Below are 247,120 nucleotides of genomic sequence, written 5' to 3' on the forward strand. Positions count from 1 at the left end.
AGGAGAATTTGAAAGAGCCATATACTTTTGTTTACCATGCTATTTGACAAAATGACATGGCAAATATTCGAAGTTGTCGATTTAATGGTTACCCAAGATGTTACTTTTTAAAGATAAAGGTACTTACGTTTTCTGCAGATGATGTGAGATTCTTAACCATTACTTGAGAAAGTGACAGATATTCAGACTTGTTACAGCAATGATATCTATGGTTTCAGTGGCAATATTAGTCAATGTTCAATCCTAATCAGTGTAGCTGTGCAACATAAGTTGTCAATTCATGCCAGAACTACACATAGAATCACCTTAGGATTCAACTAATTGCTGTCGGTAGTAGTGAACATATAACACAACAGAATTGATGGACCTAATGAGCTCCTTATGTGATGTACATTACTGCAATTGCTACATGATAAAAGAGGGCATCAGATGAATTTTGTATTTAGCTGAAGAGCAATCATGTATAACTGTAACAGCTTTACTTTTTGCAATGTCTAACACTGTTTAGCTTCATCATACAATCTGAAGGAGGCTGTCCATAGTAAGCCAGAAGATCATCGAGAGTCGAAAAATGTGGTGCTGGAAAAACACAGCAGGCCAGTCAGCATCTGAGGAGCAGGAGATTCGACGTTTCAGGCATAAGCCCTTCTTCAGGGCTGAAGAAGGGCTTATGCCCGAAACGTCGATTCTCCTGCTCCTCGGATGCTGCCTGGCCTGCTGTGTTTTTCCAGCACCACATTTGGCAACTCTGGTACTCCAGCATCTGCAGTCCTAACTTTCTCCCAGACGATCATCTATTCTAAAGATTCAAAATGAAAAGTTTAATAATTGCAAACTTCAGATCTGGAAAGCTTATTGCATTCAAAGGTGGTAAGGTGGCCCTTTACCCAATTTGATCAACACCTTGTGAGTTTCGATTATACTGTTTGGTGTTCTTTTAGAATCATCAAAATTAATCAAGAAAAAAATAGTGAGTCAGGATCTAGAGAGGACAAGTACAACTGTTGTGCTGAAAACAAAATCACAAATAAGGAAGCTAACGGAGCTCAGTGAATCATTTATAGTTTCTGAACTGGAGTCAGAAAACTTGGGTCATGTCAGCAAAGGAAGACCTGCTGAGTACTTCCAGTATTTTCTATTATTATTTCAGCAAAGGCAGAATTGGGAAGTGTGCTGAATACAGTAATTTAGTATATAGTAATATTTTAAATTGTCCTTATAATTTAAAATAAAACAAAACACCCAGGAATGGGGATTGCTGAAAATAATTGAAGCCCATCAGGAGAGAGGCGTATGTGATTTGGTTCCCATGGGGACAGAGCCCCAGGTATAGACCCATAGAAACACAAGTGTCAGTTTTACACATTGAATAAAAAGAGGAGTAGCTGGGTTTGCAGGACATAGTCTTTCATTACTCAGCCAGTCAGCCAGAGATATGAAGAGGAAGACATAAAAGAGTTTCTGCTCTGCCAAGCAGACAGCAAAAACCATATAATGTTAACTACTTAGCAGAATAGTGATGAGAATAAGGTCTCAGTTTGGAAATATTGAATTTGTATCAATACAATGATGAAGGAGTCATCAGAGGATTACTTGCTACTGAAAGCTTGTTTGATGAAATTTAGGAGATTGACTGAAAGGAATTTCTAAACGGCATTAGAACATTCACCCCGATAAGGCAAAGAGAAGAGGACAAGAGGAGTTTGGAACTGTAACTACAGAGCTATATCTGGTGAGAGTGTGACATACTGTATTAGGCATGTTTAAACTACTTCCTAAAACAAACTGAAAGAACTGCAAATGCTGGAAATCAGAGACAAAAACAGAAATTGCTGGAAAAGCTCAGCATATTTGACAGCACTTGTGAAGAGAAATGAGAGTGAATGTTTTGGGTCCTGTGACTCTTCTTCAGTATACTTCAGTTCTGAAGAAGGGTCAATGGACCCGAAATGCTAACTCTGATTTCTGTCCACAGATGCTGCCAGACCCACTGAGTTTTTCCAGCAATTACTGTTTTTGTTTGCAATCTATTTTCTGTTTGTGTTAATTGTTTCATGAATATCTAACCATTTTTTGTTTAGAATCATTAGTTGCCTGCTGAATAATGCGTAGTCGTAGTCAAAGAGTCGGTCTTGATTTTAGTTTGTTTGTTACAGAAAGAAGTTTTAAGTTAGAATTTTTGGCATTGGCTGCTGAGAAAGTTATACCTCTTTTTAATGTATATGGGATTGTGAAAAAATAAAAGACTGAAGCAGTGATTTAACTATGAGCATTGAAAGACTGGACTGAACAATTTTGATCCCATGGTAAATAATTATAACAAGTATGCTTTTGACTCAGTTCATAATAGTAATTCTGTCAAAACCAGATTTTATGCATTATAGAAGTTGAACCTATTAAAACTTACTGTGATATTTTGAATTAGATCATCTGTTTATTCTTTCTCTAAGCTATCTGCTGAGCTACCACCTGGTTAAGAAGGTTTGAGTTATTTAGCAAACCTGACAATAATGATCTTCCAAAATAAGGAAGGTGACTGTAAATAAACAGTTATAAAGAGCAAAGGAGAGCCTCCATAGAATTATTACTAAGAGTTAAGGCTCTGGAGTTATAGAGTTATAGACACATACAGCATGGAAACAGACACTTTGGTCCAAATTGCTCATGTTGACCAGGTTTCCCAAACTAAACTAGACCCATTTGCCTGTATTTAGCCCATATTCATCTAAACCTTTCCTATTCGTACACCTGTCCAAATGTCTTTTAACTGTTGTAATTGTATCTATCTCTAACACAAATTAAGGGGTCAGATAATTACAATATTACAGTTCATAAAAGTGCAGATACCCTTTCACCAATCAGAAAATTATCTCAAGAGGCTGGCATTTAAAAAAAATACTACTTCATAGATTGTCAATTTATCACCCATTACTTATTGACTTTGAATTAACTGGCTGGCTTGCCTTTTCAGTAGACTCTTAAGACTCAAAGGAGTCTTTCCTGAAGAAGGGCATGTGCCCGAAACGTCGAATCTTCTGTTCCCTAGATGCTGCCTGACCTGCTGTGCTGTTCCAGCAATAAAGTTTCAGCTCTTCAGACTCAAAACATCATTCTAGCTCAAGAGTCATACATAGGCCAAACCGAGCAAGGATTTTAGATTTCCCTCCCTAAAGAACATCAATATACTAGAAGGGCTCCAGTGACAATGAATGGTAGTTTCATGGATTCAATATTAACATGAGCTTCATTTTCCAAATGTATCAAATGAATTCACATTCCCACCAAGGGCTGTGATTTGATGCTCTCATATCCAAAGCACATTAGTCTGGTTGCTGGATTACTAATCCAGGGACACTATCTCTACACCATCTACCACCCCCAAGCTATCTTTCTGGTAGCAGCTTCCAAGACCTTTAAGGGTTACATATAAACATTGTTGTCTTGAATATTTCTGGATCAATGGTGCTGGAAGAGCACCAATGGTGCTGGAAGAGCACAGCAGTCCGGGCCTCCTTCACCGCCGCTCCCTCACCACCAGACGCCTGGAGGAAGAATGCCTCATCTTCCGCCTCGGAACACTTCAACCCCAGGGCATCAATGTGGACTTCAACAGCTTCCTCATTTCCCCTTCCCCCACCTCATCCTAGTTTCAAACTTCCAGTCCCCTTGACTTGTCCGGACTTGTCCGACCTGCCTAGCTCCTTTTCCACCTATCCACTCCACCCTCTCCTCCCTGACCTATCACCTTCATCTCCTCCCCCACTCACCCATTGTACTCTATGCTACTCTCTCCCCACCCCCACCCTCCTCTAGCTTATCTCTCCACGCTTCCGGCTCACTGCCTTTATTCCTGATGAAGGGCTTTTGCCCGAAACGTCGATTTTGCTGAAGCTCCTCGATGCTGCCTGAACTGCTGTGCTCTTCCAGCACCATTGATCCAGAATCTGGTTTCCAGCATCTGCAGTCATTGTTTTTACCTTGTTGAATATTTCTGGCCTAGTTCCTCCATCAAATATATGTCCAGGTCACCTTGCTCTTTTGCAGCCTTCACAAACGTGGAGAATGGTACTTTTCTGGCATGTAATGTGTGCTTGCATTACACCTGCCAACTTACACTCATGCAACATGTGAAAAAGGAACACATTCAAACTGGTAGACATTTCAATTTAAAAATCATAAGAGGTCCACAATGACCTAAAATGATCCATTTAGTTATACACCACCTGTAACATGGAATCTGAAATAATTTTAAAAGAATTATTCTATGTTTTACTAATTAAAAGTAAATGCCTGCCACATTAAGAGAAATGTATTAATGTGTGCAAACTTGAGAATTCATTTTGGATATATGTATCACTATGCTGTTAACAACAGCCAGTTTAACAAAGGAATTGGCTTCATCTAAAAATTAGTGACTACCTTAGCAAATACCAAAACATAATTAAAGATGACATGAAAGTGATAATAGTTTTGATTAAGCATTTTGTTAAAGGGATTAATAAGAGCAGCCAAACACATTTGTATGTTAGTAAGATTATTAAAATTGAAAAATAAGTAGAAACTGCAACAGTACAGGAAAACATCATACTGAGTAGACAGTCAATGATTAAACTTACAGTCTAGACTCACTAAGCAAAAAGCAAGAGATATAGGACTTTACCCTGACAGCCTTGCTCATTCATACTAATACTACTAACAATGACAGATGTCACTAACACTCTGATGGCATTTGCAATGGCTTAATGCTTGAAAACAGAAGATTTTAATTCATGAAAATGACAGATTACATCCCAGCCATATTTCAGAGCATTAGCAGTTGTTTTAGCCTTCCTAGGTTAGAAAGAAGAAATACTTCAACCACGTTTCCCATTCCTAATTATTATTCAACATCCTTCATTGAAAACTGCGAGCCAGTAGCTGGGGCAACATGTTTTTGGTTTTGATGCCCTTCTCCCATGTCTCAAACATCATTGTTTGTGAAATGTTTATGAAAGGTGCTGGATAGCTACAGCTGCCCATGAAACCATACCCTCAACTGACCAACCACCTTTAAGAGAGAAGAGGAGAAATTGGGAAAAGCCATGTGATATCTTTCATTACTATACCAACTGGTAATTCCATTGAAATTGGGTTTTGTTCACCGAACAAGATTGGAGTCTTCAGTCTGACACCTAATCAGTGACATCTGCCATTGGTAGTAGTATTGGTGAGAATGAGCAGGGCTGTCATGATAAAGTTCTTTATCTCTTATTTTTGCTTAAGCAGTCTAGACTGGAAATGGTAATCATTGACAGTCCACTCAGTATTCTATTCTCCTGCAATGCTGCAGTTTCTACTTATTTTTCAATTTTAATAAGCTCACTAATATAAAAATGTGTTTGGCCGCTGTTTTTAATCCCTTTAACAAAATTCTTATAACTTGTACGCATAATGTTGTAATTGTTGCAATAAAGGTCTTTGATCTATATACTAAAAGTACTAGGGACTCATGTTTTAATAATTCCTAGAGGCCTGGCACTCCAACCACAAGCACATAGATCTTGATGCCATCTATCAACCCCTCAGAAAATGAACAGGAAATGACATCACCACAAACCCCAGGAACCCCACCCAGGAGAAAGGAATAAATAGAAAGCAGGAGACAACAGCTTCGCTTCACTTAGAGGTCGCCACTGATGATGTTACCTAGCCAGGTAATGAAACGTCTGGATATCAAACCTACAGCTCAGCAAGCAAACCTACACCCTATGTTTTAATAAATTTCTCCCTATCTTTCCATTTCTTCTCCAGTTGCTCATTATGTTTTGATGGACAGAGCAGAAATATATTGATCCAATATTGTTCCTGTTAATGCAGTATATTTTTCAAAAATAATCAGCACAACTTGCAATATCAGCAATATTTTGGGGAGGTTTAATTTTAGTTAATGATAAGTAAAACTGCAAGTTTTTGTCTCACAGCTAATAATCCTGTCATTTAGACACATTAATGAGGGTAATATTAACTTTCAACAACACCAGATCATCTGTCCAATATACCCTGCTCAATTAGCCTTTCTTGTCACTGCAAAGGAAAAGCAAATAGAGTTCAAAACTGATAAATGAGACAATATCATTCATTTTTGGGCCATTACTAAAAGTTAAACGTATTTCCATTATATAAGTATAGGCAACTACACAATGATCCTGCTGTATTATCCAGAGCTCAGTGTGTTCACTTTTGTTGCTTTATAGCAGGTAACACTGGATGTAGAATTGATTACTTTCTAGTATGTATCCATGGGCAAGGTTTTAACAGAAGGGCAGCATTACATCAGAAGCAGGTAACAAAGCTGAGCTGCACTTGTGCAGCATGTTGTCTAGGAGAAAGTGAGGACTGCAGATGCTGGCGATCAGAGTTGAAAATGTGTTGCTGGAAAAGCGCAGCAAGTCAGGCAGCATCCAAAGAGCAGGAGAATCGATGTTTCGGGCATGAGCCCTTCTTCAGGAATGAGGAAGGTGTGCCAAGCAGGCTAAGATAAAAGGTAGGGAGGAGGGACTTGGGGGAGGGGTGTTGGAAATGCGATAGGTGGAAGGAGGTTAAGGTGAGGGTGATAGGCCGGAATGGGGGTGGGGACGGAGAGGTCAGGAAGAAGATTGCAGGTTAGGAAGGTGGTTCTGGATTAGTGGTGCTGGAAGAGCACAGCAGTTCAGGCAGCATCCAAGCTCCTTGGATGCTGCCTGAACTGCTGTGCTCTTCCAGCACCACTAGATTTCAAAGCTCCTTGGATGCTGCCTGAACTGCTGTGCTCTTCCAGCACCACTAATCCAGAAAAGATTTCAAAGTTCCTTGGATACTGCCTGAACTGCAGTGCTCTTCCAGCACCACTAATCCAGAATCTGGTTTCCAGCATCTGCAGTCATTGTTTTTACCTCGTTGGTTAGGAAGGTGGTGCTGAGTTCGAGGGTTGGGACTGAGACAAGGTGGGGGCAGGGGAAATGAGGAAACTGGAGAAATCTGAGTTCATCCCTTGTGGTTGGAGGGTTCCTAGGCGGAAGATGAGGTGCTCTTCCTCCAGCCGTTGTGTTGCTATAGTCTGGCGATGGAAGAGTCTAAGGACCTGCATGTCCTTGGTGGAGTGGGAAGGGGAGTTGAAGTGTTGAGCGACGGGGTGGTTAGTTTGGTTGGTCCGGGTGTCCCAGAGGTGTTCTCTGAAACATTGTCTACTCTAGTGTCATCACTTAAATTGTTATAGATGCAAACACATCTGTTGACTCAATACTTGTGAATTATGAATACGACTGCAAAAGTAAGTCCCATAACATTATCTGCCAGTGTTCTCCAACTGAAAACTAAATAGCTGTAATACTCACCAGTGTAAATGACCAAAACAATGATGAGGAATATGATAGGATTGTCTTTGTGATAACGAAGATTTGATTAGAGTGAAAGAAACCTGCAATTATTGCATTCGCCATTATATTTAAGTAAGAAGGACAGCAAAGAAGCTGTATGAGCTGTATCATTCACTGCTGACTGGTTTCTCATCTGTCAGGGAGAGGGGGGAGCCACAGACCTCACATGCAGGAATAAGGTTACAATCTGTAAGGACCACACATGAGACATCCAAATTAAAATAGAAAGGGCTTATTTGAGGCTCCTTCAACTAGCAATGTGCAGATGACTTTTGAACAACTAATTTCCATACTCAGACAGCCAGAACTCCAATTCTAGCTACTGAGTACTAAGTTTACATTTTCATAAAATGTACAATTATGATTTTAGTTCCCTGAGAGGTGTTCATATACTTAAAGAACAATACTCTAAATCTGTGACATCAGACCTCAATCGATATCCCTCCTGTTTTTATTACATCTCACAGAAACGATTGCGTGACAAATTAAGTATAACCTCTGGTATTAAGAAACTGAATACAGCTATCGTAAGGAAGAAGTTTCCAGCCCAATTCCAACAATGAGGAAAGAGAAAAATGTCTATTGAGGAGATACACTGTACAGATGCAGACCATATCAAGTATAAGCAAAAATAAGGCAGGTCATTCTCTTCCTTTTCATCTAAAAGTAATCATCTCTGGGCATTAAAGCATGAACCTGGAACTTGTAATATATGTTTCTGTCCCAGGTGCATATTTGTTAAGGGAAAAATAACAGGGAGAAAAAGCTTGCATTTATATAGCACATCATCAAATCCCAGAAACATCTTGAAGCACTTCATACACAATGAATTCCTTACCAAGTGGAGTCCCCCTTGTTATGCAGGCAGACACTGCAGCCAGTTTTCACACTGCGAGTTTCTGCATGCAGGCATCAGTTGAGGAATAATGTTTGAGGAACAAAGTAAATGTCCTACCTTTCAATAATGCCATGACATTTTTAATATATGCTTAAGGGACAGGCACAGTTAGGCTTGGCCTCAGTTTGACATCTCATTCAAACGAAAACTTCTCTGCCTGGCTTAATGTCTTTTGATGATGCTTGAAATCTGCTGATTTGGAGAACAGAGAGTTTAAAATTGAGCCAACCGAAACTCGGGAGCATATAATCAAAATGACTATAATATCCACAATATAGAAATGCGTACATTTCTTTATGCACTATTAGCAGTCTACTTCATAGAATGATAAGAAGTAACTTTCAGTACCCAACTTCCACTCATGAGTGAGGCACCATTCCAATAATTCAGTGCAAACTCTAAATACCAACAGAGGATTGTGGTTATGAAGTGGACATACACATGCCCAAGGCAAATAATTCGCATGCTACCACATCCTGCATGATTCTAATCTAAAATTCATTATTTCTTTCCCCATTAATTGTACACAATTTATACAGCAGAAAGTGAAAGATGGCTGCATGACCACCCCAGAGCACATTCCTGTCTCCTTGATCTAAACCACAATAGAGGTCTGACACTGATCCCCAAAATGTTAGGTTGGCAAAGTAAAATCCCCTTGCCAATTAAAGACACCTTGTTCATAAATCAAATTTATCCCAGATGCTAACTAAATGGTCATGAGGGAAACAAGAAAGGAATATTATGTGGGCACATTTGGCTGCTTTGGAATCAAAAATAGGATAGTTATTTCCAAACATACATAAACTTTGATAAAGTTAATTGAAAAGTAGATGCTAAGCTTCAATCCACTAACCATAAAAAAAGTCCTCACAAATTGCACCCATTGCTTTCTCAAAGGTACAACGATAAATATAATATATATTCCTCACTGGATCATATACATAAACAAAGGCTGAAGCATTCAGTTAGCTGATTTCAGCTGAGGTGGTAATCCCAGACATATAATTAATCACAACATTCTAGATTGGTATCTGATAACTTTGAACGAAAGCACAAGGACATAGGTATTGGAGCCCGTCAATGTTAAGTTTAGTTATGATGTCCACCATGGGTATTCATTACTCAAGGTTAAACATAATAGTCTAGAAGGCTGACAGCAACCATAGAATATATCCTACCATGTATTTTTCTTTCTTAAATAATAAGGGAAAATAAATGGAAAAAAATTAAAATAGAAAACTATCACAAATTTTCCTTACAGGAGATAGAGATATTCTCCAGATTTATAAAAGAATCATAAGTATGGGTCAGACCCAAATTTTGTTGGTGTAGCAATTGCAACAAGCATAGCGCACATTACTGAAATAAACTGTTTAATTTTTTTTTGTTCTGCACTCATCAGAACATAATTGCAAGAATTCCAAAGGAAACAAAAATCTATTTTTTTGTTAAATTCACAAGAGGGAGACATTGGTGGCCAGGCCTACATTCATTGCCCTGTCCTAATAAACTAGAGGATCATAAGAGTCAACCACATTGCTGTGGGTCTGGAGTCATATTTAGGCCAGACCAGGTAAGGATAGCAGATTTCCTAAAGGACATCAATGCAGTAGTTGATCTTTTCTCCCCAAAAAAAATCATTAGACTCTAAATGCCTGAAACTTCTTTTTTAATCAAATTCAAATTCCATAGTAAGATTTGAACCGAGGTCTCCAGGACATTAGGTGGGTCTCTGGATTAGTAGCTTACTGATAATAACACTAGGCATGCTACATAAGAAGAGGATGTTGAATGATTGATAAGTGGGTCCTGATTGAGTTAAGTGTTGCTATGGAGAACACAAGACTGAGTGATTAAAAATGTTCAAAATTCATCAAAAAGATCAAAACGACATTGCTTTTTTTCAGAGGAGGCAATCTATAAAATGGTCCTTCTACTTAGAACATGTCACAAAGTACTGATGAAGTGTTATTTTATGTTTACAGATTAGCCATCTTGGTGGAGGAACTGAAGTTAATGGACAACTGGTCCTAATGATGAACCTCATGATTTTGATTGAAGGAAAGGCAAGTTAACAGTTCATCTTGACATATTTGTAGAGTTGTATATAAAAAGACTATAGTTGAAGCACTCTCATTGTAATCACCAATGAAGAATGATTTCTTTAAAAAAAATTAATTAATAAAAAGTTTTAATTTCAAAATATATTGGTCAAAAGCCTAGAGATAATAATTGTCAAACTATTTCATTAGATCTGCCACTTTATCAAGAGACGGCAGTCAATAGAAACTATTGACTATTTGATATTAAGTACAATAATAATAGTAATTAATCTGAGTAAGATATCCTGTAATCTCTTTGAATAACAAAAAGGCATTTGACCGGGTCAGCTGGCAATTTCTATTCATTACTTGTCACAAAATGTAACCTGGGGCAGTATTCATTCAGATTAATACAATCAAAAATACTGTACAATTTCAACATTTTTTTAAATCATTGTATTTACTAATCTTACAAAATGTATTTGTAGGGAAGCTTCAGGCTTCAAATATGAAGGCTGAAGACTTAGAACATTCCTTGAATATCTAATTCTTACTTCTAACTCATTGCAAGTTTTAAATGGATGCAATTGGCTGCTGTTGAAAGATTGCTTGTCACCAGAATTTGATCCGTGCAGTTCGTAGTTGACTGAAACATCATGGAAATATTTAAATTCTACACTTTTTAGGGATAATTCTTTTTCTTTCACCGCAATATAATAAAACATTAACACTCTTGAAAACTGCTATTCAATCACAAGTGCAAAGCAGTTTAATGAAATTTCCATATTAAAAGAGGTCGATAAGGCTGACGTTTATAGTTCTTATATGCGTTTAAGGCAATCAGTAAAAAAAAGTAGCTGATGGTCTTTCTTCAAATAGGAAGCTTTGAAAATGGGTTTGGGCAAATACTGAAATAAAACAAAGTAAATGAATGATAATAGATTGCTAACGCAGAAATAGTTTGCACTTATGAGAAACAATTTAAAGCTTGAAATTTCTTTATGATAGGAGTAAAGTTAGGTTTAGGTGAATCAACATCACAGAAGACTGAAGAACCTACATTTGCAAAACAAATTGCAGAATAACATGGTATATTCTTTGACAAATCTTGCTGAACATTTCAGCCACAGTCAAAGGCACTTGATTTAAAAATCAGACACTGCAGCGTGTGACCATGAAATATAGGAGCAGAAGTAGGCTATTCAGCCCATCAAGTCTGCTGTACCATTCAATGGGAACATGGATGATCTAATAATCCTCAACTCCACTTTCCTGCCTTTTCTCTATAACCCTTGATTCCCTTATTGATTAAAAATCTACCCTCTCACTGAATATACTTATTGATACAGTCTCTACAGCTTTCTGTGGTAAAGAATTCCACAGGTTCGCAACACTCTGAGAGAAAAAAATCCTCCTCATCTCTATCTTATATGAGATATCTTGTTATCTTATTTTGAGAAGTTCCCTCTGCTCCTATACTCTTCACCACAGTGAAACAACCTTTAAGATTTCTACCATATCAAGTTCTGTTTGATTTATTAAAATCTATAAGACCATAAATATAGGAGCAGAATTAGACCATTTGACCGTTTGATCACGACTGATATGTTTCTCATTCTCTTGTTTTCACCACGTAACCCTTGATCCCCTTACTAAGCAAGAAACAATCTATCTCTGTCTTAAATACACTCAATGACTTGGCCTCCAAAACCTTCTCTGGCAATAGGTTCCACAGATTCACTACCCTCTGACTGAAGTAATTCCTCTTCATCTCAATTCTAAAGGATCGTCCTTTCACTCTGAGTCTGTGCCCTCGGGTCCTAGTCTCTCCTATTACTGGAAGCATCTCCTCCACATCCACTCTATCAAGGCCTCTTAGAATTCTGTAAGTTTCAATAAGATCTCCCCTCATCCTTCTAAACTCCATTGCGTACAAACCCAGAAGCTTCACTGGTCCTCATATGGCAAGCCCTTCATCCCTGGGATCATGCTTGTAAACCTCCTCTAGACTATCTCCAAGGTCAGCACATCCTTCCTTAGGTACAGGACTCAGAAATTTCCAAATGCGGTCTGCGCAGAGCCTAATGCAGCCCCGGCAGTACATCTCTGCTCTTGTGTTGTAGCCCTTTTGAAATGAATGTCAACATTGTATTTGCCTTCCTAATTGCCAATTGAACCTTCATTTTAACCTTCAGAGAATCCTGAACTAGGACTTCCAACTCCCTTTGTGCTTCAGATTTCTGAAGCTTTTCCCCTGTTTAGAAAATAGTCTATACTTCTATTCTTCTTATTAATGTGCATAATTTCACATTTTCTCACAATGCATCTCATCTGTTACTCCTTTACTCACTCTTTCAGCCTTCCTGCCTCCTCAATATTACCTGTCCCTCCACCTATCTTTGTGTCATCTGCAAATTTAGCAACAATGCCCTTAGTACTATCATCCAGATTGTTAATATATCACGTGAATGGTTGTAGTCCTCAGACTGACCCCTGCAAGCTCCACTAGTTACCATGCTGAAAAAAACTCTTTATTCCCACTCTCTGCCTTCTGACAGTCAGCCAATCCTCTATCTATACCAGTTACTTGTCCCTAACACCATGGGTGGTTACCTTATTTAATGGCCTCTTGTGCAGCATCTTGTCAAAGGCCTTCTGGAAATCTAAATAGATCATGTCCACTGCCTCATCTTTGTCTAAATTGCTGCTTAACTCCTCAAAGAATTCTAACAGATTTGTCAAGCATGACTTCCCCTTGATGAAACCATGCTGACTCAGCCCTATTTTACCATGCACTTCCAAGTACCCGCAATCTCCTCCTTAACAACAACCGAGGTCAGGCTAACTGACCTATTATTTCCCATCTTCTACCTCCCTTCCTTCTTAAGCAGGAGTATTACATCAATGATTTTCCAGTCATCTTGGATTGACTCCAATGATTCCTGAAAAATCAGCACCAATGCCCCAGTATCTCCTCAGATATCTCTTTCAGATACCTGTGGTGTTGTCCATCTGGTTCCAAGTTACTTATCCACCTTCAGATCTTTCAGCTTCCCCAGCATTATCTCCGTGATGGCCACTATACACACCTCTGCCCCTGACTCCCTTGAAGTTCTATATTGTGAAGACTGATACAAAGTATCTATTCAGTTCATCCACCATTTCTTTGTTCCCTATTGCTACTTCTCCAGCCTTATTTTCCAGTGGTCCAATGTCCACTCTTGCCTCTCTCTTTCCTTTTGCATATCCAAAAATACTCTTGCAATTTTTTTTTATCTTACTTCCTTCACCTTCTCCTCTCTTATTCTTTTTTTAGTTGTCCTCTGCTGGTTTTTAAGGGCTTCCAAATCTTCTGGTTTCCATTTATTTTCACCATGTTTAATTATTTTTCTTTTCCTTTTATGCTGTTGCTGACTTCCCTTGTCAGCCATGGATGCCTCATCCTCCCCTTTGCATGATTCTTCTTCCTGGGATGACTTTTGATTGTGGCTTAAATTATCCTCAGAAGCTCCCACCATTGCTGGTCCACCATCTTCTCAGCTAGCTTCCCCTTCTAATCAACTCTGAGCAGCTCCTCCCTTGTGTTTTTATTGTTACATTTACTCAATTGTTATACCATTACATCTGATTCCAGCTCTCCCTCCCAAATTGCAGGGTGAAGTTTATGGTCACTGCCCCCTAGGGTTTCCTTCACCTTTAGCTTCCTCATCAATCTGCTCATTATAAATCAAAAAATTCAGAACGCCCTATTCTCAAGTAGGCTCTACCACAAGCTGATCCAAAAAGTCATCTCGTAGACATTCCACAAATTTTTCCATGGGATCCACTACCAACCTGATTTCTCCAATCCACCTGCACATTGAGGTCACTTCTCATTCTTCTATGTTCCAACAAGAACAGACCCAATCTACCCAACAGCTTCTCTTTAGACCTGCATAACTCTTATTAACCTAATGAAACTTCACTGGGCTTCCTTCAATGCCTGCCGAGCTTGGATGCCAACTTTTTGTGACTCATGGATGAAGATTCCCAAATCCCTGTGTTCTGTTGCTTTCTGTAGTCATTCTCTATTTAAATTTTGAATTACTAACTCTGTGGTCTTTTCCTTTCTTCAATCAGCACAGATTAACTCTGATGTCAAAAACATCAAACTTCTCATGTAGTTACCCTAAATACTTCATGAAAGCTTGTTATTATCCCCATCAGAATCTGATTTTTTTTCCTGTTTAATTCGATGCCAACTTATATTCCAGGAAAGCAAAAAGCACACTGAAAGTGAACCATCTGGTTAACAGTGAAAGTAATACTGGAACAAAAATACATCTTAAAACAAATTTCAACAAATTAGACATTTCATTACTGTTTAATAAATGGCTCAAATTTGGAATTCACATAATATAGTGAAGGTTGATCACCAATCTCCAGATATTGAATGTACTTGTAAATTTAAATGCAGGAATCAAGAAATTACTGTCCAAGTTATCCTGGTTCTCCACAGGATGTCATTGACACATTTAGCATTCAAATCAAAATAAGCATGTGAAGTTACTGTAATTAAGCCTTAATAATTGAACATAGTAGAAAATGTTAGAAAGTTAGAAAAGCTTCATACAGGTATAAGTTATATTTGTAATGAAAACCATTATATTATTTCAGTTCTGCATTGGAAATACAATTTCACAAGTTTGGATTTTTTTCTGCAAATTTTAAAAAATAATCTCTTTAGCTCTTTTTGTACATCATTTATCTCTTATTTACCAATCTTTAGTTCACTGCTCATGCATCATTTAAAAGTAATTTGTGCTTCCTGAGTTTACATGTCCTAATTTAGATTTAATGGGAGAATCTTGTGGGTGTGTGAGCAATGTGGGCAATGACAAGATTTGGACATAAGTGAAGGAGAAGTCCCATGAGGTCTATCTTGTTGTCAGGAGTATATCATTACATCTTCTGTGCTTTAGCTGAGAGTTGAATTGTGCTTCTAAGTCAATAACAGCAAGTTGCCAATTAGTTCATAAATTCATAAGATATCGAAGCAGAATTAGACTATTCAGCCCATCAAGTCTACTCCGCTGTTTGATCATGGCTGATATGCTCTTCACTCCCATTTCCCTGCCTTCTCTCCACATCCCTTCAACCCATTACCGATTAAAAATCTATCTAGCTCCTCCTTAAATTTACTGTCCCAGCATCCATCACACTTTGGAGTAACAAATTCCACAGATATTAAGAAATTAAAGAATATTACAGCTTGTTAAACATCTCATTAACACTGCTCCTCTCCTTTTCAACATTCCTATCATACCAAATGCACTAGACCAGTCAGACATTGAGAATTCTTGTCCTGGAAGTCAGAGTTGGTACCTGGCGATTTCCACTCACAGCAGGCTACAAAGAGCGCCCATGCTGCTCAGAACCAAACAGCATCTCAGGGCATGATCCACAGGCACCAATGGTCACACATGATCATCATGGTCCCTTTCCAACCCACTTGCAGGCCATTTTGGAAGTGCAGACTTGCATTGCAGAATGCATTGGCAGCTAGCGTAGGATTCAGAAACAAGAACAATTTGTACGTACAAAAAGGCACCCAGCTCACAGGTTGGATGAGGCTATATCTCTGGACGAAATAAAAACCAAAAGATTTGCGAATGGTGTAAATCAGAAACAAAAACAGAAGTTGCTAGCAAAGCTCAGCAGGTCTGGCAGCATCTGTGAAGAGAAATCAGAGTTAACGTTTCAGGTCTAGTGACACTTTTTCAGAATGGAGGAAATTCTGAGGAAGGGTCACCGGGCCTGAAACGTTAACTCTGATTTCTCTCAACAGATGCTGTGTGACTGGCTGAGCTTTTCGAACAATTTCCATTTTGTTCCGCCTCTGGACTGATTGCTTGCTCTCTTAATGCTCTACCTGCACACTTGCAGGACTTCCATAGAGTATTGACGTGTTGTTTTGCACAGACACACAGACAGGCTGCTTGTCATGCTTATTTGAATGGTGAGGGGAATCATCTTGCTGAATGCCACACTAAGATGTCACTTTAACATCAACAGAATATGCCAGCTGCCATCACAGCAAATACATTGGATGTGTACTCAAATGAATAACCGTGTTTGAAAGTAGGTTGGGGCTAGGTCTCAATGCATTCAGGCAGGAGTGGGGGCGCTGTTGGTCAGAGGATCCTTCTACCATCAGGCCGGATGCATTTAGAGTCATAGAGTCATAGAGAAGTATAGCACGGAAACAGACCCTTCAGTCCAAGTCGCCCATACTGACCAGAAATTCCAACCCAATCTAGTCCCACCTGCCAGCAACTGGCCAATATCCCTTCAAAACCTTCCAATTCATCTAACCACCAGATGCCTTTTAAATGTTGCAATTGTACCAGCCTCCACCACTTCCTCTGGCAGCTCATTCCATACACATACCACCTTCTGCATTAAAAGGTTGCCCCTTAGGTCTTTTTTATATCTTTCCCCTCTCACTCTAAACCCATGCCCTTTAGTTCTGGATTACCCTACCCCAGGGAAAAGACTTTGTCTATTTATCCTAACTACGCTGGCACAGTGGCTCAGTGGTTAGCACTGCTGCCTCACGGTCCCAGGTTCGATTCCAGCCTTAGGTGACTGTCTGTTTGGAGTTTGCACATTCTTCCTGTGTCTGCGTGGGTTTCCTCCGGGTGCTCTGGTTTCCTCCCACAATCCAAAGATGTGCAGATTAGATGAATTGGCTATGCTAAATTGCCCATAGTGCTAGGTGCATTAGTCAGAGGGAAATGGGCCTGGGTGGGTTACTGTTCGGAGGGTCGGTGTGGACTAGTTGGGCCGAAGGGCCTGTTTCCACACTGAGGGAATCAAGAATGCCCCTCATGATTGTATAAACCTCTATAAGGTCACCTCTCAGCCTCCGATGCTTCAGGAAAAACCGTCCTAGTCTATTCAACCTCTCCCGACAGCTCAAATCCTGCAACCTTGGCAACATCCTTGTAAATCTTTTCTGAATTTTTTTAAGTTCCACAATATCCTTCCAACTGAAAGCAGACCAGAATTGCATGCAATATTCCAAAAGTGGCAGAACAAATGTCATGTACAACTGCAACATGACCTCCCAACTCCTTACTCAATACTCTGACCAATAAACAAAAGCATATCAAATGCCTTCTTTACTGTCCTATCTACCTGCAACTTTAGTTTCAAGAAGCTATGAACCTACACTCCAAGGTCTCTTTGCTCAGTAACACTCCCTTGGACCTTACCATTAAGTGCATAAGTCCTGCTAAGATTTGCTTTCCCAAAATGCAGCACCTCACATTTTTCTAAATTAAGCTCCATCTGCCACTTCTCAGCGCATTGGCCCATTTAGAGTCATAGAGTCATAGAGATGTACAGCATGGAAACAGACCCTTCGGTCCTACCCGTCCATGACGACCAGATATCCCAACCCAATCTAGTCCCACCTGCCAGCACCCGGCCCATATCCCTCCAAACCCTTCCTATTTATATACCCATCGAAATGCCTCTTAAATGTTGCAATTGTACCAGCCTCCAACACATCCTCTGGCAGCTCATTCCATACACGTACCACCCTCTGCGTGAAAACGTTGCCCCTTAGGTCTCTTTTATATCTTTCCCCTCTCACCCTAAACCTATGCCTCTACTTCTGGACTCCCCAACCCCAGGGAAAAGACTTTGTCTATTTATCCTATCCATGCCCCTCATAATTTTGTAAACCTCTATAAGGTCACCCCTCAGCCTCCGACACTGCAGGGAAATCAGCCCCAGCCTGTTCAGCCTCTCCCTGTAGCTCAGATCCTCCAACCCTGGCAACATCCTTGTAAATCTTTTCTGAACCCTTTCAAGTTTCACAACATTTTCCGATATGAAGGAGACCAGAATTGCACGCAATATTCCAACAGTGGCCTAACCAATGTCCTGTACAGCCGCAACTTAACCCCACAACTCCTGTACTCAAAACTCTGACCAATAAAGGAAATCATGCCAAACACCTTCTTCACTATCCTATCTACCTATGATTCCACTTTCAAGGAGCTATGAACCTGCATTCCAAGGTCTCTTTGTTCAGCAATACTCCCTAGGACATTGCCATTAAGTGTATAAGTCCTGCTAAGATTTGCTTTCCCAAAATGCAGCACCTCGCATTTATCTGAATTAAACTCCATCTACCACTTCTCAGCCCATTGGCCCATCTGGTCCACTACATCTCCAATTTTGGTGTCATCTGCAAACTTACTAACTGTACCTCTTATGCTCGCATCCAAATCATTTATGTAGATGACAAAAAGTAGAGGACTCAGCATCGATCCTTGTGGCACTCCACTGGTCACAGGCCTCCAGTCTGAAAAACAACCCTCTACCACCCTCTGTCTTCTACCTTTGAGCAAGTTCTTTATCCAAATGGCTAGTTCTCCCTGTATTCCATGAGATCAAATCTTGCTAATCAGTCTCCCATGGGGAACCTTGTTGAACGCCTTACTGAAGTCCATATAGATCACATCTACTGCTCTGCCCTCATCAATCTTCTTTGTTACTTCTTCAAAAAACTCAATCAAGTTTGTGAGACATGATTTCCCACGCACAAAACCATGTTGACTATCCCGAATCAGTCCTTGCCTTTCCAAATACATGTACATCCTGTCCCTCAGGATTCCCTGCAACAACTTGCCCACCACCGAGGTCAGGCTCACCGGTCTATAGTTCCCTGGCTTGTCTTTACCGCCGTTCTTAAATAGTGGCACCACGTTTGTCAACCTCAAGCCTTCCAGCACCTCACCTGTGACTATCGATGATACAAATATCTCAGCAAGAGGCCCAGCAATCACTTCTCTAGCTTCCCACAGAGTTCGCGGGTTCACCTGATCAGGTCCTGGGGATTTATCCACCTTTAACCATTTCAAGATATCCAGCATTTCCTCCTCTGTAATCTGGACATTTTGCAAGATGTCACCATCTATTTCCCTACAGTCTATATCTTCCGTATCCTTTTCCACAGTAAATACTGATGCAAAATATTCATTTAGTATCTCCCCCATTTTCTGTGGCTCCACACAAAGGCCGCCTTGCTGATCTTTAAGGGGCCCTATTCTCTCCCCAGTTACCCTTTTGTCCTTAATATATTTGTGAAATCCCTTTGGATTCTCCTTAATTCTATTTGCCAAAGCTATCTCATGTCCCCGTTTTGCCCTCCTGATTTTCCTCTTAAGTATACTCCTACTTTCTTTATACTCTTCTAAGGATTCACTCCATCTATCCTGACTATACCTGACATATGCTTCCTTCTTTTTCTTAACCAAACCCTCAATTTCTTTAGTCATCCAGCATTCCCTATACCTACCAGCCTTCCCTTTTACCCTGACAGGAATATACTTTCTCTGGATTCTTGTTATCTCATTTCTGAAGGCTTCCCATTTTCCAGCCATCCCTTTACCTGCGAACATCTGCCTCCAATCAGCTTTCAAAAGTTCTTGCCTAATACCGTCAAAATTGGCCTTTCTCCAATTTAGAACTTAACTTTTAGATCTGGTTTATCCTTTTCCATCACTATTTTAAAACAAATAGAATTATGGTCGCTGGCCCCAAAGTGCTCCCCCACTGACACCTCAGTCACCTGCCCTGCCTTATTTCCCAAGAGTAGGTCAAGTTTTGCACCTTCTCTAGTAGGTATATCCACATACTGAATCAGAAAATTGTCTTGTACACACTTAAGAAATTCCTCTCCATTTAAACCTTTAACACTATGGCAGTCCCAGTCGATGTTTGGAAAGTTAAAATCCCCTACCATAACTACCCTATTATTCTTACAGATAGCTGAGATCTCCTTACAAGTTTGTTTCTCAATTTCCCTCTGACTATTGGGGGGTCTATAATACAATCCCAATAATGTGATCATCCCTTTCTTATTTCTCAGTTCCACCCAAATAACTTCCATGGATGTATTTCCGGGAATATCTTCCCTCAGCACTGCTGGAATGCTATTCCTTATCAAAAATGCCACTCCTCCTCCTCTCTTGCCTCCCTTTCTATCCTTCCTGTAGCATTTGTATCCTTAAACATTAAGCTGCCAGTCCTGCCCATCCCTGAGCCATGTTTCTGTAATTGCTATGATATCCCAGTCTCATGTTCCTAACTATGCCCTGAGTACATCTGCCTTCCCTGTTACTCCCCTTGCATTGAAATAAATGCAGTTTAATTTATTAGTGCTACCTTGTGCCTGCCTGCCCTGACTGTTTGACTCACTTCTGTTCTCAGCTGTACCCGTCTCAGATCGATCTCTTTCCTCACTATCTCCCTGGGTCCCTTCCCCCCCACTTTACTAGTTTAAATCCTCCCAAGCAGTTCTAGCAAATTTCTCTGCCAGTATATTCGTCCCTTTCCAATTTAGGTGCAATCCGTCCTTCTTGTACAGGTCACTTCTACCCCAAAAGAGGTTCCAATGATCCAAAAATGTGAATCCTTCTCCCATACACCAGCTCCTCAGCCATGCATTCATCTGCTCTATCCTCCTATTCCTGCCCTCACTAGCTCGTAGCACTGGGAGTAATCCAGATATTACTACCCTTGAGGACCTCCTTTTTACATTTTTGCCTAATTCTCTGTAATCTCCCTTCAGAGTCTCATCCTTTTCCTTTCCAATGTTGTTGGTTCCACTGTGGACAATGACCTCCTGCTGGCCCCTCTCCCCCGTGAGAACATTCTGCATCCTCTCTGAGACATCCTTGATCCTGGCACCAGGGAAACAACACACCATTCTGCTTTTTCTCTGCTGGCCACAGAAACGTCTATCTGTACCTCTGACTACAGAATCCCCTAACGTTTGATCAAGATCCCACTGTAATCTGAGGTAAACTTCTTCGCTGTCCACTACATCTTCAATTTTGGTGTCATCAGCAAACGTACTAACTATACCCCTTATGCTCACATCCAAATCATTTGTATAAATTACAAAAAACATTGGATCCAGAACCGACCCTTGTGGCACTCCATTGGTCACAGGCCTCCGGTCTGAAAACCCTCCACCACCACCCTCTGTCTTCTACCTTTGAGTGAGCTCTGTATCCAAATAGTTAGTTCTCCCTGTATTCCCTGAGATCTAAACTTGCTCACCAATCTCCATGGGGACCCTTGTCAAACGCCTTACTGAAGTCTATATAGATCTCGTCCACCGCTCTGCCCTCATCAATCCTTTTTGTTACTTCTTCAAAAATCTCAATCAAGTTTGCAAGACATGATTTCTCACGCAAAAAGCCATGTTGACTATCCCTAATCAGTCCTTGCCTTTCCAAATACATGTGCATCCTGTCCCTCAGGATTCCTTCCAACAACTTGCCCACCTACGATGTTAGGCTTACCGGTCTATAGTTCCCTGGTTTGTCCTTACCACCCTTCTTAAATAGTGGTACCATGTTAGCCAACCTCCAGTCTTCCGGCACCACACTTGTAACTATTAATGACATAAATATCTCAGTAAGGGGCTCAGCAAACATTTCCCTAGCTTCCCACAGAAGTTTGGGGCGCACCTGATCAGGTCCTGGGGATTTATCCACTTTTATGAGTTTCAAGATATCCAGCACTTCCTCCTCTGTAATATGGCCATTTTTCAAGCAGTCATCATCTATTTCCCTACATTCTACATCTTCCATGTCCTTTTCCACATTAAACAATGATGCAAAATACTCATTTAGTATATTACCCATCTCCTGCTGCTTCACATAAAGGCTGCCTTGCTGATCTTTGAGGGACCCTATTCTCTACCTAGTTACCCTTTTGTCCTTAATGTTTTTGTAAAAACCTTTTGGATTCTCCTTAACTCCATTTGCCAAAGCTATCTCATGTCCCCGTTTTGCCCTCCTGATTTCCCTCTTAAGTATATTCCCACTGCCTTTATACTCTTCTACAGATTCACTCAATCTAACTTGTCTGTACCTGATACATGTTTCCTTCTTTTTCTTAACCAAACTCTCAAATTCTTTAGTCATCCAGCATTCCCTACACACACACGCCTTCTCTTTCACCCTAACAGGAATATACGTTCTCTGGACTCTCATTATCTCATTTCTGAAGGTTTCCCATTTTCCAGTCATCCCTCTACCTGTGAACATTTGCGCACAATTAGCTTTTGAAAGCTTTTGCCTAATACCGTCAAAATTAGCCTTCCTCAAATTTAGAACTTCAACTTTTAGGTCTGGTCTATCCTTTTCCATCACTGTTTTAAAACTAGTAGAATTATGGTCACTTTCCCTAAAGTGTTCCCCCACTGACACCTTAGTCACCTGCCCTGCCTTATTTAACAAGAGTAGGTCAGGTTTTGCACCTTCTCTAGTAGGTACATCCACATATTGAATCAGAAAATTTTCTTGTACACTCTTAACAAATTCCTCTCCATCTGAACCCTTAACATTATGGCAGTCCCAATCTATGTTTGGAAAGTTAAAATCCCCTACCATAACCACCCTATTATTCTTACAGCTAATTGAGACCTCCTTACAAATATGTTTCTCAATTTCCCACTGACTATTCGGGGGTCTATAATACAATCCCAATAAGATGATCATCCCTTTCTTATTTCTCAGTTCAATCCAAATAACCTCCCTGGATGTATTTCAGGGAATATCCTCCCTCAGCACAGCTGTAATGCTATCCCTTATCAAAAATGCCACTCCCTCTCCTCTCTTGCCTCTCTTTCTGTCCTTCCTGTAGCATTTGTATCCTGGAACATTAAGCTGCCAGTTCTGTCCATCCCTGAGCCATGTTTCTGTAATTGCTATGATATCCCAGTCCCATGTTTCTAACCATGCCCTGAGTTCATCTGCCTTCCCTGTTAGGTCTCTTGCATTGAAATAAATGCAGTTTAATTTATCAGTCCTGCCATGTTCTCTGCTTAGTCCCTGCCTGCCCTGACTGTTTAATCCACTTCTTTTCTCAACTGTACCAGTCTCAGATTGATCTCTTTCCTCACTATCTCCCTGGGTCCCAGTCCCACCTTACTAGTTTAAATCCTCCTGAGGGGCTCGAGCAAATCTCCCTACCAGTATATTTGTCCCCTTCCAACTCAGGTGCAATCCATCCTTCTTGTACATTTCTACCCCAGAAGAAATTCCAATAATCCAAAAATGTAAATCCTTCTCCTGTACATCAGCTCCTCAGCCATGCATTCATCTGCTCTATCTCCCTATTCCTACCCTCACTGGCTCGCAGCACCAGGAGTAATCCAGATATTACTACTCTTGAGATCTCCTTTTTAAATACTGTCTAACTCTCTATATTCTCCCTTCAGAATCTCATCCTTTTCCCTTCTATGTCATTAGTTCCAACGTGTACAATGACACGTTGTACCTGCTGGTCCCTCTCCCCCTTGAGAACATTCTGCACCCTCTCTGAGACATCCTTGATCCCGGCACCAGGAAGGCAACACACCATTCTTCATTGCTGGCCACAGAAATATCTGTCTGTGCTATATCCTTCACGGTGGAAGCGTAGAGAAGCAGGAAGTGTATTATTGACATGCAATATCAGGGTGCAGGGTGCAGGGAGGACAGATGGAATCAAAGGTTGATGTGCTGTGTCTCCATGTTTGTGAGGATGGGTAAAATGTACTGGTAGGGTAGAGTGAGGGAAAAGGGGTCATGAAGACTCTGGGATACCCTACTTGATCATCAGGCAGTGACACATGCTGATGGTATCCATTGTAAGCTGTGTTCCCTGCCATTACTTGCCATTTCTCTTGACGTAAAACACAACTGGAAATGGCTGGCCATTTTAAATATGTCAGATGTAAGGATGTTGGATATCCAGTGTGTGGCTAGTTGTTCCAGGAATGGGGAATGGTCAGAGGAGGCTAGAGACAGATGTGAGGGATGCCATTACAGTAAGATTGGTAAATGCAGCAAAAAGTCTCACTGGGCTTCAAGACAAGCTTCCCTTCAAAAAGCTCAACACAGCTCTCACTTAGCCAAAAAAGGTTAAGATTTAGCCCCACATGATTTATTGAGGATTCTTGAATTCAATCTGTTTACACACACTACACATTACTTTTCAAGTCCACAATACTGGATCTGGCTTCTGACATTAATTTGACAGTCAAAGTATCTGAAAGATTTGTGAGCAGTGCCGCATAGTGAATAATACATCCTGTTCCATCTCCACTAACTGGAAAATTCAGACCATCATCTTGGGCCAAATATCAGAATCAAACCATCTATCAAACCAAATATGCAAGAACATCTTGGAATGGAAACATTACACTGAAATGATCAATAATAAAATGCAACTTAAACAATGCAAATAAATTAGGAAAGGGATGTTGCAAGGGAGAAGCACAGGAAAGAATCCAGTCTGCTTCCCACAGTGTTATTCTCTCCCACAACAGATTCATAGACAACCCAAGCAACCAGAATAATGCAGCTTGTATTGTACAGTTTCTATCCATTTCTACTTCCTCTAGGAAACATCTTCTAATTAGCTACTTTCAGATATCTTTCAAAATAATATATTAAAAGAACTGTGATATACTTGTTCTTGTAATTCTCAAGCTGCCATCTGGAGAATCTAACAGTTGCAACATGATTTACTGACAATAGTGTGCAATATTGGTGACGCTGCATCATGAAATGCTGAATGGCATCTGGATTCGATTTCTATGCAAGATAGTCACCATGTTGGAAATATTACACATGTGTTGTGATTGAAAAAGTGCAAGCGTTCTAATGAACAACATCCCAAAACTAACAGTTAGGCCACCAAATTAACAAGGAAGGATACATCGCTCTGTGCATTCTTTGAAAATCTGATACTAAAATTAATTTTGCATCACTGTAGTCATTACATGCACACTTAAAAAAATCTGGTTTTGTCCAATTTGAGTGCAGGGAGGGAATGTATGAATTAGATAGTAATCTGAAGCTATTTCAGAGATATATTTATTTCTTTCTAATGATTCTACTACCCGACATCAGCCATTCACTAACAAAAACAGAAGTTACTAGAAAAGCTCAGCAGGTCTGCCAGCTTCTGTGAAGAGAAATCAGAGTTAACATTTCGGATCCAGTGACCCTTCCTCAGAACTGATGGTAGCTAGGAAAGTGTCAGTTTATATGCAGAAGATAGGGTGGGGGAAAGGGTAAGGAGTAAATGATAAGTGAGGATAGAGCCCAAAGAGAGAGAAGAACAATTGGACAGACAAAGGAGTGGACAACGATCTGGCTGGAAGAGTGAACACCTGTGAATGGAGACTGTTAGTGGCTAACAATAAGTAGTGTGTAATGGTAGGCTATGTGATAACTTTGCTGGAACACTGTAGGAAGCCTGAGGCAGAGATGTTGGCCAGGGAACAGGATGGTGCATCAAAGTGGTAGGCAACTGGAAGCGCAGGGACTTTTTTTTCAGGGAGAATGTAAATGTTCTGTGAAGTGGTCACCCAGTCATTTAGCCGTTCATTTTCTGAGAGATCCTCCGCCATTTTGTTTTCACATTGCACACTATTTCCAGGAAATTAAAACCTGAACCATGCATTGATGATAATCTGTAAATCAACATAAATTTCAAAATAACAACTGTTGGAGCAGAGAATGTTTATCTATTTCATTTAATCACATGTACTATTATTTCTTGAACTGGCAGTAAAAGAATGTTAATGAAACCCACAATGTAATTACTGATAGAAATTAATCTACATAACTGGAAAAATTAAAGATAAAGTTATCCTCATTAATTTTTTTTCTGACATAGAGATTAGTAGTGTGCATTGAGCATAAATTGCTCAGAGCCAAGGGTTTTCCCTAAACAATGATGAAATATGAATTAAAGATTAAAACTAATGTGAGTCTTTGCTATAGCTCCCAAGGGTTTCAGTTTACATTGAATATGGATCAAGGGCAATGAAAAGAATGAGCTTGCAGCAAAGGAGGGGAATAAGCTGATGTCCAAAGTCCATTGGATCCAGAACTCCACTACAGTTTAACATAAACACAGCTGCTCAATCATCTGATACGGTGTGAAGTCTATCAAGGTCCTGTGGAGAGTTTCTATTTCACTTGTGCATGAATGGGTTTTATTAACTGCACAATTTAATCACCACCATATCCACCAAAATAAGTACCCCTCAATGAAGTAAGGGACTTATACAGAGTCATAGAAGATGTACTGCACGGAAACAGACCCTTTGGTCCAACTCGTCCAAGCCGACCAGATATCCTAAATTAATCCAGTCCCGTTTGCCAGCACTTGGCCCATATCCCTCTAAATGCTTCCAGTTCATATACCCATCCAGATCCTTTTAAATATTGTAATATTACCAGCATCCACCACATCCTTTGGCAGCTCATTTCGTACACACCACCACCGTCTGCATGAAAACGTTGCCTATTTGGTCTCTTTTATATCTTTCCCCTCTCACCCTAAACCTATGCCCACTAATTCTGGACTGCCCCACCCCAGGGAAAAAGACCTAGTCTATTTCCTCTATCCATGCCCCTCATGATTTTATAAACCTCTATAAGGTCATCCCTCAGCCTCTGACACTTTAGGGAAACCAGCCCCAGCCTATTCAGCCTCTCCCTATAGCTCAAACACTCCAACCCTGGCAACATCCTTGTAAATCTTCTCTGAATTCTTTCAAGTTTCGCAACATCCTTCCAATAGGAAGGGGACCAGAATTGTACACAATACTCCAAAAGTAGCCTAATCAATGTCCTGTGCAGCCGCAACATGACCTCTCAACTCCTATGCTCAATGCTTTGACCAATAAAAGAAAGCATACCAAATGCCTTCTTCACTATCCTATCTACATGTGATTTCACTTTCAAGGAGCTATGAACCTGCACTCCAAGGTCTCTTTGTTCAACAGCACTCCCCAGAACCTTACCATTAAGTGTATAAATCCTGCCCTGATTGGCCTTTCCAAAATGCAGCACCTCACATTTATTTAAATTAAACTCCTTCTGCCACTCTTATACAATGGCCTCAGCTTCTAAAATAGATTGGAACCCCTATTTCTGAGCCAGATCAATCAGTAGTACATTTGAAAAATTTTTCCGCCCCAATATCCGATGCAGGGTCCAGCACAACAGATGCAGTCAATAAAACATGCAGGCAGCATTGCAATGAATCTTCACATAAGCTGCATTCCCTTTTTACAGAAATGGCTGCTGTGTTCCAGTAATTAAAACGCTTATAATCCCAAAACCACTTTGACACACTACTGAGTAATGGGTAGGAGTGTAGGGTGGTTGATGGATAAAGTAGTGTGGCACATGGATGGGTAATGAGGAGAGTGGTGGGTGGGTGAGGAGTGGTGTGGCACTTGAGTGAGTGGAGGGATACAGTTTGATGCTAACTGGATGAAACGGTAGTGTTGGTCAGGTCTTAAAGAGTCAGATTTGGGAGGCACAGAATTGTATTTTGGGGGTAAGAGTTGTGGATAGCGAGCCAGGGGAAGGGTATGGAGCTAAATGTTGTAGGGATTTCAGGTACTGGTGGGAGTTGTGATTCATTTTCTGGTGGGTTTTTGGTGTCAGGGATAATTGGGTGCTGAGAGGGAATGAGGTGTCAGAGAGTCAGATTAGTGGTGGAGGATGGGATCAGTATGAGTAACTAATTTAACAGTTAATCATCTGAACGTTTTGTGGGCAGCGTTGGATTGTAAATAACAAGCCCTACTCCTCCACTGACTCCACAGTGAGTCACTGTGAGTGATTGCCTAGGTTTATAACTAGTCAAGAACTAGACCACTTTGGAAACCTTTTAACAATTTCATTAATCAATTTGGAAATCTCAGAAGTCTCAGGCTCTAACTCAGAATTGGGATATTTTCAGAGGGTTCCAGATACTGGAGATGTGCCATTAGAAGCTTAACTCTCCCAAGCAAGTACTGTGTACTCATTATGCTGGGACTTCTGAGGGGTCCCAAGCTGCATCTTTCAGGATACTATCCAGAGACTGAATATTTAAACATTATTTAGTTTCATTAGTACTAAAGTGACAGATGTTTGAAAGTGTGGCATTGTTCCAACTACCTGAAGAGCAAGGCTGTAAAAATAAATAAAATTAGAATGAGATAACAGATTTATTATAGTCATAGAAACCTGAAAAAGATGGTTTGTTTGTGCTCATTTCTCAATTTCTTGGTTATATGAAATATTCAATTAAATTTCTGCACAGATGGTAGCCAATCAGTTCATAATGCCTGTGACAACAGTTCTACACCATTTACATAAATTACTTACATCTCTATTTTATCCTCATTTATTCCATTCCATTGTTGGTCTAATGCCCCCTTATTTTTTGTGATCAACTGTTATGATCCCAGCTGATGTTACTACTGGAAAAATCAGATCCAAGACAGAAATCTGACTGAATCGATCATTTTTTAAAAAAATCTGACACAGTTGTCGATCACTGCAATGTAAGCTTACAATGTTGCAGATTTTGTTTTATCAATAAAACAGAAGTATATTCCCCACAGAAATTAACATAAAATGGAGCAAACCAAGCTATTTACATATAATACAATATGAAGGATTTCAAAATAAAACCACATTCTATCTGTCTCAATACTATCACTTTACTGTACTCAAATACCATCTAAAAGCAAAATTAGGCCATTTGGCCCATCGTATCCACCTTGCTGTTTTATCATGGCTGATGTGCTTTTCAACCTCATTCTACTGCTTTCTCCCCATTACCCTTGATCCCCTTACTAATCTAAAAACTATTGATCTCTATCATAAATACACTCAATTACTTGATCTCTACAGCCTTCTCTATCACATCTGTAGATTTGACTTAACTTGTTTCTTTCAATTCCAGGCTTTGAGAACTTGATGGACCTTTACTTGATTATTCACACAACTGAGCTTAAATTTTCTTAATTTCAAATAACCCCTTCAAGTTTCTCAATAAACACTTCTGGTCTGGATTTTTTAAACCAGATCCCTGACACTGAGATGACCTATTTCCTAACTGTTCCAAACTACTTTCTTTCTCTTGAAGAAACTGTTCTTACATCTAACCACAGACAGGTCTTCTATAAATAGGACCCAAAGCTTTTCAAGAAAAAAATTGATTTTTTGATTCTCTTAAACCAAAAGCCAGCTCATGCCTTTCAATGTTTGCTCTCTCTGATTATAAAACTGTCACAATACAAATAAACTCACATTATCACTTAATGGAGCGCCCCAGTCAGTAGCCCTTTGACATAAGTTCACTTAAATTCATAGCTCCAGAAAGGTGGCCAAATTAATTACTAAGCCTACTCATACTAATGGATCAAAAGTTGCATGCCACTCGTTCAAAATTCAATCTCCAAAATAAATAACATGACTATATATAAATTACACACCTTACATCAATCTCCTTCCACCATGCCAAAGAAGAATGGAAATATGTATTTATTAAGCATTTTTATTACTGATCAAAAATTATCTTAACAATTTTTCTCTGTCATGTAAACATGAGGAACATCCTGCTGTTAAACACAGAATGAGTCACACAGCAATCATATTTTACGTACCTCCATAGACATCACAGATCTCCATCTTTCCAACATAATTGACTCCATCGATGAGTCCCAAAGACTGTGAAAATGTTTACTGTAAATAACAGTACTTACATCAACAGCAAGGCCCTAACCAATACAAACATCACTGCGTTAAACAGTTGACAAACGTGGGCCTAGTCAATAAGTGCGGATGAGAGGTCTTGACAGAAATAGTATAGTGATCCAGAAATTCATGAACAAGCAATATTCACACCTTGCCCACACATTGGAGGGAACAGTACACAGAAATCAAAGAAATCTTGTGTTACTGCACATTGCACATTACTGTTACAGTGGGATTTAACTAATGATGAACATCAATAGGAGAGTTAAAAATCACACAACACCAGGTTATAGTCCAACAGGTTTAATTGGAAGCACACTAGCTTTCGGAGCGACGCTCCTTCATCAGGTGATTGTGGAGGGCTCGATCGTAACACAGAATTTATAGCAAAAATTTGCAGTGTGATATAACTGAAATTATACATTGAAGAATTGATTCTTCAATGTATAATTTCAGTTACATCACACTGCAAATTTTTGCTATAAATTCTGTGTTACAATCGAGCCCCCCACAATCACCTGATGGAGGAGCGGCACTCCGAAAGCTAGTGTGCTTCCAATTAAACCTGTTGGACTATAACCTGGTGTTGTGTGATTTTTAACTTTGTACACCCCAGTCCAACACTGGCATCTCCGAATCATCATTAGGAGAGATATTTAAAGTCCATTTGGGTACAGATCCAAATCTGAATCACTTATACAACAATCCTCTGAGTCCAACATGTGCATGGTGACACGGTGGGCACAGTAGTTAGTACTGCTGTCTCACAGCACCAGAGATCGGGTTCAATTCCCACCTCAGGCAACTGTGTGGAGTTTGCACATTCTCCCTGTGTCTGCGTGGGTTTCCTCTGAGTGCTCTGGTTTCCTCCCACAGTCCAAAAATGTGCAGGTTAGGTGAAGGGGTAAATGTAGGGGAACGGGTCTGGGTGGTGTTGATTTGTTGGTCTGAAGGGCCTGTTTCCACACTGTAAGTAATCTAACCTACAGATTGATTGCATTTATAAAGCTTGAAGGAAGAAGCGATAATGGTAAACTTCATATATATGTGTTTTACACTTTTATACAATGAATTAAATACTGTATAGTGATGATTTTGGCAGGGAGAAATTTGGGATAAGGCAGTTGGCTTGATTAGGTTAATTCTGAAGCTTTGTGATTCTCTGCCCACGGAGACATAAATGACTAACTCAGGGAGCTGTTAGTCGGTTTAGTTCAGTCTGGTTGTCCGTTGTGGTTATTCTAGCCTGTTCTCTACTGTTAACAACCACGGAACTTAGATTAGCTTGAAATTTCGCAGAAGCTGTTCTACTCCAAGTTGCTATACCATTTCTATATTAAGAAAAAAGATATTCTCAAGACTATGTCTTTGTCATGATTTCTACATGATCATCCTTCACAACATATTATTAGTAAGTCCTTAGACCAGTACTAGCAAAGAATTGGTGACTGTATAACTACTCAAAGGGTAACCTGATAGAACAAGGTATCAGCTACAGGCATTCCTTATAATAAATACAGTCATATTTTATGTGATAACATCTCATTAATCTACAGATAATGTAGAATATTTATAGAATCGAGAACATAGAATGTTATAGCGCAGTACAGGCCCTCCAGCCCTCGATGTTGCACTGACCTGTGAAATTAATCTGATGCCCATCTAACCTACACCGTTCTATTATTATCCATATATATGTCCAATGCCCATTTAAATGCCCTTAACGTCGGCAAGTCTACAACTGTTGCAGGTAGGTCGTTCCACGCCCCTACTCTCTGAGTGAAGAAACTGCCCCTGTCTTAAATCTATCCTTCCTCAATTTAAAACTATGTTCCCTCGTGTTAGCCTTTACCATCCGAGGAAAAAGGCTCTCACCGTCCACCCTATCTAACCCTCTGATTATCTTATACGTCTCAATTAAGTCACCTCTCAACCTTCTTCTCTCTAACAAAAACAGTGTCAGTTCCCTCAGTCTTTCTTTGCATGACCTTCCTTCCATGCCAGGCAACATCCAAGTAAATCTCCTCTGAAATCTTTCCAAAGTTTCCACATTCTTCCTGTAATGCAGGGACCAGAACGACATGCAATACTCCAAGTGTGGCCTTACCAGTGTCTTGTTCAGCTGAAGCATGACCTCATGGCTCCGAAACTCAATCCCCCTTCCAATAAGCACTAACACACTGTATGCCTTCTTAACAACCCTATCAACCTGGGTGGCAACTTTCAGGGATTTATGCACCTGGACACCAAGATCTCTGTTCATCTGCACTGCCAAGAATTTTACCATTAGCCCAGTACTCTGCATTCCTGTTACTTCTTCCGAAGTGAACTATCTCACACTTTTCCACATTAAATTCCATTTGTGACTTCTCAGCCCAGCTCTACATCTTATCTATGTCTCTCTGTAACATCCTTTGGCACTATCTACAACTCTATCTACCTTATTGTAATCTGCAAATTTACTAACCCAATCTTTTATGCCCACCTCAAGATCTTTATACAAATGAGAAACAGCTGTGGCCCCAAAACAGATCCTTGTGGCACACCACTGGCAACTGAGCTCCATGATGAAAATCTCCCATCAATCACCTCCCCTGTCTTCTTTCAGCTAGCCAATTCCTGATCCAAACCGCTAAATTACCTTCAATCCAGAAACTCCTTATTTTGTGCAATAGCCAACCGTGTGAAACCTTATCAAACGCGTTACTGAAGTCCATATGCATCACATCAATCACTTAACCTTCATCCACCTATTTTGTCATCTTCTCAAAGAACTGAATAAGGTTAGAGAGGCACGACCTACCCTTCACAAAACTGTGTTGACTATTCCTAATCAAATTATTAATTTCCAGATGATTATAAATCCTAATTCTTATAACCTTTTCCAACATCTTACCCACAACCGAGGTAAGCTTATTGACCTATAATTACAAGGGTTGTCCTGACTTCCTTTCTTAAACAAGGGATCAACATTTGCTATCCTCCAGTCTTCTGGCACTACTCCTGTTGACAGTGATGATATAAAGATCAAAGCCAAAGGCTCTGCAAACTTCTCCCTGGCTTCCCAGAGAATCTGAGGATAAATCCATTGAGATCCCAGGGTCTTATCTATTTTCAGATCTTCCAAAATTGCTAAACCCTCCTCTTTGTCAACCTTAACCCCATCTAATCTTGTAGCCTGTAGCGCCGTATTCTCACTAACATTGCCCTTTCCAATGTGAATACTGAGGAAACGTGTTCATTAAGCACTTCCATGTCCTCAGATTCCACACATAACTTTCCACGACTATCTTTGATTGGTCCTAATCTTATTCTAGTCATTCTCTTATTCCTGATGTATCTATCGAAGACCTTCAGGTTTTCCTTGATCCTATTCACCAACAACTTCTCATGTCCCATCCTGGCTCTTCTTAGACCTCTCTTTAGATCTTTTCTGGCTCACTTATAACTCTGAAGCCCCCTCTCATGCCTTATCCTCACATAATTCTGGATTAGTGGTGCTGGAAGAGCACAGCAGTTCAGGCAGCATCCAAGAAGCAGCGAAATCGATGTTTCGGGCAAAAGCCCTTCATCAGGAATAAAGGCAGTGAGCCTGAAGCGTGGAGAGATAAGCTAGGGGAGGATGGGGGTGGGAAGAAAGTAGCATAGAGTACAATGGGTGAGTGGGGGAGGGGATGAAGGTGATAGGTCAGGGAGGAGAGGGTGGAGTGGATAGGTGGAAAAGGAGATAGGCAGTTAGGACAAGTCCGGACAAGTCATGGGGACAGTGCTGAGGTGGAAGTTTGGAACTAGGGTGAGGTGGGGGAAGGGGAAATGAGGAAACTGTTGAAGTCCACATTGATGCCCTGAGGTTAAAGTGTTCCGAGGTGGAAGAAGAGGCGTTCTTCCTCCAGGCGTCTGGTGGTGAGGGAGCAGCGGTGAAGGAGGCCCAGGACCTCCATGTCCTCGGCAGAGTGGGAGGGGGAGTTGAAATGTTGGGCCACGGGGCAGTGTGGTTGATTAGTGCGGGTGTCCCAGCGATGTTCCCTAAAGCGTTCTGCTAGGAGGTGCCCAGTCTCCCCAATGTAGAGGAGACCGCATCGGGAGCAACAGATACAATAAATGATATTAGTGGACGTGCAGATAAAACTTTGATGGATGTGGAAGGCTCCTTTAGGGCTTTGGATAGAGGTGAGGGAGGAGGTGTGGGCGCAGGTTTTACAGTTCCTGCGGTGGCAGGGGAAGGTACCAGGATGGGAGGATGGGTTGTAGGGGGGCGTGGACCTGACCAGGTCGTCACAGAGGGAACGATCTTTGCGGAAGGCGGAAAGGGGTAGGGAGAGAAATATATCCCTGGTGGTGGGGTCTTTTTGGAGGTGGCGGAAATGTCGGCGGATGATTTGGTTTATGCGAAGGTTGGTAGGGTGGAAGATGAGCACCAGGGGCGTTCTGTCCTTGTTACGGTTGGAGGGGTGGGGTCTGAGGGCGGAGGTGTGGGATGTGGACGAGATGCGTTGGAGGGCATCTTTAACCACGTGGGAAGGGAAATTGCGGCCTCTAAAGAAGGAGGCCATCTGGTGTGTTCTGTGGTGGAACTGGTCCTCCTGGGAGCAGATACGGCGAAGGCGGAGGAATTGGAAATATGGGATGGCATTTTTGCAAGAGGTAGGGTGGGAAGAGGTGTAATCCAGGTAGCTGTGGGAGTCGGTGGGTTGTAAAAAAGTCAGTGTCAAGTCAGTCGTCATTAATGGAGATGGAGAGGTCCAGGAAGGGGAGGGAGGTGTCAGAGATGGTCCAGGTAAATTTAAGGTCAGGGTGGAATGTGTTGGTGAAGTTGATGAATTGCTCAACCTCCTCACGGGAGCACGAGGTGGCGCCAATGCAGTCATCAATGTAGCGGAGGAAGAGGTGGGGAGTGGTGCCGGTGTAATTACGGAAGATCAACTGTTCTACATAGCCAACAAAGAGGACCAGTTCGGCCAAACGAATGAGTGTGTCGGTGGAAGGGTACTGTTGGGGACGTCTGGAGAGGAAAAAACGGAGGGTTTGGAGGCCCTGGTCATGGCGGATGGAGGTGTAGAGGGATTGGATATCCATGGTGAAGATGAGGCATTGGGGGCCGGGGAAATGGAAGTCTTGGAAGAGGTGGAGGGCATAGGTGGTGTCTCGAACGTATGTGGGGAGTTCCTGGACTAGCGGGGGATAGGACAGTGTCGAGGTAGGTAGAGATGAGTTCAGTGGGGCAGGAGCACGCTGAGACAATGGGTCAGCCAGGGTGGTCAGGCTTGTGGATCCTGGGAAGGAGGTAGAACCGGGAAGTGCGGGGTTCCCGGACTATGAGGTTGGAAGCTGTGGGTGGGAGATCTCCTGAGGTGATGAGGTTCTGTATGGTTTGGTGATGATGGTTTGGTGATGGAGGGGTGGGGTCATTTTCGAGGGGGCAGTAGGAAGAGGTGTCCTCGAGTTGGTGTTTGGCTTCAGCGGTGTAGAGGTCAGTGCGCCAGACTACCACTGCGCCCTCTTTATCCACTGACTTGATGGTGAGGTTGGGATTGGAGCGTAGGGATTGGAGGGCTGCGCGTTGTGAGGGTGAGAGGTTGGAGTGGGGGAGGGGGGTAGACAGGTTGAGGTGGTTAATGTCTCGGCGGCAGTTGAAAATGAAGAGGTCGAGGGCAGGTAATAGGCCAGCATGGGGTATCCAGGTGGATGCAGTGTGTTGGAGATGGGCGAAGGGGTCCTCGGAAGGTAGGTAGAGATGAGTTCAGTGGGGCAGGAGCATGCTGAGACAATGGGTCAGCCAGGGTGGTCAGGCTTGTGGATCTTGGGAAGGAGGTAGAACCGGGCAATGTGGGGATCCTGATTGTGAAAGTAAGCTCGGAGGTGGAGGCGATAGAAGAATTGTTCGACATCACGGTGTGTATTAAATTCATTGATGTGTGGACGGAGGGGGATGAAGGTGAGTCCTTTGCTGAGGAATGATCGTTCGTCCTCAGTGAGGGGGAGGTCTGGAGGGATGGTGAAAACTCGGCAGGCCCATAAGCCTTCCTCTTCCTCTTGACAAGAGCTTCAACTTCTTTAGTAAACCATGGCTCCCTCTCTCATCAACTACCTCCCTGCCTAATAGTTGTATACTTATCAAGGACGCATAGTGGCTGTTCCTTGAACAAGCACCATATTTCAACAGTGTCCATCCCCTGCAGTTTCCTTCACCATCCTATGCATTCTAAATCTTGTCTATTTGCATCATAATTGCCTTTTCCCCAGTTATACCTGTTTCCCTGCAGTATAGATTTATCCCACCTATTGCTATTGTGAACATAACCAAATTATGGTCACTCTCCTAAAAGTGCTCACTTGCCTCCAAATCTAACACCTGGCCGAATTCATTCCCCAGTACCAAATCCAATATGGTATCGACCCTTGTTGGCCTGTCTACATGCTGTGTCAGAAAACCCTTCTGCACACATGGAACAAAAACTGACCATCTAAACTACTTGAATTATAGTATTCCCAGTCAATAATGGGGAAGTTAAAATCCCCCATAACAGCTACCCTTACTGCTACCCAGCTGTTACTCTCACTCTTGTTGAGAATCATCTTTGCTCTCCTTTCCTCTACATCCTTGGAACAATTTGGATGCTGATAGAAAATTCCAAAATGGTGATCTCTCCTTTCCTGTTTCTAATCTCATCCCAACCTACCTCAGTGGATGAGTTCTCAAATGTGATCTCAGCTACCCTTGACTAACAATGCCATACCGCCGATCTGTACTTTCTGCCACACTCCCGATCTATACTTATCTGTATTTTCAAGTGAAATGAAACTAGTATATTAGCTTGATTCTGCTTGATATCATGAAATCTCTGTATTGCGTAGCATTTTCCTCTGATTACAATCATGTATATTTTGAACTAACTATATTAAACAAAAGCTGCTAGATGGCACTGTCATTTGAAAAAGCAGATCACAAATCTTATTCATAGATTTGACAAAGTACAAAGGATTTGTTACTCACCAAAATATTAGCTTAGATTTTAGACCTGGGCCTGATGAAAATTTTTCCTTCTTGTGGTGATGTATATAATTACTTTTCTTAGTTTCTCTGATCTTGTTTTATTATCAACTCCAGTGGAAAGGAAAATTAAGTAGAAATTTAAGTGGACAATCTGATCCCAATCCAATGGGTTTGATTAAAATTCCAGCCATTTTGCTATGAACACATCCATCTGATGTGACAACAATGAAAATGAAATCTTCACAGTGGAAATGTGATACTGTTTTTTAGTGCTTTGTAACCATTTTAAAGAAATAATGCCAGACATAAATAATGTACCACTAAGCTTTGGAGAAGTCACTTGTTCATGAATCAGTTCCTGCTGTAGACATTGCTTAATAAAAGTTCCATTCAACTGTTCTTTTAATGTTTCTGTGAACTTTGAAATTGTTCTTCTATCCAACAATTATATATACGGTTTTTTTTGTGATCAGTCAATGAATTGATACATTGCACCAAATGTGCAAGTGTTTCCTTACAAACATAACAATTCTGAAAGTGTGATCATTTGAACTGGGAGGAGGATTATGTTGGGTGAGTGGAGTCCATATCCATACAATTGGCTAACTAAGGGTCACCCTAATAGTCATTTCAATAGATAACCATAAATTAATATGTTCTCATCATTATATTCTTATTCAATACTGCTTGGCATGTAGTCCTGTGTTGTAGCTTCTCCATTTTTAGACATACTTGGTGAGGCTCCAGGCATCCCAATGGTAACTGTAAAGTGAAGGATATGTCCCATGTTGGGATTACAGATTGTGATTGAATAAAATTCTACCACTGCTCATGGTCCAAGGTGCCTCACAGTCTTGAGTTGCTAAATCTGTTTAAAATCTATGCAATTCAGCACAGTGGTAATGCTATAATAATATCTGGTTTGAAATTTAGGTTTGATTTAGAAATAAATATAACTAATTTAGGTAGAATACACATACATATTAAAAATATTTAAAGATTAAGATTCACGTGGGAGTTAACTATGAAACAGCCACACTGCAGCTAGAAGGAAAAGGATACAGAGGAAAGGCTACTTAGCCTCAGCACACATGTGTTATTAATTCAGTTAGTGTTCAGCACAGACAGCTAAAATATATAAATGATAGTTTAATCACCAAAAATGAAGCTTGGAAAGACACGTGCTAACTTCACATTTGTGCATCAGAGCAAAATATTAATTAGATAGAAATACTGGAAGCATCCAGCGGAAAGGAATGGCAACATTCCTTGTCACATAAATACAACTAGAAATCAGGGTAACCTGACACACAAAAACACAGAGAAATGAAACATCTTTTCCGACAAATGCTTAATGAAGTTTTTCTTTTGAACTGAAAGAGGAAGAGTGAGATGAAAAAAGTATGAAGCATCACAAATAAGTAGACCAGAAAAGGTTACTTCATGAAGGAATCTTCACTGAATAATTAAGAAATGACATTAATTAATACAGTATAACATCAAAGTGGGCAGAACATATAGAGAGAGTTGACACCCACAGTTGCAAAGCAGGAGGAGTCAAAATATTAGATTAAAAAACCTGTCTATTGAAATTTTAGAAGTACTAGAAACCCCAAGATAATATTTTTCAAAGGTACTTCCCCCCAAGAAAAAATATCGTACTTCCTCGTTGATTTAAGATAAAACTCTAAATATTTTATTATTTAATATTTTTAGATGTACTTCTTAGCTACTCCTTGAATATTCATAAATTTAACACCAAACTGGATAGTATTAGATATGATATTAAATGTATTAATTTTTAATTACTGCTAATAAAATTGCAAAATTAATGAATTGTTTATTTTAAGTTTTTATGTCAAAACTGAGATGAACCCTAATGCCTTATTCACTTCTTTCAGAGAGGAGGAGGAAGCATATTTCCTGAAGAGAAAAGTCCCAGGCCCCGAAACTATCTGGGATGTTTATAGCATTGCTGAGGCTTATTAAAATCAAGCAGGCTTTTTGAAAGGTTGTTACATTCTTGGGCAGCTTCTTCTATGGTAGGATGGTAATACAAATTTTACAGACCCCAAATTTAACCATTTGTGAAATGGACTAATTTTAACCCAGCAGATAGAATTTATTAGGGGAATGCTTCTGATCTAAGTTTGCTTTAAAAAAAAATGGTTAAAAGCTATAAATCAATCAGTGCCGCACAACATGACGGACTATTTCTTCAATGTGAAGATTGGATTATGTCTCCACAAGGACTGTGTGGTGGTCACTCCTACCAATACTTTCCTGACAGATAGGTAGGTTGGTGAGGACAAATTCATGGATATTTTTCCTTCTTGATGTCTCCCTCATAACCTGCTGCAATCACAGTCTAGCAACTACAGCTTTTAGAGCTTGAGCAGTTCAGTCAGTAGTCGTGCTACCAAACTGCTCAGGGTGATGGACATTGAAGTTCCACAACCAGAGCACATTCTGTGGCCTTACATGTTAGCAAATCGGATGGGACTTTTTAAACCAACTATCAAAAATGGTTTTACAGTCTCCATTAGACTATTTTATAAATACAAATTGATTAACTGAATTTAAATTTTCATTTCGGCTAACATCGGATTTGAACTTATGTCCTCAGAGATTAGCTTGTATTTCGGGACTCCCCTTTCAGAAACAATACCAGAACTAGAACACCAGACTAATGAACCATCACTAGAGTACCAGACTAACAAACCAGCATGAGAATTGTACTAGAATACCAAATCCTGGGCCACCTCCTAATGCTGGGTCATGAAATGATCCTCCAATTATATGGTCTGAGAATTGACAGAAGCCACATGGATTTTGAACTATATTAGCTCAGACTTTTATTTCTAGGATTTGGTATTCTAATGCTAGTTGTTAGTCAGATGTTCTAGTACTGCTGCGTTTAGCTGGGACTCCAGAGGTGGTGTGCTAGTCTGATACACTTATGCTGGTTTGTTAGTCTGGTACTCTTATGCTGGCTTGTTAGTCTGGTACTCTTGTGATGGTTCATTAGTCTGGTGTTCTAGTTCTGATATTCTAATGGTGATAGTTAATCTAGTGTTCTAGTGCTGCTTTGTAAGCCTGCCACGTTAGTTCTGGTTTCTTAATCTGCTGTTCTTGTGCCATTGTGTTAATCTGCTAATGTAATGCTGGTGTGTTAGTCTGGTCTTCTAGCATTGGTATTCTAGTTCTGATGTGCTAGTCTTAGTTTATTACACATCTATTTCAATACTGGTTTACTAGTCTGGTATTCTAATGCTGGTGATTTAGTCTGGTTTACTAGTCTGGTGTTCTAGTAGTGACAATGCAGTTTTAGTTTACCGCTCTGGTATTCTAGTGCTAATTTACTAGCCTTATTTTCTATTGTTGGTTTATTAGTCTGGTGTTCTTGTGGTGGTATGCTAGTCTCATGTGCTACTCTGATACTCTCATGCTGGTTTGCTATTCTAGTGTTCTAATACTGGAGTCCTACATTAGTCTTTTGGAGCTGGTGTGCTAGTCTAGTATTCTAGTGTTTGTTCATCTGGTGTTTTAATGCTACTGGTTTAGACAGCACTGAGAAGGTTACAGGTGAAGAAAATGCAACACACATACACATAGAGTAGAAACTAGAAATGAAAGAAAGATAATATGTCAATGTGGCATGGATCATGAAAAGTTGTAGCTATTGGCTGATTCCGGTTGCATTGCCTCTGGCTGTGGAATAGTTGATTTGGAGATTCTGGATCCTGCAGATTAGCCAAAAGGAGTTGTCCCAGTTTCCTGTTCAACTGTGGCTTTTGACTTGTTTCTTGCTTCCGATAATGAGAGAGAAAAACTTGTTTTCCCTTTTTATCTGCAAGTGTTGGTATCATAGATGCTCTTCCTTGTACTCTAATAAGTAATAAACTCACTCTTTCTTTAACTCCAAAATAACCTAGTTAAATTGTCTCCTTTTAGAACATGAATACATTGGAATTGGGAAAGGAATCTAAGAGGGAAGGGATATAAGTTAACTTGTTGTGATCGACAGAGGGTAAATTAAGAAGGAGTCTGTTTCTCCCTCCTCATCATGGATCATAACGAATTGGGGATTCTAGCTGAAGAGCATTCATAACTGATTGTGAGCTGGGGGAATATTGTGAAAGTAAAAAACTTTGGATCAACTGATGCTAAGGATATGGGATTTGAAGGGCAATGAAATGTAAGCCTCACATTTATGTAGTGTGTTAACACATCTCAGAGGTGAACCAAAGTGGCTCAAATGGAATGAATTACTTTGAAAATTAGGTCTGGAAAATGGAAACTAACTTGTACAGAACAAGCATCCTTGAAAAGTAGTTCAATGATAATCAAGTAAATTTATTTTTAATAAACAGCAAACAGAGATCAATTGGCCATTACAGAAACCAGTATATTTGATCAATGGGAAGGAAATTCATAATGTTTTGAAGTCAACAATTAAATTGCAATGCCAACTTAATGGCAGGGCATCAGATGGAAAATTACATCTCTGCTGTTGATGAGAGAAGAATGTTATTCAAGAACTGATGAGGAATGATGGAAATAGCCTGATTTTGGATATCAACTAATTGACACAGTCATTAACTTTGGAACCTCTTATAGCATTTGCAGTGTATTTTTATATTTAATTCCTTCAGATTTTTAGACTCTGTGTCCACTCCGAAAAGATTCTTCCTGCAATATCAACAACATCAAATTACAAATATAAGAACTTCCCAAATGATTAGCAATAGTAAACTGAAAACAACATGCTGACGTTAACAATAGCTTTTCACATATTCATTTTCAAGATTTGTTTTGTTGGGAGCCTATGGAAAGTTAGCTGTCAGGGAATCGTTATATAGGCAAGGATTTTCCCTCTTTGATGCACAAAGGTTATTTTTCCGAATGTGTTTTCTTTATGTTGTGTTATTTGAATGTCTAATTTCATGTCTCAGCTTTTTGAAAATGTAAACAAAGGCTTGGAAACTGCCATAAAGATTGTGATCTTGACTTGAACCATGTGGAAAATCTGATTGTCCATCAGATAAAGATATACAATCTATTTAATCTCTTTCCTCCCTGTCATCTAACCCATTCCATTCAAACAGTACTTTTGAACTTCCATTTGAAGCAGGTAAATAATTAGTAGCCTTGTAGCTATTTGGAAACATTCATATTTTTGTTTGGTTACATTTGAAAATTGAACACGTGTTAACCCCATGCATGCAGTTTTGACATTTTACTTTTAGTGTTGGCTGACATAAACCATAAAACACAACTCATAAATTCTAGTCAGAATGTACACATGGGTTGTATGAAATACATTTGATTATGGTGAGGTAAAATAGTTCATTTTGATTGGTAGAGAGCCATTGTAAAAACCTATGTTATATTGGTTCTGTGGTTACCAAGAATTGTTTTTAATTTCAGTAATTTATTTACCTGTCTAGACTACTTTGATAGCTTTGGCGTAAAATCATCTCTGGTAGTTCACAGGACCTGAGACAAGTACCTTTCCAAATGGATTCCTCATGTGAGCCACACTGCCTTAGCACACCACCAATTCTAAGCCACACAACACCCACCCCTTCAAACCACATCCAAACCTCATTCAGGCCAGCTTCCTGACTCACACACCCTTCACACATAGACACATTATTTACTCACCTTGTAGCCGTGAATCCCATCTCTAATCTTCCTCAACCTAAACATTTTTACTAACTGTGTCAAGTGGCTTGACATAACCTCTTCTCATAGCTTACAATGGTTTTGGTTTTTATTAATTAAAAGGAGATGGGTGTGGCTGGTGGGGCCAGCATTTATTGCCCCTCCCTAGTTCCATCAAGAAGATGGTCATGAGCTCGAAATCTCAAAACACTGCAGTCCATTTCTTGTGGGAGAATTACATTTCCCTTGACAAAGCAATGATGGACTTTTCCCAGTCTTGAACAACAGTTTGAGCAATATACAGATAGCTTTAGGCAACAGTGAATCAATTAGAAAAATATGATGAGTTCAGAAAAAATAGATTCTTGAAGTTATGAAAAGAAAATTCACTTTCCATCTGAACGTTTGACTGGTGAGACTGCAATCTTGCTACTGAGCAGTGACGGGATTATTTATCATGCATGAACATCTTATTAGCACCTGTTCTGATCTCATTTCATTTGCAAATTGCTATTCATCCATGTGGGAGGGAGAAAGTAGATGGCTGCAATTCTTGACATGAAAGTCTGAGCAGGTACCTAGCAACTCCAACTCACTATTTGCTTTTCAAACTTCCAACTTTGATAGCATTCCCCAACATCTCTACATAGCCTTCCCCTACACACATCCAAAACAGTTGGTATTGTACATGCATCTGCCACACAGCATCATCAAACCATATCGCCGACTCACACCACATCTGTTAATATTCAATTCTAGAGTTCAATGACATCTTTCAATGTAATAATGCTATAGGACCTATATGGTGACAAGCGCTTGTCTCATCATCAGTGTAGATGCATTCAGGGCTCTTTTCCTGCTTTCTTAATGCTCAAACACATTGTACCTACTTGGGTGCTCACAACATCTCTGCCTTGCATTACTTTGCCTTGTGTTTTTGCGTTTTGCTACCTCATTCTGAACTTAGGGCCTCACAGTACTTCTGCCATGTCTCGACTTGCCTTTTAGCACTGTCACAAATCTGGGAAAATTGTTATGTTTGGCAGCAGTGATCATTCAGGGGAGTGGATACCTTACTGTATGGCACCATCAATGTCATTTCTATGGGACATTCCAGGAATGTAAGTGGCAAACACGCTGATTGAGCTTCAACTAATGGTTGTGTTTCTCCGTCTAGGGGGAGTAATCTTCCATCAAGTCAAGGAGAGGTTTCATTAGTCAGGAGGGATTGACACAATCCATCAAGGCAGCATCAAATCTCATTTCAGGGGCTCGCACATGATCAGTTAGATACTTGGAACAGTCTGGGTCAGGCTTATGTATCACTCCATTACAGGAGTGGGTCACATCAGTCCTGCAAGTTCAGGGCAACTTACCAGGTATTTCAAGCAAGCCAGTCAAGAATCTGCACAGAGATCAGTCATGCATCTATCACTGATTAGTCACGCCTGCCGTTCCATGTTCACTGGGATGCACCAGGGTAAGTCATGATGGTCCATTCACTGAAAGACAAGGCAGGCTATGAGGGGCTACTGTTATACTGGACAAGTTGGAAAATTTAATTATTGGGATTGGAGACAGAATCCTAGGACGTACAGGGGACAATAATTGTGATAGAGGAGACCTCAACATAAACCAATCTACTTCCAATGCCATGGGCTCTTATGACCCTTTTGTGAGGTATCTTATTAATACATTCTGGAAGTCCAAATATAACAAATCTACAAGTTGCCCTCCATTAACTTTGATTGAGACTTCCTTGAAAAACTCAAATACATTAGTCAGATGCAATTTCCCTTTCATAAAGACATGCTGACTCTGACTGGATTATGATTTTCCAAATGTGTTGCTACTTCTTCCTTAATTTTTCCAGCAATAGATGTTAGGTTAATCAGCTTATAGTCACGTCTTTTTTGCCTCCACCCCTTTTGAATAGTGGTGTCGCATTGTCAGTTTTTCAATCCAAGGATTTTTGGAAAATTACAATCAATGTATCCACTATCTTAAAGGTATTAACAGGGAAAGACATGTCAAGGTATTAACTGGAAAATCCTCTGTTTAGAGATTTCAGAATTAGGGGATATAGTCTGAGATTTAGGGCAAATGACTCTAGATTTGCCTTTTTGCCACATTTAATCAATTATAATCCCTTCTCAATAGTCCTTAAAGAAAATGCTGAAGACATCTCAGAAAAGTACCTCATCAATGTTTTCTAGTTGTTCTTTTCTGTGTGTTCTGACTTGCTCCTTTTGGGCTCAAATAAATCTCCAGCCTGTGATCAGTTCATCTGAGCATTCTGTCCCTCCAATTACAGCCCAGATATGAAATGACCTAGAATACATGTCAACAACAATTATGTTTGTTGGCAATCCAATGTGGCCCATTGTTAGCTTCCTGAAGTGAATGCCATCAGTATTTCTATTAACCACAAAATCAGCTTGTATCATTTCACGCATGGTAAATAGATAACTTAGAAAAGCACCTAGAGTGGGTGTGATCTATTAAAAATTTATGCAAAAAAGGTTTTGAGATTTATTTCAGTGATTTGTGGGTGGCATTGTGGCACAGTGGTTAGCACTGCCGCCTCATAGCACCAGAGACCCGGGTTCAATTCCTGCCTCAGGCGACTCTCTGTGGAGTTTGCATTTTCTCCCCATGTCTGTGTGGGTCTCCTCCGGGTGCTCTGGTTTCCTTCCACAATCCAAAAATGTGCAGGTTAGGTGAATTGGCCATGCTAAATTGCCTGTAGTGTTAGGTGCAGGGGTAAATGTAGGGGAATGGGTCTGGGTGGGTTACGGGTTGGTGTGGACTTGTTGGGCCAAAGGGCCTGTTTCCACACTGTAAGTAATCTAATCTATTAAAAAAAGCAGTTGAAAACAAATGGTTGTAAAGTATGTGATATGCATATATGCCATGTACATATCTAAAATGCCTTTATCTCCTCTCCTAAGAAAGTGGCTCATGCATATAATGATACCACATTATATATTGTCTTTACCAACTGTTTAACCAAGAAACAATACCCAGAACATTGGACAGTAATGAGATGTTATTTCTCAACCCGACAGTGAAAAGTTTTGTAAAGGATTATATCAAGAACAAAAGGCATGGATATATAAATTACATTGTCCTGACAAGATCAAAAGTTATCAGAAATGTTCTTGGATGTCATTTCATTATATTTCAGGAAAACCATCTAAGGTATGGCTGTGTACTGCCACTAATCTTCAGTTTTTCATTGCTTTGGTGTGAAATCAAGAACATAACAAATAAAATAAACTTCTACCAAGGAGATGAATGGTAGCATATCATGGTTAAAGGGGAAGATTGCAATTACATGCCTATTTTGGCTAGATTTCAGCACTGAAGTGTTTTAGTAGTGCTTATACCCAACAGTTGCTGAATGTTAAAATGCTCAGCCAGCAGCAATTTCACACGTATGATCAGTGAATGTAATTGAAGATACACTAACACATACTAAGCACAATATGCAGATTGTTTCAAAAATCTTCAATACTTTATGTTAATAAAATTTAAATGGCAGAAATGTTTAACACTGCAAAGAAACAAAAATAAATTAACTATTTGTAGAAGAGGTCAGTATGATGCACTATGGAATGGGTTGTTTTGCAGATGTCATACTAGCCAGACAAAGGATTGACAAGGAACATGTTGCAAATGGCAATATTAAAATCATCCAATGCCTAATAATTAGATTAGATTCCCTACAGTGCAGAAACAAGCCCTTCAGCCCAACCTACCCCTCCAAAGAGTAACCCACCTAGACCCACTTCCTTCTGACTAATGCACATATCACTATGGGCAATTTAGCTTGGCCAATTCACCTGGCCAGCACATCTTTTGGACTGTGGGAGAAAACCAGAGCAAACCCATGCAGACACAGGGAGAATGTGCAAACTCCACATAGGCAGTCACCTGAGACTGGAATTGAACCTCAAACCCTGGTGGTGTGAGGCAGCAGTGCTAACCACTGAGCCACTGTGCCGCCCCTCAAGCCAACAAAAATTTAATAAATATACCCAGAAACCAAGAGAAAAAAATTGATATATTTGTCAATGATGCATACTAGGTTGATCAAAATTATGAATATGGAACCTTAAGAGAAGAATCAATAATGAAAAATAATGTTGTGGAATCTTGAATGAAACTTTGTTGGAGTTCTTGCAGTGGAGGGATGAGATGAGAAGAGCAAAAGCCTTTCATTGGAGCAGGTAGGCGAAGGTCAGAAAGCCAAATGGTTCCATGATTTGAGGCGGCAGGGAGAATAATTTACAATCAATGACCAACTCACTTTAGTTTCTGTTTAAAAGTGAAACCGTGGCTCTACTAAAAAAGGGTTGCATGAAGAGCTTGGACCAACTCCCTGAGCGAACGGCTACTGGCTTGGTGAGAAAAAGCATCAATATGAAAAAATTGTCCCCATAAATGAAAAGAGAACTATGTTTGCAAATAGAAAGGTCATATTACATCAGTGTGCCATTGTAGAAAGCTTATACAAAACAAGCCGAGAGACAAAAACTTATGTGATTGCAAGAACCAAGAAATAAAAGATATCAGTGAGGCAGAGACACCATTCCTAGGCAAGGTCAAATGATTGAATGAAAGTTATTGCTGGATTTAAATCTCTGTCAAGAGACATAAGACAAGCTTTATTTTAGATAATGGTGAATTGGTTTTAGTTATTTTGGATGCTGAACTGTCCTTGAATGAAGATTCTCTTCAGCCGTTGCAAATATAACCACAAAAAGCAAGAGGCTGAATGCTTGAGGTCATAGAACAAATTAATGAATTCCATGCATAAACAAAATTAAAAATTAGTCAACAAAACCTTTTATATGATATGGAGCTAGGATTGTTCACATTTAAACAAAAAAGCTTGTACTGACACAGCTATGTGGAGAATGGAGGAACTGGAAAGCTGAAAGGGTCAAACTAAAAATTTTAGAGCAGAATTTCCATAATTGTTCATCGGACTGGAAAAGCTGAAATCAACTTATAACACAATTCTGTGTCCTGAAGTGAAGCCAGTATTTCTGTTTACATCCAGAATAGTTCCTCACTCATTCTTGCCAAAGGAAAAGCTGGAAATTGACTCAATGTTAAGTAAAAAAGTTGTTATACTGGTGACAAAACTAACAAGCTGGCATTCATGGCTGGTCCCAAAACCAAAACCTAAGAGATAAATATGAATCTACACAGTCTGTTGGGTTGTGGATGCCTTCAGTGTCAGAATTGGTTTACAAAAAGCAAGAGAAAACACTCAAGGAATGTTTGGTTCTCTGTGAACTCTTAATTGGAAGGAAGCTAAGAACACAACTCCCCACTCTCTGTACAACTCACACAGCTTCTGTAAGTAGAGGATTTGGACAAAGTAAGGCAGAAAGCAGCATGGTACCACATTAGTCAAATGTGGAATTATATCTCACGGAGCATGTAACCAAGCAGATCTCCAACTGAGAGAGTCAAGGTGGATTTGTGATCAAAACCATCTGATTGAAGAAACTCAGTTATGGACCAGGCCAGACCTTCTCAAAATATTTAAAGCAAGTGGCCTAGATCCTAACTTTTTTCATTGTTGTTGTAAGCAGGTGGAAGGTGGATATTCCAGATGCAATTGGTCAAGCCACTTAGTTTCAAACAAAACAGAATTTATTTACAAGATTACCAAATGAAACACAAACAAAAGAGAACAGAATACTGAACAACTTATCCGAAAACCCAACAGATCATCCCGACTTAATGATGCTATTCCAAATACTTGCAACAATCCCCATAAACACACCTCGGCACAAAAGGTAAAATCAAACGCAGGGTCTTACAGGAGAGAAGTCAGAGAAAGAGGGTCAGCATAGACCTGCTTCTCTTGGGTCCAGCAGCTTCAGAACTCTACTGTGCTAACACCAAACCAAACCAGGAAAAAGCTGAGCTGGCAGAACTGGCCATTGTGCAAGTGTTTCTTTTCAAAAACTACAAAGCCTGTTGCCTGAGGCAGTATCTGATAGCTACAATCAAACTGCCCCTAAAACCCTTCAACTTAGACTTTTTGGAGTCTGTGTCATTTATGATCTCTCTGAAAAGAAAAACCAAGGACAACATAACCTTGTTAAAGGAGCAGCTTCGTCTCAACACTACAGTGTCACGTCATTCTAAACAATGAGATGATGCAACAAGGAAGCAATATTCTGTACAGGTAAAACAGTCACTAACAGATCAGATATATTGCATCCTCAAGCGATCAAAATGCCGGCTTGAATGCTAAATTTTTAAATCAGTTTAGACTACAAAAGATTCTATGTGACCCTTTTGTGACAGATGAATAAAAATTGCAATGAGAGAATGTTGCCACTGTTGTGATTCTGTTTGCCGAGCTGGGAATTTGTGTCCCCTGGCTATGTGACATCCTCAGTGCTTGGGAGCCTCCTGTGAAGCGCTTCTGTGTTGTTTCCTCTGGCATTTATAGTGGTTTGTCTCTGCCGCTTCCGGGTGTCAGTTCCAGCTGTCCGCTGCAGTGGCCGGTATATTGGGTCCAGGTCAATGTGTTTGTTGAAAGAATCTGTGGTTGAGTGCCATGCCTCTAGGAATTCCCTGGCTGTTCTCTGTTTGTCTTGTCCTATAGTAGTAGTGTTGTCCTAGTCGAACTCATGTTGCTTGTCATCTGCGTGTGTGGCTACTAAGGGTAGCTGGTCGTCATTTTGTGGCTAGTTGGTGTTCATGGATCGTTAGCAGAACGAATTAATTAGTCAGATTTGGTGAAGCACAAAAAGACAACTTTGAACAACGGCTAGATATTGTTTGAACCTTGGAATACTACCATCCAATGTAACAACAAGTGTTTTAGTAGACACTCGTCCAGTAGTTCTGGGAGTAGTGCTGGTGCAAATAGATGTTGAAAGCCTGAGAATCATTACCTCTATAATCAGTCCTCTGTCACATGTGGAGAGACAATATTCTCAGACAAAAAACATCCACAGAATTGCTATGGACCCATGAAACATTCCATGCATACTTGTTTGACATCAAGTTTGAATCAGTGATAGATCACAAGAAATTAGAGATGATTTATTCTCCCAGATCTAAACCATGTGCCTGAATTAAAAGATGGGTTTTGAGACTCCAGCAGTACAACTACAAAGTGGTTCACATTGCTGGAAAAATGCACATTCCTGATCCTCTGCCACAACTACTGAGAAAGGATCAAAAACACAGATCTTCACTGGAGAAGGAAGCTGAAACATTCATGCGGTTTGCGGTAATTCAAACTACACCCACAGCAATTACAACTGGAAAGATTGAAAGAGAGTCAGACAAAGATCCAGAATTGGATGACATTGGACAAAGAATCCGAGTTGGGAATTGGGACAACTGCCTGTTCAAAGTGAACATTGCAATACAGGATGTCCTGTGTATAATTGCGAAGTGTGTTCTCAGAGGCAACAGACCTAGACTGGCGATGCCAGCTCATGACTGTTACTTGGAAATGGTTGGTGCTAAGCAAAACTTACAAGCCATAATATAGTAGCCAGGGACAAAGCAAGGTGGGGAGCAATTTATCAAAACATGTCCCAAGACCAGCTTATCAACAAATCCAATCCACCAGAACCAATACTCAGCTGGACAATAGCTTGATAGAGCTGTTGTGCTCTTAGGCCCACTTCCACCTGGAGAGTCAATATCAATGTTGATGCATGACTACATTAGAGTTTTTATTATAAGTATGTGGTATTGAGTGGCATAAAAAAGAGTATTTCTGTTAACTGAAATGTTTGCAAAGCATGGTCTATCTGATGTTCTGCATTCAGATAATAGGCCCCAACTTACTTTGCAGACTCGCTCTGATTTTAATCAAGTCACAGACATTCACCAACACAAAGTAACCCCTTAACAACCACAAGAAAGTGGCTTGAAAGGAACAATCATAGGACAAATAGATAAGGATTGCTCAGGCTGAGGTCAACGAGTAAAGGAAGCATTCTTGACATTTGTGGCATATGAGAAACATTATATACTATGAAGAGGAATTGTGCACCTGAGTGCCATTTGGATGCAAAATATTGAACAAGGTGCCCAAACTGAAGGACATCAATGTTGATCAAGATGTTCAGGATCAAACTATTGAGTAAAAGTGTCCTGCAAAATTTTATGCAGATCGCAGAAGGACAGCTAGATAGACTGATGTAATGTTGAGTCATGGTATTGCTGAATATTGCATGGTGGAGCCTGAGTAAGGTGGATACATCACTTTACCACAAGGCTTATGCAATCATTGCCATGGAGGGAAATGAAAACTGTGTGATTGCCAAGGGAGTTCTGCAAGACAGAAATTCTTCATGTGTTCAAAAGAAACATGGTGATAATGACACAGCAGCAGATGAACCAGATGTAAGCACTGAGGCAAAGTTGAACCCACCAATACAGATGCCCAAGCCAGGGAGGTCAATGGCAGACAGAAAAGAAACTTAAGCATTGCATTTAAACTCAAAGAAAAGTTGGCAAAATACAAGTTCACCAGGTATTATGAGTGTTACCTAACATAATCTAGATGTGGAGGAAGATCCATGATTACTAATATTAAAATAGAAAGTGCTGAAGAGACTCAGCAGGTCTGGCAGCTTCTATGGAGAGAGAAACAGAGTTAACATTTCAAGCCCATTATGACTCTCCTTCAGAAACTGTGATTACTAACTCTTTTGAAAGGGATTCTCCAATTAAAAAGGTAATCTCTGTCTTGAGTGAGCTCATGCCCATGAGATAATATAAACCTTTACTCACCCAATATTTAATAATCTAGGAAACTGTGGGGGCAGTCAAAAATCTTTAGCTCTCTCAAGATTTTAGATTTTATTCAAGAATAAAATAGTCTCGCTGATGCAAAAAAAATAAGAATTTTTATTAAAAGTAGGAGCCAATCAATAGCAAAGCCAGTACAACAGTGTGGTCTTCCCAGAGCTATGTATTTTTTCCAAGTCTAACCTATATTTCTTATGCCCAAAGGTTTGATTTACTTTTCACATTACCTACTCTATTACATCTACCCTTGGAAAAACTGACAAATAATTCAATACTTATTTCAGCATCTTTAACATGTTATATACCTCAAAAAATCTCTCATTCTTCTAAATTCAAATGAGGAGAGACTTAAATTGTTCAATCTTTCTTCACAAGACAAGCCTTTCACTTTTGGAATTAATCAAGTGAAACTTCTCTGATTGGCTCCAATGCATTTACATCTTTCCTCAAAGAAGGGGACCAAACTGTACATAGTACTCCAGATGTGGTTTCAACAGCGTCTTGCATAGATACCCTACTTTTATATTCTATTTCATTAGCATAAATGCCAAATTCTATTTGCCCTCTTTATTAGATCTTGTTCCTGTTTTTAGTTTTCTGCAATTCATGCACAAGAACACCCAAATCACTCTGCACCAAAGTAATCTGAAGTTTCTCTCCATTTAGATAATTTTCTGACCAAACTGGATAACCACACACTTATCCACATTAAACTGCATCTGCCAAATTTTGGCCCATCCACCTAAATTATCCATATTCATTTGTAAACATCTTACTTCTTTATTGTAACTTGCTTTCCCATCTATTTTAGTGTCACCAGCAAATTTGGTGTTAGTACATTCTGTCCCTGTATCATTAATATGCATTATATATAGTTGGTGTATGAGAACTAAACTCTGTAGCACCCCACTGGTTCCAGCTTGCCATCTGCAAAAAGAGCCATTTATCCTGACTCTACCTTCTATTGATTAGTCAATCCTGTATCCAAGCTAATATATTACTCTAATCCAATGTAAACATATCTTTTGACTTAACGTTTTGTGTGGCACCTTATCAGATACCTTCTGGAGTCCAGGTATACTATATCAAAATGACCCTCTGTATCCACTTTACTCACTATATCTTTGAAGAACTCAAGAAGATTAGATTAATCCTTCATAAAACCATGCTGACTTTGATGGATTGCATTTGGACATTCCGAATGGCAAGGGAACACATCCTTCTTAATGAATTCCAACAATTTCCCAATGACAGATGTTAAGCTATCTAGTCTATAGCTTTTTACTTTCTACCTCCCTCCCTTTTGGAACGAGGGTGTAACTTTAGCATTTTACAATTCTACTGGAAACCTTCTTGAATTCAGGGAATTTTGGAATGTTGTAATCAGTTTTTTTATGTTGCCACTTCCCCTTAGACCTTGGGATGTAGGCCATCAGGCCTGGTGACTTGTTTGCCTTTAATCTCAATAGTTTGCTCAATACGTTTTCTCTGGCAATAGAGGTTGCTTTAAGTTCCTTCTTTTCATAATCTGTCCATTACCTGGTACTATTGAGATAGTTTCAGTGCCTTCCACCACGATAACCAAGGCAAATCATTGATGTAATGTCTCTTGAAATTTCAATGTTCCAATTTTTAATCCCAAACTTCAGCAATATTCAGCTCAGCTAATCTCTTTTAGTTATGTTCTTATAAAGGTTTTTATTTATTATTTTATTTATTTATTTATGTGCTTATAAAGGTTTTTGCTATCTGTCAAGGGTCGGACAAGTCATCAGTTTTGTCACATTTTTATTCATTGATGGGATGTGGCATCATTGGTAATTCTAAAATCCCATTTTTAATTTCCCTTGAGAAGATGGGGGTGATCTGCCTTCTTACATACAACTGTGTGGCTTGCTTAGTCATTTTAATGAACAATCAAAAGTTTTAGAGTCAACCATATTGCAATTGGTCTGTAGTCACATAGATGCTAGCCAGGGTAAGAATTGCAGAAGGCATTCCTCGATGACATTAGTGAATCTGACGGTTTCAACAACAATCTGGTTGTTTAATAATCACTGTTCTTGTTGCATGCCTCACTTTCAACTTCCATTGATTTTACTGAATAAAATTTCAACTTTCTAATTTCCATAGTAGGATTTAAATTCTTCTCTCCAAATCATTCGTCTGGTATTTGAATACTAGTCCAGTAATGCAACCACACTGCAACCATTCTCAGCAGAGACATTATAGGGTCAATCCTCTCAGCATATGCCCCTGATATTCAATCATTTGATAAAGCCAGTCTCTTCATTTAGTTTTTAACAGAAAATTTGAAAAAAAAGGAGCTAGAGATTTTTTAATATGATTTCACTGCTTATAGTGAGACATTCATAATGTCAGTACAATTTTACCAGAAATGCTTGCCTTTGAAATGAGGAGGGAAGTTGTTGCAAGATGGGTGTACTGCCAACCTAGGTCCAATTCAATGTAAAATTCTTTCTCTCCTGGAGTTAATGAAACTTGCAGCCTCCAGCTAAATGATTGTAGTTTGTCCTGCTCAATCAGTTAATTTTTTTGAGCATCACTGAGACTGCAGGATACATTATCAAATACACATATAATTTTGAAGTAAGACCCATAATGAGACTTATACATATGTAAGGGACCAATATGCAATACTTGATTTGAGGAAATGATCCTAACACACTTCATTACAAAAGGTTAATGCTGATTTTGTTTTTTGCACAGACAAAAACCTGCTAGTTAATCTGCATGATCACTAGAACTTGATTGCATTGATTCCTAAAACAGTCTGGGTGCTTTTCCACAATCAATTCATTCCAAAACATACAGTCTTTCAGCAGCATTGCCATGTTGGGGTTGAAAAGTCCATAAATCCACTGCACCTGACGGCATCTAATGAAGAGCGTACTTCCTGGCAGCAGCTTTATGGCAGGAAGCTGGAGAGCTGTTGGTGTGTAAAGTACACTAATCAACTTACTAAATAAACATAGTTTGTCTCTGGTACCCTTTTCTCAGTTCATTGCCTAAACATGTAACAGCAGAACTCAGGTCTTTGAGCACAAATTACTGGACTCCCAAACCTGTCAGCTCATGAAATATGTGGCATCCAGATAGATGTACACTTTTATTTGTGGTTTTGGAGCAATGCTTATTTAATTTAATCATATAATTACAAGACCTGCATATCTTCATGAACTCACATGCAAGAACTTGGAAACCATATGTTTCTTCCACTTAAACTAGCTTTCAAGCATCGGTTCTGTTAGCTTTCAGTACTTTAGGGATTCCTAACCTACATTAGCCTACTGGTCTAAACAAATTGGAATTCACATCGCATATATAATAAATGCTGGAATTACTTTGCATTTTAAACCAATTAAAATGACTTCTTTATATCAATTGCATAATTATGAAAATGAATAAAATAACACTTTACATCTGTACAGTGCTTCTTATATACAAGAAAACACATTAGTGTACTGGGTGGAGGGGAACTGTTGTTCTGCCTCTGGGCCATTTTCCTTCACTGTCATTGTGACTCTCTTGATCCCCACTGCACTTGACATACCACCAGTCAGCATTATGGACTTTGTTATTCATTCATGGGATGTGGATGTCACTGGACAGGCTAGCATTTATTGCCCATCCCCAATAGCCCTTGAGAGGATGGTGGTGATCTGCTTCTGGAAACAATGCATGTTATTTGGTTAAGGTACACCCACAATGCGTTAAGGAGTGAGTTCCAATACTTTGACCCAGTGACGTTGAAGGAACAGCAATATATTTCCATGTTGGAATGGTATGTGGCTTGGAAAGAAACTTGTAGGTGGAGGTGTTCCCATGTATCTGCTGCTGTCATTCTTCTAGATGCCAGTGATCATGGGTTTGGAAGTGCTAAGGAGCCTTGGTGAGTTGTTGCAGTGCATCTTGTAGCTGACACACCTTGCTGCTAGCAATTGTCAGTACTGGAGTGACTAAATGTTTGTGGATATGATGGGGGGTTTTCTCTTGAATGGTGTCAAGTTTCCTGAGTGTTGTTGGACTCGGTCCCATCCAGACAAATGGGTAACATTCCATTGCACTTCTGACTTGTGCCTTGTAGGTGTTGAATAGGCTTAGGGAGTCAGGTGAACTACCCACTGCAGGCCTCCTACTCATGACTTGCTCTTGCAGCCATAGCATTTATAAGGTTCGTTCATTTCAGTTTCTGGCCAGTAGGAACCCCCCTCCCCCCTTTGTTGATAGCAGGGGATTCAGTGATGGTAATGTCCTTGAATGTCAAGGGCTGATGGTTAAAATCGCTCTTGTTGAGATGGCCATTGCCTCACACTTGCGCAGCAGGAATGTTGCTATCCACTTGTCAGCTCAAGCATGGATACGCCCAGCTCTTGAGGACATTTGGACTGGACTGCTTTGGTATCTGAGGAGTTGCAAATGGTGCTGAACATTGTGCAATCATCAACAAACATCTCCACTTATAACCTTACAAAAGAAGGAAGATCATTGATGAAGCAACTTGTTGGGACTAGGGGACTGCTTTGAGGAACTGGCAGAGAGATATCCTGGACTAACCTTTAACAATCATAATCCCATCTTCCTTCATGCTACTTATGGCTCTAGTTGGTGGAGAGTCTTGTCCCTGATTCCCATGGATTCCCATTTTTCTAGGGCTCACTCTCTGTCAAATATGGCCTTATTGTCAACTGCAGTTATCTCACCTCACCTCTGGAATTTAGTTCTTCAGTCTGTTTTTTTAACTAAAAGCCTTAATTAGGTCAGGTGCTGAGTCACCTGATGGGAATCTAAACTGAACACAAGTGAATAGGTTATTCCTAAACAAGAGCTGCTTGATAGCACTGTTGATAACACCTTCCATCACCTTACTGATGATCAAGAATAGACAGACAGGGCAGTAATTAGCCAGTTTGGATTTATCTTGTTTTTTGTGTATCAGGTACACCTGATCAATTTTCTACTTTGTTAGATAGGTGCCAGTGTTTTAGCCATACTGGAACAGTATTCATAGGGGTGTGACAAGCTCTGGAGCACATCTTCAATATTGTTGCCAGAATGTTGTTAGGGACCATACAAATACGTTAGGAGCAGGAGTGGATCATTTACTGCTTGAATCTACTCCATTATATATTAAGACCATGGCTGATTGGATTGTAAACTCAACTCCACATTTCTAGTAATTCTGAATAATCTTGCACTCCTTTGCTTATCAAAAATCTATCTACTTCTACCTTAAAACATTCAAAGGTGCTGCTTCAACTACCTTTCGAAGAAGAGACTTCCAAAGATTCAGCTCTGAGAGCAAAAACTTTTCCTCATCTCTGTCTTATATAGGTGATCCATTGTTTTTAAATTTTGTCCACAGCTCTAGATTCTCTCAAGACTGGAAAGGTCTTTTCCATGCTCACCCTGTCAAGTCCCCAAAGGATCTTATATAATTCAATCCAGTGACCTCTTACTCTTCTAAAGCCTAGCAGATATAAGTCTAGCCTGTCCTCAGACGACAATCTACCCATTCCAAGTATTAGTCTAATAAACCTCTGAACTGCTTGCAATGTATTTATATATATCCTAAATAAGGTAACTCAATACTGTACAAAGCACTCCAAATGTGGTTTTGCAAGTTCCCTTTATTAATGAAACATAACATCCCTTCTTTTGTATTCAATTCTCCTTGCAATTAATATTCTTTTAGTTTTCCTAAATATTTGCTGTACGTGCATACTAACGTTCCAAGATTCATGAACTAGAACACCTAAATCCCTCTCAAAGCTCTACAATCTCTCAACATGTGGATAATATCTTTATGTGCCAGAAAACATTCCTACCGACATGGACAATTTTATATTTCCCTAAATGATGCTCCATTTGTCAGATCTTTGCCTACATATGTAACCCATCTGTATCCTCCTGTAGCTTCCTCATATTCTCTTTATAGCTTAGTTTTCTGCCAATCTTTGTGTCAACAGCAAATTTAGCAACCGGATCTTTAGTCATTTCACTCAAGTCATTTATATAAATTATAAAAAGTTGAGGCCTCAGCACTGAGTAGCATGGTCACTCTAAGGTAAGTATTTCAGAATGCACAGATAGATACATTCCAACTGGAAATAAAATTCCAAGGGAATGATCTTCCATTGATGATTAGCTAAAAAAAAAGCATCAGAGTTAAAGGAAAAGCATACAGTTGTGCAACATGGGAAGCAAGTCAGAAAATGGGACAAATGATAAGAAACAACAAAGATTGATTAAAAGATTAATCAGGAGGGAAAAATAGAGTATGGGAGAAAGCTCACTAGAAATATAAAAACAGATATTAGGAGATTCTTTTAATATTTAAAAAGAAAGCGAGTATTGATTTTACAGACAGTACATCTGAGGAATTAGTGTTGGAAAGTAAGGAGATGGTGGAAGAATTGAACAGATAGCTTTTGCATTGATCATTACTTTGGAGGAGACAAATAAGATCTCAGAAATATAACTAAGAGAGAAATAGAAGAATGTACAGGGAGTAAGGAACTGAAGAAAATACATTTGTTGGCAATTGGTTCTGAGAAAATTGTTGAAGCTGCAGGATTGCAATCCCATACATCCAAGGCTCTAAAAAGAACTGACCTGTGAGGTATTTGATGGGCTGGTTTTAATTTTCCAATGTGCAATAGATTCAGAGAAGGTTCCTTTAGATTGGAAAATGTTGTGAATGTTGCACCTTTATACCAAAAAAGGAGTGAGTTAGAAAGCAGGAAACTACACTCTAATTAGCCGAACTTCGTGTGGATGTTAGTTAGAAGCTATTAGTAAAGATGCTATGAGTCATGGGAACTCTCTTCCTCAAATGGCAATGGGAGCAGAGTCTTTAAATATTTTTAAGGCAGAAGTAATTATATTCTTGATAAGTGAGGAGGTGAAAGGTTTTCAACAATAGGTGGAATTCTGGACTATTCAGGTGAGCCTTGATTTTATTAAATGGTGGAACAGGCTCATGGGCTGACTACTGCCACTAAATCACACATTCTTATCTAAGCTATTGGTTAGACTTGAGCCTAACTCACTATAAATCAACAACAAAAGAAACTCAAAACATTCTTTGAGGCAAAAATCCCAACCATTTTCAATTTAGGAATGAAAACAAAAAGCAGAATTTTCATGAAATACAGAATTAACAAAAAAAGCCAGCAAGTAGGTAAAAGCAGAACAGAAGCATCAGTCAAGCATTATAGATCTAGCCATAGTTTTAGAAAAGAATGAAAATGCAATACTAACATTTACAGAATCAGGAAATAAAAATGAAAATTAATTTGAGTTTTTAATTTACTCTGGGGTGAACAATATATATCTTTAATCAGTAAGAAATATGATCACGGCAGTTGAATTGCAAGTGGAACCAATTATTACGAGGAACAGCACAGCATTTAATTTGTTTTTCAGTATTACTAGGGCAATGTATTCAATACACGCATTTATTTCCAATTAATCTTCTCCTCACTCTGATGTAGATGTTCTTACCATTCTTCTGGAATGCTTGGCTCTCACTGATACAAATGTAACATATCTTTTTATGTAGCCGCTTTATTAGAGTTGCCACTATGAACTCAAATAGTGTTTTGAGTACATTTAGTAATTATGGTTCAGAAAGGCAGCTACAGAAATTAATGCAAGTAAATGGATGAAAGAAACTATGGTGTATCAAACAACTAAAATAAAATACAAATGTCTGCTTTCATGCAAAAGAGTTAGTTGTGAAGAAAAGTGGATTGTGTCATTTTATTGAGGTAAATTTAATATCCAGTCAAGTAATTTATAACTCAGGGATCATTTTCGTTCTGCACAAGTGTCAAAGAAATTGCTTAGTCCATTTAAATTGTTGCCTAATGGAATGCACCTATCACAGATTTCAAAGAACTTTCCACAGAATTCAATTTATTATCGGGTAATTTAATTTAAGCAAAGACTTTGATCCAGGGAAAGAAGTGTCACTGCTTTTTAAACCAAGAAACCCATATGTGTAACACCTGTGTCTTCACATGTTTTTCAAGATCTCTTTTATTCCATCCAATGGCTTCATTAAAAGGAAATTGCTCAAAATATTTAGGGCAACAGTTCACAGCAAAATATATTAATTTTTTTCATGCTCTGGCATGTTCTCAGGCAAATTTGCTGGACATACAATAACAGTTTATGGTGCTCAGCACCATTTTAGCCCATTAGGGAATGTCATACATATTAGCCAATTAATATTACTAGTCAGCTGCCTTGCCACAAATGTTCTGTTAGCAGATGGAAAAGCATCTGTGTAGCACAAGTCTTTTCTGTGAAGTATTCTTTAAAGAACAAATAAAATCTAATTGTGTTATATAAGGTCCCCACAGAGATTTTCTAGTGGGTTCCACTGAAAAATCAAAACCTTAATGCAAAGTCCCTGCTTTGCCCATGGAAGGAAATGTACTGATGCACATATATAAAGCAGGGTACAGTCAAATCTAATTCCATTCACAGAGCATTTTCCCTTACAGGCACAATAGTGTGGCATCTATATTATGTCTCCTATTCACCCCTCTGAGCGGAGTGGTATTTCAGTGTGTGGGAAATGACTATAATATGTCAGATTACACACTATTCAAATGTTAAAAAGAAAGTCACATCATCAACAGTTGTAAAGTCTTCCATGGAACACTTTCCAACAATTTGATTGATGTTTGAAACATTTCTGCTAAATTAAAATTATAATGTATAAGGAATGGTTTCCTAACAGAATAAATAAATTAAAATTCTTACATTTTATATCATATCAGATCTGGTTTAGTAACAATGGGAATACTTTTTCTGTAAATATTTATGATAGATCTAAATAGAAGCTGACTTTAAATGAGATTTTAAACATGTCATAACTTAAGAAATATTAAAAATGTTGAATAAATGACAACAGCAACATACTTGTCTTTAATATCACATGTACGTTGGTCAGGAATTAATGTGTCACTTGTTTATCGTTAGATTATACACTTATGTTTTTTTTATAGTATTTTTTAATAATGGTAACTACAATGCCCAACATTTCTGTTGGCTTTGCGTCATTGCAGTTTATTGAAATGTATAATACGATCATTTATCCAAATGTCAGATCCAAAGTGTTAACAGGGGCTTGTTTATGTTAGGCAGTAACTCTTGGATGATAAGACCATAAAACTTTGGAGCAGATGTAGGCCAGTCAGCACATTAAATCTGATCCACCTCTCAATGAGATCTTGGCTGATCTAATAATTCTCAACTCCATTTTCCTGCCTGTTTCCCATAATCCTTGATTCCCTTTCCAATTTAAAAGAACTCTCATACTTAACGTCTCAGTCTTTACAGCCACTGCAGTAAAGAACTCCACAGATTTACCACCTCTTACTTCAATGGGTGACCCTTTATTCTGAGATTGGACTGCCTGGTCCTAGATTCCTGCAAGGGAAATAACATCTTTACATCTAGTCTGTTTGAATCTTATCTGTTTCATAAGGTTGCCTCTCTTTCTTCGATACTCTTATGAGTACAAGCCCACCCTTCTCAGTCTATCTCCAGAAGAAAATCATGCCAAACCTGAGATCAACCTAGGGAACTTTATCTGGACTGTCTCCAATGCCTCACAGCATAAACTGAAATTGCTGCAGAAATTCAGTAGGTTTGGAGAGAAAGCAGAGTTAATGATTCTGGTCCCAGTGATTTCTTTTTTAATTTATTCATGGCATATGGGCTTCACTGATTGGCCAGCACTTATTGCCCATCCATAGTTGCCTTTAAATTGAGTGGCTTGCTCAGTTCATTACAGAGGCCAGTTGAATATCAACCAGATTGCTGTGGTTCTGAAGTCACATGTAAGCCAGGCCAAGGGACGATGGCAGATTTCCTTCCCTGAAGGACACTAGTGAACAAGATGGATTTTTCCAAAAATCGACAATGGTTTCACAGTCATTAGTAGATTCTTAATTTCAAATTATTATTGAATTAAAACTTCATCTTCTGACATGGCAGAATTCAAACCCAGGTCCTCAGAACATTAGCTGAGTGTCTGGATGAATAATCTAGCAATAGCACAAGTAGGCCATTGCCTCCACAGTCCTACCAGTTCTGAACAACAGTTACTGGACCGGAAATGTTAAGTATACTTTCTCTCTACAGATGCTGCCAGACCTGCTAAGTTTCTCCAGAAAGTTTTGGGTTTTTTTGTTTCAGATTTCCAGCATCCACAGCTCTTTGGTTTTATTTTGGTCCAGTACATTTTTTCCTTAGATAAGTGATACAAAAATGTTCACAGTATTTCAGGTGTTGTCTAATTCATGTCATGTGGTGTTTAGAAAGCCCACCCTATTTTTAGACTGCAATTGCTTTGAAATAAAAGGCCATTTGCTTTACCTCTTACCTGTTATATTTGAATGCTTTTCTTTGTGATTCATGCATGAGAACTCCCAAAGATCATCTTTGCTGTAGTTCTCTGCAAGTCTTTCTCCACTTAAATAACATCTTGTGTTCATCCTGCCAAAGTGCAGGTATCTTATTGCACACCTTTTGGAAATTCAAATGTTAAATCTAATGGCTGCCCTTTACCTATTCTGTGTGGTGTCTTATCAAAAAATTCTAATACATTTGTCATGCATGATTTTCACTTAATGAAGCCATTCTTATTCTGCTTAATTATGTTAGGTATTTTTTTTTCTTTGCAACATTTGTTGCAAGGAATATTGTCAAACAGTATGCCGTGAAGTATAATTATAAAAACCACAAACACTCGTGAGTCGCGTTTTCCATCACTGCATTTTTTTATTGGGGAAAGCTTGTGTGTTGGCATGTACACAGTCGTTATACAAAAGGAAACACATCTACAAATTTGGATAATTTATACAAATAGAACAATTTCAAAAAATAAAACTTTTAATTTAGTAAACACGCCCTGTGCTCTTTAGCACCATCTGGAATTACTCCACTGTATGCAATCCCTGAGCAGCAACACAAATGTAATAATTATCAGCTTTTCTCAGAACCTGAAAGCATTGGCTGGGAAGAGAGGAATTCTCCCCCCACATGGCTTAGGTTTCACCCTTAACTCTTGGACAGACCCATGAATGAATCATTGCTACAACACAATGCCAACAAAGTCAGAGCAATTAGTCACTTGTGCCACGCAATCACACAAAAGAAGAAAAAGTCCCTGCTGTTTGATTTAAATGAGAAAAGTATGGATGCAAAGTGATGGCTTTGTGTTGTGACTCAGAAGTCATGAAAATACATCTGCTCTAGTATGGCCAGTAAAATCAACTGAATGTCTTCAGTTATTAGAACGATAACAAATGTAAAGAAACTGAAATAGAAATATTAGTAGAACAAATGCAGGTCTTGATTTATTTCCTTTTACCTGTAAAGTACCAACAAATATGTCTTTGAATTTGAATTCAATAACATTTTATAAAGGTATTCTGCTATTGCTACAGGAGATTGAGATACAATTTAATGTTTTCTTTCTCTTTCCCTTTTAATTACAGTAACTCATAGTCAATGAAATGGCCCAATATCATTTTTGTGAAAACCAACATCAAAGTTGTCTATGCACAATTGTTTACAGTACTTCAGAACGATACATAACATATCAAACACCAAAGATACCTATGCAGACGTGGGCACACTTTACAAATACTCGACCTTAAGCTCTGATAGTTATTGTACTGATAACCTATCGGAACCCTCCACAGTTACATTAGCCTTGAAAGGGACCTGCTATTATTCACAAAATCTTCAATAATTTGGTAAATCCATGGGCACTGTGCATTGTCTGCAACTTGCTCATAATTAAGTGGTCGGTTATAGCACAAGTAACCAGCTATTCAGAGATGCAGATGGAAGGATATTTTCAGCATCAACTATGTGAACAAGGCAATGTATTTCAGTGGCGGGGATTGAGACTGACATGTTCTTAATGAGAAAAATAATTTGTTAACCATATTAATCATCATCCAAAAAGTATTAGTTATTCACTAATCTGATTTACTAAGTGCTCTGATTATCTGCCGGTAGGCAGAACCAAGGGGAACCAAGCTTTTGTTAAATCAGAGTTGACAGAATTCCAGCAAAGACCTGTCAAATCCACCACCTTCAACCCCTCCAATACCAGTTTTCCATCTGTCTGGGAGCTTTCTATTAACTTTGTAAAGGGCAGTACCCACAAATGCCCCAGATGAAACAAAAGGCATGTAGCAATTGGCCTACCTAGGAAATGGGGATCTCCTCTCTGCTTTCAGCTCATCTGGACCTTGGTTTATTATTGAAGGCTAGTACGCCAAGTGGATTGGCAAGAGTCTAATCATTTGGACAACTGCTCAGATCTCGAACAAAATCATTTTTGATTAAATCTTCTAAACAATTAGGGAAATTATAGCTGGAGAAATATGTGGAACACCCCCTCTCTTGCTTAGAAAGATGCAAGAGCTTCTGGCTATGTTCGGTCAGTGAGTGCAGCTGGCAAATCCCATAGTAACCAAATGCCTTTCCATTGATTCTGCAAACTCCAGTGTGGTTAGTCTGGAGGCCATTGCCAGTATAGCAACTAAAAGATATACGGCCTGCAGACCTTTGCTGATTCCTTCTAGTTTAATATTTCAATAGTCTATTTGTTTAAGGTCTTTTTTTTTTGCACATTCAAGCCTTGTTTCTCCATGATGTTCCGCAGTTTGCGAAGGTTGGACTGAGTAATAGTATCATCAGGCTTGAGTTGAAGAGCTCTGAGGTAATTAGCTTCAGCCTCATGCAGCTTTCCATTCAGGTGAAGAATGGCTCCCAGGTTCATCAATGCTACAGGGTACTTTCAGAAAAGAGAATGGTGTTAGAGAGAAATCAGACATACTGAAAAAATAGTGAGTACAGAGAGGGGTGTCATATGAACAATTACTTATATGAATCAATTCTTCACCAGATCAGTTTATGAACATTTTAATTCAAATACTATTGTGTAGAATTCAAAATTAATTGGCTCCAGGGTAGTGATCTGTATTTTCTTAAACAGCACACATTTAAGACCAATATTATCTTAAAAATAACTCATCACTCCAAAAATGACCCTGGGAATAAAACTATGATATGTCAAAGCCAGTGATTGTACTGTAAGTGCAATGCTGCATGGTCTTACGTCTTAAGCTGCTGTTATATTCAACATTTCATTTTGTAAAGCACCAGAAAGTTGTACAAGCCATTGAAGGGTAAAGGTGAATATAAATGCTGAATGCACATAGATTCATTTTCATGGTAGGTTTGAGTCCATAGAATTTGTTGTATTGATGGTAAAACATTTAGCAAATGCCAGAATTAAAAGTGTAAAACTGACAACAACTTTTACCATCATCACATGTGCTAATAAATACAGAGATTCAGATGTTGCTGTATATAATTCTTTGCTGTAGCACATGGTGTTTGGTTAAATTCCCGACAGATGGAAACCTTTTGAAATCACTTATAATTGGCATGAACTATTTTATTTTGCTGCTGGTGCTGCTGTAAAAACCTTTTGAAAGATTAGGCCATATGAAATAATGTGTAGTTAAGTATTTAACAATGTACTAAGTTCTTAATTACTGCTTAACAAGATCTCTTGCCCTGAAAAACTAATGTTGTGTGTTGTGGAATGTCAATTTTGTCTATAATCATAAAATTCCACTTTCTTAAAAGTAGTGTTTGTTTAAATGTTGTGTCTATGGTCTTTCAGTTTTCACATTAATCCCACATACATGATCACAATCGGTTTTGCTGTATGTGAAACTAATAAAAAAAGTGAAGTGGAATCAACGTTTTTACTTTCTTGTGTGCCACCTGAGAAAATTCTTCAATGTGAGTGGCTCCTTAGTTTGTTTGTTGGCCCCATTGTTACCAGACACAGGAACAGAAACAATGCCCAGGGACTGGAAACAAAGGTCTAAACACTCGCCAGCAGTGACTTTAGCAAAGGCATCTCATCAGCAGCCTTGAAACAGGCCAACTGGAAGGCAAAGTATAGGTCTTCCAGCCTGACAGGAGCAATAGGCTGCAATATAATTTGACTAAAAGAGATGGTACTACAGCTGGAGATAGCTCTTAACATATTCGAAAGAAGGTAAATTCAAAAGTTTTCAGCTAGGTTATCATAGTAGTGAGGGGAACTAGTTCTGCAGGGCAATCTGTGGCTGCTTCTGCACCCAGGCAGACGGGAAGGATCTGTGATAGGGTTAGGGTTAGGTTAGTTTGGAATTATTTGGTCAATTAGGAATTAGAAATTAGGAATTTCTCCCACTCCTTCAAGAATTTGTGTCCAATGTATATGGCTGAAAGAATCACCTGCAGTAGATTGTATAACATCTAAGAATGGTTCTGGTTCGTTACCTCATTTGTTATTGACAAACATTGGCATGTGAACTGCACAACCCTGATGGCAGCTTTATCAAACTTCATATCAACACAGTTGTGTAGCTCAGAAAATTGAAATTTCATATAAAGAGTGTTTCTGCTACTTTTGCCAAAATCCTCATCATTTGCATTTGGAGGCATCTGCATCCAAGGGATCTCTTTAAAAAATAGCAAATTACTTCAAACATTTGTAACACCCGTGCCTATTATTTTTAGTATCCTGTGATATGACAGCACTTGAAGTCTGAGGTGAGAGTTACAACTGCAAAGTTGCTTCTAATTTCATTCATTTAATATACTTGGGTGAACCATATTTATTCATTGTCAAAAAGGATAGGAAGAGTTGGTATGCAGCCAAATTTCCTGCTGGTTTATGAAGAAGGATATGACCACATCTGAGACATTCACACAACTGTCTTGGTTTTCAACCATTAGTCTTCAGTTCCACAAAAAACTTTGTTTCTGGGACAACCTCCAGCCAAAAACATTTCTCTCATCTTTATTCCCTCTGTTGCCATGCATCTTCAGTGGCTAAGACAAGTTGTCAAAAGGAATGCCTAACCATCCAAGTACTGAATAGGAAACCCTGTTGATCACATACACAATTCACAGAGCCTTCCTTTCAACTTGATTTGCTCATTCATTTTCTTTGCAAACAATCTCTGACATTATATTTGCTTCAGGATATATGTCACCTTCATTATGTTTGTATGCTTTGCAGGTCACAAGACGAATGGGCAATAGAATGGGAAATAAATGTATATTGAAGTTTCTCAAACAGATTGCTTTTTATTGAATGCAGCTTATGGAACTTTTCACTCCCACCAATCATTAATGCTGGAGTTCAATAATCCACTACTGCTAGACTTATATTAAAAAATGACACCACCTACAGCTTTTATGGTCAAATGATCAAAAGGCTTGCTTCACTTCCTGTGGATGAGATGTTTTATAAAATCAGCTAAAGAGCAAACAAATGCAACGTCAACTGAAAAGATACCAAACTCATGAACAGCTTGAGGTCCACAACACAGTAAATTAATCATTAGGCTGCTGCTATGCAATGATCATATAGACAAGTAAAATCCAAGATGGTTAGGTCAACTTAGAGTCTGTTGTCAAATAATGTCTTTTTTGATTCTTTTATGTCCATCCCAAAATAATAGCAGCTATAGACACAGAGAACCAACCTCAGAATGAAACCGGGGTTAGATAGGGGGTGACACTTTTTAGGCATTAGTTTACACAAGCTAATCAAGCTAAATATAAACTGGGACTAGAATACACAAATATAATGAGACAACATAATTGATTTCTAGCTGTACAGGATCAATGTTAATGACGTGAATCTATTAAATTCTGTTGTGTTTGTGCCATTTGGTAAATAAACTATTAACCAACTGTTAAGTTGTATTTGTTGTAGGTGCAGGGGTCAGAAAGTCCCTCCGGCTACTGATTGACAGTCAAATGCCGGATAGCCTTGGCCAAGTCCATTTCTGGGTGGTCAAATCAATCATGTTCTACCTAAAACTTTTTTTATTACGATTTTGATTCTTTCTGCATAGTGCATGGCAACCTCCATCTGGCTCTATATTTGTTACTCAATGTAATGTTCGGAGTCATGCAAAAATAACTGGTAATTGTCAGTCTGGCATGCACAGAATTCCATGTTTGGCATCTCTGTTAATACAAACGATATAATATTCAACAAATTTGAATAGCAACAAACTGATTCCAGTCTGCAAAGCTCCACTGACCACAGAGATTTACAAACTATGCAGACCTTTTTATTATAATTTTTGTGCTTTGCCTGAAGGTGTAACTCTAGACTTAGTATCCTGTGATTGTTTGTATGAAATGACATTGGATAGAAACAATTTACAGTGAAAAATTTTACTACCCACATAGTTCTGACGGGCGAAGCAAAGGTTTGTCACAATACTTCAGATAAAAAGTACAAATACATTGGTTTTCCATTAACACACATATGTTATCTGGGTCATGGCATTAAAGGCACAAGGAGGGTATTTCAAAAGTACTGAATTCAATGTAGGCATCACAAAAACAAAATGTAAGAATACACTTAACTTTTTGCTTAATGCATTTCAGACAGAACTTCAAAGTGTTCTTTTTCAGGCACAGAAGAGAAAGTAAATTAGCAGATGTTGGAGAAACAGTTTCTCCAAATGCAGCTGTTCAAAATCATGTGCATGTAGACTGCAGGGAAAAGGTTGAATGCTCAACAGAAAGACAGTTATATAAAAAGTCACAGAGGAAATACAATAAAACTTCTGATATCAGTTTCTTTAGTTCTTTCATTGTTCTGTTGCAGTGCATCATTGCTTTTAGTGTGGCTCTTTACTTTATATAAAATTGATGCTATGCATGTAGTTGTCGTAACTTCACTACTAATTCCTTGAAGGATCTTCTTACAACATTAGTGCTGGATAACTGCAGTGTATGCACCCAGTTTTTAAATCTTATTTTGTAAATTTTAGAATCATTTATGTGAGACATGTTGAGTGCTGCAAAATGATGTAGTTTATGCTTTGGTCACATTTTGTCAGCTGCAATCAGTACTCTAATGTTTGATAATGTTGCTGTGTAGTGTCCTAGGATGTTCTACTAATGTTATGGTGCTATATAAATACAAGCTGGTGTTTTAATGTGGAGTAAACCTCTCACTATTTCAGAAAAACTTTCCCGCCTCAGGCGACTGACTGTGTGGAGTTTGCACGTTCTCCCCGTGTCTGCGTGGGTTTCCTCCGGGTGCTCCGGTTTCCTCCCACAGTCCAAAAAGATGTGCAGGGTCAGGTGAATTGGCCATGTAAATTGCCAGTAGTGTTAGGTAAGGGGTAAATGTAGGGGTATGGGTGGGTTTCGCTTCGGCGGGTCGGTGTGGACTTGTTGGGCCGAAGGGCCTGTTTCTACACTGTAATGTAATCTAATCTAATCTAATCTAAAAAAACTCATTATTATGACATTATTCTGCCATTCTACAGTTTGTTTATGGGAAACGGTCAGTTTTATGACAATTAGTGCCAAATTCAAATATTTTGTGGGAGAAAATTGGGATCTTGATTTAACGGCTCATCTAAAAGTTGGATCACCAAAACTGTAATAATCTATCAATTCTGTATGATGTAAACCCAGATTATATAGGATCCAGTGGGAAGTGATCTTCTGAATTAGAGGCTAACATTTTGCCACTAAGCTAAAGACAGCCACCTAAATTAAATCATAGACAGGTTTGTAGGTGATATTGGGAGTATAAAATTTAAATGAAGGATAAAAGAAGCCAATAAATCAGTGAAAATAGAAATGAGTAAAGAACAAGGAAAATGCAAGACGAATACAAGTGAAAAAGTTAAAAAAAAATGTTAGTATTCAACAAGAGCAAGAAAGTTTACTCAATGTCCTGGCTACATTTATCCTCATCAATATTATTGAGACAGACTTTGTTTGCTTAGCCATAGCTGTATGTGGGACATTGCTGCCTGCAACTCGTTGTGCTTACTTGCTTAACAGTAACACTTCAAAAGTAATTATTGATTGGGAAGCATGCCTGCATTTAAAATATCAAACAAATGTAAATTTATTATTTCTTTTATGATGGAATTTTAAAAGAACGAAGTTCAATAAGGAGGGAACTGAGGGGAGAAAAATCAAATTTGGAGGTAAGAAAGACTAAGATAACCCCGTGAATTACAGGCCAGTTAGTCTTCAGTGGTAGGCAAAGTAATGGAAAGGGTACTGAGGGATAGGATTTATGAGTATCTGGAAAGACACTGCTTGATTAGGGACAGCTAGCACGGATTTGTGAAGGATAGGTCTTGCCTTAAGTCTTATTGAATTCTTTGAGGAGGTGACCAAGCATGTGGATGAGGGTAGAGCAGTGGATGTAGTGTGCATGGATTTTAGTAAGGCATTTGATAAGGTTCCCCATGGTAGGCTTATGCGGAAAGTCAGGAGGCAATGGGATAGAGGGAAATTTGGCCAGTTGGATAGAAAACTGGCTAACCGGTCGAAGTCAGAGAGTGGTGGTAGATGATAAATATTCAACCTGGAGCCCAGTTACAAGTGGAGTTCCGCAGGGATTAGTTCTAGGTCCTCTGCTGTTTGTAATTTTTATTAATGACTTGGAAGAGGGAGTCGAAGGGTGGGTCAGTAAATTTGCAGATGATACGAAGATTGGTGGAGTTGTGGATAGTGAGGAGGGCTGTTGTTGGCTGCAAAGGGACTTAGATATGATGCTGAGCTGGGCTGAGGAGTGGCAGATGGAGTTCAACCCTGTCAAGTGTGAGGTTGTCCATTTTGGAAGGACAAATAAGAATGCGGAATACAGGGTTAACGGTAGGGTTCTTAGTAAGGTGGAGGAGCAGAGGGATCTTGGGGTCTATGTTCATAGATCTTTGAAAGTTGCCACTCAGGTAGATAGAGCTTGTAAGAAGGCCTATGGTGTATTAGCGTTCATTAGCAGAGGGATTGAATTCAAGAGTCGTGAAGTGATGTTGCAGCTGTACAGGACCTTGGTTAGGCCACATTTGGAGTACTGTGTGCAGTTCTGGTCGCCTCACTTTAGGAAAGATGTGGAAGCTTTGGAGAGGCTGCAGAGAAGATTTACCAGGGTGTTGCCTGGAATGGAGAATAGGTTGTACGAGGATAGGTTGAGAGTGCTAGGCCTTTTCTCATTGGAACGGCGAAGGATGAGGGGTGACTTGATAGAGGTTTATAAGATGATCAGAGGAATAGATAGAGTAGACAGTCAGAAACTTTTTCCCCGGGTACAACAGAGTGTTACAAGGGGACATAAATTTAAGGTGAAGGGTGGAACGTATAGGGGGGATGTCAGGGGTAGGTTCTTTACCCAAAGAGTGGGTGGGGGCATGAAATGCACTGCCTATGGGAGTGGCAGAGTCAGAATCATTGGCGACCTTTAAGCGGCAATTGGATAGGTACATGGATAAATGCTTAAGCTAGGACAAATGTTCGGCACAACATCGTGGGCCGAAGGGCCTGTTCTGGCTGTATTGTTCTATGTTCTATGTTTTAGCAAGTCTTTGTTTTTGGGACTGGGCCAATGCTAAGATGACCAACATTCAGCTGTTTTCATGAAATATACGGGATGGAAGTTTAAACAGACTTCAGAGACAAATGAGATGCTACTGACAGCTAAAATATAAATAATAAAAAAAGGCCTACTCCTATCAAAACCTTCTTGACTAAAGCCCATTCATGACACAATATTCATGAGTGAGGAAGAAGCCATGGCCAGCAATTCAATGTCTGCAATGGGTCACATTGGATTCATTTTGCAATTTGATGGACACTTGCCCTCAGCATAATATGTCAGCCTTCCTAATATTTTAGGCAATAAAGTCTAAAGCCTCCTGGCAGCAACTAACTGCTTTATCCTGATTCTAACCACATTCATTAATCAAGCTAAGAGGCTAGCATGTGACTGACATCTGTTCAAGTATTGAGTAACAGCCTGGAGGAAGACAAATATTTCTTGAAACATTTTTCTCACAAATTCACCTCATAACTTGGAGGTAAACCAATTAATACTTTTTCAATACATGGAGGGAGCTGCTTAACAATATAAAAATAATTGTTTGGGAGTAAGGAACTTGAGTGTTGCTAAAAACGCAGGATGCTGCCATCAAGCCAAACAAGTCACTCTGCCTATTACACAAATGCATGATGTGGGAGATGAATTTTACAGCCAGTATGATGCCAAATATGTAGGCCATACATCCCAAAGACTGGAGAATTATAACGAGCAACATATTGCTTTGGCTATTGCAAAATGCAAGGTACTGACCACACCCAATTTGCACACATTTGTAAATCTTGCAACATGGTATATAATACTAGATGTGATTCTGCAAAGTGAAGAACATTTGCTGGATAATCGTGAGTGTGCAAAGAATTTAAGATTGTCAGTCAAGCTGGTAGTGTGGTGCACTTGCAACACTGAAAGCTGAATATGTCAATATACAAGGTCAAATGTTTGATAGGAAGAATATGCATGCACACTATGGCTGTTTCAACTCAAGGTGACAGACATTTGCTGATCTATTTCTGAGCATACTGTCCTCACTTACGTTCTCTCTAACTAAACCAATTGCTGCATAGACCTCCAAGGTGCATGTATATCAGAGGCTGGAAAAGCTGGACATGAACAAATCAGCATATCATTTGGCATTGACGTAACCCTCAGAGGGCAGAGCAGCTGTTGGCCCTGAACCTGCTGATTTAAAATTTAAACAAGCCTGATTGTTAACTGTCAATCATCATTAATTTATCCATTGCCCATGGCAACGCCTCTACCAGTCACAGTCCACTTGCCAACCCATTAGCACATACAGAATAGATATTGGTTTTCTCATTGGATTTATATTCCTGAAAATTTCCAACAACAAAAAATTTTGAAAATACAATTTCTACATAAATATACCCAGGACATTAGGTGAACTTCCAAGTTCAGAGTAACCTGTAATAGGACATGGTTTCGATTGAATAATCATGAGGAAGCTCATTGAGCTAGTAAAGAAGTTGATATTCAGCAAAATGTCATAATAATACGTTTCATCAAATATATCATGCCATACACATCAAAATTATTTAGTGTCCTCATGCAAAACTTTCGAGAGAAGCATGTCCTTTGAAAATGTAGATTGAGTATCATCACAAAAGCACCCTACCGTGATACTTGTTTTGTCATGTTGGCTCAAAGTCAAACATCGCAACATGAAAATAAGTCTGATCAAAATTATAAATAGCACTTCAGCTTACCAATATCACCGATATAACAGATTTTCTTGTGACTTACACAGTTGTTAATGTTTTATGCATGAAAAGTTTAAAGTTTTATGTATGAAAACTCATTTTTCTGTAATAATGTATTTTACTGCCTCCCATTGATGATGTCTAAAAGTAATGTGAACTATTTAGATCAACCCTGAATAAGGATTTTTACAGAATAAGTATTGTAACATTTCTTGACATGTAACAAATGCTTGTGGTTCAGACCAAAATAATGACTTCTAACTATAGATAAAAGTACATTTAATTGTGTATCTGTTTACTGCATTCCAGCACTAATGTATAGTGTTTATACAGCTGTAGTTTTACCTCATAAGTTCTGGAGTTATGCGTTAAGTTCATAATTAAATATAATTTCTTGCAAACTGTTAATTTAGCAGTCTATTACTCTAATTCTTTTCACCGCAGGTTCCCTATCAACAGTTCCTGTATCTGCGGGGGTAGTCAATGCAAATATTATCACACTTTGTAATCTAGACTATCCAATTAAAAAGAGTGCAAAATATCATGCTTTGAAATATATTATTTTCTGCAATGTAGCATTCCTCATGAGAATTTCTCATATGTATCCACATGGTTCTGAAATGTTGAAACAGAGATTTAGGAATTTAGGGTGCGGTTTCCACTGTGTATCAGCATGAAAGTCGCAGCAAGACTCCAGCATCAGGACAACATCTAAATCTGGAGTTCAATATCAGGAGGCCCCTCAGAGAGGCTTTCTCACACCATCTGAGCTCAATATTATGTGGAATATACTTCAGAGCAGAACTGAGGCAAATTAGAAAAGTTAGTCCTGCTGAAACACTTTATAAAATTACCACATTCTTTTTGTAAAACAAAATTGAAAAAACAAACATCCTTTTACATAAAGTCTTTATCAGGTGAAAGAGCATCGAACATGCTTGTAGGCATACACAGAGTTCTGTCCTTCAATAGTACAGTTCCTCAGCCAAACAATGTAACAGTTCTTTCTGGCAGTGCCACTGGTCCCAAACTCATAATGCTGTGTAACCGCAACTTTAAATGCATTTAATGGGGGAGGGGTGGGGCATTGTTTTCAGATGATGTAATATATAGAGGTTTGTACTGATCATGGGATGTCGCTGTTCTGCTTATGGCTGTATTCACTTACGTTGGGTCGCAGTCCTGCTGCCAATCCATAATGTTTCTCAGCTGCTGCATTCAGGCCAGCTTGTCTGATGAACAAAAAACAGTTTTCAAATGAAATGAAATCTGACTTCAGACACGTGTCATAAAAACGGTTTACATTTCATATAGTAGAGCTGACAGTGCTACCAGATGTTTAACATGGAGGACAGTGCAGCAAACGCATCACATACCATGGGAAAGCCAGTCAGGTATTGTACTTTCCACATGAAGGACATCTCCCTGAAACTGTTACTTGTTATAGATATAATTACTGTGTTCTAAATTGCATTTAAATGAAAATACCCTAACGATTCAAAGTATCAGCAAAGGTTTTGTGCAAATTCTATTGCACTATTGTTTTTTTAAGCAGCATAGCAGAAACACCTATAGTGCTCAAAGCATTAAACATGGATACACCTTTCACTGTTTCCCTTCCTTCTTTGATTTCAGGCAGTGTTGACAATTAATTCTTTGGTGCCCACACTTTTCAGGTGATCATTTATGAGCCAAGGCTGCTAACACAAGTACAGAGCATCAGAACAAAGCTAGGTTCTGCCCCCATGCCATACATTTTCAATTCATTCAAGGGATGCAGGTGTTTCTGACTAGGCCAACATTTATAGCCCATCCCTAATCGACCAGAATGTTGTCAAATTTTAGGGGCACATTGCTGTGGGTCACATGTAGGCCCGACCAGGCATATTTCCTTCCCTTTAGTGAACCAGGTGTGTTTTTACGTCCATTGAATGTTTGCAGCATCATTATTGAACTTCTTTTTCAATTCAATATTATCTGTGAATTCAAGTTTCTTCATGTTGGGATGTGACCCATCGACTCCACCATTAATTTGGGATTACTGGATTACAATGCCAGTGACATTGCAACTATGCCACCACCTCCCATTTATGCATTAGCATGCACCTTCCAGCAGGATCCATTGAGTAGACCAGGATTTGGATAAAAACCAAAAATACTGTAAATACACAGCTGGTTTAGTGGCATTCATTTCAGATTGCTGACATTGTATTTGAAATATTAACTTTGTTTCTCTCACCAATGATACTACCAAACCTTCTGGATCTTTCTATAATTTTCTGTATTTTTTCCTTTTGTCAGCAGTGCATTGCGTTGCATTTTACATCAGGAGTTGGAACCTTGATTGATCTTTCTCTCACTTCAAATCCAAATTTAGCAGGCCTCTTATCAGTCTGATAATAAGACTCATCAATTTAGGACCTATAGAACCCTTCCTGGGCTAAGTAACTTACACCATAATGTTTTTGTAAAAAAGTATGCGCTGCCCTACTGAGAATATTATCAGATTGTTTCACAGCTTTGTTTAAACATTTGACCACATTTATGGCACCACTATGTTTGATGAGTTGAAGTTGGAGATTGTGTTTCGTAGTTGGCAGGAAGGGTAGAAGACGAGCATCATTTGTCATGCCCTCCAAATATATTTCCATAATTCTCCAGCATTTCACAGAATTCTTAGAAACAAATTAAGAAAATAATTAAGTTTAAAGGTGCTTTGCGTCATAGTGCTCATTCACCTCACAAACAGTTTCCTGCCAAAAGTTTTGAATGTCTCTGTTACTGTTTCATCGAGAAATTGAACATCGATGAACAGCAAAGGAAGAAAATCTTTCAACACTAGCCAGTTACTCCAGTTCCAAGAAAAGGTCCCATATGAGAAACAATATTATTATTCATAATATTAGATGCCAAATAGAGATCTATTGGAACAATAAAGTAGATTAATGTTTTATTTCTGGCTTTAATATACCCAATTGAGAGCTATTAACAGTTCAGACCCTATGATCAAGGTCTTTTGCTGGCCTGATGAAATATAGCAAATAATTAATGATCATTTAGAGAAGAAAATACAACTAAAATATTTACAATAAAGTTTTATCAACTGAGTAAATTCTGCTACTGAACTCACAATTTACTGCTCAGGCATAAAACTAGAGAAGAAAATCAGTTTGTTCCTATAGTGGGCAGTTGTTCTGTGAGCCAATTTTACAGCCAGCTGACAAATTGAACATTTACCTTGTTACTTCAGCAGAGATGTTTTAAAAAGTGAAACTTACCAACAGAAACATTACCTCATGGAATCCCTCCAGCTAGAAGCAGGCCATTCAGCCTACACCAACCCTGTGAAGAACATCCTACCTAGATCCACCCCATTCCTGCATTTCTGTTGGCTAACCCATCTAGCCTGCTCATCTCTGGACACTATGGACAATTTAGCGTGGCCAATCCACCTAATCTGCCATCTTTGGACTGCGGGAGGAAACTGGAGCACCCAGAGGAAACCCACGCAGACATGGGGAAAATGTGAAAATATCACACAGTCTCCTGAGACTGGAATCAAACCCAACATGATACCCAACATGAGCAAGACGAATGTAGTGTACAAAATACCATGCAAGGACTGCACTAAACACTATATAGGACAAACAAGAAGACAGCTAACAATCCGCATACATGAACATCAACTAGCCACGAAACAACACGACCAGCTATCCTTAGTAGCCACACACACAGACAACAAGCAACATGAATTCGACTGGGACAACACTACTATCATAGGGCAAACCAGACAGAGAACAGCCAGGGAATTCCTAGAGGCATGGCATTCATCCACAAACTCCATCAACAAACACAGCGACCTGGACCCAATATACCAACCACTACAGCGGACAGCTGAAACTAACAACCGGAAGCGGCAGGGACAGACCACTATAAACACCGGAGGAAACATCAAAGAAGCGCTTCGCAGGAGGCTCCGAAGCACTGATGATGTTGCCTAGCCAGGGGACGAAACGTTTGCAACAAAAACTTCCAGCTCGACGAACAGAACCACAGCAACTTTGAACTGGAATCAAAGCCTGGTCCCTGGTGCTGTGAGGCAGCAGTGCTAAACATTGAGCCACCGTGATGCTGTAATTACCAACTAACACATTGGTTGTCCAAAAAACGATGATTGGTGGGGAGAAAGCAGCAACAAGTGGCACAAGAAAGTTTATTAGAATGAAAATATGTTCTGAGTGGTCAACAAAAAGTGTCAGTTTTAGAGTTATGCCTTTCAGTATGTATGCAGTGAAGTAGAGCAAAGGATTGCAGGAATAATGTTGCAATTTGCTGAAATTGGGGCTGTGTCAGAAGAGTGTAGGGGACATAGGGAAACTGGTAAAAAACCACAGGCAGGATAGACAGGTAGGTAATATTTCAGCATAGCAAAGTATAAATTGATTAATTTGGAAGTAAGGACGCAGAAAGTAATATTTATTCGATGTTAAATGGAGAAAAAAACAACCGAGTGACCTAGATGCATGAAATGTTCATTAAACGTTTGCAGTACACATGTTTAAGGCCATTAAAAGAAAGAAAAACAAAATGCTTAGTTTACAACTGGATGCAAAATGACATTGAATTTAAACCAGACCTTAATTGTGCCACAATAAGTCACATTTAGAAAGATAGAAAAGCATTGGCAAAGGTGTGCCATTGACTCATGATGGATTTACTGGAATCGGATCTTATGGTTATGAAAAGTAGTACAAGAACTAAGAATCATTGATCCAATTATGGCAGAGAAGAAGTTTATTCAGCCCAATGAACCCAAGCAGCTCCCGACTGAGCAATACAATAAGGGAAATTATGGATGGATAATAAATGCTGGTCCTTAGGGAACATCGCTGCCAACACTGCTCTATCAGTTCAAAAAAACAACAATTTATGACAACATGCTACTTTCTGATCTAAACCAATTTCCCCTATCCAATTGTATACGGGCTCTCATACTCTATAAGCTTCAATTTTGTTAATCAGCCTTTTAACTGGTACTTTGTTGAATGTTTTCCTAAATCCAGACAGATAACATCCACCGTAAATATCCTTCACTGTAACTTCACCCAAGTATTCATTTAGATTATCTGAGTATTATCTATCTTTTACAAATCCATTTAGCTCTTGTTAATTAACTCAAATGTCTCCATGTGACTGAAGATTCTTTCCTGTTTCTAGATTTCAATGTCTTGTCCACTACTGTTGATAAATTAATTGGTCTGTAGTTGTCAAGACAGTCCTTGCATCTTTTCTTGTATAATGGTGCCTGACCAATCTGTAAGGAAGCTTGAAAAATTAAGACAAGCATTCCTGCTATTTCCATCCCAGCCCCTTTAGCAGAATGAGACACAGCCATCCAGACGAGGTGGCTTTCTGTATGCAGACCCAGCTTTCCAGTAACTTCTCCTTTCATTTTCCACAATTCAGCACTGTCATTGCTTGTACTAATATTTTGTCAAAATTGTCTACCTTATTAAATACCAATACAAAAAAAAGTTTAAATAATCTGGCCCTTTTCTGTGCCCCTGAAAACATATTTGTCTCTTTTGTCCTCAGTAGAACAATACATCTCTTAATACATTCTTCCTATTTTCATGCTGTAATAGGACTTTTGGGTTCCCTTTTAATTTTACTGTCATTCTGTTCTCATAATCTCTCTTTTTCAGTCTTATTTTTATCTTTCCTTCCACTGTCAATCAATGGTATTCAACACGGCTCTAATCTCAACAAGACATGCTCGCTGCACCCTCCTTTTCTGTTTCACCATATTTAAGAAGCCTTGTTTGTGGCTCCCTTGCCTTTTACCCTTGTTGGAATGCACGTAGCCTGAAGGATCTCCTCTTTAAAAACCGCAGATTGATCCATTACAGATTTTCTCATCAATCTCATTTACTTAATTTAGGTTCCTTCTCATTTCACTTTGATTTGCCTTCTTCCAATTTAGAAACTCTATATTTAACTGTTCCTTGTTTATCTCTATTATCAATCTAAAGTTTCATATACAGTGATAAGACCATAAGACATATGCGTAGAATGAGGCTGAAGAAATTCCTCCTCATCTCAGTTCTAAAGGGTCATCCCTGCATTCTGATGTTGTACCCTCGGGTCCTAGTCTCCCCTGCTTGTAGAAACATCTTCTCCACGTCCACTCAATGCAGACCTCTCAGTATTCTGTAAGTTTCACTGAGAATCCCCCCATCATTCTTCTGAATTCTATCAAGTACAGACCCAGAGTCCTCAACTGTTCCTCATAAGACAAGCCCTTAATTCCCAGAATCATTCATGTAAACCTCCTCTGGACACCCTCCCATGCCAGCACATTCTGCCTTAGATCCAGGGCCCAAAACTGCTTACAAGATTCCAAATGCAGTCTGATCAGAGCTTCATACAGACTCAGCATCCATATCTGTATTCTAGCCCTCTTGAAATGAATTCTAACATTACATTTGCCTTTGTAACTGCCAACAGAACTTGCATGTTACAAAGATCACTCTTATCCAAAGTTTCCTTACAGATGGTTGGTAGATTGAGCCACATCACTTTCCAACACCAGACCTAGCAATCCCTCCTTTCCAGTTGGACTGACAGCATTCTGATCAAGAAAGTTTTACTGAGCACAGTTCTGAGCACACCAGCCTTCCCTCCCCTACCTTACCCTATAACATAATTCCAATCAATATCTGGGTGATTAAAACACTCCAGTACCACCAGTCTACAGTTATTGCACATCTGTGAATCCCCTATAGATTTCTTTCTCTCTCCCTCTCGCTCTCACTAATTGAAGGCCTATAAAATGCCCCCAATTTGTCTTCCCAACTCCAACCAAATGGACTCTGCCCTTGGCCCCTCAAAGGCGTTCTCTCTTTCCAATATAACAATATATCTCCAAAGCATTATTGCCGCATTGTTCATTCTATATCTTTACTGAATGCATAAATCATTGTACTTAAGTGCCCAGTCATCACTGTTTTAAGCCCCACCTCTGATTTGCCACTGCCATCATATTCCCACATTATTGTCCATGCTTGTAGTTCACCAGCCTCATTCACCACACTTTGTCTGTTTACTTGCATGTACTATCATCCTGCTTTGACGAACATTTTGAACATTGGTGTTGTGAAATTTGAGGTTGACTAGTTAAAGGTCTTTCAAAGTGATGAAGGGTTTTGAGTGCTCAGCTAAAACGTTTTGAAAGACAGCAAATGTAACATAATCACAAAACAAATTTATTTGCACAGCAGGCATCTTACAATGTTAAATTCTCTGCCAAAAATCATCACTGAAGCAGAGCGCAAAAGAGAAATTAATAGTTGTTTGAAAAAGAGACATATTAAAGAATATGGAGAACAAGGTTGGAATTAAACAGATGACAAATTTGAGGGCAAAGAATATCAGTGCAGACACAGTAGTATTGTGGTTACTGGAAAGCAAACTGGGTTATAAGTTCAAATCTCATTGAAGCAAGTTATGAACCTAAGTTCCACAAATTAGCTTATTTTTGTGATTATACCAAAAATAATAGTGCAAAGGTTACTGGCTTGCAGTAAAACCAACTTATTCACTAATATCCATCAGAGCAAGAAACTGACAGTCCCTGTCTTCTCTTCCATTACAATGTAGTTGAGCCTTAATATCTCAGGATAAGTAGTCATGAATTTAAATATCACCTTGTCAAGCTTGTTCATATTCTGGGAACAAAAATAACACATTACATCCTTTTTAGCAAGGTTAACTGCACTTTATAATCTTAGCTGACATATGTTACATTTTTGCTGCAAAATAAATACATTATCAATGGACCAGATTCATGCAATGATTCATCTCTGTAAAAGTCACCTCCAATCAAAGATGCACATGTGTGAATATGCCAGTATAAGAATGCAAAACACTTTGAAATTTGGGCAGTAATTTATTAAGCCAAGAAAAACATGTGACTTCAAGCCTCACATTCAGACCGTTTTTACTTGGCTTGATCCTTACCCATGGCTTTGATCTCCAATTAGTGCCATTTTACTTTGAAATGGAAGCCAAAACTATGTTGTGCCATATGAATGAAGCTTCAAAGCAAAGATATACTGTTTTCATTACAGCTATAATCTAAACTTTTACAATAGTCACAGAATGATCTCACCTCAAGTTTATTTTCAAATTCTGATACTTTTAACATTCATGTCAAATGATTTTAATTTCTGAAAATAATCATTTCTCCTTGATCTCCCTCAACATCAGCAAACATAAAGATACAGTCCTAAGCTTCAGGCTAACATGTATTTGTACTTATGAAGCGCAGAGTATGCTCACAATAATATTGATGATAAGTTCTCCAGTCTAAGATGATATAATCAGAAGTCAAGTGCACTTCGTCTGACGCAGAAGCAGCAATCCAAAAGCTTGTGATTTTAAATAAACTTGTTGGATTATAACCTGATGTTGTGTGGCTTCTGACTTTGTCCACTCCAATCCGACACCGGCACCTCTATAAGATGATATCAATTCAACACGTTTACATCCTGACTTTGTTGTGGTATTCCAGAGACTATGAGAAACTGTTCTGATTGCCTCATCCTCAGTTCATTGCGTAGAATTATTAATGATTGGATAGGGGGTCAGTTGGCCTTAGCATGAATTTTTCACAGAAGTGGCTGATGATAACAATATAAATCTTTAGCTGAGCATTTAGCCAATTATTCAAGAAGCGAAAAAGATTACTTCTTAATGTCATATTGTTCTATGTTATACTGCTAAATTATCAACTATAACACTTTCCATGTAACATTTAGTGAACAATAATTATGAATCTGAAGTTACATTCTATTGGAAAATTAACTCTATTCAAATTGGAATTAAAGTGAAGCACATTTTTTGTGTGCTATTCATTTGCACTTATTTGCACTAACCTATTTACCATTAATTGTAATCTTTCACCCAGGAACTGAAAATCAAATCAATGTTAACATACTCCTTTTCACAACTGCCTAAGCAATGTGTTAATTCTTCTAAGCTTTTTTAAACTTTGATTGAATGTGAAAATGAATGAAATCCTACAGTATCTGTGTGTACTATGCATTGTAATAATGATAAATTATTTAAATTAGGTACAAAGTGAATGAGTGTAAAAGGGGTGAATGTCCAAGCGTGGAGTTTTGCCATTTGCCGCCTGAACCAGATACAGCTCAGCAATGATTAGGTCAAGATTAGAGTGGTGCTGGAAAAGCACAGCAGGTCAGACAGCATCCGAAGCAGTTTCCTGATGAATGGCGTTTGCCCGAAAAGTCGATTTTCCTTCTCCTTGGATGCTGTCTGACCTGTTGTGCTTTTCCAGCACCACTCTAATCTTGACTCTAATCTCCATCATATGCAGAACCCATTCTGCCAACAGTCAAGGTGTCCGCTTTACATGCTGAGGCCTGTTTTCATGTAGCATAAGAAATCAAAGCAGGAGGAAGTCAAATGGTCCCTCGAGCCTGCTTCGTCATTCAATAAGATCATGGCTATTCTTCTCTCTTATTTTCACTTTCCTGTTCTATTCCCATATTCTCCAATTAGTGTCCAAAAAAACTCTATCAATCTTAGCCTTGCATATTCTCATCAACTGAGCCTCCAAGATCCTGTGTGTTGAGAATTCCAAAGATTAATAAACCTCTGCACCATATCCTAAGACAATGGTCCTCAATTCTAGACTCCTCAGACAGGCAAAATGTCTCTCCTTGTTGAATCTCCTGTTAATTCTAAGCCTTTTTGTGAGGTTTAGCTAACTAAGCTCAGATGAGACCTTTAAATCAGGTGAGATGTGTACTATTTTTGTTTATTCCAGAACACTATCCAAGATTAGTGCATTCTTTTGAATTTAATACAATGAGTGAAGACATATACAAGAAAACCTAAGTGAAATCTGACATTGTATTCCATAAAAGTTACTTCCCCAGTCAGGTCAAGGCAGCAATTATGAATGTTACAAGCTTAAAAGTAAACCTGCATTTCTCCGTCAAATGCTGATCAATTCTTTATTTTACTTTAGCAAAAATTGTTATTCCTTTTATTCCTCAAAGTCTAAATGTAATTGTACCAAGAATTAATGCAGCAGTTAATGTTGGCCTGTTGCCCCAGGAGAAAGAATTGACTCAAATTATGGGTCACACTTTTCTGGATTACCTGCATATTGTCATTTGTGAAATGATTTTCTCCATATGAAGCCAATATTTGTAAGGGATGCAATTGTTTCCAATTGTGCTTTTTTTCCCTTCCACTTATGACTCCCAGTGAAAGCTTATACACATTGCAAAAAAAGTTACACTGGTCATTTACAAGTGAACTTCATCAGAAGACAGACTAGCTGTAAAAGTATATAGTGTATCATTTCCTTTCTCCAAATACTTCATGCCAGCAAAGCACTTACTACAACCTGCCCTTCAGAGCTCTATACAAGGTCACATAGATCAAGTACGTATGTTTTTCTAAAAAATGCTTTAGCATACAAGACGTCCAAGTTAAATTAGGCACAGAGGGATACAGAGTTACTGCATGATGCTGCTGCTTTTTTAAATGAATTTGAAAGTCTGCCACATTGAAATATTAGCCCTTAATTCTTTCTTCTTTAGAAAAAAAAGCTTATTTTCCCTCCAAATTATGCCAGATAACAGGATCCATAGTGTCCAACAGGCTAATTCAAAACGTATTTCGTGATGCAATCCATTAGTAAGAAAAAACTAACCTGAGCATGTGGGCTGCATTAAAGACAACATCAAATTCTGTGCTGTCCAGTTCAGCTGCTCTCTCTGCCATCTGAGCAGCTTCCATTAGACGAGATTCCTCTAACAGAAACTGACCTGGGAGAAAACATAAAAATGCAAGTATTTTTTAGGAACAGAGCAAGGCTCTTAGAATCAACAGTGTCAACTTCTTTTCAATCATCAGTCTATCTATCTGGGGTCAGAGCTTTCCATAACCTAACAAAGACCATGTTGGTACTCCACGGTTTCCTGGGGGCTTCCTATTTGGCTTGCAAGAAACAACACCTCCATCTGCCACTTACTAGTCAAAAGATGGCAAGAAACAGAACCAGGGAATCCAAGCCAGCTGTCATGATTCCAAATCTTAAGGCTATTTTCTCCACATAAAGCATTTGAAAAAAGTTAATTTTAATACAGTGGGTTTTAACAGCAGTGTACACTTTCACAGCTTTCTGACACAACAGAGAAGCCACTACATAAAGGATGGCTAATATTTTAATATTAAAATTGTCTGTCTAAGAAAAGCAATCAAATAATCTGAAAAATGCTGTTTACAATGTTTTGCAATGTTTTGTGTCTTTTCTTTTGGATATAAAAAATACAATTAGTAACAGCCCTGAAGACCTCCTAAGCACCTGAACAGTATACAAAAGCTGTTTGAAGTAAAAATGCTGCACAGAAATTCATACTAAATAGGTGCAGAAATGTTTTGTTAATAACACTGTATAAAATTCTGGGCTGACTAGTAAATGTAAGTCTGCCACAATTTTACCATGTCAATAGCATTAGTAAATTTCAACATAAGATTAACAACTTTAGAGAAAAACATATTGAAAATGATCTCAAAATTTGGGACAGTACAATTTAGTTATTTATGTTTAGCTCCCTGTTGCTTTTGAGTTTTTTTTAAAACTAATGATCAGTATTTAATTTTAATGTATGAAATCTGGCTTTTATCAAGCTATTAAATTGATTTCACTTCCACTAATATGAGATTGAAAATGACCTCCGAACACTAAATTCGGAGAGACACCAACCTTGGTTCAATGTACACTTGCATTGAGACAGAGGGCTGTGTGTTCAAGTCCACTCTAGGGATGGGACATAATCTGTGCAACGTTATGGGAATGCTGCATTGTCAGCAGTGTTGGTTTTCAGATACATTTTAAACTGAACGAGGTCCTGAAGGATGCCATGGCACAGTTGTGAAGGAAAGCAAGAGAATTCTCCTTGGTATCCTGGACAACATTTATCTCAACCAACACCACTGAAACCTAAAATCCTGCTGCTTACAAATTGACTACTGCATTTTCACATCACAGTAATGATGAATGATTTTGTCTATATAGTATTTTCAGATGTACCAGTCTCATGAAAGGTGCTATAGAAATTATTTACTTTATCCTTTCATGAGACATGGGCATCACTGGCAAGGTAGGTACTTGTTATCTATTCCCTAATTGTATTTAAATTGTTTGGATTTTTAAATCATTGTTGGAGGGAACTTAAGAGTTAACCACATTGTTGTGGGCCTCACAAGTAACCCAGATCAATTATGGACGGCAGAATTCCTTCCTTAAAGGACATTAATGTCCAGATGGGTTTTTAACAACATTTGCCGATACTTGTCAAGGTCAACATTCCAACTGTATTACTGTGCCACCATCTCCGCCAAATTTTTTCTTATTTATAATATCAGGTCATTTAAAATATTCAGGCTGTGCAATTACATAAAATAGCAACAAAAAAACCTAAAAACTGATGTTGTTGTGAAATATTTCACTCTATTATTTCAGTAAACCCAAAATCTTATGTCACCAATTTTAGCGTGAATAGGATTAATATCTCAGATGGAAAAAATCAAAATATGACACAAATGCATTAAGAATGTGTCTTCTAATGGTCGATAGTGTCACTTCAAGGCCATGAGGCAGTGTGATTAGTGGATAAAATGCAGGAGAGAGTTTTTTGTACACTCTTATGCTTTAAATCTGCTGTCAGTTATTTTGAATGAGATTCACTCTGTTACATTGAATTAACAGAAAAGCAAACTGGCAGTGGCAACACCTATGGAACATGCTGTGCCTAATTAGTTTATAATAAAATTCAAATTCAGTTGGAAAGACAAAAAATAAAATTTATAGATATTCCAGTTTCTATTTAAACAGTGATCAGGCTCTTTTGAAAATCACAATCTTTTAGAACAAATATGTTCTTCAGTTGGAATTTCTCAGCTGAATTTATAACCATGTGTTGCATGTTGAATGTCCTTCAATTCAGCTCTACCTAATTTATGAACACAAATGTGATCTTTACAATTTGATTTATTTTGAAGTACTAAAATAAACTAAATTGGTTATACTTTATTATTTTTGATATAATTTAAAGGAAAGTCACTATTATTTTCATAGAATTCCTACAGTGTGGAAGCAGGCCATTCAGCCCATTGAATCCACACTGATCGTCCCACCTAGTCGCTGCATTTCCAATGGTCAATCCCTCTAACCTACACATCCCTGGACACCATGGTCAATCCACCTAACCTGCACATCTTTGGATTGTGGGAGGAAACACATGCAAACACAGGGAGAAATGTGCAATATCCATACAGTCACCCAAGGATGAAATTAAACACAGGTCCCTGGCACTGTAAGGTAGCAGTGCTAACCACTGAGCCACCATGCTATATCTTACATCGGATTCTGGATCTCAGAATATACGTCGTTAATGACTTAAAATGCTTAAATGACTTCAATTCAGACCTCACTATTAATGGATACACAGAGTAGTCAAAAGTGGCTTGACCTCACTGCAGTGCAATGAACTGCATTTCATAATTAGGACATAGTGAAGAGCATTTGCTATAAGAACAATGTAATCCCATGTTACATATAAAACTTGACAGGGCACATGCTGTACCCCACCACCAAGAACATCTTCCCCTCCCCACCCCTCTCTGCCTTCCGCAAGGAAAGTTCCCTTCAACAGTCCTTAGTTTGCACCACTCTCCCTACCAGCGCCCTCCCTCCCCTCCCCGAACCTCCAGATACCTTCCGCTGCAACCAGAAAATATGCAAAACCTGCTGGTGCACCACTCCCCTCACCTCCACCCAGGGTGCTAAACAGTCCTTCCAGGTGAGACATAGATTCAATTGCATCTCTTCCAACCTAGTTTACTGCATCCGGTGCTCCCAATGTGGTCTTCTCTAGATCAGGGAGACTGAATGCAAACTCAGGGAATGGTTCACCAAGCATCTCAGCCAGGCCCGCAGAATCCGACTAGGCTTCCAAGTCACTGTCCATTTTAATTCCCCTTCTGACTCCCTTTCTGACATGACCATCCTTGGCCTCCTCCATTGCCACAATGAACCACTACAAATTGGAGGAGCAATACCTCATCTTCTGCCTGGGCAGCCTACAGCATGGAGGACTCAACATTAATTTCTCCAATTTCAAATAATCTCCCTTCCCATCCTCTGACTCCCTTCCCAGCCCCTCCCCCTCCCTTCCACCTCTCCCAGCCACCAACCAGATTCATTCCTCCCATTGACTAACCCCATCATAACCCCTGCCTGTGTTCATCTATCCCACTTCATCACCCTGCCACTGCCACACCCTATATCGGCAGCTCCCCTTACACCCATCCCCAGTTCTGAAGAAGGGTTATTCCTGAAACATCAACTTCTCCACTTCCTAATGCTGCCTGTCTCCTGCCTGTCTATTTTGGATTCCAGTATCTGCAGGGTTTTTTTGTCTCAAACAGAGAGCTGTGGGGCCAGAGTCCTTGTGCATATTTAAGGCAGAGAAAGATAAATTCTTGATCAGATATGGAATCAAGTTCTGAGGAAAAGACAGAAAAGGATACAAGAAATTTCAGATCAACCATGATGCTACTCAGTAACGGAATATGCTCGAGGGGCCAATGGCCCATCCCTGTTCCAATATCTTATGGTCTTTTCATTTTATAGTCTCTGAGAAGACCAACTATGTCTAAATATAATCCAAATTGTAACTCACACTGCAAACAATAATACATGAAAGGATAAAGAAGATTTTACATACAAAATTCTAACTTCCAAATTTTGATCATGAAGAAATTGGAAATTTAATTTTAAACATAACATTCCATTTAGCAGACTCATCAATAAATAAATAAAATAGGTCACAGTCATTTCATTCCTGCTGGGTTAAATCCTGGAGCTTTCTGACTAACAACACAGTTGTTGTACCTGCACCACAAAGAGAATAGCAATTCAGAAAGATGACTTATCACCACTTGCTTAATCTCAGTTATGGTTCAAAAATCAATACTAACCTTGCCAGCAACATCCACATTTCATGAATGAGTTTTAAAAGATATAAGCATAATGTCACCAAATTACAAGATGAATTTTATTATCTTTGTTTAATACCGTGGGATGAATGTGTGCAATTTTTGGCAAAATGTTTCCTCAAGTGAGATTCCTGGTGGCCAGTCTGTCATGGCTCACATTGACTTTCCTCATGCAGTCTTCTGTTTGTCATCTCATTAATTAAACAATGTGTCTATCTCGTGGAATCATGTAGCAGGACAGGATACAATGCTCACTGTTGCCAGGAATTTAAGATGTGCATGCCACCAATACCCATCTGCAGGTCACTCCAGGTGCTACAATCCAGGAACTTCCCCTCACCTTGACGTGTTCCAGTGCTTTCCCAAGGAAAAGGTCCAGAAAGGTAAGTTAACTCTCTGCTTTGCAGTTCAAGACATAGTGGTGCTGATGGACAGGGTGGTGGAGAGGTGGGTCATTCTTTTCCTTGCTGACCAGCAAATGAAGCCAAGCAACCAGACTTAGCTAGCCTCGATGAGATAGCAGACTGGTCAGTGCAGCCTTCCAAGTGAGACACAATGCCCAGCAGTGTAAAGTGCAGATCAATCAGCAATGATCTTCTGCACTCCACAAAGATAAGTGCTCCATATTCTCTGTTACTTCACACTCATATGGCCACCAGTCATTCACTCTAACTCTGCCACTGCATACTCAGTTCACCAAGGCTTATGAACTCCCATCATTTTCACTCAATCATCTCATTCTCCAAAACGATGATTCCTTTCTGTTGGCTGTGCTTCCTACCCATTCACTAGAACATCACATCACCCCTCCTGCTAACTGCTCTTCTATCAAATGTCATTAAACTTAGCTTTTCCCTAAGTCTCATTGTAAGGAAAATTGGCTGATGACTCCATGGCACTGACGGATGTACCCTGCAATTCTTAAATTAGTTGCACTTGACCTTCAGGACTGACTGTGAACTTACATTGAATTGGATGAGCCCCATGACTGTGGTGATACCCCTGTCATATCATAGTCACCTTTAACCCCACTAAAGACTGGTAGCTTTGATGTTCAGATATGGTCATTTGATTGATGCCAATGCAGTGTGTTTACCACATAAGTTGCTGGCATATACTGTTATTGTGACATTGATTTTACCTGTTGTCATAATGTTATTTGTTCAGCCATATGATTACTTCGTGCTTCAAACTGTGATAAGTTGTCTGCTTTTCCCTTTGTGCTAAAAAGCAATGCAGGCCACACAGGCTGATAGCCTAGAAGATAGCACTGAATAGCCTTTATGCAGTTAAAAAAAAAATGCCATCTCGAGGTTGACAGCCTCTAAGCAAATGCAAAGTGAGCAACTGCTAGGAAAGTAAGCTAAAGACATGAGATGAGCATCGGACACTGAGGACTGACCTTATAGAGGTTTATAAAATCTTGAGTGGCATGGATAGGGTAAATAGACAAGATCTTTTCCCTGGAGGAGGGCAGGGGAGGGTGGAATCCAGAACTGGAGGGCGTAGGTTTCAGGTGAGAGGGGAAAAATTTAGAAGAGTCCTGAGGAGCAACTTTTTCATGCAGAAGATGGTGCGTGTGTGGAATGAGCTGCCAGAGGAAATGGGAGAGGCTGGTACAATTACAACATTTAAAAGGTATCTGGATGGGTATATGAATAGGAAGGAGTTAGAGGGATATGGGCCAAGTGCTGACAAATGGGGCTAGATTAGCTTAGGATATCTGGTCGGCATGCTGTCCATCTCTATGACTCTATGTGTCCTGTGCAGAAGCATGTGATACATGCATGTCCCTGCAGCCAAAGTGATTTGGCAGAAGTATGCAAGTCATAAGTGATATCCTGAAGGTCTGAAGTGTTTTATGACTTGGCCTGAAAACAGCCTAGTGGGTTGCTGAGACTGGTAGTTTGCTGATGCCAACTTGTGAGGATTGATCTTTTCATTGGGAAAACACTGGAACACCTCAGTGTGAGGGGAAGTTCCAGGCTTGCCACACCTGAAGTAATGCGGAGATGGGCTTTATTACAGCATTTGTGGCATGCATGTTTTAAACACATGGCAACAGTGGGCACTCAATCCTCTCCTGTCACATGACTCCACAAATTGTGGCTGGTGGCTCAGTGGTTAACATTGCTGCCTCACAGTGTCAGGGACCTAGGTTCGATTCGGGTGACTGTTTGTGCAGAGTTTGCACTTCTCCCTATGTCTGTGTTCGCTTCCTCTAGGTGCTCTGGCCTTCTCCCACAGTCAAAGGATGTGTAGGTTAGGTGGATTGGCCACATTAAATTGTCTATAGTGCCCAGGGTTGTGGAGGTTAGGTGCATTAGCCAAAGGAAATGCAGATTTACAGGAATGGAGTTGGTTTGGGTGGGATGCACTTTGGCGGGTCGCTGTGGACTCAATGGGCTGAATGGCCTCCTCCCACACTGTAGGGATTCTATGCAGATGGCGGATGGCATTGTTCATGAAGCATGAAAAGAGATTGTGTGAAGACAGATTTGTCTGAATGTTCAGAGAAGCAAGTGCTGAGCTTCTGCCATCCAGTAAACTTTCCAAATTTCATGTCAGGAATAGGCACAATCTAGTTTCTTGAGTAAGGAGAGGACAACTGGGAGCTCGTAGAAGTGAGGCATGTAATAATGAGATGCAAATGCATGGAAACAAGGTAGTTGCTGCGTGTTAGCAAGATCCTGAACCTAGGACAAGCCAAACAGAGACATGCATGAGAATTCCTAGAAGCATGGTACTCCAACTGGAACTCTATCAACAAACCATTGACTTGGATTCCATTTATCACCCCCTGAGAAAAAGAACCGGAAATGATATCACCACCAGAAATTACATCACCACAGGAAATGACATCACCAACCCAAGGAAAGCTAAACACATAAATAAAAAGCAGGCCATACCATCAGTGCTTCACCAGAAGCTCACTGATGATGTTATATAGTATGGTGATGAAACATCTGAAAATGAACCTTCCAGCTCAGCAAGCAAACTTACATCCAGAACCTCAACCTGAGTTACAAATCTTCTCAAAACTCACTAATCCTGAACTTATTGCTTAAATCCTAAATGGAAAAATATAATTTTGTTTTCTCAACATCAATAATCTGATTTTTCCATTCTTGCCATATTTTCCCAATTTCTTTGCCATTGTTCACGCCCATGCCAATTCCACACTTTATAAGCATGTATATTTTCATTTCCAAACACTTTCCTTCAAATCCATAAATCAGAATCAATGTACAAGCCTTAAGTTTTGGATTTCATCTCAAGTGCAAAATTTTTCATGCAGAAGATGGTGCGTGTGTGGAATGAGCTGCCAGAGGAAATGGGGGAGGCTGGTACTCCTATACAGGCCTTTGAGCATAGTTCTGCCCAATAACCCAGAATGGGTATCAATACAATTAAGAAGTTTCAAAAATAAACAAGGGACATTGAGACATTGAGATATCTTAGTAATGAAAAAAGACTAAGAGTTCAATTTATCTTTCACGGCAGGGATATAATTGACCAGAACAATGATGTAATCCTAAAAAATATTTAATATAGCTAATGCAGATATAAATGGGCTCTTTATTTTGGATTTGATTACAGGACTGGAGGATGTAAAGAGAAATGTAGCACACCTCAAGGAAGAATTATTTCCTGATTACAGTTACTGGTAATTAGAAAATAAAACTTTCAGTGATGGTGTTAAATGTGATTGGTTAACTCATTTAATAAAAGCAATGATTAAATAACTAATTAGGAATGGTTCGATGTGGACAGAGATTTGGCTGTAAATTTCTTTTGGACATCTTGGAGCCATTCATGTAGATTGATTTAAATGTCTGGGATCAAAATTGACCACAAACGGGAATGGCAGTACTGACATCTACAGAAGGCAAGCAACCTTCCATTCTACAACTGGTCAACAGAAGAATGGAAGACTTGAAAAAGGAACTTGCACGATATCCTGTGTGGAGCATTGTGCTGTATGGGTTAGAAGATGGAGCCTCAAAAAGGGTGATGAGAACAGAAATGAGTCTCAGGGCATGGGTTCTTAAGATCAGCTGCACAGAGTAAAGAGGAAATGGATGATCTGCAAAAAAAATCAAACTTCCACTACTTCGTGGCTTTTAGCTGAAAGTGAAGAAACACAAATTGAGAAAGTATGGTCATTCAATGTCAGTATTATAAATCCAGGTCCCTTTAATTTATTCTTCAATCAACACAACTAACACACACTGACTGTTCATTTACTGTTGTTTGTGGAACTGTGTTGCGCAGGAGTTATTGTTACAAAGAAAAATTAGCCCCTACACTACAAGTTAATTGTGAAATGGTTTGTGACATTCTATGATAATGTGTCATGTTATACAAGATTTGTTCTAAAGCTAGGTCCAAGTTAAACACTTTAAATAAAAGTTAACTCACCATAATGCATATAGCAGTTTCCTTTTGTGGGATCAAGCTGGATAGATCGCAAGAAATACTTTTCAGCTTCTTCCTTACGCCCCTGTGAATTAACAAACAAATCTTAATTGAGAAAAGGCTTTAATATCTCATAGTTTTCACCTTAAGTTGTGGATCAGCAAAGCAAAAATTCTGACAAAATTATTTCATTGCATGAAATGAGCAGATTCTAAACTCATATTATGAGAGAATACCAATTTTGTTAATTTATGAATGGTTAAATAATATCTTATGTAATATACAGCCATAGTGCTCTACAGCACCAAAAAAAACACCATTCTGCCCATTGAGTCTGCTGTAGTCAAAAACAACTGGCTAACTATTCTAATCCCATTTTCCAGCAGTTGGACCATAACCTTCTGTCTTGGCATCTAAATACTTCTTAAATGTTATGAGGGTTTCTGTCTCTACCACCTATACTGGCAGTAAGTTCCCACCACCCTCTGAATGAAAATGTTTTCCTCACATTCCCTCTGAACTTCCTGCCGCTCTCCTTAAACCAATTCCTCTTCTTCATTGCTCCTTCCATCGAGGGGAAAAGTTCCTTCCTGTCAATGCCCCTCAAATTTATACATCTCAATCATGTACACCCCCCATACCCTCAATCTTCTCTGCTGCAACAAATAGACAGGTATCATATGTTGTCATTTCAACATCAATCTGTACAAAATATATCAGTAGTTGATAAATGTCGTTTATGTGTTAATCATGCCTTAAACAGAATTTGTCCAGTACTGATAATATTTTAAATAAAATTCTGAAACATGCGCGCTCAAACCTATGTGTCTCAATTGTCGAATTCCAACGTCTCACTGTAACTAGCAGGTTGAGGATACAACCTTCCGAATGAGGACACTTATAACCATTACACAGTAAAATGAATATCAATGGTATAACTTATAACAGTTACACAGTAAAATGAATATTAATGGTATAACTTATAACCATTAAATGGTCAAATGAATATCAATGGGAAAAGTTTACAGAAAGTTCATTTTCCATGCTGTTCCACATCTTGAAGAATCAACATGCTTCACAATTCCTTGCACAGCATGAATTCTGATCATCCTGTCAATTTAGGTTGGATGGTTGCCTCAAAGGAAATGAAACAGGAGGCTTAGTCCACGGTTGTCACTGTCATCTAACCAACTCAAGATGCTTGGGAAGTAAGCGTTGTTTTTTTTTAGTTCAGGATATTGTGTGTGAAATGGAGGAATATGTTACAAAGAAACAAAAGAATATAGTTTATAAACGGTGAGCTGCAAACATTGAAGAATTTTCTTAAAGGATAGTTTATTCGTATAGGAGTATTTTCTTCACAAAATTAGTTTGACAAACTTCTAGAGCAATAGTAAAGCTGCTGTAGTGTTATTGTTTGCTTCAAGATATTTTATATGTCGGCTAAAATTTCAAGGAAAACCCAGCCAGCCAAAAGAGACAATTATTCATCCAGATCTCCCATTACTCAAGGAGTGAAAGTAAGCCAGTCAGTGTGCAATTCTCATACAGGCAGAAACACAGATAAACAAGATAAACAGTAGAGGAAAGACAGAGGCAGAAAGATCCATATGAAAACCACATGCTTAGTCACTTCAATTGCAAATGAAATGCTGTTTCCTTAACAATGTTAATTATAGTAAAGTTGAGATCATTAATTATTGCATGGTAAAATGATCTGTAATGTAAACATTTGCGTAATACTGCCCAACTTTCCATTTGTTTAAATGTTGTGCATTTACATAAGTTTCACTGCATCAAATTGATAGATTTGCCCAGCACACATTGTCATTTATTTTACATGGCAGAGCTATAAACAGACTAAACTATACAATCGGCATGTACAATCATAAATCAGTATTAGGTAGAATTTGACTGACTGGTAAGCCCAAGCACATTTTGTCTGATAAAACAATCAACATTAATTCTATTTAGAATATAAGCAAAATGTGAAAAACGGAAAATTGAAAAATAGTAGTTTCTAGATCAAAAGAAATTCTTGTTATATGATGGAAATATGTTGCAATAGTACATGCAATAAGGTCCACTCCTATATCAGCAAAAAGAAGTCCTCATCCCATTGTGCCTCACTGTAGCAGTATGATATATACAAACTGACATTTCAATTTTAGTGACAAATTCTTGTCATCCACACCTGCAGATTTGTGTTCAAGATTCAAGTGAGATTGACTTCATTTAAAACAATTTTGTGTCTTCTATGCCCAGGATGCTGCAATGAATTGCAATGCCTAATGTTGTTATTTTGCAGCTCAGTCCTAATTAATTTAAGTGGGTAACTAATCAAACACCAATTAAAACATGCATCCTCCTCTTACTGATATATATCAGTGTAATAAGGGAACATGTGGCTTTTAATGTATGTGTAGTTTTCACAGGAAATAGTGAATTGAAGTCTGGAATGACTTGGATCCAAAGCAAATTAATAAACAAAGCAATGAAGTCATATCTCTGGATTGCTGATACCAGCAACATGGTTATTACTCATTGTTGTAGCAGAAGCCATTTAACATTTTGTCAACCTGACTTTCAGATGAGAAAGTGTGTGTGCCCTCTCAGGTGGATGCAAAAGATTCTACAGCACAATTTGCAGTACATATTCCTTCTATAGCCCTAACAACCGTTATCCCTCAAACAAAAGAAAGATCTTGTTATTTTCTGGATAAGATTTCTTCAGCAAGTGGACTGATATCACATAGCAGAGTACATGAACATCTATTTATATACATAGATTCAAGATCCCATCATTGAATGTTACATCAATTTGTCTACCACTGTTGGAACAAGATTTTACTATTTTCAGTGTTTTACTGGGTATATTGCCTCATGAAAATGAGTTATTCAATATAGCTGTAGAGGAAAAGCAGACATGCTCATTTTGTTCCTTTAATCGTGTGCTACTCTGACTAATCATGATTTAATGTTGACATGAGTCTAGGAGATATGCAAATTGAACAGAGGTTTCACAAAAATAGTGTCTCCAGAAAGTGAAGTGAAACAGTGTGTCAAACACACAAATATGAAGAGTATTCAAGTTGGAAAGCTTCAGATAATCACTTCATTGTTCAATTACATTTGAAGAATATGATTAGGCACCCAGTCCTGACATAATCCAAGTCAATAAAGGAAATATTCTGGCAGGCGTTGGTGCCAAATAAATACAGAATATAAAAGAGGTAGAAAACAAAAATAAAATAAACAATGAAAATACCTGTTTGCTGCAAAAATCTATTCCCATATCTGGAAAGAGCAATTGCACTTACAAGAATTATGAGCATTCCCAAAACCCGAGGAGATTTTGTTTCTCAAACAAATTGGGAAATCTGAGCTGCTGGCATAAAAATACTTAAAAAGATCAATCACCAGTCATGTGAAATGCAGCATAAGAAGCAGAATACAACTAATTTTAATATAACAGCAAGAGTGTCATGTTGCTGTTGAAACTGAAGCACATTGAAATTGTTGTATCTATTTACAAAAGTCTAACACTTACATTCCCAGTGGAGTTTAGTAATCAAATCAACTGAAGTAATTCCAAAGTGACTTGCCCTGGTAATAGGGTACAACTGTCAGATGGGCAAAGCACATTAGCATCACAGAAGGTTCATACATTATTTTTGTAAATCTGATGAAGTGGGACTTACAAACTGAGTGCACCAATTTCCTTCAATGTCTGTCAGCATAATCTTAAAGTCAATACAGCTAGCACCCAAATGTGCCTGCTGCATTAAACATAGGGAAAATGCTGGTCATAATAATTACTTTTTGTAACAACATTACAAATCAGACATATTGCTATTCAACAAATTATGTTCAATAAATTAAAACAATAATTATAACATGTCAGAAAAAAATATGGTCTTGTATTGATCAAATTTGCTTGAGAAGCATATTGAACATCTTTCAAGTTAAAAAACGTGCTGAAAGTGCGAAAAGTTTAAATAATTATGAAGGTAAGTGCTAAGATCTAATGACTTGCTTTCGTGAATGCACGATTTCACAAGGGACCACTTGTGTAATACGAGTTGTGTAAAGAGCATGAAAAAGATAATACAATGAACTCACAGTGAGTGCCAAAAGCTTTCCATACGTGAGATGGGCAGGGATATGATCAGGCTTGGAATGCAGGGACTCCAGGTACCAGTACTCAGCCTCCGTCAGTTTGTTCAGTCTCATGTATGCTTCACCTGTGGGTACAGATGAAGGTCAAAGCTCACAACGATATGTATCTTTAATGATACTCTCTCATAGCGCAAGAATACCAAGGAAAATTGTTTAAATATGTCCAACTCCTGTGCTTCGTTATAATATGACAAGTTAACAAATGGACAGATTCCACACAACAGAGAAGCCCAGCATACAGTACTTTGATGTCCAGTTTGAGTAATGACCTTTTGGAATTCAACCGTGCTGACTGGAAATAGAAATGAAGCATGTCACCAGCAACAGTACTCCTCCAAAACATTATTCAACCCAAAGAATAATATATTGTAACAGGTAGGAGGCCAGCATCCTCAGAAAAATAGCATTAATCTAACATCACATTCCTGAGGAAACAATGTAACCCTGAGCAGAGAGACAATAGAAATGGATATTTAAGGAATGGTTCCAAGTTAAGATCTACAGGCATATTAGCTCGGATTTTCCATTGGCCAGACTGTCATTATTCTAGTGCATATGGGAGGTGCGTATGGAGAACTTGTAGAATCCTTCATCGTAGCAGACTCTGAAGGAATTGCCCAGGAATTTGAATTTTTCTCTGGGTAATTCCTCAAAGCCTGGAACTCTCCAAGTATTTTGAATTAAATTGGAGATTTTGGAGGGTTCCAATGAAATTCAGTGAAATAGTTGTTGAAGAAATGTTGCACTATTAAATGAGTAGTCTAACTCCAGAATAAGTATTTAATTGTCTTCATATTGCACCTCCTAGTACATGCCCATCTACACCTCCCCAAAACCATTTACAGACCCCAGACCCTGACTGGATAATACCTGGGGACCCAACACACCAGCCGCCAAGTTACCCCACCCCAAGACCTGACATAGGACCCAAGACTCAACTCAGGAAGCTAACACCCCTGCCCTGATCAATACCTGAACCTCCCCCCTACACCTGATATCGGAACTAACCCCTGACACCTCCCACTTCTCCCCCTCACAACCACTAACTCGATCCACTTGCTGCCAGACCCTGCCTGATCACCCTTCCTCTGCCTTCATTGAGAGTTCTGCATTATGGAACATCTCTCAGAATGGAAGTACAGTTGCATATTTCTGATGGAACATTGAGTGGAATCTATTTTCAGAAATGCAGAGCTCTCTTCTTTTGTTAAAAAGAAGGGCTGGATTGGCAATCCGTAAGAGATTGCTACTCCTCAGAAAATCCAGCCCATAACGTTTGTTTTTAAGTATTGGAGATGCTCATACTATATTTTCAATCCTATAGAGTATTCATAATTTAGTATTTTGTCTAAGCTTGATTAGGGAGATATTCGTCACAATAGCAAATTTAACATCTTACTATTATTAGTTTTTTGTTTATCCCTACTCAAACAAAATTGAATAGCTTAAGGTAACACATTATGGTACAATAATATAAGCTCAGTGACATGATAATAAGTTTACAATATACTTTGACTCATCTTTCGACTGTAATAAGCACATTTGTAGATTGCAACTCTGAACAAGCAATAATGTCTCTGCAGTGGTACTTGTACCACCACATGTCTCCAACACAGGATCAACTTAAGTTTCTGTTTAACAAGCACTTTTAATGTGGTACTTTGACTAATATAACAAGAATTAATTTTCACTTAATAAGCATCATATGTTGTACACTACACTATCATTTTTTAAATTACCTAACTTTTGACTTTGAGCTTAATTTTGATTGAAAGATTCATCAGCTTAGTGTTTATATGAAGCTTTTGACTGGAGCCAGTTCCACAAGATGATATATAATTACTGGGCTAGTTAATTCAGAAGAGCTGCTTTACAGTATTTGATTAAAAAGATGACATTATTACAGACCCATTGGGCCAAACATACCCTTATAAAACACAAACACACTTCTTTACATGTGGCAGTGTGATTGCAAGACATGTGTTGGTACACTCACCCATCATGTTGTATAAGCTCTGTGGTGCAAACTGTTTTGGCATCTTCTGTATTGCTTCCTTATAAACAACTAATGCATCCTACATTGAAAAGAAACAGTGATTTGTAATTCAAATTTTATTAAACATTAAAATTCTATGAAAATACAAGTCCTTTTTGTTTTCAACAGAGAGATGCAAAGCATTAATTTAATATGTCAGCCATGTCCTTTCTACCATGTAGAAATCATATTTTTCTTTTCTGTAATCAGCTCCAATGCCGAAAGAAGATTGTTGAATTTCCTTTTATTTTAAATTGCCAGTCTCTTTTTTTTAATTCATTTTTGAGATGTGGGCTTTGCTGACTGGCCAGCATTTATTGCCTGTCCCTAATTGCCCTTGAGAAGGTTTTAGTCAGCTGCCAATTTGACCGCTGCAGTCCACTTTTTATTATACTCTCTTTATTTCTCTTCTTTAATATGTCAACTCCCCTCTAAAACTTATGTGTTCCAAACACACAATCATTACCATCTAGAAGAAAACGAGGCATGGGAATACAAGCACATGCGAGTTTCTCTCCAAGCCACTCACCGCCCTGAATTGGAATTATATTGTTGCTCCTTTAAATGTTGCTAGGCCAAAATCCTGGAACTCTCTCCCGAAGGCAACGTGAGTCCACCCACCCCAAATGAACTGCAGTGGTTCAAGAAAGTAGCACACCATCACCTTCTGAGGAGCACCTAGGGATGGGCAATAAATGCCCCATCTCATGAATAATTTTTTTAAAAATCAGCCTGGGTTGCAATTGTATTATCCATGTAACTTCTAACGTAAGCACATTGTTTTCTGTTTCATGTCCATTTCTACTACTTTCAGCATTCAGGTAGCTCTGGAATTTTTCATCCTGTGCTGTGGGAATGTACATTGTGCTTGAACTTGAACTACCTCTCCTTTAAAGACAATTGATTATTTGTGTAAGGAGAAGATAATTCTTAGCATTCTGTATGATGAACATACTGTGGAAGAAAGTAATTAACAAGCTCAAAAAAGCAACATTTTGTATAGAGACTCTGATCGCTCATTAGTCTCCTATTGTACATCTGCCAATTTCATTTCTATTGAGATTTAGTGTTATAAAAACACAAGTACTACGGATAGAAATATGAAATAAAAACAGAAAGGGAAGAGCAGTGTAGAATAGGTTGCATTGTGAGCAAAAAATAAATTGAAAGAAGGCCATGTTAATCATGCTTGTACCTCAAAGTAACATCCAGGGCTTTGGAGTTTGAGGACAGAGAGATGAAAAAGCAAGTGTTGTATTTCCTGTATTTTTACAGAAAGATATCCAGTATGTTTGGCTGGATTGAGGAATAGATCAGTGTGTCCTAATGGGACCGATCCCTTCATATTACTAAAATGGAACATGAGGGAATTTGTGATTGTGCAGAATGTGGCGACAATGAAGGAATATTATCTATATCTGAGGCAGCTGAGTTAGTTGATGAGAATACAGAGGATCCTCTTGTAGTTCTGCAACCACAGAAGGGGTGAAAGCAGAGTTGTGGGAAAAGGCTGTATGCAATGAAAGACATCTATCTAACACAATACTGGAAGAATTCCCAGTTAAGGAAAAAGGAAGACAGAACAGAAATCAGAGTTATCGTTTCAGGTCGAGTGACCCTTCCTCTGTTCTATTTGGCATGACTTTTTAAAGGCCATTTATAGGCTATCGGCATCTCAGGCTAGGCCAAAATATTTACCGATCATAAATTGCCCAGAGGCAAGTTAAGAAGCAACCATGTTGCAGTGGATTCAGAGTTATATATAGACCAGATAAAAAAAACAGTAGATTTCCTTCCCTAGAGAATATTAGCAAACTAATTTTTTTTTCTCAATGAGGAACAGCGATCACACAGTTACTGTTGGGCTAGAGTTTTACTCCAGATTTTTAATTGAATTGTGACCAGCTGTTATGGTGGGATTTGAATCCATGTCCCCAGAACATTAAGAGTATCCCACTGCCTCCCTGGAAGTGCCAGGAGCTATTGGAAGTATCATGTGAGTCTGGCTAAAATGGTCTAAAATCTGGAAATTTGTTTGTATAGCTACAAGACACTAAAATGCTGGGTGTTTTTCCAGAAGTGACCAGACCATTAACCAAATAGTTGGTTGAAAAGCAACTTTGGAAAGCTACACCACTGTCATGAACCCAGGGAAAGGCCACATTGCTGATGATAATATCAGAGATTAAATTTAAAGATGGAAATTGTCATCAAACAGACTCTTGACCTACCCTCGGAAACAGCATATCGTGGAACCATGTAGCTAAGTACTGTCATACTGTCAGCTGAAGAGGGGATACCAGTGTGCAAAGTGTGCATTTTTTGCATCAACTATTTTGTGTCAAAGTTAGCTTTTTATTTGAAATGTTATCATATTTGCTTATTAATTCAGGCGTAATTTGCATTTGAGCTGATTTGTGTGAAGATAAAATTTACAAAAAGTGAAATCTTAAAGGTAACTTAGTAATTTTGGAATAAAATAATAAATGTGGTTAGTTTGGTTTTTCACTGCCCGTAAGGATTATAACTGGGCAGATGTGAGATGGAGAGGTACAGAGGTTTAGGGCCAGAATAAAATCTCAGGACCTAGATTTCTTCTCTCAGAGAGTCATTCATCTTTGGAATGCACTTCCGCAGACAGCAGCGGAGATTGGGTCATTGAATATGTTCAATACTGTGTTAGATAGCTGTTTCATGAGAGAGTTATGGATTATGAGAAAGAGGCAGAAAAGTGGAGCAATGGCCATATAAAGACCTGCCATGATCTCATTGTTAAGTGGAGCAGGCTCGTTGGACCAGATGGCTTATTCCTGCTCTGATTGCTTCTGATTTTATGATCCATTGACTGCTGAATGCCCAGCTGCCAATGGGTGGAGTGAAGTAATTGGTGAATGTGTAAAAGATCAGATTTTCAGGAATGCAGTGTTCTTTAACTGTTGTAGAGCTGGAACAGATTGCAGAACGAAGAAGGTGAAAGCCCATGTAGACAATACACAGCTCGAACATTTTAAATTAAATACGCTGCTGAAGCAAAAAACAAGTTAACAAGCACATGTGGTGACGGGTAGGTGGACCTACAGCATGCTGAGATATCGACATTGGAGATTTGGATCAAGTCAAGTTTATTGAGGGTGAAAGGTTAGCTTAGAGACAGGTGGGATAGTTGAAAATTATAAGCTGTAAATTCACCTAATAGTCAGGCATAATGTTTGAATCATGGATTCATGCCTAAACCAGGATTTGAATACTGAATTTACTCAAATGGGAAATGATGAATTATCAGGAGTGTTGAAAGATTATTTTTAATTTTGTCCTCAATGAGCACCAAGTCATTAGTTGGGAAACCTGGATCATTTTGAAATTCACATTTCAGTTGAATTTAAGCAGTAAGCTGCCAACTCCTAACTGGCATCCCGTCCAGCTCACGGGTTTTAGTTGACTGGAAATCAATACACCTCTGCACAGAAAGAGCCTGCAGGCAAAAGCCGCTGGGCTAGCGTTATTCCTGAGGTGAATATTGCAGACTAAGTTCCTATCAGGCCATTGTTGCATGAAAGGTTCCATATTAGCAATCTTAACTTTTCCAACTCTTCATAACTCTAGTTTATCAGTCCTGATAACAATCCGATAAACCCTCTCTGCAAAACTTTCCTTCCTTTATGTTTTCTCTGACCATCTTTCCTGGAGCTTAAAATTGTGCACAACATGTTTGGATTATTCTCCTTGGTACAGAGAAGTTTAAGAGATAATGAAATCAAGGACTTCAAAGTTGAAAGAAGCATTGATGGAGGAGATAGAGGAACAGTATACCCACTGGCAAATGGATCAATAGTCAGACATCACAAATTTAAGAGCAGAATTTTGGTCCTGTGACAAGTAGCACAATTCAAGAATGCTCCCAGTTTGTCACACCTGCCTTGAGAGAAAGATTCTCACCAGTCCTGGTTGTGACACATAGGTGGCAGGTGAGGGGTATAATTGGGTCTGCTGATCCTAGACACACATCAGAAATTGCCACAGGGGTTGCTGTTGGTGGAGGTGGGCTGTTTAAAGTGCACAGTTTCATTCTCTGGGACTTCATCAAAGTTGTTTCCCTAATTTTTAGGCCCTCACTGCTTACATCTCATCACCTGTCAAATGCAGCAAATCCTTTTATAATATCTTTTGGTCAATTAAACTATGAACTTAGAAGTTCCTACTCCCATATCCTTTGCTGCAATGATTATAAGCTGTGGACATCAGCCAAACACTAATGGTAGAGCAACAGTCCCATAATGCAATGACAACAGCTACTGCAAGAAAGATTTTTTCAACTCTCATTGACAGGTTTAATAGATTGGCATTCTACAAAATATTCCAGCTTGCTGTATCTGCTTTGGAAGAAAATGCCTCATCAGACCTGATTTCTTCTCCAGGGTGGAGAGTGTAGGATGAAGTTGGGCCTACCAACCCAAGATGTAAATCAGATGCTGCCCTAAAGTTGTGTGACTCCGAGTTAAGGCCCTTGTGAAGACAAAGATTATTTGAATGTAGCGCTGAATTCAAATGACCCTGATCAAATTTATTGATACGTGAACTGTGCCCTAACATCCTTTCCCTATCAGCAAAAGCTCTCAAAAATGGGGCCTGGTGTCACCCATCAGTTAAGATCTGTGCAGTCTCCAGGTTTTTGAAATCATTGGCAAAAGAACAAGAGCATTCTAACTGAAAAAGTGTGGAAGCTCATTCCATAAATAATTTTAAAATGAAATTGGATGATACTTGATGATAAGGAACTAACAAAGCATTGCTTAAAGAGCCAGGGTGTGCAACTAAGAAAGATTGCTTCTGAAGTGAGATGATGGACCAATTGGACCCCTTTTACAATGATGAACCTTCCCACCCCACCCCCCCAATAATTTTTGTCAGCATGTAACTATCACTTCTCAGTTGAAATGCTGTGTAGTGATACCTTCAGTAAAGGCACTGAAACTTTATCCACTGCTTCCTTAACTGTGTATTTAATTTTTGATTGATTGCTTAAAGATATTTATGCAGGATAATCCAGATAAGCTCAGGAATTGGATCCTGCTGCAACACAGGAGACAGACATTGCATAACACAGGAGAACAAGGCGCAAGAGATACCAGTTTGAGACAGATATTTGCTTTAATCAGTGCAAGCCAGTAGAACAAAGTTGTACTGCTAGCTGCCAGCTATTTTTCTCAAGCATAGCAGAGTTCTGTGTCTAATATAAAAATCAATGCCCACCCAACAAGTAAAATTCTTTAATACATTTACATTATTGAAAATGTTAGAGTAGAAAGAAAATCGCTCAATAGTTAATGTGACACATAACATTTGGAAGTTAACCATCTGCATAAATCCTGGCACTCTTTTTTTTAATTTATTAGCTTGCTCTCCTTGTTAAATCTCCATCCAAAGTATTGGAATAATCATACACGAGTAACCATTCCATTGATATCGAATTACATAGTTACTTTAACAATCTTGGAATAGGTGAAAGGTCAGGCTAATCAGCCAAGTTGCAACTTTAATGCTGACTTGAGCAAGTTATGACAGCAATTTGTTTTTTTGGGTTGAGAGGGGATGATCTCTGTAACATCCAGAAAGATTGCCAGTAAGCTATACATCTTCAATAACTTTTTGTGGCATTCACCATCAAAAGGTCTGCTCTAGACAAATATCAGACATATTCCTCCATGCACATTCCATGCTGTACCATGAATTTTGGTGTCAGACTTCAGGCCAAAAAATTGGTAATTGGTTATATCACTTAGGAAACAAAATTTATTTCATGAGAATGTTTTATGAATACTATTGGCTCCTTATCTAAATTGAAAATATAAAATCTTCATATTAATAAATATTTTATCATTTTTAAAGCTGTGGTGCTTTAATATTTTGCAATTGGACCATATGAACCTGGATTTCAAACTGATATCTAGCATGTGATTAAAAAAGATTAATTGTGCCAATTATGGGCCAAAATCTTATTGAAATGTTGGGGATCTTGAGTCCTGGCTACAAAGCCCATGGAGTCATAGCATCATACAGTGCAGAAACAGACCCTTCAGTCCAACTCACCCATGCCAACCAAGATTCTCAAACTAAATTAATCCCATTTGTCTGGCCCATATCCTTCTAAACCTTTTCCATTCCAAATGTCTCTTAAATATTGTAACTGCACATGCATCTACCGCTTCCTCTTGCAGTTCATTCCACATATGAACCACCCTCTATGTGATATTTGTGTGAAAAAGTCACCCCTCAGGTCCCTTTCAAATCTTTCTCCTGTCACCTTAGAATTACCCCCTCTAGTTTTGAATCCCTTCACCTCAGGGGAAAAGAACACCTTGTTTTCACCTTATCTCTGCCCCTCATGATTTTATAAACCTCTATAAGGTCATCCCTCAACAACCTATGCTCCAGTGAAAAAAGTCCCAGTTTATCCAGTCTCTCCTTATTACTCAAACCCTCCAATCCTGGTAACAAATTTGTAAATATTTTCTGCATCTTTTCTAATTGAATAATATTCTTCCTATAGCAGGGCGACCAGAGGTATACACAGTACTCTAAAAGTGGCCTCAGCAACATCCTGTATCCCAACTCCTAAACTCCACAGTCTGAGAAATTAAGGCAAGCATTCCAAACAGCTTCTGTCTAGCTGTGTTGAGCTGTGACACAACTTTTAATGAACTATGTACCTCAATCACAAGGTCTCTCTGTTCTGCAACACTCCTTAGAGCCCTACATTTACTGTGCAAGTCCTGCTCTTGCTTGTCTTACCAAATTGCAACACCTCATATTCATCTAAATTAAAGTCCATCTGCACTCCTTGTCCTATTGGTCAAATTGATCAAAATCCTTTTGCAATCTTAGATAACTTTCCTCATGGCGACTATACCATCAGTTGTGGTGTCATCCACGAAATTACTAGCATTTCTTCCTATATTCTCATCCAAATCATTTATATGAATGACAAACAACAATGGACCCACACCGATCCCTGCAGAACACCACCTGCTGCAGGCTTCCAGTCTGAAAAAAACAACATTCCACCACCAGCTTCTGTCTCCTAATGTCAAGCCAACTTTGTAGCCAATTGGCAAGCTCTCCCTGAATCCCAGATTTTCTCTACATCTCCCAAGGAAGGCCACCAGTGGCTATTCAGGGAGTGAAAGCCCTGCCCTGCGATACCCGCCAAAAGAGAAGTCAGGCACACTTTGCACTCAGCAACATCATGGAGGAAGCTGTGGCTGTATCTATCAGATTCCTAGGATCACCAAGGACACAGGACAAAGTAAATGATACCAAAAGTAGGGAGGAATCAGATTTCTCAAGTTGGGAGTCAAGAAGAGAGGGGTCAGAATGACTGGAAACAGGGGGCTGGCATATAATTTCCAGTTGGCATCCTACCCAATGTCTAGTCCCTCAATCAGGAACTGAGTGTATTTGTTCAAGGATAGTCACCCCTTATACAATGTGATAAGCTAGCCACAGGGTAGCAGCTACCAGGAAGACAGCATGTTGACATGCCCATCTCAAGCAGCGTGGGTCCTTGCAATGTGGGCCGAGGTCCTCAAATGGTTCCTGATTAGCAATTTAAGAGTCTTAATTGACAGTGGAGTGAAAATTTTGACCATGGGCCTTCTTGCTCAGAGCTAAGTCTGGTGGTGTTAAGGTTTGTGTAGGCCATCACACTGCTTAATTAAATGCCATTTCTACCTTCAAGCGGACGCCCTCAAGATGCTGAAAATTCCACCCTGTGTGTGAGTTTGAGTGATATATTTAAATATTTCAGGTAATGATAAAATTAAAATATAAGGCTGAATTTTATGTTTTTTTGTCTAAGTGTACAATTCATTAAGTATCATCATGAGTCTTTCTCAGTTAGGCCTCTGAAGTTTTCTTATGTTATTGGCCCAAGCGTGTTCCTTATCCAAGAACCCACCCCTATGGCGTCCCTCTTGACTGATACTAAGCCATTCGCCATAAGCAGAAGAACTCGTCACTGCTCAGCTATCCTTGAGTGGACCAATATCACTTGCATTTACGCCATCCTGTGGACCCAGGCAAGCACTGTCAGCCCAAAGTTGCTCTGCAAAGTCCATGACTTTTCCCCAGACTTGGCAGTTAAGGGGAAATTGGTAACTTGCTTTACAGGCAGGTACCTAAAGGATCCAAAATAGGATGGTGAAATGGAGCTTCTCACAGAGTTCAAGGGTACACCTAATCAGGTCCTGGTGATTTATCCACTTTTATGCAATTGAAGACATCCAGCACCTCCTCCTCTATAACATGGACATTTTTCAAGATGTCATCATCTATTTCCCCATGTTCTATATCTTCCATGTCCTTCTCCATAGTAAACATTGTTGCAAAATACTCATTTAATATCTCCCCCATCTCCTGTGGTTCCATACATCAGCTGCCTTGCTGATCTTTGAGAGGCCCTATTCTCTCCCTAGTTACTCTTTTGTCTTTATTGTATTTATAAAAACCTTTTGGATTATCTTTACCCCTTTTTGCCAAAGCTATCTCATGTCCCCTTTTTGCTTCTGACCATTATATGCCAACTGTTCCCTCATTCATTCTCACCCAGCCAACACCCTGCTCTCCTAACCCTGAATGGTCACTGCAATGTCTATTCACTTGCTCAGGACACCTTAACACCTTTCCCAGATCAACACTAGTACTAGCAGCTGTGCCACCCATTCTTAGCAGATTCAATCCTTCTCTTTTCTCTTTTTCCAGAAGGCTCCTAAGAAGGCAGAAAGTGCCAGAACGGATGGTAGGGCAGACCGATATTTGCCCCTGCATGTGAAATGTTCTTGCAGTTGTATTGCACAACTTTCAAATGCTGAAGCATTTGGCAAGTGAATTGGGAAGGTATTACAGAGGCTGGCATGTGTTGATTGCCAGCTTCCAAGAACGTGGGGTGATTGCAGCCCTGAAGCGTGCCCTGATCTGTCGGTGCTGGGTATCCAAGATGGCGGAGCAAGCAGCAAGCTGAAAATGCTTGGTGTCCCGCTTTGATTTTCATCTCAGGAGTTCTCAGCATCTGTTTTCCTTGCTGCAAGTGGTATGATAGGAAGCTACATATTAATGAGGCAAGATGTGCAGTTAATGAGGCCAATAACAAGCAATAATCCCTGTTAATAGGTATCTCACTGTTTCCCAGCAAGAATCTCCACACGACTTCTGTAACTTAGTCATAAAATACAGCTAGTTATCCCGACATTGAGAAAGACCTCACTGGACATTTCATGTGATTCTCCCAGATTCCTCACTATAGACCATATCAGTCAGGGACCTATAATATTCCACACATAATTCAGCCATTTTCTTCTTCAATGATTGAATAGTCTTGAATGATTGAATGGCCTGCTCCTCTTGGAACATACTTTACATGTTCACTGTTACCATTGTACTTTTAATCTATTCCTACCTCATGCTGTCCTTGTTCATGTAGGAGTTTGCCTAAGTTGTATAAGCAGCTCGTTACTGAACTCCTGTGGGTATGAGGGTCTTTGAGATTTTCGTCTGAGATGTCAGCACATATAACAAAGGTTCTCTTGGCTTCTTCTAACTTGCCCTGGTTCATTAAAATAATCCCAGTGTTCAGATAGGCAGCTGCAAGAAAAGGAGTAAATAACTGTCAGAAATGTTAATTGAGCAAAAACATTCTGTTCTCTATGCTTGCGCATATCAATTGACATTTTTCACTAAAGTTTGGAATTTCTTTTACCAAGCATTGGCAAAGGTACCATTGATTACGAGAATATCAATGTACACATAAAAGGCAAATTAAAAGGCTCAATTATTGGAGCACTCAGAATTATGTTGAACATCTGAAAAGACTGGGCAACCTGCAGACCTGATTTACAAATCATGTTTAAGACTGGGAAAATATTTACATTATTATCTTGTGCTTATGTACATCTAACAACTGCTGTTTCCCAAAACAGATGGGTAACTAATCTAATTCCTGGATTTACCAAAGCTACTATCCTCTTTCTAGGGAAGTCTTGCTTCTGTAATGTTCATGGCTCAAGCTCTTCACTGCACTGAGAGGTGTGGCACAACCAACTGGTGTACAACGCACCCTGTGCTATTAACCATCAGATGGAATAAATATCTTAAAATAATTAAGCCTCTCCATTTAAAATGTGGTTTCTGCCTGGCCTTGCGTTGTTTTGAGTGCTGTGTGGATTTTCAGCAGGAAAACATGAAAGAGTTAAAAATCAGAAAATTGGAACACCAGAACTATTCCCATATATAAAAAAAATTGACAGCAAAAACTATTTTCAGCTACAAGAGCAGAAACTGGAGCAAAATCAGGCTTTCATCACTGTTGTGAAATCAAGCTTTCATCGCTATTACTGCAAAGAGGAATAACCATAAATTACAATACTGACACATTAATTGGTTCATCATAATGAGTGTTGACCAACTTACATTTGGTTTGTTTTAAATTAATGCCCTAGATCTGGATAGTGTGGTTGTTTTGTTAAACAATACAGCTCATTAGCTATTTTCAAATGCAAAAGTCTGTTAATGTTTTCAACAGCGATAGGTGGTTACTTACATGCCAGGGTAGGCCTGCTACCAATTGCCAATTTATAGTAATGTAAGGCCTCTGAGAACCGGTCATTTTCCTGTAGAAGCAGCCCTCTGACAAATAAAAAAAATTGTAGAAATAGTTGGTACAAAGATCAAGTCATTTATGATTAACAGAATACTTAGGGAATGAATGCATCACTTGGAGAAGGGCAGGATTAAAAGAAGGACTACCACCAAAATACATGCAAAGAAAATATTCCTGGTACAGTGCAAAACTGACAACAGCAGGGTGTTGTTTTATCAACCTGGGGTTATCAAGCTCAGCAACAGAAACACACTGCCTAATGATCTTTGCAAAGGTTTATCTCAGGAGAGTTGGAAAGCTGATTCTTCTTACTGTTCCTGTGTCATGTTAGTCCACATGTCCCTGTGGTGCAAGGTCATAATTGTCAGCAATGCCCAAAGTCATACGGATGTGCATTTGTCTTCAGTAGCACAGGCCTCAGAATTGTTATCTGTTTCCCTCTTCCTTTGATATTCACTTGTCCCACTGTTTTTGTACAGGTGCAATTCAGGCAAAATGAGATTCTAACTGCAACTAGACAGGATCTTCATTGAGATTTACATTAAACAGGGATCAGCATAGATTATGCCTATTGCAGACACTAACAGGAGAACCTAGCACCAATAATCTGGATCTAGTGTGGCTAAAGAAAGTTAACTATTTTTATATTTTATCTTGTAACAAATTTATTGATGGTTGGGAAAGCCTTGAAAGGGGAAAAAAACACAAAATAAATAGCCATTGTCATTTTAGTACAGACCGTTCTAATAAGAGTTCAGATCATCCTACAATATCTGGGCATCCTCATTCCTATAACATGATTTCTACTGGTCATTACAAATATTTTGTTGCTATAGCATCTGTTTTATTTACAGATTAACACTTATCCGCGAGATTTGTCAATTAGCATCAAAATGTCTGGGTCATCTCATTGTTATAGCAGTTATCTTTACCTCATCCCGTGGTAATCTCATTCACACAGCAACATGACCAATGTTGATATGAAATAAACCTAATCTGTTATCTTAAAGTTTATTCAATTTTCAAACTAATATAGCAATACACAATACATTAATTCTTAAAAATAAAAATAAAGTTCAAAACTCTTGTGCATGCAATAACCAGGCTTCCTCTAGCTCATGTGCAAGTTCCGGAATCAAGCTGTCAAGTGCATTTGTATCAAAAGTAGGAAACAGTTGCTGGAAGTAAGCTTTCAACTTATACTATCCTGCTATTCAGTTTTACAGAATGGAAGTCAGTTTATCAAAGTCACTCACAAGGACTTTAATTAAGCAACCAACATCCTGTAAAACAGGTACATTGATTTGGACTGGATAATGTGAACATCAAGTTAGTTGACATGTTCCAATCTACTCAGTGGAGGTGTTTTTTAACTTTAAAGGCAGGTGTCCATCACCAAACTGATGAGAAAACAGACATGCAAAATCAGCACCAGCATCATAACCTGGAGAACTAGTTTGAGGACAATGCATGTAAATGTCAAACAAGTGATTGGCAATGTTCCAGTGGATAAACGTCCTATACCAGAGATATCAAGTTACTTGCCTCCCCACAGATTCTGATTTATCTCTAAATGCTTCCAGCATGCTCACTTTCTATTGTAGATATCCATCAACTATAGGGTAAGTAAAGGATTGCATTGAATTGAATTGAATTTATTGTCACATGCACCAAGGCACAGTGAAAAGCTTTTGTCTTGTGAACAATACAGGCAGATCACAGAGTTAAATAGCATAGATAAGTAAATAATAGGTAAACAGCGGCAAAAACCAAAACACAGGTACAGGTGAATGCTAAGAGTTTCTGAGAAACCAGATGATGTTGAAACTTTACACCTCTAATTGAGTGTAATAGACAAGAGGGAGAGATTAACTGAATTACTCTTACTGTTTTCTTCTTTCATGTGTAACAGTGTATTTTTTTATTTTTGTTTCTTATTTTCTTTTCTCTTTGAAAAGATGGTTTCTTAAATAAACATCCCTTGTGAAGAGCTATTTAAAATGATTCACAAAAAATCTTTAGGGTTGTTACAAAGCAGTGTTTATTATTGCATTTAAAACCTAGTAGACTGGTTTGCGATACACATTTACACACAGAATCATGCAAGGAAGAAAAAAGGAAAAAAAGAGGAGTTACAAGTGGCAAATTGCTTAAGATCAAAACCATCAGAATTAGTTCTCATGAAATAAATACCTGGAAATCAATGTCCAGGTAAAATTCTACCAATTTGCTGTGTTTAGAATTATCCATGTACAGGCTCTGAATCAGTTGGACTGCTTGTGACTGTGTAACACTTGTAAACTAGGAATTGGTTCACTCCTCTGCTGAAGCACAGGTTTCTTTCAAAAAATCAGACTTTTCAGAAATATTGTGATCAGAGGCAGGTATTTAGCAAGTGTGGAGCTACTTTCTCTTCTGTTGTTTCAAACAGACTGATGAATAAAAGACAAATCTACCAAGATATATCAGAATGGGAGTCAGTTAATTAATATCAATTAATATCACTTAAGTAAGGCACTAAGCTAATAAGTTGAATTTGATTTTCCTTTGTTATAAAACATTGAATTTTATAGCAAATTACTATGAAATAATTTGCATGAAGTCACTGAATGGGATTTGATAGTCTCCTTTGTCCAGAACTGCCTGAGGTAGCACGACATCTACTAACCATTTGTGTTCTCTTGGCTGCAATGTTCACATAATGTAAGGAGTGTTGCAGTCCAAAAGTTGATGAGCTGACCTTTGTTCTGATAATTACTGGACATCCCGGGAAGTAGTGTACTTGCTCTTTCTGTGTTTGATAACTTTCATTTTAATACATGGCAAGCGTCCTTTTTTTTAAGAAAGAATGTACATGAAATATATAACTTCTTAACAGCAAAAAACTTAGAATATCTCTATTGCTGCCATTTGGGCATTACAATAGAATTCCCCATCACTAGAGTATAATCTCTGGTCAGAACAATGTTATGAATGTACACATACGTTAGTGATTAGTTAAGTTGCTCAACATGCCAGCAGGTGGAATTCCTAGTAACTGCAGATTTATTACTGAGAGCTGAAACACATGCTTGTTAGTTCTATTAGCGACTCATGACTATTATTCCTTGCAGGAATGGGAAATCTGATAGTCTTTCTGGGATCAAAGCAGCTCCAAGATGACAGATCTGGCAAAGATAAGTTGGAGACAAGTTAGCTTCAGTGACAAACTTGGTGATCAAACATTTGAGCCAGATAGGTTCATTGCATCCAAGGCATTGTTTGAAATTGACCAGCCTTATTACTTCCCTTTAAGGATTTGAATACATCTATAATAGGGAATGGAATTTTTCATGCTTCTCTACAAATCATGGATTGAATTTACATTTTGTTTTGGCTAAGTCGAAGTCGCATTGAGACTTTTGGAGGGAATGCTGCCATAAGGCCTATTAATTTCACATCCAATTCTGGCCCCATCTTTTCACATACTGTTCTGGAAACAACTCTCCAATCAGCCGATACACAGGAGTTCACTAGCATCCTGTGTGACCATGTCTTCTCTAAACTTAAGTTGTGCATCCAGACAAATACTGTCACTCAGGAACTGCCCTACACCATTTGCCACTGACATGGCAGATATTGGGAAACTGAAATCTCAATTTACAGGCAGAATCTTAGAAGTTCTGCTGGATGAGGTAGTGCAAAGACAGGACGTCCTCTTCTTCAGGACTAGGAGTGGTGACCATAACACTAGATTACACGGGCATGCCAGCATGGTCTGAAGATGCCCATAGTCCTAGCCATCAGGTAAAATGCCCAGCATTGTAGGAAGATGGTCAATGATCTTCTCCACTCCACTTAAGTCTTACTATCTTCTCTCTGCTACATCATACCCACTCTAATTCTGCTACTGGACTCACCCCAAGCAAAGCCCTTGTCCAGCATTTGCCTGCCTGCACGTCTTCCCTCACCCACCCCAATTCCCAACACCAATGACCCAGCATTTTCTCAACACTGCCAACTTGCCCGCTCAGGATACTTCCCCACTTGCATCGAAAGTAACAGATGTAACAGAATCCTTTAAAATAATCAAATACTTGCTTTTTCAAAGGGGCCCCCACTAATCCCTTGAAGGAATGATGTGCATGTGCAAGTTTGACTCATGCTGTAATGCTTAATCCTGAAATGTTCAAGGGAATGCTTTAGGTAATACATTAAATCAAAGGTCCTTCTGCCTATTTCAGTGGTTAAGTTGAATATTTTTTTTAAAGTGTTGCATAGTTTGGAGATGAACAAGGAATTATTCCATTTTTCTGAACAGCATTTGCCTCTCAACCAAAAACAGAGGATCATGAGGTTGGGTAGAAGCATCAAGAAATACCGAGCTTGCTGCATAGCTCCCTTAACGATAATAGTAGGGAAAATTTAATGTTCAAGTTGCATTACATTTCACCCAGTCTGATGATGTCACAGATTGTCATAGTTTCACACATTTTTGCTGGAAAGAAAGCAAACTAATACAAGGTTCTGATGGAGACAGAGGTGTCATCCTTGGACTAACTGGTCAATGTATCTTGTACTTATTGTTATAATGCAATAAACTGCATATTAGCAGGTCAGGCAGCATCCTCAGATGCTGCCTGACCTGCTGTGCTTCTCCAGCAACACTCTAATCTTGATGCTGATCTCCAGCATCTGCAGTCCTCACTTTCGCCTAAACTACATATTATGAAAGACTTTCGTTAAGACAATGGTGGTGCACCTTCCATCAGTGTTAAATAAACAGACCCTTAGACTCAGCATAGAAAAAGGATTGGTGACAGCAACACATTCCCAAGTCACCACTGTTTGTGCTGCAACGTAGACATACCCTCAGGCCAAACTGTTGCAAAGTTGCTCCTCCATACCAGTGGTCTGGGTATGTGGTCCCCTCCTACACAGGCAACAACTACATCTGCCAATAGGGCTGCCATTCTTCTAAAGCTGCAGACACAGGAACATGCCTACTGTTCTCGTAATTGGAAGGTGTTTGGCCAATTAGGAGGCAACCTCCTGGAAGATCACACCAACTGGTATATTGGCAATAAAAGTCAGTTGCAAGTTCTTTAGATACTGCCTAAGATGTGTAAAATGTTTGCTGTGTTTCACAAGTGAAAACAAGTAATTTTCCATCAAAGGTCTTAGAGTGTTTCTGAAAGATATAATAAGGTGCTTATATAAATTTCACTCCACATTTTTTTCATGTTCAAATTGCTTCTCCTAAAAGTAAATCTAAATATTTCCCTCAACTGCTGAAAAGCTTCCTGCTGAAAACTTCAGGAACAAGAGTTGGGGGAAGGGGATGCAAAGAAAGCTACAGTAAATAGGTCTGCATTTCTGTACTTTCACATTTTTGCTTTTCTTTCTGTAGGACATTCTGTGATGCTTCGTGACAAGAACTTTAAAGAAGAGTTTTTTTAAAAAAACTACACATGCACAACACTGCGTTTTAATACAGGCAGTGAGTTGTGCATCCTTTTTGAAAAAAATTAACACTTCGTTGAGAAATGTACAAACTACACCCAGTGAAATCATTTAGAGGATGAAAGGCAGCATGGGCTGACGATTGTCATGTTAAATTATTACAATGTTTAAAGTTGGGCAGTGTTTATAATATGGGATCTGTGTATTTAACTCTCATTATTTATAGTGACATGAAAGAGTTGAATCGTTCAGTTTTTTTTGTGTTGATTTGGTTTCTGCAAACCACAAGGTACTGATGTCACTGCAAACTAAAATCTAAATTAATGTGTATACATCCATTTGTATAAAAGCTCCTGTGTGAATGCCCCGCCAACATGAAACCCCCTTTAAAAATGCTTAACTGCTCAAAAACATGAAGATCACAGACTAACATATTTAACCCATAATGTCACATTTCAATATGTCTACTAAAGAAACGTATAGCTGGATAACTGTGTACAACTTCATGATCTGGAAGAGTTGCCTTTATCAACTTAGAACCCAAAGTCAAAGAAATGACTAATGCAGATTATAAAATTGTGGGTTTACAAGTAGTGAATGGTGAATTCACAAAGTCAACAATGACAGATGCAGGAAGGCAAGTGGTATTTATAGGCAGTGGGATGAGTGTTCACAGACACAAATGAAAGTGTCTGAAGTCAGTAAGGCAGGAGTGTCCATACAGAAAGAAGAATGAGTGTTCATAGATAGAGAGCAAAGAAATGTCTACATAAAGAGAGGTAAGGATTTACCAAAAGCAGTGTCAGTACTCCACAGAGATGAAAAGTGTCTATATTCTGAAGAGTTACTGTTGACAGACAGAGAATATATAGACAGAGTTTTCTCTGTATGATTCTGATATGTCATTTTTCATGGATGGAACACTATGCCAGTTAATTATTTTGGCAGTTCTAATATATTAATGATTGTTGAAATAAGTTATTGAAATCGTTAAGGTACCAGACAATGTGTTCAAATGATTATGCAAATTTGCACTACATCAGTGTTCCTCACATTAACATGTTATCACATTGAAAAAAAATTCTAAATCATCGATAGACAAATTATCATTCTAAATAAAGAAATGTTACTCTAGTAATTTAAAAATAAATAAATATTCCTGTACTATTGCACAATAGGAGTAAAAGTCTACTGTAAAGTGTAACATTTTTAAAAAAAATTTCCAGACGAATATTGCCTGAAGCTCTTATTATCTGTTACAATTCCATACCTTTCTTCATACCTTCATGGGATATGGCAAGGTAAGCTCCTAATTATCATACCTAATGAATTGAAGTGGAGTGATGAACTGCTGTAGTCCATTTGATGCAAATAAACCAAAGTGCTGTTAGGGAAGAAGTTCCAGCATTTTAAAACACATAATTATGAAAAAGTGATGTTTCACTTTTCAGTCAGGACTGTTATGTGACTTGAAGATTTAAAAATATAAGCTATAAGTATTAAGTTGGCCTGGAGCAGTATTTCGTACAGCAATAAAACGGTGCTATTTTCTGGGTCTGTAGATCGGAAGGAGCAAAATGGCCTTCAGTAGAGTGTTATGCTCTTAGAGTCACAGAGTCATAGAGATGTACAGCATGGAAACAGACCCTTCGGTCCAACCCATCCATGCCGACCAGATATCCCAACCCAATCTAGTCCCACCTGCCAGCTCCCGGCCCATATCGCTCCAAACCCTTCCTATTCATATACCTATCCAAATGCCTCTTAAATGTTGCAATTGTACCAGCCTCCACCACATCCTCTGGCAGCTCATTCCATACACGCACCACCCTCTGTGTGAAAACATTGCCCCTTAGGTCTCTTTTATATCTTTCCCCTCTCACCCTAAACCTATGCCCTCTAGTTCTGGACTCCCAGTCCCCAGGGAAAAGACTTTGTCTATTTATCCTGTCCATGCCCCTCATAATTTTGTAACCCTCTATAAGGTCACCCCTCAGCCTCCGACGCTGCAGGGAAAACAGCCCCAGCCTGTTCAGCCTCTCATTGTAGCTCAGATCCTTCAACCATGGCAACATCCTTGTAAATCTTTTCTGAACCCTTTCAAGTTTCACAACATCTTTCCAATAGGAAGGAGACCAGAATTGCAAACAATATTCCAACAGTGGCCTAACCAATGTCCTGCACAGCCGCAACATGACCTCCCAACTCCTGTACTCAATACTCTGACCAATAAAGGAAAGCATACCAAACGCCTTCTTCACTATCCTATCTACCTGCGACTCCACTTTCAAGGAGCAATGAACTTGCACTCCAAGGTCTCTTTGTTCAGCAACACTCCCTAGAACCTTACCATTAAGTGTATAAGTCCTGCTAAGATTTGCTTTCCCAAAATGCAGCACCTCGCATTTATCTGAATTAAACTCCATCTGCCACTTCTCAGCCCATTGGCCCATCTGGTCCAGATCCTGTTGTAAGCTGAGGTAACCCTCTTCGCTGTCCACTACACCTCCAATTTTGGTGTCATCTGCAAACTTACTAACTGTACCTCTTATGCCCGCATCCAAATCATTTATGTAAATGACAAAAAGTAGCGGGCCCAGCACCGATACTTGTGGCACTCCACTGGTCACAGGTCTCCAGTCTGAAAAACAATCCTCCACCACCACCCTCTGTCTTCTACCTTTGAGCCAGTTCTGTATCCAAATGGCTAGTTCTCCCTGTATTCCATGAGATCTAACCTTGCTAATCAGTCTCCCATGGCGAACCTTGTCCATATAGATCACGTCTACTGCTCTGCCCTCATCAATCTTCTTTGTTACTTCTTCAAAAAACTCAATCAAGTTCGTGAGACGTGATTTCCCATGCACAAAACCATGTTGACTATCCCGAATCAGTCCTTGCCTTTCCAAATACATGTACATCCTGGCCCTCAGGATTCCCTCCAACAACTTGCCCACAACCAAGGTCAGGCTCACCGGTCTTTACCGCCATTCTTAAACAGTGGCACCACATTTGCCAACCTCCAGTCTTTCGGCACCTTACCTGTGACTATTGATCTTGTTGATGTCAGAGTATCGAGAGAATTTAAGGGTTACTGAGGATTATATCTGCAATAAATATCGGTGGTTGCGAATCCTGTCAGATCGAATAGATCAGTTGGAATGACAGTTAGAGGCAATGAGGAATTTAGAAGAGCTAGGCATTGTGATGGATGGCAGTTGTAGAAAGGGAGAAAAGCCGCAAACACAGTCAGGTGGATAGCTTCAGTACAAGAAAGGTAGGAGAGGCAGGGAGGTAGTACAGGAGTCTTCTGTGGCTAGCCCCATTTTTGGAAAATATAGGGGGTGATGGACTTTCAGGGGAATGTAGCATGAATATCCATGTTTCTAGCATCAAGACAGGTTTTAATGTAAGGAGGGGTATATCCCGTACAATGCGATCAATTGTTTTAGGGCACTTTCTAGTCATAGTAACAGTCAGATGTTTCTGCAGCCAGCAGCGAAAAATCAGAATGGTACATTGCCTCCCTGGTGCCAGGATCAAGGATGTCTCAGAGAGGGTGCAGATTATTTTCAAAGGGGAGAGGGGCCAGCAGGAGGTCATTGTACACATTGGTAACAACAACACAGGAAGGGGAAAGGATAAGATTCTGAAGGGAGAATACAGAAAGCGAAGCAGGAATTTAAAAAAGGAGTGCCTTGAGGGTAGTAATATTTGGATTACTCTCAGTGGTACAAGCCAGTGAGGGTAAGAATAGGAGGATAGAGCAGATGAATGCATGGCTGAGGAGTTGGTATATGGGAGAAGGCTTCACATTTTTGGATTATTGGAATCTCTTCTGGGGTTGAAGTGATCTGTACAAGAAGGATGCATTTCACCTGAATTGTAAAGGTACTTAATATACTGGCAGGGCTGCTCAGGAGGATTTAAATCACTAAGGTGGGGGGTCATGGGACCTAGGGAGATTCTGAGGAAAGAAATCAATCGAAGACTGGAACAGTTGAGAAAAGAAGCGAGTCAAACAAACAGTTAGAGCAGGCAGGGCCAAAGCAGAGAACAAGGTAAGACTGAAAAATTCAACTGAATTAATTTAAATGCAAGAGGCCTAACAGGGAAGGCAGATGAACTCAGGGAATGGTTAGGAACATGGGACTGGCAATTCATGGCAATAACAGAAACGTGGCTCATGGACAGTACTGGCAGCTTCATGTTCTAGGATACAAATGCTATAGGAAGAATATAAAGGGAGGCAAGGGAGGAGGGGGAATGGCATTTTTGAGAAGGGATGGCATTATAACTGTACTTAGGGAGGATATACCCGGAAATACATGCAAGGAAGTTATTTCAGTGGTACTGAGAAATAAGAAAGGGATGACCATCTTTTTGGGTTGCATTATAGACCCCCTAATAGTCAGTGGGAAACTGAGTAACAAATTTGTAAGAAGATTTCAGTTATCTGTAAGAATAATAGGGTGGTTATGGTAGGGGATTTTAACTTTCCAAACATAGACTGGGACTGTCATACTGTTAAGGGTTTAGATGGAGAGGAATTTGTTAAGAGTGTACAAGACAATTTTCTGATTCAGTATGTGAATGTACCGACTAGAGAAGGTGTAAAATGTGACCTACTCTTGGGAAATAAGGCAGGGAAGGTGACTAAGGTGTCAGTGGGGGAGCACTTTGGGGCCAGTGACCATAATTCTATTTGTTTTAAAATAGTGATGGAAAAGGATAGACCAGATCGAAAAGTGGAAGTTCTAAATTGGAGAAAGGCCAATTTTGCCGGTATTCGGCAAGAACTTTCAAAAGCTGATTGGGGGCAAATGTTCACAAGTAAAGGAACGGCTGGAAAACAGGAAGCCTTCAGAAATGAGATAATGAGAGTCCAGAGACAGTATATTTCTGCTAAGGTGAAAGGAAAGGCAAGCAGGTGTAGGGAATGCTGAATGACTTGAGAAATTGAGGGTTTGCTTATGAAAAAAGAAAGAAGCATATGTCAGGTATAGACAGGAGAGATCGAGTGAATCGTTAAGAAGATTAGAAAGGCAATAGGAATATACTTAAGAGAGAAATCAGGAGGCCAAAAAAGGGACATGAGGTAGCTTTGGCAAATAGGGTTAAGGAGAATCTAAAGGGTTTTTCAAATACATTAAGGACAAAAGGGTAACTAGGGAGAGTTTTGGGCCGCTCAAAGATCAGCAGGGCAGCCTTATGTGGAGTCGCTGGAGATGGGGTAGATACTAAACGAGTATTTTGCATCAGTGTTTACTGTGGAGAAGGATGTGGAGGATATAAAATGTGGAGAAATAGATGGTGACATGGAGGAGGAAGTGCTGGATATCTTGAAACGCATAAAATTGGATAAATCCCCAGGACCTGATCAGGTGTACCCTAGAACTCTGTTGGAAGCTAGGCAAGTGATTGCTGAGCCTCTTGGTGAGGTATTTGCGTCATTGATAGTCACAGGTAAGTTGCTGGAAGACTGGAGATTGGCTAACGTGGTGCCACTATTTAAGAAAGGTGGTAAGGAAAAGCCAGGGAACTAAAGACCAATGAACCTGACGTCAGTAGTGGGCAAATTGTTGGAGGGAATCCTAAGGGACAGGATTTGCATATTTTTAGAAAGGCAAGGAATGATTAGGGATGGTCAGCATGGATTTGTGCATGGGAAATCATGTCTCAGGAACTTGATTAAATTTTTTGAAGTAGTAACAAACAGGATTGATGAGGGCCGAGCAGTAGATATGATCTATATGGACTTCAATGAGGTATTTGACAAGGTTCCCCATGGGAGACTGGTTAGCAAGGTTAGACCTCATGGAATACAGGGAGAATTAGCCATTTGGATACAGAACTGGCTCAAAAGTAGAAGACAGAGGGTGGTGGTGGAGGGTTGTTTTTCAGACTGGACGCCTGTGACCAGTGGAATGCCACAAGGATCTGTGCTGGGTCCACTACACTTTGTCATTTATATAAATGATTTGGATGTGAGCATAAAAGGTATAGTTAATAAGTTTGCAGATGACACCAAAATTGGAGGTGTAGTCGACAGTGAAAAAGTTTACCTCAGAGTACAAAGGGATCTTGATCAGATGGGCCAATGGACTGAGGAGTGGCAGATGGAGTTTAATTTAACTAAATGCTAGGTGTTGCATTTTGAGAAAGCAAATCTTAGCAGGACTTATACACTTAATGGTAAGGTCCTGGGGAGTGTTGCTGAACAAAGAGACCTTGGAGTGCCGTTCATAGCTCCCTGAAAGTGGAGTTGCAGGTAGATAGGATAGTGAAGAAGGCGTTTGGTATGCTTTCCTTTATTGGTTAGAGCATTGAGTATCGGCGTAGAGAGGTCATGTTGCGGCTGTGCAGGTTAGGCCACTTTTGGAATATTGCATGCTATTCTGTTCTTCCTATCGGAAGAATGTTGTGAAATTTGAACAGGTTCAGAAAAGATTTACAAGGATGTTGCCAGGGTTGCAGGATTTGAGCTATAAGGAGAGATTGAATAGGCTGTTTTCCCTGGAGTGTTGAAGGCTGAGGGGTGACTTTATAGAGGTTTATAAAATCATGAGGTGCATGGATAGGATAAATAAACAAAGTCTTTTCCCTGGGGTGGGGGAGTCCAAAACTAGAGGACATAGGTTTAGGGTGAGAGGGGGAAGGTATAAAAGAGTCCTAAGGGGTACCGCAGAGGGTGGTACGTGTATGAAATGAGCTGCCAGAGGAAGTGGTGGAGGCTGGTACAATTGCAACATTTAAAAGGCAGCTAGATGAGTATATGAATAGGAAGGGTTTGGAGGGATATGGGTCATGTACTGGCAAATGGGACTAGATTAGTTTGGGAAATCTGGTTGGCATGGACTAGGAGGATCAAAGGGTCTGTTTCTGTGCTGTACATCTCTGTGACTCAATGACTCTATGATGTTCCACAGCTTGCTTCCATTGTCCTTCCAGATGGCAGAAGTCACAATTTTGGCAGGTGAAAGAAACCTTGGTGAGTTACTGCAGAGTACACCATCCTGTAGATGGTGTACTCTGTGGGCACAATGGACTGTTGGTGAAGGAAGTGAATGTTCAAAGTGGTGCATGGGACACCAATCAAACAGACTGTTTTGACATGGATGGTGTTCAACTTCTTAATTGTTATCCTAGCTGCACTCGTTCAGGTAAGTAGAAATCATATCATCACACTTCTGAATTGAACCTGGTAAATTTTGGAAAGGCATCGGAGGATAAGGAAGTAAGTTAATCACCTCAGCTATTCATCTCCACTTGTCACCACATGGCTGGTCTAGGCAAATCTCTGGTCAACGGTAACCCTCGGATATTCATAGTGGTGGAATTCAGTCATGGGAGTTTATCACTTGGCATATGTGTGATTTGATTGTTGATTTTCATTTATCAGCTGAAGCCTACTTGCCCAAGTCATCAGCAAGCATCCCATTTCTGAGCTTACAGTGGGCAGAAGATCATTGATAAAGCAGTTGAATATAGTTGGTTCTGGGACACTACCCAAATTCCGAAAACGATATCCTGGGATTGCTATGACTGGCCTCCAACAACTGATCATCTTTCTTTGTACAGATTATGATTCCAACCAATGGGGAGATTTCCTCCTGATTTCAATATTCATAGAGCTCCTCAATGTCTTATTACTTTTTGTCCAGGGCAGTCATTCTTGCATCCCTTATACAATTTAACACTATTGTCTGTGTTTGAATCAACAAGATATTGAGGCTTGGAGCCGAATTGTTTTGGCAGAACCTAAGCTGAGCAACAGACGTACAGGTTCTTGGTTACTGCTGCTTGTCAGCATTGTTAATGCTCACTTCCATACCTTTGTCAATGATTGAGAGGAAGCTAATAGGCAGTAATTGGCCAGAATGATATTGTCCTGCTTTTTTATGAAATGGAGGGGCATGGGCATCTTTCCAGTTCTAAGGACAAGCGGTATTGATGTGAAAACACAGCTAGTTCTAGAACACAAATGTTCAGGGCTTGTATATTATAGATTGTTGGTACAGTCCCTAGTCTTTGCTCTATTTGGTGTAGTCAGCTGTTTTGGATTTCACATGCAGTGAATCAAATTAGCTGAAGATGTTGATGACAGGGGCTCAGAAGTAGCCCAAGAGAGATAATCTACTCAGCACATCTGGCTAAAGTTGCTTGAAAATGCTTCAGCTTTGTCTTTTGCACTTAAGTGCTGGGTTCTGTCATTATGAAGATTGGGATTTTCATTCAACTTCCTTTTCCTTTTACTTACTAATATCATTCATGACTGGATGTGGTAGGACTGCAGTTTTGATCAGACAGGCTGGCTAATTGCTTAGCTCTGTTGAGCACGATGAGTAACTTAGTGTTTAGAATATCGTGAGAAATGGTGTTGTAACTATAATAACGGTGGACTAGTAATCCAGAGTCAAGATTAGAGTGGTGCTGGAAAAGCACAGCAGGTCAGGCAGCATCCGAGGAGCAGGAAAATTGATGTTTTGGATAGAAGCTCATCATCAGTAATCCAGAGGCCAGTGTCTAATGATCTGAGGACACGGGTTCACAATCTCACCATGGCAGCTACAGGAAGTTTGATTAAGTTAATAAATCTGGACTAGACTGGATTATTGTAAAAACTTATCTTGTGTCCTAATATCCTTTAGGAAGGAAATCTTGTATCCTTATCCAGTCTGGTCTACATGTGACTCTTGACCCTCAGCAATATGATTTACTCTTAAATGGGCTGTGGTGTGGCCTAGCAATTTAGGGATAATTAGGAATTGGCAACAAGTGTTTGTCTTACCAGCAATACTCACATCCCATGAAAGAAAGAAGGACAAAAAAAGACATGGACAGAGCAAGGGTAAGCTGTAGAAATTCCTGAAGGTGAAAGGAACAGAAGGATATGCGAATAAGGTTTGATGAATTGTGGGATGTGGAAATCAGTGTTGAGTAATACGGCTGAATGGTCTGTATCTGTGCAGTAAACAATACATAATTCTGTTTAACTATTAAAATTATTCCATAAATTAAAAGCAACAAATAATGAAAACAGTTCTCGTGGTTTCATTGGCAAGCTCATGATTCAATATGGAGCCAAAGTATTGTGTAAATATGGTTAATGCTTTCGCAATTCTTCTATTAAATGGTATTGTGATTAGAATCCTGTCAGCCATTGAAAGTTGTAATTATTACACCTTCCACTGACAAATTTAGCTGTTCATGTACGCTATGCAGTTTCTTATTAGATTTTTCTGCAGATCCTTCAATGTTAATCCTGTCTCCATTCACCAAGGAAACAATGGAATGCAGAGAGTTTTTTTAAAAAAGAACTACAATCTGTTACGAGTTTCCACAGCTCATGAATAGAACATGATGTCATTTGAGCACCAGAGCACAGTAAAAGTTTCCTTTAAGAAAACAACAGCAATAATGTCGAACATTACTGTTTACATTTTTTAAAAAGTTAAGTTGCATGTGTACTTCTTTGCATATTCTTTACAATCACAATTGAATTTCCTCAACTAAGAATCAGTAATGCCCATTACATAACATAAAAAAGAGCAAGAGAAATATTCAAAACAGATGCATTCCCTTTTAAGGTGGGAATATGGTTTGAATAGAGAATTTTGTTCTGATGGTAGGGCCCCATGCATGTGACAACCTCTTTATTTTCATTTCCAGGAGAAATTGTAAAAAGTTACAATATTGGATATGTCCAGTCGATGCAAAGATGTGTAAATGATTAACATCTTCATGTTGGCATCGCGGCACAAAAATGATCACTGTTGTGCCAATGCATACACATGCATTCTAATTGGATATTGTGTGTAATTCTGGTCTCCCTCCTATCGGAAGGATGTTGTGAAACTTGAAAGGGTTCAAAAAAGATTTACAAGGATGTTGCCAGGGTTGGAAGATTTGAGCTATAGGGAGAAGCTGAATAGGCTGGAGCTGTTTTCCCTGGAACGTTGGAGGCTGAGGGGTGGCCTTATAGAAGTTTATAAAATCATGAGGGGAATGGATAGAATAAATAAACAAAGTCTTTTCCCTGTGGTGGGGAAAGTCCAGAACTAGAAGTATTGGTTTAGGGTGAGAGGGGAAAGATTTAAAATGGACCCAAGAGGCAGCTTTTTCATGGAAAGGGTGGTGCATATGTGGAATGAGCTGCCAGACGAAGTGGTGGAGACTGGTACAATTGCAACGTTTAAAAGGCATCTGGATGGGTATATGAATAGGAAGGGTTGAGAGGGATATGGGACAAGTGCTGACAAATGGGACTGGGTTAGATTAGGATATCTGATTGGCATGGATGAGTTAGATTGAAGGGTCTGTTTTCATGCTGTACATCTCCATGACTCTATAACTGTCCTGAGCCAGTCCCAACATTTGGTAGCTCAGCAGTGATGTGGTAGTGGGGGGTCAAGGTGGAACAGTGGGCAAGAATGGGGATTGTACTGATTTGCAGTTCAGGAATCCAAATGAAATGAAGATTGGAGGCCACGGTTGATAAGCACAAAGGATGGTGAGATCAGAATGGGTGGAGAAAGCATTAGAAAGAAAAGTCAGGAAGTCATAGCAAGGGGAAGTCAAATCACAGGGAAAGGAGCTGAAGCAGTAGTTGGATATGGGAGACAAGTGCTTAACAGCTGAATCCAGCAATCCTCACTTCCACTTAGGTTCTGGTTTCCTGAAGCCCAGGGAATCCTGCCAGCCGGATTCAACTTTAAAAGAGTTCTAAGTGCTAAATTTTCATCTGGTTGCAAAGGTATAATTTGGCACGTGAACTTCAACACAATTGTTTCCGTGGAATTATAATTTTCATTTAATTTTTGTGTTAATTTTATGTTGGGTATGCCAAACACCCATCCTGGCTGTGATTAAATAGGAAACAAATATCAATTTTTTTACCTGCTGGTGTGGGCTTTGGAAGCTTTCCAAAAACATATCAGATTTGAGAGTTCGTGAAGAAACTGGAAAACCTACTGAGGTGTCTGGAACATTCTGAAAAGGTATGTGCAAAGTACTTTCACACCCTGAAATGTCATGATTATGTACTGTATTGTAACACAGATGTATTTTATTGCAGTAATTCATCATAGGGATCTGTCTTTAGAAGGTAAATTGACCCTTACACTCGTTGTGTTTTTGTTCACTTGCAGGCTTTTCCAATAAAGGCACCACATTGCATTGGAATATTTTAGCTGTGCAGTAATCTTTGCTATTGTGATTTCAATGGTTCTGGCTAATACAGAAAAAGTCTAGGTTTGATATTTGAAAAATATCTAACCATCTACTCTCATACATTATTGTACAAGCACTCTGTTTTGAAATTGAACTAAGGACCTTCTGTATTTTCTTTCTAACATGGTAGTCTTTATGTGGGGCAAATGAGGCCACTATCAATGTATGGTTAAGTACAATTGGATTTCAGCATGGTACATATCCCATTCACCTGAAAATGAATGATATTTCAAAAAGACCGAATAATTGATTGTTCCTTTATTGTCTTTCTGATCTATTGAAACAAGCCAGTAGATTACACATGGCAGCAGTTTTATTTTTCATTATCAATGATATGGAGATTTTATTAGATGGTGAGAGGATTATATTTTGTAAGCAACCTAAAATAATGCATGAAATCTGAAGATCATCTGAGTGGCTACAGGTGATATGGAGACATAGAAGTATCATAGGTGACCTGAGGGCGGATAGAGGATATATAGAAAACATAGGGGTAGCATGGATGATTTGAGATGGTAAGATGGGAAGGTGAGAGGGATGACATGTGAAGAATATTAATGAAATATTATACACTATTAGGTGCTGAGATACTTTATTGGAGAATTGAGGAGAAACTTCTAATCCTCCTGCCTCTATAAGCACTCTCCTTATGTTCTTCAACATGCCTCGCAAACTGCACTACAAACCTGACTCTCACATTAAAAGACAGACATGGTATTTAGAATCATAGAATCCCTACAGTGTGGAAAGTGTCCATCGAGTCTACACTAACACTCCGAACAGCTCTCCACCCTATCCTCGTAACCCCACATTTACCATGGTTAATCCACCTAGCTTGCACACCCCTGGATACTCTGGGCAATTTAGCATGGGCAATCCACTAACCTGCAAATCTTTGAACTGTGCGAAGAAACCAGAGCACCGGGCAGAAACCCACACAGACAAAGGGCGAATGTGTAAGTTCCACACAGGCAGTCACCTAAAGTTTAAATTGAACCCAGATCCCTGGTATTGTGAGGCATTAGTTAACCACCGAACCACCATGCTGTCCATTTTACATCACATATAACAGATGTGCAGTTTGTGAGCTTTGAAATTGTGAAGGTCAGATTTTCCCAAGCACAGGGGAAGATATTGTACAAAATCTGAGATGCATAGCCTGATATATAAATAACTAGTCCACCTCATGGTCATACATTAATTGGTCAACCATGGATTGGTCAGTTAGGTCAACTGGCTGGGCAGCCATTTTGCAATACAAAATTACACCAACACCATGTCTTCTCAACCATATCCCTTGTTTTAAACGTGGTGACACTCAAGTCAAACTAACCACCAGTCATCTCTCTCATGAGAGAGAAGCTTGTAGTTTTAATGACATTTACATAGCCTGAGGTGGATGGGTTCAGGTTTGAGTTTTTGAAAATTTTGACCTTGCAATTGACCTAAACCTACCATTTTGTGGTGCTTGAATTGTGCCTCTTCTTATTATGTAATAATATTAATCAAACTCATTTTAACAGGTAGAAGATTTCACTTTTCTTGTATGTATGGATACATACAAACTATGGGCAGAACTTTCTGTCCCTGGAAATGATGAGAGAGGTGATGAGAAGAGGAAATAATTGAGCAGGTTGGTCTCAAAGAAATGTTTGGCCCTTTTTTGTCAGCTCAACAATTAAATACTGATTGTCCAATGGTGATTTTTTTTTTAAATCTTGCCAGTAATTAAAGCCCTTAAATAGTCAATTAATGGCATCTCAAAGAATTCAATTCATTATTGCCCAGACAAGGGAGAAGTGGTATAGCAAACTGCCTGCGAAGTAATTTGAAAGCCTTCATTTACCCCATCTGTGGCAATGTAGAGACATTGATATGGGGCAAAATGTGATTTTCAAAGCTAACTCTTAGTCTTGTGTCTGATCCCCATCACCAACCTCAACCCCCTTGACACCACCTGCACCCCCCCCCCCCCCCCGCCCCCCCTCCCCCCTGCCCTCCATGCCCTTCCTCCAAGGGAAGCAAAGGAAAACTTTTGAGTTATTAGATCATTGAAGATTAGACGTTGAATAGTGGTCTTTAGAGGCTGCCGGTCTCTGATTGACCAGCACGGAACACTGTTAAACTTATTTGAGAATCAGCCTTGCCTACAACAAATAAACTACAGAAAACCACAGTAAATAAGTTCAAGTGTCACACTTTGAAGACAAGCTCACTTTCTTATGATACTGGATCACAATGTTGATCCTTTTTAGCTAACTTATTACACAAAAAGCCATCGACTTTTTTTGGTATAAGCATCAAACGTATTGCAGCTAATGACTTCTTTACAAAAGCTAAAATATGATTATTTGCTTGTGGCTGTTCACATCTTCATATAAAATTGAAAACAGAAGGAATTGCCATAATGGAAAATGAATGTTGGCTTGTAAAATTATGTTCTCTAGCAGAATTCAATAAAAGACCAGTTTTAGATTTATTTTATCTACATTCGCATAATATGTGAGTGACTCCAATAAGTCAGAAGGTAGATTTGGCATAAGGACCAAAACCACAACATTGTACAACACATAAATCACCATCCAAGGGAAAGGTTTTTTTGCAAGCGAATTATGAGGTCTCTCGGATGCTGATTATCCTGTTGTACAATACAGCATCCTTCAATCTAGTTGAAAGTGAAATTTGAAAGGTAATCATATCTGCATTGACACGAATAAACTGCATTTTATTGTCTCTGCATGATTTTGATGAACGGATCCCATAACACAAATTAGTCTGAGTTTAAAGTATAGAGCAAGGAATATTCGGTCATTTCTGAAGCTGAAATATACTTACCTCAGTAAGGAGCACAACTATCACTTCCAAAAAAAAAGATAATCCCCAATATTTACTCTATATATTTTCAGAATATTCCATATCTTTCATCAAATTTCTTAGTAGTATAATGCCAATTACCTATATACTTGCACAGATTACACAATCATTCGCAACGTAACTTAAACCATTAACATCAAAGCGCAAGAAATCAAACAGTATTTGAGATTTTAAAAACTAATGAAATGAGGAAAACTTTTTCCTATTTAAGAATGCAACAAAGAAATGCTGCTGTCTGAGGGGCCGGGAAACAGGATTAATTAAAACACTGCTATAGCGATTCATTGTACCAGTAGACAATATCTGTGTCACACAAACAGATCAATAGTGCCATTCATTGCAAGTTTTATAATTGACCTGGTTAGGAATAAGGCCAGCAGTTGAGTCATGCATACTTACAAATTATAAAGCATATCAGCCATGTTGCTGCGATAGTACAAGGCATTTCTATAGGCCTTTTCAGCTTCCAAAACTTTGCCTTGGCTTTTCAGAACATTCCCGAGGTTACCCCACGCTGCCAGGAAGAGAAAGCAGTTGTTCATGTTGGTGCTGGAATCCATTTAAATATGACTTATCATCTTAACACTGAGTTTCACATTTTGAAGTCAGAATTGTTTACCTTTAGCAGGATTCACTTTTATCCCTGATCTATATAACATTTCCTCATCATGCCAGTCTCTGTTCCTTATTATGGTTTTCAATCCATACAAAACGACTAAAGCAGCAGCTGCATATAAAACCAAATTCTTAAAGACTCTCTTCTTCATTCTGAGAGAGAGGGTCCTTATGCCCAATGTTACTAGTAAACAGAAACCCATGCTTGGAATGTACAGGATTCGCTCTGCTATTACGAAACCAACATAAAAGAAAAGGTTAGTAGCAGGCAGGAATGGCACTATTAGAAGTGATAAGGAGAAAATGACAATGTTCTGAGCTTTTGGAAGTGGTTGTCCCTGAATTAAATCATTCTTTACAAAGTGGTCAGTTCTTGCTACAAAATAAAAACCCTGTTCATTGTTCCCATGCTCCATTGCTGAGTGGCAGCTGTGCCCATTTGTATTCTGTTTGCCATTCATCATTGTTTTCCCATTGCAAACTCTGTCTTTTGGAGAGCTCTTCAGGCTGATGTAGATGAGGAGCAGAAATCCAGCAAGGAATGCTAAAGTGTGAAGGTTTCTCAAATCATTGATCGTTCTTATCAATGGCACAGCGTCCATTGACCAATCAAAGCTCATAGTGTCAGGGCATAACAGTAGCCAAAAATTTGCTGCCGGCAAATAATTAAAGGTCAAAGTTCGTGTAAGCAGACTGTCCGCATCTGCCGCGGGGTTGTCAGAGTTGGAGAAGCTTGGTGGTTTGTTACCCATCCAGTATAAGCGAAGTCCCAGTAAAGTGGCACCCCAGACAGCCAGCAGTCCCACTCGTATCAAAAGGGAAGTGACTTGCCTCTAAAAGAAAGAAAAAGAAAAATATTCACTGAGAAGATCAATAAATCAATGACTCGCAAGTATTATTCGTATAATTTTTGCAAGTCTCAGAAAAGAAAACAATGCAAACTTTAAAGTATATGTTAATGCTGTGAAAAGGGCTTCCACTAAATTCTTTTTAATGTGCAGATGTTGGTGGATGCATAACCTAACTTCTGCTGCTATACAGTAATGCCTTATTTTATTTACATTATGGTCCAGCAAAATCATGTTTGTGCTATTGTGAAAGCAGTTAGAAGCCATGCAGGACTAAAAAATTTAACAAGAGGATAGTAAAACATCGAAGAGACTATGTCTTTCAAATACTAAACTAAATACATTAAATAAAAGAGAAAACCAGCACAACAAATACAGAAAATTAGAAATGAAAAATAAAATACTAGAAGAGCATAAATTAATGTTTCACTACTCCACTATCCACTTCAGATAAGATAAAATAGCAAAAAGAATGAAGAAGAAGAAGAATGAAATGGAACAGCCTTCACTTACATTCAACAAATACCTGTACAGCCAAGCACTTAATTTTATGTAGTTTGTACTCCCTGTAAATTGTACCTGGTGCTGTTTGATGACATAGATGTAGTTAATTATGTACAACTTCATAAATATTGGCTGCCAGAAAATTGTGCTCAAGCAGAAATGCATTTGAAGAAGTTAATTATTTTAGATTTGGCTGCCCCCATATAGTACTAATGAAGGGAGACTCTAACCTTCTCCTCTTAATTTTTGATATCTTAAACACTGTGATTTATAATTTTAAAAATTGATTTTCCACAGAGGAGATTTTTCAAAAAAGCAGTCCCATTCCAAAGACTTTTAGAAATGTCTATGCTTTACAAGCCATCTGTGAAGAATAACATAAAAACAGGTATGGAAGTGCTTGGTGTATCATGTTGTAAGCAATTGTTCATCTGGTTGATATTTTGACCAATATTAAAAGGAACCTGCATAAGTACCCGTCTCAATCGAAAGTTCTGGTGGCACATTTTGCCTTTTTTCTCCTGCAGTAATTTCAACTACCATTATTTCAATGTTGCTGCTTGCAAACGAGAAAGTCAAGATGCTGCATCAATCTGAAGATGTATGTCTGTGTCAGAAAAGCAAATATGTACAGGAAGAATTAGAGGTGTGAAACTAGTTTTGGACAGCAACACAAAGAGGATAATAGCAAATTGACAGACCAGCTGATTTTCTATTCTATGAGTGGAAAAGAATATTGGATTATTTTGGAGAGAGTGTAAAAAGAGCTGGTAAATGTATTATCCATTTTGCACAAGTGTTCAAACCAATTTCAGCCTCAATGTTCCAGTCACTGAAAATATCAAACCTCTCTCATTGGTGTTTTCTGCAATGATATTCATCATTAAGCAATAGCAATAATTCGTTGCCTTTTATAATTCTGTGAGATTGATAACAGTTGCACACTTTTCAGTTGTGCAGTACAGGCAGTTCTGCTATGAAACGTCCTTTCGTTAACGCAAATTGGCTGTAACATGACTGGGTGAGTAGGGAACACTGTTTCTAAAGTGCAAATGTTTAAAGTGTGTGTTGGCTATAATGCGATTAGATCACCAACAGTTTAAGCGCTGTTTGTATTGCGTGACTTTTGCATAACACAGGGTCGCAAAGGAACACAACTATCACATTCTGCCTGTACTGTTTATAATCCAGATGTACATACTTCACCAGAAGATTGTAAATGATTGTTCTTTTGATTAGAAAGTTTAATTTTATATATTGAGTGGGAGCAGGGATGGATTGGTTTCCCCTGAAATGGTACAGGTTTCTGCAACATTCTCATGGGAAGAGGGACACTGGTTTTATAGTACCATAGACATAATCCTGGATTTCCCACGAAGCTGGTCAGTTCCAGCTGTATGAATGGCCAAAGTAACTGGAACAAACACAAATCCTTCATCTGAAAACAATGCAGACAATATCTTTCAGGGGTTGGCAATTTTTAGTTGGAATAATTACCTTGTTAAAGTAAATCTAGGTCAGCTTTGTCAATATGAAAAACAGTAATGAGAAGTTAATGTGACCTTGACTTGTGCTAGAGACATTTTATGTATATACACGTATCAAAATCGGATAAGGATTTCTGCTGCAAACTTATATATAATAAGGAATGTCTTTTAGGAGTTGGTAGAAATTTGAACTGTTCAAATTGCAAAAAAATTTATTTTAAGAACACACAACTAATTAATATTCATTCAGTTCCATTTCAGCTCTTTTAAATTCCTCTATACTCCAAAGCATTATCTGTGGTGGGTATCACGTATGTGTAGGTTTGATCTTCTCATCTCCATTTTTGATCATATGAGCATTTTTTTCAACTCTTCCAATGATATCCCATTTCCTTCAAGTTTTTTTTTCTGTTTCAGTTAATTGAAATGTCACTGCTTTCAGTTGTGTGAGCACTAAGGAAATGATTTGTCACGTACAGTTTGTACTTGGAACTTTCACAAATACATATAATAATTTCCTCTTGTACATCAAAACCATCACCAGCATGTCTGGCTACATAAAGGTCAAATGTAAAAGTAAAACAAAATGCCATATAAAACTGAAATTAAATAATTCGACAAGGCAAGGGCAGACCCAGACCAAACCCTGGTCATTTTGGGGCTGAGCTTAAAAATGTGTTTGGGGCTGAGTAAACTTGAATCTTTTCCACACTTGCTTCGATTGCAAACTCCCACAAAGATATGAACAAGTTTTATATTTTCAATTTGGCTCTCATTTTGATATGCTAGGTTGGTTTTGGAATAAACAAAACCAACTATGTGCACTGCAGCCAAATTCCACATCTTTGCTTTCCATTCTGTCTCTACAAACAGGGTTTAGCTATAAGAACATAAGATTTATACAGGAGTGGATCTCAGTCGATCAAAATGCGCTATCATTCAGTAAGATAATGGCCAATCATCCACATCAATTCCACTTTCCAACCCTATCCCCTTAGCATGCAAAAATATGTAAATCCCAGTTTACAACAAACCGAACAACTGGACATTAACAATCCTCTGAGGTACAGAATTCTAAAGGTTCACAAGTCTCTGAATCTCAGTCAAACCTATTACTCTAAAACTACAATTCATTAATCTAGACCTTGTGAGCATGGACAAGGCGTCTGAGCCTCCACCCTGTCAGATACTCAAAGATTTTAAATATTTCACAAGAGGTTACTTCTTCTTCTCAACATCCTGTCAAGGCACAGTCTGTTCATCAGTAAGCTGTTAGGAATCAATCTAGTAAACCTTCTTTTCACGCCTTGGAAGCAAGTACATCCTTCCTTTGATGCTACAGTGATTAGACCCAGGTAGATCCTATTGACTATGCAATCTTTGAATGACTTATTAACTTGGGCCAATCAAGGAACCCTGGCTGACTGATATAAACAAGCGATTCAGAGTCTCCTCACTTGGGGAACTGACTGAGCCGACTGGCCACAGCCAGTGTACTGTGTACAATAAAGAGTGACTTGACAATGGGATAGCAGTTATTTCAGATGTAGGTATGATTACTGCAAAATACTCTAGGTGTGGACGAACCAAAACTCTAGAACTGTGGTAGAGCTTTCATATTCTTGTAGTCCAATCACTTTCAATTAAAAAAAACGATAATTTCTTCTTACTGCCTGTACCTACTATTAATTTCCTGTAATTCACATTAAAGGATCTATAAGTTTGTCTGAATATCAACCTTTATAAGTCATTTCACCTTTAAAAAAATACTGCTTTTCCATTCTTCCCTCCAAAGTGGATAATTTCATACCACACCACCATGTATTCCTTCAACCAGCTTCTTGCTCACCCAATTAACCTATTGATATGCCTTTGCAGTGTCTTCATATCCTCCTGAAAATCTACTCTTCCAGCTAGTTTTGTTTTTCAGCAAGTTTGGATATAGTAATCTGACACCTCAATATAGGTTGTAAACAACAAAGGATCAACCAGCTCTCCATTAGTTATATGTTTCCATATGGAAAAGTATCCAACTATTTCTACCCCCCGATTTCCATTAATTATACAATCCCTAAATCATGCTAATATATTGTCCAAAGTCTGATGAATCCTAACCTTTCTAATATTCTATTGTGTGTTATCTCATTGGCTGCCTTTTGATACTACTACATACTACTGGATTCCTTTTATCTTTTTAGTTAGAAGTGCAACCCAACACAGAGAATGCAAGTAGCGAGACTGAAGTATTTTAAACTCATGTAGCCAGAAGAACAGATTGGACAATCTTACACAAATTTCTCCTAAGTCACCCATCATTATGAATGTCACTGCAAAGCCAATTCATTACACTTGACAACATCCCCACGCTGCAGTCTGAGATCACAGTAAACTATTCTAGCAACAAAAAATTCCAAAAGATATCAGACAGTACCATAATCCTCTCGATCATCAGCAAAAATATGGAGAAAATCAACAACAATGTTATCAAGTGACATCTCCTTACGAGCTTGGCCATCAATGCACAATGTGGATTCTGGCCAGAAGTACTTAGCTCTAGATCTCACCACAAGCTTGATCCAGCATGACTCCAAGACTTGAATTTCCAGATAAGAGTTCAGAATAATTGTACTTCATACCGAGACATAATCAAGACACATGTAACACCCTAGGAGCTTTAGCAAAACTGAAGCTAAGGTTTAAAGGAACAAATGTCTGGTGACTGGAGCTTCCGCTGATACAAATGGAATACAATTATGCCTGTTGAAGACCATTGATCACATCTCAGGAATTCCTCAAGGGAATTATTCAACCATTAACATTAGGTTCAATCATCTGAATAAGGTTAGGAGAGGGCTGGTTGCCGATGACTCTAAAGTTCAGTTCCATTCAGAACTTCAGTGATAATGAAGCAAAATTTGTCAGTCTCCAACATGACCTGGACAACATCTTGGTTTAGGCTAACAACTGCCAAATAACAGCCACATTACCTATATAACTAGGTAACAACCATCTTGAAAAAGAGAATGTCTAGTTTTTATCCTGCACTAGTACCATAGCGACCCCACCATCGACATATTTAAGATCATTATTAATTCGATCTGCCTTTCTAACAACATGAGGACAAGAAATGGCTGGGTACTCTGTGTAACATATCTCGCCTACTGATCCACCACCTACAACATTCAAGTCAAGAGTGTGATGGAATACTCAATGGGTGAAATCACAACAAAACTCAAGAAAAATAGTTTCATCAAAGATACCTATCAGTTTGCTAGATCAACATCCTTGCACTCCCATTCTACCTGCTTCATCATTAGCACATTTTTGTTGCAGTAAAATGTATTCCAGCTACTAACCATGACTACTCTAGCAACATCTCTCTCCCCTACAACCTCTGCCATTTAGAGTATATGGGCATCAATATCACTAATTTACAGACCAACCTGAGTCGGGCAAATATTTCCAATTCTGCATCATTGCTGAGTAATACTCAAATATTCCTTACACAAAATCATATGAAGGTATTTATATAACTACCATAGTTCAAGGAGAAAGTCCATCACCATTTTCTGAGTAAAACTCAGAAAAGGCAGCGAATCAGTCTTGCCACTGTTACTCATATCCCGATATAAAACTTCAAACAATAACAATTGTGATATGAAATTTTCGTAAGAAAAAACAGTTGAGTTTTGAAATCCATTGAAAATTGCTTTTGTACAGTTTCAATCCTAAAGTAAACAACAATGAAATAGTGAAAATTTGTTCTCAGTTGTCTACTTGACAAGGACATTTCAATTTAAGACTCTCACCACATGTATTACTAGCCTAACTCAGTGGAAAATGTGACTAAGTAAGCTATTTACGGAAACTGCAGCTCTCTGATTAACTGTTGAATCTACAACAGATCAACACATTGAGAAGAATGCAAAAAATTCCCCAGTCAGCAAATCCTGGGCACTGATACCCAGTTCATGTTAAGAGCAAATTATTAGTGGCTAAGAATCTAAACAGTTCAATTACTGAACCTCCAGGGGATCTGACTAGAAACTCAACCTGACCTTACCTCCCCTCCTCCTTCCGTTATTAATATATGGAAAGCTTTTGAATGCCAGTACTAACTTTAATCCTGTTTAGTACAAAATAAGAGGTTTACTGGTTCCCAGTAGGCATTATATTTCAGTCAAATCATTGTAAGCATGAAACAATCCAGCATTATATTGTTTTTGCATAAGAACGTATCTTCCAAGATACATTAGATCTGAAAAGAGAATGCTTTCAAATATATACAAACATTTTCAAAATTCTGAAGGAAATCTGTCATAAAAAAGAACAAGAATATAATATTTGATCAGCAGCTTGAAACTGGCTGTAAGAATTGATTCTTTCACTTTCAAGAAGCAAGTGATGCAAATTCCTTGGCCTTTTTTCAAACAACATCCTCCTGAAGTAGTTGTCCTTGAAGCTGGGGGCGAGAAAATAAAAGTGCTCTAAGGACAAGAAACACATTTAGCAATCGTTTTAGCCAAGTAATTAGCTTTTCCAAAAGCAGAAGTTAACTGCAAATATACTTTACTTTCTTTCTTTTTTAACAATTCATTCTAAAGCTACCTCTGTCCATGTGTCACTAGTGTCAAATGCGCGGAGGCTTGTATGGTGAATGAAGAGTTGGCTCGAAAACTTGCTCATTGTTCAGTGTTCCAAATAAAAGTCTTTTACTCAGTCCTTTTACTACACAATGAAACTGTGAGGGAGAAAGCATATGCACAAGATAACAAAAAAACAGCAAGGTAGGAAAAGAAAGTTTTACTACAAATCAAACTTATGCTGGCTCTGAAAACATTAACAACATTCCAATTAAATTGCTTGTTTTGGAAATTGATCTCAATTTAACCTGAAATGTGAATTTGAGGCTGAAGCAGGAGGGTGAACCATTTAGTTCCACCAAACATGGGGGCTCAGAGATTATAACTCCTGGATCTTAGTAGGATGCTCCAGTAGGAATGGTGAAACGCATTAGCAAACGTTGATAATATATAGGAGTCCAGGCTGTCAGGAAAAGATCATGTCACATATAAGGCCCTGACTGCCCACAACGAACTTTAAAAACGTAAAATAAGAATATTCAACTGAGCCTCCTATGTTACCTAGAGGCTGTCTGCTGCCAGCTGATTGAGTGCAAAGTCTCAGAGCTTTCAATGACCCACAGATAAAATTGCTGTGTTCCAATGACAACATCAGGACTCCACTTTCATCACCATTTAAATCAGGTTCTGACACAGGTGATCTTGTATGGCTGATTTCTGATAAGCTAAGATGGATAGGGATAGGAGCACAATGCCAAATGCTTGCTAGTTTTACATTGTGAAAACAGAGATCTGTAAAAAAAAATTTATCAGCAGGTTTTGTCCATCTCTGTGCATTGTCATGCTTTTTTTCTTATTGCATTTCATTACATCCAAGTCCAGGCTTCCCTCCCATAGATGAGAGATCAGACAGAAAGACACCCACACCTACCCCAACTTTGAACACAAATTATTCTATTTGAGGCTGACAGCTCTACGTGCAATTTGTTCCATATGCGTCTGTCCTCAATTAGCGGCCCTGCTGAAAGCTGGCAAGTCTCATAATACACTCCACTGATAGACTTGAATATCAACTTCTACCATGTCCACAATAGTGTGATGGAAACTGTGCAACCTTCTTCATCTGATAATTGAAATTGGCTTTTAGCTTTGTTTGAATGCTACTTTTGTGAAAAGAAGCAAGATGTGCACAGCACAGCAAATTAATGAAAGGAATTTTAAGTAGGATATTTGGAAAATATTTGCAAATATATTACTTTACTAATACTCTCTTTAATGAGGACTCACAATAATCCTTGGGTTTGCATACTTAAAGGTTGCTACAGGATGATGAGTGATGAAGCCAGCTTGCACAGTGTATACAGCTTCATTATGGTGTCTGCTTAATTCAAATCTATGTCTAGTTCATCTCATGCACTACGTCAATTATTCTTCCAATTGCTCCTAAATATTCATTACAAAATATTTGCTTATAACAGGTAGCCACATGACATAATAATACAGCCATATGTTCTATCCACAATTTTTAACATTCACTCCTCTGCCATCAATGCATGGTGACAGCAATGTGTACCATCTGCACAATGTACCCACCAAGGCCTCTTTGACAGCACCTTCTAAACCTGCAATCTTTACAACCTAGGTGGACCAGGGCAGCACATACATGGGAAGTCCACTACCTGCAAGATCTCCTCCAAGCCATCCTGACTTGCAACTATGATTGTTGTTCCTTCACTGCTGCTGGGTCAAAATCCTGAAACTCCTTCCCTAATAATACTGTGGGTGTCCTTACATCACATAGACTGCCGCAGTTCGATGGGGGATTTGGGAAGGCAAGAAATGTGTAATCAGCAATTCCCACAGCCCATGAATGTATTAAATAAATATCAAAATGTGTGGCATGACACACAATCAAATTGTCCATTTTTATGTGCATTTATTAATAACTTGTATTTATATAGCTCCTTTAATACAGAAAAAACACAGGAGCATTAAAAAGGAAAATTTGATGATAAGCCACAAATGGGAACATTAAGTCAAATGACCAAATGCTTAGTTCAGGACTTGGGTTTTAAGTAGCATCTTTAAAAACAAAAGAGGTAGAGAGGTAAGGTTGTCCAGGAAGGAAATTCTAGAGCTCAAGCCAACTTAGCTAAAGCATGATCATCAATAGTGGAGGAATTAAAATTGGGGATTCTCAAGGGGGGGGGAGAAGGATAGAAACAAAGACATCTTGTAGGTCTGAGAGGCTTGAGTAGATTACATGAATAGGCATGGTTGAAGGATTGGAGAGGTTGGAAAACCAGGATAAGAATTTTAAAAAGGAGTGCTTTTAATGAGGAATTCATACAGATTCACCAGGACAAGGGCAATAAGTGAATATGACCTGGTACAATGATACAGTTATAAGCAGCAGAAGTTTGAATCACCTAATACTTTTGCATGGTAGAATGTGGGCAGTCAATAAGAAGAGCATCAGAATAATTGTGTCTAACACCAAAGAGCTGAAAGTGTGTTGCTGGAAAAGTGCAGCAGGTCAGGGAGCATCCAAGGAACAGGAGAATCGACGTTTCGGGCATAAGCCCTTCTTCAGGAATGAGGAAAGTGTGTCCAGCAGGCTAAGATAAAAGGTAGGGAGGAGGGACTTGGGGGGAGGGGCGTTGGAAATGCGATAGGTGGAAGGAGGTCAAGGTGAGGGTGATAGGCCGGAGTGGGGTGGGGGCGTCGTGTTGCTATGGTCTGGCGATGGAGGAGTCCAGGGCCTGCATGTCCTTGGTGGAGTGGGAGGGGGAGTTGAAGTGTTGAGCCACGGGGTGGTTGGGTTGGTTTGTCCGGGTGTCCCAGAGGTGTTCTCTGAAACGTTCCGCAAGTAGGTGGCCTGTCTCCCCAATATAGAGGATGCCACATCGGGTGCAGCGGATGCAATAAATGATGTGTGTGGAGGTGCAGGTGAATTTGTGGCGGATATGGAAGTATCCCTTGGGGCCTTGCAGGGAAGTAAGGGGAGAGGTGTGGGCGCAAGTTTTACATTTCTTGCGGTTGCAGGGGAAGGTGTCGGGAGTGGAGGTTGGGTTGGTGGGAGGTGTGGACCTGACGAGGGAGTCACGGAGGGAGTGGTCTTTTCGGAACTCTGATAGGGGAGGGGAGGGAAATATATCCTTGGTGGTGGGGTCCGTTTGGAGCAACCATAGCAACACGACGGTTGGAGGAAGAGCGCCTCATCTTCCGCCTAGGAACCCTCCAACCACAAGGGATGAACTCAGAGTTCTCCAGTTCCTCATCTCCCCTCCCCCCACCTTGTCTCAGTCAAATCCCTCGAACTCAGCACCGCCTTCCTAACCAGCAATCTTCTTCCTGACCTCTCTGCCCCACCCCACTCTGGCCTATCGCCCTCACCTTGACCTCCTTCCACCTATCGCATTTCCAACACCCCTCCCCCAAGTCCCTCCTCCCTACCTTTTATCTTAGCCTGCTGGACACACTTTCCTCATTCCTGAAGAAGGGCTTATGCCAGAAACGTCGATTCTCCTGTTCCTTGGATGCTGCCTGACCTGCTGCGCTTTTCCAGCAACACATTTTCAGCTCTGATCTCCAGCATCTGCAGTCCTCACTTTCTCCTCTAACACCAAAGAGGCATGGATTATGGTTTCAGAGACTGGGCGGAGTCTGATTATATACAGAAGTAGAAATGGACAATCTTAGTAATGACACCGATATGTCATTGGAAATTCAACTTGGAATCATAAGATGTTCATGCCACTGGCTAGGCCCACATTTATTACCCATCCCTAAATGCCCAGAGGGCAATTGAGACTCAACCACATTTCTGTGCTCCTGATTCACATGTAGGCCATACCAGTTAAGGATGGCAGATTTCCTCCACCAAAGGATATTAGTGAACTAGATGTGTGTGTTTTTTTTAAAAAAACAATAAGCTATAGTGGTTACTTGGTCACCATTAAGCCAACTCTCCATTCCAGTTTTCTTTTTAATTGAATTCAAATTTCCTCCCTGTGGCTCGGTGGGAACTCATGTCCCCAGAACATTGCCTGGTGTACTGGATTGTTAGTTGACTAACATTACTACTATGCCACCACCTTCCCATTATTCCTGATATAATCAACTTTCTTTCCTATTTGTTATTCTGATGCTAATTGCTTAAGATTTTCATAATTCATACACTATTTATGAAGAGATAAATGACATTAGAAAGCGTTGAGTGTGAAGCAACGACAGTATTTCCTAGTTACTTGAATTTGGAAATAAAATTATTTACTAGGAATCACCTAGTATTTATGACATCACATTTTGAAATGGCTGAGGATTTTCATTAGGAATTTTCTCAGTTTTCTGATCATGGCTCAGGGCTTTCAACAATGATGTTGCTTAATGATTTCTTTAGAAGCTCTTTGTCCGAGCTCCAACTTCAACTGCTTCATTGATGATGTTCCCTCTATCATAAGGTCAGAAGTGGGGATGTTCATTAATGATTACACAATATTCAGCAGCATTTGGGGCCCCTCAGATACTGAAGTAGCCGATGTCTAAATACAACAAGACCTGACAACATCGAAGTTTGGACTGACAAGTGAAAAGTATCATACATGCTGTACAAGTGCCAGACACTAACATTCCAACAAAAGAGATTCTAACCATTATCTCTCCACATTCAATGGTATGACCGTCACTGAATACCCCATTATCAACATCCTGGGGATTACCATTGACCAAAAAATGAACTAGATTAGCCATATAAATAATACAGTTGCTAAAAGAGCAGGTCAGAGGCAAGGAATCCCGCAAAGTATAACTCACCTCCTGACTACACAAAGCCTGTCCACCATCTACAAGGCACAAGTCAGGAGTATGATTGAATACTCCCCACTCGTCAGGATGAGCGCTGATATAATAATACTCAAGATGCTTGGCACCATCGAGCATAAAGCGGCCCATTTGATTGGCATCACATCCACAAACATTCATACCCCCCCAGCACTGATGTACAGTAACCTCAGTGTGTACCATACCCAAGATGCACTGCAGAAATTCATCAAGGCTCTTTACACAGCACCTTCCAAACCTGTGACTACTTCCATCTAGACAGGCAAGGGTGAAAATTATGTGGGAACGCCACAAAGTTCCTCTCCAAGTTCTCCTCCAAGCTATTCATCATGGAAATATATCATTTCTTCAGTGTCACTGGCTCAAAATCCTGGAAGTCTCTGTCTCATGGTGTTGTGTGTATAAATATACCAAATGGATTGCAATGGCTCAGGAAGACAGCTCACCAACACCTTCTCAAAAGAAACTCAGGATGGCCAATAAATGCCAGCCTTATTCATATCCCATGACTGATAAAAAAAAGTCCTCATTTTAGGACAAACAGTTCAACGTAAAGCAAATAATGCTTAGACAAAAGCAAAATAAAGTAGGGAGACCGGAAACCTGAAATATAAACAAGAAGTGCCGGATATACTCGAAGTCCAACATCTGAGTTAATAGAATGGATTCTATCATACGTTAAAACAAATTCAGGTGGAGGCTGAGAAGTGGCCAGTGGAAGAAGGTAAGAACAAACTGTAAAGTCTGTGACAGGGAGACATGAGTAATTTACATGGAAATGGTGCATGTTAAGAAGGCCATGGTATTGGGACAAATGAAAAAACAGAGTTGGATTTGAGTAGGTTTAAATGATAACACTAGAATGTAACTCATATTTGCTGTACGAAAACATAAGAGCAGTGGTTTTGAAATCAGTGTTGACGTCAATATGCAAAAGATATTATTCTTGTTTTCTATCCGTATCACTCATGTCATGTTGAAGAAAAGGAGTGCACTTGAACCAAAAACTTTGTATTGGTTGCCAATATTCAGATTCTAATTAGGATTCATCTGCCTTTAAGTTGCACACCCAATTAAAACCGAGCGAAGTGTAGAATCGCAAATTTGCTGTCTGCTGTTTAGAATTGGGTCCAAAGAGTTATTTTGCTGCAACATAATTGCATTGCGCAGTACAACTGTCAGCCAGTATCAATAAAACAGCCACAGAAGCTACACAAAATCACTGTTCATTTTAACATTTGAACACACACACACACCAATTTCCATCATATATTTTGGTACCACACAAAAAGTATTCAACATTATGCCTTATTGCATTGTCAAACAACCTCTACCAGATCTGTATACTGTAGGTTTGCAGTGGCACTTAGCATAAAAGGGTGTAGCATAAACACAGAAGTCTCTGGGTATACAGAGCAATAAGTCGCTTCCGTGCACTAATGAGAAACAGGGCCTACACCTTTAAAGTATATTGAGCACACAGGAGCACTTTAATACCTCATAAATGTGGGAATTGCTAATGTTCATTTGTGTCAGTGAAGGATTCGACTAATATTTAGTTCTGAAGTTGTACTTTGCCAGTAATCATGGCACGAGACACAAGACAGAGTCGTGCTACATGGAATGGTTTATCGTCAATACTGTCAGAATATTTATCACCTGCTGTTGCATCAAGGAGCCCAGTTTTGGTTCTGATCAATTTAAATTTGGGTTTGTTTCAACAATGTGATATTTTGCAAACATTCAGAGCATATGTTATTGATTTGTGTCTGAAAGCTGTGGGGAAACAAACGCCTCAGTATCTCACCAAACTACAGCAAGTAAATAAGCATGCTCTTCTGCAGTGCAGGATACTTTTGAAAAATTAAAGAAAACTGTAATATAACTGGAGGAAAACACTTTGGTGTTGTAAAAATGATTTCATATGATTTAAAACACATCTTTGAAATACAAGCAGTGTAATGTTTGGCTGTACACCACCAGGTTTTTGGGTGTAACACATGGCCTATGAGTTCCAAGTGGTGTCTACAATGTGCGCACACTTGATTAGTGTGAGTCGAGGCAGGTGGCATATTGGTGAAGACGTTTGTGGGTGCCGACTGAGCATCCATCATAAGTAGATTAGATTCAATTCCCAACAGTGTGGAAACAGGCCCTTTGGCTCAACCAGTCCACACCGACCCTCCGAAGAGTAAACCAACCAAACCCATTTCCCTCTGAATGAAGCACCTAACAATATGGACAATTTAGCATGGCCAATTCACTAACCTGCACATCTTTGGACTGTGGGAGGAAACCGGAGCACCTGGAGGAAACCCACGCAGACATGGGGAGAATGTGCAAACTCCACCCAGACAGTCACCCGAGGCCAGAATCAAACCTGGAACCCTGGTGCTGTGAGGCAGCAGTGCTAACCACTGAGCCACTGTGCCGCCTCTCAGTGGAAGTGTAACTAGCTTTGCAAAATGACCTTGAGCAGCTCTGGCCAGCTTTGACCCACATCATTTCTACATTGGCAGTAGCAAGCTGGGTTGACTGGCAGACAGATGACATCTGAGGTACTGGCAGAGTGGCAGTACTCAGAGAGGGGCTCAATACCGTTACCTTGAGAGAGGACAGATCATTGGAGTCACTGGCTATCCCCTACAGTAATACCTAAGCAACAAAAATGCAAGTTGCTGGAAATGCTCAGCACATCTGGCAGCATCTGTGAAGAAATATCAGAGTTAACGTTTCAAATCCGGTGACCATTCCTCAGAACTTTAGTACCTAAGCAATCCAAGAAATCTTTGGAAAACAGATCACTGTACTGCTGTAAAAGTCTACAAGCCCCTTTCTGCACTAGTGTCCACCACACGAGCAACAATCTAAGCTCCAACTGAAACAATCAGAGGTTGCACAGCTTCTCTTTGTGTTTCAGTGAAAGCTGAGATGTTAGACATGAGATGCTTTTATCACGATAGGATCTACAAATGTGATGATGACTGACCACCATAGTCTGGAAAGAACAGGTGCTAAGCTCTATGCAAAGTTGGCATGTGTCTTGACATTCATTGCAGGTTTTGGGAGGCCTTTCAATACAGTGAGTGGTTCATTGTGTATACACCACAATCTTAATTCATGGTCTGTCTCATTAAAACGTTCATCTGTGTTCTCTCAGCAAAACCCATGTGAAACCTAGAAGGAGCACTAGCCGTGCTGGCCTCCTTTCCCGTAGGACACTCAGGCCGGGTGTCTCACCACATGCAGATCCTACCTGTACGCTATTCTGTAAATTATGCACAGCGTAAGAATTTCAGTTGATAATTATGAGTGTGAGCTCAAGTGACAGTGACACCTCATCATCACTGTCTCCTTGTTCTTCCATTACTACCCAATGAGGTAGCAGGATAGATTTGGGGAGAAAAGTGAGGAAGCAAGAAGTGACACCACTGACTATTTGTAAACCAGAAGAGATCATGGAATGACAGGGAAGTGGAATGTGAGGAGAAGGATTATCTATAACAATATTGTCATTTGTTTTTAACTCCGTTTTTGGCCACTGCCTCAGTAAACTAAGGCTTGCTGTTTTAAAATAAGGCAAAAACAATGACTGCAGATGCTGGAAGCCAGATTCTGGATCAGTGGTGCTGGAAGAGCACAGCAATTCAGGCAGCATCCGACGAACAGTAAAATCGACGTTTCGGGCAAAAACCCTTAATCAGGAATAAAGGCAGAGAGCCTGAAGCATGGAGAGATAAACTAGAGGAGGGTGGGGGTGGGGAGAAAGTAGCATAGAGTACAATAGGTGAGTGGGGGAGGAGATGAAGGTGATAGGTCAGGGAGGAGAGGGTGGAGTGGATAGGTGGAAAAGGAGCTAGGCAGGTCGGACAAGTCCGGACAGGTCACACTGTCCCCTTGACCAGTTTTAAAATAAGGGTCTGCCCATTTAAAACAGAGATCAGACCATTTTCTTTGTTGACGGGGATCATAAATGCTCTTCTTGTGTAGCTGGTGGAGACAGAGTCCTTAAATACTAGATTCTAGCTAAACATGGGGATGAAAGGTTAATAAAGCTACGTAAGAATGTGGATTTGAGGTTGCAATCAGATCAGCCATAATCTTATTAAATGGCAGAACAGGCTCGAGGAGCCAAATGGCTCACTCCTGCTGTTTGTTCATATGCTTGTACATCCATTCCAATTATAGTGAGCTTGGCTTTTTCCTTGGGGGTAAGGGAAGGCAGCCACTACTGTCACAACTTGCTGCTTCTGGTTGTACAAGAGATTGGAAAGTGCAGGGCAATCTGTGACTCAAAGAATAGAAAACTTTCAAAATCTGGCAACAATTAACAGGCCAGAAACTGAACACAAGTATCAATACAGCAGAAGGATTAAAAACAGACAGAATCAGGCTGAAAACATCTTTAAAAGCTATTACAGCTAATGACAAAGTTGCAACAACAAAAACAGCTGAATTCATACTAAAAACAAGCGTTGATAGGTACTTCAGGAATGACTCAAAGTCTAAGTTTGCAGTGAGTTACTCAATGTGAAGAGACAAAGTCCTTGAAATATCACAAGATGAAAAGAACTCTGATGAATGGGAAGAAGACAATACTGAATTGGAATCAACTATATTGGTCACAAGGAGTTTTATTACTGTGGCAGAAATGTTAGACATTTGAATCCTTCAATTCTACAAAATTAGATTGTGCTTGTATTTTAACAACGTAGATAAATTGGTCAAATTTTTATCTTGATTAATTAAATAATGAGAATTTGTGCAAGGTTAAAGAAAATGAAAGTGTTACTTGCTTTAGGTCTGCTTGAAGAAGTCATTTTGCTGATAGAATTTCTAGTGAGATATCCATCTTTAAAGAATAATAGGAAAGACATAAATGAAACTTGACATGGCACAATAAATAATTTGGGGAAATCAGATGTTCCGCAATGTACCTAGTCAGTACATTATAGCTTCTTAATAAAACCTGTTATTTTTTTCTTTCTGAAGGTCTGCCAGATATTAATGGCATCAAGTGATAAGAATAAGAAAAAAAGAAAACAAATTGTTTTAAAGGCATAAGGACAATGTTCATCCTATTTAAGAAGTTAAACAAATCCTGCAAATCCTAATCCTAACCCTAACCATATCAGCAACTTGATTGTTGAAAAGTTCATATTGCTAATAGAAAAGATTAGTGAGAAACAAAATCTGTAATATGTATGACAGGATGCCACTACATGCCGTTGCAATCTTTCCATTGACACATGGCTTTAATTAAGTAGTTATCCTGGATCTGAAGATCAAAAGCAGACATATTTTCATCCTACATTTTATTGATCCAGTTAATATATTTGATATTTCACACTAATACATAGTCAGGATAAATGGATTATAATGTACAAGACTTTGGAGAAATGGAAATGGAATTGTTTGGGACATCAGCAAGGTTTTTGACAAACACTGGAATTGATTTTGCCAAAGATAAGTTCAAAGTACGTGTGAAAACATAAATAACATGGGCATTAGTATAGAGGCTAGGTGTCCTTTTACTATGGTCTTTATTAAAGGAATCATTTGTGATCGATAAAAGGCTGCATAAAATTTTAGTTGATCAACCAGACTGAATATTGATCACTGCCTTGGATTGGTGATATGTGAACAGAATTCTGGATAGAGACTCAATCAGTCTATGGATGAAATCCAAACTGTCTTATTTTTTGTTATAGTCCTCTTGCTCAAGATAGTTCATTTTTTCAACACATTTGACTGCTTTGCAGGCAGAGAGACTTTATCAAGGCTAATATCAAAAAGAAAATTTGTAAAACATTTAAGTATCATATTTGATATTTTAAAATAGATTTCAGTTCACCAAATTCTATATTTTATGAAAAAGAAGACCATTGAGATTGAAAAGGCTCTGGCAAAGTAATAGACCATAATAGCGAGTCTCTTCTAATCAAACATGTCATTCAAACTCTTTGGACACATTTCTTGTCATTAATCAGAACTAAATTCAAAATCTCTGTCTCTGAGCAGTGATAGAAATAACCCCCATCTTTTACATTTCGTGTTTATGTGTTTTGTGATGAGGATACTGAAGAACAGAACATCGTAGATCAAGAGCTGAATTGTCATAACGTGAGTGATTATGACACACAGAGTTATCACATCTATTGGCCGATTGCCTGGAGTGGCTGCTGGAATGACATATATTTCCACAGGGGTCCAGTAAATGAAGAGATGAAAAAATTTTGATGCATGCAGGAAAAACTACTGCTAATTTTAAATGTGAGTTGAATTTTCAGAAAAAAAGCCAAGAAGTGAGATGCACTGACTGACAAAATGGGGTGCGAGAGAGAAGAATATGAATGGACAGTGCAGGTACTGGCAGTTAGATAATGAGGCTGGAAGTAACTGTTGTATCAAAAAGTTTCACAATGTGGAGACAGAATTTCTGATAATATAAGAAAGTGATCTCTTAGTAAAAAGTATCACACATTTGACATATTGTTAGCAGTTTTGGGCCCCTTTTCTAAGGAAGGATGTGTTGGCCTTAAAGAGGTTTAGAAGAACTTTACAAGAATGATCATGTGGATGAAGGGCATGTAACATGAGGAGCAGTTGAGGACTCTGGGTCTGTACTCGATGGTGTTTGGAAGGATGAGGTGGGAGCTGTTTGAAACTTCCAGAATAGTGAGAGGCTGGAATCGAGTGAATGTGAAGAAGATGTTTCCACTAGCAGAAGAAACTAGGACCGGAGAGCACAGCCTCAGTGTGAAGCAACAAACTTTTAGAAATGCAACAAGGAGGAATTTCGTCAGCCAATGGGCGGTGAATCTGTGGTACTCATTGCTGCAAAAGGCTGTGGAGGCCAAATTATTGTGTGTATTTAAGGCAGAGATAGATAGTTCTTGATTTTAAGGGGATCAAGGGTTATGGGTAGAAGGCAAGAGAATGGGGTTAAGAAACATATCAGCCATGATTGAATGGTGCAGCAGACTTGATGGACTGAATGGCCTAATTCTCCTCCGATAAGCTATGGTCTTAAATTATTTACTGCAGACTTATAAGTGAAATTTTAGACTATAACTTGGAAAGTTTACACAGTGAAATAACTGTCACAGAGATGGATTCTTCAAATAGGTAGATTTCTATGAAAGGATAGAACTTGCAGAGAGGATTTGTAACTCAAGGCTAATAGCTCAGAATTTTGAAGGGTAAGTGGTTAATACTGAAGTTATAACAGACTCTCCCACAGATAAAAAGGTAATATGGATTTTTTTACTTTGGAAACATATTCATGGAAGTGTTAATAAAGCAGTATAAAAGCCATGTTGCTGGAGGACTATACTTTTCAGAAAGAACTGACTGGCTCAATCTAAACAGGCATCAGATTCAAAGGAAGGCTATGGCAACTAAACAATGCCATTAATAATGCTTCTGAGATGTGTTTTCCATTGAATTTTGTTGAGGATAGATTGAGTTCAACTGAACGTCTTCCTACAGTATTTTGTTTGCATCATAAAGGAAATTTTTAAGTATCTTTATGAAGTATGTTGTTGATTTCTTATGGGTAGTACTGCAACATTTGAGAAATGTATTATTAACGATATTACAGCAGAATTCACTTTTGGAAGACAAACTTCTGAGACTTTTAAATATGCTGGCTCAGATATAAAGCAGAGTCGGTCTGGATAAATCAACAGTCATAATTACAAAGTATTATTCCCATCCCAGGTAATTGTGCTATGTCACTCAAAGATGATGTTAAGCCCAATAAAAGAGACACACTAATTGTTAAGTTTAATTGATCAGTCAAACTGGTTATGCATTCAGACTTGACCAGATGCTGTTTTCGATGTGTTGGAGTTAAGTGCTAAGATGAAACAACTTAAATTAAGAATTTTTAAGGACAAATAAACTTTAAGAAAGTTAAATTTGAATAAATGCTTTGCATTTTGCATAGTAATGTTCTAGTACAGTTGATTGAACCATATGTTTTAAGGGATAAGGGAGAATGTCCTTTGCTTGCACTCACAGTACACTGGCTGCTCAAGCACTGTTTCTTTTGCGAAAGAAATCGGGTATAAGATTCAATCTGTCAAATAACTTAAGTGACATTCCATACACTGGGCATCCTGCAAGGATTCCTGATGAATATCACGTAGATAATTGTTTGCAATAGGATAATATACACTCACAGAGAAGTGTGAATGAGAAATGATTGAGGATTGATCTTATTGGCATTAAACAAATTCAAAACAAAATATCTAAAATTAAATGGATAGATTCAAACCACCAAACATCAGCACATGTTACAAAACAAAATACACATGTAGATATTCTGCCATTATCCGAAAGGAGGGATGTCTCACCATGTAACGTTTTGTACAGAATATGGAGGCTTTTGGGTCTTTATGTAAAATTTTGGTCGCACATATAAACTAACTTTTGTTTAAAGAGAGAAGTGAATCTGTTAACTGAACAGAGATTAAGCATTTAATTGTATTCAGATGGTGGGCATTAACTGAGATTCTCTTGGGCTCCTATACATAGAGGCAGACTGAAATTGTGGTTGTTGGGTTAGGAGGTGCACGCCTGGATTAAAGATTAGGCTCTACTTTTATCCTTTATCGCCTGGCTGTCTGGTGTAGAACGCACTGCTGAGGCATGTTGTCATTTAGCATGCTGGCTATGTGTGCTTCTAAGTTAAGCAGAGACGTGGGTTAATCCTGTGATCCTGGTGCCTGCTTACAAGTTTTATGAACATTAATCCATTGTACGACTATATTTGTGTAGAATGTTATATAATAGAAAAATAAAATTGCATTCTCTACAAGTGCTGCTTGCGTTGTACATTGCGTTGGAATTTATTTTCTGACCTTTACATTGCAGATAAAGACCTCTAATAAGTGGTTTAACAATTGAAATAATGTTGAAAGACATTTTAATAAAACTTACCACACACATCACGCATTCCCACCCCCTTAGAGCGATGGAAAGGAATAAACAGTTCTTTTGTGGTCAAGTAAACTTTAAAACAACTGGCAACAAAATACTGGAACTGAGTCATTCCTCTTCAGATGAATCATTAATCCCTACTGTTACAACTGAGATGAAAGGAGTGCACTGTTACTCCAGTCACCTGCTCCACAGGTTGCAACATAGAATTAAAATATTTTACCTGAGTCCTAATATAATCAATTGAATTTAGAATGAAAAAATTCATCAACTGGGTTGGTTTAATAATTACAAAGTTGTTGTTTAATTATAAAACTAAACCTATTTAATGAAGATGCAGCACTTGTGAATACACAAAACTTGTAACGTGAAAATAATTACCCCTCTATGAAATATAAAGCACAGAAACAAACACACATACACTTCAGGTAAAGGACATAAAATAGATTTCTCTCTCCAAAGTTTCACTTTTAAGAAACACTTTCTGGCCATTGGTGGTTACTCTTGAAGGGAAAACAGAATGTTCTGAATTCTGTCAATCTGGGTGGCTTTGCATGTGCGATCAAATCACAAATCATGCATTTATCTCTTAGATCTTAGCAGACTCAGTTTGATCAGGAAATATAATATTTAATAGTTCTTTCAGTCATTCTTCCAGGTTTCACCCTGATCTCACAGAAATTGCATTTCAGAAACAGGAGATACAAGCTGATACAACTTCCTCAACTGAAAAGTTAAACACAAAATCTAAAACAACCAAAAACCGAAAATGCTGGAGAAATGCAGCAGGAAGATCAACTTCAAGTGCAAATTAAAAATATGAATGGCAGAACCTTTAGGAGCATTGATATACAAAGGGATCTAAACATACAGGTCCACAGTTCCCTGAAAACAGCAACACAGGTGGATAAAGTAGTCTAGAAGGCATACAACATGCATACTTTCATTAGCCATGGCATCGAATGTAAAAGCTATGTTACAGCTGTTTCAAACTTTTGTTAGGCCACATTAGACTATTGCATACAGTTCTGGTCACCACACAACCAGAAGGACGTGGATGCTTTGGAGAGGGTGCAGACAAGGTTTACCAGCATGTTGTGTGGTCTGGAAGGGTCTAGTTAAGAGAAGTTGGACAAACTTGGATTGCTTTCACTGGAAAAACAGAGGCTGAGGGACGACCTAATAGAGGTCTACAGAGTTATGAGAGGCAAAAATAGGGCATATAGTCAGAGGCTTTTTCCCAGGGTGGAATGGTCAACTATAAGAGGGCACAGATTCAAGGTGGGAGGAGGAAAGTTTGCAGGAGAAGCGCAGGGAGGCAAACAGGGGAATAAAAATCATGTATGGGCAGTAAGTAGTAGGTTCAATAAGGATTAGGAATTGGCGCAGGCTTGGTGAGCTAAAGGGCATGTTCTTGTGCTGTATTGTATTGTACATTGTATTATTGTAGGTTTGGCAGCATCTGTGGAAAGAAAAGAGAGTTAACATTTCGAGTCCAGCGAGGCTTCTTCAGAACTGCAGAAATAAACAACTGAAGATTTCACAACAAATTCTAATCCTGAAGATTCTGTCCAAACAAAACAGTAGTACAACCCTCTTGTAAAATAGTCAGGTGTTTTCCCTGAAGTGAGTTCAAGCAACCAAGACCAGCATTTATCTGAAACCATGTGATTTCCAAGAACTGTCTTTTTGTTTACAAAATCCAGTTGTCCACTCATTGATTTTTAAAACAATCCAGGCATCTCCACAAAACATCGAACTCAAGTCCAGAAAAATTCTGGATGTATTACAAAGTGGGTCACCAAAACCAGTGCTTCACCGAAGGCTCACTGATGATGTTACCTAGTCTGAAAATGTCTGAAAATGAACCTTCCAATTCAGCAAGCAAACGTCATCCAGAACCTCAACCTGAGCTACAAATCTTCTCAAAAACCCACAGAAGTTATTATAAGTGACACATATTTGGAACATTATCTCAGCCAGTTGTTAATTAAGAAGAACTAAGTTAGAACTGTCATTGAGATGAGGTTGCTATATTATTCACAAACAGTTCTGATAACTCTGCAAGACTATGCAGCAAAAGGGAATCCCAGTTGGATAAATCAAATCTCTGTGTAACAAGACAATGCAATTAGCTAATTAAATACAAGCAGTATCCCTTTGCATACCAAAGGGCAATAGATCTGGGATCATATATATCAATGCCAAAACTCTCTCCATGCAGAAGTGTGATACTCCCTCCATGGAGTCAGTGGGTGCTCTATATGGTGCAATCAGAGAGCCTGTGTCTACAGCTTTCTCAATACTTGGTTAGTGTCATAGAGTCATACAGCAGGGAAACAGACCCTTCAATCCAACTCATCTGTGCCAACCAGATACCTCAATCTGGCCTAGTCCCATTTGCCAGCATTTGGCCCATATCCCTCTAAATTCTTCTTATTCATACACCCATGAAGATTCCTTTTAAATATTGTAATAGTATCCACCTTCACCACCTGCTCTGCCAGCCTGTTCCATACATGCGTCACGCTCTGTGTGAAAAAGTTGACCCTCTGGTCCTTTTTAAATCTTTCCCCTCACCCCTTAAACCTATGCTCCCCACCCTAGGTTGGATGATTTTCAAAAATTGTAACAAGGTTTCATATGCATCAGATGCTTAGTCAGTTCAAAAAACAAAACAGCATTTAGTAGCACTTTCTAAACTTAGAGTCATAGAGATGTACAGCATGGAAGCAGACCCTTCGGTTCAACTCGTCCATGCCGACCAGATATCCTAACCTAATCTAGTCCCATTTGCCAGCACTTGGTCCATATCTCTCTAATTCCTTCCTCTTCATATACCCATTCAGATGCCTTTTAAGTGTTGTAATTGTTACCAGCCTCCACCACTTTCATCTGGCAACTCATTCCATACACACACCACCCTCTGTGTGAAAAAGTTGCTGCTTAGGTCCCTTTTAAAATTTCCCCTCCCACCCAAAACCTATTCCCACTAGTTCTCTCCCACCCCAGGGAAAAGACCTCTTATATCTATTCTATCCATGCCCCTCATGATTATACAAACTTCTATAAGGTCACCCCACAGCCTCTGACGTTCCAGGGAAAACAGCCCCAGCCTATTCAGCCTCTCCCTATAGCTCAAATCCTCCAACCCTGGCAACATCCTTGTAAATCTTTTCTGAACCCTTTCAAGTTTCACAACATCCTTTCGAGAGGAGGGAGACCAGAACTGCACGCAATATTCCATAAGTATTAGATGGAATTTATTTTCATTTCAGATACCTTGCGAATGGAAAATGCAACAATGAGTGGCTAAACATTGTACCAATCATACTTATCAGTCTGTCCCATTGCCAAGTTCTTGCTGTTGAGTTTCGATAAAATATCTCTTTCCTTGCACAGAAATACAATCAACATTTCAACTCATGCACTGACATATTCCCAGAACCTGCAAAAATGTGAGAAAATCAGTTAACAGCTGAAACACTCGCCAGAACTGAGAGTAACTGTTATAGTCCTTGAAAATTAAGGATTTTAGGTCAACTGAAGGACACAGATTGTAGCAGCATCCTAAAGACTGAACTTCTGATCTTCAGTTTCCTGCTGACAAACAGGCAGCTGCCCATCATTAGGCCTAATTCTAAGAAAAAGCATCATCCATATTCATAAAGCAAGGCTATAACAAATTCCCATTATTCTTTTTGACTAACTAGTCCCAGTTGTCCATTCAAAATTTTTTTGAAAAGTGAATGACTTCCTTTAAAAGTTTCAATTCTGTAATATGAAATGCGTTTGAAAAACAAACTGCGGGATTTTGAAGGGGCAACGACCTTCCTGTAAAAGAGGGACAAACCTTTTACATTTGTCTGTGAATTCACAATGAAGCGTTATTGACATTATTGCCCTTTGAAAGACAGGACTGCATCACATCTAGACCAAAACAGTTCAGCATAAATGACATATTTTTTACTCTCCAGACATGAGAGAGACTTATTTTTAAAACATTAATTGTTAGTGGCTCTGAAAGTCAGCAGTTAGAGTACTGGCCCCCGAAACTAGGGGTTGTGAGTTCAAATCTCACTGGGGCCTCTGTGAGTTCTTGTACACCTGCTGTATCTACCATCCAAAGGAACACTTTGCTATCACCAGAGTCTGAAATGGGACAATATAAGCCAAGTGGGTGAAATCCAAGAGGAAGCCTGGGTTGCTGCTGGAGGGATGTATTTGCATGTTTCCCTCTAAGTGAAAATGAGGCTCAGTTCACCAAGGAGGGGTAAGCACAGTTTAGGGGAGGCAATGGTTCAGTAGTATTATCACAGGGCTATTCATTTAGAGACTAATGTAATGCTTTGGGGATGTGGGTTTGAATCCCATCACATCATCTATAAAAATGTGGGATTAAGAGTGCAATGCTGATAGCTGTAAAAACCCATGTGACTCACTAATGTCCTTTTACAAGTTTCTGTGGCTCAACGGGTCGGCATCCAGCTATAAACTAAAAGATTGGTGGTTCAAGACCACCCAGGTATGGACCTTTAGTTATTTCCAATCAAGTTATTAGAGTAACCACGTACTTACATTTAGCGTTGGTTGGTTAGCTCAGATGGTTAAAGCACAGTGCTAATAATGCCAATGGTCATTGGTTCAAACCCCATACTAACCAGATTTGTCGCCACAATTTGAAAGTTGCGGATTTACACTTGTAATGTGTGTGTCTGCCTTTGCTTTAGGGTGGCTCAGTTGTTAGCACTGCTCCAGGGATGGGTGTTCGATTCCAGCCTCGAACAAATGCCTGTGTGGAATTTGCACATTCTCCCTGTGTCTGCGTGGGTTTGCTCCTCTTTCTTCCACAATCCAAAGATATGCAGGTTAGGTGAATTAGTCATGCTAAATTGCCCATAATGTGTAAGTTACATGCATTAGTCAAAGGAAATGTAGGGTAATGGGTCTGGGTGGGATTATCTACAGGGAATTGGTGTGGATTTGTTGGGCCAAATGGCCTGTTTCCATACTATGGGGATTCTTTAAAAAATGACTTAAACAACTTTCCAAATTTGCCAAAAATCTCTTGAAATGCTAGCAATATCATTTCAGTGAACAAATGATGTATTTGTCGACATGTTTTGATGCAGTGCACTCTGTGAGTTGCTTGTGTATATTATCATTTTAAAACTTGGGCCTTAACTTAGTTTGCGTTGGCCTGCCAAACAATCCATACAGGAAGTTAAAATAATAAATACCCATGATCCTGCAGTTATGCCCATTGCTAACAATTAACTACAAATTTTCACTCAGAGTTTCATGGATCCCTGATATTTGAGTTTATGAAATTTTTGTCTGTCTGGATTTCAGGAATTTTGGGTTCTATTTACTTGAATATTTGTTGACGTCGCAGCACATTTCGTCTGTGGGTGTACATGTGTAAAAATATGAGAGTGCTTTTGGAAAATTGGCCGGCATATTGACAAGAATTCCAATAGTTGCAAAAGCTCTTTCACACAGATGTTTGTAAACCATTGGCATAAGCAAGCAGTTCCAATGCTTAATTAAAAATGTGGAAAATGAGTTGAATGTTCTATCTAGTGTGGGAGTATCTTTAAAACACATCCAACTAGGTCACTGAGTAATCGCTAACTGTAGTCTGACATTGCTGCATGCACAGTGAAAAATATCACTGAAAGCCACAGAATAATACCTATTATCTGATAAAACAAATAGTGTGGTGGCAGGGGAAGGGAGGATATGGAAAGTTGTCAGTACAAAGAAAGTGGGAGTTAAAATGAAGAACATATCAATTATTTTATCATTACAGCTGTGTTCAGAGAAATAGTTGTCTGATTCAAGCATAAAATATTGGTTAATTATTTATATGTTTTATCAGGAACCAACTGGAATAATACTTTAAGGTAAAACAAGGCAGAAATCCATAGCAACCTATTGATTTCAGTAAACGTGAGCAATCATTTATTGTGCTGGCAGAGTGCAGTCACTGTGCAAGTATCTAACAAGACCTTAGAAGTTAAACGTTTTCAGAAATATTTAAATTTGTTTTATTTATAGATGTTGTACCATCAATAGCTTTCACAGAATGTTTTATGAACTTGCTGTGTTCTAATTTCTTATGTAAAATGCAACATATGCGTTCTCTTTGTTTTGCTCATGAGCTGTGGGTGGTGCCCATCCAAATTGTCCTGGAGAATGTAAACTGTCTTCTTGAGCCACTGCAATCCTCAGGGTTGAAGGAAACTCACAGTGCTGTTGAGAAGGGAGTTTCTGGATTTTGACCCAAATACAGTAAAGAGACAGTGATTTAGTTCCAAATCAGGATGGCATGTGGCTTGTAGGTGAACTTGCAGATGATGATTTCCATGAATCTGCTGCTTTTGTCCTTGTAGATGATAGAGGTCACAGGTTTGAACGCTGCAGTTGAAGGAGGCTTGGTGAGTTCCTCATTATCATCAACATTATTTCAGGAGTGTACATGGAAGGAAGGGTTAACCGACTGGCTATGAGTTCAGAGCATTGTTATGTGGCAATTGGACAGGTGCATTACTTGTTAATTACATTGATACTCTCAATTGCAATGATACTGCTGCATTGACTAAAACTGTTTGAATTGAAATAGAATAGACAAGAGCAGCAAAACTGATTGTAGCTAAAACAATGGAAGACAATTTGATAATATGCTCCCCAAACAACAATTGATCGTACAACCACCAAACACAAGAGGATTGTGTATTTTAAAAACAGTGTTTTGAAAAAATGTTCTTTATAGAAATCCCTGAAAGTGTTGTAAAGGGGATCACTCAAGAAGAGAAAGATGAAAGATAAATATTAACAGGAGATCACAAGAAAGACAGAAGATGGATAGTACCCTGGAAGGAAGACAGACGACTGAATATTTTTGGCTAAGTCCGAGTTGCATCCAGCTGTTTGGAGGCTTTGTTGCTGTGAAGCCTTGTAGGTTTTCTCGCCCTACCTTACTGAATCCACCTTATTAGTTGCCTACCCCAACCCAATAGCATCTCTCAGATCTGATTTCTGTCCCACCGTTCCCAGAACAACTCGCTATTCAGTGGATACCTCACATTTCAACAGCAATGCTTGCACTTGCACCATCTTTAAAAGTCTATTGTGCACCAGCTGCCCACACTGTTCCTGACATTTGTCCTAACATGGCAGACGGGGAAATCGATGCCTATTTAATGGGCAGGGATCTGGAGATCCTTCTTGTGGTGCCACTGCAGAACCTCCTCATCCTCCAGAACCAGCAGTGCGTCCATAACATCACAACAACCCAGACTCATCTGAGGTGCCACCAAGATTAAAGCACTCTCAGCCAGATCTATGTCCCCCTCCACTCTACTTAACCAATACTGCGGGGTTTAAATCAGAATGGTGCTGGAAAAGCACAGCAGGTCAGGCAACATCCGAGAAGCAGCAAAATTGATGTTTCAGGCAAAAGCCCTTCAACATTCCTGATGAAGGGCTTTTGCCCGAAACGTCGATATTCCAGCTCCTCGGCTGCTGCCTGACCTGCTGTGCTTTTCCAGCACACTCTAATCTAAACTCTGGTTTCCAGCATCTGCAGTCCTCACTTTTGCCTAGTTGATCTTAACCAATAATGCTCAAAGATCAGCCTTGATTAAGATCAGCCTTGACTAACATAATCATCTTGCAATAACAACCTGAGAAGCAATTCTATGATCTAATGCAACTTGTTATATCTAAGATTTTCAATACACGTCTTGGATTTAATTGGTTTGTGTCAATTGTAATTCAAAGTCTGCAAACTTAAGAAAGGAGTAACATTACATATATACATATAGGACTTTTCATTACTGCTGATGATACTTCCTTACTAAGTTTCTCTTTCATTCTTCTCCATTACTTTCTGGACGTGTTAACTCCTTGTTGTTCCACAGATATAGACCACCCTCAAAATGTTTCACTTACATAAACATTATTTTAATGTGAATCTTGAAGATTTACTTCATTATATTACTTGACTGTTGCACATGACATTCTCACTCAATTCCATACTTGTGTCATGTGCACACATTCAAACCAGGGGCTTGCTGCCAAGTCATCAGGAGTAAACATTGGGGCCAAATTTCCTTCCCTAATTGTAACATTCCCAGTACTGTTGTAACTATAATCTAGTAATTCAGCACTAATGCAGCACGGGAGCTGGGAATTTTCTGATCTGCAAAATATAGCAATATATTGTTTTATCAGGGAAACAATTCATACATTTCAAAGATTAAGGTTCAAATCTGTTTGGTTTAGCTGCCACCCTTCAATAACTCAAGACAACATACATTGCCAGGTCCAAGAAGAGAACTCAGAAGCATACAACCATAGATGATTGAAGTAAGCTCAAAACCCCCTATTCAACCCGATAGCCTGGGTGACATTACAGTTTTGCAATTAAGACCATAAGGCGAGAAGAAGTAGGAGCAGAAGTAGACCAATTGGCCCATCAGGTTTGCTGTACCTTTCAATGAAATCTGATAAATCCTCAACTTCACTTTCCTGCCTATTCTTCATAACTGAGGTCCTAATGAAGGGCTTTTGCCCGAAACGTCGATTTTACTGCTCCTCGGATGCTGCCTGAACTACTGTGCTTTTCCAGCACCACTAATCCAGAATCTGGTTTCCAGCATCTGCAGTCATAGTTTTTACCTATTCTTCATAACCATTGATTCCCTTGCTGATTAAAATTATCTATCCCAACCTTGATTGTAGATAATGATCTAGCCTCTACAGCCTTTTGTTGTAAAGAATTAGTACCCTCTGAGAGAAGAAATTCCTCCCCACCTCTGTCTTAAATGGGCATCCCCATACTCGGAGGTTATGCTCTCTGGTCCTAGGCTTTCCCAAGGGCAAACAACCACGCCACATCCACCCTATCAAGCTCTTTAAGAATCTCATATGTTTCAAGAATAAATTATTATGATTTGGTAGAATGCTATTAATATAAAAGAAACAATAACAAGTTTATCTCCAAAGGTTAAACAATGTAGCTGTTTTAATAAACTCTGTGCTCATCTCTCTGAAATGCTGTTGTGTCTCTGATAAGACAGCCTTTTGATGTGCTGCTGAGCATTTCCATCAAGCTGTCAATCACATGGAATCCAGTTATTCATAATGTTAATGTTTCCTAAGGGCTTAAATCAATTCCCAAACTTGAGTTAGATCATAATATCATTCAACGCAGAAGGAAACAATGCATGCCACATCTGAGCTAGATTTTAAAGTACAGCTATTCAATTAATCCCAATACAGAGTTCTTATATGTTCTATCTCACAGCCTTATATTTTTTTCCCTTCGACTAGGCCCTTTTGAGAGATATCACTGAATGTGCTTCTACTACTGAGTATTGTATGCCAGACCTATACGGTATTTAACTATCTACTTCTCATTTCCCTGTTCCTTGCACTTTGTTACTGCTCCTTTAGCAATCATACACCAGTCTTCTCAAACTTCCACTTCCAGCAACTCACAATCACAAAATCATTACAGTGCAGGAGGAAGCCAATCAGCCCCTCATGCCTATACCAGCTGTTCAAGCAAGAATCATTAGCTCGTGTCAATCTCCTGCGTTTTCCCCTTATTCTTCCATACTATTTCTATCCAAGTAATTATCCAATGTGGTCTTGAATGCCTTAATTGAATCTGCCTCCACCACACTTCCAGGAACTTATTCCTTACCCTAACTACTTGCTGAGTGAAAGAGCTTTTGTGCCTCATCATCTTTGCTTCTTTTGTACATCACTTTCAAATCTCCATTATTACACTTCTTGCCTTCAAACGTTCCCTTTGTTGCCTGCAGTTTTGTTCATCTGTTCAGTATTCATTTCATTCTCTGGTACATTGTAAATTATCGAAGAAAGTTTTACATTCATGAGATGTTTACTCATGAATGATGTGAGTAACTGTTGCAATAATTGTCACTCAATGTGTTAAAGTTGTCTTCATGCTGTTAATTAAAATTAAAGTGGGTTTATGCCTACACCTAATTCCCAGGTTATCATTTTTAAACTCAAATGGTTCCTTGACTAAGGCTATGACTTGGAGGTGCTAGTGTTGGACTGGGGTGGACAAAGTTTAAAAAAATCACACACCATGTTATAGTCCAACAAATTTATTTGGAAGCACTAACTTTCAAAGCACATCTCCTTCATCAGATGGTTGTGATGAAGGAGTAGCACTCTGAAAGCTAGTGCTTCTAAATAAACCTGTAGGACTATAACCTGGGTGTTGTGTGATTTTGAACTTTGACTAAAGCTAATAACTGACCTCAGAAAGTTTATTTATAGAGGCCATTTATTTGTAGGAGAACTGTGAGGCCTAGGGACAAAGGAATGGATTAATGAACAGAAGGAAGACAGTTAGCACCTCAAGACTGTTCCATTAGGTAATGAGTGGTTTGAGTTTTCACTCCATTTATCCATCTTGGTCCCACGACCCAGAATATATTTGATTAATAAAAATCAATCAATCTTATCTGTGAAATTTTCAATTGATTAAGCCTTACCAGGAGGAGAGAGAGTTCCAGAGAGTTTCATGATTCCTCATGTGAAGAAGTGCTTTCTGATACCATGCCTGAATTATTTAGCTCTAATTTCAATGCTACTCCCCCTTGTTCCTTATAATACTACACTTGGTAATTAGATTCGAAAAGTAGTTTTCAAATTTCATATCAGAAGAGAACGTTTCCATCAATTCTATCAATTCCTCCAATCACTTTAAAATCCTAAAATAGATTACACTGAAAAGAGGCAATTCTGTAATAACTCCGAAAAGCCAACAGTGTTAAGGGGTTACAAAAACAGAAATTGCTGGTAAAACTCAGTAGGTCTGACAGAAACTTGGAGATAAAGCAGGAATAACATTTTGAGTCCAGTGACCTTTCTTTAGAACATAGTTGTCATTGTTAATTAACAAACAAAAACATAATTCAAAGGTAACCTGAGAGTAAAATACCATATCTGTATGGTTCAGGAATCTGAAAAGAAAGCTAAATATTTAACTGTTAGTGCCAATTTACAAACTCCATGAAGGAAAATTCTGTAGACATGATTATAAATCTACAGGGCATTTTTAACAAATCAAAAATATTCCTTTAGCATGACCTGTTTTCTTATTAAATAAATAATCAAATAATGAGTTCCACCCATTTTTAATTTAGAACTGTAAGTGAAGAATGGATCTTTGCAAACTCTGATGTTCAGTGGTAGCATGTTATTGTGATACAATTCCATTACTCTTATCATTTTGAGCAAATCTAATTATTTCCTACACTTTCCCTGAGCACTGCTGTGTGGTGATATATGATAGTACTTAGACTGAAAGTGACAGTGTGAATGAAATTCATACATCCACAGTGTTGCTCTAAGATGCATAAAAAAATTATAAAGTGTCAGCTATACATTCTTTCCTGGTTGATGAACTTCTTTATTTTTTATGTATATCACAATAGATTCTCCTCATCCATCTGCCAGAAGCTTCTTTATTGTAGGTCATCCTCCAATTGCAAATGAGTGGCAATGAAATTATTTGTAAGTTTCACCTTTAACTAGGTGGTTTCCATTACACTTATAAATTTATAAAAATATGTAGTCATTAATTTAACATTAATTTGAATATTTATTATGTGACAAAGAATTTTGTAAAAACAATTACTTCATTTTTCTTGCACATTACCATACTGTAGATATAAAATTTGGAAAATTATTTTCAAAATGAATGTCTAATTGCCATACCAAATATGTATTAAAATTGGGGAATTATAGAGTCAACTATAGATTTCCTAATATTACTAGGATAACTGATTCGGGCTAAAATAATCAGTTCAGAAAATATTTTCAATATCAGCATTTTCTCTCCTTTTGTTAAAGTTGAAATCAGAATAAAGTGTTTTGGTCAGTAGGTGGATAAGCCTAAAGATTGTTAATAAAGATATCCCTCATTAAACAGTTACGAAAGCACAGGACACTTTGGATATTAATTTCATGCTGTGTCTCAAAAAGGTTATGCCTTATTCACAGCTAACCCAGCTCTAAATTTGTTTTAAATTGTGGTACCATTATCTGGCAGCTGCCTACCACCTACAATATGAAATCACATTATCTCCTACAGGCATGAGGTGTGTGATATAAAATGATGATCCAGAAATCCTTCACTCCACACGTATGTTCTGAGAAGTATACTGTAATAACTAGATACTTTTTTTTACATTTCAAATTAAGAAGGAGTTTATGAATTGCAGCTAGTTATTGAGATAAAGGACGTTGTTTTTGAACATGCAAACATACAAATTAGGAGCAGAAATAGATCACTTGGTGTCATGAGTCTGCTCTGCCATTCAATACAATCATGGATGATCTATTGATGTTTTGAATTCCACATTGCCTTCTGCTCCCAATAACTTTTGATTCCTGTCTCTAACAAGAATATTTATCTCTGCCTTAAAATTATTAAAGGACTCCAGTTCCACCACCTTCTGAAGGAAAGAGTTCCAAAGTTGCACAACCCTCTAACTGAAATGATTTCTCCTCAACTCTGTCCTAAAAAGCAATTGCTAATTTTAAAGTAATGTATCCTAGTTCTGGACTCACCCACAAGTGGAAACATCCTTTCCATATCCATGTTGACAAGATCTTGTCAAGTTCAGACTCTTACATATTTCATTATATATTTCTCTCTTCTAAACTACAATGTAAGCAATCCCATTCTGCTCAGCCATTCAACGTAAGAAAATCCACCCTTTCCATGCATTGATCTAGTAAACCTCCTCTGAATTGCCTCCAACGTATGTATATCCTTCCTTAAATAAAGACACCATAAATGCACAGGTTTAAGATATGGCCTCATCAGTGCCTTATATAATTGATATGTTCAATTTCTCTCATAATAAAGTTTGGAATTCCATTTTCCTTTTTTATTGCTTGCTATTGTAATTTTCTTTCTTTGCCTGTATTGGAAAGCAATTTGACTTTTCAAATTGAAGTTAAAGTAGCAATTTTGATGTTACTGAAGTTGAAGTAGCAATTTTGTTTTCCATATCTTTTGTAACTGAATATCATTATCTTTCTACTCGATAGTAAATTAACCATCAGTCAGCTCCCACTGGGGTCACAATGAAGATTCTATCCATCAAGAGATACAGTGGGCAAGACAAGTCCAAAAAAGTGCAGAGAACAGCAGTAACTTTTAAACATGACCTTCCTTAACCTCACAAATGCCTTCAATCGGCAACCAAATGAGATAATGGAGCATTGTCCTCAAACTTGGCTGTACACAGAAATTTGTCACCATACACTAAATGCTGCATAAGAACATGCAAGCTGTGAACCTCACCAATAGATGCACTACACGTCCAATATGTATGCAATCTGGGGTCAAGCTAGTCTTTGAACCAATGCTCTTCTCCGTCTTCTTTGCTACTATACTCCACTCTACCCATGAGGCTTCAACACAGGACAAGCAAGATTCTGCCTCCAGTCCAGAATCAAAATTACCCCAACCTCTGTCATCAAATTGCAGATGTACACATTCAGAGGTCAAGTTCCAAACCATTATTGAATTATTCACAGAAGTATATGTGAGAATGGGACTTGAGCTAAATATCTGAAAGACAAAATTCCTCTACCGGCCTACTCCACTTAGGCAGCACTGTCTATGACTATCAAGACCCACGTTGTGCAGCGAGACAATATAGATCAATTCTGAGGCCTGAGGAGTCTCCTTTCAGTGAGGGCAGAAACCAACAATGAAATTCAACATGGCCTTCAATATGCCACAGCAGCGCTAGGCTGTTTAAGGCACAAATATTTGATAGCGGACATCTCAAATTTAGCAAAATGCTCACGGTCTACCACATATAGTGTTACCTTCCCTCCTGTATGCATTAGAGACATTGACAATATCCAGCACACGTCACAAATATCTTGAAACACATCACCAATTATGGCTTAACAAAATTATGCACATTCACTGGTAGCTAAAGCACTCCATATCAGTACCCTCTCACAGGCCAACATCCCCAGCATCAAAGCACTAGCTACAGTAAAACAGTTGTGTTGGGCAGGCCACATCACCCATACACTTGATACAAGGCTTCTAAAACCAGCTGAAGAAGAGCTTATGCCCGAAACGTCGATTCTCCTGCTCCTCGGAAAGTCTCCAGCATCTGCAGTCCTCACTTTCTCCTTCTAAAACCAACTGTTTACTCTGTGCTCCATGATGGCAAGGGTGGGAGAAAAATATTCTTCAAGGACATCCTGAAAGCGTACTTAAGAAAATGCAATATCCCTGACCGAAAGGAATCTCTTGCCCAAGAACACACAAATGGGGGAAAAAGCATCTGCAGAGGTGTCAAAATGTAAACAGAGGAAAGTGTGTGTGAAAATGTAAGCATTTCCAACAACAAATTCAGCATTTGACTGTTTAGTCACTTCATGATTCACAATTCTCATTGAAAGATCACCCTTGCTCTTGAGAAACTGCCTAAGAAGGAAAAGCTAATTAATAATACTCTGAAAATGTTGGCACGACCTTTGGTGATTGATTATGATGCATGGCAACAAGTTGTCAATGCCCAGAGGGAAGAGGTCACTGTAGGTTTGAGGTCCCACCCTTAGTTACATTGGGTGAGTGAACAGTGAGAGACCAAATGCAATTTTTCATGCATCTCGCCAGTTTAAGGTAAGGTAATTGTGAGAGACAGGTCATGACAGCAGAGAGAAGGTTTCTCAGCATCAGCAACTCAGATTATTTTTATGGTTCTGTATGTGAAGTAAACAGGAAACCTGAATTTCCTGACACTGTCTCAATTGCTTGGTTTCAACACATTTAGATAAAAATTGTAGCTTCAGTGCAAATGGCTTCACTTATTCCACGTGGGTTTCACAAAACTTGCCTCAATCTGCGTTCAAGTTTAGGTCCATGTTTCTTCCTTTTTAAAAACCATTTTAGTCCATGAAAGCTCTTCTGTATAACAATTAGATGATGGAAGTTAAAATTATATTGTCCATACTTACCACTGTCTTTTCAACATTTTTCCAGAAAAATAAATCATGGCAGGTTAGAAAGTGTTCTTGATAATATTAATGGACAAACAATTCATTTATTCACATTACGTTCTAATGTTTGTTACTGATTTGGTCACACTATTAAACTTTAAATTAATGCAATAAAACATTCGCAGAAGACACACAGACACATAAAATAGATTTATAAAGTATTCATTTGCCAATATTGCCAATGATAAGTTTAAAAGGAGTTAGGAAATCTCACTGTCCTAACTAGTTTCTGAACCAAAGATTGACAGATGCAATAAAATGACAATTGTGCATGTCACGAGCATGCGGATTACCTGACAAATCAGGTCAAGTTGTAGGTGAGCTGCAATACAAAGTCACAATCTGTCAATACAGTCACATTCAAAATGGTCAGTCTGCTTTTCTGGCATGACCAGCTTTAATTAATGAATTGTTTTAATAATTCTACGTTGTTGATTGTGACAGATTACCAACAGCAATTCTACTTCCAGAAATGTCAAATGCAGTTAAATTAAAGGAAAACTTGGAGGCTCTAAATGACTTCTGTTTAATGCAAAGAGCACTAGTAGTTACAGATCAATGTGGAATGATTGTTAGTCTTTTGTTCCTAATCCATAAAATCTTGTTGCTTGCTGTTGACTAAAACTAGATGTAAATTTAAGAACTATAAGCTACTTGCTTTAAGAGTACAGGATAATTAATAACAGATTCTGTAAAATCATTGTGATGAACCTACTAATGTAAACCCTCCTTGTGCTGACATGGCTAATTTCCCACTTCATCTCATTCAATATTGTCATCACGATGACATGGCCATTTTGAGTATTAAAAAGAAGCTGCAGATAGCTGCTTTAAAGCTGCAAGCAATTGTTCTGAGTGTAAATGAGAAATCACTTTGAAACCAGTTTGAAACCATCTAAGTGACCTGATAGAAATTAATTTGTGCTGGGAATTGGAACAGAAAAAACTGAAGATGAAATTTTATTTCAGCTATAGCACAATGCAGGGGTTGGTGGATAAGGTTCCTGTTATATGCATTATGCAAATTTCCTTCTCTTTAAAGTCAACGTAAAGGAAACTTGTGTGCTATATGACATGTGGTCAAACCACTGTTATGAGTTTTGTGCCCCATCAAAGACCTCCCAATCCACTGCTGTGAAATAAATCTAAAAACATGAGTTACTGTCATTCCTGTGAAATGATCTGGAATGGTCATCACTACAACTATGACAGTCATTCAGGAGTCATATAATAATTTGCATTAATCCAAATAATTGAAAACTCATGCCTTGAGTTCATCTCTTGCTAGTACGAAGACATATTTTAAAGCATGCTTGTGGTCTGTTGGTCAACATGGAAACTAGTAAGTGTTAAACGGATTCCTTTCAATAATTCAAGAAAGTGAATACTCCCAGCTACACCGAGGGAACAACAAGTAGCCAAGGTCCTATACATAGCATTCCTTCCTGGCCAGCTATAGTGTAATAGGTCATAGGCTAGAAAGCATGCAGCAAGTAACTCACTCCCTGACTCCCCAAAGCCTGTCCGCAAGGCACAAGTCAGAAATGTGAGGAAGTACTCCCCACTTTTCTGGATGACCATAATACGTAAGTAATTCAGCCCATTGTGTCTGTTCTGCAATTTAATGAGATCATGATTGGTCTGATAATACTCAACTTCACTTTCACCAAAATTGCTAAGATGGTACTTTCTAAACCTACAACCACAACCATTTAGAAGCAACAGATACTTGAGTGCAAGTTCCCTTCCAAGCCACATACTATTCTGACTTGGAAATTTATCAGTATTCTTTCAGTGTCAAAATCCTGGAATTCTTTCCATAATGTTGTGGATGTACATACACCTAATGGACTGTAGTGGCTCAATTAGGCAGCTCACCATGATCTTCTCAAGGCCAACTTGAGATAGGCAATAAATGTTGTCACAGCTAACAGTGCTCATATTCCATGAATGAATAAAATAAATTCAGACATGCAAAGTGGGCAATAGAACTCCATGTTGCTAAACATTGCTGCTAATGATATAACTACAGCCCCTAAAAAAAATTAACAACCAATTTGAATTACCTACAAAACCTTAGAATATGATAAAGAGTTGTAACTGTGCATCTGTCACATTCCTTGCACTAATAATCCAGTTCAATACAGGTATAGTTTGACTTCACTCAGCATGGAAAGTGAGAAAACATCAGACGCGTAATATATTGGAAAGTTATGCTGTTACAAGGAAAACACTGAAGGTATTTGGAGGACTCTTTATTGTAAATATAAAACAAAGCTGACTGATGGCTGAAATAACTGTAAACCTGTCTACATGTTGCTGAGGAGCAGGTGTGGCTGCAAAAGCAAACAGGGAACAAAATGTGTTTCCAGCTTATCACTTGCTGACAGGAGCTATTATCAGACAACTAGAGCATAGAAATGCCATCTGGTTACCATATTTTGCCCCCCCCACCTTCCCCCACACCCCCTTCCTTTCTAGAAAATAATAAAAATTCAAATCATACATTAAAGCTGCTTTCTCACTCCCTTGAAGAAAGCATTGTTAACATGCTTCTTATTAAATGCTGCATAAGCCTTTGTCTCAGACCCATAAAGGCTGCACAGTGTTTGAGAACCAGCAAAATTCAAATTGACAATGCATCTCCATTTTAGGCATGTGAGCCTTTTCATTGAGTTCACAGCCTTTCATCTGAATGTTTGATTAGTCTAAGCTGTTGAAAAACAGTGATACTGTCATTTGTAATTTTATTTTCAAAAATAAGCTGACCAATTTCAGCGGTGTTTTCTTTTCTTACAAAACCCAAACGCTAATGCAGAACTGTTGATTTTGTTGTGCTGGTCAAATTGCTGTTAGATTAATAGTTCTTGTCTTCAATCCATCTGGTTTAGCTTGTGCTATTGAAACAATATAGATCAATAATATTTCTCGAACTGTGTGCCTTGCAAACAATGCTTGTAGTGATTAACTGCAATTTTAGTTTCAATAGATGTATGATCACAAATTCTTAAAATATTTCACGATGAGGATATTTCAGTCAAAAAGGTTGCTACCATTCCTTTTAAAGTCATGCATGTGTTCCCTGGCTTCCAAAGGGCACCCTTGCCTGCCCTTTTTTTTAAATGTTTAGACCTTTGCATTTCTGCCATGTGTTTACAAAATGTTTGGCATGGTCAGCTGTGCCCTTTGGCAACTACATTTCCTGCCTTCACTAAAATACTCAAAAAAAAAGAGCTGGACGAAAACACTATTTGCAAAGATACCTAAATTACTCTTTCCTTGGTTTGACAGATGGACACGTGCAGCTGGTTTGATTAATGGAGACTTTCGTAGACCTCTGCAGTCTACTCCATTAGTACACCAGGCCACATTGGATTAACACATCCTATCGTCTCCAGCTGCAACACTGTAGGATTTTTCTTTCAGCCAATAATTCAGATATCCTGTCATCAATATAAATTTGGCATAAACGTATTTGACTGTGGATACACGATGCACCGGGTATGCTGGATCAACTTCTAATAATGTAACAGCTGACTTCCGCTGAGAGTTGTGGCTCAGTTGGTTGACACTAAGTCCAAAGGTGTGGGTTCAAGCCCCACTGTAGGACCTCTGCCCAAAAGTCACTGCTGACAATCTAGTGCTATACTACAGAAAATAATAAGAGTATTAATAGTACAAGATTTCAACTTCCCCCAGTATAAACAAAAGTATGAAAGGCTTAGGAGGAGCAGAATTCTTAAAATGAGTCCAGGAGACTTTTTAAAGCCAATATGTAAAGAGAGGTACAGGACCTAATCTTAAAGAACAATGTCCGGCAAGTGGTAGATGTGGATGTAGGGGAGCATTTTGTTGATTGTGATCATAATTTATTAAGGTTCAAAGTAATTATAGATAAGGACAAAGGTAGACCAGGAAGAAAGGTTCTGAACCGGGAGAAGGTTGATGTTGACAAAATATGAGAGATCTAGGCAAAGTGAACTGGGAGCAGCTACTTGCATGTGAATTCACATCAGAGCAGTGGGAGACATTCAAAAGGTCATAGTGAGAATACAGGGTCAGCATGTTCCCATAAAGGTGAAGGGTGTGGTCAACAAACCCAGAGAACTCTAGCTGTCAAGGGATATACAAGATTGGATTAGGAATAAACATAGGAGGTTGCTTATGAAAGAAATTAGGAGAACAAACAGAGGACATGAAAAAACACTGACAGGTAACATTAAGACAAATGCAATGGTGTTTTATAAATATGTTAGAAGTAAATTAATAACAAAGAAATGACTAGGTTCCATTAGAGACCAAAGTGGCAATCTGTGAATGGAGCCAGATGACATAGCTAAGGCTTTAAATGAATCTTCTGCATCTGTATTCATTGTTGAGAAGAACATTGTAGATTTAGCAGTCAGGGAGGAGGTGGGCTGTGTTATACTTGGACAAATTAGCATTGAGAGGGAGGAAGTATTCATAGTTTTGGTATGCTTGAAAGTGAATCCCTTGGCCCAGATGAGATGCATCCCGAGATAGTATGAAAAGCAAGAGAGGAAATTGTGGGCCGCTGACATTTATTTTTAAATTCTCTCTGACCACGAAGGCTACCAGAGGACTGGAGGACAGCAAACGTGATACATTATTTAAGAAGTGTGATAGGGAAAACCAGGAAACTACAGATCAATAAGTCTAACATCTGTGGTAGAGAAAGTATTGGAAACATTTCTGAGGGACACATAACCTCTACTTAGAGAGACAAGGATAAATCAAGGATAGTCAGCATGGCTTTGTAAGGGAGAGATCATGTCTAATAAATTTGAATTTTTTGAGAAGGTGACTAGTTGTGTTTGTAGTTGATACCGTCTACATGTACTTCAGTAAAGGTTTTGTCAAAGTCTTGCATGGCCGACCGGTTAAGAAGCTAAGAGCCAATCGGATCCAGGGCAATTTAGCAAAATCAGATCCAAAATTGACTAAGTGCCATGAAGCAAAGGATGATTGCTGAAGGAAGTTTTATGATTTAGAAGCATGTGTCCAGTGGCATATCACAGGGTTTGGTGCTGAAGCCTTTGCTGTTTGTTGTGTATATTAATGACTTAGATGCAAATATAGGAGGTATGATCAGTAAATTCTCATATGACACGAAGACTAGTGATGTGATAAATAGCAAAGACTAAAGCCTTAGACTCCAGGGTGATGTAGATGGGGAGCTCAGATGGGCTGAACTGTAGCAAATGGAATTAATCCTGCAGGATATGAGGCAAGGAGTGCACACTGAATGGTGGGATCCTCAAAAGTAAAGAGGATTAGAGAAACTTTAATGGACATGTCCAAAAACACTTGAGGACAATAGGACAAGTAGATATGATGGTTAAGAAGGAATATGGAATTTTTGCCTTTATTAGTGATGGCATTCAATACCTGAGCATGGAGATTATGATGGAGTTGTATATAACATTTGTTAGGCCACAGCTGGAGTAATGTGTACAGTTCCGGTCACCATACCATAGGAAGGATGTGATTGCATGAGCAAAGGTGCAGAAGTGGTTCACCAGGATCTAGTGTGGGCTGAAGTGATTCAACTATGAAACAAGGCTAAATAGCATAGAAGGTTGAGGGGGTGACCTGATTATGGTGTACAGAGTTCTGAAGGGTATAGACAGAGGAAATAAGGCTAACCTTTTGCCTTTAGTACAGGGGTCAAAAACCAGGGGACTCAATTTTAAAGTAAAGAACAGGAAGTCTAGGGGGACATTTTGGGAGAAAAAATCACTCAGAGGGTTGTGGTCATCCCGAACTCACTGATTAAAGCGGTGGTAGAAGTGGGAACCTTCAATTTAAAATTATTCAGATGAACACTTGAAACGGCAATAGCATATAAGGCTATAGGCCAAATGCTAGAATATGGGATTAGAATAGTTGGTTGATTAATGATCCACATGGATATGATGGCCAAAGTGTCTCTTTCAATGTTATGGCTCTATGAAAGATACACTGTTGGACATGTAGTATTTTCCCAAATGATCACTCCTGCTACCTTTTTGTGTTTGCCACCTTTACATGTCTATGGTGTTGGTAAGAGCTCTTTGAGGTTGTTTGCTGGTACCAATCCTCCTTTGACTTTGCTTTGTCTTAGGTCTATCTAGTGACTGGTGATAGAGAAACTGTGCTGTAAGGTCTGTTCCCCATGACACGTATCGAGACAAAAAGTGACTGCACGTGGAGGACCATTAACCCGGTGAAAGACACTCTTTGATCTGCCCAAAACATGTTGGTTTTCCAGAGCAAGGAGTTAACCCCAACTGAATGTTGCAGACTGGAATGTTCCAAGGTCCAAGACTCCTTGTTGAGGGATGCACTAAAGCTTGGGGCCAAGGCACAGTGGGGAAAGACCACTACCTGAGGTCTTTCTGCCAAAGTTAAATGGAGATGTAGCAGTTTCAGGGCAATCCCCAGTTTTAAAAGGAAAGACAGAAAGCAAATGGCCTGTTGTGAAAAACTGGTCAATCTGGCATCTGTGCAGACAGGAATTCCCAGCAGACCTGCCAGAATAAGGACACACCTTCTTCTAGGGACAGATCCTCAGAGGTATGAAACAACAGGACCAACAAAATGGCACCCGCCAGTCATCGTATCAAGGGACAGGCATAGAAATGGTAATGAACCCCAAAACTGGGAACAATGGAGCCTTATCTAGTTAATGGGATAACGATTTACTCTAATCTGAAAATAGTTTGGGAAGTTATCAAAATTTCAGTTAAGTAAATTTGGGACAGTATCGACCCTTTTGTTTCCACAAAAGATGAGATGAATCCGGCCCCAGCAATCACCGGAGATGCTTTGTGAAACGGAATTACCTGAGGGGCGGAGCCGGCAGGGTCTTTGGAATCGCACGGGTAAAGGGGGCAGCAGGGCCAACTATCGGGGCTCTTTTACCTTTCACTCTCCTTGCTCTGAGCACGCCAATCCTTTGGAGCTGAAGACATCGACCGTCTCAACCTTCAGCAGTAAAAAAAAATCAGCAGTCTGCAACAACACCCAAGGCAGAGGCGGAGACCCACTGGACAAGCAACAAGTCCCTCTGAGACTGTAAGAGCCCTTTTCAGACCCGGGACACTCGTACCCTGGAGCAGTTGGTAAGGAATGGAGGGAGGGTAGTTGTGTAATTCTTGAAGTATAAGTACCTTGTAAATTGTGTAAGGTTAAAGATTTACGTTGTGTCGGCTCCAGTTTTCTTTCCAGAATAGAGCATAAGTTTCATCAAAGTATTGTATGGATTGGGCAAGTTGATTTTTTTTTATTTGTAATAAAGTTCACTGGTAATTTTCAACTCATGTTTGAGTCCGTCTGTGCTCCTTCTGCATACACCAATTCTGGCTGAGTTCACAACAGATCCCAGAAAATAATTCCAGTGTCAAGGACCGAAGGGTGATCCGGGCGATTCAAGGGGGATTTCTGACCAGGATAAGCAGTTTGATCTCTCTCTTTCTCTCTCTTGGGGGTACTGCCTGAGTGGGTAGGTACCAGATGGCCGTTGTCCTACCAACAAGAGAGGGAATCGCTCAGACATTGGAGGCAGTTGTGATTACTGTTTGGAGATAAGTTCCAACTCGCTGGTCAGGCTAAAAACAGTGAGTTCGGTTCAGCGCTCTCTCTCCAGCGGAGTTGCCCTCGTGTAGCATTCCTGGTCTTTTATGTTTCAGAGCCTCCTGGAGAGAGACCACCACAGTAATTGGCGAACCCCAGACACCGGCCTGAGTGCGGAGTAAAGGAAAGAGGCCCCTTCCACAGAAGTCTGTTCAGTTTTCCGACACTCTCTGTACCTTAAATACATGTAAATATAGCCTTGTGCAATTAAGAAATGCCTTAATGTTGTTTGTTGGGTAGAGTCAATCTCGAATGTTTGTTTGTTCCTTCATATGCTACTGTACAGAGCCAAAGTGCTTCAGTAACTTGCATACAAAGATTTTTCTAATGAATAATGTATATTTTGAAATTAAAAAGATAAAGGTTACACCACTGTACAGTATGTACAGAAGAAGCACTGTTCAAAGGCAACACAAGTGTTTATTGCAGGATAGCAATAACTACAATTACATTTAATCAGGCATAATCACTGAAAAAATTGAAAAGGCTGATGTGTTTTTCTTCAGAATACAGCAGGTTGAAGGGAGATTTTATTGAGGAATTTAAATTATGAACAACCTAGATAAAATACATAGAATGGGCTTATTTCGCTAGTGCTGAAAATGTGTTGCTGGAAAAGCGCAGCAGGTCAGGCAGCATCCAAGGAGCAGGAGAATCAACGTTTCGGGCATGAGCCCTTCTTCAGGAAGTGGACAGGTCAGTAATGCAGGGCATGGATTACTTTTCCCAAACTTTAAAGAATTGGCAGAAGGCTTCAAGTGGAGTCACAGAAAATTATTTGCATCCAGAGGGTTATAAGGATCTAAAACTTCCCACATGTAAGGGTCATGAGTGAGAAAGCATCGGTTGCATTTGAAATATATTTGGACATCCTCAAGAAATGCTACAACCACCAAGAAAATAGACTAGCAGATGAAAAGTGTCATTAGACCAGATAGCAGGTTGAACTTTTGCCACAGAACCATAAATGGGAGCCAGATCAATTTGGCATCAGAAATTCACCTGCAGTGAGAAGCTGATTATAATCCAGCTCTTTACAGGGGTATCCCCTTAATAGATTTGGAGACATTTTCCTGTTCACTTATGGGGATTGGAGGGGGAAACAGGCAAATCGATTGAAGTGTGGGATCCACTTAATCTCTGTGCCAGTCATTACTCTGGCTGCTGGAGGTCCGAAGGGAGAAATCTTTCATTGTGTCAATGCTTCCCACTGTATTTGACAGTAATGCAACATGACAAGAGAACTGAACTTCGCCTAATTATTGGTGTGCCTACATACTTACATTTTGTGATTTATGTACCAGGTCACCCAGATCCCTCTGCATCTCGGAGCTCTGCAGAGCCCTCTACACATTAAGATATTATGTTTCTTTGTTATTCTTCCTGCCAAAAATGAACAATTCAATATTTTCACATATTATACTCCATTTGCCAGATATTTGCTCATGCACATAACCTATAATTTTCCTTTCTAACTGTCCTTAAGCCCTCTTTATAAATTACTTTCCTAGATGTCTTTGTGTCATCAGAAAATTTAGTAGCCACATCACTCAAGGCATTTATATAAATTGTTAAAATTTGACAGCCCAGTACTAATTCCTGTGCCATTCTGCTTGTTACAGCTTGTAAAACAGAAAATGAGTTTGTTAAGTCTACTGTCTGTTTCTTGTTCACTAGTTAATCCTTTCTCCATTGCAAAATGGTGTCCCCTACACAACCTGCTTCTATTTTCCGAATAACCTTGATGAGATTAGATTACTTACAGTGTGGAAACAGGACCATCCGCCCAACAAGTCCACACCGACCTTCCAAAGAGCAACCCACCCAGACCCATTCTCCTACATTTACTCATTCACCTAACATTACGGCCAATTTAGCATGACCAATTCACCTAACCTGCACATTTTTGGACTGCGGCAGGAAACTGGAGCACCCAAAGGAAACCTATGCAGACACGGGGAGAATGTGCAAACTCCACACAGACAGTTGCCTGAGGCAGGTATTGAACCCGGGTCTCTGGTGCTGTGAGGCAGCAATGCTAACCACTGTGCCAGGTGGCACTCTATCAAATGCCGTCTGGAAATCTAAGTGCAGTGCATCCATCAATTCCCCTTTATCCACAGCATGTTACTTCCTTTAGATTGAGCAAATATAACTTCGTTTTACAAAGCCACGTTGACATTGCTTGATTACCTTGAATACATTTAAGTGCCCTCCTGGCAAAATAGTGGCAGATGGAGTTCAATGTAAGTAAGTGTGATGTTCTCCATTTTAGACTAAAAAAAAGATAGATCAGGTACTCTCTAGATGGTGTGAAGTTAAATACAGTGAATGTCTAAAAGGATTTGGGGGCTCAGGTGTATAAGTCTTTAAAATGTCAAGAATGAGTGCAGAAAATAATCAAGAAAGCTAATGGAAAGTTGGCATTTATATCTAGAACTGAAAAATGTGTTGCTGGAAAAGCGCAGCAGGTCAGGCAGCATCATCGATGATTCTCCTGCTCCTTGGATACTGCCTGATCTGCTGCACTTTTCCAGCAACACATTTTTCAGCTCTGATCTCCAGCATCTGCAGTCCTCACTTTCTCCTTCTTTATATCTCGAAGACTGGAATACAAGGATGCAGAGGTCATACTGCAGTTATTCAAAACCCTGGTTAGACCCCACTTGGAGTACTGACAGCAGATCTGGGCACCACACCTTAAGAAGGATATGTTGTCTTTGGAGAGTGTACAATGCAGGTTTATAAGTATGATACTCAGGGATTAAATTATTAGGAGAAATCATACAACTTAGGCCTGTTTTCTCAAGAATTTAGAAGGTTAAGAGGTTACATGATTGAAATATTCAAGATATTAACAGGAAATGACGGTATAAATAAACTATTTCCATTGTTTGGGGATTCTAGAACTAGGGGCATAGTCGTAAAAATCAGGGCCAGACCATTCAGGAGGGATGATAGGAAGCAGTTCTTTGCAAAAAGGATGGTAAATGTTTCTCCTCCACAAAAGAACACTGAATCAGTTGTTAATTTTAAATCTGAGATAGATAAACATTTGTTAAGCAAAGGTATTAAGGGATATGAGTCAAAGGCAGGGATGTGGAGTTAGGCCACAGAACAGCCATGACCCCATTGAATGGTGGAATAGGCTCAAGAGGATGAATGGCCTACTCCTGTTCTTATTACTTCATTATTAATTATTTCTACTAACATTTTTCCTACGACAGATGTTAAGCCAATTGGCTTGTAGTTTCTGCTTTCTGAATGGCTCAATTTGTGTCTGTGTGTATGTGTGTGACAGTGGGGTGGGGAGGTATTGTTGTATGTATCCACATATTTCTAATACTTATCAATTGTTGCCTAACCTAAGCTTTTTAAGTTGTTGGTTTTAAATGAGAACATGGAGACTGCTAGCCACAGATATTCTAATTCCATAGGCTCTTGTTATTTGCATAACCTCCTTCTTGTGCCCATTATTCACCCCTCTACAGGTTATTCATTACAAGTTAAATCAAGTCAACATTCCCACTAATCTACATGGACATGATGCCACCCAAAAGGCAAAAGGATGCCAAGCCAACCTAGGTCTATGATGAGTTTGCAGTTGCTTGGCTATTTGTGGCCCGGGCCAATAAAAGAGCTGTGTACATCAACCAAACTTTAAAACAGACTGTCAACAATTCCTGCTAAAACCATCTAATGCTACAGACCAACAGACATGCAAGTCTTCCTTCTGTATGTGATTCAGCCACTCAATTAACAAACTTACTAATCTATCATAAAGACCACAGATTTCAATCACAATGAACATTACTGTCCTGATTCTGAAATCCATATTAGCTGTTATACTTAAACACAAATTTAAAAGAATTAAAATATACATTGAAGTACAAAACAAAATCATCTTTATCATTCTTCTACTGTGTCTGATGTTTTAGCTGAAGTTGATTCAGTTCATTTCTCTGCAATGCTTTTGTCATTTTAGTTGACTGATGCACCATGGTGACACAATGACATGCAAATACAAGTGTGGCTTACAAGCATTATTAACCATTTAGTTGAATTGTATGGAGTATTACAAACATGTATAAAAGACCAAAGTTTTAACTTTACTCCAGAACTTATAGGTTTTTGCTGTATGATCTCACCAATCATTCAAAACCAAAATATTAGGTGTATTTAAAACATTAGAAAATCACATTTATGCCCCTTGTTGGGATGGATCAAAATTTATAATTACTACTTAAAATGTGGATTTTAATAATCCATAATATCATCCATGGAAAAATGTGTCATCATGGGACTGCCTCTGTAATCCTGAATCCTAAATTGATGTCAGAGGATATGAGTTTGAAACCTACAGTGGCTGATGGTGAAGTTTGAACTCAACAAATTCCTGAAATTAAAAACAAGAACCCATTGTTGATTATTGTAAAATCTATCTGGTTCACTAATGACCTTTAGGGAAAGAGATCTGCTATCCATACCTGGTCTGGCCTACACATGACACCAGACCCACAGAAATATGGTTGAATCTTAAACGGCAATTAATTAGGGATAGACAATAAATACTGGCTCAGTCAGCAACACTCACATCCTATGAACAAATAAAAGAAAATATCTTGCTTTCTTGGACCTGATGTCCATATTAGAAGTCAAATACAGACACTTAAAAATGTCAAATGCTACCATTCAAACATTGCCTTGTCAGTCAAATAATTATACACTATAATTATGCTTGACGTTGCATGAACATATTGTATAAATATTATTCAAATGTAACTGAATATAGTACCTTGGGAGAGAAAATGTGACTTTATATCAAAGTTGTTAGTGTTTTTCCTCATCTCCATTGTTGAGTTATTTGATAAAGTTTGATTGTTATGTTTATTCAACAACTCCATCATTATTGTGTCATGCAAGTTCCAGGACAGTAAAGGACAGTAGACGAACATCATTTTTGTTTGTCTAGTATTTTCTATGTTCCTATGTTTTATACTTCTCCATTTGTATAAGTAGATTTAAATGCAAATGAACAAAGAAATTCCCAGGTTTGATTGCTAGCCTGTGCCCAATCATCTAACTCTAGTTTTCTCTCTAAATGGTACCAGACCTGCTGAGCTTTTCCAGAAATTTCTGTTTTTGGATCTAATTATAGTGATACCCTGGTGCAGGAGTTAAAATTGGTCCAAGTCATGACTGTGAACTTGGCCTGTGATGACCACCGAACCACATTATTAAGATTTGCATATATGTAGCAGTTATTGGAGCGGAGGAGCAGCAATTAGCAATGCACGTGTCATGATTTGCACCAACAAAGACAAAACACCATTGGCTGAAGGGAGGGAAGAAATTGGTGATAGTCAACATTGAATTTTCTAAGGCATGTTTTGAGAATCAGTTATCCGTTCCTATCTTGTGGCTAAAACGCAGAAATATTGCCTTAACCAAAGCTGTGTATAAATATTTATGGATAAAACAATGGCACTGCCAAATCCAACATAAGCCACTGTCAGCCAGTCAGTTCTACACTACCATATCAAATGCTGTGAAAACCATGAATCCTTTCTGTTTGCTATCACTTTTGTTCCTTTAAATTGAACAAGAATCAAGACTATATCAAAATGGATCATTGCATTTGCCGGGGTGGGGGGGAAGAATGTGGCTAATGATAAAGTACAAGGAGGGGCAATTTCCAGTTTAGTCCACTGTTCCATTTTAATGATGTATCTAAACTGCTATCAGCATAATACCAATCCTTGGTGTGGGTACTATCAACTTTGACACCAAGTGCATAAACGGGGCAGGATGCTCTCAAATGTGACTGCTAAAAACAAGAAAAGTGGAAGGAACTTTACATAATTGTTATCAGCATCTACATGGGAGCACAAGAAACACAGGAGAAATAATTTAATACATACTTCCTGTCAGCAAATCACAGGCAGCCCATACCTGGCTACTGATATGCACTGTCAGTGAGTAAGGCTTCCTGTTATTCACAGTTACCCTGTTCATTTTTGGTCACTAATTGTTGCATTATTCTGATGTGGCTTACCTTGTGAATCAATGAGATGAGTTGGTAAAATTTGAGCCTGCGATCTATAAATACATCATAGACAGCGGAAATAGCCAGGACAGTTACTCCTTGCTCCTTCCAGAGCATACTGCAGGCAGCACACATGAAGCTTCCAAATAACCAGGCCCAGCTCCTCAGAGAATGTCCCTTGCACCCACAGTGCCGAATGTAACACATTAAGGACAGGAGGAAAAAGAGCCCAGCTCCAACATCTGCTCGGCCTACAATTCCTGCCACTGCTTCAGTGTGAATAGGGTGTGCAGCAAACAGTAGTCCTGCAATAAAAGTCCAATAGCCATCGCCAAATAACACCCGCGAGAAGTTTGTAAAGAGACCAGTGACTGCACTGTGCAAAAGCACATTGACAAAATGATATCCCCAGGGATCCATACCACCAAAGGCACAGTTAAAACGGAAGGAAAGTGTACAAAGTGGGCGGTAGGACTTGTGGCTCCCACTGTGTGTAAGGAGGGTTCCCCAAAAGTCATTGTAAAAGATATTCGCCCAAGGTGTTTCTGGAAGTAGATCCTGGTTGGCTTTAATGGCTCGGCTGGAAGAAAACATAAAAATAAAATTAATGACTTTATACAAGACAGGTTTTTTGTTAATGCAGATGATAGAAATTTGATAACAACCACCTAATCACATTCCATGCTGCTTTATAGTGATCACCTAATACACCTTTTGGTCTCTAACTCACCGGTATGAGAATGTGATAATTTAGTTAAGGCTCCATAGCATTAAGCTTTCCCTTTCATTTGGATGAAATTGAGAACTCATGCAAATCTACTTAATCCTTATTACTCCAAGATTTTTAACTGCTTTTGTATTACAACATATTTCTCTTCTTAAAGATAAGGAAATGCTCTACATCTGAGCCCTGGTCAATGCTGTTTTTCTTGACAATATACTTAAGACTATTCATATGTAGAAATCATGAACACGTACATGCATCCGAGTTATTGTTTATTTTTTTCATACCTTGTGGGTTAAAATGAATGGGAATCGATTAGTGTACCATTATGATCAAGCATAGATATGTTTGGGGAAGTTTCATGAATAACAGAGGAGCTGATACTAAGATCTGTGTTTGTGTTACCTTCAAACTCAATTATTCCAATCCTTTCATCACTAGCCTTCTATTTTTCTCTCTCCATTATCATGAAATCTCCAAATTTTGTTATCAAGCCTATGCTCACTGATCCATGTTTTCTCCTCATCCACCGAAGCCTCAATCAATGCTACTCAAAGGTAGTTAGATATTTTCTAGTCAACCTATTCAGAGATAATATGATATACCTCTGGAGCAGTTGGGACTTAGACCCAGGCCACTTGGCTCAGAGGTAGAGACACTAACACTGCACCACAGGAGCACTCAATGGATTAGTATTCCATCACCTTAACTGCTGGGCCTCCTCGTCAAATTCAAATGTAAATACATATTTCCCAATCAACCAGATCAGAGATGTTATGACACCCTTCTGGAACAGGTGGACTCCTCGCACAGAGATAGGGATTTTACAGGAGTTCCTTCAAAAGTAGTTAAAATTAACAGAGAAAAATAAATTACCTGTAACCATAGCTTCCAATTTAAATCTATTGCTTCATTATTGTGTTAAATCAGTCTATACTTTTTTCATTAATATTACCATTTTAATTTCCCTTATTTTAAGCTATTACTTTTATGCTCTTTGCTCTCATTTTTAAATTATGTTTGTTTCTGAAAATTTCTTGCATTCACATTTTAATGTTTTATAGCAGGTTTAATGTAACATAATATCTCAATGGTCATATTAGAAATGGCACTGAACCAACACTAGGACATGTGCTGAAAACCAAAGTTAATCCTGTCCCCACATATAACTTACCTGCAATGCTCTAAGAGCCCAATGTTCCTCCAAACCTTTGCCCATTTGCCCCTCCTTCACAGCACAACAGGTGGCATACCTACAGTTGCACAGACCTTGAGCTCTAGATTTTCCCCAACAATTCTCTTTGCCTCTTCATTGCTCTTTCCTTATTAAAGACATTGCTTTTTGTACCTATTTTATTGTCTCCTTCTTTAGCTCAGTGCCCAATTTTTAAATGAAAGTTGGGATTTTGCTACATTAAATATACAATAAAAAGGCATTGAAAATGTGTTGCTGGAACAGCGCAGCAGGTCAGGCAGCATCCAGGGAACAGGAGAATCGACGTTTCGGGCATTAGCCCTTCTTCAGGTTCCTGAAGAAGGGCTTATGCCCGAAACGTTGATTCTCCTGTTCCCTGGATGCTGCCTGACCTGCTGCGCTGTTCCAGCAACACATTTTCAGCTCTGATCTCCAGCATCTGCAGACCTCACTTTCTCCTCTAAAAAGGCATTAAAATATGAGACCCAGAAAATTTCAAAAACTATTGCAAAAACTAAAAGAAGGAAATTAGAGCAAAGAATGTAAAAGTGATGGCTTAAAACAAGGTAAATTAAACTGAAATCAAAGTATGGCTCATTGAACAAAATAATGAACTGGTGGATTGTAAAGAGATTTAAATTGGAAGCTTAGACCACAGGCAATCCATTTTTCTCTGTTAATTTTAACTACATTTGAAAGGATTCCTGTGGAGCAGTGGTAATGCCCCGACTTCTGAGTCAGGAGACCCAGGTCCAGGTCCAGGTCCATCTGCTCCAACAGCCTGTAATAACATCTCTGATCAGGTTGATTAGAAAATATCTAACTGCATTTGAACATGACAAAGTGCTGGAGTGGTTAAGGTGATGGACTGCTAGACTATTGAGAGCTTTTGTAATGTAGCGGTAGTGACCCTCACAATGACCCAGGAATCCAAGGTTCAACTTCCACCTATTTCCGGGGGGGGGGGGGGGGGTGTAAAAGTATCTCCGAATGGGTTTATTAGAAAATATATAGCTACATCTGAGGGACTGAAGGTGTGCAATGGTAATGCCCAGTGCTGAGCTAATAGTTCCCTGGTTCAAGTCCTACCTACCCCTGAAGCATGTAACAATGTCTCTGAACAGGTTGATTAGAAATGTCTATGGGCTTTATAATTGAGTTATAGAGTACAATTGTTACATTTGAGAGTTTCTTGCAGTGCAAAGGTAGTGCCCTACACCAAAGCTAGGAAGTCCTTGCCAAGTCCCATCTGCTCTCAGGTACATTGTACCATCTCTGACCAAGCTGATTGAGCTACATTTCAGTAATTTAAAGGTGCAGTGATAATGTCTCTACCTTTGAGTTGGAGGCTCAGGCTCAAGTCCCACCTGCCCTGGAGGGGTGTAATGAAAATATTTAGCCATGTTTGAGTAGCATTGATAGATTAGCAATACTTTTTAAATGTTGCCAGATTAATATAAATATGATTTGCTACTTTTTTTCAGATTAGATTAGATTATGTACAGTGTGGAAACAGGCCCTTCGGCCCAACAAGTCCACACCGACCCGCCGAAGCACAACCCACCCAGACCCATTCCCCTACATTTACCCCTTTACCTAACACTACGGCCAATTTAGCGTGGCCAATTCGCCTAACCTGCACATTTTTGGACTGTGGGAGGAAACTGGAGCACCCAGAGGAAACCCACGCAGACACAGGGAGAATGTGCAAACTCCACACAGTCAGTTGCCTGACTTAAATCACACAAGAAAGTTTTGTGGACAATGGAAAGGAAATAGTAGGAGAATTCACAATGTGCGTCATATAAATTATTTCCTTTCAATGTGTGAAATAATAGATAACTTGTATTAGTTGACATGCAGTTCACAACAAGGTCCTTCAATCAGCAGTCAGATAAATGGCTAGAGTTTGGGTAGATTTTCATGTTGGCAGCCTTCTAGAGAGCAAGAGGAGTCTCATTTTGGTTGCTGGTGTTGAACTTTGAACACTGCAATTCTGGCCACTCAGTGGACTAAAGGTGTGACTTTAAGGATCAAGTTGTGGGGATGATGGTGAAACATAGAGAGGGCACAGGTAGGTTAGAGGCAAATAGGAGGTTTTGAGTGCTTGCAGTTGTTAATGATTCATTCTTAGGCTACTCAATGCTGGTGCAAACAATACAGTATCATTTACCTATTGGTTCCTCAAAATTCTGTTCGTGCTTTATTTACATCATAGACATGTCTAATCAAGATTTATAATAAGATGTAGTGCTGTAGCAATGTGTGATGACAGCCTGAAAATATTGTGCACAATTATAAGTTGGCAGCTATATATTACAGTGGCATTTTCTTCGACATATTAAAACACTTTGCAACCAGCATTGAAAAATAGGCTAATGTCTTGAAACATCTAATTTTCAATATTTCAATGTATATTTTCCCCAGTTAAGAAACCTAATTTTCATCCTTGCCATTTAAGGAGTGGACTAATTGCAGTGTGAATCATTCCTGAGAGGACGGGACAGCCAACTGCTTCCATCTTTCAAACTAGCTATATTTGTCGTCCAATTAATATTGCAACTAGGTTTTTAGAGTATAATGTGACTGGTGCTCTGATTACTTTCCTTCTCCCAAACTGGAAAGTACTTCAACATTGTACACTATTTTCTAAGGCAGTAATTACCATAGATGAACTAGAGATATATATCCATGGGTAAGGACATTTGAAATTAGTTTGTTTCCCTCACTTAAAAAGCTAGTTTTATTCAGGTCTTACATTTAGCATCAAGAACTGAGGAGGAAATGATAATAATATAAACTTAGATACGAAAAGGCACTTTGAAATAATAATTTTAAAAGCCTCAAAGCAGTTCCAAAAGCTTTCATGGTGTGAAATATAAATATCTCACATCTTTACAAGTAAGGCATATTTATTGCATTTAGAAAGGGGATATAGGGCACAGCAGACTTACGACTTAACAAATGCTCCAATAAATGACTATCAATTAAGTTATTTTTAAGTGTAATCTCTTTTCTAATGTTGAGAAATTCTAGCAGCCATTTCATATTTTTAATTTCATTAATGTTCTTTAGGGAATGAAAACTGCCACTCTTACCTGGTCAGACCTGTATGTGACTCCAGGACCACAAAAATGTGGCTGATTCTTAATTGACCATGGAAGTGTCTAGAAAGCCTTTCATTTGTTTCAACCGCTTAAAGGTCTCAAAAAAGGAATGAAGCCAAACATTTGACCTGGCATCGACTAAAGCACTGGAAACGACAATGGCAAACTCAGCCTTGACAACCCTGCAAAATCCAAGCTACCAAAATCTGAATACCAGTGCCAAAATTTGAAGGGTATATAGGCTAGTCAAGCAACAGCCAGGTATAGTCATACTTACACAATTATACCTTACACACAATGTCTCTGACAGCACTATCACCATCTCCAAATCTCTCTGTCCCCCTGGTGGGACAATCCCAGTAGAAGTGGTAGTGCAATGGTATTTGGTTGGGAGGGCGTTATCCTGGGAGTCCTCAAACTTCAAATCCCAGGAAATCTGTGGCATCAGATTAAACAATGGCAAGGAAACTACATGCTGATTACCACGTACTGAAAGTAGCAAGTGCCCAAAATGTTCTCTGGATGGTGGTTTTCACTGCCAATTACCACAAGTGGTTTGGCACTACTGACTGAGCTTGTCATGTTCAAAAGGACATTGCTGCTAGACTGGATCTGCATCACGTGGTCATGAATCAACACACTTGACCTCAGCTTCATCAGTCTGCCTCCTGCAGATGCATTTGTCCATGACAGTATTGATAAGAGTGACCAGTACATATTCCTTGAGAAGATGAAGTGCTTACATCATGTTGAGAATATCTTACATCATGTTGCGTGACACCATCACTGTGCTAAATGGGACAGACTTTGAACAGATCTGGCATCTGAACACTGGGCATCCATGAGGCACTTTAGGCAATCAGCAAAAGAATTATACTTGAATGCGACCTGCAATCTCTTGGCCTAGCACATCTCCCATTACCAACAGGCCAGAGAATTAACACTGCTTCAATGGAGAGTGCAAGAAATCATGCCAGGTGCAGTACAAAGCATAACTAAAAATGAGGTGCCAACTCTGTGGAGCTACAAAATAGGACTACTCACATGCGAAATAGCATAAGCAGCAAATAATAGACAGAGCTGCACGAGTTCACAACCAACAGGTCAGATCTAAATTCTGTCGTCTTGCCACATCAAGTCTTCAGTGGTGTTGGACATTAAACAACTTATTAGAAAAGGAAAGTCCACAAATAGCCCCATCCGCAATGATGGGGAAGCCCAGCAGATCAGTGCAAAAGATAAGGCTGGAATATTTACAATACCCTTTAGTCAGAAGTGCTGAGTGGATGCTCCCTCTCAGCCACTTCCAGAAATCCTCAGAATCACAGATCCCGGTCTTCAGTCAATTCAACTATCTCCGTGTGATATCAAGAAGCAGCTGAATACATTGAATACTTCAAAGGCTATGGGTCCTGACAACATTCCGGCCATAATGCTGAAGGCTTGTTCTCCAGAACTTACCACTCCCTTAGCCAAGTTGTTCCAGTATAGTTACAACACTGGCATCACCTGCCAATGTGGAAAATCGTCCAGGTAAGGACAAATCAAACCTAATCAATTATCTCCCAGTCAGTCTAGTCTCAATCACCAATAAAGTAAACTGAAGACGTAATCAACAGTGTTATCAAGTAGTACTTGCTTAACAAAAACCTGCTCACTAATGCTCAGTTTCAGTACTACCAGATCCATTCATCTACTGGCATCATTGCAGTTCAATCATGGATGAAAGAGCAAAATTTCAGAGATGATGTGAAAATGACTGTCCTTGATATTAAGGCGGCATTGACCAAGTGTGGGGTGGAGAAGTTCTGACAAAATCAGAATCACTGACAATCAGGATGAAAATTCTCTGCTCTTTAGAGTCATAACTGGCACAAAGGAAGATGCTTGTGATTGTTAGAAGTCAATCATCTCTACTCCAGGGCAACTCTGCAGATGTCCCTCATGCTAATGTTCTCAGCCTAACCATCTTCAATTGCTTCATCAATGATCTTCCTTCCTTTATTAAAACAGAAATGGGGATATTTGCTGATGATTACACAATTTCAGCACTATTCATGATTACTCAGACACTGAAACATTCCACGTTCATATGCAACAAATTTTGGTTTCACCTGATAAGTGGCAAGTAACATTTACACTGCCTAAGTGCTAAGTTAAGACCATTTCCAACAAGAGTGAATCTAACCACTGCCACTTCACATTCAATAGTATTATTGAATCCTCCACTATTACATTCTGGGGTTACCATTAATCGGAAACTGAACTGAACTAGTCATATAAATATTGCAACTACAAGAACAGATCAGAAGCAAGGAGTCCTGTGAAGAGTAACTCACCTCCTGACTAAGCATAGCCTGTCCACCATCTACACGGCACAAATCAAGATTGTGTCCTTAGTTGTTGGAAACTTGACATCATCCAGGATAAAGTGGTTCACTTGATTGGCATCACATCCATAAACATTCATGCCCATGGCCACCAACACACAGTAGCCACAGTGTAACATATACTGCAGAAATCCGCTAAGGTTCTTTAGATATCTTTTTCCAAACCCATCAAGGATGGCAGAGACCTTAACACACCACGATTTGCACATTCCTCCCAAGCCAATCATCATCCTGAATGTCAAAAGCGTGAAACTCCCTCCTTCATGACATTGTCTGTCTACCAGGAGCACATGGACTGCAACGGTTTAAAAAAATCAGCTTACCACCACCTTCCCAGGGGCATCTAGGGATGGGCAATGAAGGCTGGCTTACCTGTGACACACATCCCATGAATGAATGTTTCAAAGCACAGCAAAGACCCAAAAAATAATAATAAGATACATGAGTCGGTAATCTGTTTTTGTTGATTGAAAGATGACTGCCAGCCAGAACTATGTGAGAAGACTCACTCTTTAACACATAATGACACATGATTGGTTATGTTCACATGTCACTTCTTATTTAGAGGACATCTCATTCTCCCTTCGTACTGCAGGGAAGTGTCAGCTCAGATTATGTGCTCTAGATTCTTAACTGAGACTTAAACATATGATCTTCTGACCCAGTGAAAAAATTGTAGAGTTGGACTAAAGCTGATGTGTAAATAAGCAGTGTGTCACAGAATATGTATGTTGAAACATGAGATGTTGATGTGAAAATTAATTTTCCAATATGTGTAATGATTAGGGTCCACTCCTATCCAGCAACAAGAAAGGAAGATTTCTCCAAAGGCAAAACCAGTAAAACCTGTGAGGAGCATATACTGGTCCAACTCAATGTGTATACTGCAAAATGGATTACTAGTGTGACCAGCACAATTCATTTCCATGTTGTGATTCTTTCCTTTGGATTAATCATGAGTTCTGTGGGGTGATGAGAGCACTCTTGCTCTTCCTGGCTCTATGACATGATTTTGTTACAAAAGAAAATGCAATAATTACTTGGACTTGACAACCAAAGAGTTTCAGTAGGATCCTTGGTGAGATAGGTCCCACGACTGCCCTAACATTTACTGATATTTTGTTTTCCCAGTGGGGATGTGGAACAGGTGTTAGATTACAAATTTGCACATTTAAATAGCCTTGTGCTTGTTTTAAAAATCCACTCATGTTAGCCAATAAAAAATTCAAAAATTTAGATATGAGATAAGCACTGCACCAATGAGACATTGGCCATCCCACTGTTAATTATTAACATTTTCCTTAAGGCTCACAAAGTGAGCGCAGTCCCTATCAAATTCTGTGCCACTTGGCTCCAGGCCCATTTGTGCCTCAAGTTTGTATTTCCACATTTCTTTACAAAATGTATTTTACAAGTATATATGAATTAATTATCACTCTGCCAATAATATGTCAGTCTTCTGGAAATATTTTGGCTCGGTCATGGAGCTTTTGTGTACATAAATGATAATTCAGCTTTCATCAAGCAAATTCTTCCCATTCAATTATTTTCCATTACATCCACAGTAATTTCTGGATCAGTTTATTTTTTTAAAAATTACATGAAGGTGAGAGAAACATATTTCTACTGGAATATTCTTCCCCTCCTGCAATTGGTTGGCAATTTGTCATTTCATGGACTCAGAACACATCCCAAAAATCAGGTCTTATCTGCTTTTGTTGATGGTTATTGTAGAACCTAAACGAACTATGCAATCTCCCAGTGAAATCAAGATTACCTGTGAAAACTTCAATGTCAGGAGAAGTGTAAATATTTCCTTTCCATTGTTGTCGCTAGGCTGGATTACACAAGTAAAGATACAGTGATCATAGCTCAATTTTACGCCCAGGTTTTCTGATGACTGGATAGACATTTTGGCAGCATAGATGTGCTTTGTGCTCCAGAACATGGTGGAATCCATGGTGCAGAAGATACCAAAGGGAATTAGGGAAATTGAAGATTCCAATGAGCCTGGAACCAATGAAGCTTTCCCCAAGCCTCGAACCCTCTGAAAGTGTCCAAATGAGTCAGAGAATTAGGAGAGTTCTGATTCAGTTAAATCCACAGTTAGCTAGGAAAAGATTGAAAATTTTAAAACTAATGCAACTCCAGGGTAACTATTAAATTAAATTCAGGACAGCATTGCTGCCTGACAATAGCAGGGAGTTGGGTTGATACCACCTGGGCAACAGTGTGGAGTTTGCATATTCTCCCCGTGCCTACATCAGTTTCTTCTGTTTCCTCCCACAGTCCAAAGATATGCAAGATAGATGGATTGGCCATGTTAAATTGCCCATAGTGTTCAGGGATGAACAGGCTAGGAAGGTTGGCCATGGGAAATGCAGGGTTACAAGGATTGGGTAAGTGGGTGGGTCTGAGTGGGATGCTCTTTGGAGGATCAGTATGGAATCATTGGGCTGAATGGCCTGCTTCCACACTGTTTGGGGTCTATGATTCTCAACCTCAAACATACCATCTATACCCCAATTACACTTCTCGAGCACCTGATACTGCCTAGATCCTAACCTGACACGGGGAGCCGACACACCCCCATCCTGCCACCAGGCTTGAAACTCCACTCTATCCCCATGAACTGACATGTGCTCTTCTCCTCCCGGGACCCGACACCTGTCTCCCTCTCTCCCCAGTGCTTGACAGCCTCCTTTTCCTCCAGGACATTACAACCCCTATCTCCCCAGGAACTAATAACCCTACACCTCCCTAAGTCCTGACAACACTGACTCCCCCAGGATGCAACAACACCACTACCTCCTGACCCAAAACATTCCTTTCCCTCTGAAACAGAATACCTACTCTCTCCCCACTTGACCCGACATCGCCAGGATCTAACAACCTTTCATCTCCCAGGGATTCATCATCCACCACCCTTCCAGGCACAGCAGCAGCAAAGACTCAAAACCCCTTCCCACTCACAAAAGATCCAACACATCAGCCCTTTTTGACCCAATATTCCTTGCCCACCCTTACTTCCCTAAACACTCCGTCACTAGAACATCTTCCTTCTACATTCTAGCTACCTGGCACTCTATTTATGTGACAGCCTCCCCACCTAGCACCCTACCCGTTACCTACCTGGCACCCTACCGTCCTAGGAGAAAGTGAAGACTGCAGATACTGGAAAATCAGAGTTGATGAAACGTGGCAGTGGAAAAAGCACACCAGATCAGGTAGCATCCGGGGAGCAAGCGGGTCGATGTTTTGGGCATAACTCTTCTTCAAAGAAGGGTTATACTCGAAACGTTGACTCTCCTACTCTTCAGATGCTGGCTGACCTGCTGTGCTTTTCCCAGCACAATGCTATATCAACCCTACTCTCCTGACACCTGAACCTCACACATACCCTTCCTTACCCTTTGACAGGAGCTGCTAAAATGGCTGTCTGTGATGCCAGACATTAAATCACAGAATAATAGGCAACGAGTGCTGTGGAAAAATAGGTGTGGTTTGAATTCCCTTAGCTATCCTGACAACAAGTAACCTGTCAGATTTAAAGTCCAGTCCACGCTTTTGAAGGAACTATGATTGAAATCAACTATCAGAAATGCAGAACTCTTTCTTAATGTGAGAAAGGAACAGCGCAGCAATCAGAATGTGATTGCCATTCCTCAGAAAATCCAGCTCTGGGTTTCAAGGAGAAATGTATCAATATAAGTAGATAAAACTGATTTTATGGTTGAACTTGTCATGGCCTTGCCCGTATTGGCAGATTACCACTCATGGCTAACATAGTAACTGTTGTCTCACTTCATTTAACACATCTTGGCTCCATTCTAGGTCCATTCCATTTAATGGACTACCTTACTTGATTTTGTACATCACCTGATTTGACTTCTTAATGGGAAGAAAAATAAGGCGGTGTGTAAAATGAATGGCCGACCCAGTGTCATTAATTTCTCACCTGACAAAAACATGTAAAATCAACCCCAATAGAATAGAAAATCTGCTAGCTCCAAAACCAGCCATTTTACACCAGATCCAGAGTTGAATTTCATAGTTTGTGATGTAAGACTGCTCTGACTTTTATCACAATCAGCACAAACCTGTCAAACAAATCTGCAAAAGGCTATAAGGCTAAATAAATTGCTTCCAATTGATACAGCTAGATCCAACACATGGTTCCTCAATTCATTACAATTCCAGACAGGATATCCCTAAGTGTAAAGCTCCTGGGTGAACAGGGGTGAATTGACTCACCTTTGCTCACCCAGCCATTTTATTCAACTATCCCATCAGTTGGTTGCAACAAAGTTAATTTAGAGAAAATCCCTTCCCTTCTGGATGTCTTCCTTCCAGATCCAAGGAGCTAAGTTAACTAGGTGTGAATCAAATAACAAGAAGAATGAATTTATTTATTACTACATATGAGAAGCAACACATATATGCAGAGGTTAAAAATAAAACGAGATTCCAAAAACATAAAGGTTTAAAAAAATTATCTATGAAGTAATACAGAGAGTCAATAACTGAATGTTGTGGCCAATCATTGCAGGATACTGATTAGATTGAAGTTGGTAAATGAACAGCCGTGTTTTGAGATTCTTGGTTTTATAGGCTCATTGAAGTTCCTTTGTCCTGAATCTTTTAAAAAATTGTTTTACTGCACTCAGTCTCCTTCTTGTAGTCCTGCTAGCTAGCTGACTTGCAGAATACAAAGTGAAAAAAATCTTTACCTGCAATACAGGGGTGACAATTAGTCATTTTCTATTACTGTGACCTTCACTGTATGCTAACACTTGAGCACAGACAGGTACACATGTAGATGTTCAGTCCGACTAGCCCTCCATTAGAGAAACATCTGACCTTTTAATTTTGACCTTAAAAGGAAAAAATACGAACTCTGTCTGCAGTCAGACATAACTGCAGGGGATGGTTTGTTGTTGAGCAAGAGATCATTATCTCTCATTATTTTTGTGATCACAAGAGTTTTTTCCTTTGTCTCTATGACAGCTTTAGATGGTACGTCCCATCAATCCCATGCAAGAGTATTTTTACACCCGCAGTCCTCTTTTAAAAATATATATTTTGGAATTAAGGGCTGAAAATGACCACCGTACTTTGGAGTTCTCACCTATAGTCATGACAAAATGCAAAAGAGGTCAAACTGACATATAGTTTACTGGTTATACCCAGAATCAGTTCCTGGAGATAGTTCATCAAACTCATCATTATTTACTTAAAAAGGTGTGGCAGCTAATTTAATGAATTAAAAGATCTGGGTTAAAGTGCTAGTCATATTAATAATGATCACTAAACTATTGACTTATTCTAAAAAACCCTTCTGGTTCACAAGAGAAAAGCTGCCATCCTTAACTGATCTGGCCAATACATGACTCCGGATCCATAGCAGTGTGGCTAACTGTTCACTGTCTATTAAAATGTTATAGTAAACCATTCAGTTGTATCAAACTGCACAAAAACAATGAATTACAGAGGTGACTCAATATCACCTCCTTGATGATAATTAGAGATGAGCCACAAATGTCAACATGTCAACAACACTGAAATTCCAGGAAGGAAAAGGAAAATCAACATATAGTTTCAAAGATAGGACAATAAAACACACTAATTCTCTAAACAGATTTTATAAGTGATTATATGTGTGTTTATATTTTTGTGGGTCAGAGTTGATTACAAACTAAAGCATATCATTTTTCAAACAACTTGATGGATACAAAACAGCAAAAACAAAAGTAATGGCTTTACTCATGAGATTTGATTGACACACAGCGTACCTTACCCAGTCATACTTTGTCATGGTCAAACTGTTTTCCAATTATATGAGAGGCTTGGGGATCTTGTTCTGGTACATTTGAAATAGCAGATCGGAGAATTCCATTCAATGTTGAAGAATATATCTTGCGGAGTGGAATTTCTATTCTCAAGCTTCATATCAGGAAAATTGAAAATCCCCACAAGCCCAAAGCTTTTTCTGGCTTTCCTGGCATTAGCGTGTATAAGGACAATTACCCCTTGTTCTTTATTGTGATTCACTGCTGAGCCAAAACTGCAACTTCAGAGCAGGGCAAGGACAGAACTGGTGGTAGCTCTGAAGGAAACTTGCAAAAGTTCAGTTGGAATTGCAGTATGGCATGGATATTGCTGACACCCCAGGGGAGAGAATAACAGTCTTTTTCCTTTCTTCAACAAGGCATCTAATGCAATGAGAACCTTTGAAAACAGTCTCTCCCTGCAGCGGCATAATTCACTTATGCTGTTCAGATTCTCTTCCATAAGCAGTTTCAGCACCTGTTCCAGCCTCAATGCACCTCCCTTTTAAGAGAGGCAGGTCAGCTTTATGTAGTGCAGATTAGATGTAAGTAGTTTTAGTCTCACACAAATGTGAGCCCCTGCTGAGGTGTGCAGGCACTCCACAGCATGTTCAGCACTGGCCGTGCACAGTAATCATGCAATTTAACAGGAGTATGAATTTATGTCCAACATTGGAACCAACAAGCACAGATTAATTGAATATCACAATCTCACATCTGTTCCTGGGAGCTATTGAATTTTGTCTCTCAGCCAAAGTATTGAATGAATTACCACTGATGCTATGGATCCATATCAAGCAAGCATCAATTGTTCATAAGCAAAACTAAAGCAGCTGAGAAGCACAAGGCAGATATAATATGTGAAATATAAGATGAGCAACTCTGGAACATTAATTTTGTGCAAAAAGAGAATAACATATTTCTGTAATTTAATTTGACGATTTTTCACCATTACTGTTTGTTTACAGAACGTTGGTGCTGCCTGAGTACCAGGGTTGTTTTCAGTTTCTAGACTCAACTATCCAAGTGGTACATGATATATAGGTGCTCCAACAACTCTGTACATCCCATTTTGAATCATTCATTGTGCTTCTGCAGCACAAAATCAGCATTTATGGTAACAATTCCTTTTAAGAGGCTTTTGGATTTTATATTGTCAAATTGTTCCGTCCTAATTCAAACTTTTAAAAAACATCACATACCAAACTTACAATGTTTATCTGCTATGAAGGAAAACATATGTAGTATTATTTAAGAGTTCAACTTGGCAACATGTTACTGTTAATGCATTTTCAAGCCAATGATAACTTTTCAATTGCCATAATCACTTGCGTTTAATGGCATTTCCTTGCTGTTTGGATCAGCCTATTGCTGTAATCTTTAGTTTACATTATTTGAAGGAATTTGTGTTTTAGGAAACCCATAGAGCTGAGCTCTGCAGAAAGGAGTTGATTTAAATTATATTGGGACTTAGAGTTGAAGATGCCAATTAATAACAGGAAAAATACAAGCTTCTATTGATAGTAGCCCAGATTTACTCATTAACCTAAAAGTGAGGTTAACAGACCTCAGTATTATTTAACGTGCAAATCAACTACCAAATGGTAAAACTGCCAAAAATATCAGCAAGATAATCTGGGGTTTGGAAGGCCAGGGATGGTATTTGTGATATTAGATAAGAAACAAATATTGGCCATTTGTAAGACGGCATCCAATAGACAGTAATTTCAACAGTGAGGCACTCTCTCAATAGTGATGTATCTGTTTAGTCTCTGAAATATGGTTTAAACCCAGAATCCTCTGGTTCAGAGGCAAGATGTTAACACTGAGCCATAGCTGATACCTGAGGTAGCAAGACAAATCAACTGCTTCGACTTTAACAACAGCGGTTAAAAGGACCATGCAATTGACTTTGAAGAAAGCTGCCACTAAACCTGAGCAAACAATAGGATCCTGTTTTCCACTATTACAACATGAATTTCATTCCGATATAGCTATGTGGAATCTCTGGCATCCATCAAGAGGATGAACAGTCATTGATGACTTCTCACTGAAAGAAAATGAAGAAAGAAAGCCACTCATTGTCATTCACATTTTAACCAATTTACAGACTGTGAAATAAAGACTGTGATGTACATATAGGATTAATGTAGAAGCCGAAATACTATTAATTTTAAATATATATTTTCTAAGATGTTGAAAGTCTATGAGATGTTTATTGAGGGAATGGCACTCCATATTTCGTAAATTAGTTTTTCAGATTCAGAGTGGTTGTGCTTTGATAATTATGACTTAAAATTCAGGTTTATTTAATTCAACAAGGTGTTACATTTTTAGTATTTTTCAGAAAAAAAAGTGTAGAAAAATTTGAAGTTCACAACAAATTACTGAATCACATGCTGATTGTACCTGTGATGATTGTAACTATATACCTTGTGGAAAAGAAGTTGGCCTGACAGAAATTTCCAGATTTCCACATACTGTTCATGTGAGTTTGCCAGAGGTTTTGTATGGAGAGATGGCAAATGTGACAGTTTCAATATCATTTCAAAATCAAAATCTGGATCAATGTTTCAGATGCACAACATTCATCAAAAAATACTGTGACCGATTTCTATTCTGAATTCATTTCTTGTCTTTCAGTGCAAAACTTACAGAAAACTCCAGCTGAAGCTTAAAGTCTTTCTGTTAACATCTCAACAAATTTCTTGTCATGCACATTCTGTTGCACTCTGAGTCCTGGCTCACTACAGATACTTTGCAATGAAGGTCATGTTTGGGATCATGGGAAGCACAGTCTTGCCTTTGGAGTTGGATTTTAAAGAGAGTACAAATAAAAAGCTTTGGGAAACAGTATATGCAATGGAGCTACATGAACTCAACTCATGAAAGGTTTTGACAGCATAAATAAGGAGAAACTGTTTTCAGCAGTTGAAGGGTCAGTAGCTAAATGACACAGATTTAGGTAATTAGCAAAAGAACCTGAGGCAAGATGAGGAGTTCTTTTTACACAGTGAGTTACTATGACCTTGAATGCACTGCCTGAAAGTGTGATGGAAGCAGGTACAATGATACCTTTTAAAGGGAATTGGTTATTTACTTGAAGGGGAAACATTTGCAGGACTTTAGGGAAAAGGCAGAGGAATGGAACTAATTGGATTGTGCTTTCAAAGAGTTGATATATAGGCACAATGGGGTAATGGCCTCTTTCTATGCTGTATCATTCTATGACTCCAAGGAACTAGTGAAACTTCACCCTATTTATCATTAAACTCAGGCAGTACCAGATGCAGTATATTCAATAAAGAAACAAAACTAAGACAGAATTGCATGAAGTGTTTCAAAAATCTTGTCAATTGGTTGTCACTTTGTTTTAATAAACAGATGTTCATCCTGGCATAAATGTTGTATTTAACTGGAAAATTTACATTTGGTTTTGTAGATATTATAGTTAACAATAACACCTAATTCATATCAGCAAACTGATATATTTTATAATATCATAAACTTCAATGTCTGCTTAACCAATTTATTTATAAAGTGAAACATGAATTAGAGCAATGCAAACATCACTTTGTCTGCTGACAAATTAACCACAAACCCAGAGAACCAAAATGTTTATTTATATGGCACCTTTAGTGTAATGAAAGGTATTAAGGTATTAAAATGTATTTTAAGGTATTAAACAGGAATATTATATGACCATTAGACATAGGAACAGATGTAGGCCACTCAGTCTATCAAGCCTACTCTGCCATTCAATGAGACCCTGGCTGGTCTGATTATTCTTAAATTCACTTTCCTGTCTTTATCTCAAGCCCCAGAGTCTGGCCAGCATTTTTTGCCCATCCGTAATTGCCCTTGAGAAGATGGTGGTAACTTTAATCTTCATGTTGATTGGGAAAATTATCTTGGCAGAGGTAGCTAAAAAGAAAAGTTCATTGAATGTATTTAAGACAGTTACCTAGAACAATATATCCTGGATCCTACCAGCGATCAGATTTCTTTGGATCTGGCAACGTTTACTGTGGCAGATTTAAGAAATGATCTCAAAGTCCAAGATTCCCTATGAAACTGCCGTAACTTGGTAGAATTAAGCATTCAGGAGACAGTGAGGACTGCAGATGCTGGAGACCAGAGTTGAAAAATGTGGTGCTGGAAAAACACAGCAGGCCAGGCAGCATCCTTGGAGCAGGAGAATCAACGTTTTGGGCATTCCTGAAGAAGGGCTTATGCCCGAAACATCGATTCTCCTGCTCCTTGGATGCTGCCTGGCCTACTGTGTTTTTCCAGCACCACATTTCAGAATTAAGCATTCAGTTTGAGAGTGAGAAATAACATAACTGTGTTAAAAATAAGTAAGGAATAAGGTCAGTGTTGGCTAAATTGGTCTAAGAGACGTGTTTAGCAGAAAGTCTTTAAGGAACAATGGCAGACATTTAGCAAAATAGCTCATGACTCATAGCAAAGATAAATTCTAGTGATGAAGAAGGTTTCTAGAAAAGGGATAAACCAATTATAGTTAGCCAGAGAAGTTAAGGACAGTAACAAATTGAAAGAAAAAGTATATTCAAGCATGAGATTGACGTATTTTTAATCAGCAACAGAATAAAGGGTTATGGGGAAATGGTAGGGAAGTGGAGTTGAGGATTGTCAGATCAGCCAAGATCTCACTGAATGTCAAAGCAGACTTGATGGGCTGAATAGCCTACATATGCTCCTACTTCTTATATCTAACTAAAGATTAGGGCATCGCATCCATGCTTTCATCATGTTATATTCCTCACAGATGGAATGTTATTGGATCACACTATGATTTGCAGACACCTTAAATTTTATAGGCTCATTGCCACAGCTGGCAGCATAGCGCAAAGATAACAATCTCTCCTTCAATGTCAGCAAAACTAAAGAGCTGATCATTAACTTCAGGAAGCAAGAAGGAAGACATACCAACGTCCATATCAACAGGGCTGAAATGGAAACGGTAGAGAGCATCAAGTTCTTAGGAGTGACAATCACCGACAATCTGTCCTGGTCCACCCATGTTGGTGCGATGGTCAGGAGGCTAAGGAAATTCAGCAGGTCCATAAGGACTCTCATTAACTTTCATAGGTGCACCATTGAAAGCATTCTATCTCGGTGCATCATGTTTGAAATGGCAACTGCTCCACTTAGGATCACAAAAATCCACATAAAGTTGTGAACACAGCCAACTTCCCAACTATTGATTAAATCTGCACTTCTCATTATCATGGAAAGGCAGCCAAAATCATCAAAGCCCCCTCCAACCCAGTTATAATCTCTTGCACCCTTTCTACCAGGCAGAAGATACAAAGGTTTAAACACAAGTACCAAAAGTTTCAAGAATAGCTTCTTCTCCATTCAAGAATGGACCTCTCAAATTTCAAATCTCCTGTTGATCTTGATTTTTGTACACCTTCTTTACAGCTGTAACTTTGTATTCTTCACTCTGTTCAATCACCCTACGATCTTTGTGTCATTGTACATTATGATCTGCCTGTAATGCATGCAAAACAAAACTTTTCTCTGTAATTAGGTACATGTGACAATAGTAAATCAAATCAAATAACAAATCACCTTTATCCATCACACCACAATGTTACAAGTGGAGAATGATTGGGTGGGTTGAGGCCTCTGGACAATTAAGGCCTAATTAAGGACCTCATCCCCAAGTGGGGTCCCTCAGTCTATAATTCAGTCCATGAGAATAGCAAGGGCATAGAAGTATTTAAAGATAAAAAATAGAAGTATTAAATTTAAGGCATAAGCTAACCGGAAGCCAAATCTGATCACTAAAGACAGGGGTGTTGTACAAACAGAATAAGTTTTAAGCTAGGATATGGAGAGCAAATAATTGGATACATGGAGTTTAAAGAGGATGGGAAGCTGACCAAAAACACAATGGAGTAATTGAGTTGATGAGACAGAAACCATATTAATGGTTAAATAAATCGATTTTAAGAAGGGATTAAGCAACGAAATGAAAGAGTGTGTTAGGAGAGAAATTACAGTATGCTACTTCGTAGCTTGCATGTTAGTGGTAATCAAGATAGAGAGTGCACCTTCGTAACCAGTGATAATTACTTCCGAATGATTTAGCTGAAGAAAGTTGTGGTTTCATCCATGATTGCTTGTGATACCACAAGAATCAGTTGAGAAATGAAGGGGCAAACCAATGATCTACTTAACCAAGACTTTTGGAGATGATTTTTCCAAAGAGTATCATGTAGATGTTGAAAGGAAATGGGAAAGGGGATTACTTTTACAATGCAGGGAGGTGGAAAGAGAAGTGTTTATTTGAGATGTGTCAGTATGAAACTAAAATTGGGTCAATTCCATTGAACTAGACAATGAATTAAAGGCATTTAAGGAGCAAATCATGTGTTGCAATGTCAGAGACTGAAGATGAATCAAGAAGAATAAGGATATTCAGGGAATTTATTTTATCACTTTGCTAAGGGCATTTTCAAAGCTGTGGAAGGAATGGCAAGCTCACTGAAGGAACTCAAACAGGGATTGGCAGAAATATTTAGTCAGTAACAATGTATAAAAAGTCTTGAAAGGAAATGTGAATCAGAAATGAGATGCTAAAGTGAGGGAAGAAGCATTGGGGCAATTTTCTTCAGGAGTGGATTGATGACAATGGTTTTGGACAACGTGATAAGTGAGGAACCATTTACAAGTCCACAGGCGTGGATATCAAAAAGCAAACTATCCACATTCCCAAATGAGGAATGACATCTTGAACCTTAGCTTCCAAGCTGTTGTTGTCACCTATGTTCTCCAGCAGAAGACATTTCACTGAGAGAACGACTAAGGGCAGAAAATCTACAGTGAAATGAAACAGGGTATAAAAAGATATAAGGCTGGATGACTTCATAAGAATTCATATGACAATGTAGGAGGCCAAAGCTTTTTATTATTCTTTCATATAACCTGGCTGTAACCTTTTAGAGCTGGTCATCATTCACCTGTTGGAACTGCTAAAGTCTATGAGGTGTGGGTGCATCTCCTGAACTATTATGCGGAGAGTACCAGAGTTTTGATCCAGTGATAGTGAAGAAACAGCAACATACTTTCTAGATGGATTGGGTATTATTGACAACATTTCCATGTATCTGACACACGGTTTTTCTGACAATGGTGATTACAGGTATGGGAAATGCTCTCAAAGGAGCCTTGGCAAGTTGCTGCAGCACATCATATTCATGGCATACACTGCAACCACAATGTGCCTGTAGTTAAAGGAGTTTAAGATGGTACATAGCGCGCAAACACAGGGGCTGCTTTTACTGGATGGTGTTAAGCTTCTGGAGCATATTGTAGCTATACTCATCTAGACAAAGGGGAAGTATTCCATCATACTTTTGATTTACGCCTGGTAGATAGTGGGCAAACTTTGGGGAGTCAGGTGGTGAAATGGACACCACAGAATTTCCAAATTAAGATATATTAATTCATACTGCCAGGAACTTTGCCTTTCATTCACATGTTGGGCAATCACATTTTTTGATGTAGACTGCTGGAGGACCAGATTCCCCACAGGTACCACCAGCTTAAGAAATTACACCTAATGGGCATAGTAAAGAAGCCTTTGCTTTGAAGTTACTTTTCTTGATCAAAGAATAATTTATGCTGATAATTGGTGGCAACATTAAAATGCAATACATGCTGAAGTAATAGCTTGCTGTGTTGTGGAGGGCACAATAATCATTTAAAATAAAGGGCTTCCAATAGGAACATCAATGTTTAGCAGGCAATCCTGTATTTTATTTCTTGGCTTGGTTTCTCATGTTTGACTTTACCACATGAATGAAATAATAGAAAGTTGCAGATGATTCCACAGCAATGGAAATTGGTTAGACTTTTAGATGGTATTTGCACTGATGTAAAGTAGGAGTTCTTCCTAACCCCATCTTTGTTAGTCATAAAACAGGAACACTATAAAAAGTACTGATTCCCCTTCATCTGATATGGTGGTTAAAGCAGATTATAATGACAGCCTACTGTATCTGGAAGTTTTCTATGTGAATAGAGTTGTTTGTCCTGAAAACACACAGCTCTAGTTCAGTCTTACTGCATACTCATAAAAGTTTAGCATAAACCAAATTAGAGCACATTATAGCTGTCATGTTTTTAAACAGTTAAATTCAAACTAATGCATATCTTATTATAATGAGTACAAGTCAACATTTATTGTTACAAAATGGCCAGTACATGTTTTAAAATAATTGGTAATTTTCCACCAGATTACAAATAGGAATACACAGGTATCACAAGGGAATGTGCTATCCCCTTACAGTGCTCATGTATGATGTCATCTTCGCTCTTGATGGCCGATGGAAAATATACATAGATGTACTACGTTTCTTTCTGTATGGATGTGCTTGCCAGTTCACTCAATCTATTTCACGGCTGACTGGCCTTACAGACTACTGGCGATATGATCAACCTCAAATGAGGACAGTTTACGTCTGATTTCATTTTAATCCTTAAATTTTGTTTTAAAGTGCTCACACCCTTCTCTAAAATGCTTGTGGCATCTTTCTTCTCAAAAGGAGACATGTGTAGCTCAACCCAGTTCCCGCCAACCATGAATTTGTACAAAACAAAACATGAAGCAACTTACTCATTACACAGGAGACTGAGCTGTCCCCACACACACTATTAATGGGTGATGTCATCCCTTAGCGTGGGAGAATGATGGAAAACATAAATAAATGCAACTCTTTAGTTGTTTAATGTTTGTGCACAGTAGGGGGTTTAGAACCAACGCCTTTGTTTCAGCAAATTCCGACTAAATCACTGTATATTTGCTCATTAAGAAGCCCAAAGTATTAAAGGTTGGCTGTGATCTAAGCCAAGGTGAAGATTTTGGGTACACACAGATGAACACTCAAGCCACTCAAGTGCAACTCTTGGCATAGAATTCCTGGTTGTTACAACTAAAACACCTTCTCCTTAGCCAACAACTGGAGTGGACTTTATAAGCATATGGTGCACAATCAGTTGGAACTGGGAAAAAAGGATTGCTTCCAAAGCAAGGTAACCTTAACCTTAACCTATGCCTTCAACTCTTTTCATGTTATGTTTACCTGCCTCCTACCCATAACATATCTGTCCCTGGTAGCAAAAAGCCAACATAAATGAGGTGGGAAGTGTTTGAAAATGAGGTAGGTACCTGTGACATTTTAAGCATTTCTAGGATCTAAATTCAGAGGTACTCATTGACTGGACGGCAATTCAGAGGAGAAGAAATTTACACCAGCTTTCCACCCTAAAAGGAAGCTGCCATCATTCACAATCACTACACAGATAAACACATCTGTTGAATAGAGTACCCTAGATCAGCATCACAACAGATAAAATAAACTCATTTTCAACCAGCTGGCGTGGTTCTTAAATAACAGTCAGGAAGCACATGTTTATTTGTAAAGAACATAGAAGTCTGTGTTGAGACACCAAGTCCTGCTTGACAAACTGGAAGGAAGGCATTAGAAGCCAAAGGTAGTAATTATTCCCACATATACACTGCATACATTGCACAAAATGTGCAATATGTCTGGTAAGAAATAATCAAAGGGAGAGGAAGGAAAATGACCCAAGTCTTCCTGGAAAAGGAGGCTGTACAGGCTGTCCCTGTTAAACCCATCAACAGATAGGAACAGTCAAGCGAGGCTAAGCATGAGCTGAATCTTACAATATTTTGGTTAAGTATCATTTTCTATCTAGAATCATGGAGCATTTCTCTCGGCAAGACTTAGCAAGTTTTAGAATATAAGGAGTCGGCAATTCAGCCCCTCGAGATAAAAGGAAGCTGCCTTCATTCACAATCACTACACAGATAAACACATCTGTTGAATACAGTACCCTAGATCAGCATCAGAACAGATAAAATCAACTCATTGCACCACCATTTAATACAATAATGGCTGATGTCATCTCGGCTTCAACTCCAGTTTCCTGCCCATTCTCCATAAGCCTTCACCTCACAACTAATTAAAAATTTGTCCATCTCCTCCTTGAGTTTACTCAATGTCCCAGCATTTTGCATCAGCATTTACTGAGGAAAAGGACATGGAAGATATAGAATGTAGATATAGAATTACAGAGGAGGAAGCGCTGGATGTCTTGAAATGCATAAAAGTGGATAAATCCCTAGGAACAGATCAGGTGTATCCTAGAACTCTGTGGGAAGCTAGGGAAGTGATTGCTGGGCCTCTTACTGAGATATTTGTATCATCGATAGTCACAGGTGAGGTGCTGGAAAACTGGAGGTTGGCTAACGTCATGCCACTGTTTAAGAAAGGTGATAAGGACAAGCCAGGGAACTATAGACCAGTGAGCCTAAAGTCAGTGGTAGGCAAGTTGTTGGAGGGAATCCTGAGGGACAGGATGTACATATATTTGGAAAGGCAAGGACTGATTAGGGATAGTCAATATGGATTTGTGCATGGGAAATCATGTCTCACAAATTTGATTGAGTTTTCTGAAGAAGTAACAAAGAGGATTGATGAGGGCAGAGCGGTAGATTAAACCTATATGGACTTCCGTAAGGCATTCGACAAGGTTCCCCATGGGAGACTGGTTTGCAAGGTCCGAACTCATGGAATACAGGGAGAACTAGCCATCTGGATACAGAACTCGCACAAAGAAGACAGAAGGTGGTGGTAGAGGGTTGTTTATCAGACTGGAGGCCTGTGACCAGTGGAGTTCCATGGTGCTGGGTGCATTACGTTTCATCATTTATATAAACGATTTGGATGTGAGCGGTATAGTTAGTAAGTTTGCAGGTGACACCAAAATTGGAGGTGTAGTGGACAGCGAAGAAGGTTACCTCAGATTACATCGGGATCTTGATCAGATGGGCCAATGGGCTAAGAAGTGGCAGATGGAGTTTAATTTAGGTAAATGTGAGGTGCTGCATTTTGGGAAAGCAAATCTTAGCAGGACTTATACACTTAATGATAAGGTACTAGGGAGCGTTGCTGAACATAGAGTCCTTGGAGTGCAAGTTCATAGCTCCTTGAAAGTAGAGTCGCATGTAGATAGGATAGCGAAGAAGGCATTTGGTATGTTTTTCTTTATTGGTCAGAGTATTGAGTACAGGAGTTGGGAGGTCATGTTGCGGCTGTACAGAACATTGGTTAGGCCACTGTTGGAATATTGCATGCAATTCTGTTCTCCTTCCTATCGGAAAGATGTTATGAAACTTGAAAGGGTTCAGAAAAGACTTTTCAGAAAATGACTAGGAAGAGTTTGGAGGGATATGGGCCGGGTGCTGGCAGGTGAGACTAGATGGGTTGGGATATCTGGTCGGCATAAATAAGTTGGACTGAAGGGTCTGTTTCCATGTTGTACATCTCTATGACTCTCTGACTCTACCTCACAGACTCTGAAGTAGAGAATTCCACAGATCCACGACCCTTTGTGAGAAGTAACTTCTCATCTCTATTTTAACTTCTTCTCATCTTTAACCTTTATTATTTCTGTAAAGGACTTTTTATTTCTTATCTCTACCCAGACTAATTCTATGTCTTGCACTCCAGTACTGATATCATTTCTTACATCAGCACTAATTGCATCCTTTACTAACTAAGTTACACCACCTCCTTTGCCTTCCTGCGCAATCATTCCAAGCTCGACTCATTATCTACTTACTCCACCACTATGGCATTTCTCTCCTCCATTTTGGCATGCCAAAAGTATCAACCACTGCCAGAGAGCCCAACATATAAAATGCTGTTGCACACCCGGTTACGCACTGACATTGCGGAACTGCCCTGCATGATTATCTCTCCATATCTTAGCTAGATTAGTATCTATAAAGATACAAAAAAATTTGTATCTTAGCATCTTCTGGTCACTGCCATATTTCCACATCTGGTGGAGAAAGAAATGCTCATCGGAATGCTGTCGACCAGGCACCTACTCAACCCCAAGCAGGACAGGACCCCATGGTGCCAACAATTAGAGATTCCAAAAAAATACACAAGCAGATGCAGGAGCTGCAGGCAAATTTGTTGAGAGAGCACTTGGTGACATAACACAAAGACATCCATGAGGTGGCTGTGCCGTTCACCTTACATGATTCTCCCATAATTTCTTGCCATAGCCCCACATTGACCTGGGAAGACTCCATATTATTACACTCCAACTCTTAGACTTAAATAATCCAGCAACCATGATAACTCCAATTTCTTGATTTCTGTTGGAAGCTATATTTGAAATCTTTTATACAGCTGACATCAGCTGTAGCAAAGAAATCAAGGTTGAAAATATACAAAGCTTGCCAAGTCATTTTCAACTGAAGAGGCAAATGAATTATTAGGTCAAGGAATGAGGGATAAAGGTTAAATAGATTATGGCTAACAGGGTAGGTGGTATCATTAACATAACTGAGTTTAACTCAATTCATGTATCATCAATGAATGAAATCTTTAGACACTGAAGCAAATGTAACATTCTTGAAATAACTCATGGTTGAGCCATCGAACGTAACCATATTGTGGTTTTCTTACTTTTTCAGCATTGTTGTATAAGCTTCCTTTTTTTTAATAAAAGACTATCAATGTGGTTTGACCAGCCACCACTTTTCAGAACCCACTAATGTGGAGAAATGAAAACACTGGATATCTAATTAGCATCAGATAAGTCCAAAACAACAGAGGTCAGCTTGCTGAAGTTGAGGTCAAGGGCCTGCACAAAATAATGTTGTTAATTCAAGTCACCCCTAGAAAAGCTGCAAAAAAGCTTTGAACTGAACCTGTATGTTCCACTTCATGTTTGCCTCAGCAAGCTACCCTAGAGAGTAAGTTTTAAATTGAAATATGTGCTGAATCACTAATATGTGGACACAAAGGAAATTTTGAATGTAATGTTTCTACAAAACACAAGTTTTGTACTTATAATTAGTTTCAGGATTCACATAACGTCTCAGTTATTTAAACAATGGATTGCAAGAGGTAAACTTTCTGTGCAGATTTACATCAGACCCTGAACAGGAGTGATCCCAGTCAAATCTCTCTTGTATTACAAGCAGAGGCACTCTTTTTATATTTTCCATTGTATTTGAATTGTACATATGAGTACCAACTAACATTGATTAGTTTATGCTGTCAAGATATTTCTTCTTGATAACTTTTTTTAAAACAGAAACTTATTTGGTGTGTATGTGTATATGTGTGGAGGAGGAGTGGAGTCACTGAGGGACTGCAATGGGTCCATTGTCAGTGAGGCTCCCAGAACAGTGCTGAGGATGCCAATTTTGAGCAGCTGATGGAGAACACGCTGGACGAGTGGGACAAGATGGTAGGAGACCCTGTGGGAGATGCAGGAAACTTTGTCCCTCACTCAGGAGAAGATGCATTGGAAGCAGCCCTGTGGATGGCTTTGCATTGTTTCCAGGGACAGCAGGCCCAATTCTAGTTAACATTCATTCCCCAACCAAAAGTCCTGAGGAAGCTTCTGGGGAAGTTGCTCACAAGTTGAGTTTGGAGAGTCAGGTAATGTGCCAACTCTGCACACCCATTTGGGGAACAAACATTTGGGCCATAGTTTGTTTCAGTTCCACTTTTTTCCCCCTTTTCTCCCTTTCCATTTCTCTTTGTAGTTATGTTAAATGCCTATTTTTGTTCTACATCTCTCTTAGCTTTTCTATCAACATCAACCCCAAGGAGCAGGTATTTGATGTTTTAGCGGGCAGGACACTGGACTGCCCTAAAGAAGGGTTATACCCAAAACATTGACTTCTCCACCTCCTAATCATGCCTGACTTGCTGTGATCTACCACCCTCCTCTGTGTCTACCTTGGATTCTAACATCTGCAGTTTTTTTTTGTCTCTATGAGATGTATCCCAAGCTGCTATAGGCTGGCAGGGATATTTTATACTTCGCTTTCCACAGGTGAAGATGCAGATGACTGAAAGTTAGCCAATGTGGTTCTTTTGTTTAAGAAGGGCAGCAGGGAATTACAGACCATTTAGTCTGACATCAGTGATAGGGAACGTATTGGAAAAAAATTCCAATGGATAAGATCAAACAACATGTGGAAAGGCAGGGATTGATCAGAGATAGTCATCATGGATTTGTTGGAAGGAGATCCTAGAGTCATGGAGTCGTAGAGATGTACAGCACGGGAACAGACCTTTCAGATAAATCCGTCCATGCCGACCAGATATCCCAACCCAATCTAGTCCCACCTGCCAGCACCCGGCCCATATCCCTCCAAACCCTTCCTAATCATATACCCATCCAAATGCCTTTCAAATGTTGCAATTGTACCAGACTCCACCACTTCCTCTGGCAGCTCATTCCATACACGTACCATCCTCTGCGTGAAAAGGTTGCCTCTCAGGTCTCTTTAATATTTTTCCCCTCTGAACCTTAAACCTATGCCATCTAGTTCTGGACTCCCCCACCCCAGGGAAAAGACTTTGTCTATTTATCCTATCCATTCCCCTCATAGTTTTGTAAACCTCTATAAGGTCCCCCCCTCAGCCTCCAATGCTCTAGGGAAAACAGCCCCAGCCTGTTCAGCCTCTCCCTATAACTCAAATCCTCCAACCCTGGCAACATCTTTATAAATCTTTTCTGAACCCTTTCTAGGTGACTAAATATATTGATGACAGTAGTGCAGTTGATATGATTTACATGGACTTAAGTAAGGCTTTTGACAAGGTCCTACAGGGAAGGCTGGTCGAAAATGTGAGAGCCCATGGAATCTAATGCAAGTTGGCAAACTGGATTGAAAATTGTCTTGTGAATAGGAGGCAAAGGATGATGGTGGAGGGTTCTTTTGAAATCGGACCAGTGGTGACCAGTGGTGTACACAGGAATCAATGCTGGGACTCTTGCTGTTTGGTGTGTATATTAATTATTTGGATGTGAATGTAAAAGGTATAATTAGTAAGTATTGATCAGCTGGTAAATTGGTCAGAGCAATAGCAGATGGAGTTTAATTCCCATAAATGCAAGGTGATGCATTTTGGGAAGTCTAATAAATATAGTTAATAGTAGGCCATTTGGGAGTACTGAGGAACAGAGGGACTTTGGTATAAAAGTCCATTGATTCCTGAAGATATCAGCACAGATATTCAGGGTGATGGAAAAGGCATATGGAATGCTTGCCTCCATTAGACAGCGCATAAAATATAGGAGCAAGGAAGTCTCATTGAACCTTTATAAAACATTGGCTAGCAGCGGACGGTATACTGTGTTCATTTCTGATGACTACATTATCAGAAGGTCATGATTGCACTGGTAAGAGTGCAAATCATTTTAAGTGGAGTATGGACCAAGTGCAGGTAAATGATATTTGTACAGTTTGCTCTTCATTGCTTGGCATAGACACGGTGGGCCTTAGTGTCTGTTTCTATACTATAAGACTCTAGAACATTCTTATTATCTCACTCACAGCTGACCGACTTGCCCAACCCTTTTCCATTCTCTTAAGGAACATTTTGCTTAGGTTTCCAATTGTCAGTCAGTCAATGGAACATTAATTTCAGGGCAGGGAAATCAATGAAATTAAGAAAAAATAACACAATTTAACTAGAACTGGAGACAGTCAAATTAACAATGAAAATAGTGAACAAATGGGTGTCTGTCATAAACGGAAACGGAAGAATTCAAATGTAATATGGAAACTATGTTAAGATGAGATGAAGTACGGAAATGAATTAGATGTACTGTCATCTCACCAACCACTATTACACCATGCCATCCAAACTCTCACCAGCTGCTGAACTAAATCATTGCCTGCCCAGGATTTAAACCATGGGAAATTTATAGTGTGCTGTCATTTGTCATACTTTATAGCACCACAGAACTAGATTTTAAAGAAAGTAAAGATACAGAAAAAAGGATACTAGTTTCCATAGAGAAAAGTGGATGCCATAATGTTGATGCAAACTCCAATAAGTCCTTCAGAATATTGTTCAAAGCACAAAGTACCCATACTTCATTGGAATTAATGAAGCATCTCTCAGATGTAAACTCCTGGTGCCTAGAGTATCATAAAAATATCCCTCTGGTGCAGTAGAAAATAAAGCCCATCTGTCACTTGCAGTGATATTGACTTGAATATTGCAGTAACAATGATGGCCAAACTGCCAGCACATTTTGGAATTGACAGCAATTCAGGTGTGTGTGTGTGTGTGTTGGCCCCTTCATCTAAGTAATTTATAGAAGTTGTAAAGGGCTGAGGCCTGTGGCACACTACAGGTTTCATCTTGCCAACCTGAAAATGACACATATATTCCCACTCTCTGTTTCCTGTTAGCCAGGCAATATTCTACAAACTCGATAGGTTATCTCCTACATGATGAATTTTTATTTCATCATTAACCTCTGATGCGGCACCTTATCAATTGTCTTCTGGAAATCTAAGCATACACATAAGTTCCTCTTTTTCCACAGCACATGTTGCTACCTCAAAGAACTCCAATAAATTGGTTAAACATAATTTCACTATCATGAAATAATGTTGACTCTGCCTGATTTCCTTGAACCTTTCTGTGTGCCCTATTATAATATAAACTATTAGTCTTGCTTTGAAATCTCTTAAAAAATTATACCTTGTTGAAAGAAGGTCAACTAGATTTTAATGGTGTACTACATTCATAATTATCACAAAACAACCTTTCTGGCTTCAAAGAATTAATTTCATATTTTTGAATTTTTAAATTTCTCTATGTTGATAAAAAAATTAAAAATTATTATACTTAATTTATTGAAGTTTCTTTATGATATTATAACATCTGCCTTAGTTCCAATGTGTGCCACAATCATTTATTTTGTCTTGTGTAAAATGAAATGGAAAAGAAAAGAACTTGCAGTGCATTTTTATGAGAATATTTCAATATGATTGGCTGCTCCTTCTGCTTGATAATATCACTGTACTTAGATGTCTTAAGATTTCCTTGACTTCTCACCAAATTCAAACTATTTTTACGGAAGTGGAAACTTATGCCATAGGATTACTAGATATTTGGGAGTAGCTTTCTTTGAAGTCCATAGCAAATAGTGTCATTTTCGGATGACCATAAAATCCAGGCTAACATACATTTTGGTATATAAGAAACAAATACAATAGAAAATGTTCAAGATTATAAAAAACTGAACAACTCTCTATACATGTTATAACCTGAGGGGTCAACTTTATTTTTGTCTACACAGAAATTGCCTGCTTTGTTGAGTATTTTCAGCATTTATCATTTTAATTTCTGCTTTGCAAAATTTGCAGTATTATAATTCATTGCACTTCTACTCGTTATTTTGTTTTCCCCTTTCCAGCTGGATTTACTGATTAACAAAGCAGAAGTACAACCTGCTGTCAGACCCATGCCAATGCTAATCCGTAACTGAAGCCTGGAGCTACATGCATGATCATCTTGCAGATTCTCCAGATTTGGAAATACATTGGTTCATATAGTATCTCCCAGCTGATAGAAATTCCCACACATCTCATGCTTTCAACATTATACCAGAAAGACAGCCTTATAAAAAGGCTTTTTTACTTTATGACAGATTTGTTTGGAATTACATTTATTTTGTTAAGAAATCAGCCTTACTGTGAAAAAATAATGATTCCCTATCTACAAGCTTTGCCACCAGAGACTGCCTTTAAACAGTACACAACCGCTGCTCAGTTCAGAGCTACAATGATTATTTAGGACTATATTTTACATTGCTTCACTGGCGGGTTTGAAGATCAATGGGGGGCACATAAAATCCAACCCATGGAATCTGCTTTGTTATGTGGCTCTATAGTTGCAAGAGTTCAATCATAAATTACCTTTTCACATTTTACTTTTTCCAAGTGACATTACAGAGTAGCGATACATGTAATGAGAGGTACTGAGCATTTAAAGATTGCATATAGAACAGAAATGATGCAAATTACTCATTGGTCTGGCAATTTAAGTGACCTCAATCTATTAAATTAATAATGAAATGACACCAAATACTGTAGGCTATCCATAATCCGCAGCTTTACATCATTCAGCAGACCTTCTGATCATTGTCCCGTGGATGTTATTACCATTTCATTACAAATGGTGATGGCTAGCACCTGCCCATAGAATGATCAGTGACCATCGTCATCACAAGTGACAGAAAGCACTGCTGGTAGTCTCTGATCAACTCCTGCTTCACTAACCAAAGGCATCAGTTTCTGTCAGTGATTTTCTCTTTGTATTGATTCTCGATCTGGTGCTAATTATGCTGCTAACCATCATCCAGCTAGAAATGAAATGAAATAAGTGGATATAGATTGAGATTCTGTCTCTGATTCCATCTAGTGTGATTTCCAGAACCCACAGCAGACTGCTGTGGAGAAATAAAGAACTCAACTCATGTCCCACACAGCCACTCATTCCATTCATCTGAAAACGTGATAGCATTGTTAATCTGATCAATACCATCAGCTGGTTTTTGGTTCAATTTTACAAAGCTCAACATCAGGTACACAAATGAGTAAAATTAGGTTTTAAACTTATAAAAGATTTTTTTTCTATTTTTGCTGAGTAAAGTTTCTATTGTTTTTCAAAACAATAGATACCTATGAGAAGTAGTATACTGTACTCAGAATTTTTGTTTGGAAGTAAATCTTTCAAGAGAAGATAGTCTGCAACATTGTTCACTGTGTAAGAGAATCAGATAAAATCTGGAATCTTTAATGGGGTCTTTTCTTTTAGAGACTAAGTCTGGGTGTGGGCTGAAGGATGGGAAGTACTTCTGCTCAGAGCAAAGGTGGGTTTTCTCATGCAATTATGTTCTTCCCAGCCTTTTAACTGTTCATGTGCAGATAAAACACAAACCTTTATGGAAAGGCAGGCAGGAAGTTCTTCTGGGTTTGAGTTTCACTGTCTGGAACCAGGAGCATCACGTAACTTCTGCTCATCAATGCCACCCATGTCAGAGACCTGACAAAGAACAACGTCACTGTTCAGCAACATCTCTCTAGAGGTTCTCCCAAAGGCTGTCCAGGAAAGAAGGGAAGTTATTTTCCGTAGAGGTCACAACAAGACGTTATCCTGCTAACAATAAGACAGGCAGCTGAGGAGGTCAGTATACTGAGAGGTTCAAGACAGTGACACAAAAAAACCTGTGATCTTGTTGCATTGTAACAAGGTGTACCACTCAATGCTTCATGCTCATATAAATGCCATTGTACATAAGCAGCACACACAAGAGTGGATGCCAGGCAATTCAACAGATACCTTCTATGCAATCAATCTCTATAACTTCATTGTAGCTACCACTGCAGCACTATTAGCACAGAGATACTGATTCTTAAGCATCTGTCTGGGTTTACGCTTAAAATACAAACAAGCTACATGCTCAACAACTCACGCAATACCAACTCATTGACCTTTGCTCACAACTAGAAGAACATGGATCATGTATAATGGCATTTCACCAAAGGTTTGTGTGGCACAAGGACACCACCATGAAAACATGACATTGAATAAACACCCCACAGGTATCTCAGGCAAACAAATGATAAAGTGCTTTATTTGCTTTCATCAGCACGAGCTCTTTGATGATAATGAACCTCCTATTAATCAAACCATTTAACTCCTAACTACTCCCAGATCATACCTTTCTTACTCGTAAAATACACAGACGATCATAGCTTTGAGGATTGACGTCTACTTCTGTCAATGCAGGCAAAGTAATTATGTACCTCTGCTAGAGTCTGTTAAAGCTTCTCTCTTTGCAGGAGAACAACATGCACAACCAGTGAGAAAGTTCCCAGACTCGAAATATTAACTAGGTTCTGTTCCCACATATATTAGCAAACCTGCTGAGTTTCACCAACAATTTTTGTTTTTGATCAGATCTCCAGCTACCGCAGTTCTTTGTTTTATTTTAGTTAGGGGTAACAGGGGTAGGGATACCTCATATAAGGCTCCATAACCCCTTCAAGGAGCAGGTAGCTGACTGATAGGAGAGCAAGGGAACATGCCTGTTCTGAAGGGAGACTTGACACCTATAGCCATCTCTGAGTAGGCCTCCACACAGCTACATCTAGCTGCACATTAAGCATCAGCACTTTAATATAACCTTGGTTAATGGTGGGGATTCATGAATTTAACAAATCTTTATGTTTTCTATGCAGTCTTTGATCTAAGCCAGGACCAAGAAGAGTCCTAATTCCCAGGCCAATCACTTTAAGCACTATGCACCATGTCTCTGAATGAGATGTGAGGCTCAGAGGATACACCAGCAGGGCTTTCTCTCTCACCTTTCAGAGCACAGAGACAATCACCATAGTGGACAATCAATCTACAGTAGGCTCAGAGTCATATTCTGGTGAGCATGGAACTGACACAAGTCCAAAGCTACATGAGGAACAAACAGCAGAGATATCTGACTCTTGGAGGACTGCTGGAGAACAGGTGATGATAAGCCCCTGAACTTGGCACTTATGAGCTGATGAAGGTGCAGAGGTGTGCAGGAGAACATCTGGGAGAGATGACAGAGATCATGCACCAACTGGAGTGAAAGGAAGAGTCTTTTGTCCAAATTTGGTCTGAAGTCATCACTCTGGCATGCAAGCAAATGATCACTTCCACGGACTGAATGGCAACCATTATAAACAGCCAGATCCAGCAGGCTGATCAATATCTGTTGGATATGAGCAAGGATTTTCACTCCATCATTTAAACCATGGATGCATCCATTCATTAGCTGGGTGAGAGTAGGTTGAGCGAACTTGATCTCCCACTCGGTGTCCCATCCCCACAAGGAGTGATAGGAGTAGCATTGTGCATTGACAGGATGGAGTGACCCAGGAATCATCATCTCTGCCCTATCTTACCACTTCCTCTCTGCCAATAATATTGCCTCCACCAAGTTAAAGTAAAGGAGGTTGCACTTGCAACTATGCAGGTACCCCAGTGGACCAATCTGTTAAAGCTTCTACCTATTTATGTTATTTTTGTACACTACCTTGAGAGGTGCTGATTACACTAGATGCTCACATGCACATCATGTAGAGCAATGCACGAGGCTCTCATTCACTGCTGTCCTCTGGGAGGGACATAGCTTCTGGAAGCTGACTGGCAGGTGCACTGGCATGCTTTCAGGGATACCAGTTGTACGCATTGGCTAGCTTGAGATGTCGTTGGGGGGAGAGAAGACATTCGAGGAAGCTGGCTGTTGTGTAGAATGTATGCAGCAGTGCAGCTCCCTGGATAGCAAATGAACACCTGCAGAAATTGTTGTCTGTGGTCACAAGTGGGACTGTATTCCTTTCCTAATCAGGAACTTGGCTGGATGATGCCTTGAAGCTCTGAATATCACATGTGATGGTCAAAGGCCCCTTGTATCTGAGGGAACCCAGCAAATCCAACAACTCTGGTCCCTTGGTTCTAGTGAATTGGACAAATTGTATTGCTTTCCTGTAGAAGACATCAGTAAACTCCCAAGCTCACCTGACAGCTGCCAGTTGGGAGGTACCACATATGCCTCTAGTTGAGGATTGAAAGGAGCCAGTTTTGAGGGTGTTCAATGCAGTTGTGATCTTCAGTGCCACAGACACAGCACTGTTTCCCAAGCCTGTAGATCTGCCTGCAACAGGAGCAGATGTAGCTGACTGCTTTGGATGATGGCTTCTTTTGTCATGCAAAGGTGCCTCTGCCATTGACATCAACTCATTTGCAGGCAAATAGAATGCCTTTGGTACCTCCTCTTCCAGTAATCTGTTTAAACACATGAAATACTCTGGTTCTCTACCTCATGCACTGTTTGCCCAGCTACAGCTGCAAATCCTGAGCTTTGTGTCTCTGGCTGTACTGTCATCATTCATCGCTTTTTCACCACTACCTACTTTGTCTTAACCTTAGTGAAGCTATGATGTGGAAGTGCCAGTGTGGGTTTGGAGCGGACAAAGTTAAAAATCACACAACACCAGATTATAAGTACACAACACCAGATTATAGGTACCTATAAGGAGCGGTGCTCTGAAAGCTAGTACTTCCAAATAAGCTTGTTGAACTATAGCCTTTTTGTAGCCTTGATCTTTGTATCACTTTCCACCAATATGACAATTAACACAATCTGTCTCTTGGTGGTTTTCATGGGATGTAACCTGACAATCTTGGAATATATGACCCGCAAAATAGATTCATCTCCATTTCCTTAACTTCTATAAACATGATCCTGGGAATGCTCCTGCACAGGACATGGTTGGAAACTGAAAGAGCTTATTTACCATAATTCTGCAATGAGCGCTTTCCCTCAGTGCAAAACACTGTTGGAGAATTAAATTGTTCTATACAATACAGTAACACATGCAAACAGATTCTGAGACCTCTCCCACTTGCACCACACATTCTCTGATGGGCCTTGTCTTGAATATAGGAAGGTATATGCCTCATCTGTATCGTATTTCCCATTTTTAGCAAACAAGATTGTGTTTGGCTGGGGTGTTGGTGAGTACTTGGTGCACACTAATGAGTGCTAAAGCTGACCTGTTTGTAAGTTTCCTAAAATTTGAGAAAACTTTTTAACTTGCCATCAAGAAATGGAATTTTCTCCTACCAGAAATTCAACTGCCTACCTTTTTAGAAAACTACAGGTGAACCCAAAAGATTTCACCTTTTAGTTCACATTAAAACATTTTCAGCTGGATTAAACATTGTAAAAATAAAATGAATTTTTAAAATTTAATCCTATGTGCCCATATTAATATCACTTGACTTTCAGGCTTAACATCAAACATGGCCCAATGGGGTGGGCTGTCTGCTGAAAGCAAAGTCACTTAAAATCAGTTGCCAAATTATTGATGCTAATAGAAGAGCTAAAAGCCCAAGGTTTCAAGTTCATGGTATCAGTCAGGAACCTTGGAAAGGAGCCTTTTGACTCACTTATATATAACACTGACAGCTGGGATCTGTCTTTGTATCTGTGAAATCATTCCCTAAATAAAAATACATTCAATAAGTAAATAACTGACACAACACAGTCCCTTTCTAATCAATTTAAAGGTTAAATGGTTTAATTTTCAGGTTGCTAGTTATCTGAACCACTATCTATGAAAAGAATGACTTCATCATTTTCTGTATTCAGTTAAAGATAATTAATGTTGCTTGTAGTCAGACTAATTGTTATTTCTGCTGCTCTGTACAGGCACCAACCGGAATGAACCACAGAGCCACTTCCATGGAAACATCGAGGTGCACATCTTTTCTCCTCTGATTGGAGCATATTATCATCTGAGCAGATTAGGCATCAAAGTAAACTGAAGGTGAATGCATAGAAGAGTGACTGTATGCCTGGTGTGAACCCTTCATGCAACAGTGAATGTTGGAATACAAAGTTGATAAGCAGTAATGTTTTAATTTAGATTTAAAGTGAAGCATCTTGAGACCTGAACTAGAGCTTTTCTACTCATTGATGAACACTTTATGAGTACAAAAGCAAAATATTGTGGTTGCTGGAAATCTGAAACAAAAGCAATAAAAGGCTTCATTTTAAAACAAATCCAAGGCACAATTTGACGTAGAGTGGTGGAAGGAACTGTCAAATCATTTTTAACAAAGGAAATTATTAAAACATTTAACAACTAAAAGAGTGGTAAACAACTGCCTTATACTGTTGTTGGGAAACCATAGACATAGGAGCATGGGTCCATTTTCTAGTGGCATCTCGCCGTGACAGTTCTGCCGCTGGCTGAGGAAGAAAGGCCCTAGGCCACTGGCACTTGGGGGTTGCCAGAGTGCGGGCACCTGCTCAGCACAGACAGGAGAGGACTCTATGGTATCAGCGATCAAGGACACCATCCATAAACACAGGGAGGAACAATCCCAGGTATCTGGGATGTAATGGCCTTCATTTGCCAGAAGCTACATCAGTGTAGGGAATCTTGCGACCATCTGGAAGCCTCCATGGACAGGCTGGCAGCTGCCATTGAGAGTCATGCACAGCTCTTTGGAAAGCTGCACACAACTGCAGTCCATTACCACAGCACCGATCCTCAAGACCAAGTGCACGGTGACAGGAGGAGAACCTTGACCGCACTCCTGGTTCTTGTTAGTCTCTGTGTATAGGTGTAAAACACACCTTCACACCAAGCAGCAGCATGTCATGGCCACAGGCAAGCCTCCATGGATGGAACTCTCAGCTGAGAGCCTACTGTACCATCTGGAAACAGAGAAAGCAATGTGTGCACATGGGATGGTGAAACCTTTGTCCCTCCTTATTCAACATCCCAGTGTTTGGCTTACTCTATGCACAAAGCTACAGTTGTCAAAGAGTTGTCCGGCAGAGGCTTTGCAGCATTTGTTGACCATCCCTAATTGCCCAGAAGGCAGTTAAGAGACAACCACATTGCTGTGGGTTTGGAGTCACATGTAGGCCAGACTAGGTAAGGATTACAGTTTCCTTCTCTAAAGGGCGTAAATGAACCAGGCTCCAGGGGATTGACTGTGGCCAATCCCCTGGAGTCATACCAGAGGCTGCCCTTGACTTACTGACTTCTGGCTGCCTTTATGGACTTAGTGAGGATTATTCCCATAAGAATTCTTAGTTTCTGTCCTGAAGAAGAGTCATACTAGACTCAGAATGTTAACTCTGTTTCTCTCACCCCAAATGCTGCCAGACCTGCTGAGTTTCTCCATCATTCTCTTATTGATTTCAGATTTCTAGCATCTGGAGTATTTTGCCTTTATTCAAGGGGTAGAGAAACTTAGGACTGACAGCATCTTTGAAGCTAGAAAGAGAGCTAATGTTTTCAGTCCAGTATGGCTTTTCTTCAGTTCCAAACAAAAGTCATATCAGTGTGTTTGCTTCAGATATCCAATGTCCGCAGTATTTTGCTTATATGCCTGAGGCACAGCATTGTCTACTCTACAAGCTGGCTGCCTGTCCTGTGCACAGTGTCCCTTCTACAGCCTTTCAATGCTAGCTGCTAACAAGTGTTAACCCCCATCAACTGGCATCATCTCACCATTGCCTAGCAAGAGTCTCGCTATTTCACTTGCAAAAAAGGAGAAAGGATGGAGTGAAATGACCTTGACAATAAGGTAGGCCTCACCAGATTTCTAATCTGATTTCTGTCACACGTTTCACCATAGTCCATGTCAACCAGACATCCGTAAGATTCCACCCACAAGAACAATGAAGGATTAAGACACATGGTTCATGGAAATTCCTTCCTATTGTGTCTTATTTACTCCCATCAAGATCGTGATATACAGCATATAAAACAATCCTGCTTTTTTAAACTTCCAGTAACCTCACCAGCCAGACATTTGCAGATACCACACTGTGCCAAGGTTTTTTTTATTTATAGCTTTTATAATCTTCCCTCATTTGCATAAATATTGTGCTTGAACTGTTTTACAAGAATCATCATTTCTTGCTTTTGTGCTTTTATTGAAGCAGGGACCTTCTTCTGGGCCATTTGCCAGTTTCTTGAAGTGATAGAGACAGCTCTGGCTAGATTTGAAACATACTGTCATTCTTGTTATTCTTTGAACCTGACATGTTGCTCTCAATTTACCAAATTGTCTTTTATCTGCTCAGTATCATACATTTTCTTCAGCTGCTTAACACTATACCAAACTTTAATATTATATGGTTTAGTAATTTGACCATAAGAATTACTAAGTATCACAATTAAACTCTGGCCTGCTTGGTTGCCACTTACAGTTTGACTCTATCAAAATTGCCTTTCCAGAAATTACATATTTGAAATATATGGTTTCAGTCATGAATTTGGGGATTTTTGAAGAATAACATTTTTCTCCCAGTTTTTGTGAAAATATGCATGTGGGTCCTGCATGTTTCTGCATATGACAACTGGGATATTACGCTCAGCATGTATGACCTTTAATAATGAATTACCAGGAAGTAATTCACAACCATGTTAAAATAAGCTTTATTATGTGCTTTTCATTTGATCCTGTAGAAGATTCATATTTTATGCAATGCAACTCTCTTTTTCTCTCTCTCGTTGACCAGGATGATTGCGCTTGCGGCTTAAAGAGAGACATGCAATGCCAATTTATTAAGATTCAGGCAGTAACTTGACCTGACAACCTAGGAATGAGGCACTGCATTTGTTTGAATCAATTTATGCTGTGCAGCCGAAATAAAGATTAATTTGCAGCAGTATTCAATAGAAATAAAAGCTGTACCGTCTTTAGCCACTCCATAAGATTAATCTGTTCATTGATGGCTCTATTTATGTACTTGGTTCATTTTAGGAGCTATATTTTTGAAGAATACGATATTTGTTCTGCTTTATCTGACTCTCAATTCCTGTAGTTATCCCTACAATAAAATAACACAAGTCTTGCACTGCAACCTAGACAAAATTTCAGTCTTTGGACACCATAGCTTTTCTCAATCCCTCAAATGAAAAGTGTTGCCCCACTTCTCTGTCAGTTCAACTGTTCTGCTCTCTGCTTGGGTCCTATCTCCATCTATCACTGACTCCTTAACTCCTTCCCCCCCACTCTATCTTCTACATAAAAACCAATGCTTTCAAATGTTAGCTTGCTCGCTCTCCATGGATGCCGTCTGACCCGATGTGATCTCCAGCATTTGTTGTTTTCAGTTTTCCTAGCTACCATCAGTTCTGAGGAGGGGTCACTGGACCCGAAACATTAACTCTGATTTCTCTCCATAGATGCTGCCAGACCTGCTGAGCATTTCCAGCCATTTCTGTTTTTGTTTCATTAGTCCACTGTGTTTGTGCTGACCTTTTTGGTAGCACTACAATAAATGCCCTGTTCTTTCTCCATAGTCATGCAAATATTTTATTTCAAGTACTTATCCAACTCTCTTTTGAATGTTACTATTGAATCGGTTTCCACAATTTTTTCAGACCATGAATTCAAATCACAATAAAATTGCTTTAAATATTGTTTTATCACATTTGCTGGTGTTTTTTTGCCAATCATCTTAAATCCTCTGGTTACCTCCTCTTCTGCCACTGGAAACATTTTCTCCTGATTTGTGCTATTAGTTCAATTCATAATTCTTAATACCTCTATCCAATTTGCTCTTTGTCTTCTCCGTTCCAAGGAGAACAACTCTATTATCTCCAGTTTGTGCACATGACAGAAACTCCCAGAAAGCTTGTCATGGTTGTTAGAAGGCCTTAGTTAAGTAAAGGGAGATAATCTTTGCTCAAAGATTCACAGCACAGTAAGTCAAGGCTAGCCTCTGACACCAGTTCAGATGTATGGACACTGTCAGTCAGCCACTCACGGCAGTCAGTGTCAGAATGATCTTGACAAAAGGGGTAAGGAGCTGAATGGTGAGTAGTCAAATGGTGGGCTTAACTCTTTCTGCCTTATTTTGGGCTGTTTCCTATTGGAATGAAAGAGAAGTAGGTATTATGAGAAATTAAAGTGTGTGGCACACCTGTTACCTGTTGGTGGGAAGGTGTCCAGAGAGACCACACAAACGTCATGTAGGGTAATGGCATCATGGGTTGGGTAGGTGAGAGCCAGAACGGGATGATGTTGCTGGCATTACTGAGACTGGTAGAGCATGAACCTTGGTGGCATGTGGGTAAGCTGAGTGCGAGGTATCAGAGAGAAGGTGACTGCACTTACACTAGCAGAGTCAAGGAGATCTTTAAGCTTCTTCCTACATTGCTGAGCTTTCTTTCAGACAACATGAGACAACACCTACCCAGGCAACCTTAAACCAGGTTGGCATGACCTGGTGCCATGACCTCCCCTGCTAGTTTTGAGGGAAGAGTACATCCCAGTTGTGTACCACCCTATCCAGCAGGGAGTCCAGCTTCTTACCTACGATGTGAGGCACCAGATTCCCCTTGTATCCCAGATCCAGCGCAATTGTTTTGTACTGTGCAGCTCTATCCAATGGTTGTCTGGTTCAAAAATGGCTCTAGTGCCAGGGAAGGCAGTCGATTTCAGAATATTCTGACGGTAGCAAATTGTTCAGGGAATGGTGTACAAAACAATGGGGACAGATCAGATGAGCCGAATACCATAATTTCAGGGTAGCTGGTTAATGAGGCTAGTTTTGTAAGTTACAATGAGAAAATGCATCAGGTTTTGCAGCAAACAATCCTCAAAAAAGTCTCAACACAACTGCAGCCGAGCCAAAGCAACATAAGATTCAGCCATGTGTTTCTTTGTGGAACAGCCTTCGCAACTTGTTCTGCCACCTTCAAACATTTGTGTGCACAGAGTTCCAGGTCTCTCTTGTCCTCAATTCATTTAGTCTTTCTGGATTTGTCCTATATTCTGCATTCAATTTGATCTGCCACGTGCCCATTTCTCCAGTCTATATGCTCCTGAATGTAGTGACTACCCTTGACAATGTTTACATATTTCTGAATTCCAGGTCATCTGCCAACTTTAAATATAAGTCTTGTATGCCTGGATCCCGGTCATTATGGAGATCAAAAAAAACTGTGGTTCAAACACTGATCCTCAAAGAACACTTCTGCATTCTTATTCCAGACTGAGAAACAACCATTCACAACTCCAGTCTGCTTTCTGTTCCTTAGACAATTGTTCAGCAGTAATCTCTTTAGTTCTGTGGGCTGGGATCTTATGGAGTCATTGGGTATATCACGCATTTGTTGAAAAGGTGGCAAGGCCTGATTTTTACAGCAAGTACGCCACAGCATCCTTCAGTGAGACTGTTTAGATAGCAGCAGGGAACAGACCCCAGAAGTGGAAATGCCCTCTATCAAGAACTGCCAGCCAATCTGACGCCAGCAAATCTCACACTCAGCAGCATCCCTGTGAGGGTCATGCTTACGGCCAGAAGGACATCCAAAACCCAGGAATCAGGTCTTCAGATAAATGCTTTTAGTTTGGGAGTGGGGTTCTGGGGTTAGGTGAGGTGGGAAAAGGAGATCAATGAGTAGCAGGTCAAGACAGGGGAATGGCATGAAGCAGCCACCATCCCTGCCCTACATCCAGTCCCTCAATGGTGTGAATGGATTCATGCAGATTGAGGAGCCAGCCCCAAAATTGATAGCTCAGCTACACTGGCTTACCAGCCAGGTGGGCTGACATGTTCTCATCCTTCACTGAATATTATTTACATTTTAGACCACTGCTACACCACTGTGAAAGATGCCTACTGCTCCATCCCCCGCCCTCATTTTGGAACAATGCCGTGTTTCTTCTACAGGCAAAAGCTCAAGCAGGAGACCCCCTCGTGGATACAGGTCCAGTGCTGGTCGAATAAGGCAGAGGATCAACTCCGGTTCTGTCTGGAATCAGCTGACTGGGCCATGTTCAAACAGTCCACAGGTACCTTGGTTGAGTATGCCACCACCATCACAGACTTTATCAGCAAGTATATGGAGGACTGCATACCAAGGAAGTCTATCTGGGTGTTCCCCAGCAGGAAACCCTGGATGAATCAGGACATACAGAACCTGCTCAAAACCAGGCTTGAGGCCTTCAGATCAGGAGACCCACTCAAATATAAGGAATCCAAGGACCTTCATAGAGCCTTTAAGATGGCTAAGGACCAATACCGATCCATAATTGAGACTATAGTTTGGACCAAAATAGAGCTCCATAGTTGATGAAATCTCAGATGGCAACGAAACAAACTACAGACAGGAGGTGGAAGACCTGGAAAAATGATGCACTGAGAACAACCTAGCTCTCAATGCCGGCAAAGCCAAGGAACTCATTATTGACTTTCGGCGGGACGTTATTCATGCCCCCCTACACATTAACAGCATAGAGATGGAACGAATGGAGAGTGTCAAGTTCTGGGAGTGGTTATCAGCAATAAGCTTTCTTGGACTCTTCATGTGGACACACTGGTTACAAAGGCCCAACAACATCTCTTCTTCTTCAGGCAGCTGAGGAAATTTGGCATGATGGCAAATACCCTTGCTAACTTTTACAGGTGCACCATCGAGAGCATTCTGTCTGGATGTATCACTACCTGGTATGGCAAAAGTACAATTCAAGTTTGGAGACGGTTACAGCGAGTGGTGAACTCCGCCCAGACAATCACAAAGGCCAACCTCCCATCTATAGAATCCATCTACCAGGCCCTCCGTCAAGGAAAGGCCGCCAGCATTCTCAAAGATCCATCCCATCCTGGCAATGTTTTTCTACAACCTCTACCATCAGGGAGAAGCCTGAACACACGCACCAGTTGGTTTAAAACAGTTTCTATCCTACTGTTGTGAGAATACTGATTGGACTCACAAACTCTTAACATACGCCTTTACCTGTGTTTTTGTTTTTGCCGCTGTTTACTTATTATTTACTTATCTATGCTACTTAACTAAGTGATATGCCCGTATTGCTTGCAAGACAAAGCTTTTCACTGTGCCTCGGTACACGTGACAATAAATTCAATTCAATTCAATTTATTTTGACCACTAAAGGGGCTCACTTGGCTTTGGGGTGGGAAGGTCCACCTTGACCCTAATGTCTAATAAAGGCAGGAAGATGGTGAGATTCTGAGATACCACCATCTCATCTAACTAGGTTTCCAGCCCACCTCAGGCTCACCACCTCCAGGACGAGAAAATTCCACCCATGGGCTAAAATTTTGTTAAGAAGTGCATTATGTCATTCCTTGTCAAATGACTTTGAAACTTCCACAAAGACTGCCCTCATCAACTCTCTATTTTACAGAAGAACTTAATCAGTTAGTCAAATATTAGTTGTTTTTACTAAGCCCACGTATGTCCAACTGTTAATTCATTATGCAACGGATTGCTGTTCTAATGTTAATGCTTGACTTACATGCAGTTATGTCCCTTAACTGTTTTCCTCTTTTTCCAACAGGGACATAATGTTTGCAATTCTCCAATCCTGCAACACCACTGCATTATCCAAGCAGGATTGGAAGCCTGCAAGTCACAATTCCCATTCTTACTTCCCACAACAGCCTTAGATGCATCCCATCTAGAGAAGTTCTACATTGAAAAGTGACAATACATCTTCTTAATTTGTTTTATTCTATGCAGTTCCACTACCATTTCCTCTTTTACAGCGACATTACTAACATCTTCATTTCTCGTGAAGATAAATACAAAGTAATTATTTAGCATCTCAACCGTTCTGCCTTTGCAGCTGATGTCTTTGCACCGTCTTTAGCCCCACCCTTTCTGTGACTACGTATACATCTTTAAAATGTTTCTGAGTTCCTTTTTTTATGTTAGCCACTATTATTCTCTAATAAGAAATAACTACTGTTGCTTGATTGGCTAATAATGATTTCCAGACTTCTTTAACAATCTTTCAAGGCTTTATTTCCTACTGAGCATCATTAAGCAGGCTTATGATTCAGATTGTCTGAAATTATTTTTCAATCCAGATGATTTGCAATATGCCCATAGGGCATGGAGATGGCAGGGGGTAGCACACCATCCAAAAGCCAGCTGCTAGTCTTGGTCAAACACAGGCACAGAACAGCTGCATGCGTGAGTGCAGCACATTGGTCCCTGTATAGAACTTTTCATGAGGGAATAGGGTTGTGTGCCCACAATTCACAATTTTGCCCCAGGATGGTACAGTATTTAATAGAAACCACACAAGTTTTAAAATGCAACATTCTTTACATAATTAGACACAGAAATCAATGTTTTGTCCAAGCTGCCAAACATGTCTTCCTATCTTTACAAACTCCTTTATCCCTACATTCCAGCTAAACTGGCAGATTTTCAAATTTGATGCCCTGTTGGATCTATGTCCCTGCTCCGTCATTCTCCCCCTCTCTCCACCCTTCTTGCTCCGCCCATCAACGAGAAAAAATTTCAATCATCTTATCCTATTCTCTGAAACTTCTCCTCAAATACTTTTGAAATAGCACTGAAATTGCTGGAGATACTCAATAGGTCTGGCTGCATCTGTGAAGAGGAGAAAGTGAAGACAGCAGATGCTGGAGATCAGAGTCGAAAAGTGTGGCACTGGAAAAGCACAGCAGGTCAGGCAGCATCCTGATGAAGGGCTTATGCCTGACACATCGATTCTCCTGCTCCTCAGATGCTGCCTGACTTGCTGTGCTTTTCCAGCACAACAGTTTTCGATTCTGCACCTGTGAGGAGGAAACAGAATTAACATTTTGAGTCCAGTGACCTTTCTGTAGAACTGATTCAGATTCTGTTACTTGGACTCAAAACATTAACTCTACTTTCTCTCCACAGATGCAATCAGACCCACTGAGTTTCTCCAACAATTTCTGTTTTTAGTTCAAATGCAGTTCTTTATTTTATTTATAACAAATCCTTTTGCTTTGGTTCTGATCAAGTCGCATGTCGAGTATTGCATTTAGTGTTGGGCAGTGAATTGCAGGAAAGATAATTTGCCTTTTCAAGGGAGCACAGCAGAAATTAATTTGACTGTTAGAAAGGCTTAAAGAGGTTATGAGGTTAGATTGCATCAAGTTAATTTGTATTTTTGTGAATTTATAAGCGGTGATCTAATTATGGTGTTTGAAATGAAATAGTCACAATTTCTCAGTATCTCTGGTGAGAGAGTGTGCACTAGGGCAAAGGGCAATAGTCTTCAAATTTAGGTTAGCTACTCAGCAGTCAAATGAGGAAGCACTTTTTTCACCCAGAGGGTAATGAAAATCTGAAATTCTCTTCATTAAAACGAATATGATCAGTGAACTTGTCAAAATGATCAATATTGAGTTCAATGGATGTATTTCAATAAGGCTATCAAGGGGTATGGTGCAATAGAAATAAAATAAAGTTGAGTTATAGATCAGACCTTGTACGTAAAGGATGTTCAAATGGGTGAATGGCCACTCATGTAACTTTGCTTCAATTATATTTTTGTCTCACTTTAGTAGCGTTATCAAAACCTATCTTTTTAAACTTGTTATTGGTCAAGTCTCCTAACAGTTCTGCCACAGCTAAGTGCATTCTCTCCTCTGTAAGGTACAGAAGACTTTCTTAGACAAAAGGCGCTATATAAATCAATCATGGGGATGGACATACTCTGGGCTATTTGTTTTTCGCAGTGCATGTATCAAGTCCAATGAAAATGGCTTAAAATGATCAGGTAGACGTAACTCAGGCAATGCAGACTTCAATCAACATCAAAAATAGAAATTGCTGGAAAAACTCAACTTCTGCAGTACTATGCTTTCTTTTATTTAGTGTTCTAGTGTTGAAAGCACTGTAAAGTAAATCGAGTAAACATTTGAATGGCTGATGTGAAGCAGAAGGGTCAATCAACCCAAAACATTAATTCTGATTTCTCTCCACAGATGCTGCCAGACCTGCTGAGCTTTCCAGCAATTTCTATTTTCTGTTTTTGTTCAAGCACCAGAACAATGGTTCCTAAAGATTCAATTCGATCCTATTGAAGAGCTTTGTTAATAATGCCATCGAGCCACTATTTTATTGTAAAATAACCTTGGAACTGGGAAGAATTCTCTTAAAGGCCTTCTCTTAGCTTGGTGGACTCCATCAGAATTTAATTTGTCCGAATGATTTTGTGCTTTATAAAACAAAATTAGACTAAGCAAACCTTCTCAAAATAGCATGTACAGTGGTGAAAATTGGACTTAGCCTCCTGCTAACAGAGCTCAAACTTCTTGAAGATTAAAAAAAAATTCTTGGAGAAGTACTTGCATAAACGAGTAGAGCAAATTGAGTTTTTAAAGGATAACTCCAAACTTAGAAAGTGAAATACAGTTATAATAAATTATCGAAAGTAATGAATTCCTTTTTAAAAATCACAATATTCTTAGGTCTGAGATGTTAATCAGCAGAACAGATGATGATGCATTGTAATGAAGAACCAAAGCACAATAATATTTAACAGAGACCTGAGAATCACCTCAGTAATCAGCTCAAATCTCATTAAAGTCGTTTGACAGATGTAGTAAAGTGTTTAACTGAGTGGTTTTGATGGATCGTGTAGATTCCATTTTAGAATAGGTTTAGATTATCTACAGAAGAAACTTGTCTGATGAGTTGAGCAACCACTTTATTCAATGCTTCTTTACATAGTTATGAGTGGATATTAGTTGAAACTTTATTGCTGGAACAGCACAGCAGGTCAGGCAGCATCCAGGGAACAGGAGATTCGACGTTTCGGGCACAGGCCCTTCAGGGCCTGCTGTGCTGTTCCAGCAATAAAGTTTCAACTTTGATCTCCAGCATCTGCAGACCTCACTTTCTCCATGAGTGGATATTACCATCAGTAATAATAGTGAATACATACTTTAGATCTTTAATTTATATATCTTTTACCTTTGTTATTTTAAAGAGAGACACTGAGTTATTTCATCTTAACAGGCTAATATCTGCATAAAAATAGCATGGGAAATAACATAATAGAAATATTTAATGCTAATGCCATAAACAATAATCACTAGCCTCAGTATCTGAAAATCAAAGAATATATAATGAACACCAAGGTTTTTAAGTCACTGTCCCAAAGGCAGTTGGCCTTTATGGCGTGTGAGGAGAAAGTTAACTTGAATTGACCCAGATTTGGAATTAAACAATATTTTTGTTTTGCAAACATCCTCCCAAAGCGATTCATCTCATAGTGTTCAGATATTCTATTTTAATGCAGTGAGTGTACATGCACTTTCTTGATTTAAAAAAAAGTCATGATACTATCAGCAGCCTGCTCGAAATTTCAAACGAAGACCAACCCTAGTGTTTTGTAAAACCACAAGCTTTCCAATCTGCAGACGGTGGGTTTGAGGAAATGGTGTTCTTTAAAGAATCAGTGCAATCAGTTGATTTGGTAAGAAGCCTGATTTACTTTTGATTGTGGCATCAGCAGGACCTGACTGTAAAGAAGTGAACAGATCTGTTTTGACAGCTTTGTTCAAAATTATACAAAAATTTTCATAAAACACACAAGTCTAACTTATATTTTTATGCAAAATGATACCCATAATTTGCAACCCCCTCTGCCTGTACAGAAATGCATTTGAAAATAAATCAACCTCCAAAACCATAAGAGTATATGTTTCCTCCAGCATATCAATTCCCAACTTAAATGACCAAATATCGTCATTGTGGTAGTTGCAGCATTAAGCTCTAATCAAGGGTATGTAGGAAGAACATAGGTTTTCTGATCATTTCTTTGAGAGAACTTCCAAAAGCAATACAGAATATCCAAAATGCTGTGTCTAAAATGGGGGGAAAGAAAATCACGAAGGACTTTATGCAATTACTGTCTAGACACCATATGGAATAATAGTCTTAATGCTATGATGAGTACTTTCCATGGAAACAATTAGAATGCAGACTTCATGTATGTATTTCACATACAAGACACTAACAATAATAATTATTTAAAAACTTGGTTGCAACATGTTATAATGTCATTACATAGATTTAGCTATTGCAAAATTTGATTTTGTGGCCTTTTAATAAGATACTATTAATATTTTATGTGATTAGTAAAAGTACAGTAAGTCCAAAGTTCCATTACTACTAGAGAAACAATATTAATCTAATTGTACTTATGGTGCCGCAATCCTAGATTAAGGATGCTTATATGCAGAAATATTGAAGTCAGATGATAGTGCAAGACAAATTCCTCATGAATGGGACAAAACAAATTGCACAGATGCAACGGTGCAATAACAAAACAAAAATCTCAGCATAATTAACCTTAATTTTAGGTTGAAGCAGAAACCCTTTAAGACTTTGAGAGCTGGGAGGACAGGTGTACTAACCTCAGCATCCTTGGAATAGCTAATAACACTAGTGGAGGCCATGATCATCTGAAACCAACTCTAGGCCAGCCACACTCTTAGGATGTTTGAATTCCAACTGCCAAAGCAAATCTTCTTCACCTAACTTAAGGAATGTATTCAAATGAGATGAGGACAAAGGAATTACCTCCCTGAAAGTGTCCCTCAAGAATTGCAACATAGATGTCGATGAATGGGAGACCCTCATTCAAAAGAAACTGACTTAGAGGAGACTCCTCTACAAAGGGACACAATTCTTCAAGAACATCTGTGAGCAAGAGGAAGTATGGAAAAGGAACCGGAGAAAGGAATGCCAATGCTCTTAAGGCCAAGGACCACATTCACGTTTTGGAGATACCTACCAAAGCTTTTGTCAGAGCTGCAGCTCTAGCATCAGGCTCATGCTCACAGAACCCATGACCAGTGATATGGAATTTGTTAGGTCGTCAATTATACTCATTAGCGAGTAATTGTTGACGACGACTGTCTGCCATGATAATGTCACTTAAACTAATAGATGATGTAGCTGCTAAACATAAAGTTAAGCACTAAAGTGTGCCACACGCCTAACGTAAAGGTCTCCAAATGACTGCATGAGTGGCAGAATCGGTGATAAATTTAAAGTCCCAAAAGTCAAACAATACCTAGCTGGAGTGAGACAAAAAAGATATATCTTTGGTTATTGAGCTTACTGAATATTTAGCTTTCTCTATTAATCATTGTATAATTAATCAGTCTAAGGTGCTAAATTAGAGGTAGAATTTTGATTCTGTAATTTTGAAATTTTTTTAATCCTACTATAGTCTGTACTTTCTTTATTTTGTGTATGAAGTTAGCTCAATGGTCCATATTAAATTATCAAATCAATTCAACTGTTTAGTTCAAGAAAGTAATCAAGTAACTAGCCTGGTGCCACATTGCATTAGCACACTGACATGTTGCACCACAGAATCGAAACATATGAAATTTATTTTGTGATTGTTTATGTAAGGATTTTCAATCCAGCCAAGCTGTCCGGAGTGGCACAAAGCAGAGACACAGAGGTGCAGAATAATGACGAAAAAATGAGTTAATACTAATGCACCTATTGTGTTGGATGATTCTAAGTAGCACAGGTAGGAGAAACAGGCCTCCTGTACTCGTCTCGGCAGACATGTATAATAGCTTAAAAATGTGTTGCTGGAAAAGCGCAGCAGGTCAGGCAGCATCAAAGGAGAAGGAGAATCGACGTTTCGGGCATAAGCCCTTCTTCAGGAATGAGGAGGGTGTGCCAAGCAGGCTAATATAAAAGGTAGGGAGGACGGACTTGGGGGAAGGGCGTTGGGAATCAAATGCATTGAAAACTTATATATAAAAAAAAGGAAATGAGGAACTTTTGTACCTAATTTAGGTTTCTTATCTTAAAACCTAGTGTTAGAGTTTGTAATCAAAATTTGTCAGCTCATGATTAGTTGGTAACACTCTCATCTGTGAAGCAAAAACTTCTGGATTCAATTCCTACTCCAGTACATGAGCAAAAGAATCAAGACTGACTTGTCAGTACAGTACCAAGCAGGTGGCGATACCTGATGACTGACAATTTCACCAGATTTCCTTTTGTGAGAAAAATCAAAGTTATGACCGCAGCAATAATTGTTGGTATATTAACTATCATTTTCTGCTTGTTTGGTGTTCCTCAACAAATTTTATGCAAGACTGGTCCCCACACCGCACCTTCGAAGATGTGTGAAGGAAATAGAATATTCCTTTCCTCATTATTCTCAATCGAGTGATATTGCAGAATACACATCACATACAGTGAAACAAAGAAATATTAAATGCAAAGCTACTTGATAAGATTTTTAGGTAATTATTTCAAATCTATAAGCCACCCGACAAAGCAATGGTTTATCCTCCCCAGTAGCTTGTATGTTTGTAAGACAGATCCACATATTTCTCTTATCACATTCTCTGACCATTCAACCACATGTGCATAATGCGTTTTTGAAAAAATTGAGAAAATGGTGCCAGAGCATGATCAACTTGCATACGGACACTTAACCCAACTTGAATCAGGACAAAGCGTTGGATTTCTTTTCTCTTTGTTCAAATATGTGAGTTTGTGAAAAGATACTACAATATTGTTTACAGCGCAGATCATCTAACATTCTCTACAAAATTAGTAATTATATAAGGACTTGATCTGGTCATGTAGTACATCCACCAAAACGTTATCTCAATGTATAAAGATTGGCGTATATCCTTGCTTATATTGATCAGAACTCATTTCCTATCTTCAAGGAGAAAAAGGTGAATGCTGCATTATTGCACAGATTGCAGCCTTTGAGACAGCTAAATGACAATACAATATGTGAAACTCTGGAATGAAAGGTACCCATCTTACTGTCTGTGCATTCAGTTGATAATCAACCTGTTTGTCAGTCTAACAGTCAACTATATATATAATGTAATAGTAATCTAAGTAATTATATAACAAAATATAAAGATAAGTAAGTATAAGCAGACGGGAACCTTGCGAATCTATGTACAACAAGGTCCCATACACAGGATGTCAATGCAAGTTTAACAATAGTATTTTGCACTATCCTGTCTTTCCTTAGTAAAATCTGGTGGAACAGTCAAAGAGATCAGAACAGCTAAGTAGTCAAAGAATTATGGGATATTTCTAGCTCAGATTCTCCCTTCCATCTACCAATCCACCCATCCCAAGGTTTACAATATCATCAAACTTAAATCTACCTACCCACTACCCAGTTGGTAGTATACAGTGGAGCACTTGTAAAAATGTTTTTGAAAGGCTTGGACCTCAAAATGGACAGCCCACTTGAAGAACTAGTCTCTATCATTCACATGTTCATTATCTGGATTCCGTATAATATGTTTTGATGCTGGTAAAATATCCATTCTTTCTTATCCAATGTAACAGAATACAATGCTCTAAGGGAATATTAGATTAATGCATAAAGGAGACAGAAGTAGAAGGATAAGTTGTTGTTTAAGTTTAAGAAAATGGAAGGGGCTCATGTGCAACATACAGGATAACATCAACTAGTTGGGCTGAATGGTCTGCTTCTGTGCTGTAAAATACGACACAGTGGTAGATTGGCAGTTGCAGTCTCCAAAACAATTCTAAAGTTACCTTAATTTTATTCAACCATCAAAATAAAACTTCCTGGCCAATTAACCACGATGGTGCAAGTTCTGCCAGATTGTGCAGGTGTGAGCTTTTTCCAACACCTTTAATCTTCTGCTTTCAAACTCCTTTGCCCTCATCCTTTTAACTGCATTACATTATAAATACAATGGGTATGAAATTAAATCAAGAACAATGCCTTCCATCCTAAGAATTTTCCTTTAGCTAACAAAACAAATATAATTTAATTTAGTTATTTCACTTAAAGGTATCCTATAAGTAGACGTTTTATTTTCCTCTACTAATCACTTTTACTTCCATCACTGCACCCAGCATCATTCACATCAATAAGATTCCTTCTTAAATTCTGGTTTTACCCATGCCTAAATGAAAACCACAATATAGAAGATTGGAAATTTTAACTCTTCAAGGTTGAATCACTTCACTTTGTTTTAACAAATTAAAGATGCATCAGGAGTTACACAATTATACAATGAAACCATTTAATTCCAGTTCATTTGTGCTATGGTTGGGGGTTGGTTTAATTCAGTTGACTGGATGGTTGATTTGTGAAGCAGTGTGATACCAACAACATGGGTTCAATCTCCACACCAGCTGAGGTTGCAATGAAGAACTCTCAACCTCTCCCCTCACCTGAGACATGGTGGCCCTCTGGTTAAATCACCACCAGTTGTGTCTCTCTAATGAGAGAGCAACCATATGATGACTTGATATACAGTCAGCAACTGTAAAATGCAAAGCTGATAGGAACAAACACAATGCAAATTGCCGTGCAAGGTAATAATGAAGTTTAAAACTTTAATCATGCCAAAATTGCACCAATTTTCATTGTCAAGTTGTGAGCCTTAGTACTGTAAATTCTCTTCAAATCATCATTCTTGTACAAATATATCGACAGTATAGAGCATTTCAAAATCTTTGTCACATCTCCATTGAAAGAGACAAAAAAGTGTTCTTTGACATTGTCAAATGTGCTAAAGTACACATAAGAAAGTCCGATTAACTTAGCCCTAACTTAGTCATTCTCGTGCTTTTCTCATGGCAAAATATTCATTATTTTGTAAATTGGGATGATGCAATTGTTAAGGGTATAAGTGAAACCAATTTGGGCAAATATTGGTGACCAGCAGCTCACATAAAATGGGATTTGAAAACATACAAATTTGGAGTAGGCATAGGCCATTTAGCTACTTGACCCTTCTCCACCATTCAATGACATCAAAGTTGATCTTCTACCTTAACCAACTGAATTAGGGCATCAGCTGTTGCTCAGTTAGTAATGCAATTACCTACAAGTCAAAATGTTTATGGTTTAATTCCCAACCAAAATTTGGACACAGAATTAAATTCAGTGTTGCTATACTGTTGGAGGTGTCTCTTGGTGGGCATAAAAGAACCACTGAATTATATACCTGGTGTTCTGGGATAATAAATATTCATTACTTATCCCTCAAGCAACAACAGATTATCTGATCATCATTGCTGTGTTATATGCTGTGTACAAGCAGTCTACTCTATTTCCTACATTACAATAATGATTGTTCCTCAATGGTTGCAAAACAGTTTGGGATATTTGCTAACTTTGAAAGATGCACTATAAATGCAAGCCCATCTTTTCTTTGACCCTGCTGTCCCATTCTTGATTCACTTAATTCCCAAAACACAATCAATCTCAAACTTGAATGTAGTTGATGACTGAGTATCCTTAAGCCTCTGCACTAGAGAGCCCCAAAGATTCGGAAACTTCATAGTCATCTCCTTAGCTCCACATCCCACTAAATGGTTGACCCCTTATCCTTAACGTATGACAGCTAATCCTAGAGTCTCCGGAAGATGAGCTCTGATAAGCAGCAACACACACGTACTATTAGGCTGTCCAAGAATTTCACTACCCACAGTCAACAAAAAGGCTGTCTTTCAGAAGGTGCACCAATGTTAATATTACTGTAATGACTTCAGTTGAAATTTAACTGCAGAACCACATTCATATCTGATTCCTCAGGATGCACTGGACCCAGAAGTGGACCTGAGCACCACACCCATCGATGTACTCAATACCCTGGCTCCAACCATCACCTCAATAGTTGATGGATTCACATCTGAAAGTTATGGCCCTTCCCTCATTGAGACTAAGGCCAAGTAAAAGGGATTGGAAATGTCTGAATTGGTTTTAATTTGGAACTTGAGTGTTGAAAGCTAAAATATATGAAACAAAGGCCTGAAGCAGCCTGGATTTTCTATTTGCAATTTCTTCCTACATATAGCGCATTATGATCACTTAGTATCACAACTTAAATTGATTTTTAGGATACTTCTACTAAATGAATAATTCTTTACTAAGTCCGTACAGAATAATCTATGGAACAAAAGCAGATGAGTCAATTTTAACGTTTTGTTTTCCAACTGGAGTTTATCTACCAGCTCCACCATTACTGGTCAAAGTGTGGAAGATGTTTAGCCTTCACATATTTCCTATTTCATTACTTCACAGAGGACTTTCTGTAGGTCTATTTGTAAAAGAAAGACATATTCATAAAAATTTGAGTTCAGGATCTCAAGACACATTGAAGTATTTTATAGCAAATAAAGTATTTTTGAAAACTCATCAATTGTTGTAATGTTGGAGAATGGTCATCCAATTTCTGCACAGGAAAGGCACACAAACAGCAATATGATAGTGGCCAGATAACCTGTTCTTAGGTGCTTTTGAGAGATAAATATCATCCAGGACACTAGAGAAGACTTCCTATTCCATATCAAAATAATGATACAGGACATTTTACCCCTGCTGGAGAGGGCAAATGAGCTCACGTAAATAAGCTCCCAATCCACAGCAGACTGAAAGGGGATCCATTCCATGTCACTTTAGTAGTTTTACTGTGTCCTAAGAAAGAAGCAGTGCAAGAATGGACAAAATTAGAACATTTAGACAGTACAGTAATAACATAATATGACAGAAACTTAGAAACTTCTTTTGAATATATCTGGGTCGCACTTAAACCAGGATTGCTCCTATCCAGCATTAACATCCTTAACTTTAAGACCCAATGAATAATAGAAGTTGTCTGAATACAAGATGATTCTTGATCAAAAACACTACTGTCATGTCAAGTTCATTTTTATCAATAATTCACAGAAGCAAAATACTTTCCTTAACTACAAATGTGGCAGGTGTATAAATCACATCCTGTTCAATTAGATTTTAGAAAAAGCTTGTCCTCTTAACAAGTGGGCTTGAGGAGATAATCTATGATAGTGCAAGGATAATTGAGCTCAATAACCAATCATACACTCGATTTGATGAACATCAAGTTCTTTGGAGCACTACCGTGCTACTGTATCCCCATTACTCTGTTCCACTGTTTCAAAAGCAATTGCCAGTGGATTTTATTCCAGAATCCAAACAATCCACCTGGGAACATCAGTTAAAATCATTAGGTCTGTAAAGAACAGCTGAGAACAAGCAGTCTCTTTCCAGTTGTCTTCCTCTGTACCTTGAGTGGAATAATTATGGAAAAGGGTTGCTACAATACAATGACTGAATAAATCAAAGTTCTTTTTGTTAGATAGATTCTGGGATTTTAAGTGGTGTTTTTGGGTAGCATTCCCGTTTCCATCCATTGAATTACTGTCATTCAGTAAATTATATTCAGTTTGTATTATGGAGAATTCCAAATTTTTTACCAGTGTTTAGGGATTGCATTCCATGCATTTTTCCATGAAAACTGGCTACCAGTGGCCTTGGTTATAGTGAAAAAATTGGCTGTTGCTTTGTTGTAATGCTGTGTTGAAGTATAATTATATACTTCAACCAACCAAATTTTACTCAGGTTTTTAAAATCATTGTTTTCAAATCCAAACACGTGATATTGGAAGAGTCAAGAATAGAATTACACACATTTTGATTCAGATAATTGTTCCTTTGATGTGCCCAATAATAGATATCTTTCTAATTCGTATAAATAAACTTTGGGTCTGCAAATAGCTTAACAGAAAGGATTCTGAACACATAATTTGTTACATCCTGTCTTTTATCAGCCTTCCTAAATGATATTACCAAGCAGCTCTTAATACATGCGTGGTTCTCAATTAGTAATGTAACTATGAAAAAGACTTCTTGAGCTGTTTAATATGTTCTTCAATGGACTTTTCCTGCTGGAATTTCCAATTACTCTCACAAGTAATTGCTTAAAAAATATTTGGGCTAAAGAGATTGTTGAGCCCTTGCCTTAAGAAGTGAGATCTTAGTTAAAAACATCATTATGTCTACTTCTAAACAGATGTTAAAAGTAATTCCTAGTTTAGAGGAAAGACAGACTAATGTGAGATGCATGACCATTTTTCTCACATATTTTGGAAATGGAGTGTAGTTATTATCAAGAATTTACAATATACTAAATGGTTTGTTCAATCATAGAAGTTGCTTATTGGGCACAATAGCAAACAACAACTCTGGATTCATTACAGTTGATTTAGTATTAAATATCCCTAACCTCTCAAATTTTGCTCATCCTCTATTCAGTTGGGCAATTTTAAAAGGAAATGATGCACTGACTTTGCTATTTATTTGCATTAAATCTGAAGAAATGTTGTCAATGTTTTAGCATGACTTCTCTAGCACCTGGGAAACCAGAGAAGAAACAGCATCACAAACGGAAGGAAAATGAGAAAAATAACAAAATCTTTCTAATTATGTCAAAATTTACTACTTGTATTATCACAGCTGACAGGAATATTGATAAAGCACCCATCTAATTTCTGTTGTTGGCTGAAATGTTTGCTTCAAAGTACCAAGGTTACTACCAAGATGTCTGATCTAGATGAAACATAACAAATCACTTAACATAAGCTTCCAAAAAACTGTTGCTTGAGAATAACAAAATATTGCATTAGCACGCAATAATTCTCTAATGATTTGCTATATAGGTCACTAGAACAGACAGGAGTTTACATTGTCAGCTTGCTGATATTTTTAGCATATCCACATTTCCAGATTTCAACTTTAAATTTAAATGGGTGGCAATTAAATATGACAACTCTTTTAATTATAAAAAGAAATGTTGAGGTTTTGTGTTATCATAATACTCCTTTTTAGAAATGTTATCCTTTAATTCTTTTATCAACAATTTCAATTACTGCAGATTAGCAAAGATCACATGGAATACAGCTTAAAATGTATCTGCAAATGACCAAGAATTATCTCGCTTTACAAAATGCAAATGTCTTCACAATGTGGTGACCTAGCAATGATTGCATATTGGTATAGTTCAGAAGCCTGCAGCTCCATGCTGAGCTCAGCCTTAAAACAATTAATCTGTATCACTGTTAGACTGTTGATAGACATCTCAATATATACTTCTAATTTAAAGTTGTCTTTGATACAAATTCATACAAATCAGATGGCCGTGTTGTTGAATCTGACCTGCTCTTCCATGCTAGTCAAACTCTTAACTACAGCATGCAAACAGGTAGGCAGCTTGATACAACTCAATATATGCCCTGATTCAAAATGCTTGAATGACCGGCTTAATTTCATAAAGTCTAATCTGAAAAGAATTCAATCTACCATGCCAGCAGTGCAAAATTACATCATTGAAAACAAGAATTAAATGGTAAGGAATCATGAACAGTTTACTTGTTAACAAGGTGTTACCAAATAGTCTCTGAATAATCTTATTCAATGTAATTTTGAATAGACTTTTGAGAGGGGAATGTAAGTCTCTTAAACAGTTTCAAATAAAGCATTGTTCAAGTCTTGTGATTGTTACACAGCTAAATTATTATGTCTTGATTATATCCAAGAACTGAATTTATAATATATGTGACAGGAATTAAATTTAGCTCCTAGATTTCAGAGATTGGAACTTTCAGCAGTATCTTGATTCAGAAATCAAGGATAGTTGTTGAGTATTGCAAGAAATAAACATATAATCCATTATTTGAATGTCTTTCACAAGAAGGATTATAGGAAATGCTCTTTATGGGCAACAGCAGCAAGTTAACTGACTACCCCTAATTTGCAATCGCAAAATATTTAAAACATTGCCCACGGCATTATGAATAGATAAGGCTGTACAAACTTTATAATAACTGTCTTCACTTGCAGGATCCATTTGCCTCTATTTAGATTAGATTAGATTACAGTGTGGAAACAGGCCCTTCGGCCCAACAAGTCCACACCGACCCACCGAAGCGAAACCCACCCATTCCCCTACATTTACCCCTTACCTAACACTACGGGCAATTTAGCATGGCCAATTCACCTGACCCTGCACATCTTTGGACTGTGGGAGGAAACCGGAGCACCCGGAGGAAACCCACGCAGACACAGGGAGAACGTGCAAACTCCACACAGTCAGTCGCCTGAGGCGGGAATTGAACCCGGGTCTCTGGCGCTGTGAGGCAGCAGTGCTAACCACTGTGCCACCATGCCGCCCTACTCCACACAGTCAGTTGAATACTTTGTGGCAAACAATAGCATTTTGGGAAGAGTTGGACTGTTATCAATTCAAGAGATGGGCACACGATTGATTGTTGTACAAGATTTGCACGCTTAATCCTCAAATTGAGAGAGACTAGTTCTTCACACAAGGAAAATACTCTGAATAACTATCAAGAAGTTACAATTGAGGGCTTTAGGTTACAACACAAAGAGAATAAAGCTTAGGCATTTATCAATGCCAGTATACTATCAGTTCAGCATTGTTACAAAGGGTGTTGGATATATATCAATGTGAAAGCAGCAGTTTAATGCTTTCCAATCAGATTCCAGCCTGACTCTTGAGAACATTGAAAATCCAAGAGCAAGACAAGGACATCTGAGATTGGTTGGGCTACTCACAAGTTGTAATATAGCTTCAGTCCTCTAAAAATATGCCTAGGTTGGATTTTGAGGCAGTAATGAGAGCAAAACTGCCGGTATTTGCTGTAAACACTTCTCTGAAATTGAAGCAAATTTGCCCATGCACAGGGAAATGTAAATATCCAGAAGCTGACTTCACTGATTCAATACTTTCCCCTTGGATGTGCTGCTAAAGGCTATCTGAGACCGCAATTAAGTAGTAATTACTGATTAAGCTTTACCTTCTTACGCTATCTGTCTCACTGTCAAAAAAAATTGAAAGCGATGCATCTTGTTGAAGAATCATAACTGGGGTTTTAACTGCATACTTAGTACATAATTATTCTGGAACAGTTCTGAAAACTATTATGAAAAGTGATTTATATATTTATGGAATGTCAGGTTTCTCCATTATGACATCAAACGCTCACACAACTTAATTTTCAAAAAGTTTGTTCATGATATTTCAGTTACTACCATGATCGTGTGCTTATTTTTTCATGTATTTACTTGGCTCTTTATAAAGTCAGAATAGATTAGAAGACGCAGGAGCATAAATAGGCCATTTAGCCCATCAAGACTGCAAAATCATTCATTAAGATCATGGCTGAATTGTTTCTGATCTTGACTCCACTTTCTATGCATGACTTCATAACCCCAGAATTTCTTGTCTGAATCAACCAGTTATCTATTCAGTGATCCAGCCTCCACTGCTTTCTTAAGAAGACAAATCCCGAGACAATAAAATTTGGTCAAAAGTGAAAAAAAGTCAGTGTACTATACTTCCTGGCACACTATCTATCAGACTACTTCAATGTCACTGTCTGCTTACCCTCCAAAATAACATCTCTATTGCTGATCATTTGGAAACCCCCTTGACTTTGCATTTGATTCCAATGAACATTGGGCAAGGAGAAATCTATTGTCACTAGTTTTTTTTGTGGGCAGCTTTCCTGAGGTCAACAAGAAGTGACATTGCTTCAACAGTGACTGTGAAATCCACACCATTCTGTCCATTGAATCACCTGTGTATAATTCAAATGTAGCCACTGCCTTCTACTGTCTCAGTGCATTAAAAAAGCTGCCTGGAAACCAAAGCTCTGAGTATTTCCATAATGCTATTCTCCATGCTTGTCACAATGAACCCAAAAAGAACAAATTGGTATGTATATTCAAAGATTCACAGCATGTAAAATTTGAAGACAATGTAACTTGTAATATGTAGCAGACCCAGAATTTCATTGTGATTCAATGAGTGCAAAGCTGCTTTGTCACTGATTTCAATGTGAGGCATAATGAAATGCATGGCATAACTTGAATATGCCAGATGCATATAACATTTTAGGAATAGTAGCTTCAATATAGTGCCATCCGAAATTCTGTGGTGCTGGTGGTTGTGGGGGGGGGGGGGGGGGGGGGGGGGGGGGGGGGGTGGTGAGGGGTGGGGAGAGGGTTGCCACTGTTCTGGGCAATACTTAAATCTTGTCAAACACTGAAATAGAACATCTGGTGGTATTTAATTTTTTAACATTTATAAAACTAAACATAATAAGACTTGTATTTACGTGGCATTTTTCACAATCACTGATATATCAAAGCACTTTGTAGTCAATAAAATGTTTCTGAAGTGCACTGTTATAATGTAATAAACACAAATGCAAATATGTGCGTAATAAACTCATGGACAATGACCCGATCATCTTTTGTTTAAGCGTTGATTGAAGGATAAATATTAACTTAAAAACTGAAAAACACCCTGCTCTCTTTTACAATAATGCCATGAAACCATTTATATCTACCTAACAGGGACTCAGTTAAACACTTCATCTGGAAGATGGCACCTCAAACAATCCAGAATTCTCTCTGTGCTCAAATTCATGACTTTGTCTTAACAGTATATCTTTGTTGTCAGCATATTGTATGATACTCATTTGTACAGCCAGACTACAGACCTTTTTTTATATTCATTCACGGGATGAGGGCATCACTCACTCGGCCAGCATTTATTGCCTATCCCTAACTGTTACGTGTCAACCACATTGCTATGGGTCTGGAGTCACATACCAGACCAGATAAGGATGGCAGTTTCCTTCCCTAAAGGACATTAGTGACACCAGAATGTTTTTTTTTCCTGACAATCAACAATGGATTCATGGTCATCATTAGGCTCTCAATTTCAGATGCATATCGAATTCAAATTCCACCATCTGCCTTGGCAGGATTTGAACCCAGCTCCCCAGAACATTACCTCGGTCTCTGGACTAACAGTCCAGCAGTAATCCCTAGGTCATTGTCTCACCCAATGTAAATTAAAGCATTTTTCTCCAATGTTCACCTTTTGAATCATAGGACTAAATTACTATCATAAATTAATTGAAAACGTAACACTTCATTGATATGTTGTCAAGTGCATTCATTTTATATGAAATCAGGTGTTACTCTGATGTAAGAGATTATCTTTTGAAATATGAAATATTATTTAACCAGAGAATTGTGGTGAAATATTCACAGTGCTGCATAAGATATGACCATTCACCTCTTTCACTTTCACATGTAAGTTGGCAATGCCCATTAAAAACTCCATAACAATAAAACTAAAGTTCAGGGTTTATTACAACAGTCTACCTTTAGTGGAAAACAGTCTGTAGTCTGGCTGTACAAATGAGTATCATACAATATACCAATTACAAAGGTCTACTGTTAAGTCGAAGTCATAAATTTGAGCACAGACTTGAAGCAATTATAATATATCATATTCACTTTTTTCATAATATTTGACAGGTCTGTTGAATGTCAGCTCGAGGACAATATTCTATTTACAAATTACTTACGCAGCTTTCATAGTCTGAAAAAAATATTCTCTACACTTTCCCTTGACTGTTAGATGAACACTGTGACCTAAATTACCTAACGAAAATTACAGCTCCCACCACCCCCCCCCACCCCACTTAAAAAGAGAACTCCTCAGGAGGTATCTGATTACCTGAATTGAACTGTCATCTTTATAAAACTTCCGAAAATAGTTACAGAAAACAAGTCAGTTAACTTTTAGTCCAAACTTCCAGTGCCCGACTTTCCCTACTGTTAATTCAAAACAATATTCAGCAGGAGGTACTGACAGCAAAAGCTTAAGTGACAAAACATCATGGTCCTGAAATGACTCCATGGGATACCGGCTGACAAACACTTAACTGCCGCTTTGAAATTCTTCTTTCTGCTATTTCAGTGGAACCGTCAACCCATTTGGTTTTAAATGAGTTATTGTAAAAAGGGTAAATTTATTCCAAACCCATCAATGTCGCCAATACAACAGCAGAGAGTGAACATTAAAGTGATATGTCAGGATCCCACGCAGTAGTTCCCGGGCCCATATTTTTGCACCTTGTCTTCAAAATGCTGAGAGTTTGGCGAAAGGCCAGTCACTCTCCTGGTATATGAACTCTCTCTCTCTCACACACACACAAAACCCACCACCGTTCCCCAGCGCCGGCGACTGGGGTGAGTCCATTCTATGGGGTTATACTGAACTGTTGTCTTCAAACACACGTGCTTATTGTACTTGGCGAAGTTCAGGCCAGCTCCCGAGCTGACATTCCTGTTCTTTCTATTTGACCTCGTCGGACTACAGTGCATCAAGCAGGTCCTGCTGGTTTATTACCTAATTTGAAGAAATTCTCCATTGTTTGCAATAGTCGAACGGTTGACCATAGATACATACCGGTCATTTCAATTTCTAATCACTCAAGATGTGCCTCTCTCCTCAGAGAAGACGGTCACACTGTTTTGACAATAATGGATTTCTTTGGCTTATTTATTCTATTACTCGACGTGATAAAATGAGCCTATCAAAGTCCACAGAATTTTAGTGTAAACTCCCTGACCATCATTTTCTTTGTAAAGAAAAAAAGAATGGTTGAGCCTATCTCTGAGCAGCTCACTGTAAACAACGCCAACACGCTGCTGCCTGGAGCTGCCCGGAGCTGCCTGCATCGCTCGCTGTTGGCAATGGTTTCACTTTTGTCAGTTCCATACCCAAGTATTCTCTCTCTCTCTCTCTTTCTCAGACGAATCCTCTAAAAACTGAAGCAGGGGAAAATGTCCCCACTTGACTAAATATCGGTTCTTTTCCCCCGTTTAAGGAAACATTGCAGCACCAACCTCACAGAGTAGCCTGATGAGAGCCGATCAAGCCAATGTACCGTCAGGTCTAGGTCGGTTTAATTTCAATAGAGCGTGAAAACCCTAGACACTGAAGTTTACCCACGCGTGATTGTTTCACATATATTCCAATTAGGCAGCCACTAAATGGTAATCAGATTAAGTCACCGGAAACTGAATTCAACTCAAGATTCACAATAGTGGGGACGCTTTTAATCAATTTCCAACAATACTGCGGTTTCCCCCAATGGAACACCAGCAAAACTGTTAGGTTTAAACAAGGCTTCACAGTTTCTTAGACAACACAACTGACGCCTTGCTTACCAGGTCACATCACTTTAAAAAAATAAATGCATTTAAATGGAAATTATTTCTCTTTTAAATTTGTCAAACAATTTCGGCAAGTGTGCGGATTTCCGTCATCATAGTGAATGCAAAAATGTAAAGGAGGATTCTGTACTCGGAGCCAGTGCAGTTTGACTCCTAACCGGGGGACAGGGATGGGCCATCTTTATCTTATCGCTCTCCCCACCTCCCCCCACCCCAGCCGCCCCCTGCCCAGATTTCACAGCTTCACTGGAACGGCATCTGCAGACTCTCGGGACTCAACCGAGAGTTTTCTCCTCAACCTCGGTCTCATTCCCCTTCCCTGGGAGAGGAATCCCTTCACATACCGATTCAGACCAGGATAGCGGGAACTGTCCCGGCCCAGGCTGGCGGCAGTTTTTCAAGCGATCAGTCAGAAAGTATGAAGAGAGAACAATACCTACCTGTCATCGTAACAGAAGTCAGCACGCAGTGTGTTCAGATATAGGGCAATAGCAACCGCGCTGCACACACATTCAGAAATCATGTCTACTTCAGTATCGCATCGATTCCTCTGTTCACCTCGCTGGCATGGATCCGCATCCTCGGGCTGTTTATATATATATATATATATATATATAGCTGTTGTTTTGCTTTTCCTCTTCCTTTGGCCCCCCCTTTTTAAGTCTGTAACCTCACAGCAGACCGCAAGGTGCTGCTGGTGGCCCCGGGACGTAGACTCGCTGTGCAATCGGTCCGCTACATTTAGCAATCCGCTTTTTCATGTGTGTGTGTGTGGATATAAATATATAAAGGCTGCAAACAGTGAATGAGTGTGTGTGTGTGTGTTGCTGCTTGTAAGAGCGGAGCCGCGTGTGGGGACCCCCGCAGGTAATAGGGCGCATGCGTATAGCCCCGCCCCCTCCTGCCCCTCCTCCCGCCCCTGTCAGTTTCATTTCAGTTTCAGACAGGCAGCTCCGCTGCAGCTTCTGCTCCGTCCGGACTCTCTGTGCTACTGTCACTCAGCAACACTGCACCTGCACCGTGTGCATTAGCTCCGAGGGGGGAAAAATCCCCTCCTCTCCATATGAAATTGCAGCGCTTTAACCTGCCAAAGGGTCTCTTCTCTAAGTAAGATGCGACAACGTGAGATTCAGGCCATGCCCCAGCGTTAACTCTTGATGCGGTGCTGTCGAAGAGAGTTAGAGATTCTCCGCTCATTCTGCTTTTGCAAGGACACGCTTCCCTGGACCATCAATTATTTGCAGTTGATGAATGGCCCCAACTGTCAGCCGCAGTTCAGCCCACGTCAGCATCTGCGATCTGTTTCTTCGAGGGTGTCCCTTTGCAGACTTCCGTCTGTCGTGTGCACTGAACAAGATAAAACCTGATTATTAACTGAATAACTGAGCCCGATATTATTAAAATGAGCATCAAAAGGAAGTTTATGAACGTACCCTGAACATACTTAGGCAGTATCAGGTTAAAACGAATGGATAGGTGGTTTGTCACAGTTAAAGCAGAAAATGTGGGACTTGACACAGATAATCTCTGCTGCTCTCTTCTTGGAGTTAGTCAGAATTGCAGATCTAGAGCTGTGGGCTGAAGTTTTCATCAATATAAAGAAATTGTGAGGCCGTTAGGAATATAGGAATATATCGATGTAGAAGTCAGGTCAGGCCATTTAGCCCTTTGAGCTAGCTCCAATATTCAATAAGATTATGACTGATCTGGTTGTGATCTCAATCTCATTTTCCTGCCTACCCTACCCCACAGCCCATACTCCTTTGTCTATCAAAAACCTCTGTCTCGAGTAAATTCAATAGTACAGCCTTCACCACTTTCCGGGAAAGAGAACTTCGCACGCACACTATCAACACTCAGAGAAGAAAATCTCCTCCTTTCCATCTGAAAGAGAGACTCATTTTTAAACTGTGTCTCCAAGTCCTAGTGTCCCCCATTGGCGTAAACATCCTGCCAGGATCAATAAAGTCACTTCTCATTCTTCTGAACAATGGATACAGGCCCAGCCTCAGAGGATAATCCCTTCACCCCAGGAACCAGGCCAGTCAAACTTCTTGGAATTACTTCGATTCCAATTATGTCTTTTTATTTACATTTTCTTTATAAATATGCATATAACTCTGCGAAGAGAACGCATCGCCCAATTTGCAAGCACGAGCCAGAAATGTCGACACCAACAGTAACAGATGGTAACAGACAACGAAAGTGGAATAACAAATTGGGATTGTGTATCCTAAATCCGAACATTAACCCAGTCTCCCACGTATTTTTTTTCCCCCCAAGGTGCCGTTTTTGTAATGTTCCACTTTCATGATAGGTGCAACTCGAACCTTTAGTCCCCGGGAAGGACACTCCCATTGTACCATAACACTCCATTGGTGTGCATGTAGATTCAGCGAGATATTGTTTTCCGAATGCTCATATAAGTATATTCACACTTATTGGTCATATACTTAATTCTAACAATCTAACTCACTGTCTTAATCATAAACATTAGAACTCATCCATTATAAAACGCAATATTTTTCATCAATTAGTGAACGGTCACCAACTGGAAGGTTAATTCTTAATTCTCTCACTTCAGATGCGGGCAGACGTGTTGAGCTTTGCTGGAAGCTTCTCTTATTTTATTTTCGATCCCTATCATTCGCAAAGTTGTTCTTTTCTATCAGTACTGCGACAGTAGGAAGTGTAAAGTCACTATTGCCCCACCGGATCATAGGGCTGCTCTCCCACTAGAGAGTGAGAGGGACGACTGATAGCGATTGAACCTGACGGCTACCACGCCGCAGGTGAGGGGAGAATTCTTCCTGGTGAGCTCATCCAATTTAGGAATTGAACCCACGGTGTTGGCCTTAATCCACATCACAAACCAGCTGTCCAGCCAACTGCAGTAACGGAATCCCTTAATACAGTGTCCTTAGAAAGTGTCTGCAAAGAAAGCGAGTAATGTGCTGGAGCTGCTTAGCATATGTAACAGCATCTATGGAGAAAAATACTTGGAAACGTCTCAGACTTGCAATATTCGACGTATTTCTCCCCGTCAAAGTTTACTAAGACGCTTCGGTGGATTGACTCCGAAGTCATAATGAGAAATCATTCTGGTGGTGCCTAAGGATTACATGTCACACACACAAGTTACACCTGCTCTACCCTATACAACCCAGCAACGAGGTGTTGGGATACATCTTTCTTATGTTCTCCGTTGGGATTACTTAAAAGTCTAATGGTTCTCGCCTGCTGACCATTTCTAACTCCGGAATTAAAACTTCAAAGGGTTTTTTTTAAACTACGCAAACATTTCCCCTTCCTGGTCCCTTTCTTAACTGACGGGTGAACTGTGAGAAACATTAGGAATGCATGCTAACCGAGGATCTGCGTGTGTGTTAACATCAGGAAAGCATCAAAAACAGGAAATAACAAAGGAAACAGACAATCTTTCAGAATGTGTGTTTGCTTTTTCTTGAACATCCTATCTTGGTGTGGTTTAGGGATATTTCTAGTCATTCTCCTCGAACTGTTGCGCGCCTTCACTCAGTGGAGCACATTGTGAAGCGCTGGCTTGTGGCTGAACTTCAATCGAACAATAACTGGCCTGAAGGAAGAAAGAACACCAGAAGTTACAGCTTTGAGCTTGCTTCCCTCGGTTTATTCAGTTTTTTTTGCCTTTCCGCGTTAGTTTGCTCCACACTAAGACTTGAATCGGCTTTGCCCTCTAGCGGCGGTTTTCCTCCATTTGTTTTCCAAAGCGCTGTACCGTATCCTTTTTTCAGAACATTGGTATTCAGAACCAGAAACCTCCAACAAATCCACTTATTTCACTTAGTAAATGATTCGATTTCATTATGATTTTAATTCAGTATTAGAGCCCGAGCTAAAGGATTAGACACCCAGTTTTAGTCTTTTTTTTGATAAAATGAAACTAACAAAGTTTAATTTTCATATACTACTTTTTCAAAGTTTTGCTTTAATCCATTCATAAATGTTGTTTATCCGTTCAGTTGTCATTCAATTTCTGTTGCAGTAATTCCAGAACAGAATCCATTATCATATAATTCTTCCCAACTGATATTAACAACATACAATATACTTTCTAAACTTTGGTAAATTATCCAAATGGCCACTGGTCATATAAATATTTTCAATTAATTTATTTAGGCATGTTCTAACTCACCTCTGGGCCAGGTGTGACTTGAATGTGGACCTTTTAACCGAGAGATCGGGACCACACCACTGTGCCACAAGAACCCCCAATTTTTATGCATACCAGACATTGATTGTCAACAGCTTTCAGACTATGGAAGGCATCACAGCTGGATTCCATCATGTCATCAAACAACAGCCGCACATCTGGACCTTCCAGTAGGAGCCACTGTATCGCTATTTGACAGAACACTATCACGGTTCATCTTTTTCTGACCCACACACCAAAAGACGAGTCCAATTAAGGAGCAGTCCTGATGTTGTCTGAACTAATTCGGGACATATCAGGAACTGAATCTGACTTGTGATACACGTACCTTTGGAGACAAGGCTGTAACCATTT

The 247,120-nt window shown here is 39.2% G+C and overlaps 1 protein-coding gene across 3 annotated transcripts; it reads right to left on the reverse strand.

The window, feature by feature from the left end:
• Window positions 1–62,215: 62,215 nt before the first annotated feature.
• On the reverse strand, window positions 62,216–243,414 carry LOC122559738 (protein O-mannosyl-transferase TMTC2). 3 transcript variants are annotated; one of them, XM_043709687.2, is made up of 12 exons: window positions 243,015–243,414; window positions 179,175–179,745; window positions 129,189–130,017; window positions 128,969–129,083; window positions 108,962–109,047; window positions 107,822–108,006; window positions 98,332–98,410; window positions 96,279–96,400; window positions 92,160–92,241; window positions 83,386–83,500; window positions 73,804–73,867; window positions 62,216–64,272 (listed from the first exon to the last, which is right to left on the reverse strand). In XM_043709687.2, the coding sequence occupies exons 1-12, from the start codon at window positions 243,095–243,097 to the stop codon at window positions 64,078–64,080; spliced, it is 2,526 nt and encodes an 841-aa protein (XP_043565622.1). In that variant the 5' UTR covers window positions 243,098–243,414; the 3' UTR covers window positions 62,216–64,077. The 3 variants fall into 3 exon arrangements, with proteins under 3 accessions (XP_043565622.1, XP_087853274.1, XP_087853275.1); XM_087997148.1 differs by lacking the exon at window positions 243,015–243,414 and adding an exon at window positions 136,632–136,764 and having other exon boundaries at window positions 179,175–179,297; XM_087997149.1 differs by lacking the exon at window positions 243,015–243,414 and adding an exon at window positions 174,403–174,502 and having other exon boundaries at window positions 179,175–179,221.
• Between the last annotated feature and the right edge of the window lie 3,706 nt (window positions 243,415–247,120).

This window comes from Chiloscyllium plagiosum, unplaced genomic scaffold (assembly GCF_037043375.1).
Source record: "Chiloscyllium plagiosum isolate Xiang-an unplaced genomic scaffold, Cpla_swu_hap1 HiC_scaffold_19, whole genome shotgun sequence".
Classification (NCBI taxonomy): domain Eukaryota; kingdom Metazoa; phylum Chordata; class Chondrichthyes; order Orectolobiformes; family Hemiscylliidae; genus Chiloscyllium; species Chiloscyllium plagiosum.

Bases quoted from the DNA above. Each gene is read 5' to 3' on its own strand.
- LOC122559738 (XM_043709687.2), bottom strand. From the start codon at position 243,097: ATGATTTCTGAATGTGTGTGCAGCGCGGTTGCTATTGCCCTATATCTG. The intron at 179,746-243,014 runs GTAGGTATTGTT...GTTTTCTTCCAG, and splicing joins GACTTCTGTTACGATGACAG to CCGAGCCATTAAAGCCAACC. The intron at 64,273-73,803 runs GTAAGTGAATAC...CTTTTCTGAAAG, and splicing joins CAGCAGGACTGCGACCCAAC to TACCCTGTAGCATTGATGAA.